Below are 234580 nucleotides of genomic sequence, written 5' to 3'. Positions count from 1 at the left end.
ACGAAACTGCAGGTATACGATTCACATACATGTGGTCACGTGCTGAACAGACATACATGGCCTCGCTCACTGAAAATTAATTGAGGCCAGACACGTGAAATCAGAATGTGGCCAAAAATATACGAATCTCATACTTGCGCTCACATGACCGTCCACTCTCCCCATTTGCACTAGAGTCCAAAAAGTGTGCAATGCAAGCGCTGTGAGAATTCAGAAGTGTAGTCACCTAGATAAAAAATTGTTTAAAAGAACTGAAGTCCTCAGTGGTTCATACCTTTTAATGGCTAACTGAAAAGATGGTAATAATAGCAAGCTTTCGAGACTACGTAGGTCTCTTCTTCAGGCTCAATAGTCACCTAGAGTCACATCAGACTTTGATCTCAAACCTGGACAAGCCCTTTAATGATAAAAATTAAGCAGTGTAACATCCCCAGTGTGTAATACAATCACTGTCAGGATTCGGCTCTGCTCGCTGGTTCCAGCAGTTACATGGCCACTCCACTCATCTACAATTTTTATACTTGCATGTGACAATTACTGTAGCTTTTCATCCTACGTTTCTCATTGAACATTGAGAGAATTACTAAGAGAAGCTCGTTATCACGTGATGATGATCATATATGAATGATTGGTCACATGACGACAACCCAAACCGCTGGGGGAGGGGGGAGCGCCAACTTGAATTGTTGCACCGGGTGCTGGAAGCCTAGATACCTCGATCTGCGCGTTTCGCCCATCACTAATTCTGGCTGATGACTGGATGACACAGCTTTATATGAAAACGCCTATTTACAATGATGGCCGGACCGTATATGACAAACACATTCTACTTATTGTGTCCCCATTTCCTTATAGATTGCAGCTCGTGAGCACGGCCCCCACTCCTCTGTGGAGCTATATATTACTCGGTAACGTCTGTATTGTCTATATAAGACCCAGCTGCATTGTACAGTGCAGTGGAATAATATAACATTATTATTAAGTGCAGCTATGCACCCGGCTCCAGTGTCAGTGCGCGGCTGGTGTCTGTATCTGCTCTATACACTATACCGGCTCCTGTGTCAGTGCGCGCCTGGTCTCTAAACACTATTCCGGCTCTAGTGTCAGTGCGCAGCTGGTCTCTATACCTATAATGGCTCCAGTGTCAGTGCGCGGCTGGTGTCTGTATCTGCTCTATACACTATTCCGGCTCCAGTGTCACTGCGCGCCTGGTCTCTATACACTATTCCGGCTCCTGTGTCAGTGCGCGGCTGGTCTCTATACACTATTCCGGCTCCTGTGTCAGTGCGCGGCTGGTCTCTATACACTATACCGGCTCCTGCGTCAGTGCGCGGCTGGTCTCTATACACTATACCGGCTCCAGTGTTAGTGCGCGCCTGGTCTCTATACACTATACTGGTTCCAGTTTCAGTGTGCGCCTGGTCTGTATACACTATTACGGCTCCAGTGTCAGTGCACGGCTGGTGTCTATACACTATACCGGCTCCAGTGTCAGTGCGCGCCTGGTCTCTATACACTATGCCGGCTCCAGTGTCAGTGCACGGCTGGTGTCTATACACTATACCGGCTCCAGTGTCAGTGCACGCCTGGTCTATATACACTATACCGGCTCCTGTGTCAGTGCGCGCCTGGTCTCTAAACACTATTCCAGCTCCTGGGTCAGTGTGTGGCTGGTCTCTATACACTATTCCGGCTCCTGGGTCAGTGCGTGGCTGGTCTCTATACACTATACCGGCTCCAGTGTCAGTGCGCGCCTGGTCTTTATACACTATGCCAGCTCCTGGGTCAGTGCGCGGCTGGTCTTTATATACTATGCCAGCTCCTGGGTCAGTGCGCGGCTGGTCTCTATACACTATACCGTCTCCAGTGTCAGTGCGCGCCTGGTCTCTATACACTATACCGGTTCCAGTATCAGTGCGCGCCTGGTCTTTATACACTATGCCAGCTCCTGGGTCAGTGCGCGGCTGGTGTCTATACACTAATCCGGCTCCTGGGTCAGTGCACGGCTGGTCTCTATACACTATTCCGGCTCCTGGGTCAGTGCGCGGCTGGTGTCTGTATCTGCTCTATTCACTATGCTGGCTCCTGGGTCAGTGCGTGGCTGGTGTCTATACACTATTCCGGCTCCTGGGTCAGTGCGCGGCTGGTCTTTATACACTATGTCACCTCCTGGGTCAGTGCGCGGCTGGTCTCTATACACTATTCCGGCTCCTGGGTCAGTGCGCGGCTGGTCTCTATACACTATTCCGGCTCCTGGGTCAGTGCGTGGCTGGTCTCTATACACTATTCCGGCTCCTGGGTCAGTTTGCGGCTGGTCTCTATACACTATTTTGGCTCCTGTGTCAGTGCGCGGCTGGTCTCTATACACTATACCGGCTCCAGTGTCAGTGCACGGCTGGTCTCTATACACTATTCCGGCTCCTGGGTCAGTGTGCGGCTGGTCTCTATACACTATTCCGGCTCCTGGGTCAGTGCGCGGCTGGTCTCTATACACTATTCCGGCTCCTGGGTCAGTGCGCGGCTGGTCTCTATACACTATTCCGGCTCCGGGGTCAGTGCACGGCGGGTCTCTATACACTATACAGGCTCCTGGGTCAGTGCGCAGCTGGTCTCTATACACTATTCCGGCTCCTGGGTCAGTGCGCGGCTGGTCTCTATACACTATACCAGCTCCTGGGTCAGTGCACGGCTGGTCTCTATACACTATACCGGCTCCTGGGTCAGTGCGCGGCTGGTCTCTATACACTATACCGGCTCCTGGGTCAGTGCGCGGCTGGTCTCTATACACTATACCGGCTCCTGGGTCAGTGCGCGGCTGGTCTCTATACACTATACCGGCTCCTGGGTCAGTGCGCGGCTGGTCTCTATACACTATACCGGCTCCTGGGTCAGTGCACGGCTGGTCTCTATACACTATTCCGGCTCCTGGGTCAGTGTGCGGCTGGTCTCTATACACTATTCCGGTTCCTGGGTCAGTGCGCGGCAGGTCTCTATACACTATTCCGGCTCCTGGGTCAGTGCGCGGCTGGTCTCTATACACTATTCCGGCTCCTGGGTCAGTGCGCGGCTGGTCTCTATACACTATTCCGGCTCCGGGGTCAGTGCACGGCGGGTCTCTATACACTATACAGGCTCCTGGGTCAGTGCGCAGCTGGTCTCTATACACTATTCCGGCTCCTGGGTCAGTGCGCGGCTGGTCTCTATACACTATACCAGCTCCTGGGTCAGTGCACGGCTGGTCTCTATACACTATACCGGCTCCTGGGTCAGTGCGCGGCTGGTCTCTATACACTATACCGGCTCCTGGGTCAGTGCGCGGCTGGTCTCTATACACTATACCGGCTCCTGGGTCAGTGCACGGCTGGTCTCTATACACTATACCGGCTCCTGGGTCAGTGCGCGGCTGGTCTCTATACACTATTCCGGCTCCTGGGTCAGTGCGCGGCTGGTCTCTATTCACTATTCCGGCTCCTGGGTCAGTGCGCGGCTGGTCTTTATACACTATTCCGGCTCCTGGGTCAGTGCGCGGCTGGTCTCTATACACTATTCCGGCTCCAGTGTCAGTGCGCGGCTGGTCTCTATACACTATTCCGGCTCCTGGGTCAGTGCGCGGCAGGTCTCTATACACTATTCCGGCTCCTGGGTCAGTGCGCGGCAGGTCTCTATACACTATTCCGGCTCCTGGGTCAGTGCGCGGCTGGTCTTTATACACTATTCCGGCTCCTGGGTCAGTGCGCGGCTGGTCTCTATACACTATTCCGGCTCCTGTGTCAGTGCGCGCCTGGTCTATATACACTATTCCGGCTCCTGGGTCAGTGCGCGGCTGGTCTTTATACACTATTCCGGCTCCTGGGTCAGTGCGCGGCAGGTCTCTATACACTATTCCGGCTCCTGGGTCAGTGTGCGGCTGGTCTCTATTCACTATTCCGGCTCCTGGGTCAGTGCGCGGCTGGTCTCTATACACTATTCCGACTCCAGTGTCAGTGCGCGGCTGGTCTCTATACACTATTCCGGCTCCTGGGTCAGTGCGCGGCTGGTCTTTATACACTATACCGGCTCCTGGGTCAGTGCGCGGCTGGTCTCTATACACTATGCCGTCTCCTGGGTCAGTGCACGGCTGGTCTCTATACACTATTCCGGCTCCTGTGTCAGTGCGCGGCAGGTCTCTATACACTATTCCGGCTCCTGGGTCAGTGTGCGGCTGGTCTCTATTCACTATTCCGGCTCCTGGGTCAGTGCGCGGCTGGTCTCTATACACTATTCCGACTCCAGTGTCAGTGCGCGGCTGGTCTCTATACACTATTTCGGCTCCTGGGTCAGTGCGCGGCTGGTCTTTATACACTATACCGGCTCCTGGGTCAGTGCGCGGCTGGTCTCTATACACTATGCCGTCTCCTGGGTCAGTGCACGGCTGGTCTCTATACACTATTCCGGCTCCTGTGTCAGTGCGCGGCAGGTCTCTATACACTATTCCGGCTCCTGGGTCAGTGCGCGGCAGGTCTCTATACACTATGCCGGCTCCTGGGTCAGTGCACGGCTGGTCTCTATACACTATGCCGTCTCCTGGGTCAGTGCACGGCTGGTCTCTATACACTATTCCGGCTCCTGGGTCAGTGCGCGGCTGGTCTCTATACACTATTTCGGCTCCTGGGTCAGTGCGCGGCTGGTCTCTATTCACTATTCCGGCTCCTGGGTCAGTGCACGGCTGGTCTCTATACACTATTTCGGCTCCTGGGTCAGTGCGCGGCTGGTCTCTATACACTATTCCGGCTCCTGGGTCAGTGCGCGGCTGGTCTCTATACACTATTCCGGCTCCTGGGTCAGTGCGCGGCTGGTCTTTATACACTATGCCGGCTCCTGGGTCAGTGCGCGGCTGGTCTCTATACACTATTCCGACTCCAGTGTCAGTGCGCGGCTGGTGTCTGTATCTGCTCTATACACTATACCCGCTCCTGGGTCACTGCGCGGCTGGTCTCTATACACTATGCCGGCTCCTGGGTCAGTGCGCGGCTGGTCTCTATACACTATTCCGACTCCAGTGTCAGTGCGCGGCTGGTGTCTGTATCTGCTCTATACACTATGCCGGCTCCTGGGTCACTGCGCGGCTGGTCTCTATACACTATGCCGGCTCCTGGGTCACTGCGCGGCTGGTCTCTATACACTATGCCGGCTCCTGGGTCAGTGCGCGGCTGGTCTCTATACACTATGCCGGCTCCTGGGTCAGTGCTCGGCTGGTCTCTATACACTATGCCGGCTCCTGGGTCAGTGCGCGGCTGGTCTCTATACACTATGCCGGCTCCTGGGTCAGTGCTCGGCTGGTCTCTATACACTATGCCGGCTCCTGGGTCAGTGCGCGGCTGGTCTCTATACACTATGCCGGCTCCTGGGTCAGTGCGCGGCTGGTGTCTGTATCTGCTCTATACACTATACCCGCTCCTCAGCGCTGCCGTCTGTGAACAGCGTCGTGCCTACTGCGGGGAATCCTGGTGACGTACACTGACGTCAGGCGGTCACGTGTCTCACCGCAGTTGCCTCCCTCCTCCGGCCTCCTGAGTGTCAGTGCGGTCCAAGATGGCGGCAAAGGTCGACCGGACTCCTGGAAACCGGCACTGAGTGCGTCGTGCAAGACACGGAGGGAGTCACCGGGTCGGCGGGGAGAGCGCCAGCTTAGAGGGCTTGTGACCGGCAGGGGAAGTGCTGAGGGGCTGACAAGTGAGAAGCCGGCGTGTCCTTGAGGAAGAGGAAGGAGCGACACGGAGGAGGACGCGGAGGGGAGCAAGAGGCACGGGGGACCGTCCGGGGCCATGTTCTCGGTTCTGTCGTACGGCAGGCTGGTGGCCAGAGCCGTACTAGGCGGTCTCTCCCAGACGGACTCCCGGGACTACAGCCTGGTCACCGCCAGCTGCGGCTTCGGTAAAGATGCCAGGAAGGGCATCCTCAAGAAGGGCATGTGCTACGGGGACGACGCGTGCTTCATCGCCCGGCACCGGACGGCGGACGTTCTGGGTGAGTGCGCAGCGGCACCGCTATCTGTGGGGGCTGCTCCCGCATGTCATTTTATGTTACGTTTATATACGTCCAGTGTACAAGACACGTGATTAGACCCCAACTCTCCAGGCTTAAAGGGACAGCACTTACCAAAAGTACAGTATATACTGATAAGGCTGATGCCAGAGAACAATAGCTTATGATCAACTGCATAGAGTAGGGAATTAGATTGTGCGCAATCAGGGATGAGTACATGGCCCCATGGTTGTGTGTGCCGCCGACAGTCCTACCGCCGTGCCCGAGTATATACAGCAGGCAGTCTCATTGCCGTGCCCGAGTGTATGCCGCCGGCAGTCCCACTGCTGTGCCCAAGTATATACAGCAGGCAGTCTCGGCGCCGTGCCCGAGTGTATACAGCAGGCAGTCTCGCTGCCGTGCCCGAGTGTATACAGCAGGCAGTCTCGCTGCCGTGCCCGAGTGTATTACGCCGGCAGTCCCACCGGCGTGCCCAAGAATGTAAAGCAGGCAGTCCCACCGCCGTGCCCGAGTGTATGCCGTGGGCAGTCCCACCGCCGTGCCCGAGTGTATGCCGTGGGCAGTCCCACCGCCGTGCCCGAGTGTATGCCGTGGGCAGTCCCACCGCCGTGCCCGAGTGTATGCTGCAGGCAGTCCCACCGCCGTGCCCGAGTGTATGCCGTGGGCAGTCCTGTAGCGTGCTGTAGCATCACTGCCACAGCACCTTCCTATAGAGCTGCTGCCCTGTATGGCCCCACGTCGTGCACCATGCAGACATTCAGGCCTGGCATCTCTCAGCCCCTCCCCCTCAGGATCTTACTGCTGAGGCCTCATCCATTCGGGGTCCTTGACATGTTCATTGTATTGTGGGCTCTAGTTTCACATCGTGGCCTGATGACATTGACAGCCGCAGAGGACATGGGACAGCGCCTGTACTCAATGTCCTGACCTCTGCCTGACAAGAAACCCAGCCCTCACCTTCTGCTGTAAACTGATCTGAACAGGATCTCATACCTAGTCCCACTTTATATAGTCACAACTCTTATTTTGCTTTTTAATCTTAGTCTTCAGGAACCCCTTTGCACTTTTTTTGTTTCTTTTGCTACCCTGCAGATCCTTTTGTAGCCATTTGTATGGTTTCTGGAGCCACAAACAATCATAGGGTAGAAGAAGCGCTCCAGAGCTTCATGGCTGCTAGTGCCTACAGAGGGAATCCGTGAGCCAAAATTCCATCGGTAAGATACAGCTCTGCAGGTGGCTCAAGTCTGCCACTGATCACCCTCCAGAGTGCCGACTGGTGTGCTGTTATATGGTGCCACATGATCCTTCTCAACCAATCAGCAGCACTAAAAGGAATCGTGTGATAGTTTCTAACTTTTCTAATTTCTCAAGGTGTCATTGTATGTGCCATGTGTTCTGCTTCCGTGAATTCTCTGTGGGAACGTTGAGAATCCACAGAGTGGGGACATATATACCGGCGAGTGCAGATCTATTAGGTCACGGACGTTTATCAGGATTAGGAAAACATGACAGCCTTGTAACAAGCAGCGCCACACTTGGACACAGGCTGTGTGTGGTATTACGTCTCCCATTTTTTGATCTTTTGTTGTTTTTTTTTTTTTTTTCCTCAAGAAATCTAAGCTGCAATAACAGTGAAAGGCCAGACAGGGCAACGGCTCACGAGTGACGTATTGTCATTATAACACTGTGAAGGGAACGGGAAATAGAGGCCAGTACTTGGCCGCGGACACTAAGGCTGCTTTCACACATCCGATTTTTGCTGAGCGGCACAATACGGCACTTTGCAGAAAAAACGCAATTTTTTATTTTTTTTTTTTTTTTTGCCGCCGATTGTTTTTTACCTCATAGACTTGCATTAGCGCTGTATTGTGCTGCATGACCTTGCATTGCGTCCGTTTTTTGCCGGATGCGGTATATTTAGCCCATGCCGCGGCCAGATGGAACGTTGCCAGGCACGTTTTTTTGTGCGGCGAAAAAAACGCATCGCACCGGATTTGGCGGCTCAATTTACAACGCAAGCCTATGGACGCCGGATGCGGCGTCCTGCGGCAAAAACTGCATCCGGATGCGTTTTTTTGCACTGAGCATGCTCAGTATCAAGCCGCATCCATCAAAAAACGGACGGGCCGCATGGAAAAACTTGCAGGTTTCCCACCGCATCCGTTGCATAGGTTTTTGAGCCGGATTGAGCCGCACTGCAAAAACTGGATGTGTGAAAGCAGCCTTAGAAGAGATTGGGGCTCCGGTGTCCTGCCCCTGTACATCGCTTTGTTCAGGCAGCAGCCAGACTGGTTGTAATGAATGATTTTATTTATACAGCGCAAACATATTCCACAACACTTTACAATTGAGCGGGGACATGTACACACAATACGAAGTAACAGGAGGAGTGGGGGCCCTGCTCACAATCTACAAGGAAAGAGTGGGGGGACACTATATGCAGAATGTGCTTATTGTGTATGGTCCGGCTTTCATTATAATAAATAGGGTTTCCTGAACCATTCCTTTAAGGATTGTTAGGCTATGTGCCCACGGGCACTCGTACCTGCGGATGTATCCGCAGGTACGAGCGCATGTTTCCCGCAGCTGCCTCCGGCGTCCGCAGCTATTTTTAGCTGCGAGATTCCAGCGAAGTAGCTGCGGGAAACATGCGGCCATTCATGCGGCTTACCTGCGGACGTCCCGGCCTCTATCTCCATAGCGGAGGGCCGGGACATCCGCAGGTAATTCCGCATGAATAATTGACATGCAATTATACGTGCGGATGCAGACATCCGCAGCATGTTCGGCAGCCGCACTTTCTGCAGCGTGGACACAGCTCTCCCCATGTCCCATAGGATAACATGGGGAGTGACTGTACATGCTAAAACCTGCGGATTTATCTGTAAAATCCAGAAAAATCCGCAGGTTTTCCGCGGCAAAATCCGCAGAAACAAGCCCCCGTGAGGACATAGCCTAACAGTTTGCAAGAAGATAGCACCTTAACAATGGATAAGCTGCATGACAATATTTGGCTCTTAAAGAAGCCCTGTCACTCAAAAAATGCATTACTTTCCTTGTAAAAATCCCTGAACTTCCCCGATTCTGTCACTTTTTATCATTTGCACTGTGTTGCAGCATTGCAGAGATATTCACGTTTATTGCTTTTGGAGCACAATAGGAGAAATCTCTGCTGAAAGTGCAAGTGGGCATTTCTTCAGAGCTTTCTCTAGGGACGGCTACTTTCACCCTTTTCAGCTCGGTGGTCTAATGGTTTGTCTTCGCTGGGTTCGCTTTACCCCTCTCAGACATTACCAATCACTGCTGTGAATATCGGCATCTGTGAAGGAGAACCGGAGGCCCCCCAAAGAAGAGTCTCAAGAAATACCCAGTTGTACTTTAAGCAGAGATTTCACATATTGCTCTTCAAACAGATAAATGTGCACATCTCAGCAAAGGAACAATGCAGTGTTAAACGGAAAAAAACACCAGAACCAGGCGAACCCCAGGATTTTTACAAGGAATTTAACGAATTTTTTGAGCAAGTAACAGGTCCTCTTTGAACAGGTTCTCCATAGTTTTACAAAATCTGACGTTAATTAGGAATTTTGTAAGTATACATTGAATTTAGCCCATCGGTCCCTGCTGCTACCACAAGTGATGACTTCCTGTTTTGCTGTTTGCCAGTCGCCTGTCTCCTACAGCCAATTTCTGACCTTTCTGCTGCAGTCTTTTAGGACCAGAGAGTTCCGGAGCGCAGATTTAAGGAGTAAGCAATAGTGATCTTAATATTCCAGAGTTTGTGGTGTTGTGGAAAAGCCCTTTAAAGCCTGTTTGTTAGTTTTACCTCCCCACATGCTGCACAGGAGCTGGAGCTGCATGGCCCACTGCTGAGCTTTTATGCCCCTTTGTTCTATTATATTTCTATTAATACCTGTGCACTATAGGTCGTCGGCACTGGCTGAGATATTCTACTGTGGCTCCTGCAACACAGTAACACATTGCACCTGCATTAACCAGGTTGTCCTGAGCTGCCCATCACCCAGACACAACAATGCTCTTAATTTCTCTCTCTGGCTAAATAGTTTGTTCAGAAGTTGGGAAATATTACCAGACATTTGTGTACTGAAGACAATGGTGAATAAAAACAAGTGCAGCGTCTGTAGAACTGGTTATCCATAGTGATTCCTGCTCTGGGACATGAAGGCCACATGCTGTAATTGTAATTTTCAAGCTCTGTCCTCAGATTCGACCTCCACTCGGTGCTATATGGGGGATGTGCATGACGTGTTGGTTTCATGACCAAAGAATCCAAGTTTTAATCACCCAGTACAGTGACTGTAGAAGATCCATGGGTGGTCCATGAATGTGCAGTGTCACAGGCTCTCACACTGGGTGCTGCCTAACCTCTCCTTTTGCTCTTGAGTGACAGCTATAACATCGAATTGGGATATACATTGTGCAAAGCCATGTTTCCGCATTGCTCTCCCGTAATCCTCACCCCCTGAAAAGTTTAGTCCTCCCTGGACTTAAAAAGAAACCAATATATAAAGCTTTTCTCAAATATTTGCATTTTAGGAAACTGGAAAGCTTCCTGTTTATTTTACTGATACCCTGATCCTTTAAGGCCCAGTCACACACAACGACTTACCAGCGATCCCGAAAACGATGCGACCTGATAGGGATCGCTGGTAAGTCGCTGGGAGGTCGCAGGTGAGATGTCACACAGTCAGACCTTACTAACGATGCAGGAACGATACAGGACGCAGTAGTGACCTGTATAACGATCTCAGCAGTCACTGGGACCCTGTCACAGTGTCAAACACAGCGATGCGTCCTGCCCAGCAGGACATCACCTTTGAAGAAAATGACCTGGACCATTCAGCAACGACTAGAGATCTCACAGCAGGGGCCTGATCGCTGGTAGGTGTCACACATAACGAGATCGCTAACGGGATCGCTACTGCGTCACCAAATGGTGACTCAGCTGCGATCTCGCTAGCGATCTCGTTATGTGTGACAGTACCTTTAAGATTGGTAGACTAAAGTTGGCTCTTCCATGTCTCCCTATTTGAACAGCTGTGTGAATCTTCTTGCCTCTGCGCACTAAAGGTACCGTCACACATAACGAGATCGCTAGCGAGATCGCAGCTGAGTCACGGTATCCGTGACGCAGTAGCGATCCCGTTAGCGATCTCGTAATGTGTGACACCTACCAGCGATCAGGCCCCTGCTGTGAGATCTCTAGTCGTTGCAGAATGGTCCAGGCCATTTTCTTCAAAGGCGATGTCCTGCTGGGACCCATCGCTGTGTTTGACGCTGTGTGACAGGGTCACAGTGACTGCTGAGATCGTTATACAGGTCGCTACTGCGTCCTGTATTGTTCCTGCATCGCTGGTAAGGTCTGACTGTGTGACATCTCACCTGCAACCTCCCAGCGGCTTACCTGCGATCCCTATCAGGTCACATCGTTTTCGGGATCGCTGGTAAGTCGTTGTGTGTGACTGGGCCTTAAGATTCCACTATGTAGGGGAAACTCACTGTGTGTAAAGGCCCTTTTACACACTGAGACTTTCTAGCGATCTCGCCCTGGCCGGGATCGCTGGAAAGTCTCTAAACAGTCGCTGGTGAGCTGTCAAACAGGCATACCTGGCAAATGACGCAGCAGCGATACGGACCTGCAGACCTCGCTGGTTGTTGGGAACGTGTCATAAAGCAGCTATTTGACAACTCACACCTATGTTAGGGGCGTGGTGTTTTGCGCTGAAGCCACCTAGATGTCCTTTTTACATGCCCCCCCTCAGCTCCGATTGGTGATCGCTAGTGCGTTCTTATTGGCGACCCCAAGCTTGGAAAGATTGGCAAAAGTCGCGCTTGTATATCCTTTGTTCCTGAGCGTCTGTTGCTTAGCGGATCTTTGTAGAGTTCTCTGTGCGGTGACTCCACACTGGTTTATCTATACAGCATCAATACAGCTTCAATCAAATGATGCTTACCGTATAGGTTTTATAGTATAGCAGACTGGAGAACTCTCTAATGATCCGCAAACCAGAACGCTCAGGAACAAGGTAGCTTTGAAACAAAGGACGGAAGCGCTAAAATTGCTTTCTTTTCAGTGAAAGCCGCCCAATCAGAACGCAACAGCGTCCACCAATCGGAGGTAAGGGGGCGGGAAAGGGAATGCTATAGCATGCCTACGGGCTGGGTTCTAAGTCGCTAACGATGTTGTTGTAACGGTGTCAAACACCGATGCATGCTGCGCAGCGGGAAACAAAGGACCAAAAAATGGTCCTGAACGATTTGTAGCGATCAGCAACCTCACAGCGGGGGCCAGGTCGCTGATGCGTGTCACACACTGCAATGTCGCTGGGGAGGTCGCTATTACGTCACAAAACCGGTGACGTTACAGCGATATCGCTAGCAATGTTGCACTGTGTAAAGGGGCCTTAAGAAGGATTCCTGTGTATTATGGAGCAGCAGGAGGAAGGTAGAAGAGAAATCCGGTCACAGAGCCTCCTGTTTATGCCCAGCACATAGTGATACTGAGATTAACCCTTTACAGGCAGCTGTTTCCTTCTCTTGCAGGTGAACCTTTGAAAATCAGCTGTATTGTCCTACTTTATTTGGACTGCATAATACACAGGATCACGTTATTAGATGGCTGATAAATATTAATTAACAATATGAGGTAAAGTTCAGGCTCCTGGCAAATTTTCGTTGATTTACTGCCCTTTGTGATGCATTGCAATAATCCTGGTGAAATTGAGGGGGGGGGGGGTAAATTTGATTCTTCCATTGTATTCTATGGATCTGGTGATTCCACAAAACAGTGCAGCAGGCCAGCTCTAAGCACAAGGCTCTATAGCATTCAGATGCTGTAAGATCAGCCCCCACCTCCTTGTCAGCAGTTGATTTCTCCCAGAGGGGAACATTTTGCTCTACTGTTGCTAAAATGAAAGTAAAACCTGTCTCACTGTAGTAGTGGGAAATCATCGGATTAATGATTTAAAAACATTCTTATAAGAGGCGTTTTAGTAATGATACGCTATCATTAACTAAGGATTTCTTCCAAGTATATTGATTAAAGCAGCGCTTTAGTGTGTTGTTTTTTTGTTTTTTTTTTATTGCACCCCTGGAGTGGTAATTTAATGTAAGCCCCCTGTCTTGTACTCACCTGCTGGCATCTTCATCTATTTCCAGCATTGCTCTGGTCTCCAGTGGTTTGTGACCTGTCGGCTGCTGTAGTGTTTGTTGCAGTGTGCCTGAGGCCTCAACTCATTACAAGTCTGAGTGTCAGAACGAGGCTCTCATAGACTTTATAGCGTCGTGGCCTCGTTGCATTGAAAGCTTGTGATGTAACTTCTCACCTCTGGTCAGTCATGATGACCCCGCGATACCAGAGTGGTCAGTAAAAGGTGAAGCCTCCTGAAGGTGAGTATATGAAGGGGGCAGGGGATTTAGATTTAAAACATCACTCCAGGACTAAGAAAAACCACGCTGGAGTGGTGCATTAAAATAGAGCTTAAATTCGGCTACTCCAGTGATGGATGTAATTTGAATTTTTTGTCTCATGTGCTATGTATAATTTATTATGCTTATATAGTGCTAACTTATTCTGCAGCGCTTTACTGAGTTTATCATCACTGTATCATGTACTGTCCTCTCCTGGTCTAAATAATCCTGCTCCGTCACTACATCCTCACATAACTGACCTGCTGAATCACAGAGGTTGCTGTATGGAGTGGAGGTTACTTTTTATTTTTTAATAAATGTTGCCAATGTCCCATAGACTTACATTGAGGCCAGCATCACACTGGTGTATTACTAGTGCAATGGGAGAAAATCTAATAGTAACTATTCGAGCAGCTTAAGCCCGCTTTACACGCTACAATATATCTAACGATATGTCGGCGGGGTCACGTCGTAAGTGACGCACATTCGGCATCGTTAGTGATATTGTAGTGTGTGAAACCTACTTGCGATTGAACGAATAAGGCTACTTTCACACTTGCGTTGAACGGTATCGGTTGCATTGCGTTGTGTAACGGATGCAACGGATGTGTTGCATATAGTGACACAACGGATGCAACGGATGCTGCAAAACAACGCAATTCGTTTTGATTTTTTTTTTTTTTTTTTCCCGGTTTTACCAGCGGCAGACTATAGTGAACGATCAGCTGATCGTTCCCTGCAGCCGGCCGCTGGGTGATCAGCTGATTGCTCCCAGTAGCCGGCCGCCGGGTGATCAGCTGATCGCTCCCGCCCGCCGGGTGATCAGCTGATCGCTCCCGGCTGCCGGGTGATCAGCTGATCGCTCCCTGCAGCCGGCTGCCGGGTGATCAGCTGATCGCTCCCGGCCGCCGGGTGATCAGCTGATCGCTCCCGGCCGCCGGGTGATGAGCTGATCGCTCCCTGCAGCCGGCCGCCGGGTGATCAGCTGATCGCTCCCTGCAGCCGGCCGCCGGGTGATCAGCTGATCGCTCCCTGCAGCCGGCCGCCGGGTGATCAGCTGATCGCTCCCTGCAGCCGGCCGCCGGGTGATCAGCTGATCGCTCCCTGCAGCCGGGTGATCAGCTGATCGCTGTCACTTGCCGGCGCCCGGGCATGCCGGCGGGCGGGCGCTCAGCTGAGCGCTGTGACTTGCCGGCGGCCGGGCATGCTGGTGGCCGGTCATTCAGCTGAGCGCTGTCGCTTGCCGACGGCCGGGCGCTCAGCTGAACGTTCGGCCACCGCGAGCCAAAATAAAGTTTGATTTAAAAAAAAAAAAAAAAAAAAAAAAAAAAGAGCATGCGCAGTGAAATCCAGAGGATTCCGCTGCTCAAAATAACGTTACATGCTGCGTTCCTCCCGCTGGGCGGAAGCAACGGAGCGTCGCCCAGCGGAAGCAACGCAGCTCCTTTTGGTACAATCCGTCAACCATACAAGTCTATGGGAAACAGCGGAATCCGTTAACGGATTCCGCTGTTTCCCAAAAGGGCGGATTGTAACGGAAGGAAAATAACGCAAGTGTGAAAGTACCCTAAACGTTCATCGCATATACTTCGTTCAAAACCTAAAAATTGAACGTCGGGTTGTTCAATGTTTTCGAGGCAGCACACATCGCAGTGTGTGACACCCCGGGAACGATGAACTACAGCTTACCTGGTCCCCGCGGCTCCCGCCGGCAATGCGGAAGGAGGTGGGCGGGATGTTTACGTCCCGCTCATCTCCGCCCCTCCGCTTCTATTGGCCGGCTGCCGGGTGACATCGCTGTGACGCCGAACGTCCCTCCCACTCCAGGAAGTGAACGTTCGTCGCCCACATCAAGGTCGTATGGTAGGTAAGTACGTGTGACTGCAATTAATCGTTTGTGCGACACGGTCAACAAATTGAACGTGGTGCACATACGATGGGGGCGTGTCAAATCGCATACGATATCGTATGCTTAATTGTAAGGTGTAAAGCAGGCTTTAGATCTGCAAATTTTTCCTCAGCCCTAATCCGACTGTGGGAAAAAAATGGCACCATGCTGTGATTATCTATGAGTCTCGACTCACTCATACCCATACAAGTCTATGGCTGCGAGCAAAACATCGGACTGCACATCTGAGTACAGTGCAATATATAAGAACACACAGGCTGACAATGGAGGAGATGGAGAAATTACTCGCTCCCTCTTCTCCGCAGCTGTGATCCGATCGCAAGATCTATTCACAGTTGCATGACCCTCGACTCGCACTCACAGAAGAGCCTGAATCAAGGGTCATTAGCATATCGCTAATGTGACGCCGGCCTGAGATTGTAACCTCCACACCACAAGTGATCTGGCAGGTTACAGAGGTAGTCGTGACGTGGGAACAGACTAGATCGGGCTGATACTGGGAGAAGATGGAGGCAGGTGAGTATGTTATACAAATTACATTGGCAAAAGACCTGTGGAAAAGAAAGCGCATAGGGTCTTACCCTGATAACCAGGGGGTGCAAAGAGAGTAGTCCTACTCACCGATCAGGGTTGTGACAGGCACAACTCCTGTAACAGAATGTATGTGGATCAGCGGCAGCAGTACCCCAAGCGGCAGATAACAGAGAGAGATAGTGGAAAGGGGCTTTTACACCGCGCCAAAGATCCCAGACGTAATCTTGAATTAATGTATTTTTATTTCGGCATAGGTCTACGCGTTTCAGGAGGCTCAGCTCCCTTCCTGGGATCTTTGGCGCGGTGTAAAAGCCCCTTTCCACTATCTCTCTCTGTTATATACAAATTACATTCACATACATGATGCCTAGCACGCAGGAAAATAAGAACAACTCACTGTAGGGCTCCTTTAATTTTGAAGTCTCTGAAAACATTGTACTATTTCTCCTTTTAGGAGCAGTCTGGGTAACAGCGGCAAGTGTCAGGAAAAAACCCATTCTCACACAACTGCCCTGCAGGCTCCTTGGCAGGAAGCATATGCCGTCTATGATGCGGGTATTCTGTGAGCACAAGGCCGCTCTGCTGCAGAGTGATGGATTTAGGCTCAGCATTTGCTTGCCTATGATCTCTTCCATTAGCCAAGTCACTCCATTTTCTAAAGAGACCAGCTTGGTTAATGATGATCAGTTGATTATTTCTGTAAGGGTTTTCACATATCTAACATTTCAGAAAGAAGTGTGAATGCCGCGGCGGTCAGCCATGGTGCTCTGTTCAGCATCTTTGGAGTGCGGAGCTGTCAGAAGCTGCCACATGCCGGATTCAGGAACCATATACACTGAAGTAAACTGCAGGGTAAATGCTCGTCCACCTTCAATCATCGTTTTCATCGCCGCGATTGTGGAGTGAGGAACAACATGAGGCCTTGGGACGCCAATTCTCGTAATTGTGCTACCCGAAACAATCTGTGAAGAGGTGACAAGTGCCATTTGTGGAAAACGACTTTAAGTGCCGTCTGTGTAGTCAAGTTATGGCCCGGTTAATTTAGGGTTAAAATATTCTCAGACTAAAGTGTAACTGCTTCCAGAATGTGCTTGTACAATATAAGTGGAAATTCCAAGAGAATAGGAGGTAAAGTGGCACTGTCTGAGTGTAGTGGTTATGTATGATCAATAGGTGAGAACTGGCATATATGCTCACCGGAGATGTTTGGGCTGACCAATGGTATGTCAGGGGTACAGGCGGCCTGGTGCGCTGCAGGATGTACCTCCACAGGGGTCCCCACAGTGGTAAAGCTCAATGAAGACATACCAGGTATACAGCGCTCCCACAAAAAGCTGGTTGACCTGGTATCCAATAAAAAAAGAAAATTTATTTTGTTAAAAATATATAAAAACACGTTTTTCGACTCTAGAACAGTATTCTTGTCACAGGTCACAGTTATATGGTTTCTGGCCATAGAAGGTCACAGTGTTTGGCTGCACAGAATGGTCCCTGACTGTTCATTGTTCCTGATGTCAGTATTGGTGTAGGTAGCTTTCCTGCTGGATTCATCTCTCCCCCTTTTGGCCCCAGTAGGAGCTCTCCTTCCACCCAGCTGCTGATCATCAGCATTATTTTGATGATTTCATACCCCTTCCTTCCTTGGACTGGTGCTGGTGATATTTTCAGTTTATGCAAGCCTTGGTTGCAAGCAGGTGGTTTGTACTCTTCTGTGGCGTCATTGCTGAAAACATCTGCTAACCTGCGTCATCTGTAGATAAGTAGTTCGTGCATTTTCCCCTATGTGTCCTTCTTGTATCTTCTATAGTGTTTACAGGGGTTGACGAAGAGCTCATCCCATCCATTCCCTATGTAGGATCCAGCACTAGGGATACCTAGGGTCAGGTGTCCGGCTCGGCGCATAGGTGTGGAACCTATCTAGGGTGGTGAGGCACCCCATGGACCAGCAGTAGGTTTGGTCAGGGGTCACCATCTTCCATTTCTCTAGATACAGGGTTTCCCTTCCGCCGTTCACTTGGTACTTCCCCGTACCTAGTGTGACAATTCTGATCTTTGAGTGCTGAGGAATACTGCTATACCGTCGAAGCGTATTGGTTTGTATATACTTTTAACAAAATGTGTTTTTGGTTTTTTTTTTATTGGATACCAGGTCAGCCAACTTTGTATCAGCGCTGTATACCTGGAATTCTTCATCGAACATGTACATTTCTATGGCTTCCTGCTGCATATTCTGCATTGTGCATGGCTATTAATGGTGGTATTTCCTGAGCTGGCTCACAAGGGGCTCCTGACCGTGCTCGTTTACAAGTGGAGCCTCAGAATTTTGGCCAAAAGCTGAATTTTCACTTAAACATTAGAAGTATATTTGCCCAGTTGTGAGGCTGGTCACACAGGAGGACCTGTCACCAGTGCAGATCTATCCGTGTACCTAAGCCACACGGCGAGAAAAACGGTGCGAGTGGAGTGCGATAAAACATCGCATTCCCCTCGGACCAATTCTAGCCTGTGTGTCAGCACACATGGGCGATTATTTTCTCAGCCCTAATCGGACCGAGAAAACAATCGCAGCATGCTGCGATTGTAAGCTGAGTCTCTTTCTCTCGCACCCATTCAAGTGAATGGGGCGAGAGAAAAATCGCACTGCACTCGCGGTACACCGGTGTACTGCTAGTGCAGTGCGAGAATGGCAATAGCCGGCTATGCAGGAAAGAGGGAGAGAAATCCCTCCCTCCCCTCCTGAGTGCCGGCCCGCCCCCCGCAGCTGAGGTCTGCTCGCACGAACGGACCTCAGTTGCAAGGACACAGGCATGACACTCGGCTCTGCTGTACTGCCAGCACGAGCCGAGTGTCATGCAAGTGGATCGCAGTAGTGCCCGTGTGGCCTCAGCCTTACCAGCAGCCAGGTCTATGGAAATCTAATTTCCTGAGTCCCGTTCTATTGATGTCCCCAGCAAATAATTGACTTGTTGATCTTATTTAGGCGGTGGTGCCACAAAGCGTGCAGTGCAGTCACATTTCTTTAGTTAATTCTTGCAAGTGCTTTCTTTGGACAGAATAGGGTGTGGAGAAATGTAGAATAAAATGAGTCACTCCACAGTGGAAACGTTCAGTTCTGGGCCTCGTGGATTTTCCACAGTTCAGTGACTCATGCGGGAGAATGATTCTCTTATTTCAATTTTGCCATATATGGATCAGCGTTCTTTATGGAGACATAAGAGGGCAGCAAATACTCCAGTCCGGAAGGCTATATTTAATTCCTTTTCTTGTGCTTCCAGCTACATTTAGTCAGCTTGTTCTGTGGCCATTCACCGTTAAGACACACATGAATGCAGTACAGATTTTACTTAAAGGGAACCTGTCTTGTAAAAAAAAACAACCCGCTATAAACCTGCAAACATGGGATTAATTTGCAGGTTTCTAGCATTCTGATGCTGTACTGCCACTACAGTGAGAGCCCCGCTGCCGGGAAGAAATTAACTTTATTCTTTCCTGTAGCCTCCGGCTTTCCGTCGTAGGGGTGCGGCCAGCTTGGCTTTAGTCACCGCTCAGTGAATAGTGAGCGGCGGCTGTAACCACCCCCAACATGGAATGACAGCTGGCTCAGCATTGCCTCTGTACAGATGCGGCTGTCAGTCAGTTCCGGATTGTGGCTACAGCTGCTCCCCGCAGCAGTGACTGAAGCTGCTCTAGCTGTGCCCATATGACTGACAGGCCTAAGACACACGGCATGAAAATCGGATCGAGTGGAATGCGATAAAACATCATATTCCACTTGGACCAATATTACTCTGTGTCAGCACCTATGAGCAATTATTTTCTCAGCTCTAATTGGACTGAGAAAACAATCGCAGCATGCTGCGGGTGCAATGCGATCCTAGTTTCTCTCACACCCGTTCAAGTGTATGGGACGAGAGAAAAATCACACTGCACTCGCGTTACACCGGTGTACTGCCAGTGCAGAGCAAGAATCGCAATAGCCGGCTACTGAAGAGAGAGGGAGATAAATCCCTCCCCTCAGCGCCAGCCCGCCCCCTGCAGCTGTGGTCCGATCGGACCTCAGTCGCAGTGACACTCGGCTCTCACTGTGCTGCCAGCGTGAGCAGAGTGTCATGCGAGGATCGCAGTAGTCTCCGTGTGGCCCCGGCCATAGTCCGAGGCTGCAGGGAGAAATAAAGTTAATTACCGCCCAGCAGCAGGGCTCTGTGTGGTGGCTGCACATCTTCAGAACGCTATTAGGGTAAGTTCACACAGTGCGTTTTTCGCAGCGTTTTTGGCCTCAAAACTGCATGACTTTGCTTCCCCCAGCAAAGTCTGAGTTTTCATTTTTGCTGTCCGCACACAACTTTTTTTTTTTTTTAAGCTGCGTTTTTGAGCTTAAAAAAAAAAAATGGACATGTCAGTTCTTTCCTGCGTTTTTCTGCGTTTTCCCCCCCATGCAATGCATTGGAAAAACGCAGAGATCAAAAACGCAGCCAAAACGCACCAAATCGCGGTAAAAACGCATGCGGTTTTTGTCACTTTTTTTGCCGCGGGTGCGTTTTTGTGCGTTTTTAGCCGCCAAAAACGCAGCGTAAAAAAAAAAGCAGCGTGTGCACATAGCCTTAACCTGAAGATTAACCCCATATCAACAGGTTGTGTTTTTTTACATGACCAGTTAGCTTTAAAGGGATCCTGTCATTAGATTAATGTTTCCCAAAACCACCATTGCAGCCATGCATATCTAGAAGACCAGAAAAACAGACCAGACAAGTCCAAAGCGGTCCCCAGCCAGCTTCTCTCAACCTTTTAATTGTCTGGAATGGCTGCCTAGAGGCCACACCACATTTGTTCTCTCCCTAAAGTCCTTGGTTGGCTTTTCAAACGGACATCCCTTCCTGCCATCATGCAGCCTGTTCTGTTCATGTTCCCCCGGCCTGGGAAGCATGAATCAAGTGACAGGTTCCCTTAACCTAGCACATATGATTGTATATAGGTTCTCGCCTGTAGATATTTAAGGTGGGCCGCTAACCACCTCAAGATCTGGTATTACGGAAGGTCATAAAGAGGTTGTCCATCTATTATGTAATGTGTGGAATCACCTTAAGAAATGTCTAATAGATTTCCAAAGAATAGGAGCCTGGGAAAGAAATAGTAAGAAGAAAAGTAATTATGCAGAGCAACAAGGATCACATTACTATGCCATTCACTTAAGAGGGTTTTCCAACACTTGTATATTGATGGCATCTACCAAAGTTGCCCTACACATCTACCTTGTCTTCCTCTACCTACACCTTGTCTATCTGCTGCCCACAGACATTGACATATTACAGGAGGTGTCTTTGTCCGTGTTCGAGGCCTCCAGTCTGTTAAACCACAGTGGTAATAAATAGCCTAAAGGGGGCTTTACACGCTACGATATCGTTAATGTTTGGTCGCCAGGGTCAAGTTGTTATTGACGCACATCCGGCGTCATTAACTATATCGCAGCGTGTAATACTTACCAGCGACCTTAGGCGACCTCAAAAATGGTGAAAATTGTTCACCATGGAGAGGTCGTCCCAAAGTAAAAAATCGGTAAGGGTTGTTTAGCATTGTGGTTCATCGCTCATGCGGCAGCTCACATCACTATGTGTGACACGGCAGGAGCGAGGAATGTCTCCTTACCTGAAGCCGGCCGCAATGAAGAAGGAAGGAGGTGGGCGGGATGTTACGTCCTGCTCATCTCCGCCCCTCTGCTTTGATTGGCCGGCCGCTTAGTGATGTTGCGGTGACGTCTTGTGATGCCGAACGTCCCTCCCCCTTGAAGGAGGGATTGTTCGGCAGTCACAGCGACGCCGCTGACCAGGTAAGTATGTGTGACACTGCGTAGCGATAATGTTCGCTGCGGCAGCAATCACAAACAATCGCATGCGCGACAGGGGCGGGTGCTTACACGCTCGCTATCGCTAGAAATTGCTAGCAAATTGATATCGCTACCGTGTAAAGCCCCCTTAATTGTCTATGTTCACACAAGGCGTATTTACTGCGGTTTTGCTGCACTTTCTTTTGCAGCTGCGTTTTTGTTTCACTCTCATTGCTTTCAATGGTGGCAAAAAAGTAGCAAAAATGCTGAAAGAATTGACGCGCTTCTTATTTAAAAAACCGCAGCATTTTGCCATTTCATCAGGGGAAAAAAAAGCAGCTACGTGTGCATGAGATTTCTGGAATCTCATCGGTTTTGCTGCTACTGTAAAAAGTAGCTTTTTTTTATTAGCATGGATTTGCATAAAACCAATGAAAAATCTATGCAGAAAAATGCACCAAAGATATAGTGTGAACATCCCATTAAAGGGGTTGTCTGACATGCATACAAAGTACAGGAAGGAGGCGGGTCGCCGGCCAGAGCGATGTCGCAGGGCAGGTAAGTGCGTGTGAAGCTGCCGTAGCGATAATGTTCGCTACGGCAGCTATAACAAGATATCGCATGTGCGACGGAGGCAGGGACTGTCACGCTCAGCATCGCTAGCATTAGCTAGCGATGTCGCAGCGTGCAAAGTACCCCTAAGAGTATATAGACAGGATACCATGGGGTCACAGGTGCTGCTTTCTGTGACGTAAAACATATTTTCACACAGACAGGGAAATGTTTTGCCTCACAGAAAGCCGCATCTGCAATCCTATGCTGAAATGTCTGTATACATTTTTTTTCTTTACTTTTTCCCTCTACCCCGCAGCCAGGCTATGATGAGACCATGTCCCTGTACGGTCAGACACTGCCATTAGACAGTACTCAGCAGTGACATGTGTATATAAGATTCTCAGCACAGGAACATTTATTTTTAAGGCTAGTTTCACACTTGCGTTGAACGGCATCCGTTGCATTGCGTTGTGTGACGGATGCAACGGATGCGTTGCATATAATGGCACAACGGATGCAACGGATCGTACAAAACAACGGAAAGCTTTTTTTTTTCTTAACTTTTTTTTTCTACTTTACAGTTTTACCGGCGGCAGACTATTGTGAACGATCAGCTGATCACCTGAGCGCTCTTAAAAGCTGATCGTTCGGCCACCGAGAGACCAAATAAAGTTTCTGTGATATTAAAAAAAAAAAAAAAAAAATGAGCATGCGCAGTGAAAAAATAAAGGATTCCGCTGCTCAAAAAACGTTACATGCTGCGTTCCTTCCGCCCGGCGGAAGCAACACAGCGTCGGCCAGCGGAAGCAACTAAGGTACTTTTGGCACAATCTGTCATCCATACAAGTCTATGGGAAACAGCGGAATCCGTTAACGGATTCCGCTGTTTTCCAAAAGAGTGGATTGTAAGGTAATTAACGCAAGTGCGAAAGTAGCCTTAGACATCCAATTGTGGAACTTATACCAAGATCTATTGCCTAGAATGAACGTTTATCGGTGACTTCTCCTTTTAGTGGTGTGGTGGTCGCACATGCTTAATAACGCTCCATTAGCAGAGGGTGTAATGAATGTGGAGAGGACAGTAGGCTGCTGTGAGATATCCATGGAGTCAGCTACTCTTCAGTAAAGGTACCGTCACACATAACGAGATCGCTAGCGAGATCACAGCTGAGTCACGGTTTCTGTGACGCAGTAGCGATCCAGTTAGCGATCTCGTTATGTGTGACACCTACCAGCGATCAGGCCCCTGCTGTGAGATCTCTAGTCGTGGCAGAATGGTCCAGGCCATTTTCTTCAAAGGTGATGTCCTGCTGAGCAGGACCCATCGCTGTGTTTGACGCTGTGTGACAGGGTCACAGTGACTGCTGAGATCGTTATACAGGTCGCTACTGCGACCTGTATTGTTCCTGCATCGCTGGTAAGGTCTGACTGTGTGACATTTCACCTGCGACCTCCCAGCGACTTACCTGCGATCCCTATCAGGTCGCATCGTTTTCGGGATCGCTGGTAAGTCGTTGTCTGTGACTGGGCCTTAAGAACCAGAGAAGTGGCATGGTGAAATAAAACGTGTACTATCATTTTTTTCCCACTTCTCAATGAGAACTGCCAGATGAAGGCTGTTTCAAGCACTGTAGTCAGCTGATATTTGATATGTGATATCCTTGTGATGAAGTACATTTTCATGGCAAGGAATGGCTTTTCAATTCACCTGAATACTTTTCAGAATGTAAAGTTAATGCAAATTGCCACAATAAAAGCTAAAGCTGAAAACCAAAACGTCTGCTCATGAATGCATTGTACCTGCCAGCTTCTAATCTGTGTGTATTTAAAGTAGGGTTAAAGGGAATGGCAGGAGCTTATGAATACGGAGGATAAAATATCTGCAGTGATCAGCTGATAAAACAGCAAGAAGCCCAGTAATCTTTAACACCTTCCAGCATATGACATACTGGTACGTCATATGTCAGACCCCTTTTTTCTTGCGGGATCAGGAGCTAGGCCCTCATTTTTCTGGTATATGATGGCTGTTATTTAGCAATCATGTGCCTGTAACAGCTGCAGGTGAGCTCTTCCCCGCTGCTGTTAACCTGGTAAATACCACTGTTAATCTATGAGGGAGGCATTTACAGAAAGCGGCTAGTGGGGTGACCTCATTGAAAGCTCACATTGCCCCCCTATGATGAGCTGATGGTTTACATTCATAGCCGCGGTTCTGCTTAAGGCCCCTGTGCTGGTCATGATGGTAAAAGTAAGGTTATTGGAAGAAGGGGAGGAATAGCACCAATATGGCAGCAGCAGGGTTTGCTGGGCAATGTAGACCAGTGATGACACTTCTCAACCAAAGTCCATGCAGTAGGAGCCTAATTCATTAGGGTTACACAAAAAATACGATGACAGGATGTATTCTCATAGTATAAGTGCAGGCAGGCCAATTCCATACTGGTTTAATGGATGTTATTGGTCTAGATGTCATCTAGATATTATTGATCAGATAAGTGCAGAGATACGCCAGTGTGGCACGTGGTGTTTCTGGCTGGCCGCATGCTGAGGCTTGACAGTAATGTCCTGTTTTATACTGTAATTTGTTCTTGTTTCGTGTGCTAGCCTCAGGACAGGGAGCTGGCTAGTGCTGCAGATTTCAGTGTACTGATATTGCCTCTTATCCCAGAGCTGATACAGGTTGGGAAACATTTGTTCATACTTGATTCTAGTAATACAGAATGGAACTGTTCATCCAGAAAAACTTGTTCATCTTGTTGATATCCATTCATTTTATTTTTTATTTATCCTGTCTACCACAAGACTTGTTATGGACGGAGGACCAAATGTCTGTCCGTGCATAGGTATGCACAATCCATTCCTTCCCCTATAGCTGACGAGACATACAGATGCGTGACAGTGTGGGTATGAGGGCATGAATGGGGTCAGGAGCGGAGCCTGCTATATACAGCTGTAATAACTGTGGAGATGGATGCTAGCGCCCACGACAGCATTAACTACCTTGGACACCATGGTCAGACAGAAGAGGTTCCCTCTGTAACCCCAGAAGTAGCATAGTCAATATCCACAGGTCACATCCACTTCTTGAGAATGTATGCTGGAGATTTTCATAGCAGATTTCAGCCTTTTGCAAAAGTACAGGTGAAATCTGCTGTGGTATTGTCCCTCTAATATAGCATGAGAATAGCACCCTATATAACTACAAATAGGGGGGGACTATTTCCCTTAAGGCCCATTTACACGCAACGACATCGCTAATGAGATGTCGTTGGGGTCACGGAATTCGTGATGCACATCCGGCCTCATTAGCAACGTAGTTGCGTGGGAAACGTACGAGTGACCGCTAACTATCAAAAATACCTGATCGTTGACACGTAGTTCATTTTCAAAATCTCGTTGGTTGTTGTGGACGCAGGTTGTTCGTCGTTCCTGAGGCAGCACACATCGCTACGTGTGACACCCTAGGAACGGCGAACAACACCGTACCTGCGTCCTCCAGTAACGAGGTGGGCGTGTCTTTCATGCGGCTGCTCTCCGCCCCTCCGCCTCTATTAGATGCCTGCCGTGTGACGTCGCTGTGATGCCGCGCAAACTGCCCCCTTAGAAAGGAGGCTGTTTGCCGGCCACAGTGACGTCGCTAGGAAGGTAAGTACATGTGACAGGTCCTAGCAATATTGTGCACCACGGGCAGCGATTTGCCCGTGACGCACAAATGATGGGGGCAGGTGCGATCTGCAGCAACATAGATGGCGATGTCGCTGCGTGTAAACCAGCCTTTAGTGGGTGGGATTACAGGTTACACACATCAGAAAGCCTATTTAAAGGGGTGGTTCACCCATATTTTTTATTTTCTAGAGCGATATTATATTGAGAAACTAAGTTTCTCTCAAATACCTTATGTTGGCAATAGTGCCTGTGAGAGGTGCTATTGCAGACCACTGTTCCCTGCTCCGTGACCCCCGGGCTCTGTGACCTCGGGGATCTGGTGACGTCACGTCAAGTTCCTGACACCGCGGCCGGCCGCAGTGTCCGTGAGTGATGGACTGTGGGCGGTGTTTCACCGCTTGTCATAGCCAATCAGCTCCATCCTCCCTCACAGCAGAATGCTGCAAGCAGGTGACACACTGGGCTGTGATGAGGGGTGAAACACCGCCCACAGCTCAGTGACTCAGGAAGACCGGGGCCGGCCACAGGGATGTGACGTGTCTGGAACTTGACATGACGTCACCGGATCCCTGAGGTCACGGAGCGGGGAACAGCGGTCTGCAGTAGCGCCTCTCACAGGCACTATTGCCAACATAAGGTATTTGAGAGAAATAATGTTTCTCAATATATCGATCTAGAAAATAAAAAATATGGGTGGACCACCCTTTTAAGACCATAAATACATAAAGTATACATATGCATGGGATTTCACACTCTGTTATACTACAAGATGTTATTTTCACACTGAATTCCGCACACATTCTCCATGTGTAATGGGTCTTATTGAAGCCGGTCTGCACCACAAATTGGAGGATCTGCCTCGGATTCTTGGCATATCTGCATCAGGTTTGTCAACTGGAAAATCTGTTGTGTGAACATGGCTTCAAAGAGAGACTAACCAAGCAGAGACAAAACTTCATACTGTTTTATCAACAACAACCTTGTGAGGAACAGCTAAAGACAGTGTTGTAAGTTTGGTGTGGAAATCTTATTAGGGACACAGTCCTGGCCGGTGAGCCAAACCTTATTCCCCCACATCCCGTTCCTGACCTCACCAATCTTATAATTGAATGGACGCTGGACCTTGCAGTCGGGGGACTGTGAAAGCAGCAGAGGCAATGTCGAGGTATTGTAAGGCGCTCTTCAGCTGGTGCCTATGAGGGTGTTGTGGTGTCCACATACTTCTGGCCATGTCGTGTAGGGGTTTGTGTTGACAGGTTGCCCTCACTGTATGCAGGTAATCACACTCTTAGTGTTAATCTGCACTAACTTCTAATCCCTGGCGTTCTGCAGCAGATTTACATACCTATAAATATATTGTGACATGCACAGGAAATTTATATTTTTCTTTTTTCCTATATGTATTTCTAAATCCGTTGTGAGGCTCCTTTCATGAATATCAAATTGTCCAAGCCCAGTAACCAGCACCCAAAACACACGCAAACCCCAGTCATACAGAGTACAATCCATTTTTGTTTTTCCGTACAGAAGTTCAGATACTTGTGGAAGTTTCTCACAATGTCAGTGAGATGACCTGTATGTAGCATCTGCTCCTCTTACGAAGAACAGGTGGTGGAAAGGTTGACCTCTATTCTTTTTAATAGAATCTGATTAATCTGTCCAGGCACTAGTCTGGCAACATGTTTCGCTCAGATTATAGGGTTCAAAGCTGGGTCAGGGCAAAAATCCCATTGTCGTCTGTCGAGGCAAATTTTGAAGGACATTATATTCCTATAAAATGTATGTTAGATAATATAAAGAAGGCACATGATAGGCTTGGTTCACATTCACACCAGTTATTCCCATATTTATGTTCTGTTATAGGAGGAGAATGGTAGTGCTGGCACCTGCCCATAGCAGAAACCATCAGTGCCCGTCAGACTCCATTGACCATAATGGGGTTCAATAGGTTTCTGTCATAGTGTTTGAGATTATAATAGATAAAATAGCGCAGTATGCTGCATTACTTTCTTCAGCATTCATGGCAGAATGTACAACAGATCCTCCGCCATAGATGTGAATATAGTCTAACTTTTACTTTATCTGGTATCATTCTCCGCAACGTCAACATTGCAAAACCAAGAAGGATGATCTGTAATGTTCCGTAAATTGAGGAAGTACCGGTTGTCACGAAGATCTGCAAATGATCCAATTTTCAAGTACTCCGCTCCAATCTGTCGCATGTGGAAGGGGTATAAAAGCCTGATTGAGATCTTTTTTTTTTTTTTTTTTTTTTTTTTTTTTTTTTTTTTTTACCCACATGAAACATCAAATATCAGATCAAATACTGTGGGGTGATTTTGTGATTCTTCATGTTCGTTGAAGTGTCCATTATTGCCACTTAACGCAAGCCGAAAGGGACAATCTTTTGAACCGAGACACCTTGGTTTATTACTTTGGCAGACCGCAACACTGAAGACCGGCATAGTCCGCACTGGTACTGATGCTTGCCCCAGTAGCTAAAATAACTGGAATGACCGCAAAAGGTGCAGAGACAGGAGGAATTTTCAAAATACAAAGGCAAGTAGTGATCCATTCCATACTGCATGTGAAATAAAGCATCATATAGCGTCTGTACAAACCATCAGAAGTCATTTGCACGACATTGGGCTACAAGCCAGATGTCCACTTTACGGTCTTCCATAGACTTCACATCACATATCTCAAAGGCTATGATAGTGCAGAGAGAGACTAAAGGCCCCATCTTACACAACGAGATCGCTGATGAGATCGTTGCTACATCACCGTTTCTGTGACGCAGCAGCGATCGCTGGTAGGTGTCACACAACGAGATCAGGGCCCTGCTGTGAGATCGCTAGTTGTTGCTGAAGGGTCCGGACCATTTTCTTCAAAGATGATGTCCTGCTGTGTTTGACACCTAACAATGACCCCCCTATACAGGTCGCTCATCGTCATACAGGTCGCTCATCGTTACTGCATCGTTGGTAAGATCTGACTGTGTGACATCTCACCAGCGACCTACCAGCGATCCTTATCAGGTCGCATCGTTTTTGGGATCGCTGGTAAGTCGTCAAATGTGACGGGGGCTTAACTGGGGGAGCTTGCTGTCAATCAGCATGACGTTTGCTGTGCCATCCAGTCTACAAAGCAGAGCGGGATGAGAAGTCACAACTGTTGTCGCGGTGTCAGCAGAAGCAGCTGAATCACCGGCAGGCGAGTTACAGGGAAGGGACCAACAAGCAGGTAGGTACCAACTACCAGCCTGCTAGTGCTTTAGGTGCTTTTTTTTGGGATGTACCCTTTAAACAATGTCACTTGAGTGATGAAAATCAGTGGCTGCTGACTGGCTGTAGTCTTCACAATCCCATCAGAGCAGACACCTGCGCTGACCAATTCTCGTGTGACGTTTTTTTCCCAGACTGCAGGGCTGAGAGGAGGAATGGTGCTCTTCCGGGAGTTAAATTTACATATTTACTTTTAAAAATAATGTGAAACATCTTGTTGTGCCAAAACGGATGGTCAAGCAGTGGACAATCCCTTTAAAAGTTTATTCCAATGGAATTGCGATTGCACATGCATACCTATCCAAACAAGACATGGGTCTGCTGAGCCCGGTTCTTGGGTTCCATAGCCCCATTCTCTGGATTTCTGTGAGTCCACGGTCAGAACTCCAGTGATCATTAAGTTATCTTGTAATAAATTTGTATAACATGTCCTATTAAGCTAAAGCAGATTATACAAAATGTCCTACTGCCCATTGTTTCCGGCTTTGACCCTTTATGAGCAAGGACAGTTCGATAGCATTTCTGTGTTACTGCCCTCCACATTCCCTTTGGTACGGTAATTTGGCAACAAAAATCTCATTGCATCAAGGCAAGTACTAAGGACTAGTGATGAGCGAGTACTAAAATGCTCGGGAGCTCGAGGCTCGGGCCGAGCATCTCAAAATACTCGTGTACTCGGCCCGAGCACCGAGCCCAATGTTATCCTATGGGAGACCCGAGTATTATTCTGAAATGACCCCCGGCAGCATGTAGAAACCATAAAACTGTAAATTAAAAAAAAAACCGTGCGTGTGTGTGTAAGCGTGCATATATATATATACACGCGGAGTGGAGTGCGGGAGGGGCCGTAGCCGAGCGGGGAAGTGTCGGGCTAAAGGCACGGTCACGCTGTGCGGGCTGGCCAATCACTGCAATTCCACAACAGGGCTGTGGCATTGCAGTGGTCTGCCAGCCAATCCCTGCATAAGGGATGGCTGTAAAAAGAGCGCCAACATGAAGACCACGAGTACAGCACGAGCATCGCGAGATTACTCGGTCCCCGCCGAGTATCCCGAGTACATTGATACTCGTGCGAGTACCGAGTAGTAACAAGCATACTCGCTCATCACTACTAAGGACCTTACTGATACTCATTTGACATGAAAACTGTCAAGGATGATTGTGGTATAACAGAAGTATTGTACTGTGTTAAATGTTTTAGACAAGCGTATTAAAAAAAATCATGCTTGCAAAGTAAGAATGCTTTAAAAATAGAATTGTTGAAAAAAAAATCAACAAAATACAAAGAAGAAATCTAAATCATATCAATATTTGGTGTGACCACTCTTATGGAATTCAAAATGGCATCACTTTTTCTAGGTACACTTAAGAACCTGTCTTGTTACTGCTGTATGGTCTTGGCCACCGTGCTGCTGCAGCTCAGTTTCAGGGTGTTGGCAATCTTCTTATAGCCTAGGTCATCCTTATGTGGAGCAATTTTTTTTAATTTTAATTCACAAAGAATTCTTTGCTATGAGGGGCCATGTTGAACTTCCAGTGACCAGTATGAGAGAGTGTGAGCGATAACATTGAATGTAACACACCTGCACCCATTCACACCCAAGATCTTGTAACACCGAGTCACGTGACACCGGGGAGGGAAAATGGCTAATTGGGCACAATTTGGCCATTGTCACTTACTTTGGCTGTGGGTTGAGTTTAGAAGGCACACACAAAATTTACATTCTTATACATGCTGCACACTGACTGCTTTTCATTGTATCAAAGTGTCATATCTTCAGTGTTGTCCCATGAAATATATATATATATATATATATATATATATATATAATATTTTTTTATATATATATATATATATATATATATATATATATATATATATATATATATATAATGTGAGGGGTGTACTCACTTTTGATGTTCTGTATGGGCCATTCCTTCAGCTCTGCCTCTTGGACTTGCAATTCGCTCAGAAAAGGAAACAACTGATAGCACAATGAGATTACAGTGTATTATACTCTATGGAGAGGGGAGAAAGCAGAATGAGAGAATATAAGGAAAGAGAGAGGGATTGTGCAGTACTTTCTAAGGCTATGTGCGCACGTTGCGTACAGTTCACTGCAGAACTTTCTGCAGCGATCTGAAGAGCACATGTGCGCTTTAAATCGCTGCAGAAATGTCCGTAGTGAGCGCCGATTCCATGCGCTCTGCCTGCAGCTCCTCCCATAGACAGAGCAGGAGCTGCCGGCAAAGCGCAGGAAAGAAGTGACATGTCACTTCTTTTTACGCAGCGCTTCGGCAGTAGCCGAAGCGCTGCGCTCTAAAGCGCCACGTGCGCACGGCCCCTGCACAATCTCCATAGACTGTGCAGGGGACGCAGGAGGCATGCAGTTACGCTGCGCTACAAAGCACAGCGTAACTGCATGTATTTGCGCAACGTGCGCACATAGCCTAACAAGTCTTTTACCTCACCCCAGAGCTTGATTCACATGTACACTGCTTAATAACGCTGTATATTGTCCTTCACACAGCTTCTTCTGTGGGCTAATTAAAGAATGAAGAGCAGGAATTCTGTGTATTTTGGGAGATCACTGTAGTTTGTCTTTTCCCCATCAGCTCAGAAGCAATTGCCAATAAGAGTGCCTTCAGAGGGAAAAACAGTGAAAAATGCAATATACAAGTCATGTAGTGACCAGAAATAGTGCTATTCCTCATGTTCACCCAGCTTTTATCCTAAAAAGTTTCCTGAAATTACAGTTACATACCCTTTAACGCATCAGTAAATTGAGAATTGCCATTTAACTGCATATTTATTTGAAGCCATAACCTATTCCTCTATTCCCAGGTGTGGCCGATGGAGTGGGTGGCTGGCGAGACTATGGAGTTGACCCATCTCAGTTTTCTGAGACTCTTATGCGCACATGCGAACGTTTGGTTAAAGAAGGACGGTTTGTGCCAACGAACCCTGTTGGGATCCTGACCTCAAGTTACTGTGAGCTGCTCCAGAACAAAGTTCCTTTATTAGGTAAATAGTATGACTGTTTGATGTTATTCTCTGGTATTAAAGACTGTCGGAAAATGTTTGCAGCTTTTTTGTTTGGGTTGTTTTTTTGCCGCCATGATGACCTGGTATCTGTGTTATGTCCAATCCGATGCTACTATATTCCAAAATATTCCAGCATATTTATAGTAGGCAACACAGTAATGCATGACAATCCCTTAATATGATGCACTGCAGCAGGGAATTTGTTGTGTTGTTGCTATAAATATGTTACATAATGTTTGGAGCAATGCCCTCCGCTGTGCTGATGGCTTTCCCTGTAGGGATAAATCCTAAGACGTTGTGATATCCACATGCACCTGTCTACATATTAGCAATTACAATTGTTATATTAGTTTGTCCTGTAGTGAAGGTCCAGTTAAGCCATTCCCTTTCTTATTTTGGTGTTGAATGTCTTACTCAGATGAGTCTTGGGATCTCGTTTAATTTAAGAATAATTGTCTGATGGTCTAACATGTCTCCAGAGATGGAGGAATAGGCATTGTGATGAAACATATTGTGTTCTGTTCAACTTCACATTCGTGAAATACAAAGAAAGGGCTTGATAAACTTGAGCTTAACATGAGTCCGTCCTGTATTTGCTCCTTGTAAATTCCTTGGCAAAGAAGCTTTGTGTTTTGGATTTGTGGTAGGGTGGAGTCCGTCTTGAGTCGATTTATTTTGGTAACTTCAGCTTTGTACAAATGGATAATAGATGCATGTGTATATGTACATACAACTGCTGGCAATTAGGAGAATGGACCTATAATCCCCAGGTCACCTAAACAATAGCCCAGGAAGCACACTACTGTACATGAAGAAATCCCCTGAAGAAAAGATGGCCACTATACAAGGATATACAAATGACTCTGTTAAATTATTCACAATCACACACTGGGGTCTGAGGCAGGAAGACTTCACGTCCTTGTCCATTCCTCACCCCATGGCTTTTGTCCTGGTATTTCAGCCCCAGTTGGGTTTATCATTAAAGCACGATCATTCCGGGATATTTACCGATTTTGTAGTTTTATACTTGTTCCATCTCTGGCAAATAATGCCCTCCAGCCTCCATCATTGTTTAAGTGTTTGTTCATTACAGTCATCAGAAATGCACGTTGTACATAGAAAGCAACACTATACAAATTACTAACGGGCACCATCAAATACTTGTGCTGTTTTGTAGAAAGTAAAGGAAACTAGGCAAAATAACACAAGAAAGGTACACTGTAAAAACAAGGCACATTCAGTAGCAAAAAAAATTTGCAAAAAGTGTGCAAATTTTATTGCTGGATTACAAACCACAATATATGAAGACAAACCCAAGTGTAAACAACCACTTGTCTGACCATAATGCAGTAAGATGAACTCCCACATGCAAACCCAAAATATCGGTACAGTATTGTTGAGGATGAGACTCAAGCGGTCTCTCTGGATCTGACTGCTCTTCCAAATTATAATGTCATGAGTGCACTTCGAGAAGTAAACAACGGACACTGTATCAGTTATGAACCTTCTCCATGACAGACGCTGAGCAACTGGCTCTTTATTGTTTGAAACTTTATACAGTTCAGGAGAAGTAAGGGGTGTAGACAAAGTATAGTCCAATCAAGTATCGCCGACTGGACTCGGGACATATAGGAATTTGCATAATCTCTGTTGGATTGGTCAGTCTAAACTTTAGGAATTTTCCTTTGTTCATCATCTTGGGTGTAGACAGGATGTGGCAGCCATCTTCAAGCTACATGTACTACATGTGAATATATATTGTATTAAGGAAAAAACACTGAATATGCTATGTATGTATGTGTATGTATGTGTGTGTGTGTGTGTGTATATATATATATATATATATATATATATATATATATATATATATATAAACATACATTGCATATTCAGTGTTTATATTAGAAACAAAGGCATTCATAAATATGTATGTTAGTTACATCTACTAAACTATATACCTGAGTCTATGAAATGGCTGAATTAAGTATTTTTGGTTACTTAATTCTTATCCTCAACAGTATAACCACTGCTGTAGGAGATCAGACCAAACATAAAATGATGATGGAAACACTCTATATAAGGAAATGGAGGCCTATAGAAGATGGCGTGTGTGTGTGTGTGTGTATAGCTGCCAACTAACCCAGGGCAACCAAAGAGACCATATGGGGGAATAATCTCCAAGCGTATCACTTGTACAGCTGGCTTTTTCAAGGGGTGAGTAATATTGAGTCAAAGATCTCATTTAGTAAGATAAGGCAGTAGAAAATGAAGCAAGGGAGTAATAGCAGTACCTAAAAGTGAAAGGTGACTGGGCTCCAGGATCCCACATACTATATTCCACTGCGGATAACATTTCAGCTCATTCCATTGATTCATCGTTGCCGGGCACAGACTGCAATATCGGCTGTTATAGATGACGACGTACAAGTGACAAAATATACAGGCGGTGTGGTGTACAGGCACACTATGCACATGTGCAGTCCAAGAATGCAAATAACGGAGGGCATCACGGCCCATGCTGTGATTGGGCTCTTGTAGTGCTGGATCAGTGGCTGTTATAAGTGATAGTGCTTTTATATTTAGTACTTTATCACACAAGTGCTCATGGAAACCTCAAGAAAAGCTGGTAAGTGATGTGAGAGTATGGGGAAAATAATGAAATGAAGGTACATTCCTATTTATGAGTAAAAATGTAGATAGGCCATTTAAGGTAAGGCCCAACCAATATCAGAGGTACAAAAGGCAAAGTAGCCAAATGAAGGGATACCAAGAAATAACAAAGAAAATTAAGATGCAGGAGCACAGAGCATTGGGATACTGGTACCCAGAACACACACATGAACAGAAATAGATGAAAGAAGGGTACATGAAAAAAAACCCAATAATGAGAATTATACTAATCAAATGACAACAGAAAATCTAGATAGCAATCTGCCTCTTAATAAGCCCATGACTGGAGGATCAGGGCTGACGCCAATGCTGTGTGTAGTTGTAGCTGAGGAAATACAGTTAGGTCCAGAAATATTTGGACAGTGACACAATTTTCGCGAGTTGGGCTCTGCATGCCACCACTTTGGATTTGAAATGAAACCTCTACAACAGAATTCAAGTGCAGATTGTAACGTTTAATTTGAAGGTTTGAACAAAAATATCTGATAGAAATTGTAGGAATTGTACACATTTTTTTACAAACACTCCACATTTTAGGAGGTCAAAAGTAATTGGACAAATAAACCAAACCCAAACAAAATATTTTTATTTTCAATATTTTGTTGCGAATCCTTTGGAGGCAATCACTGCCTTAAGTCTGGAACCCATGGACATCACCAAACGCTGGGTTTCCTCCTTCTTAAAGGGGTGGTTCACCCATTTTTTTTTTTCCCCAATGATTCTCACTTACCATTATATGCATCTTCTGCATTGGCTTCTGTTTCCATTTCTGGCACTGAGCGGCGCTATCCTGCACGCTCAGTGCCAGTCACATGACCCCCTGGAGCTGTGGCCGCCGGCATCCTCTGACGTCCCGGCATTTCCGGGCTCTCAAACTGGACGGGTACGTCACAGGATGCCGGCGCCACTCACAGTGATTGACTGGGCTGTGGGCGGTGACTACCTGACGTCACAGCCCAGCATCGAGGGGAGGAGTCGGAGGATGCCAGTGTGTGGAGCGGTGAAGGCAGAGCGCGCGCTACCAGCATTCAGCTGTGGGAGGTACGGGGCGCCAGTGTGGAGTACAGGGGGGGTTTCTCCAACTGAAATCCCCCCTGTCACGCAAGTATGTGATCACACTGTCCACCCGCCCGCTGTGCTCAGCTGTCAGGAGAGCGGGCGGTGTCGGCAGTGTGATCATATACTCCCACCAGCAGCACAGGTGACCGGACGCGGAGTGAGTGTGTATGTGTATGTCATACTCACCTGTCTGCAGGGTCCGGGTGCCATGCTTGCTTCCAGCCCCTGTCCCGGTCCCGCCGCTTCGGCTGTGTGCAGTCTCCCCGGGGCACGCACGAAGCTTGCAGGACCTGGCCGTGGATCACCTGATGCAGTCACCTGACGCATCAGCTGATCGTAGTCTCGCCGGCTTTTTCGCGGCCGGCTATCAGCTGATCCTGCTGTCAGGGGACTTCATCAGCTGATTACCGGCCGCTCCTGCAGCGATGGGACAGGATCAGACTCCTGTCCAATCGATCGCTCCAGGAGCTGCCGGTAATCGCCACAGCACATAAGTGAGTATTTTTTTTTTTTTTTTTTTGGCACTGATGCATCAGCTGATTGTATAATCGGCTTTTATACAATCAGCTGATGTGTGATGTGATTCAGGCACTTGATCCTGACACATCATCTGATCGCTTTGCCTTCCAGCAAACCGATCAGATGATATTGGATCCGGATTGGACGGCGCGGGACCCTGACCCAGGATTACTGCGGAGGGGGGTTTATTTCAATAAAGATGGAGTCACTAATTGTGTTTTGTTTTATTTCTAATAAAAATATTTTTCTGTGTGTTGTGTTTTTTTTTTTTTATCATTACTAGAAATTCATGGTGGCCATGTCTAATATTGGCGTGACACCATGAATTTTGGGCTTAGGGCTAGCTGATAATATACAGCTAGCCCTAACTCCATTATTACCCGGCTAGCCACCCGGCTTAAGGGCAGCTGGAAGAGTTGGATACAGCGCCAGAAGATGGCGCTTCTATGAAAGCGCCATTTTCTGGGGTGGCTGCGGACTGCAATTCGCAGTGGGGGTGCCCAGAAAGCTTGGGCACCCTTCACTGTGGATTCCAATCCCCAGCTGCCTAGTTGTACCCGGCTGGACACCAAAATTAGGCGAAGCTCACGTCATTTTTTTTTTAAAATTATTTCATGAAATTCATGAAATAATTAAAAAAAAAAAAAGGGCTTCTCTATATTTTTGGTTCCCAGCCGGGTACAAATAGGCAGCTGGGGGTTGGGGGCAGCCCGTACCTGCCTGCTGTACCCGGCTAGCATACAAAATATGACGAAGCCCACGTCATTTTTTTTTTTTTCTCTTTTTTGGCAAAAAACTGCATACAGTCCGGGATGACATACACATACACACTCACTCACACACTGTATATATACACACACACTGTATATACACACACACACTGTATATTCACACACACACACACACACACACTGTATATACGCGCGCACACACTTTCTTCCCCTGGCTGTGTAAAGCTGCTGCTGTCTCTGTGTAATTGATCTCAGTGCATCCACAGGGAAGAGGCAGGTAGGAGGGTTTGGGTGGGAGCAGAGTGGGTGTATTAGACACAATGGGTGTGTTAGATAAGCCAGACACCGCCCTAGAGCCACAAAGAATTCTGGGACTTGTAGGAACTGAACACAGGAAGTCAGAGGAGAGATTAACCCCATCAGAGCTGGAGCCAGCAATGACCGTGTGCTGCTAGTGCACAATGAAAGGTAATTTTGCTGAAAAAACATAATAGATGTGTTGAGGGGCACATATTAGCAAGATTTATCAGAAAAAAAAAAAATCAGTTTTGGTAACTGGACAACTTCTTTAAAACCCCTTCACGACCATGGACGGATATATCCGTCATGGATCGTGTCCCGGTAAGCCCCGCCCCCTGCCGCGGGCAGGCGGCGTGGATCGGCACACATATCAGCTGTTTTCAACAGCTGACATGTGTGCCTACATGTTCCGAGTGGAATCGTATTCCACCCGGAACATTAACCCCTTAGATCTCGATGCCAAAGTCTGGCAACGAGATCTATATGCGCGCGGCCATCTTTTTTACTTACCGCCGCCCCCTCCGGACGTCACGTGAGTGATCACGTGACGTTCGGTGGTTGCCATCGTAGCACAGGGTCATGTGATGACGCCTGGTGCTACGAAGTTTCACTTTCATTCTTTCTCGGCACGGAGCAGAGGAAGAAAGAAAGTGACTATTTCTGCTGTTTACAGCGGTATAGCTGTAATCAGCAGATAGCGATCAGCAATCGGATTGCTGATCGCTATAGCCCCCTAGGGGGACTAGTAAAATAAAATAAAGTAAAAAAAAGTTTTAAAAAATTAAAAAAAAAACAAAAAACCTAAAAGTTCAAATCACCCCCCTTTCCCCCCATTGAAAATTAAAGGGTTAAAAAATAAATAAATATACACATTTGGTATCGCCGCGTTCAGAAATGCCCGATCTATCAAAATATAAAATCAATTAATCTGATTGGTAAACGGCGTAGTGGAAAAAAAATTCCAAACGCCAAAATTACGTTTTTTGGTCGCCGCAAGTTTTACGCAAAATGTAATAACAGGCGATCAAAACGTAGCATCTGCGCAAAAATGCTACCATTAGAAACATCAGCTCGAGACGCAAAAAATAAGCCGTCACTGAGCCATAGATCCCAACAAATAAGAACGCTACGTGTTTCGGAAAATGGCGCAAAACGTGCGCCACTTTTATTGGACAAACTTGTGAATTTTTTTTAACCCCTTAGATACAAGTAAACCTATACATGGTTGGTGTCTACAAACTCGCACCGACCTCAGGTATCATACCCACACATCAGTTTTACCATATAGTGAACACCGTGAATAAAACATCCCAAAAACTATTGTGCCATCACACTTTTTTTGCAATTTTTCCACACTTGGAATTTTTTTGCTGCTTTCCAGTACACCATATGGTAAAACTTATGGTTTCATTTAAAAGTACAACTTGTCCCGCAAAAAACAAGTCCTCATATGGCAAGATTGACGGAAAAATAAAAAAGTTACGGCTCTCGGAAGAAGGGGAGCAAAAAACAAAAACGCAAAAACGGAAAGTGCCCCGGGGCTGAAGGGGTTAATGCTTTGCCAGGCCTTTACAGCTGCAGCCTTCAGGTCTTGCTTGTTTGTGGGTCTTTCTGTCTCAAGTCTGGATTTGAGCAAGTGAAATGCATGCTCAATTGGGTTAAGATCTGGTGATTGACTTGGCCATTGCAGAATGTTCCACTTTTTTGCACTCATGAACTCCTGGGTAGCTTTGACTGTATGCTTGGGGTCATTGTCCATCTGTACTATGAAGCGCCGTCCGATCAACTTTGCGGCATTTGGCTGAATCTGGGCTGAAAGTATATCCCGGTACACTTCAGAATTCATCCGGCTACTCTTGTCTGCTGTTATGTCATCAATAAACACAAGTGACCCAGTGCCATTGAAAGCCATGCATGCCCATGCCATCACGTTGCCTCCACCATGTTTTACAGAGGATGTGGTGTGCCTTGGATCATGTGCCGTTCCCTTTCTTCGCCACACTTTTTTCTTCCCATCATTCTGGTACAGGTTGATCTTTGTCTCATCTGTCCATAGAATACTTTTCCAGAACTGAGCTGGCTTCATGAGGTGTTTTTCAGCAAATTTAACTCTGGCCTGTCTATTTTTGGAATTGATGAATGGTTTGCATCTAGATGTGAACCCTTTGTATTTACTTTCATGGAGTCTTCTCTTTACTGTTGACTTAGAGACAGATACACCTACTTCACTGAGAGTGTTCTGGACTTCAGTTGATGTTGTGAACGGGTTCTTCTTCACCAAAGAAAGTATGCGGCGATCATCCACCACTGTTGTCATCCGTGGACGCCCAGGCCTTTTTGAGTTCCCAAGCTCACCAGTCAATTCCTTTTTTCTCAGAATGTACCAGACTGTTGATTTTGCTACTCCAAGCATGTCTGCTATCTCTCTGATGGATTTTTTTTTTTCAGCCTCAGGATGTTCTGCTTCACCTCAATTGAGAGTTCCTTAGACCGCATGTTGTCTGGTCACAGCAACAGCTTCCAAATGCAAAACCACACACCTGTAATCAACCCCAGACCTTTTAACTACTTCATTGATTACAGGTTAACGAGGGAGACGCCTTCAGAGTTAATTGCAGCCATTAGAGTCCCTTGTCCAATTACTTTTGGTCCCTTGAAAAAGAGGAGGCTATGCATTACAGAGCTATGATTCCTAAACCCTTTCTCCGATTTGGATGTGAAAACTCTCATATTGCAGCTGGGAGTGTGCACTTTCAGCCCATATTATATATATAATTGTATTTCTGAACATGTTTTTGTAAACAGCTAAAATAAAACTTGTGTCACTGTCCAAATATTTCTGGACCTAACTGTATAACAATAGGGGAAAGCTATCAAACTTCAAATAAGAAGTGCATCAATTGTAATGTGAAAAACAGGTATCTTCATAAAAAATGGGGAAAAAATATTATTTTATGAGGGAGAGGTGCGTCTAAAGGTGCATGTACCCTGCACAATTATCGTGTACGAGCTTTCCTAGGAATGTTCATTCTCAATAACTGTGGCTGCAGATCACCCAACGATCAAGCAAAATGTTCGTCGGGTGAAATGATCTTTGTTTTTAGCTGTGCATCAACAGGACTCGCACTTGAGAACAATGGAAGCCTAACAACTGAACGATCTTACCGATCATTCAAAGCGCATCTGAAGTCGAGTCAGCCTGTGCTAACTGGCTATTAAGCAACTGCCTCCACCCATCCTGAGAATGAAAAGGCCGCAGTGCTGATATTTTACTCTATGCATGCTAAATCAGCACTGGCCGCTTCATTCCTGGACGGCGGAGGCCATAGAGGTTGGATCCCCACATAAACTGATGGCATGTCCTAGTGATTTCTCATTACAATTTTATAAAACAAATACAACTTTAAAGTGTAAGCATTGTTTTAATCTTTATTTCATAAATCAATAGTGCACATGAAAATAAGCAGCTTTGTAATATTTCTTATCAACAGAATCTGATTATTTCTCTGCCAGAATTGATCAGTCATTCTCAAATTTCTCAATCCTGAGCTAAAATCTGTATATATTACAAACTTATTTATGTGTACTATTGATTTATAAAATAAAAAACGACAGTCTTTAACCCCTTCACGTCCTTTGACATACATTTCCGTCAAAGGCAGTGTTCCTTCCTTTGATGTGGGCTCGCACAATAAGCCCACATCTTTCCCCTCACATGACAGCTGATTTAATCATCTGGCAAAAGCCTCTAACAGAAATGGGTGGATCGTAGATCTGCCCATGGCTGTTAACCAGTTAAATCCCACTGTTAATATCTCGACAACGGGATTTAAGGCATGCCAGCGGGGAGCACATAATTTTTCCCGCTCCCATTGGCACACCTGTGCCATGATCACAGGGTGCTGATGAGTTGTCATGACAGCCATAAGTCAGCTTATGAACCCCTATGTCTGTCAATAAGATCCTCCTGTGAACCCCTGCTGTCAGCTGGCATTGATAGATGATTATTTCTGCTATACAGGGCAGTGCTGATGTACCACTCTGTACAGCAAAAGAGATTGGACAATTGCAGCTTCAAGTCTCCTACGGCTATGTTCACACAGTGCATCTTTTCTAAACCCAAAGTTGCAGCGTTTTTGGCCCCAAAAAATGCACCTATGGCAAAAACGCATCAAAAAACGCATGCGTTTTTACCGCATTTTGCCCAGTGTATTTTTTAAGTCCAATCTATTGACTGGAAGGGCTCAAAAACGGTGTAAAAACGCAAAAAGAATTGACATGCTGCATCTGCAAAAACGCATCCAAAATGAGATGCACACTGTGGACATTAAAATAGAAATCTCATAGACTTTTGTAGGGGAAGAAAACACATGCATTTAGGTGCATCTTTGTGACCTCAAAAAGGCACCAAAACCACAAAATATAGTGTGTGATCATAGCCTATAGGACTTTAACTCACCCACCCCTCCTTTGCCGCATTGAAAATAAAATCATTTCAAAAATATTTGGTATCACTGCATTCAGAAATGTATGGTCTATCAAAATATCAAGTAAATTAATCCGATTTTTAACAGTATAACGGGGGGAAAAAAATCAAAACTCCAGAATTATGGGTTTTTTTGGTCACCGCAATAAAATACAGTGAGGCAATCAAATGTCGCATCTACTGAAAAATGGTATCAATAAAAAAAAAAGTCAGGGCTCAAAAATTAAGCAATCATAGCTCCAGACCCCAAAAATGAAAATATTACAAGTCATGAAAATTTTTTTTGTCTTTGTTTTTATTTTTTGGGGGTTTTTTTTCTTTGCAAACTTAAAAAAAAATCATCAATGAAATAAATGAATAAATAAAAGATATATAATGTGTTTGATATCTGCTTTATCTTACTGACCTGGAGAATCATACTACCAGGTCAGTTTTACCATATAATGAAAATGGCAACTAATCCAAAACCATTCTGGAATTGCGCTTTTCTTTAAACATTTTTACAATTTCAACACGCGTATAATTTTGTTTCCCACTTTCCCGTGTATCACATGATAAAATTAATGATGTTATTAAAAAGTACAACTCGTCCTGCAAAAAAACATGACCTCGTACGGCTGAGGATGGAAAAATAAAATAATTATGGCTTTTGGAAAAAGGGGGTTGGAGAAACTAAAGTGAAAAAACTGAAAATCGCAAGGTTGTGAAGGGGTTAAATAAGTAAATCTGAAGCTAATCTTGTCACTGAGGTGTTCTACAGGATTCACGAAGTAAAAAAAAAAAAAAAGTACTGTACATTTAAGGTACATTTCCCATTCTTTTCATAATATTGTTCATCCCCCAAATATTGGAGAGGGTCAAGCTGGAATATATCTGGTGGGCTCAGCAGGTCTTGTGATGGACCACTTGTTCCTCTTAATCTAAATGTAAAGGTCAGACAGGAGCAGCATGTTCTGCCGATTTACGAGGATCCATTTTATGACTTTCCAAGTATAGGAGCACATATTATTAATAACTCTCAAGATGGATAGGCTTTTAGCACGGAAAGGGACCAGTGATTACAGCCAATGTGTCTGAGCCGGTATCGCTGACCTTCTAAATAGCACTTGTGGATGTGGAAGAAAAATAATTCGATGCTTATTTGTATCATTATTTAGGGTACTTTCACACTTGCGTTGTTTTTCTTCCGTTACAATCCGCCCTTTTGGAAAACGGCAGAATCCGTTAACGAATTCCGCGGTTTCCAATAGACTTGTATGGGTGACGGATTGTACCAAAAGGACATGCGTTGCTTCCGCTGGGCGACGCTCCGTTGCTTCCGCCCAGCGGGAGGAACGCAGCATGTAATGTTGTTTTGAACAGCGGAATCCTCAGGATTTCACTGCGCATGCTCTTTTTTTTTTTTTTTTTTTTTTTTTTAAATCACAAACTTTATTTTGGCTCGCGGTGGCCGAACGTTCAGCTGAGCGCCCGCCGGCAAGTGACAGCGCTCAGCTGATCGGCCGGCTGCAGGGAGCGATCAGCTGATCACCCGGCGGCCGGCTGCAGGGAGTGATCAGCTGATCACCCGGCGGCCGGCTGCAGGGAGCGATCAGCTGATCGTTCACAATAGTCTGCCGCCGGTAAAACTGTAAAGTAAAAAAAAAAAATCAAAACGGATTCCGTGGTTTTGCAGCATCCGTTGCGCCACTATATGCAACACATCCGTTGCATCCGTCACAACGCAATGCAACGGATACCGTTCAACGCAAGTGTGAAACTAGCCTTATCCATATATTTGTGCATTGTATCTCGTGAGTGGGTATGTTTAGGGTAGTATCGGGAAAGCCGAGCACCTTCTTATTATACTTTAAGAATTGGAAGCCTTCCCGTGCACTCATCTCTTGGGAGGGCTGTATATCTCCTATTCTTCATTCACACGAAGGTTCAGAGAATCGTGACAGATAAGATAACCACAGTGTGATTGCATCATGCAAATAGGTTCCTAGAGGACCCATTACATGCTTGTTACAAGCTTACTACAGTTTTATGTTCTTTGCTTCAGTCGCTGGATAACCATGTATTTGTTCATGACCATTTTATTTTCCTAAAATTTAACTTTTGTTCCCTTAAAGGAAGCAGCACTGCCTGCTTAGTTGTTCTGGATAGAAGAAGTCATCGTTTACACACAGCAAATTTGGGAGATTCTGGTTTCTTAGTGGTACGGGCCGGAGAAGTAGTGCATCGGTCAGATGAGCAGCAGCATTATTTCAACACTCCATTCCAGTTGTCTATAGCGCCTCCTGAGGCTGAAGGTGTGGTACTCAGTGACAGGTGGGTATCCATGTACCTGGTGATGACTAAATGTTGTGACATCCCTTTTATTTAGCACTGAGCTCCTAGTTTTTTACCTAACTCTGCCCCAACAGCTAAGTGCTGGTGATGCCGGGCGTTTGATCCCTATTAAAGGGAACCTGTCAGGTGCAATATGCACCCAGAACCACGAGCAGTTCTGGGTGTATATTGCTAATTCCTGCCTAACTGTTCTAGCATCTAGTAGCATACATAAGAGCTCTTTAGCAAAAGCATTTCTAAAGATCTTTTTTGATATGCTAATGAGCGCAGGGACTAATCACAAGGGCGTTATTTCCCCTGACTAGTCCGCCCTCTTAGCAAGTTAGCCAACCCACAGGGGCATGCTAACATGCTATTCAATGCCCAGCGTCATCGGCGGTGACGGGTGTACCTGAGTCCATTGTCACTGCCTCACACACCGGGTTTAGGCATGATCAGAAGTCCCGGTACTTCCAGTTGTCCACACTATGAAGTTGCGTGTACGTGTCCTGGCTTCAGAGAGGTCTAGTGCGCATGACTGGAAGTGCCAGGACTTCTGATCATACGCACTGAGCCTAAATCTGACATCTGAGGCGGTGACAATGACCACAGGTATACATGTCTATGCCGCTGGGCATTGAATAGCATGTGCTTGTGGGCATGCTAAGAGGGCAGACTAGTCGGGGGGAAATAACGCGCTTGTGACTAGTCCCTGCGCTCATTAGCAAATCATAAAGTATCTTTAGAAATACTTTTTCTAAAAATCTCTTTATATATACTACTGGATGCTGGGACAGTTAGGCAGGGATTAGAAATATGCACCCAGAACTGCTCGCGATTCTGGGTGCATATCGGACTTGACAGGTTCCCTTTAATCTATTAGGCATGGCTTATTCTAGTAATAAGTAATCCATTTAAAAGAACCGAATAACTGATTTTAAATGATTTGATGTTGTAATAAAAAAAAAAAGCATAAAAACACAATTATTACATAATACAGGAGTATTCATTTGTGTTATTTACCTCTGGACCGCCCATAGACTAAACATCCAGACAGTCTGCGCTCTACTTTGTAGTGACATTCTAAAATGTCACTTCAGGGTAGAGCAGGTGCATAACATTGTGCGGAAGCGTGGACCCAACACAGCCAGACTCCCCACAGAGAAGGCCAGTTTATTACCATCTCCGCTTTCTGTAGCACTGTGTAAACAGCGCTGAACAAGAATAAAGTAGAGGATTGGAGCTGGTAAGCCCTAGGAGACTGTCAGCTCTGTTATGGCTGAATTTCCCTTCTAAGGCTAAGTTCACATTTCCGTTGTTTTGTATCAGTCACATGCGTCGCTTGACGCATGTGACTGATGCGCTGTTCAACGCTGTACAACGGATGACAAAGAACAGAATTCTTTGTCGGATTCCGTTGTGTGCGGGGGGCGGAGTTCGGGGGGGGGGTGAGCCGAGCGGGGCCGTGGCACTGAGGACGTCAGTGCCGCAGGGACTGCAGGACAGGTGAGTGTGTGTGTGTGTGTGTGTGTGTGTATACACATGCTGAATGCAGGAGGGGCGGAGCCGAGCGGGGGGCGGGGCCAGGCGCTGAGGATGTCAGTGGAAGTGTTGCGGTCTGCATGGCTGGGGACAGGTGAGTGTATGTGTGAGTGTGTGTGTGTGTGTGTGTATGTGTGTGCACATGCGGAGTGTGGGAGCGGGCGGAGCCGAGCGGGGGGCGGGGCCAGACGAGGGTGTCAGTGGCAGTGCTTGTCTGCATCGCTGGGGACAGGTGTGTGTGTGTACATACATGTGCGGAGTGCGGGAGGGGGCGGGGCCGAGCGGGGAAGTGTCGGCCTCCCTGCACACGTAACCAGCCTAAATATCGGGTAACAGTAAAGCACCCGATGTTTACCTTGGTTACGGGCCTACACCGCTTAGCGCTGGCTCCTTGCACCGTAACCAGGGTAAATATCGGGTAACCAACCAAAGCTGGTGACGTGTGCAGGGAGCCAGAGAGCATGCGCAGCGAAATCCGACGGATCTCGCTGCTCAAAAAACGTTACATGCTGCGTTCCTCCCGCCCGGCGGTCAGTCGTTCCACGACTGATCAGTCGGGCGGAGGGTGCAACGCAGCATCATCAGTCACAATCCGCTGCTCATACAAGTCTATGGGAGCAGCGGAATCCGCTAAACGGATTCCGTTGTTTACAAGAGCAGCGGATTGTGACTGATACATTTTAGCGGAAATGTGAACTTAGCCTAACTGGCTGAAATAAATGAAGACTGAATACAAAGCAAATCGCTGTTACTAGCATCAATCCACCCTGCTCCCCCCCCCCCTCCCGATGTCCGATGTGTATATAAAAATAATTGCTATGGAAAGGGATGGATAAAATAAAGGAAATGTTTATTTTCTTTCCCCCTCAATAACTACAAAACATTAGTATGAAAAGAACATAAAAACTAGGCCCCATGTATGCAAAGAGGCAAAAGTTATTTGAATATCCAAACAAGCAAAAATCTTACAACTGTTTACACCACTTGTAGGAGGAAAAAACCCAAAACTGTAAATGTCAGGTCAGAAATGGGGGTAAATAGCCTGGTCATAAACTGGTTAAAGATAGGGCCGTCATGCTTTGGTGTAGACTGATGAGCTTGTGTTGGATGGGATTCCTCATTTCCTCCGAGCAGAGCTGGAGGCATGTGATCAAAGTGGTCTCATGTTGCTTTCACATCAGTGTGAAAAAATTTCCAGCAGCACACTGTGTTCTCGCAGGGAAAGCAACAGTACACTTGGCAGCGAGCTGTGCTCTAGATGGGAGTGTTCGGAAGGCAGACTGTTCATAGGATGCAGGCCGCCTCTGTCCCCCAGCCCTTCAGATGGCACACCGCGCACATTCAGCAGGGGCCTGACCATTGTACTGAACCTTGATATGTAAATGAAAATGTTCTGGCACACCACATAAAGAAGATCTAGCAGATCAATAAAAACTAGTTAAATTCTATCAATAATATGTACAGTATATCAGAGGTAACTAGTTAGAGAGCATTAACTAGTGATGCTGCGATGAATCTTCTGTATGTATTGTAGAGGTGATGCTAATTTTTGGTCTTGTTCTCTCGTCCGTACAGTCCGGATGCTGCAGACAGCAGTTCATTTGATGTTCAGCTTGGTGACATTATTTTAACAGCAACTGATGGACTTTTTGACAATATGCCGGATTATATGATTCTTCAAGAGTTAAAAAAGTTAAAGGTTTGTACTTGTGTGACCAAATTCATGTGTATGTATTTTGGTAAAACCTGATTTCACCTAATCATTAACACTAGAAGTCCCAGAGAGGGGTCATTTAACATTTCTACCTTTTGGAACCCAGAGACGGGTCGAATGACCTGAAGGATTTTAGCTAACATCCTATAATCACCGTCTTTTGTTCTGTAATTAAGGCCATTACTGTCGCACCACAGGAGGTTGTTGTTTTCCATTGAGTTTAGTCATTTAGTTTCTAGTTAAACTGAATAGAACTATCATCAGTCATTTGACCCTCTTTCGGGACTTCAGGGGGGAGCTCGAAATTTCTGGGACTTCTGGTGTTAAAGATAATATTAGTACTTGGTGAATAATCTAATATTTATTCACTTAGCCTCATTAATCCCATAGCGCGTTCCATACATCAGATGTGAATCAATAATACTGATAATGATGCCGATCAGGTCTGTACAGCGCTGTGGAGTTAATAGCGCTATATAAGTGTGTAAAATAAATGCCAATAATGCGGTTTCCAGTGACTGTTAATCACTATATTTAATAATCTATTGTGCACAGATTCTGTTTACAATGAAGAGGCGTCTCTGTAGGGGAAGCGATTTTAGATTGAAGGACGTGAAGGGGCAACAGCTTAGTCCCCTTTTATATTAGGGACTTGAGCTTGACTATATGTTGTCAGTGTGTATTTTAGGTTGGTGACCTTTCTAATGATGGCTTTCCTCCTTCTCTCTAGAATGCAAACTATGAAAGTATACAGCAGACGGCGCGCAGCATTGCTGAGCAAGCCCATGACCTGGCATATGATCCCAACTACATGTCACCATTCGCACAGTTTGCATGCGACTACGGATTGAATGTCAGAGGTGAGAGTGAATGTATAATGCACAGGGAAGCGTCTGGCGGTTTGCATGTATGTAAACCTTGCATGCTCTTCTAGATGACAAACACTCAAATACATACACTGCTCCAGTGCTCCAGATTTTAAAAAAAACCCCAAACATTCTTCTCATCTCTCTCCTCTTTCTAATTTCTTCTATTTTACTTCTTAGAACTGTCATCTTTAAACTTTAAAGCAAAATATACCAGCAATTTTTTGCTATGTAATCTGTGAGAAGGATGATGTAGGGACAGAGAGCTTGATTCCAGCATTTTCATTAAATTGCTGCCTTCTTTGCTGTAGATCTTGCAGTTCTCTGAATGCTGAGTCATAGTCCCATCTACGAGACTAGTCCTGAGTAATCAAAAAATTCTGCAGAGAGTCACCGTAGTGAAACAGACAATCAAAAAATCCCCTATCATGAGCCAGCTCAAACACTCATAAAAAGGGGATAGGGACCATGACAATAATGTTAGAGTAAAGTACTACATTTTTATTAATAGAATATTTTAAAATGCAAATCACATTAAAAAAACAACAATTCATGGACAAGAATGTTCCCTTATGCTAGCAGCAAAGACACCGGAAAATAAAGTGCATCTTTCAAAGACCAATCCTACAATATAGTCTAATACATTATTATTCATCAGAAGTTAAGTATTTAGATGGTGGAATGCTAGTGAGGATCAGAATTGTTTCTAATATATATTCCATGTATGTATTAAACTGTGTAATAAATTAAATGGGAACGATTTGGTACCTTAATGTATGGTCCACTGATCCTGCTTGCGGCAAACCCCGATGCGCATTTCATGTGATATTCTTTTTCAGGGGGCGCTGTCCTCTAGTCCTATAGCGATAATATCCGGCTGATTAAAACACTGATTTTATTGAAACAACAATGCTATTCAATGCCCAGCGTCATTGACGGCCGTACCTTTTGTGCGTTATCACCGCTTCAGATGCCGGGTTTAGGCTCTGTGCGCATGATCGCCTGGGATTGCTGGGACTTCTGATCATGCGCACTGAACCCTCTGAGTCGATGACAACAGACAATTACGCGCTTCCATGCTGATGACGCTGGGCATTGAATAGCATGTTAGCCCTCCCACAGAAGAGTATTAACATGCTAAGAAGGCAGATTAGTCTCTGTGCTCGTTTGCATCTCGTAAATGATCTTTAGAAATACTTTTTCTAAAGATCTTTGTTTGCTACTATAGCCTGGGACAGTTAGGCAGGGATTAGAAATATGCACCCAGAACTGCTTGAGGTTATGGGTGCATTGGGGACCTGACAGGTTCCCTTTAAGAAAACAATGTGTAATTTCCATTACAATTCATAAATATTTGCTACTTTGTGTTAGTACATCACATAAAATCTCAATTAAATACATTTGCGTTTGTGGGTGTAACGTGAAAAAATGTGGAAACTTTTGCGGAGTATGAATACATTTTTAAGGCACTGTATGTATAGTGAGCTGATCTGCAGTACCTGGCAGTAGCCACTACACATGAAATGTATCAGTGCTCTTCAGCTCTGTTCAATGTTTAAATCTGGTGACCACGAGGCTTAACCCCTTAATGCCCGCGGACAGTAATATTATGTCCTAGCGGTCATAGTATTACTGCCCACGGTCTGCTGCCGGCAGCTTGCCGCGATCGGCGCACATCTCAGCTGATTTTCACAGTTGATATGTGTGCCTGCTAGGCACAAGCAGAATCATTATCTGCTTGTGCCGTTGAACCCCTTAAATGGCGCTGTCAATATGTGACAGCGCCATTATAACGGCATCGGCGGTAAACATTTACTTACTGGCCGATACCGGAAGTGACGTGACGTGATCACATGACTTCCGGTGGTTGTTATGGTAGCACAGGGTCATGTGATGACTCTTGTAGCTCACATGAATTACTTTCGGTTTCACTCGGCCCGGAGCTTAGTGAGACAGAAAATTAGCATATCTGCTGTTTACAGCTGTATAGCTGTGATCAGCAGATATGGCAGAGCGATCGGATTGTTGATCCATATAATCCCCTAGGGGAACTAATAATTAAAATTAAAAAAAAGTAAAACATTTTTTAAAAAAAAACAAAGTTCAAATCACCTTCCTTTCGCCCCATTGAATTGGAAATTAAAGGGTTAAAAAAATAAATATACACACATTTGGTATCGCCGCGTTCAGAAAGCCCAATCTATCAAAATATAAAATCAATTAATCTAATCAGTAAACGGCGTAGCGGCACAATAATTCCAAACGCCAAAATTACGGTTTTTGGTTTGGTCACCACAAATTTTGCGCAAAATGCAATAACAGGCGATCAAAACGTAGCATCTGCGCAAAAATGGTACCGGTAAAAACGTCAGCTCGAGATGCAAACAATAAGCTTGCGATAATACTAAGCCATAGATCCTGAAAAATGAGAACGCTACGGGTCACGGAATATGGCGTAAAACGTGTGCCACTTTTTTCAAACAAACATCCGGTGGTTTTTTTTAACCCCTTCTATAACAGTAAACCTACACATGTTTGATGTCTATGAACTCACACTGACCTGGGGCATCACACCCACACATCAGTTTTACCATATAGTGAACACAGTGAATAAAATATCTCAAAAACAATAGTGCTATCACTTTTTTTTGCAATTTTTCCGCATTTGGATTTTTTTTGCAGTTTTCCAGTACACTATATGGTAAAACTTATGGTTTCATTTAAAAGTACAGCTCGTTCTACAAAAAATAAGCCCTCACATGACCATATTGACTGAAAAATAAAAAAGTTGCGTGTCTCGGAAGAAGAATGGCGAAAAAAACGGAATGCGAAAAATCGGCCGGTCGTGAAGAGGTTAATATTTGATCAGTCAATGTTTGTTTTTGTGCTTAATTTACATTAAGTACTGGGGAGGGAAGGGGTTAAAGTGAACCTGACAGGTGCAACATGCACCCAGAACCACGAGCAGTTCTTGGTACATATTGCTAATCCCTTCCTAACTGTTCCAGCGTCTAGCAGCATAGATAAAGAGATCTTTAGAAACAGTATTTCGAAAGAACCTTTATGATATTCTAATGAGCGCAGGGACTAGTCACAAGGACGTTAGTTTCGGCGCTCATTCCGCCCTCATAGCATGCTATTCATTGCCCAGGGTCGTCATCAGCGGTGATGCGTGTACCTGTGTCCGTTTTCACCGCTTCAGACGACGGGTTTAGAGTCAGGGCGCATGATCAGAAGTCCCTCCACTTCCGGTCATGCGCACTAGACCTCTCTGAAGCCGGCACTCGTACACCCGGCTTCATAATGCGCATGACCTGAAGTGCTGGGACTTCTGATCACGCGCACTGACCCTAAGCCCGGCGTTCTGAAGCTGTGACAACTGACACAGGTACGTGCGTCGCCGCTGATGATACTGGGCAATGGGCATTGAATAGCCCCTGTGGGCATGCTAATAGGGCGAAATGAGAACAGGAACCAACACCCTTGCAACTAGTCCCTACGCTCATTAGCATATCATAAAGGATCTTTAGAAATACTTTTTCTAAATATCCCTTAATCTATGCTAGTGTATACAGGGACAGTTAGGCAGGGATTAGCAATATGCACCCCGAACTGCTTGTGGTTCTGGGTGAATATGGCACCTGACAGGTTCCCTTTAAGGTATTAAGCTGATGACTAATGTACAACTTTGCACTTGGACATAGATTTATTGACCGTTATTTACCATTTTTATTCTCTTGTCTACCTGATATCATCCTATAGATTTTAGATTATAGTTGATAGTCTGCTATGAATGTATATGTCTGCTGTGTACAATTAAAGAAATTAGATTTCACTTTCTTTTTTTTCCATTTTCAGGAGGGAAACCGGATGACATTACTGTTCTCCTGTCAATTGTAGCTGAATACACGGACTAAAATACCTAGAACATCTGCTACAAATTTAGTGTTCTTTTTCTTTACCTTTAACTTCTAATTTTGTTATACTGTATCCTGCTGGCAGGACTGCAATTTTTCAGCATATTTCATTGGCCATTTCTAAAAGAATGCCGTCTGCGGATTCCAGCTGAGGACGAGGATAAAACCACTGTTTATTGGTTGTGATTTCCTGAAACTGTATTTACTTGATCACCCCATTAGGAGCATCATACGGACGGGTCTCTGCATAAAGCAGTGCTTTAATCAGGACCCCGGATCCCTGTTTTGTTTTTTTTTTCTGGTTATTCATTTTGCCAAAAAGCACATTTAAAATCCATAAAAATTGTTGGTTAAAAATTTGGGGAAACCAAATCCAGATTTTTTTAATTGATGAATTTCCTGTTCTGACATTTAGTATATGTTGAATTCCCCGACCTAATTTTGCCTCTTTTGAACCTTGACTAGAAGCCTTTTTATATTCTGAACTGCTGTACTATACAACACAAGAAGTTCCTTTCAGATGTGTGTGTTATTTTTAAGACTACTTAACTTAAAGCCATGTTTATATATGTGTTATATACAGATCTGTATATAATATATATTTTGGGTAACATTTCGTGACTATGCAGTGAAATTCAACTGGTCACTTTTGGGTGTAAGTAGGTCCCTTGAGGACTTGCTGTATCTTGAAGAATGCAACTCAGAAATATTATGTGACTGTGATTTCATTGTATTTTATACGTGTGTTGTGTGCAATGTTACCTCAGATTGTATATTAACGTTTTTCTTCATTTTTGTGAAATTGTATATTTGCATACCTATGTTGAGCTTTTATTTAAATGTCAACATGTACCATGTACATGTCATAATGATAGCACATCATGCTTGTAACAGGCATTAAATTCTCAATGAGTTATCGTGTGTACGCAGTTAAGAAATGTATGTTCTCTTGCTAACCTGTTGTCTTGTCTACACAAGGTCACGTTGAATGACTTCTGGTATTGCCTTAACTGCCCAAAACTTGACAAAGCAGGAAAACCAGCATATGTACTCACAAAAAAAAGACATGAATTTACAATGGAAATTTGACATTCATTGCAGCTTGCCTTATTCATCCTCCTCATTTGCTTTTCACAAGTAACCTACTTATCCTCCCAGCTGGGCTGCTCTATTTTTACTTCTATTCCTACTTCTAAATACACATAATAGCTTTTCTGAGATTTTTGTCCAGGGAGAGAACCTCTAAAGACCCCCATGCACATTAGATAAGTGGCTGATCTTGCCAATTTTAGCAGGGTCAGCTGACCATCTAAAGTATATGGGGCCGCCCAACTGTCCCGGACTGATTATTATAAGGATCAGGCAGCTTTCATCCTGATCCTTTAGTTTAGTGGAGAGACATCTCCCTGTCATATCTGACCAGTGCTCTCTAATAGGGAGTGTAAGGGGGAGATGGCTGTCAGCTCTACTACAGTTACACTGATGGCTATCTTATGTGTATGGCCAGCTTTAGGCTAATGAGACATGGCTACTAGCCTGAAGTACCTCATTGGATAGTGCAGGGTAAAGTGAAGGTCCAGTTGTTAGCATGCATGTGCTGTACAATTCTTTTGTATCCAATTCAGAAGGGGCACAAGTGTCATCGACTGTGGCCTGGTATTCACAGTAACCACTAATTTCAAAAAGGAAGGAATCCTGTTCTCAGGGAGAGGTTACCATCCGTTGACACAAACCTCCTTGTGTCCTTTAAAGGGTTACTCCTACCTTCATAGATGGATATTGTCCAGTGCTTGTAACAATAATTAATTACTTTTGCAATTTACTGATTGGGCAGTTCGGGTCTGCGCCCACATGCAGCCAGCCATAAACGGATCACTTTTTGTTTTTGGTCTACTCTACTTTTGATCACGCTGTTACCCCCCTGTGGAGCCGTTCAAACACTTCAAGCGGCTCGCACTGAGCTGAGCACCGAGCGTACCCGAGCACAGCGATGGTCACGAGTGGTTTGCATAAAACAGTGCAATAGAGAAGACCTTGGAAGCACTGCCATGTTCTGGTATTTAGCAGCAGTTGTCCGCCTTCTAGGCAACAAGCTGTAAGCAAAAGGAAATCTCAAGAACTGCTGAACATTTTGTAAGCAGGAAATTGTAAAATTGCTTATCTTTATAAAATCTATCTGACAATACGTGTTTATGAAGATATGAGTAACCCTTTAACATATAGACTCTACTGGTTATATTTTAATATGTCAATTTGACACCTTATAAATTGTTTGCTGGAATATAAGATGATGTAAAGGTTCTCTCCTCAATCACTTATGTTTGTTTGCATCCTCCCACTATGAAGTCCTCGGCCTGACTATGTATAATTGCTAAGATAGTTTAATCAATTGGTACATTTACTAATGTTACTCATTCACTGTCAGAAAAATCATTTTGGAATCCTAAATCTAAGGTTACTAACAACCAGTTATGTCATATTGGGCTAAACATTGTTACATTTGGGTCTGACAGCATTTATGTAACCTATGTTCTTGTTCACAAGAACCGCAGGCCTAAAGATTATGTATTAAGTGGGAAGTAGACTGAAACTTGAAAACCAAAATGTGTAATTGGTCAGTGGCTAGCTTCTATATGTGGACAAGCTAATGTATTGGTATTTCTTTTTCTTTTGGAATGTATGGGTGATGTCCACCATAAATGTTGTTAACATGCCTTAGCTACATAACCTCATATAGAGACTGCATACATTATAACACATATAAATATGCCAAACAAATGTAGCTATAATTTTAACGTTGTCCATACTGGTCCTAGCTGCTTTTGAGATTCTAGTGTAAGCAGATGATATCCCTTCCAATAAACGTTGGCCATGTTTGCAAGCGCATGATTGATGACGGACCATATCCAGTTTGCACTAGAATATGCAACAACTTGGCTAATCTGCTTACAGGGGTATTATACTGCTTCTTGATCCTCTGAAAACCTGGATCAGGTCACCTATGAGCACGCTAATCATCATCTTTGCCACACTAATTCAAGGACCTGCCAGTGCAGGAGGGCTGACATAAAATATTGCAGACTTTTTTTTTTTATGGTATTTTGTCTTGCACTAGTCATTGTCTTATTTGTGTGGCAAGAACAAACGCTCATGGGGAGGGGGAATGGTCTTGTCTAAATTATTGTATTGGCCAAAAATCTTTGCTTTCTATAAAGTCTATCCACATAGCCTAACCTTCCAGAGTTTGTAAGCAGGCATGAAAACACCATGTAAAACTTCTTACCTGGAAATGTTTGATTCTTCGTACAACATGACATTTACTGAAATCCTTTTGGAATGTTTGAGCTTATTAAATCTCAGTGTTTTATGAATTATGATTAATGTAATCGTCTCGAGGCCAATGAAATGATGTCTTACGATTTTTAGTTGTCTCTTAGGCCATTTCACAGGGAATCTTAGTTGGAAATGAAAAATTGCAAGGGTTTGCATATCGGCAAAATGAGTTTATGTACTTGGCTTGTGGTCTTGTAGTGAAGTCTTTGATTAATCATGTTCTCTGTTACTCAGCACTGAATATGAGGTCAGAAGACAATCTAATCTAGCCATCTTCTTGTAGAGAGGGCTGATAAATTATGCATCTTAAGGAGGCTGGACCAGGAAGTAACTATGTTTAGATGAAGATACACAATACATCTTAGGGAGATCGTATTGTAAGTTACATAAAGAAAAATAACCCTTAGAGGTGGGTGTTGTCCAGCATTAGAAAAAAAGACTGCTTTTTTCCCCCAAAGATAGCGCCCCATCTGGCTACAGTGTGTCTGATATTGCAGCTGAACTCTACTGAAATTAATAGGAATGCGCTACAATACTAGACACAATCAGTATACACAAATGGACCTGTTTTTGCAAGAAAGCCTGGACAAAAGATCAAAAAGCATATAATAACATTATTTATATCAAGTAGTTGTATGCCTATGAGATGTCATGGATCCAGATGTTGCTTTAAAGGGCGCTTTACACGCAGCGACATCGCTAGCGATGTCGCTCGTGTAAGCACCCGCCCCCGTCGTTTGTGCATCACGGGCAAATCTCTGCCCGTGGCGCACAAAATCGCTAGTACCCGTCACACTATACTTACCTGCCTAGCGACGTCGCTGTGGCCGGCGAACTGCCTCTTTTCTAAGGGGGCAGTTAGTGCGTCATCACAGCGACGTCACACGGCAGAGGGCCAGAGAGCAGCCGCATGAAAGACACACCCACTTCGTTGCCGGAGGACGCAGGTACGGTGTTGTTTGTCGTTCCTGGGGTGTCACACGTAGAGATGTGTGCTGCCTCAGGAACGAGGAACAACTTGCGTCCAAAAGCAGCAACGATATTTTGGAAATTGATGAAGTGTCAACAATCAACAATTTGGTAAGTATTGTGCATCGTTAGCAGTCGCTCGTGCGTGTCACACACAACGACATCGCTAACGAGGCTGGATGTGCGTCACGAATTCCGTGACCCCAACAACATCTTGTTAGCGATGTTGTTGCGTGTAACGGGGCCTTAAGGGTTTGTTTTTGTACTTTTTCATCCCTGTATTTCCTTCCCAATACCAGTGTGAACCAATTTTGTTGCCCATTCAACAGGATCCTAATATGTTTTATGCTGCACACATTGAAAAGTCTGACAACTGGAGATATTTACCCATCCAGTTTGTCATTGGTTCTGTTTAGGGTTAAATTATTATTTTTTCCCTTTTAATTCTAAATTAAATGATTGAAGGCTATTGATCTGCTATGTTAAAAGGGTCTTTTCATCTTGGGCATTTATGGCATAATCTATTTTGGCCCCAACTCTGAGGCGGAATACACAACTAAGATGCTAATGTAGGAACTTTCAGTTTTTGTGTGTTTAGTCTGCTTTTATACCTCTTCTCATAATGATCAAAGTTTGGAACACTGAGCAGCGTGGCTCTTGGCTTCTCCCTCAAGTAACACCAAAGACGGGTAACATTAATAGCTTTCCATATCTCTAAAAGCAATATTGTAAGATGCTTATTTTTTGCACAGCCACTTGTATGATGTTCTGCACTCTACATATCAGCCTAGTCTCTACCTTTTTAAAGCTGAATGCGCACAAAACATCTATTTTAAGATGAAAACAAAACCCATGCACTTCCTAAAGTGAAAGTGGTAATGTGATCAAAGTTGATGCTAGGACTAGTTCTGTGAGATGTGTACAGTTCTCGTGTGTGTTAGATTTTTTGCTTTCTATCTTTTGTATATTGAGAGTTTAATGGTTTTGGGGAAAAAAAGGGATATTCAGCTACTTAAATGCTGCTTTATCAGTATGTCACTACATTGTGTAAATATGCATTAGTGGGGATGTTTTGTATGCTCCGCTCTCTGCAGATCTGCTGAATGATAAATGTAATGTAAAATAAGTGTACTCAACTGAACATCTTAACCTGGGTCTCTTCCCTGAAAGAAGGCACAATAATTTGTTATAAAGAGGTTGTACAAAATGGGAAAAATAATTTGAATCTGGGTTGTATTGCAACGGTGCTACATTAACGTGAATGTTGCGCCGTACCACATACAACCTACTGGCAGGCGTCTGATTAGGTTGAATCCTGGATGTGCATATAACCAATATTTATGGGTGATCTATGACAGATGATATTTAGCAGTGTGGTGTAAATGTTCAGTTACATAAAGTTGCTAAATTTCTACCTTTCAGTCCGAAAATCTCGTTTAAGATTTTAGGCCTGAACATGGTAGATCTTGGTGACAAGGGTACATTAACGGAGTAATTGAATGGTTTTTTTTGTTATATATAGTTCCTAAATGGAAATGTCTGCATTTCATGTATGATGTCACAAGTATGGGAATAGCCTATGTAAATATATAAAAGTAAACAGTCAAATTATTTAATAAATATAGTATTTATACTAAAATATGTGTCGTCATGATCTGTTTTTTTGTTTGGGTTTTTTTTTTATACCTCCACGTGACTTATATTGGATCCATTAGAATTCTGTTGGTTTTTTTTAGGTGTTTTGTTTGTTTGTTTTTTTTATTTTATATTGACATTTCTACATTTAGTAATCTACTGTTCTTCAAAATAGCTCAAAAGTGAACATGTACTGCAGAGGAGGAAACCGAAACCTGACCAAATGTGAAAAGTAACTGACTAAAACCTGAAGGTGAGATTTCTGAGCAGTAAGCATCTTATTCTGGTATATTTATAGATGTCATGTTACAGAAGTTGGTAATCTGCCATAATATCCATTCAGTCAGCAAGAGGGTTGCAGCCGAGCAGCTTAGATCTGAGTGCATCAGTTCTTAAGACATTTTATTTAGAAAATATTTTTCTGAGAAAATGACATCTGTAGTTATGAGACAAATACAGCACTTTCCCATTAGATAGGTGACTAACTCTTGATAAAGGTCTATTGGCAACTAATACAGGACTTTTTTTGCAGCGTGGGGATAAAAATAAGTGAAGCAAGTACAGTAAATCGTATAAGAAAGAGGACCAGTCAGTAGAGATGAGCCACCCCCCTAGTGTTCGAGTTCGGTTAGGTTCGTCAAACGGAGGCTCCGTTCGACGAACTCCTTCGAACCCCATTGAAAACAATGACAGGCAAACACAAAGCCATAAAAACACATTATACATGTACACATACAGTTAATAAGCATTGCCATTACACTTACAGGTCCCCGCGAGGCGTCCTGCACTCTGTCTCCCGACGCTTTTCCTTCCGATAATCGCTGCGTCCTCCCGGTAACCAGCACTGATGATAGGACCTACCGTGATGTCAAAATAGCATGTGACCAGTCACGTGTGTATTATCTCATTGGCTACAGACTGGTCACATGGCTAGACGTCATGCTAGGTCCTGTCAGTGCATCTTTCCGGTACACGGTGCTCGTTTGTGCATCTCTGTGTACCGGCGAGATGCCCTGGCACATGGTCGGCTTCCCCGTTCCTGCATATGGGCGCTCTTTACAGAGTCTGCCCACATGCAAGGACTGGCTGCCACAGCCGGTGAATTGCGGCCCCGGGAATCACGTGATCGGAGCACTGTTGCTATAGTAAACCGCCTGTCAGATTACTTTAGCAGCAGTGACGTCACCGTTTACAGCCCGCAGCCTCTGCTCACTCACTGAGTGATTAGACTGCACGGGGAGCAGCAGCGTCTTCCTCCCATGCAGTGCTGTCTGATGTAGCAGAGCTGCATGGGTTGAAGGAGAAAGGAGACAGAAGACCAGGATCGTGGAGGGATGAGAGGGAGTAATAAACCTGGAGTCTCTAAGTGTGCCTGTGTATTTATTTCTATTAAAGTATTTTTTCTCTGCGTGGTGTCTTTTTTTCTTTTTTTAACCCTTTACTGGAGATTCTTAATGGCCGGGACAAACTTGCCTGACATTAAGAATCTCTGGCTTAGTACTAGCTAGTAAAACAAAGCTAGTATTAACCAATTATTACCCAGCAAGCCACCAGACATCAGATGATGGCGCTTCTATGAAAGCAAAATTTTCTGGGGCGGCTGCGGACTGCAATTCGCAGCAGAGGGGCCCAGAAAGCTCGGGCCAACCTGTGCTGCAGATTCCAATCCCCCAGCTGCCTAGTTGTACCTGGCTGGACACAAAATGGGGTGAAGCCCATGTCGATATTTTGTTTTAATTTCATGAAATAATTTAAAAAAACGGCTTCCCTATTTTTTTTTTTTAGTTCCCATCCGGGTACAAATAGGCAGCTGGGGGTTGGGGGCAGCCGTACCTGCCTGCTGTACCTGGCTAGCATACAAAAATATGGCGAAGCCCACGTCATTTTTTTTTTTTGGGGGGGGGGGGGGGGGGGGGGGAGAAACTCCTGCATACAGTCCTGAATGGAGTATGCTGAGCTGAGCCTTGTAGTTCTGCAGCTGCTGTCGTCTCTCCTCCAGGCTCAGCATACTCCATCCAGGACTGTATGCAGGATTTCCCCCTCCCCAAGAATTACGTGGGCTTCGCCATGTTTTTGTATGTGCTAGCCAGGTACAGCAGGCAGCTACGGGCTGCCTATTTGTACCAGGTTGGGAACCAAAAATATAGGGAAGCTTTTTTTTTTTTTTTTTTCATTTCATGAATTTCATGAAATTAAAAAAAAAAAAAAATGATGTGGGCTTCGCCCAATTTTTGTGTCCAGCCAGGTACAACTAGGCAGCTGGGGATTGGAATCTTCTGCCGCTGTATCCAACTCTTCCAGCTGCCCTGGTGACGGGTGGCTCGCTGGGTAATAATGGAGTTAGGGCTAGCTGTATATTATCAACTGGCCCTAAGCCTGAAATTCATGGTATCACGCCAATATTAGACATGACCACCATGAATTTCTAGTATAGATTAAAAAAAAAAACACAAATATTTTTATTAGAAATAAAACACAACACAATTAGTGACTCCATCTTTATTGAAATAAAGAACCCCCCTCCGCAGTAATCCTGGGTCAAGGGTCTCGCGCCGTCCAATCCGGATCCAATATCATCTGATCAGTTTGCTGGAAGGCAAAGCGATCAGATGATGTCAGGTTCAAGGGCCTGAATCACATGACACAGCAGCTGATTGTATAAAAGCCGTTTATACAATCAGCTGATGCATCAGTGCAAAAACAAAACAAACTACACACTTCTGTGCAGACTCCTGTCCGACAGCAGAAGCTGATAGTTTAGCCGGCCGGGCGGTAAAAAGCCAGCCTCACCGCTCGACTTATAGTGTCAGCTGATTCTGTCACGTGACCGCATCAGCTGATCAGCGCCAGGCCTGAGACAGAGAGAAGAGAGAGAGAGCAATGCAGCCTCATTCCGTGAACTCCTCTGATTTTAGTCGTGTGGCCCGCGGCTTACAGCTGATGTCCGGCCCCTCCCCTCAGTGCATAATTCAATTAAATTATAATTATAAATAAATAAGAATTAAAAATAAAATAAATTCTTTAGCGGGGTGGCTGGGACTTGAACTCGTGAACTAATGCTCCCTAGGCAATAGCTCTAACCATTGAGCTACTGCCTCTAATAAGAAACCTAGGAAGATTTGGTCATCTTGACCTCTGCATTGCAGAGTCAAGTCTCCGTTGACAGCGCGGCTCACTTCAGGTGCTGCGTGGAGAGGACACAGATCGCTCGTGTTCTACGGCGCTCCCTGTCATCTTCATGTAGAAGAGCTGACAGTGTCGTGTGGATTACTTCAGACCTGGATTGTTTGGGGATTAATAAAGAGGTAAATGAAGTGGGGTTTTTTGTCCTTTATTCCAAATAAAGGATTTTTTGCTGTGTGTGTTTCTTTGCTTTCACTTAGAGGTTAATCATGGAAGGTGTCTCAGGGAGACGCTTGTCATGATAAACCCCATTATTACCTCGATTGCCACCGCACGAGGGCAATTCGGGATGAGCTGGCTAGAGTCCCGGGATTGCCGCATCTAATCGATGCGGCAATTCCGGACGGCTGCCTGCTGATATTGTTAGGGTGGTGGGCTCCCCATAACATGGTGCTCTCCATCCTGGCAATATCTGCCTCCAGCTGTGTGACTTTATCCTAGCTGGTATCAAAATTGGGGGGAACTGCATTTTTTTTATTTTATTTATTTTACCCTACGATATAGACCCGCCCACCAGCGGCTGTGATTGGTTGCAGTGAGACAGCGGTCACTCATCGTGGAGGTGTTTCAGACTGCAACCAATCATGGGCGCTTGTGGGCGGGGAAGGCAGGGAATACCTGATTAAATAATCAAGCGGCAGCCATTTTCAAAAGAGGAAAAGCCGCCGGAGATTTGTGACAGCCGTGCGGTGAGGCGCCGGTGATCAGTGAGTAGGAAAGAGAGAGGGATTATGCTGGGGACGCAACATGTGCACATACTTGCTGTGAAAAGCCACGCTTTTGGTGATCGAACCGTTCTCGAACAGTAACTCGAACTGCCGAACTTGAAGCAAATCGTTCGAGTTTGTCGATCGACTCGAGCACCGCCCAAAATCACTCGAACTTGAAATTGGCGAACCGTTCGACTCGAACATCGCTCAACTCTACCAGTCAGGAAAATGAAGATCTGCTTCAATGCAAAGTGTAGTGCTGCTTTTTAATAAAAATGAATGTTTAAAGTTGACTGCTGTAAATAATAGTGCACCAAAATAAACATGTATACATATCCTCCTGGTTTATCTGTAATCTGATGCATTTAGTGTCTGTTTCCTATGAATGGTTTCCCACGAGCCATTCACAGGCTCTTCCTGGCAGCATTTCTTGGGTTTTTTGTGCTTTTTGTTTGACAACTCTTAGTTACTATCAAGCAGTTGCTAAGATGAGACTGCCAAGTTCATTTCATTTTTTTTTCTCCTATTGATCTTAATTCCCAATCCTTAATTATTTTATACCTCTGTATTATACAAAAGTGTTTCCTGGACATTGCCTGCTCTGCAAACTGATTTGTTTCATACACAAGAAGCCGTGCTGTCAGCAGCACATAACTTGTTTGGCCTGGTTTCCTGGTTACCTAAACATGTAGTGAGTCACACTGGGGGCGCTCTGCTTCCTGACATTGTTAATATCTCCCCTGATGATCAGTGTTCATCGTTACCCTTTTCTCACCAAGATAAATCCATTAGGATGCCTGCTGACTGTTGAATGACAGGGAATTGCATTTTTGTGGGTATAATGCAGGCACGCCTATGATTGTAAACATTACCTAAAATGGCAGTATGAAGAACCGCATCCAGATAAGGAAATAAAACAACGCGTGAAGAGCTATTTCAGCAATGTCGTGAAAACTGGATTCTACAATCAATTACTACAGTTAATATACAGGCTCTTTGTGTGTGTATATACGTGTAGATAGACAGATCTATCGGGACACAAACGTGCTGCTGAGGAAGGTATGGAAATTGGATCCCATCCAAGAGGAAGAAAGTTGGATTGTCAGTGCCACCTACTGGAGATAGGATCCAACCCAGAGTTTTTCCAATACAAAAAGCAGACGGTTTGGGAGTTTTTGGTCCTTGTCAGTGGCTGTGGGGGAAACTTTAAGGTTGAGTTCACACGTTCTGTAATCATCCGTTAGAATGGATCCTGCAGAGATCTGTTAGCAAAATTATTCCTGCCTGATTTTTTATTTTTTTTATTTTTTTTTAACATGGGAGTCTATGGAGGACTGATTAACGGATTGCTATTTATCTTCCATTTGAAATGGATCCTGTAAGGAAAAAAAAACTGATCGTTACAAAGGAAAGTAAAACGGATGACTAAATAGTAGTGATGGGCGGACTCGCAGATAACAGTGACCGGCGGGTCTAATTTTATATATATATATATATATATATATATATATATATATATATATATATATATATATATATATATATATATATATATATATATATATAATATATATATATTTATATTCCCCTCCTCCTGGTACATCTGTCACCGTCTTGGGCCCCTCCTGGTAAACATGTCTCCATCCTGGCATATACAGTATGTCGCCCTCTTGGGCTCTTCCTAGTATATATATATTCGCCATAAAAAGAAACAAAAACATTTTACTCAGCTATCGGCTCCAACATTGCAAGGCGTCCTCTCTGCGCCGCGATGCATTTTAGCTCGATGTGCGCCCTCAGACGTGCATCCAGCTGAGACAAAGCAGGGAATGTGATTGGTGCTCCCCCGACTATCGTCCCACTCCTGACTCCCTCCTGCTGCATCCACGCCACCTCCAGGGCTCTGTGTTGCCTGGAGCAGTGTGAGGAGGTCGTAGTTTGAGGACGCGCCCGCACCCTACTCTGCCCCACTGACCCTGCTTTCACCACATGCCTAATTTGCATGTGAGGCGCATGACATGCAAATTAGCCATGTGATATTGTGCCTGTGACTGAGGCCCGGTGAAGAGGGGGGCTCGACCTGGCGTTTAATAAAGCAAAGTAAGTACCCGGCCAGGTCCCTCTCTTCACTCGGCTCCATCAGTAAGGGCATTACTGTCCTAATGATGGCCCTGCCAGCAGATGCCAGTACCTGGGACCACCGGAGGGGGGTGCATTCACAAATCTGTATTTTGCAGTCTGTTCAGGCCGCAGTACCTGGCCTGACTATAGGTCTACTGACCTGAAGTAGAAATCTCCTAAATGTTTGAGGCTTTTATCTTTGCTCAAAAGACCAGTGATTTTACCAGGAATTGCGATTTGAGCTTGAACCGCATATTGTGGATCTGTGAATATACACGGTGGGCCATAAGTATGGATACACCCTGGGTGGGCCATTAGTATGGATACACCCTGGGGGGTGTTATCACCTTACCGTTTGTGGCATATTAGTACATGGGAGGGGCAAAACATTTGAGGCCGAGTGACGCCCATGGCGGCCATCTGCAAAGCCGCTATTTTGAATTCAACTTTACTCTTTTTTTTTTTATCAGAGTGTATCCATACTTATGGCCCACCCTGCACTGAGAAATTATATACAGCATTAGGCTGCTGTACACAAAGGGGAGGCAACATGTTCAAATCCAATAATAACCAGATGTTGTGCAAAGAACACTCAAATGCAATATACAAAAAGATATTTGTTTTTAAAACACCATAATATTTAATGATATTGCTACAACTCAAAAAGGAAATATAACATCATAAAATGGGATCTGATGCAAAGGGTAGGTAAAAATAGTACGTTATTAATCCTTTAACAAAACATTTTACATGCTGTCTATGTAAGGATATCTTGTATACCTACAATTTTTTAATATTGTACTTCAACTGTTGTCTTTGGAACAATTCAAGGCGAAGTGTGGCTTGCAGGTCACATCCAGCCCTTTGGCTGTTCCTGTAAGCCCCATTGACTGGGGCAGGAAAAGAACTGGAAACTGGTATATCACACCACAAAGCTATTAATCCATCCCACCGAACTCATGTCTGAATTTTGCCAGTATCTGTAATCACAAGATGCAAATACTGTTTAATACAATGCTGGAAGCTGTGGTGTCATCATATTGCGTGTGGGGAGGGGGCTGTGGAGGTATTATACAGTGTCTGTGTGGGTAGGGGCTTTAGGAGCGTCATACTGTTTGTGTGTCTGATGGAATCGGCATACTGTGTTTGGGTGGCTGTGGGAGTATCACACTGTGAGAATATGTAGTGGGGGTATTATAAAGTGTAGAGGAAGTTGTGGGGGTTTCATACTGTGCGATGGGCGCTAATAATCAAGGTACAAGGGCTGAACAACAAGAAAAACAAAATAACGAGCAGAAATAAAGTCAACCTGTTTGTTCAAACCTTCACAACTGTTTCTCATGTGACTCTTGGGAAAATTAATTGCCCACCCCTTCTCTAGAAAGAGAGAAAACCAATGTGACAAGAGTAAATATGATCATCGAGCTAGGCCATCTACAAATATAATCTAAGGCAATGTGCACACCACTTCGTTTTCAGGTGGATCCTGCCTGAAATCAACTCAGGCACTAAAAAGAGATAAAATATTTATATGCTCAGTTTTTTTAGCTTCTTCTAATCGCTTCAGGCCTTGAAACCCATGAAGTGGCTAAAAGAAGTGACCTGCAATCCTACAGGTGGGCTTCCATTTGTACATACCACGGGTGTTTTCCTGAAGCGTCTTCCACTAATAAAACCTCAGTGGGTTTGTCTGCGTCTAAAAAAACTCTGTGCACATACCCTAACTGTAAATGTATGGGTGCAGCAATATATAGAGGATGGGAAGTATCTGTTAGCAGAAATCCTTCAGTGTCAACACATTTACTGGTAGAGGTTAAAAAGTCTGTGAGAGTTCTCTGCAGAATTCTTCATCCTCATCTTCACTTGCTGTAACCAAGCTATAGAATGGCCGATGAAGGTTTTCTTTCTGGTCTGATGAAATTGCTCCAAAAAACAGGGAACAAAACTAAAAAAAAAAAAAAAAAAATAATTACACATATGAAGTTTATAGTTAGTTTTATCCCTTAAGGACCCGACTTAGCTTGACATTCAGTCTAACATCACCTGTTTTACAAATGTCCACAGTCTACACCAGATAGTGACCAAATACAATTCCTGCTTTATATCATTTATATCTGAAGTTGGAATTAAAAAGTAGAAAGTGACACATTTAAGCTTAATTTATAAATCTACCCATTTCACTTTGCTATATTGCCACCTTTGCATGTGCTTACACATTGGCTTAATGTCCATATTAAAAAATATAAAGTAGTAGGAAGATGAGTTTATAGATCATGGTACTTGGTGTCAGTGCTGTGTCTCTGCCGTGCTATGGCCCATACCCATGAGGACTTTGCCTGGTAGTATGGGTGTTGTGGAGCACTTAGGTCCCTTGCTGTGGTGCCATAGTGGCGGCGATCGTCTCACAGCACTAGTCCTAAAAGGTTAGGGACCCAATGAGAGGCTTACCATGATGTCACAGTGGGTTCATACATTCTAATTTAAAAGTTAACTAAGAAACTTATGTTCAGTTTTGAAAAGTTTCCTTAGCGACAGTAGATCAATGTGGTGTAATATTTGGACGTGTCTTCTACTATTTGGAGAAAAGATGCCGCCAATTACACTAAGGCTGTTTTCACACCTCCGGTTTTAGCAGAGCCGACCAATCCGGCTCTAAAACCTATGCAACGGATGCAGCGACAAAACCGCATCCTTTGCATACGTTTTTTACATGCGGCCCGTCCGTTTTTTGCAGCTTGCGGCAGGCTACTGAGCATGCGCAGTGGAAAAAAACGCATGCGGCGGCCGGATGCGGTTTTTGCTGCAGGGGCGTCCATAGGCATGCATTGCAAATCGCGCCGGATGCGGCGCGATGCGGTTTTTTTGCCGGACAATAAAACGTGCCAGGCAACGTTCCATCCGGCTGCCGCATCGGTTAAATCTGCCGCATGCGGCAAAAACCGGACGGAACGCAAGCCCATGCGGCACAATACGGCACTAATGTAAGTCTCCGCAAAAAAAAACCGCAACCGGCGGCAAAAAAAACGGTTGTGTTTTTTCTGCAAAGCACCGGATGGTGCCGCACAGGAAAAAACGGATGTGTCAAAGCAGCCTACGCTAGGCAGCCAGAATTGTCACATACTGAGAAGTGTGTGAGACACGTACTATTAAACTGTCAGCAGGTTTGTACTACCTCATGTGAGAGCAGCATGATGTAAGAAGAGAGTACAATTTATACAATGTATCACTTTTTACTGGGTGCAGCGGTTCTGACACAATCAGACTTTAGATTCAGCATGCAGCAGAGCTGAGAAAGCTGCCCCCTGCTTTTTTAATTCAAGTACCAAATAAAGGATTATTTTATGACAATGTAAGGGGTGGACGGACCCCTTACAAGGAGGCGCAGTTTTCCCCCCTGAAGATACCCCACGCTGGGGTAGATAAAGCTGTTAATATTAATGTTTTTGATCAATTGTATTTTTACTGTGTAGATGGGTTTCCCCTAGAGGCCGGGTGGGACGGCTGTCCCCATAGAAACAGTGCAGGAGAGAGGAGGAGCCGGCAGCTTGAGGGGGAGGGAGAGATAGTGCCGTAAGGGAAAAAGTGTGAGTTTGAGTTAGTCGAGTCCGGGACGGGGGAGCAAGAGCAACGGGGGCAGAGTGTGGGAGCTATGGTGGCAGCTAGCAAAAGAAAGGAAAAAGAAAGTGTCCTAGTCGGTGAAGCAGAGTTGTGTGGGTCAAATCTGTGGTAGCCGGAGCGGGAGCCCGGGTGCAGAAGACTAGAAGTAGCCGGGCAAGGTCCCCTGAGAAGAGAAGACAGCAGTTTTTCCCCGGCAGGAATTGTGATTGCGTGTTACAAGATCCGTGCATTGAGTCTGATGTGAAACTCTGTGCAATAAAAATGTCGTTTGGTTCAACTGATCTCCGCCTGCAAAGTCTTCTTGCGTCTGACAGCGTGCTCTCGTCCACCACACTCTGCCCCGCCAATCAATCTCATGTCCCAAAAGTGACGGCTGAGCCGGGGTTAGCCTGATAGAAAAAGGGGCCACGACTACAACCCCCGAGGCACCCCCGGCACCCCGTTACAACAATAAAAAAGAAAAAAAAATTGTCCTGTACTACCAACTCATTACTTTGGATCTCATTCAATTTCCAGCGTATCTGGCTACCGTGGGATCTTTATGTGGACAGCTGATGACTGGCCATTGCAACAAAAGTCCGTGCACTTTAGTGCCTAGTATGGACAGCTAGTACATATCTTATGTCAGTCAAATCTCCCCTCCCCACCCTATGTTTCCTTATGTCTTTTCCCTTCTGATGTCTTGTCTGATCTTATTAATATATAAGTAAACTGAAAAGTCATCTTATGTTTAAATGGAAAAATTCTTTAATAAATTAACAGTTGAAAAAAAATAAGATTTCATTAATTGGCAGCATAACTTTTTTAGATGTATATCATGAGAATATGAATGGGGCACTGAAATATTGTGTTAATATATATATGCATCTTATTTCATTTAGTTGAGAACGGTCACAATTCGTGGAGGATCAAGAAAACTCAGAGCAGTAAAATTCTCCTTTTTGGACAATCCCTCCTTGCTCCAAAGGTCCCTTGACAATAATTTGTAGTAATCTCGGGGGAAACCTACTAGCGGTAAAGTGTTCTGCGTCCATGTGGCACCACCACCATTTTTTACTTCTCATTTCTACTTTGTGGTTGAAGTCACATATCTGCCTTTGTATTTGTGTACCTCTTTATCTCTCTATTATACTTACTAGTCTTACTGCTATTTATTTAATGTACAGAATGTACCTGTTGTATAATATACATGTTAGTATTTTTTACATTGTAAGTCTTAAAGGGGTGTTCTAGAACTATTTTTTTTTTACTATGGGCCTAAGAACTAACAGGCAAGTAGTTGCTCACTACTTGCCTGTTCTACCCATCACTTGTTCAGAGCAGTCGCAAACCAATCCTGCTAGCAATTCTGCGGCGTCACATCAACAGAGCAGCTCTTCCGTGCTGCTCTATCGATGGGATGTGACTGCAGACGTCATACTGATTGACAGCTGGCTCCCCGCAGTTAGGCTGTGGGGAGCTGGCTGTCAATTACCATGACATAGGCAGTCACACCCCGCCAACAGTACAATAGAGAAGCTGCTGCTCTGCCAACATCACGTTACCTGAAGCCGCAGAATAGTCAGGCAGTAGAGCTGTGCACAGGTACGCTTGGTGCTCAGCCCTGTGCGAGCCGCCTGCAGTGTTTGAACGGCGCACACTGGGGGTAACAAAAATGTGATTAGATGTAGTGTGCAACAAAAAAAAAATTTGAAAAAGCCCACCTACCCTCCCTCAGAAGTGATCTGCTTATGGCTGCCTGTATGTGAGCGGAAACCTGAACTGCCAATCAGTTATTTCAAACCAGGTCAAGTTCGAACCAGAGGAGGTTTTGTTCGATTGCTGCCAGCGAACCGAACCTTTTAAAGGTTTGCTCATCTCTAGTCGGCAGGAGCAGTCTTTGACCACTTCTGTGCCAGAACAGATCTATGGTGGGCAGAACAGGCAGGTAGTTAGCAACTGCCTGCCTCAAAGTTCTTCGGCTCATAATACAAAATAAAAAAACAATCCCTTTTAACATATGGGGTGCAAAGCTAGTTATTCAGTTTAATTAATAATCTATATATACAGTGCCTACAAGTAGTATTCAACCCCCTGCAGATTTAGCAGGTTTGATAAGATGCAAATAAGTTAGAGCCTGCAAACTTCAAACAAGAGCAGGATTTATTAACAGATGCATAAATCTTACAAACCAACAAGTTATATTGCTCAGTTAAATTTTAATAAATTTTCAACATAAAAGTGTGGGTCAATTATTATTCAACCCCTAGGTTTAATATTTTGTGGAATAAAGGGGGCTTTACACGCTGCGACATCGCTAATGCGGAGTCGTTGGGGTCACGGATTTTGTGACGCACATCCGGCCGCATTAGCGATGCCGTTTCGTGTGACACCGATAAGCGATTTTGCATCGTTGCAAAAACGTGCAAAATCGCTAATCGGCGACATGGGGGTCCATTCTTAAAAATCGTTACTGTAGCAGTAACGAAGTTGTTCATCGTTCCTGCGGCAGCACACATCGCTCCGTGTGACGCCACAGGAACGAGGAAGCTCTCCTTACCTGCCTCCCGGCCGCTATGCGGAAGGAAGGAGGTGGGCGGGATGTTACGTCCCGCTCATCTCCGCCCCTCCGCTGCAATTGGGCGGCGGTTCAGTGACGCTTCAGTGACGTCGCTGTGACGCCGCACGGACCGCCCCCTTAGAAAGGAGGCGGTTCGCCCGTCACAGCGACGTCGCCGGACAGGTAAGTATGTGTGACGGCTGTTGTGCGGCACGGGCAGCGATTTGCCCGTGTCGCGCAACAGATGGGGGCGGGTACCCACACTAGCGATATCGGGACCGATATCGCAGTGTGTAAAGTAGCCTTTACCCTTGTTTGCAATTACAGCTAATAATCGTCTTTTATAAGACCTGATCAGCACAGGTCTCTGGAGTTATCTTGGCCCACTCCTCCATGCAGATCTTCTCCAAGTTATCTAGGTTCTTTGGGTGTCTCATGTGGACTTTAATCTTGAGCTCCTTCCACAAGTTTTCAATTGGGTTAAGGTCAGGAGACTGACTAGGCCACTGCAACACCTTGATTTTTTCCCTCTTGAACCAGGCCTTGGTTTTCTTGGCTGTGTGCTTTGGGTCGTTGTCTTGTTGGAATATGAAATGACGACCCATCTTAAGATCCTTGATGGAGGAGCGGGGGTTCTTGGCCAAAATCTCCAGGTAGGCCGTGCTATCCATCTTCCCATGGATGCGGACCAGATGGCCAGGCCCCTTGGCTGAGAAACAGCCCCACAGCATGATGCTGCCACCACCATGCTTGACTGTAGGGATGGTATTCTTGGGGTCGTATGCAGTGCCATCCAGTCTCCAAACGTCACGTGTGTGGTTGGCACCAAAGATCTCGATCTTGGTCTCATCAGACCAGAGAACCTTGAACCAGTCTGTCTCAGAGTCCTCCAAGTGATTACGAGCAAACTGTAGGCGAGCCTTGACATGACGCTTTGAAAGTAAAGGTACCTTACGGGCTCGTCTGGAACGGAGACCATTGCGGTGGAGTACGTTACTTATGGTATTGACTGAAACCAATGTCCCCACTGTCATGAGATCTTCCCGGAGCTCCTTCCTTGTTGTCGTTGGTTAGCCTTGACTCTTCGGACAAGCTTGGCCTCGGCACGGGTGGAAACTTTCAAAGGCTGTCCAGGCCGTGGAAGGCTAACAGTAGTTCCATAAGCCTTCCACTTCCGGATGATGCTCCCAACAGTGGAGACAGGTAGGCCCAACTCCTTGGAAAGGGTTTTGTAGCCCTTGCCAGCCTTGTGACCCTCCACGATCTTGTCTCTGATGGCCTTGGAATGCTCCTTTGTCTTTCCCATGTTGACCAAGTATGAGTGCTGTTCACAAGTTTGCGGAGGGTCTTAATTAGTCAGAAAAGGCTGGAAAAAGAGATAATTAATCCAAACATGTGAAGCTCATTGTTCTTTGTGCCTGAAATACTTCTTAATACTTTAGGGGAACCAAACAGAATTCTGGTGGATTGAGGGGTTGAATAATAAATGACACTCTGAATAAACGTTTCACAATTTAAAAAAAAGAAATAACATTCTTTTTTGCTGCAGTGCATTTCACACTTCCAGGCTGATCTACAGTCCAAATGTCACAATGCCAAGTTAATTCCGAATGTGTAAACCTGCTAAATCTGCAGGAGGTTGAATACTACTTGTAGGCACTGTATAATTGCCTTATTCTGTCTGTCTGTCTTGCTCCAAAATTGTGTCACGTGACAGTGTCACTGTAAGTGTCATAAAAGTGACAACTGTCGGATTGGCCGCTGGCCTCGGCCTGGCCCCGCCCCCCCACGGATTGGCCGCTCGTCTCGGCCTGGCCCCGCCCCCCGCATGGATTATCCGCTCTGGGCTTGGCCTGGCTCTGCCCCCCCACGGATTGGCCGCTCGCCTTGGCCTGGCCCCGCCCCCCACATGGATTAGCCGCTCGCCCCGGACCTCTGCACGCATCGCCCGCTCCAGCGTACACCGGCTCCCGGTACACATGTGCAGGGAGCCGGCATACGCTGACGCCTCGCCCGCTCAGCCCCGCTCCAGCGTACACCGGCTCCCGGTACACATGTGCAGGGAGCCGGCATACGCTGCGGTCAATAATGAAGTGTCATGCAGCGGTGAAAGAGTTAAAGACACTGCAAGACACTTCATTATAGGCAGCGGGCACCCCCAGAAGAGAGAAGACAGAAGAAAGAAGACCCCGCAGTCATACTCACCAGACGCCGACCGGGAGCAGGTGAGCGCATCAAGGTCCTGCAACGGCGGAACACACACACACACACACGCACACACATCAGATCACACTCACTCACTCTCACACACACATCAGATCGCATCCACACACAACAACATCCAGTGATATCGCTTACTTCTCGGCGGCGATACTGTGCGTGCAGTGACCTTCCAGGACCTGCCGGAGGATCACATGGCCGGAAGCATGTGGTATCTCCGGATGTTGTGAGTGTGTGAGCGCGTATGTGCGATATCGTCAGTGTGTGTGTGCGTGTATGCGATCGGGTGTGTGCGTGTATGCGATCGGGTGTGTGCATGTGTTCTGATGTGTGAGTGTATGCGATCGGATCTGTGAGTATCGGCAGAGGAGCACGGCGTGCAGCACAGCTGCTAGGACGCCCACCGGAGGGCACAGGGAGAAGTGGGGTGTGAGTGTATGCGATCAGATGTGTGCGTGTATACTGTCTGATGTGTGACTGTGGAGCACGATAGGGAGTGCGCAGCATGGGGGATGGAGCACGATGGGGGGTGCGCAGCATGGGGGATGGAGCACGATGGGGGGTGCGCAGCATGGGAGATGGAGCACGATGGGGGGTGCGCAGCATGGGGGATGGAGCACGATGGGGAGTGCGCAGCATGGGGGATGGAGCACGATGGGGAGTGCGCAGCATGGGGGATGGAGCACGATGGGGAGCGCGCAGCATGGGGGATGGAGCACGATGGGGGGCGCGCAGCATGGGGGATGGAGCACGATGAGGGGGTGCGCAGCATGGGGGATGGAGCACGATGGGGAGTGCGCAGCATGGGGGATGGATCACGATGGGGAGTGCGCAGCATGGGGGATGGAGCATGATGGGAGTGCGCAGCATGGGGGATGGAGCACGATGGGTGCGCAGCATGGGGGATGGAGCACGATGGGGGGTGCGCAGCATGAGGGATGGAGCACGATGGGGGGTGCGCAGCATGGGGGATGCGCAGCATGGGGGATGGAGCATGATGGGGGGTGCGCAGCATGGGGGATGGAGCACGATGGGGGGTGCGCAGCATGGGGGATGGAGCACGATGGGGGGTGCGCAGCATGGGGGATGGAGCACGATGGGGGTGCACACCTCCCCCCAAAACACACACACAGCGCCACACGCGCACCGCACAACACACCACACACACACTGGGAACCACAAACACCGCCCTACACAGACAACGCCGTACACACACAACACCCAACACACAAACACCGCGGCATACACAAATATACGCACATACCGCGCAACACACACACTGCACAAAACATACCTCCCCCAGAACACACACATGCACTCCACACCCACACAAACCGCACAACACACACAGCACCACACACACAGAACGCTGTAGACACACAGCGCTCCACAAACAACGCAACACACACAACGCAACACACATACAACACCGCTCTCACACACACCCCCACCCAGACAACACCCAGAACATTTACAGTGTCCTACACAAACACTGGCAACTACACACAACAACATCGATATATATAACAAAAAACATACATTAGGTGGCAAGAACAAGAAAAAGACGTACCTAAAAAATGGGATCACCACTTATGAAGTATTATTAAGAATCATCAATGTTTTATTGTCAATAGAACACACATAAAACACATAGTGAAAGTGAAAAAATACCGATAAACGAATACACACAGACAAATACGGACATCTAAAATCAATTAAAAGCACTAATGCACTTGAGAGATACCCACATTGAAAAATGTATATTCTTGGTCCAATGCCAATAGGCTGTAGTCAATATTGAACAAACCCTGAAATACCCCTATATTTGTGCCACAAGGAGAGGACTTTCCACAAAAAAGAATAGCAGCTTATGCCGAGGATCCCACAGGTACTCAAATGAAATTGACTGGCTGGCCCATGGCAAAGTGAGCAGCAGAAAATAAATGAACAAGATCAAAAATTGTACAGTTCACAAATTCACAAAGACCTGAGCAGGACACCCAGCAGGCATTTCAAACAGGTTTTAGATAATCAAGCAAGCGGGCTAAAGTAATAAAGAAAAGCCCAGAGAGCAACTAAGGAAAATCCCTCAGGATGACATACCAAAACCTCAAGGAGGGTGCAGCAAAAAATGCATAAAAACCATCCAGGGGAGGGCAAGGAAGGATGGTGGACCAGATATGGGTGGCCCCACACGTATCGCTACCTCTTGGTAGCTTTCTCAAGGGCAGACATTAACCATTTTGTTTTGTTCTATTGACAATAAAACATTGATGATTCTTAATAATACTTCATAAGTGGTGATCCCATTTTTTAGGTACGTCTTTTTCTTGTTCTTGCCACGTAACGCAGTGTACCTAGGAGATCCCCGTGGGTGGTGCCATCCCACTGTCTGTCTTTCCCCCCAAAAAACATACATTAACTACACAATAAATTCTAGAATACCCGATGCGTTAGAATCGGGCCACCTTCTAGTTGAATTATAATCATGTTATCAACTGTGCATGGTTTTCTTCAATATACCTAATCTTTGGTAACTAGTCCATCTGGGCAAGACCTGGGGACCATTGTGGCCCTTCAACCATTCAATCAGCTTATAATAATAATAATAATAATAAAAAAAAAATATTATAAATAGTCTCTGTGTGTGCATATATATGACGCATCTATCAGGGATAAACGGGTCTCCAATGTAAAACTCCCTTTCCCAATCTATACTTAAAATAATGACACAACAATGACTTTATTGCTCGAATGGCTACAGCTTTTATTGAATCATATATATATGTACCCAAAACTCGTGGCTCAACATGCCACCCATTGTTAACACATAACCTGTACATATATATATATATATATATATATATATATATATATATATAACCAACACACCTGATAGATCCGTCCGAGAGGCCAACTATCCTTCCTATCTCTCGGCCGTAACCTCCAACCAGCCCAGAGGACCATCTCGGCCGTGACCAACCGACCCGAGGTGTGGGGTAACAATGTTCCATCGTTAATTACCCCTCCCCAGAACCTGCAGGACCTCCGCCCACAAATTCCAAACCAATCCGAAGCCACTCCCCCTGAGTGACTTCATACCAACCAACCGACTGTGGGTACTCCCAACCTCTCTGAACGGACCTATCACCCCGCCACAGACCGGCCAAGTGAAACCTTACTTGGCCCGGGCCCTCCACACCCCCATAGCTTTCTCCAAACCATCCCTCAAACCCAACATCCACAAATCCAAACCTATGTCCGTGAGATGGACCCCATCTCGTCTCAGATACTGCTCAGTGGACTCCTCCAGCTCTCTATGTCGCACCACCACACCCCCATTTCGCGCCACAAACCTACCAATCGCCCGATTCAATTTGACCCGGGCCCTGTTGATCCGATTAACCGACCTCGCAAAACGCCACTGCATCCGGGCTATAATATCGCACCAGACAATTACAATTCCCGGGAAAGCCCTCCACAAATGCAACAAGTCCATCTTAATATCCCTCTTCACATCCCTTGCCGCCCTCACACCAAGGTCATTTCCTCCCACATGCAGAATTAAAATATCCGGTTCACGATCAATGCGGCTATAATACGCCACCTCAGGACGCACTCTCCCCCAGGTCATGCCCCGAACTCCGAGCCATTTCACACGGGCTTCCGACATCGCCACTCCAAGCTGCCGACCTTCGCGATGAACATTCGCCCGCAACAAAGGAGTGCCCCAGAAACCAAACGAGGCATGGACCTATGAAAATATAAAACCATAAATAACAGACCGTACAAGGAAAAACACACTCCAGGACCCTAACTCAAGCCATTTAACCCCCCACACCAACCCTCACCTGACCAGGTGTGGTCTAACATACAGGCGAAACCTGGAAGATTCCCATCTCCCAATCCGCCAAATCCAATCGTCACTCAACCCCCATCGGGCAGCTTCCGTTGCTGCCCCAATCCGGAAGGAGTGAGATCCGTAATCCCTCGGCTCTTCCCCCGCCCATGCCAAAGCAGTCTTCAGCACTGCAATGAACTGAAATCGTGATAACGCAGTTCCATCCACATGCCTAAGGAAAACACCGGGATAACCACCTCGCACCTTCAAAAACTCAGACACCTGCACCACCGGGCATAACTGGTGCCCTGGCAATTCAAACAACACGACAAGGCGACCCCGGCCCATCTGATCCGTTTTGAGAAAAACGTAGCCGGCATTCCACTCTATCCGCCCCAAGCATCACGTCCTCCTTCAACAGACCACCAATCGCTTGCCTAGCAGGGCTAACCAATTCGCCAATGTGAAAGGCACCAAAAAACGCCAATACGAACGCTACCGAAAACAATGCCCGTTCATAAGGGGACGAACAGAGCTCCCCCAAACACCCCACCAAACGAACCAACAAAGGAAACGATATAGGCCGACGCGTGTCACGTGACCGTACCCCTTTTCGAAAGCCCCTCATCGCCTGCCGCACCAAGAAATCCTTTGTCGCGTCCCGAACCCCCCGCAATTTAAACAAGAACGCCAACGCCGCCAACTTGAAACTTATCACCGCGACAGACCGACCTGTGGAAAATTCCCCACTAATCAACGTCAAGACCCCCAAAACCCGACCAGTATACCCGGGCTCCATCAACTACAACCTTTCCAACTCCTCCCATGCATGCCACACCGTCTGATAATGGCACCAAGTAGCCTCGGCCACCGATCTCCTAATTCCTTCAAATGCTACACTGACGCCAGGTCCCACAGCCATTCCGGGCACGGTTCTCCATCCTCTTCTGCTCCTGGCACCAGTCTCCTGAACCTGTGAAACTGAAATCGAGATAGCGCATCAGCCACCTCGTTTTGAACCCCGGGAACATGCCGCGCCACCACACAGATGTTTAGAGCAACGTAACACCAAATGCCTCAAATACCCCACTACCGGAGGTGATTTGGCTGACAGTGCATTAATAGAATGCACCACCGCCATGTTATCACAATGCATGCAAACCTTCTTGCCTGCAAATTCCGGGCCCCACAACTCCACTGCCACTATAATGGGAAACAGTTCAAGCAGCGCCAAATTCTTTACCAACCCGGTTTCCATCCACAGCCATGGCCATTTCCCAACGCACCAACGTGTTTGGAAGATCGCTCCAAAACCCGTTGCTCCCGCAGCGTCCGTAAACAATTCCAGCTGGCTATTTGACAATGCCTTGCTCATCCACAACGTCTTTCCGTTATATTGGTCTAGAAAAGTATCCCACACCAGCAGATCCCCTTTCGTCACCTTTGTCACTCTGACAAAATGATGCGGAGCTGACACCCCCGCGGTCGCACTTGACAATCTCCTATTAAATATCCGCCCCATCGGCATAATACGACAGGCGAAATTCAATTTTCCAAGCACCGACTGTAATTCCCGCAACTTCACCTTCTTAGACCGATATAACGACCACACCGACGCCTTCAGATCCCGCAGCTTCCCCTCCGGTAACCTGCATTCCATAGCCACTGTATCAATTTCGATACCTAAAAAACACAGGGCCGTCACCGGCCCTTCCGTTTTCTCCTTTGCCAATGGAATACCCAGACTCCGTGCTATTCCCTCCAACGTAAATAACAACAAGGAGCAAACCGAGGAGCCCGCCGGGCCAACGCAAAAGAAATCATCCAAATAGTGAATCACTGAATGGACTCCCGCCACGTCCCTGACTACCCATTCCACGAAAGAACTGAACGCCTCAAAATAAGCGCACAAAATGGAACAGCCCATGGGCAGGCAACGATCCACGTAGTATCCCCAATCCCACATGCACCCCAAGAGATGAATACTCTCTGGGTGCACCGGAAGTAAACGAAAAGCTGCTTCCACGTCCGCCTTCGCCATCAGGGCCCCTCACCCAGCTACCCGCACTAACTCCAAAGCCTTGTCAAACGATACATAACAGACCGCTGACAACTCAGGTGAGATCCCATCATTTACCGACAAACCTGCCGGATACGATAAATGATGAATGAGCCGAAATTTATTCGGCTCCTTCTTGGGTACCACCCCCAGTGGCGAAATCCTTAAGTTGGAGAACGGCGGGTCCTTGAACGGGCCCGCCATCCTCCCCAACTCCACCTCCTTTTGCAGCTTTTCCCTCATCACCTCCGGATGTTCTTTTGCGGATCTCAAGTTACTCGGGCGAAAAACCGGCGGTTCAGATTCGAACGGAATCCGAAAACCCTCTGTAAAACCTTTCAACAACAGCTCCGCCGCCCGCACATCCGGATATCTATTTAAATAGGGAAGCATCACCTCTACCCTCAGTGGCGTCCTCCCTTTTATCAGACCCCTCTCCTGCCTTTCCTTTTCCTTTTTGAAACACCTGGCCAAAGAGTGGGAACCTCCACAACCGGAACACTCGTGTTTAAACCGACATGACGCCCCAAACTTACATTGCCTTTCATTAAATTGCCAACAGGCACCTTTTCTCTGGCCAGCCGGGGACCCGCCACTCGCACCCGGGCTCCCGGCACCCCCACGAAAGGGCTGAGCCGGAGCCGTCATCAATCGCATCCACAGGGAAATATCCTTGTGGTCCCACCGGATGCCAGGCCGCAGAGCCTTCCGTTGCCGGAACTGCTTGTCATATCTCAGCCACCCTAAACCCCCATACACTCTATACGCCTCCCCAATGGAATCCATGTATCCAAAAAGGGCGGAGCAATGCTCCGGCTCCTTTTCCCCAATCACGCTGGCTAAAATCGCAAACGCCTGTAGCTAGTTAGTGAAAGTTCTCGGTATCAGCTTGTACCTCCTCTTCTCCTCATCCTCCTTTTCTTTCTTGGAGTCACTTGGCTTCACTTTGTCCAAGTTAAACTTCACCAAGGGGAGCAAGGAAAAAAGTTCCACATACTCCCCTTTCCATATCTTCTCCCTCACCTCCTTTTTCAAATGCACCCCTAATGGACTTTCAAAGCACACATAGACTTCACTGCGTGCCCTATCATCCAACCGCACAACCTCGTCCTCTTTTTCTTTTTCTGCGTCCTTACTCACCACCACCGCAGCCGTTACGCCGTCCGCCTGCCCCACCACAACCGCCGACGCAGCCTCTGGAACTTCAACCTCTCACGCCGGCACCACCGGCGTTCCACCAACTGAGGGGCCCACCCAAGCCCCCGCCGGAGACCCAGGCCCGCTCTGTCCCGACCTCTCTGCAGACAACCCATGCAACACCCCTAACAGCTGACCCCAAAATTCCGACCCCGGTAACCCCGACTGTCCGACCGTACCTGCGCCCTGCATACCGCCCCCCGCGGAGGAACCCACGCCCCCACCCCCAGTCCCCGCAACATTAAACATATCAGTCGTCCTCTCACCATGCTGCCTCTGAACCGAATCCGGAGCAGCCGTACCACGAACGTCCCTCAGCCGATCCATCCGTCCTGCTGCCTCCTCCTGTCCTTCTTCCTCTCCAGAATCTGAAACGCCGCTGAGGTCCTCAGGGGGGACCAGCGAGGGGACAGCCTGCACCTGGCGGCCGTCGGCCCCCACGGTCACCGCACCCTGCGCCTCCGGGCGTCCCCTGCTGGGCCGTCTCCTCTTGTTGCGACGCAGCGTCCTGCCGCCACTCTTCTTTGCAGGTCCCACGCCTGCCTGCTGCGCTGTCATCACCAGGCTTGCCGATCCTGTGAGTCTCCCACCCTGCCGACTGCAGGGAGGCCGTGCTGCTCCTGCCGCTTGTAGGGAACTCCCCCCAGCCCGATCCTCGCTGGGGGGGACCGTGATCACTGATTGCAGCGCAGGACCCTGCGGACTGCAAGACCCTGCCTCCGGACCCCTCATGCTGCCACTCCGATCTGCGCCGCCGCTCCGTCTGCTCCATCTCCCCTGCCGTCTGCAGGGAGTCTCCGTTTCTGTTTCCCGATGCCGGGCACCACCCCCAGCCCGCACTGCACTGGGGGCTGCCGCCGCTCCGGTCCGGGGCTGTGCAGGCCGCAAACCGGAAGTAGGCCTCGCCAAAGCTCCGCCCACTTCCGGCCCACGGGATCTCCGGTGAGGATTCCTCCCGGCGGCCGGTACCTCTCCCAGAGGTGAGTAAGGAGGGCTCCGCTGCCCCGGAGGGTCCCCTAGGGGGCTCCTGGATCTTGGTCTACTCCCCCCGCCGGGGGAGTAGCGCTCCGGTGGTCGCGCCCGCCGAGCGCGCAGCGCCGGCCCGGGTGCTGGAGCAGCAGGCATTACCGCTCCAGCCCCACAGACCGCCGCCAGCTGCTCCCGCAGCGCATCAACTCCAAGGACCGCAGAGGCCCCGCGCACCATTTCCAGCAAAGCTGCCAAGTCAGCCATTGTCCCGTCGGCGAGCAGCAGCACAGGTGGGACACACAGCTTGGGCAGCAAAGAGGAGGTCACCAGGGCACAGCCCCCTTTATATCCCCTAGTACCACCCCACCCCTTCCTTGGTTCCCCCCAATCACCTCCACTGACACTCCCACCAATCCTAAAGCCCCGTACACTGCCCCCTAGCCAAATCCCTTAACCAATTCCTACCCTGACCCTTCCGCTCGTCATGGGGCCTATTCACCCCTATGGGGCTCACTGCCCATCTCATCCCTTTAAACTAGACTGTTGCAGATATTGGCTACGTCTTGTAGAATTGTATGATGAGCACAAATTACATATAGCCCTTGTATTCACCTGGTCCTGCTTTTTTCAGGTGATTGGTCATTCACATATTTTTCAGAACTTTTAATAATGTATTTTACCTAAAGGGGATTTCCCACAAAGTACATGTTAATCAATAGGCCTTGGAATAAAAATACATTTCCACAATTGGATCTCTTAAAATAATGTTCCTGTGCTGAGATAATCTTATATATGTGTCCCTGCTATGTACTGTGTAATGGCTGTGTCTGACCGTACAGTGACATGGTCTGATCATACCACATCTCCTGGGCAGGGGAGAACGCAAAAGAGTATACAAACATTACAGCAAAGGAGCACAAATGTTGGTTTCTGTGAGATAATACATGTTGAAAATGAAGCAGGAAAATGTTTTACCTCAGGGTGCACTCACACGAGCGTTGAAATTGGACAAGTGCAATGCGAGAAAATCTCACATTGCACTCGGACCTATGTTAGTCAATGAGGGAGAGCAGTTGGTCAGCTTTTCTGGCATCCAAATTCTGGATGCGAGAAAAGTAGCAGCATGCTGCGATTTTCTGCGAGAGTCGTATCCCTCGCACCCATTCAAGTGAAGAGGTGCGAGAGAAACATTGGACTGCACTCAGTTGGTGTTCCAGTGCAGTGCGATATACGCACAGGCTGACAATGGAGGAGATGGGGGATTAACCCCTCCCTCTCTTCCGCAGCACCCGCTCTTAGCTTCACAGCTGTGATCCGATTGCAGGATCGAATCATAGTCGCATGACACTCGGCTCACGCTCGCAGCAGAGCCTGATCCGGGGGTCATTAGCATGTCGTATCTGATGCCATATATGCTTGTGTGAGTCAAGACTCAGAGAAAGAATCAGCTGTGACCCCATGTTGTCCTGTCTGTATACTTTTTTGCTTCCTCCATGGCCCAGGAGATGTGGTATGATCAGACCATGTCCCTGTATGGTCAGACACGGCCATGACACAGTATACAGCAGGGACACATACGGTATACACAGAAAGATTATCTCAGCACAGGAACATTTAGAGACCACTGCAAAATTGTCAGTTTTTCTGATCTTTCTCTTTATAGGTATATTTGAGTAAAATGTAAATTGTTGTTTTATTCTATGAACTACTGACAACATGTCTCCGAATTTCCGAGCGATAAATTTTGTATTTTTCTTCTGAAAATGAGAAATAGTCAAAATAACAAAACAATTCATTGCTTTCAGACCTCAAGTAATGCAAAGAAAACTAGTTCATAATCATTTAGAAGCAAGAATACTAATGTTTTAACTCAGGAAGAGTTCATAAATCAATATTTTGTGCAATAACCATGATTTTTAATCACAGCATCTTGGCATGCTTTCCACCAGTCTTTCACACTGCTTTTGGGTGACATTATGCCACTCCTGGTGCAAAAATGTAAGCAGTTCTTCTTTGTTTGATGGCTTGTGACTATCCATCTTCCTCTTGATTACATTCCAGAGGTTTTCAATGGGGTTCAGGTCTGGAGATTGTGCTGGCCATGATAGAGTTTTGATGTGATGGTTCTTCATCCACACATTGATTGACCTAGCTATGTGGCATGGAGAATTGTCCTGCTGGAAAAAAAACAGTACTCAGAGTTGGAGAACATTGCCTGAGCAGAAGGAAGCAACTGTTTGTCCAGGATAACCTTGTATGCGGCTTGATTCATACATCCTTTGCAAAGTTTAATCTGCCCAATTCCAGCCTTGCTGAAGCATTCCCAGATCATCACCAATCCCCCATCAAATTTCACAGTGGGTGCAAGACACTGTGGCTTGTACACCTCTCCAGGTCTCCGTCTAACCATTAGATGACCAGGTGTTGGGCAAAGCTGAAAATTAGACTCATAAGAGAAGATTACCTTACTGTAGAAATTGGGCAGATTAAACTTTGGGAAGGTTGTATGAATCAAGCTGCATACAAGGTTATCCTGGAAAAACAGTTGCTTCCTTCTGCTCAGGCAATGTTCCCCAACTCTGAGGACCGTTTTTTTCCAGCAGGACAATTCTCCATGTCACATAGCTAGGTCAATCAATGTGTGGATGAAGGACCATCACATCAAAACTCTGTCATGGCCAGCACAATCTCCTGACCTGAACCCCATTGAAAACCCCTGGAATGTAATCAAGAGGAAGATTGCTAGTCACAAGCCATCAAAGAACTGCTTACATTTTTGCACCAGGAGTGTCATGAAGTCACCCAAAAGTAGTGTGAAAGACTGGGGGAAAGCATGCCAAGACGCATTAAAGCTGTGATTAAAAATCATGGTTATTCCACAAAATATTGATTTCTGAACTCTTCCTGAGATAAAACATTATTAGTATTGTTGTTTCTAAATGATTATGAACTTGTTTTCTTTGCATTATTTGAGGTCTGAAAGCAATGGATTTTTTTTGTTATTTTGACCATTTCTCCTTTTCAGAAAATAAATACAAAATGTATTGCTTCGAAATTCGGAAACATGTTATCAGTAGTTTGTAGAATAAAAGTACAATTTACTACTCAAAAATATACCTATAAAGGGAAGAATCAGAAAAACTGACAATTTTGGTCTCTTAATTTTTGCCAGAGCTGTACATAGGTTTGGAACGGAGATTTGGGTCTTTTTATTTAGTACTACTTTTTCTGGCATTTACTAGGTGAATGTGGCTCACAGAATTCTCTGGGGGGTGAGGTTATAGTACTGCAGGCACATAGAACCCTCAGTGATCACGATGGCTGATACATGGGGCAGCTGCTGTTGCCAGTGCTGCAAATCATTCAAGTGAAGTAAAGTGCTGACAACAACAGTGGCAGCTCCTGCGCCAGCCGCGATCACCAAGGGGTCTATGTGCATGCAGTCTGCAAGAAGCAGGTAAGAGGACACAGCGGGAATGGAGGACAGGTGAGAATAATTTTTCGTGGGAGCCTCACTCGAGTATAAGCCGAGGGAGGGTGTTTTCAGCATATAAAATGGCTGAAAAACTGGGCTTTTGTGTGTGTGTGTATATATATATATATATATACATACACACACACACACACACACACACACACACACACATCCTTGTAGTACCTGGCATTGCCCGGGATAGTAACTGTCACTCTCACACTCTCCCATGCTGTCTGTCTGTGTCTCTCTCTCTCTGTCTATCTATCCATCTGTCTGTCGCTTTCTCTCTAACCGTCTCTCCACAGAAATCATATTACCTCACACATAAGCTTAAAGGGAACCTGTCATCAGAAATTTAGCTTGAAACCTAAACGTTTCCCCCTCTGCAGCTCCTGGGCTGCATTCTAGCAATGTTCCTGTTGTTTATGTGCCCCCTTTCTGACCAAAATAAAGACTTTATAAAGTGGTACCTTTTTGTATTGAAATCCTGATAATGGTACACGGGGGCGGGCTCTCTGGTGGCCGTTAGTCTGCCTCCTGACGCTTTAGGCCGTCCCCCATTGCTCCATTCCATACTTCAGGACGCCGCCCACTGCACCCGAGAGGACCACTGGTCACGTGTGTCGCAGGCACGAGATTATGGGCGGCGCTGTGATTGCATCGTAAGTGCCCCCCCATCATCTCGTGCCCGCCCTTTCCCCTCTGCCTCCAGCGTTCCGCACAAGCGCTGGCCAGATGACCCGACGTCACCTCTCGTAACCGGTGGTGTCCTGCTCCGCTCCTCCCATCTATTTCCTGCTGCAGGGTAAGATGGGAAAGAGGTGACGTCGGGTCATCTGGCCAGCGCTTGCGCAGAACGTTGGTGGCAGAGGGGAGAGTGTGGCCACGAGATGATGGGTGGCCACTTGCGATGCAATTTCAGCACCGCCCATAACCTCATGCCTGCGCAACACGTCACCAGCGGTCCTCGCGTGCGCAGCACCTCGGGCCCAGTGGGCGGCGTCCTGAGATATGAAATGGAGCGATGGGGGACGGCCTAAAGCGACAGGAGGCAGACTAACGGCCACCAGAGAGCCCGCCCCCGTGTACCATTATCAAGATTTCAATACAAAAAGGTACCACTTTAATAAGTCTTTATTTTGGTCAGAAAGGGGGCACATAAACAACAGGAACATAGCTAGAATGCAGCCCAGGAGCTGCAGAGGGGGAAACGTTTAGGTTTCAAGCTAAATTTCTGATGACAGGTTCCCTTTAAGCTTATGTGTGAGGTAATATGATTTCTGTGGAGAGACGGTTAGAGAGAAAGCGACAGACAGATGGATAGATAGACAGAGAGAGAGAGACACAGACAGGTTCCCTATAAGCTTCTTATAATAAGAATGTCCTTTGTTGCCTATAGCAACCAATCAGAGCTCCTATAAATGACCTGTAGCTCCCTGCTCCATTGACTTTAATGTAAGCAGTGTTTTTGGCGAATAGCTGTAAAGCGTGGGGTTAAATTTTCTCCTCAAAACATAGTCCATTACGTTCCTTGAGTCACACGAGGCAGCTGTGTAAAATGTCGTGATTGTAAATGTGACAGTGCGGATTGTTTTAGCAGAGACACACACACACACACACACACACACACACACACACAAACTATACACTCACATTAGGTGCTATACATAGTCTTCATTACACAGTATTCATTTATCTATATGGGGTGAGGAACATGTAACAACTCTGTCACCATTGTGGATGTGATTGATTACGCTGTCACAGAAGAGAGAGGTAGTATCACTGCTCTGTTATTTCCAATGCTGGAGTGATAAGAGGTCAGGGCTGGAGCAAATTACTAACAGCCGATGAGTGTGCAGAGGAGTAAAAAGCTGTGGAGAAGAAGCGCAATAGGGTTTTACCCCAATAACACACGGGGTAGAGACAGGGAGCAGTAATACTCACCAAGTGAAGTTGTGAAAGTCACAACTACTATGCAGGCATGGAAAGTTTTGATCAAGGCAGCAGCAACCCAGACGGCAGATAACAGAGAACAATAGAGGAAAATAGGGTTTATTTGAGCCGCGCCAATGATCACTTCTCAGGTATTCAGATTAATGGATCTTTATTTTGCACAGGTCTACGCGTTTCTGGAGTCTCAGCTCCCTTCCTCAGGACCATCAGGCATAAGAACACATCAAATCTCAGAGATTTGATGTGTTCTTATGCCTGATGGTCCTGAGGAAGGGAGCTGAGACTCCAGAAACGCGTAGACCTGTGCAAAATAAAGATCCATTAATCTGAATACCTGAGAAGTGATCATTGGCGCGGCTCAAATAAACCCTATTTTCCTCTATTGTTCTCTGATGAGTGTGCAGAGGGCGGGGCTGGACAGTGAGGCCGGGCGGGGCTGGACAGTGAGGCCGGGCGGGGCTGGACAGTGAGGCCGGGCGGTGCCAGCTCTGACTTGATGTTTGGCAACCAAGGACAGAAAAAAGTCAAGTTTGCTTGAGCTCCAGGTAAATAAAGTGGCTGCAGAGAATAAAGTGATAATTCAAGAGGAACAAAAGTTAGAAACTAAAAAAAAATAAAAAAAAATGTAGGGGTGTTTTAGATGACAATGCAGTACAGATTAGCTAAAAAAAAAAAGTGTTGGACAACTCCTTTAAATATAACTGGAGAATCATATTTTCAGGTCAGTTTTACCATATAGTGAACATGGTAAATAAATAACTCAATAAATAAAAAACATATCATGGAATTGAATTTTTTTTGCAATTACAAGGCACTAGGAATTTTTTTTTCAAGTGCATCAAATTATTAAATGGATGGAGTTAAAGTGTTAAAGGGAATCTGTCACCAGGTTTTTCCCACCTAATCTGAGAGCAGCATAATGTAAGGGCAGAGATCCTGATTCTAGAAATGCGTCACTGGGCTGCCTAATGTAGTTTGAATAAAATCACTGTTTAATCAGCAGTAGATTATCATTACAGGATTACTTGGCATGCTGCCAGATAGTCCAGCATATTCATGAGCTCTGTATAACTGCTAAATCTGCAGCAGAGAAAACACTGATTTCATCATAATGACAGCAAACAGCTCAGTAAGTCACACATCACTGGAATCAGGGTTTCTGTCTCTACATTATGCTGCATTCAGATGAGGTAACAAAAACCTGGTGACAGATTCCCTTTAAGATATCATGATCTAGCAAACATTTTCAATAACTTGTATTTCATTAAATGCAAGTTAAAATTCCTGCATCATGGTAGGTACTGTCAAGTTAAAGTCTGATTCATCTGTAGATACTAGTTATCAATACGTCTCCTTTAAAATACCTTGTTATAAGCTGTAGTAGGTAGTGGCTCTTCTGCAGTTTGCTGAATTGGGCTTTTAGCAGTCATTAACACAGGACTGGTTATATGTGGTAAGCCATTGTTAGCTGTATGACTCTGATTTTGTTTTCTTCCTTTAGCCAATGCACTGGCTCCTTTCTGCACTGGAGGAGTAGACCTAGTTGAAAAATATATCACATTATCTAACTGTAAAGCCACCGTCACATTTAACGACTTACCAGCGATCCCGAAAACGATGTGATCTGATAAGGATCGCTGGTAAGTCGCTGGTGAGATGTCACACAGTCAGTCCTTACCAACGATGCAGTAACGATCAGCGACCTGTATAACGATGAACGACCTGTATAGAAGGTCATTGTTAGGTGTCAAACACAGCGATGCGTCCTGCCCAGCAGGACATCACCTTTGAAGAAAATGGTCCGGACCCTTCGGCAACGACTAGAGATCTCACAGCAGGGGCCTGATCGCTGGTAGGTGTCACACATAACGAGATCGCTGGCAAGATCGTTACTGCGTCACAGAAATGGTGATGCAGCACCGATCTCGTTAGCGATCTCGTTGTGTGTGACGGGACCTTAATTCTCTTGTTTTACTTTGTATGTTCAAATACCTGTAGTTGTTGAAGAAAAAAATTTTTTTGGATGGTACCTTCCCTTTAATTCTGAGATGGCTATATAAAAAGACAGACTTACTCAATAACTGTGCCACGTGATTTTTCAGACGATGAATCGTCCATTTCTTCTAATGTTGCCAAAACAAAGTTTGCTTCAAGTACCATGTCATCTATACTGAAAATTATAGGTCTGAAATGATAAACAGTTATGTAATTATTGTTCTTGATCTTGACACAATAAACAGACATTTGACTGAAGATTAGATTACCATCTGCAGTTAATATTTAAAATAAAGTTCATAAAGAAAGTTATTGGATAAAACCTACTCTCCTGGTTTGCGAAAATGAATGGCAATGACAGCACTGGTCGCCTCTGCAAATGACAAGAAGCCCTAAAAGTAGAGAGCACTACATTAGAAATGAGCGTCACAAGACGATTAGATTAAGCATAGCTTTAGTCTTCACAATATATAATATCTACATATAACCTACATCACTTTTATTTAGGACTACATGTTATTTTCTTCATATCCAAATAACTAGGAAGCCTGTTGGTGTCTTATTACTAGATCTTGGTGTATTGAGGGAAACATAAGGCCCCATGTGCACACTGTGTTTTTTGCCCCATTTGTGGCACAAAACTGCATGCATTTCCTTCCCTAGCAAAGTCTATGAGATTTCAGTTTCTCTGTGCGCACGTTGTTTTTTTTATGGCTGCAGTTCTGTGGTGACCACAAAATTTATCCCGAGTATCTGACTGGGTATCTGTCTTATCAGCTGCCGGGAATGGGGCGGGTCAGCTCCTGAGCCATCTTCATTCATTCTCTGCCAACAAGCGCCGTACACTGGTGGTTAAGGGATCATTCTCAGCAGTACAACTTCCTGTGTAATTTGGTCATATGATGCTAAGAACAATGATTCCATGTGTTAACAATTGTTCTGTGCTCATTGAAGGGTGGTGGATCTGTCTCCACCAGCTATTACGCATCCACAGATTGCCTTGCATGTAGCTGATCAGTGGGAATTTAAAGGATGCGGTCAGTTACTTTGTTTGGGTCTTTAAGGCCCTGTGCGCACTTGCCGGTTTTTGCCACGGATTTCCTGCAGATTTGCTGCATGTTTCGCTGCAGAAAATGTTCATAACATCTCTGCAGTGATTCACCAGCAAATCCTATGGGGAAAAAAAAATGCTGTGCGCACTATGCGGATTTTGACAGCTGCATGTTTTGCTGCGGGATTCCCACAGCAAAAACAATTGCATGTCACTTCTTTTCCACAGGTCCCTGCGGTTTCGAGGGCTGGCAGATCAATCACCCGCTGACTCTGGGTCGGCGGAGAATTGATCCCCGGTATCTGGCCAGATGCTCCTACCCATATAAAGTTTATGGGGAACAGAATCTGGCCTAAAGGGGTAGGAGCAAGCGCTTCATACTCACCGATGACCGGGCGGCTGTCACACTGCTCCAGCAGCGGCTCTTTAATCTTCCAGAGCCGGCTCATTATTCCATCTCGTATTCACTCCTTTCCTGCTCACCGGTGGCTGTGATTGGTTGCAGGCAGACACACCCCCACGCTGGGTGACCGCTGTCTCAGTGCAATCCATTACAGTTGCCGATGGGCGGGTCTACAGCGTACAGTAAAATAAATAAATCATTTTAAAAAAACGACGTGCGGTTCCCCCCCCAATTTTGATAACCAGCCAGGATAAAGCCTCACAGCTGGGGGCTGGTATTCTGAGGATGGTGAGCCCCACGTTATGGGGAGCCCCCCAGCCTAAAAATATCAGACAGCAGCTGCTCGGAATTGCCGCATCCATTAGATGCGACAGTCCCGGACTTTTCCCGGCTCTTCCCGTTGGCAATCGGGGTAATGAAGGAGTTAATGGCAGCAGCCCATAGCTGCCACTAAGTCCTAGTTTAGTGATTGCAGGCGTCTATATGACACCCCCTCATCACTAAACTGTAAATGAAAGTAAATAAGCACAAACACCCCAAAAATCCTTTATTTGAAATAAAAGACAAAAAAGCCCCCTCTTTCACCACTTTATTAACCCCTAATAACAGCCCTCTAGGTCCGACGTAATCCACAAGATGTCCCACGACGCTTCCAGCTCTGCTACACCTGGCACTCACAGTGAGCGCCATAGATCATGACTGCTCACTGTGAGGGTCAGGACGCAAGTGAAGTGAGCCGCCGGGATCAGCGGTGACTTCACTGATGTGCTTTGCAGTGACAGGTGGAGGACGACAGGTGGAGGATTCCAGCGGTCACTGCACATCAGCTGACTGAAGTCACCGCTGATCTTATACTCACCTCCTCCTGCGAGGCTGCCTCCGGACACTGCTCTCCTGCTTCCAGGCCGGCTCATGCATATGCAGTTATGCAGTGCACAGCTGACCCACAAACAGCAGAGTGCCAGAGGCAGCCGCGCGGGACAAAAGCACGGCCAGGAGACTTCAGCACCACGGACAGCAAGAGCGGAGAGAACTGTGAAATCCCGCAGGGAACAACCTGCGGCAATTCCGCTCCAAATCCACACCAAATCAGCTCCAAATCCGCAACAATACGCAACATACCGCATGCGGATTTCGGTGCGGATTTTTTGCGTTTTTTCCAGCAGGTGCGGAAATCTTTAAGGGCCTGCGGAATTTTCTTAAGAAAATTCCTTTTCCCAGTGTGCACAGGGCCTTAAGGCGTTTTACCGTTTCAGTAAACTATTGTCCAATGGTACAGTTCAGTGTAAAAATACAACCTGTGCTTTACTCACATTCCCTGGGTTCAGTGCTGAGCTTCCTCCACTGCCCTGATCCTTGTTGTTCATCTGTAGGTCACGTTGACATTGCTGCAGACAGTCACTGACCTCAGCAGCTCTGCCAATGTAGATGGTAAAGTGCTTATCCTTGATGTAAAGTCAATGCTGCAAACTAATGACATACACCAGGATAGCAGTGGTGTCACAGCACTGGTCCTGTGGAGTGCAAGTAAAGGCCAGTTTGTGTTGTGTTTTTTTTTTACACTGAACTGCACCTGGAGACAATAGTTTGTAGATACCAGAAATCTTATCTGACTGGGAACAGGCAGCCTTAAGCCCCCATCACACATAGCGAGATCGCTGAAACATCACAGGTTTTGTGACGTATCAGGGAGCTCGCCAGCGATATCACTGTGAGACAAGCAGCAGCGAGCGGGTCCCTGCTGCGAGGTCGCTAATCGTGACAAAACGATCAGGACCATTTTTTGCTATGGAGATCTGCCTGATTGACAGCAACCATGTAGCGACATTCCAGCGATCTCTGCCAGGTCGGATCGCTGCTATGGTGCTATGTGTAACGGGATCCTTAGCAGTTAGAGGATTGGATAAGGAGATAATTAGGAGCCATGCCTAGTTGTGAGGTAAGGGTCCCGTTACACATAGTGACGTACCAATGATCCCACCAGCGATCCAACCTGGCAGGGATCACTGGAATGTTGCTACATGGTCGCTGTTGAGCTGTCTATCAGGCAGATCTCCACAGTGACCAGCGACCAGCCATCAGCGTCCCATGAAATGACGGCTCCCTGCACACTCCACCGTCAAATACACCGATGCGTGCTGCACAGCGGGAGACCAACAAGCAACAAATGGTCCTGATCGGTTTGTCATGATCAGCGCCCTCGCAGTAGGGGCCCGCTCACTGATACTTGTCAAAAACAGTGATATCGCTGGCACGTCACAAAACCTGTGACATTTCAGCGATCTCGCTATGTGTGACGGGGCTTAAGGGTGGAATAGTGGGAAAATAATCCATGGTGTGCGGGTAACGCCCTTATTAGACTGGGCAAAAATTGCATGGAAAATCGCAATATCGTTAGAAACAGAGCAATATTCAGTGTGTAATAGTTGCTAGCGATTGCAATGTCGTTTGATTCTCGGGAAACTAGACCTTTCAACTTGCTTAAAAATGATCTCTTGTCGGCATAACATTTCAGCTTCTAATAAGTCGCTAAAACCTGATCCCAAGGTGTAATACATGCTTTTATGAACGTCTAGCAACTTTCCATTGACTGCAACAGCGATCTTTCGAGCGAACAATTGCTTGTGTAATAATGAGCTTATGCGATAACAACGCAATAACTATTTGCTCGTCAATTGCTATCGTTAAAATTTCTTCCTGTCTAATAGGGCCTTTACGGGTAGAAGGCAGGGAGTAAAGACAATGCGACTCTCACAAAAGGTGTTATTTTATTGTTCGTGTTTTAGCTTGTGATACAACAGTTTTACTCTTCTCATCCTAACAGTGGATATAAAACAGTCACAAAAACTGACACAGAAGCCCCAAAGCATGGAACTTCATTGATGGTAAAAACATTTGTGCAACCCTCTACTGTATGTTTCGAACTGGACTGTGTTACACAGGAACAAAAATAGTTTTCCAAGGCACCAGATACAACCTTAAGGGGACTGATAGAAACTCTTTGTTGTCTTATGATAGAATCATAATTGAACCTGGAAGACATTACATCTGTTAACTCAAATTATTATAAGAGGTGGTCGTGTCCCCATACAGTTTGTCATTTTCATGATTGTAAAAGATATGTTTTAGACTAAGTATATTATAGGTGCTGTTAAGTATTAAAATGTATAAGATAATATGTATTGCTGCTAGCGAACTATAGGCCCTGCTGTACCAGAGCGGCAGGCACCATCTAGTCATTGGGCAGTAGTAGCGGTAGGTTAGATGTTAGATAGGATAGAGTGGAGCCTAGCAGAGAAATGACATGTGGCAAGTGGATTAGCTCTCTTGGGTTGCCAGTTTTGAATAGGGTTCAAGTAAGAGAAGACGTGGCTATGGGGTTAGGGCAGTCAGGAAACTCTGAGGTAACCTCGAGAATTCTGGAGCCCACGGCTCACCCTGACGGGCTCATAGGAGTGGTACGACTAGACAGCTGTCGGGGCCCAGAAGTGGACATGGTGAGAAGAAGAGTGGTGGAACAGAGACATAGGCCTTAAGGATGAAATTCAAGATAGCGGGGATAGGTCGAGAGAGAAAACCTCAAAATACAGTAGCAGCAGAACCATGAGAAGTTGAGGGCATGTCTGTCATAGAGGTATGAAGAATAAACTGTTCAAGTTTGCAAGAGAACTCTAGTGTGGCATGTTTTACTCCTTCGTCTACGATGGGGAACGGCAGCGGGGATATGGACACCGGCCTGAAGAAACCAATAAGTGTCACACACCCCGCCAGAGGTCATACACAATACTGTCACAGTACTACAATACTCGGACAAGGTCGACTTGAGTAACGAGTATAATGGAAGTCAATTAGTGATGGTCAATCTGGCTCTCCGCCCACATACAGTACAGACCAAAAGTTTGGACACACCTTCTCATATCTAGAACAACTGTTAAGAGGAGATTTTGTGCAGCAGGCCTTCATGGTAAAATAGCTGCTAGGAAACCACTGCTAAGGACAGGCAACAAGCAGAAGAGACTTGTTTGCGCTAAGGAACACAAGGAATGGACATTAGACCAGTGGAAATCTGTGCTTTGGTCTGATGAGTCCAAATTTGAGATCTTTGGATCCAACCGCCGTGTTTTTGTAGAAAAGGTGAACGGATGGACTCTACAATTCCTGGTTCCCACCGTGAAGCATGGAGGAGGAGGTGTGACGGTGTGGGGGTGCTTTGCTGGTGACACTGTTGGGGATTTATTCAAAATTAAAGGCATACTAAACCAGCATGGCTACCACAGCATCTTGCAGCGGCATGCTATTCCATCCTGTTTGCGTTTAGTTGGACCATCATTTATTTTTCAACAGGACAATGACCCCAAACACCCCTCCAGGCTGTGTAAGGGCTATTTCACTAAGGAGGAGAGTGATGGGGTGCTACGCCAGATGACCTGGCCTACACAGTCACCAGACCTGAACCCAATCGAGATGGTTTGGGGTGAGCTGGACCGCAGAGTGAAGGCAAAAGGGCCAACAAGTGCTAAGCATTTCTGGGAACACCTTCAAGACTGTTGGAAAACCATTTCAGGTGACCTCTTGAAGCTCATCAAGAGAATGCCAAGAGTATGCAAAGCAGTAATCAAAGCAAAAGGTGGCTACTTTGAAGAACCTAGAATATAAGACATATTTTCAGTTGTTTCACACTTTTTTAAGTATTTCATTCCATATGTTTTAATTCATAGTTTTGTTGTCTTCAATGTGAATCTACAATTTTCAGAGTCATGAAAATAAAGAAAACTCTGAATTAGAAGGTGTGTCCAAACTTTTGGTCTGCACTGTACATCTAGCCAAAACCAGCATTTTCAGGGGAGGTTGGGCGGGTTTTTTTTGTTTGTTTTCTTTTACACACAGCATCCATGCAAATTGATTTTACCTCCAGTGGAAGTCAGAGACTGCAAGCGTCTATCACTGGGGTGCCGGCTCCCATCGTTCACTTAAGGGGAGCCGACTCCTTGTGTCAGATTCTTTCACAAACAACACATCCAAGCACCCGTGATACTCGGCCGAGTTCCAAGTGTACCTGAGCACCCTGATGCTCAATCGAGTATCAAACAGTGACGAGCACGCTCGCTCATCATTAGTTCTTCTTACATCAGATTCAAGTCCAAGGTCACACACAGCCCCCATTTGAGGCAGCTGCACTGCCTTAAATAGAGGTAACAGAGCAGCCAATTACCCCCCCCCCCCACCTCTTTCAGCTGCTCCTAAAACCCGGGCCCAAAAATCCAGGTATTATACATGAATACAGATTTTGTGCAATATTTAATCCTCTCTCCATGTGGCCTACACTATGTGGGAGAGACTACACAATCCATGAAGAATGAAATTCTACAACTCAAGTCAAATATTAAAAAAAAATGCAAAGTTACCTAGCATTAAGCGTTAAGCATCAAATGATTGATATACGGTACTGATTATGAGGCGAGAAGGAGTTGATCGTATTAAACTATTAAGACAAAAAATTATGTGGATTTCGAGGCAGAATACTTTAACACCTCATGGTTTAAATCTAGATCAGTGATGGCGAACCTATGGCATGCGTGCCACCAGGGGTACGCAGAGCCCATTCTGCTGGCACGCGTGTTGTTGCCTGATCCTGCCTTTTTGATCTGCTGTTGCAGTCGCGCCGGCAGATCAAAACTGTGTTGGAGCGGAGGAGACATTTCTCATCGCTCTGACACTCCTCCTCCCCCAGGCTGCAGGTGTGTTGCCTAGGAGATGGAGGAGCGACAGTGAGCGGCGCCGGCGTAATGAGGTCTTCTGGCCGCGTGGGAACTGAGGACCCAGCGGCGTGCAGCGGGGGAGCGGGTGCAGGAAGGTAAGTTGTGTGTTGCTTTTTTTTTTATACCGTGTGCGGTTGTGCCAAGGTGGGGATGGAGGGGTCAGCGCCAGCATGGGGTGGGGGAGAAAAGCACATGCCAGCATGGGGTGGGGGAGAAACGCACATGCCAGCATGGGGTAGGGGAGAAACGCACATGCCAGCATGGGGTGGGGGTGGGGGGGGCGAACACATATGCAAGCATGGGGTGGGGGGGAATACACATGCCATGCATGCCAGGATGGGGAAAACATGCATGCCAGGATGGGGAAAACATGCATGCCAGGATGGGGAAACATGCATGCCAGGATGGAGGAAACATGCCACGATAGGGTACATTTACCAGGAAGGGGAACATTTACCAGGAAGGGGTACATGCTAGGAAGGGGGACATTTACCTGGATGGGGGTAAATTAACTAGGATTGGGAACATTTACCAGGATGGAGGACATTTACCAGGAATAGGGTACATGCCGGGATGGGGGAACATTTACAAGGATGGGCAATATGTCAGGATGGGGTACATTTACCAGCATGGGGGAACATGCCAGAATAAGGTACATTTACCAGGATGGAGGACATTTATCAGGATGGGGCTATGATGGGGACAAATATACCAGTATGTAGGAAATATATATCAGGATGGGGGACATGTTTACCAGGAAGTGGCCAGGAAGGGGGACATAACTACACAATGAAGGGGGAGGATAGCAACTTGTACGTCTTTATGGGATTTCAAGATGTTCACACTTTGAAATGTAGATGTGGATTACAGGGTGAAATCTGATTGCATTCCATGCTAAAATCTCTGTCTAATATGCTGCAATTTTTTCCAGAAAGATCAATCCAACTGCTGTGTCTGGAAAGGGCAGGGGCTCAGCTTCAATGTGTGGTAAGCATGAGCGTGATGCCCCCTGCTGAAGAGAAGAGAAGACGGCAAAGGTAAGGTTAAAATCAATTATTTACATAATAGGATTGGTTGGCACTTCGGAAAAAAAATTGGGTTTAGGGCTACAGTTTGGGCACTCGGCCTGCAAAAGGTTCGCCAAGACTGATCTAGATGATAGTTTCCAGCCATTGTCTAGTCTTTTTAAAAATATTTTTGCTTCTTTATACAGATTTAGGGAAAAATTACAATTCTGCAATTCCTGGGTGTAAGTGTGGCGCCCCTGAGGCTTCATTCGCCACAGGGCATTGCATTACATTTAGGGTGCAATGCTTGGATCGGGTGATGAAGGAGTTAATCACTGGTGTTGTTTTTCACTTGCAAAACATCTAGCTATGAGTCACCACTTACACAGGAAGCCAGGCAATCTGGGGAAATCCAGGTTGCCAGGGCAACAGCCACTAAGAGTCATCCCAAGAATGGGGGCACTGAGTGAGTGAGAGACACACAAACATTTTTCACTTCAGATCAGTCCAGGACAGAGAAGAGAGCAGACAGCCTTGGGAGAGCAGCGTTTATCAGACTGGTCCTGGGGACAGGAGACAGGTGGAAATTGTCCCAGGACCAGGGGTCACAACACCGCACTGGGTCTGCAGGAATGAGACTGGCATAGGGCGAGAAGTGACCGGTGGAGATGGTGAGACAGAGGTGACATGGTGACTGAGGTCAAGCCTAACCGTTCCCACAGTGCCAGTGCAGTCGGGGTACAGAGCCCTCGGTTGGGGAAACCTTCATGGACTCTAAGAAATCTGCAGGGGATAGGGATTTTATGTCCCATCGTCCATCACCCACTTTCCTGGAGCACAGTGACCTATAGGATCCGGGGTCAGGATTACAGCCAGGCCCCACGGCGAGGACCCGCGTCACCTGTATACAGGACGGGACACTTAACACGGACAGCTGGGTCCCCAAGTTGCTTCAGGCCACGGGGAGCCCTGAGTCAGCGCAAGGACGAAGGTCTCACACATTTCCACAGACATCGGTGATTGACTCTGATTCACCTGGGACCGGCTGGAGTCCATCCATGGCGGCGGAGAGCGGCACCTCCGGAGAGCTTTAAAGGGAACCAAACATCAGGATTTTCATGTATAAGGTGCAGCCAGTGCAGTACTGGCACTATCAAGCACAGGCTGTACATACCATTAGGGTGCAGCTTGGGTGTTTAGTCAGTGAAATCCAACTTTATAAAGTTTGAAAATTCGTGCACTTTTTGATTGACGTGTGCATCTCTCTCCTAATGTCCGGGCGGGTTATGGACGTTTATCCCCGCCCCCCCCCCCGCCGCCTGTTCCTCCCTCTTACTGGTCGTATGTAAATTTCTTTCTTCAGAAACATGGCGCCGGAGTTGGCATCTTAGCATAGCGCTCATCTCCGGCGCCCTGTTTCTGAAGCCCGCTGTAGTTAGTATTTTGCAAGAGAGGGCGACGCATGCGCCCTCGCTTCTTCAGAGCCCGTTGTGACCACGGGAGCGCGCGTGGTCACAACAGGACTGCAGAACAGCTGATGAGAGGACGCGATTAGCCATGTTTCTGAAGAGAGAAATTTACATACGGCCAGTGAGAGGGAGGAACAGGCGAGGGGAAGGGGGCGGGGATAAACGTCCATAACACTCCCGGACATTAGGAGAGAGGTGCACACGTCAATCAAAAAGTGCATGAATTTTCAAACTTTATAAAGTTGGATTTCACTGACTAAACACCCAAGCTGCACCCTAATGGTATGTACAGCCTGTGCCTGATAGTGCCAGAACTGCACTGGCTGCACCTTATACATGAAAATCCTGATGTTTGGTTCCCTTTAAGAACTGTGAGTAAAAAGAACTTTGAACCGCAGCCCTGGTGTCTTCCTTGTCATTGGCGGCGCCACCGCCCCGCGCTTCGGCGCCATCAGCCGTCCCCATTGCCCTCATCCTCCCTGGGGCTTGCTCCACCTGTAGGGAGCTGGACTATCTGGGCTACGTTAACATCAGCCCCAGAGGAGAGCAACATCTCACAGCAGTGGCTACTGCCCCATTCCCATGCAACACTGCTCCTGGAAGAGGAAAAGTCACAGGAAAGGTCTGCGGCGGAGGAGGCAGAGACCCCAGTCACCGCTGCAACTGGTGACACGCTTCCCAGGAACCCTTCACCTTCCTTCCATGCTCCCTTTACATCTTGCACCTGCTTGTTTGTCTTTTACATGTAGCCGACAGGGCCAAAGAGCCGGGTCAGACGAGTCACAGCAACCCCACAAAACCACTGGCCCGGTGACAAGTAACCCCTTAAGCTGGTGTCACACATAACGACGACGACAACGACGTCGCTGCTACGTCACCATTTTCTGTGACGTTGCAGCGACGTCCCGTCGCTGTCGCTGTGTGTGACATCCAGCAACGACCTGGCCCCTGCTGTGAGGTCGCCGGTCGTTGCTGAATGTCCAGCTTCATTTTTTGGTCGTCACTCTCCCGCTGTGACACACACATCGCTGTGTGTGACAGCGAGAGAGCGACGAAATGAAGCGAGCAGGAGCCGGCACTGGCAGCTGTGGTAAGCTGTAACCAGCGTAAACATCGGGTAACCAAGGGAAGACCTTTCCCTGGTTACCCGATGTTTACGCTGGTTACCAGCCTCCGCTCTTGCTGCCAGTGCCGGCTCCTGCACTGTGACATGTGGCTGCAGTATGCATCGGGTAATTAACCCGATGTATACTGTAGCAAGGAGAGCAAGGAGCCAGCGCTAAGCAGTGCGCGCGGCTCCCTGCTCTCTGCACTGTGACATGTAGCTGCAGCACACATCGGGTTAATTAACCCGATGTGTACTGTACCTAGGAGAGTAAGGAGCCAGCGCTAAGCGCGGCTCCCTGCTCTCTGCACATGTAGCACAGCGACGTTATGATCGCTGCTTCTGCTGTGTTTGACAGCTAAGCAGCGATCATAACAGCGACTTACAAGGTCGCTGTTACGTCACCGAAAATGGTGACGTAACAGCGACGTCGTTGTCGCTGTCGCTTAGTGTGACACCAGCTTTAGGCCCCGTAGGGCACTACATAAGTATGGAGGGCCATGTGGTAGGAATGTTTACCCAGTGCTGGACGTAAATTAGTCTTATGGTGTAATATATTCTGCATCATCTCATGCACATATATTGGATTTCAATTTATCATATAATATAGTGTTACTGATTACTTTGGTAGGAAGAATTATTTTAAATAGCATAGGTTAGTAATATATTTCTTATGTTGGACCTATGTTGTGGCATAGGTGGAGTGGCTCCGGTTATTCCCCATGCTTACACCTGTTGTTATGAGTATCAGTTTGGTACTTGTAGGGTGTATTGCTTTAAGATTCCACCTATCATGACTAACTGCTTCCTAAGCGATAAAACGCTCTATGTATAACCAATCATTTTTGGCCTGTCATCCAGGCAGTGATTTGCTTTATAATGGGTAGGGGCAACGCTGATGCCATTGTGTGGTTATAGCGTAAGTAATTGGTCACGTGCCTGTCATGTGATCAACACTCTACAGCGCAAATATTACACTAATAAATAAGGAAAGGCAGTAAGAAAAGGGGTGTTTACGAGATAGGATATGATTTGTCACAGTGCTGGTGGAAGTGATATCATCTAGGTAACACACCTCCGAATCGATATCTAAGGACGATATATGTTTTTAATTGTATCTGGGTTGCCATGATGATATGTATAAACTGAGGATCATGATATATGTTTTATTGGCTGGATCAAAAAAAAAAAAAGGACTCACCTATACAATGCCCCTCTATATAAAGGTCCTAAAATGTTATTATGATATATGATGCTTTTGTATTGTTGGGCTTGAAAAAGAAAACTTGTGGCCGAAAGGTTGCCATTTTTCAATGTTTGGAATTGTATAATGAAAATGTAATACTGGCAGTTTTTTTGGGGGATATATCTGGTGCTTTGGAAAAACATCAGTTTCTGTATTGAAGGCCTGGGTGGAGAGTTGTTACCAAGGAGCACAGAGCTACAGGAGTGGTGCAGGGATCCCTGCTGAAAACAGAACTATTATTACACAGGTCAGGAACCTGTTAGGGCCTCTACCACCAGGATAACATTGGGTCCAGATTATACTAGCATGAGAAATGCAGTCAGACTTCCTTCTAGTAAGGTCAGGCTCCCATGCTAAGAATTCATGCTAATGAACAGAGACTGCTCCCACACTTTTCAGTCAAAGCTATGTAGGCTGTGTTTATGGGGAGTTATACTGTAGACAGCAGGTGGAATACATTTCTGCAAATATTCTATAGCAATTAATCATTTCCTATGTACTGTATTTTATCACGTCATGCCTTACCCTGACTTCCTTTAAACAAAATGTTACATCACATGAGTCAATGTTAATTTGAAAGTCATTAAATTCATCAGGACTGAGGTGTATTTCAGTATGCATTAGCTTTGATGAACCTGCATAAAACAAAGATATATTGATTTGATATTAATATTACTTCAATTGTGAACTCATCCATTAAGATTTTTGATAGGAATTAATTAAATATACTGCTCAAAAAATATAAAAATAAAGGGAACATTAAAATACCATTTTGTTGTTTAAGTGTTCCCTTTATTTTTTTAGCAGTATATATTGATTTTTAGTTGCAATATGGTAAATAAGTCAGCGGATTGTCAGGCTGCAAAGTACTCTGACAATCAGTTGTTATAGTCACCGTACAGGAAAAATTGGATATTTCACAATGGCCACTAAAAAGAATGATTGGTCATGTATTAAATGGATGGTCTAAGGGCTACTTTGCACACACAGATAAATCTTTAGCAGATCTGTGGTTGCAGTGAAATTGTGGACATATTATTCCATTTGTACACAGCCACAAACCTGGCACTGATTGTCCACAATTTCACTGCAACCACAGATCTGCCGCAGATTTATCTCTGTGTGCAAAGTACCCCTAAGTCTAATAATGCAAAATAAAACAATCACTGATCTCAGGGAGACCAGCCAGAGAAAACACTGCTGGCAGCCAGCAAAGGCGCTCAACACAGTGAAATCCTAGGTGCATTGTCCCCTGGGAAGTATGCAAATCAAAAATGTCAGTGGAGCCTCTGTTAGGAGTCTCGACACGGCCACCTAGCCAGAATCCATGAGGGGTAATACCCCGAAACAGCTGTCTGTGGATGGATACCTGGCCTTGGTATTTCCCTTTAAACTCGTCAAGAGCTGGATATTGACTAAAAGGGCCACTTAATATAGTGGTTATGGTGGTCTCTTAAAAAGAGCCACTCCTTGGCTAGGTCCTTCCCGGAGGGATATCTAGTTATTTTCTGTGTCGAGACTCCTAACAGAGGCTCCATGGACCTTTTTAATAATGCAAAAGACAGTTTTTGATAGGAGCTCTGCGCTCTGGCACAAAAACTGAATGTACTAGGGGGGATCCATTATGTCCATATGACCTGATAGGACATATGAAAAGAGATTGTCTTTACAACTTTCTTTTTATGTTGCTTTTTGCAAGGTAGATTTATGAGCTTTCGCTCCTCAGTGCCTGTCTGTGAGACATCTCCATCACCCTACTGTCAATGCATTCACAATGGGAACAAGTAGGAGTCTGTTGATGCTGTTTAATCAATGACAGACATTTCTATTAATTGTGTGCTAAAGAAAAGCCATTGCGACTTACTATTCTGGGCACCTGCAATGTTCATAGCTCCTCTCAGCATCAACCAATCAATCAAAGTAGATTCCAAAATTATGTGATATTTCATCTGCACAATAAATGTTACTAATAGAATAATTAACCCCTTCAGCCCCCGGGCACTTTCCGTTTTTGTTTTTTGCTCCCCTTCTTCCGAGAGGCGTAAATTTTTTATTTTTCCATCAATCTTGCCATATGAGGGCTTGTTTTTTGCGGGACGAGTTGTACTTTTAAATGAAACCATAAGTTTTACCATATAGTGTACTGGAAAATGGCAAAAAAATTCCAAGTGTGGAAAAATTGCAAAAAAACTGGTATTGTACAATAGTTTTTGGGATATTTTATTCACCGTGTTCACTATATGGTAAAACTGATGTGTGGGTATGATGCCTCAGGTCGGTGCGAGTTTGTAGACACCAAACATGTATAGGTTTACTTGTATCTAAGGGGTTAAAAAAAATTCACAAGCTTGTCCGAAAAACGTGGCGCACGTTTTGCGCCATTTTCCAAAACCCGTAGCGTTCTCATTTTTCAGGATCTGAGGCTCAGTGATGGCTTATTTTTTGCGTCTTGACCTGACGTTCTTAACGGTACCATTTTTGCGCAGATGCTACGTTTTGATCGCCTGTTATTGCATTTTGCGCAAAATTTGTGGCGACCAAAAAACGTAATTTTGGCGTTTGGAATTTTTTTGCCGCCACGCCGTTTACTGATCAGATTCATTGATTTTATATTTTGATAGATCGGGCATTTCTGAACGCGGCGATACCAAATATGTGTGTATTTTTTATTTTTTTAACCCTTTAATTTTCAATGGGGTGAAAGGGGGGTGATTTGAACTTTTAGGTTTTTTTATTTTTTTTTAATTTTTTAAAACTTTTTTTTTTACTTTTTTTTTTTATTTTACTAGTCCCCCTAGGGGGCTATTGCGATCAGCAATCTGATCGCTTTGCACAATCTGCAGATCTCAGCTACAGAGCTGAGAACTGCAGATTTGCTGCTTCACTTTCAATGCCGGCTGTATTCCGGCATTGAGAGGAAGTGACTCATGTTAGCCACAGGCGTCATCACATGACCCTGTGCTACCATGGCAACCGCCGAAAGTCACGTGATCATGTCACGTGACTTCCGGCGGGGGCGGGGTAAGTCACTGTAATGGCGGCGCCCATATACATATCGCTGCCAAGACTTTGGCAGCGAAATGTAAGGGGTTAATGGCCGCGGGTGGAAGCGATTCCACCCGCGGCTAGCAGGCACACATATCAGCTGTTGATAACAGCTGATATGTGCGCCGATCGCCGCCGCCCGCCGGCGGCAGGGGGCGGGGCTTACCGGAAAACGATCCATGACGTATCTAGTACGTCATGGGTCGTTAAGGGGTTAAAGGGGTATCCCCATCTCCAAGATCCTATCCTAATATGTAGTAGGGGTAATAATAATAATAATAATAACAACAGCAAATACTTCCAATTAGAAATGTAGTATAGTTCTTCTGATTTACTATGTCGAATACCTCATGTTCAGGGCATTGCAGGACCTTAGGTATCCATGGTTACGACCACGGATATAGTCACGGTTAGTTGCTTGTGGTAATAACCATGGATACCTTTGGTCCTGCAATGCCCTGAACATGAGGTAAGGAACAAAGTTAATCAGGAAAACTATACTACATTTCTAATTGAAGGTATTTGGTAATATTATTATTATTATTATTATTATTATCATTACAGCTACTACATAATGGGATAAAAAATTGGAGATGGGAATAATCCTTTAAGTACTAAAATTATTATAGGGTGAAAGAGGATGAAGTAACTGATAAGACCGTGTTCATCCCTGCATTTTGAAATTCCATTTGTTTGCTATGTTTTTAAAGCACCACTCCAGTGGTTTTTGTTTTTTTATTTCACTGCTGGAGTGGTGCTTTAAATGTAAGTTCCTGCCCCTGGCCTTAAGCAGGCTTTACACGCAACAACATCGCTAACAAGATGTCATTGGTGTCACGGATTCGTGACGCACATCCGGCCTCGTTAGCGACGTCATTGCATTTGAAACGCAGGAACGACCGTTAACGATCAAAAATACTCAGCATATTGTTGATCGTTGACACGTCGTTCTAATCCCAATTATCGTTGCTGTTACTGTTTTTTTTTTTTGTTTTAATGTTTTGTTTATTGAAGCAAAAAATAAGAATACAAAGTCAACAGAAATCATAGTCTTAACTAGTATTATTTCAACTGTATCGTATCTTCCCATTATATCTGTATAACTCAGACTACTTTTGCGCTACCTGAGCTTATCCAAATAATAAACTTAGTCATCCGACTGTGGGAAAGTCCGATCCAGATTTTAGCTTGGTTTCTGGATTAATATGAAACAATTTTAACAGTAAGTACTATAGGAAATAGGGGTAGGGGGTGGTAACTAGAAACTAGAAGAGCGAATTTATATCGCATGAAATTCAGTTAAGGGATTAGAATGAAAGTGTTCAAGAAACAGAAAAAGAAGAGGAAGAGATAGAAGAGGGAAGAGAAAGGAGAGGATTTTGGTCTTGGATCCACTCATCACGTGGTGGATATGGTCTGACAGTTGTCCTTCATCTCATTGGAGGGTGGTGGGATGACTCACAGTTCCCTATGTTGCCGTCTGCGAAGTAACTACTGAGAATTGGGGAGTAGACTTATAGAATTGCCAAGCCTTCCAAACCTGGTGGAAAGGGAGCACATTCTGACGTGAGAGGGCCGAAAGTTCTTCAACATGATATAATTGATCAATCTTCAGTAAGAGCTGCGTGAGAGTGGGAATTTTCGTTGTGCGCCACAATTGGGCTATGAGAAGTTTACAAGCTGAGCCTACAAACATCGCTAGTTTCGAAGCAGATTTATCTTTGGGCCACATTGGGAGGTTCAGAAGCATTTGTCTAGGGTCCAGGACCCCTTTTTTGCCTGTGAGGTCAAGTATTAACTGTGATGCTGTCCGCCACAAGGTCTGGATAATCGGACATTCCCACCACACATGTAGATACGTTCCCCTGTCCCTCTCGCATCGCCAGCATTGATCTGAGGTGGAAGAGCTCCACGAACTAGACGAGGTGGGGACAATGTACCATCTCGCAGTCACTTTAAAGGAATTCTCCTGAACTCTCACACAACATGACGGACCATGTGAGGCATTATAAATTTGGCTCGTTTGTAGATCGGTAAATGTAGTTTTCAGGTCCCTTTCCCATCTTAGTATATATGCTCTCTTTACCACCAGTTTTTTTGTAAGCAGGGTATGATATAGATTAGAAAGAACTTTCCTGGGAGCCCGGGTTTGCATACAGAAAGATTCAAATGTAGTTAAAGGTCTGTCTAGACGAGTGTGAGGCAATAGTGGGTGGATCACGTGTTTTAATTTCGTATAATGGAGAAATGTGAGCCTAGCGAGGAGAGGGTTCGAACCCATCTCCTGTTCAGATATGAAAGAGCCATCCACCAAAAGATCAGCCAACGGGACATTTACATTGGTCAGGAATGTGGCCTTCGTGGACGCGGCTTGATTTACATCAGCGTCTAGTATGTCTGAAACTTGGGTTAGAGGGGAAAGAGAGGGGGCCAGTGTCTCCCTATTTTCCTTCCATTTCTGCATAAGGGTTCTCGTTAGTTCATTTGGAATGGTTCTTTTATCTTTCTGGTTAGGAGGGGAAAGTAACATAGCTCGTAGAGGGGTGGGGGCTAAGTATTCTTCTATAGATATCCACAATTTATTCGGTGGGCGTCTGATCCAGTCTACCGTTCTGGAGAGGACGGCGGCTTGGTAATATAACGATACATTGGGTAAACCCATACCCCCTTTGTCTTTTGGGAGGTTCAATGTTTGAAAATTGATTCTTGGTTTATGTTTATTCCAGACGTAGTTGGATATTAAAGAGTTACATTGAGAAAGAAAAGCCATGGGGATTGGTATGGGTAACATTTGAAAGAGGTAGATAAACTTTGGGAGTATAATGCTTTTAATTAGGTTTTTCCGCCCCATCCACGAAAGAAAAGGAGCCCTCCACGAGACTATTTGTGCGGTAAGATTAGGGAGAAGGGGCTTATAGTTGAGATCGAACAAGGACTTGAAGGTTTTCCCTAGTTTAATGCCTAAGTATGTTATATGACTATTTGGCCACCGAAAAGGGAACGAGTTTTGGAGAGACTTTATAACTTTACTGGCGATATTAATGCTTAATGCTTCTGATTTAGATAGGTTAATTTTGAAGTTAGACCAGTGGCCATATTCCTCTAGTAATTTCATAAAGGCAGGGAAACCCCTTTCCGGCCTGGACATTACCACCAGCAAGTCGTCGGCAAAGGTGGCAGACTTGTGATGAACTCCCTGCAGGTTGAACCCCTCGATTTCCCGGTCTTGCTGGATGGAAATTAGCAATGGCTCCATGACCAAGACAAAGAGTAGGGGGGATAAGGGGCATCCCTGCCTTGTGCCATTTTTAATGTCGAGGGGGTCGGTGAGAGTATTATTTATCTTAATCCTGGCTGTGGGGGATGTGTAGATCTGTAGGATTGCGCGTATGGTATCTGGAGGAAAATGGAAGGCCTCCAACGTCCCCTGCAAGAAGGTCCAGTCCACCCTATCAAACGCCTTCTCGGCGTCCGTTCCCAGCAGCACCAGAGGCAGCTTATGGGTCCTGGCGTGTTGCATTAAGTTTATTACTCTTAGCACGTTATCCTTCCCCTCTCTACCTCTAACAAACCCCGATTGTTCCGGGGAGATGAGATCTGGAAGGATATCCGCCACTCGGTTAGCAATTAAGCTAGCATATATCTTAAGGTCCACATTCAAGAGTGAGATGGGCCTATAGTTTCCACAACACTCCGGGTCTTTCCCGTCTTTGTGTATCAATGATATATGCACCTCTAGTGTTTGCTTAGGTATAGGATCGCCGTGTAGTAGAGCGTTGCATGATGCTAAGAGGTGTTCCCCCAGGATGTCAAAATTTTTTTTATAATAGATAATGGGAAGGCCATCTGGACCTGGAGCCTTCCCCACAGGGCTCCTGGACAGGATGGATTGGACCTCGGCTCGGGTGAACGGTTTTCCAAGGGTCGCCTGCTGTATTTTAGAGAGTTTCGGGAGATTTAATTTGGCTAAGTAGTTTTGTATACCACATTTCCTCTTGTCCCTTTCCATATCTGACTCTTCTGGCCGAATTTGATATAAATGTTTATAAAAACGAAGGAATTCGTCCGAAATTTGGGAATAGTCTTGCGTACGATAACCCTGTGAGGTTTTGATTGCATGTATGAAAGTGCGAGCCTGTCTTTTTTTTATCAGGGACATCATTAGTTTAGAAGCTTTATCCCCGTGGAGGAACATACGATTCCTCCAACCGAGATAAAATTTAGCCGACTGTTTATTAAGCATATCCCTAAGTTCCACACGCTTCGCTGTCAGTTGCTCTAGTGTCTGTTGGGATAGGGACTTTTTATGCTGAGCCTCCAGCGTGGCAATCTCAGCATACAAAGTCTGCAAGAACGATTTCCTCTGCTTGTTGAGGTGTGAGGAAATGGAGATCAATTCTCCCCTAATGACCGACTTATGCGCTTCCCACAACATTGGGGCCGTAATATCTTGTGTCTTGTTCTCTGCAAAATAATTACGGAGACATTCAGATATGCGCTTCTTATTTTCTTCCGAGGAGAGAATTGATTCATTCAATCTCCACGTACGGTGAAGCCAATACGGCCTCAGGAGTGAGAAACTGACTGAGACATAAGAATGGTCAGAGTAGGGAGTTGACTGGATCTCTGTGTCATTGACATTAGGTAGTAGATGTCTAGGTAGAAAAATGTAGTCTAGTCTGTGGTATGATTTATGAGGATTAGAGAAGAATGTAAAGTCTTTGGTTGTGGGATGTTGGTAGCGCCAGATATCTATCAGAGAGAGGGAAAGGAGAGAGCATTTAATCCGAGATAGGTCCCTTAATGAGAGGTGACTTTTTTTTGCAGTGGAGTCTAGTTTAGGTTCCAAAGCCACATTAAAATCACCGCACAATATTGGAGTACCTTCTGAGAAAACGCGGAATTTTTTGAGTGTGGACATCAACCAACGAATCTGTTTGACATTTGGGGCATATACATTCCCTAGGGTTACCATAGAGCCGGCTAATATACCCTTAACGAAAATGAACCGGCCCTCTGGGTCAATAGCGACATCTTGAGCTAGGAAGGGTATATCTTTAGCAAGGGCTATGGAGACCCCTCTAGAACCTTTGCGTGGGGAGGGGGCATGGAACCAGGTGTTGTAGTGTGCTTTGTTAAAGCTTGGGATTTTGCCTTCGCGGAAATGCGTTTCTTGGAAGAATATCATGTCTGCGTGCTTCTTTTGTAGGCTATGTAGAGTCTGTGACCTTTGTATGGGGGAATTTAACCCATGTGCATTGAGGCTTATCGCCGTAAATACCTTATGATGTAATGCCATGGTAATACAAGCGGAAGGACATTCTGTTCTTTTTCCATCGGGATGAATGGACCAGACCTATGACCAATAGGAGAGAAGAAGAGATAGAAAGACTGGGGTGTAGAGAGAGGTTCAGAGGAGAACAGGGTATTAGTATCAACATTTTCAACTATTTGAAATTCAAACAAATAAGAGTGTGCATCAAGAGGGAGCAATAGGTGCAAAACCCCTATAATAACGTCATGTTTTAACTAGCATAATCAGTTGTGTGCAACAACAGACCCACTCAAAGGCCCCTTCAGGGGGGCTCGCCCTCAGAGTTCATCTGGAGTTTCTTCGCCGCTTTGCGTCTGGATCTGTGGGTCTTTGGGGTGAGACTATGCCATGGTGCCGGATCTGGAAGCATTTGTAGTGTAGAAGCCGATCGATGGATTTCCAGCTCCGGGTATTTCTCCAACGTGATCCCCAGATCTTCACAAATCCGCCTTATCTCCGCAGAAGTTTTGGCTTGGTAGTGTTTTCCATTAGCAGATATTGCGATGCCAAATGGATACAACCAGCGGTACGGAAACTGGCGTTGGCGTAACACTGTTGTGAAGGGTTGTAGCAATCTCCTTTTGGTCAGAGTGGTGGAAGCAAGGTCCTGGAAAATCAGAATTTTAGAGCCTTCATGACTTATGGACTCCGCTTCTCTGGCTTTTTTAAGAATAAGTTCTTTAATTCGGTAATCCAGGAAGCGGCATATGACATCCCTTGGGGGTTCCCCTTGTTTGGGTCGGGGTCTCAAAGATCTATGAGCTCTTATCAGTTCCATTGTTGGAGCAGGCTCAGAGTCCATCAGGTCAGAGAAGATGCCCTGTAGGGTCGGGATCAAAGCTTCATTTGCTACCGATTCTGGAAGTCCCTTTAATCTGAGATTGTTTCGCCTTTCTCTGTTTTCATGATCTTCCAGGATGGCATGAATTTGATTGATATTGTCCTCCTGTTGGCGAAGGCAGGAGATGACAGTGTTGGAAGTGGAGGTTAATGTGGCTTGGGCCGCTTCCAGGGTTTCCACTCTGTGTCCAATTTGGCCGATTTCTTGTTTGATATCTGATAGCTCCCTTGCCACCGGTTCCAGCACATTTTTGAGGATCCGTTTTATAAAAGATCTTGAGACGGGGAGACTCTTGCTATTATCAGCACTCTCCATGTCACTTTCGTCATCTTCCATATCTTGTACCTCATTAGTAGTCATGCTTTGAAGACTGTCAGTTTCAGCATCGGCTTTATGTAAGTGCTTTTTGAGAAACTTATCGACGTCAGCCTGGGTAGTGGCCTTAGCTGGTCTAGGCAGAGAGCTGGCACGTGCGTTGCCGATTTTGACCATGTTGAAGTCAGACATATATGGTATTATGCTTAAATGAAAATAGTGGGGGTTAAGCCTCCTTACTCCCTCTAGACAGCTCGGGGTCTAGAACATTGTGCGTCCCTGAAGATGGGGGAGGGGGTGAAAAGAGAGTGCCACTGTGCTGGAGGTATGTTTGTGTGACAACTCTCTATATCATCTCCACTGTGTATCCCCACTGGTGGCCTCGGGGCTCGGAGAGATGTATGGAGCCGGGTCTTAAGGGGTTTGCTTGTCACTGTCCAGGTTGTGGGGGTCTTGTTTCAGACCGACAGAGCACCCTGCAGTGTAGGGGGGTACTGAGCAGCCCTCTTTGATTCTTAATTTCTCTATACTGTTTTGAGAAGTGGGGTCTCCTTTAACGGGGATCCGTTCCCCCTTCTCCCTCCACCAGTCAGGCTTCCAGAGTGAGGGTTTTTCTTGGCGTCTCCCACTCAGCACCGGCCCCTGCTCTCCTCGCGGCCCAGCGTTCAGCAGCGTGACTGGCCGCTGATCCATGCAGGAGAGCTATGGAGGGGGACACTGGGGTGCCGGATGCCTGTGCTTAGGCCCGTGCGGTGCTGCAGGCCGGGCTCGAGGTTTGCTGAGGGTCCCTGAGGCAGGTGTGGAGCGGGTGTGGAGCCGAGCGTTAGGGGGATTCTCACTCACCGCCAGGTCTCCTCTCCGAGCACCGCAGGATCACCCGAAGCGCCGCTCACAGCCGCCGCGAGATTCATCGTTGCTGTTACTGGATGCATGTTGTTCGTTGCTCCTGCAGCAGTACACATCGATATGACACCGCAGGAACGAGGAACATCACCGTACCTGCGGCCGCCCCAAATGAGGAAGAAAGGAGGTGGGTGGGATGTTCGGCCCGCTCATCTCCGCCCCTCCGCTTCTATTGGGTAGCCGCTTAGTGACGCCGCTGTGACGCCAAACGAACCGCCCCCCTTAGAAAAAAGGCCGTTCGCTGGCCACAGCGACGTTGCTAGGCAGGTAAGTCCGTGTGACGGGTGTTAGCGATGTTGTGCGCCACGGGCAGCGATTTGCCCGTGACGCACAACCAACGGGGGCGGGTGCTTTCACCAGCGACATCGCTAGTGATGTCGCTGTGTGTAAATCCCGCTTTATACTCAGCCTCTAGTGTCTTCATCTGTTTTCAGCATTGCTTCTGTTGGTCTTTGGTAGTTTGTGACCTGCGGATTTCTCCAGTGTTTCATGGAGTGTGCTGGAGGTCACAACTCAATGAAAGTTTATGAGAGCCTCTTTCCACTTCAACTTTAAACCCCCTTCCTTGCTGGATTGGAGCTTTAAGAACAAATGGAATTTATGTCCAAAATAGATGGTATATAATTGTTGGTAACAGAGGCAGCGGGAACTGACTTACTATTATGAGGTCTGTATGGGTTTTCGTGATGTTACTTTTTAGAACTGCATAAATCTGTTTTTTTCTATTATGAAGAAGGACACGTGACGAAGCCCAGAGTGATCCAATCATAATCAATAGGGACCCTCTGCTTATGTTTTCATCAGTTATGTAACAAATCCATCTTGGGTATGAACTCCATTTCTATGTGCCTAAAACTAAACAGACAAACATAATTCCCGAAAACAGGTGTGAACGAAGATTTAGAGACAAAAGGGTACTTTACGCGCTGCGATCTCGCTATCCACTCCCGTTGGTTGTGCGTCACGGGCAAATCGCTGCCCGTGGTGCACAACATTGCTCAGACCCGTCACACTACTTACCTGCCTAGCGACGTCGCTGTGACCGGCAAACCACCTCCTTTCTAAGGGGGCGGTTCATTCGGCATCACAGTGACGTCACTAAGCGGCCGCCCAATAGACGCGGAGGGGCGGAGATGAGCGGGATGACCATCCCGCCCACCTCCTTCCTTCCACATTGTGGGAGGCCGCAGGTAAGGAGATGTTCCTCGTTCCTGCGGTGTCACACATAGCGATGTGTGCTGCCGCAGGAACGATGAACAACATTGTACCTGCAGCAGCAACGATTTTGGCAAATGGACAGCGTGTCAACGGTCAACGATAAGGTGAGTATTTTTGATCGTTAGCGGTCTCTCGTAAGTGTCACACGCAACAACGTCGCTAACGAGAACGGATGTGCGTCACAAATTCCGTGACCCCAATGACTTTGCGTTAATCTTTATATAATGCGCCTTGATGGTTCTACAGTGGACCCAGGTAAAGTGTGGGCTGCAGACCACATGCGGCCCTTTGGCTGTTCTGGGACAGCCCCTGGATCGGGACAATCAAAAGGCTTTATGTCGTAATGTCCCGCACCACACAGCTGCCCTCTACCCAATGTCTCACCTTCAGCAGTATCTGCATTCCTCTGGATGAGATACCTGTAAATACATTGATGGAATAGGGAGCCATCAACTCCCTCTTCCATCAGTAATTCTGTATGTCTGAGACCATAGCACGCTGGTTGATATCATTACATTATGTCAGCTGTGCCTCAAAGTACACAGCGCAGACCATAGCTGAGGTGGGAAATGGGGTAAAGTGAGTAGGTTTTTCCCTTTTTTTTTTTTTTACATCATTTTAGGTGTGGTTGACATAATACTGTGTAAGGGGGCTGTGTTGAGACCCCATTCTCAATGGAGGCTATCTGGGGATATCATCTCTCTGTGGTGGTTGTGTGGGGAAATAGCAGTGTATAGACTTCATCATTCTGAATGGGGACTGTGTGGAGGACATATTGCTGGTAAGGGGGCTGTGTGGGACATCATACTGAGTTCGGGCTGTGTAGGGACATAATACTCACTAAGAGGGCTATGTAGGGGCATCATTCTGAGTGGGAGGCTGTGTGGGGACATAATACTGTGTAGTGAGGCTCTGTGGGTATGTTATTCTGTGTGGGGGCTTTGTAAGGGCATCATCATACTGTGTAGATACATCAAACTCTGTGGGGGGAGATGTTGATCAAAGTACAATGGGTACGGAAAGTATTCAGAGCCCGTTAAATTTTTCATTCTTTGTTTCATTGCAGCCATTTGATGTTCATTTTTTTCTCATTAATGTACACTTTGCACCCCATCTTGACAGAAAAAAACAAATGTAGAATTTTTTGCCAATTTATTAAACAAGAAAAACTGAAATATCACATGGTCATAAGTATTCAGACCCTTTGCTCAGTATTGAGTAGAAGCATCCTTTTGAGCTAGTACAGCCATGAGTCTTCTTGGGAATGATGCAACAAGTTTTTCACACCTGGATTTGGGAATCCTCTGCCATTCTTCCTTGCAGATCCTCTCCAGTTCCATCAGGTAGGATGATGAATGTTGGTGGACAGCTATTTTCAGGTCTCTCCAGAGACGCTCAATTGGGTTTAGGTCAGGGCTCTGGCTGGGCCAGTCAAAAATGCTCACAGACTTGTTATGAAGCCACTCCTTTGTTATTTTATCTGTGTGTTAGGGTCATTGTTTTGTTGGACGGTGAATCTTCGGCCAAGCCTGAGGTCTAGAGCACTCTGGAAAAGGTTTTCTTCCAGGATATCTCTGTACTTGGCTACATTTATCTTTCCTTCAATTACAACAAGTTGTCCTGTCCCTGCAGTTAAAATAACACCCCCATTGCATGATGCTGTCACCACCATGTTTCACTGTTGGGATTGTATTGGGCAGGTGATAAGCAGTGCCTGGTTTTCTCCACACATACCGCTTAAAACTATCACCAAAACGTTCTATCTTCGTCTCATCAGACTAGAGAATCTTATTTCTCATAGTCTAGGAGTCCTTCATGTGTTTGCAAACTCTATGCGGGCTTTCATATGTCTTGCACTGAGGAGAGGCTTCCGTCAGGCCACTCTGCCATAAAGTCCCAACTAGTGGAGGGCTCCAGTGATAGTTGACTATGTGGAACTTTCTCCCATCTCATTACTGCATATCTGGAGCTCAGTCACAGTGATATTGGGGTTCTTCTTTACCTCTCTCACTAAGGCTCTTCTCACATGGTTGCTCAGTTTGGCTGGATGGCCAGGTCTAGGAAGAGTTATGGTGGTCCCAAGCTTCTTCCATTTAAGGATTATGGAGGCGAGTGTACTCTTAGGAACATTGAGTACTGCTAAAATTATTTTGTAACCTTGTCCAGATCTATGCCTTGCCACAATTCTGTCTCTCAGCTCCTTGGGCAGTTCATTTGACCTCATGATTCTCATTTGGTCTAACATGCACTGTGAGCTGTGAGGTCTTATATAGATAGGTGTGTGCCTTTCCAAATCAAGTCCTATCAGTTTAATTAAACTGGACTCCAATGAAGGAGTAGAACCATCTCAAGGAGGATCACAAGGAAATAGACAGCATGTGACTTAAATATGAGTGTCTGAGCAAAGGGTCTGAATACTTATGACTATGTGACATTCAGTTTTTCTTTTTTAATAAACATGCAAACATTTGTACATTTCTGGGGGTTTTTTCTGTCAAGATGGGGTGCAGAGTGTACATTAATGAGAAAAAATGTGAACTTTTTTGAATCTACCAAATGACTGCAATGAAACAGAGTGAAAAATTTAAAGGGGCCTAAATACTTTCTGTAATCACTGTACAAGGGCTGAATACCAGGAGTAGAGATGAGCGAATATGAGATTCATACCGAACACAGACTGTACAGACTGTACAACAAAAAAAAGGGTGGTAATGTGCATATGTTACAATGGCTTCCTGAACATTTATAGAAACCTTTGGATTTTAACCAGGTGGAACTAGTTATTAGGGTAAAAAAATATATTGGAAGATAAAAAAATTGCCTATAGATTTGCCTCGTCTGGCTACTTATCTGCAACCATTGGAAATTATCTTTTTTAGAATATCATCTTGGTTGACTTGGTTGATAAGCCTGTTTTGCCACTACAATAAGACAACACAAGGTGAACGCTGTCTCCACGTGGATTTTACAGAGGCTGGGAACGCTCTTAACATTGCAGGGAGCCCCAACTACATGCTGGTATATAGATTTAAATTTATTTGGACCGGACATACCGATTGCAACCTGAGGGGACCCTAGTCCATTCATCTACACTGACACAGAAAAGAAAAAAGCTTGTTGAAGGGGAATTATGAATGGGCATGTTATTAATAGGTGACACCATCATTCACCTAGAATATACAGCCTTGTCCCGAATGAGATGACAAGAATCTGAAAAATATTTCTATAACAGGAATTCTTTGTTCGGTAATATCCACGCTAATATTTTATGGAACTCTGTATTACCTGGCAAGTCTAAAGATATGCCAGCACCAGAGGAGACTATAATAGTTATATGTACAATCTGAAGATCATTTGTTTGATGTACTCTGTTTGGGGAGATTACAAAAACTATGTCTGTATTCACTGTATGATTGGAGGATAATGTATAAATTATTTGTATTTTTCTATACTACTTTTTGATGACCCCTGAGGAACCTTCTATTAGAAGGGGAAACGCGTCGGGTCGATTAGGGGTAGAAGGTTGACAGCCTCCTCACTAATATAGGAAGTGGCAGTATATATAGAATTATATCTCAGTGCAGAACCAACTAATTTAGGGTAAAAAGTGCTGCCTTTAGGGATCTTGACTGTAGGACCCTTGACTATTGGACTGTTTAGGGATATATTTTTATATTGCGCCTTACTGACATTTGTTCTTGCTCCTAAATAGGGGTAACACATAGGACTATAAAAATAAGGGGGATATATGTTTGAAATTTTTGTATGGCACCAATGAATATTTTTTATATAATGTGGAAGTATGTTTAATTGCTTCTGTTAATAAAATTGAGAATTTTTAAATTAAGGAGTTTTTAGTCTGTGAACCAGTTTTGAGCTCTCCTTGTATTACTTTTTTCGTGAGAAACAACACAAGGTAGGTAAGACAAACAGATAGGGAAGAAACAACAACAAGCAATTCTAGGTTACTTTAGTAATGCCTGCTTTACACGCTTCAATAAATCTTTCAATCCGTCGTCGGGGTCAAGTTGTAAGTGACGCACATCCTGCATCGTTTGTGACGTATTTGCGTGTGACACCTACGTGCAATCAAGATTGAACGAAAATAAGGTGATCGCATACACGTCGTTTATTCCTCATACATTGGACGTTTTGTTGTATGAACCTAGTCAATTGAAACGTGTGACATCCCTCATACGATTTTGATGTCTGAGGCTATGTGCGCAGGTGTGCGCTCTGCACCGCAGCTTAAAAAAGGTCTGCTTTAGAGCGCAGCTGAAAATCTGCGTTCTGAAGCGCCTCACAATGTCTGTCATTCACTAATCTCTGTCGGTCCGTCACTATCTCTGTCCCTCTCTCTCTGTCCATGTCAGTCTATCCCTCTTACCCCCTCTCTCATACTCACCGATCTCCGACTCGGCTGTGCACGGCATTCACACTGCTCAGCTGAGCTGTCACTGAGGTTACCCGCGGCCACCGCTGCATCCACCGCTGGATCCAGTGACAGCGGGTAACCTCAGTGACAGCTCAGCTGATCGCGCGGCTGTCTTCATTAGCTGTGCGGAGGTGACAGGAGCGGCTGTGTCTGCTGCAGCTCCGGTCACCTCCATGCAGCAGCGCTGGAAGCGACGCTGCATCATCCTGGAGTACGCCGGACAAGGAGGGCTTTTTGGGGCTGATTAAAGTGGTTAACCAGGGTATATGTTTGTGTTTTTTATTTCTAATAAAGGATTTTTTCGGGCGTGTGTGTGTTTATTTACTGTAATTTACAGATTAATCATGGAAGGTGTCTCATAGACGCCTGACATGATTAATCTAGGACTTATTGGCAGCTATGGGCTGCCAATAACTCCTTATTACCCCGATTTGCCAACGCACCAGGGCAAATCGGGAAGAGCCGGGTACAGTCCCAGAACTGTCGCATATAATGTATGCGGCAATTCTGGGCGGCTGCTGACTGATATTGTTAGGCTGGGGGGCTCCCCATAACATGGAGCTCCCCATCCTGAGAATACCAGCCTTCAGCCGTATGGCTTTATCTGGTTGGTTTTAAAATTGGGGGGACCGCACGCCGTTTGTTTTAATTATTTAATTATTTATTTCACTGCACAGTATAGACACGCCCACCAGCTGCTGTGATTGGGTGCAGTGTGACACCTGTCACTCAGCGTGGGGGCGTGTCTCACTGTAACCAATCATAGGCGCCGGTGGGCGGGGAAAGCAGGGAATACGAGATTGTTTAATGGGCGGCCGGCTTTTTCAAAACAGTAAAAGCCGCCGGAGCAGTGTGAATGTCGTGCAGTGCCGGGCCAGGGATCGGAGATCGGTGAGTATATGAGAGAGGGCTGCTCAATTCACTTACTCAGGAGTTTAGCGGTCACCGGTGAGTCCTTCACAGGTGACCGCTAATCAGGACGCGACACAGACCGAGCCGCAGCATGACAATGAAGTCGGGTGAAGTTCACCCGAGTTCATTCTGACAGTGCGGCTCTGTCTGTGTCTGCTGTCATCTGCCATTCAGCTCTGCTACATGGCTGTCTGTGGCTGCTGTCAGCGGCCATGTAGCAGAGCTGAATGGCAGATGACATAGTAAAAACGCATCCCTACACATTACACACGCTTGGCAAGTCAATAAAAAAAAAAAGGGTGCCCAATGCATACGTCACGGAACACATGCTCTAAAGGATCGCACACAAAATTGATCAATTTAACATAGACTACTAACGCACGTGTGACAGCAAATGAACGACCTACGTGCAATCTCATTCAATCGCATATGCGACCTGGGCGTGTCACATCGCATACGAGATCGCACACCTAATTGTAAGGTGTAAAGCTGGCTTAAGGAACTTCACAGCTGCAATAGAAATTACATGATAGCTATGCAGGAAAATGCTCCTTCAACACGATCAGCATAGGATTGAGCTATAGCCAGCATAGGGAGGAGTGAGGAGCGGATATTTATAGCAGAAGGGTGTAGCAGCAGCTGAGGTTATAACTACCTGTTAGATCACTGCAGGATAGAAACAAACCTTAACCCCTTCAGTGCCAGATGGAATTAAGTAGGCTCCAACTCAGGGTAAATGGTAAACAGGTGATAAAGCGGATCTGTGATCCACAATTTAATGTTTTCAAATATTCTCTGAACCAAATATCTATTGTAACCTCTGACACATAATGTATTTTTAATTTCATTAACCTCTTTGACAAAATTATTGTTATTTGCACAAACACGTCTTAGACGTGTGAATTCAAATACGTCATGCATACGTAAATTCACCTTTCGGGATAGCTTTAATGGTAGGATGGGGATTACAGCTAGATGCTTGTAAAATTATGTTACCTGCAGTATTTTTTCTATATAATGAAGTGTGTACTATGCCATTGGAATCCTCTCCCTTAAGAAAAATGTCTAAGAACAAAAAATTAATGTGTGCTGTTGTATGTAAATTGTAGGTTACATGTGTTGTCATTAATATATGTGAAATATTTGTCAAAATCATTGCATAAAAAAAGCAGCATGTCACTTCTTTATTGCATTTTGGTTGCATTTTCCACCCAATGAAATGAATGAGGCGTGTCAAAATGCAACCAAAATGTTTAGCTGTGCATTTGCACTGCATTTTGGTTGCATTTTGGATCCGTTCTTGTCAACAAAAACACAAGTCTCTCTCTCTCTCCCTCTCTGTCGGTCTCTCTCTTGGTGTCTCCCTCTCCCCCTCTTTCCTTCATACTCATCAATCACTGGCGTATCGCTGCTGGCACACTGTTTCCGCGACCTCTCCTGCTTCTGAAAGTGCCTGCCGCTCATTTCATCTCCTATTCCCTTCACCCGCTCATTAGTCTCATCTCATATTCACTGCTTCCCCTGCCCACCGACGCCTATGATTGGTTACAGTCAGACACGCCCCACGTTGAGTGACAGCTGTCAGACTGCAACTAATCACAGCTGTTGGTGGGCGGGACTATATCGTGCAGTACAATAAATACATAATTTTAATAAACTGCACATATTGAACGACCGCTCGCTGTGAGCTTCACACAGCAACTGAAGTAACTCGCACTATCAGCGGTGATGTCACTCAGGTTACCCCCGGCCACAGCTGGAGTCCTCCACCTGTGACAGCAAATCACCCAAGTGACTGAAGCAGCGCGATCAGCGGTGCCCTCACTCAGGTGATTTGTGGTCACAGGTGAGTCCTTCACCTCTGACTGCAAATCAGGCCGTTACACCGAGACAGAGCTGCGCGATGAGAATGAACTCAGGTGAAGCTCTGACGTCACAGCTGCGGGCCCCGCAATGCTGCCTGTGTCACAGCACTGACGTCAGAGGTTCACCCGAGTTCATGACAGCACACAAAGACAGAACCGCGAGATGACAATGAACTCGGGTGAAGCTCTGACGTCACAGCTTTGGGCCCCGCACTACTGCCTGTGTCGCGGCACTGACCTCAGAGGTTCACCCGAGTTCAATCTCATTGCATGGCTCTGTCTCTGTCTGCTGTCAGTGGCAGTCATGCTATCTATTCTTTCTATCTATTTTTTCTATCTATCCCTCTATCTATGTATTCTAGCTATCTATCAAATGCTATCCTATCATATTTTATTTCTCCTTTAAAACCAAACTGACCAAGTCATACATAACATATTTGGGAATAAAGATAGGGGGAGACCAGATCAACTCTATTCACTTAACTACACCCCCCTTATAGGTAAAATGTTGGGGGAACTACAACGGTGGCATCACTTTCCAATATCTCTTTTGGGTAGATGTCACCTGGTTAAAATGGTTAGCTTTGCCAGGCTTCTATACCCCTTGCAAACCCTGCCCTTGATTTTAAAACATTTGGACATAAATAGACTGAAGAAGGCCTTTACACATTTTATTTGGACAGGTAACAGACCCAGAATTGCTCTAGAAAAACCGATGCTACTGAGAAGTGAAGACGGGGTTAATTTTCCAAATATTCGTGCTTATAATATTGCCTCTTTATTTAGACATGTAGTGGTCTGGATACACGACAAACACCCATCTAGAATGACAGTTAGCCGACCCTTGGGATCTGACCGCTCTTGTCCACACTAGACAAGCTAAACCCACAGATAGTGAGATCCTCCTTATTACTTAGGCTACTTTCACACTTGCGTTGGACGGCTTCCGTTGCTATCCGCAGCCTTGAGGAATTACGGTAACCGTTGCAGGAAACCGTTTGATTCCTCATAGACTTCTATTTAGCTACGGATAGCAACGGATGGGCTTGCATTGCGTCGGCCCCGCGGCGCATCAGTTCTTTTGACGCTGACCGTCAGTGACCGTTGGGCGGATGGAACGCTGCATGTAGCGTTTTTCTGCACTTGGCGGAGTGTCAAAAAACCGCAACCTGCAGGAATCCGTTGGCGTCCGTTGTTTTTATAATGGATGCTTATGGTGGCGGATTCCGTTAGAATCCGTCATTTGACGGATTCCGTTAACGCATACGTCTTTACACAACTGCGCATGCACAGATGTGTAAAGTCAAGGAAAAAAACCTATAACGGATTGCGTTATTTTGTACGATCCGTAGTATCCGTTGTGCCACTATATGCAACGCATCCGTTGCATGCGTCACACAACGCAATGCTACGGATGCCGTTCAACGCAAGTGTGAAAGTAGCCTAAGGGACACCATAATATGTTGGAAGGTAGTGAGGAAGGCCTTTCAGCTTCCCTTTCTGGTTTCCAAACATATGCCAATATTTGGTCACCCCGAGTTCTCCCAGGGAGCTGAAATTAAGAGGGTCATTGATCAGAGCTGTGAGCAGTTGCAGACAGTGGGGTCCATTATGTGCCGGGAGGAAAAACGGTGGAAAGCTTCAAGAGGAACCTCAAGACCCACCTCTTCCAACAAGCCTACAACCTACAATAGCCCTCAGTCCAGTAGACCACTGCACAACCAGCTCTGTCCTCACCTATTGTACCATCACCCATTCCCTGTAGACTGTGAGCCCTCGCGGGCAGGGTCCTCTCTCCTCCTGTACCAGTCTGTTATGTACTGTTAATGATTGTTGTACGTATACCCTTTCACTTGTAAAGCGCCATGGAATAAATGGCGCTATAATAATAAATAATAATAATAATAATTTCTCCACAAGAAATTATGGACAAATTCAAGATACACTGGAAACATTTCATGCAGGTCCTGCAGCTTCATTCTTTTTGTCAGTCCAGACTCAGAAAGTTGGAGAGGGAATCTGTCTCTCATGCCTTAGATCAGAGGTTCCCAACTCCAGTCCTCAAGGCACACCAACAGTGCATGTTTTCAGGATTTCTTTAGCATTGCATGGGTGTTGGATTCAGCACCTTTGCAGGTGATTAAATTATCACCTGTGCAATACTAAGGAAATCCTGAAAACATGCACTGTTGGTGTGCCTTGAGGACTGGAGTTGGGAACCTCTGCCTTAGATGACAGCATAGGCCCGGGCAACCAAATGGCAAGTATCACCTCATTGTACAGCACCATGAGGTACAAATTTGTTAAATTAAAACAGAGCAAAATGTTCAGAACATGGGAGAGGTGGACAGGAGATGAGGAGATAGCGAAGACAATATTACAAGGGTGGGAACGGGTGAGACAATCCATCTTGTGTGAGAGATGGAGGGAGATTTATTTCAAGCTCATGCACACAGCGCTGTATGGCTTTAACATCCCGCCTTCGCATAGCTGCCCTGGCCGGATTACAGCGTGTCCTAAGTGTGGGGTGCCCTTTACGAATCTGTGGCATGGGGTATGGGAGGGCACAGAAGTAACAACATATTGGAAGCGAGTAAGGGACCAGATTCAAGCATATTGGGGAACGAAACTTCCACTAACACCACAGGCTCTGCTCTTCCACCAACTACACCCACCCCCCCCCCCCCGAATCTGAATCTCAGAGTATGGTAGACAAAGCAAAAATTCCTAGAAACATCCACACATTCTTAGGGGGGCTTTACACGTTGCGACATCGCTTCCGAAATATCGGGGTCACGTCATTAGTGACGCACATCCAGCGCCGGTAGAGACATCGCAACGTGTAAATCCTAGATGCACCGATATCGGTGATCTGTGTAGCATCAACCATTTCCATAATGTCTGGTCGACCACAGGTACGATGTTGTTTGTCATTCCTGCAGCTCCACACATCGCTGTGTGTAAACCCGCAGGAGCGACAAAAATCTCCTTACCTGCGTCCACCGGCAATGCGGAAGGGAGAAGGTGGGTGAGATGTTATGTCCCGCTCATCTCCGCCCCTCTGCTTCTATTGGCTGGCCGATTAGTGACGTCACGGTGATGTCGCTGTGACGCCGAACGCACCTCCCCCTTGAAGGAGGGATTGTTCGGCGGTCACAGCGACGTCGCCGAGCAGGTATGTGCGTGTGAAGCTGCCGTAGCGATAATGTTCGCTACGGCAGCAATCACCACATATTGCATGTGCGGGTACTATCGCGCTCGGCATCGCTAGTCGCAACGTGTAAAGTACCCCTTAGGCCTAAAACACACTTCCGCAAAAAAAACATACGTGTCTTACGGTCCGTTTTTCGGGCCCGTGTTCCGTTTTTTAGGGGCGTTTCTCCGGTACGTATGGCATCCGTGTGATGGCGTATGCGAGCAGTGTGTGCGTGTGGAATATCCGTATTGACAAAAAATACGTACGTGTGCTGTCCGTTTTTAAAGGCCCGCATTCTTACCCAATTAACGATTTTAATCATTAATCATGAGATCCTGGTGTTGTTGTTTGCTTTCTATTGACCTGATAGATTGGAAACAAGTGTTGCAGATTTTGTGATGAAAAACGGACATGGACGATACGTGCTGAACACGGACATACTCCGTGTGCGGTCCGTGCAGGCACGGACCCATAGACTAAAGCGGGTCCGTGTCTGCGTGTTGCCGGCAAAAAACAGACATGTCGTCCGTGTAGAAAAGCGCACACACGTACTTACGACATGGACACACGTTCCGTGTGATTTTACGTGCATGTGCCATCTACCATTGAATAACATGGGTCTCCGTGTGTACGTGTCTCCGGTACGTGCAAATACGTACCGCACACGTACAAAAAAACCGCATGTGTGTTGCGGGTCTTAGTGGTGGCTCTTCGGGCTTTGTTTAGTGAGTGACTTAAACCAAACACTCCATCAATGGGAGCAATAATATTTGAAATGATCTATTGGGACTGGAACTGATAGAAGCAGAAAGGAGTAAAGAAAAGTCAGCAGGAAAAGTTTTTCCGATGTGGAAAAAATTCATTGGTTTTCATTATAGCCCTCAGGAAATCCTGAAAATAATTATCCCTTTCCGCCATACAGAATAGTATTGTCTGGAAGACCTGGGAGGGACGTTGGTGATTTTGGGACCATCATTAGACACTTAGCATGTACCATATGGAGATGGTAGTAGACACCATAGCAAGAACATAATTGTAGAAGGGTTCACACTCACATTCTTATTCTTTTATACCTTTAATTTTTTCTTCCTTTGCAAGGTTTACAGTTGCATTGATGAACAAATCAATCTCGTGTATGCTGATGTTTACTATTTGACCATGGAATTGACTGTTTAATTTTTTTTTGTTATGTTTAAAAATTTGAATAAAAAAGATGTTTAAAAAAAAAAAAAAAAACGCACTGTCCAAAACGCAGCCCAAATGCAGGGAAAATGCATGCGTTTTCACTGCATTTTTTTTTTTTTTATAAACCATCTGTTAATGAAAATAAATCATTATACATGTACAGTGTATAAAATTAGATGCAATTTCGGAATATCAGATGTATGTCACGCTCCCCGGGTCCCCTGCGCTGCCCTCCGGCTCACCTGTCACGATCCCCGGCTCCCCTGCCTCGCTTCCCGGTTCCTCGGTCCGGTCACCGCCGCTCCCCGCTCTCCAGCATCCATTGCCGGCGCGTCCCCGGCATCCTGGTCCCCGCTCCCGGCGCCCGTCGGCTTCTCAGCCCCAGCCCGGCCCTGCTGCTTCCTCCTCGCAGCTTCCTGCTCTGGCTTCTGGCACTCGGGCCGCGCGCATGCGCATTAGGGCGCGCGCGCGGTCATTGACCCTTTCTTAAAGGGCCAGCGTCCATTAACAGGAAATGATGCAAACAGGTACAGGGTATAAAGGGGTTTAATGTCCAAGGGGGCGGGGCCTGATCTTCGTGTTTCTTAAGCTAGGAGTCAGGTCTCCTGGTGTCTCTGTGATATACTCACCTATCTCTCTTGTAGAGCCGTGCCTGCCTCGCCATCCGGTCCTGCCGAATCCCGAACCCCGAACGCTGTCCATCTGCCATCCTGACAGTCCGTACCATCTCGGATCCCTGCGGTGACCCGTCATCTCGCTCCAAAGGTTCCGGACCCCGCCTGACATCTTCTCGGCTTCCGAACCTGAGCTGTGTCACCCGGACTACCATCAGTGACTCCGTGGTCCCAGGGACTTCTCCGTTATACTCGTGTGCACAGACTGTTCTGCTGCCTATAGTGCTCCAGCTACCGGACCCCTTACCACCATCTAGGAGTTCGGCCCAGTGGATCCACCTCCTAGGTCTGCCCGTCCACCTGGCCCTGACAGTAAGATCAGGCCATGGATCCCGCTGCAGCACTAGCAGCCGTACAGGAGGAACTCCAACGCCAGCGTGAGACTCAGACCCGCATGCTGCAATTCATGTCTTCTGTGGACGCCCGCCTGAACACGCTACAAGCGGCAGTTACGTCTTCAACATCCCGGGCTTCCACTAGTCAATCCACGGCTCCAGCGCCCGTGGCGACTTCTTCAGATACTTCCAGACTTCGTTTGGCCTCACCACCCCGGTACGCCGGAGACCCCAAGACCTGCAGGGGATTCTTAAACCAATGCTCCCTCCATTTCACGCAGCTGCCGCATTTGTTTGCCTCCGACCAAGCCAAGGTCGCCTTCATCATGTCCCATCTAGAGGGTGAGGCACTGGCGTGGATGAACCCCTTGTGGGAGAAGGGGGATCCTGTGACCACGAACATCCAGGAGTTCCTGCAGGCATTCCGTGGCACCTTTGATGAGCCCGGACGCGCCTCCGCGTCTGCTTCGTCTCTTCTCCGGTTACGTCAGGGGACTCTGACGGTGGGTCAATACGCAATCCGGTTTCGCACCTTGGCTTCGGAACTCGGGTGGAACAACGAGGCCCTAACCGCCGCCTTCTGGGAAGGACTCTCGGGGCGAATTAAAGATGAGCTGGCGGGTCGTGACGTACCGACCACCCTGGATGCCCTGATTGCCCTAGCGACTCGAGTGGACATTCGCTTTCAGGAGCGATCCAAGGAAGTGTCCCGTGAGAGACGTCCGGTACGGCATTCCTCTCCTCCGCAGAAGCCCTCCGTACTTCAGTCATCGACAGCTGGGGCCCCCGTCCACGAGCCCATGCAGATCGACCGAGTGCGGCAGTCTGAACAACGTCGAGCAGAGCGGCTCGCCAAGGGTCTCTGCTTTTACTGCGGAGAGGGCACACACCTGCTACGCTCCTGTCCAGAGAGGCCGGGAAACTCCAAAGCCTAGGGTTGGTAGGAGAGGCCACCCTAGGTGCTGGGACTCTCTCAGACCCGGTTACGTGGACTGTGCAAGTGACAACGGGAGAGACGCGGTTCACGGCTGAGGCATACCTCGATTCCGGGGCAGCAGGCAATTTCATCCAGCAGGCCACGGTGGACAAGTACCAGGTGCCTGTTGCTCCACTCGACAAGCCCCTAGTGATTGCCTCTGTGGATGGGAGACCCCTCTCTGACACCATCTCCTGGATTACCAGGCCGGTCGAACTGCGTATCGGTGCCCTGCACACCGAGAGCATCGCTCTCTACGTCCTCCCACACATGTCCCATCAAATCCTGCTGGGACTTCCCTGGTTGCGGACACACGAACCATCAGTCAGCTGGGGCACTGGCGAAATCACCCGATGGGGCTCTTCGTGCCATGAGAAGTGTCTGAAGACCATACAACCCATCCAACGACCTCCGGTTCCAGAGAACCTACCGGGACTGCCCTCGGCCTATTGGTCCTTCGCAGACGTCTTTGATAAAAAGGAATCTGAGGTACTTCCGCCACATCGTCCTTACGATTGTGCAATCGACCTGCTCCCAGGAACAACACCACCTCGAGGACGGATATATCCATTGTCTCCAGCCGAAACAAGGGCCATGTCTACTTACATCACAGAGAGCCTGGCAAGGGGATTCATTCGGAGGTCCTCCTCTCCTGCTGGAGCAGGCTTCTTCTTCGTCAAGAAGAAAGAGGGCGACTTACGCCCATGCATAGACTACCGGGGATTGAATCAAATCACCGTAAAAAAACAAGTACCCTCTGCCGCTCATCCCCGAATTGTTTGATCGGCTTAGAGGAGCTCGTGTGTTCACCAAGCTGGATCTTCGGGGTGCTTACAATCTGGTACGCATCCGCTCTGGGGACGAATGGAAGACCGCGTTCAATACTCGCAATGGGCACTATGAATACTGCGTGATGCCCTTCGGCCTGTGTAACGCCCCAGCCGTCTTTCAAGAACTGGTGAACGACGTTTTCCGGGACCTTCTCTACGTCTGTGTGGTAGTGTATCTGGATGACATCCTTGTCTTCTCTCCGGACCTCCAGACCCACAGAGAGAACGTACAGCTGGTTCTACAAAGACTGAGAGAGAATCGTCTGTACGCCAAGTACGAGAAGTGTGTCTTTGAGCAGTCTTCTCTCCCCTTCCTGGGGTACATCATCTCTGATACCGGACTGCAGATGGATCCAAAGAAGGTCTCCTCCATTCTCAACTGGCCTCCTCCTTCTGGACTGAAGGCAATCCAACGCTTCCTGGGATTCGCCAACTACTACCGCCAGTTCATCCCTCACTTCTCTGCTCTGACTGCTCCTCTCTCCGCTTTGACCAAGGAGGCTAATCCAAAGGACTGGTCACCTGCGGCCGACGCCGCGTTTGGTTCTCTGAAGCGGGCATTTGCCTCCTCTCCTGTACTCCACCGTCCGGAGTTAACCCGCCAGTTCACCTTGGAGGTGGATGCCTCCTCCTCGGGAGCCGGAGCAGTGCTCATGCAGAAGTCCTCCTCCGGGAAGATGGTGACTTGCGGTTTCTTCTCCAAGAGCTTCTCAGCGCCTGAACGCAACTACACCATCGGTGACCGAGAGCTATTGGCAGTCAAACTGGCTCTGGAGGAATGGCGCTACCTTCTGGAAGGAGCAGTGTACCCCGTGATTATTTACACGGACCACAAGAACCTGGAATACCTGCGGTCCGCTCAGCGACTGAACCCACGGCAAGCCAGGTGGTCCTTATTCTTTGCCAGGTTTGATTTCCAGCTCCATTTCCGACCCGCGGACAAGAATGTACGCGCTGATGCCTTGTCCAGGTCTTTCATGCCCATGGAGCAGGAGGAGGAGACTACCCAACCCATCATCTGTCCTAGCAAAATCATTCCGGTGGCCCCTGTCACCCTGGCCCAGATACCGCCCGGGAAGACCTATGTCTCTGAGACTGACAGGCAAAAAGTGTTACACTGGGGTCATGCCTCGAAAACAGCCGGTCATGCTGGTCAGAAGAGAACATGGGGTGCGATTGTACGTCATTACTGGTGGCCATCCCTTCGCACGGACGTCGCTGCTTTTGTCTCTGCCTGCTCCTCTTGTGCCAGGAACAAGACGCCCAAACACCTGCCATATGGCCGTCTTCTGCCTCTACCGATACCCTCAGTTCCGTGGCAACACAAAGCGATGGACTTTATTACGGACTTGCCATTGTCCTCCGGACACACAGTCATATGGGTCGTGGTGGATCGGTTCTCTAAAATGGCTCATTTCGTCCCTATGGCTGGACTGCCCTCTGCTCAGGAACTCGCGGACGCCTATATACATCACATCTTCCGCTTGCATGGCTTTCCATCACACATCGTATCCGACAGAGGAACTCAGTTCACCTCCCGCTTCTGGAGGGCTCTCTGCAAACATCTGGGAGTGACTCTGGACTTTTCTTCTGCCTACCATCCTCAGTCTAATGGCCAAGTGGAGAGGGTCAATCAAATCTTGACCTCCTTCTTACGTCACTATGTCAACGCCCATCACGACGACTGGTCCACGCTTCTTCCTTGGGCTGAATTCTCCCATAACCACCACATCAGTGAGTCGTCCTCCAGCTCTCCCTTCCATGTCGTTTACGGACTTCAGCCTTCCGTCCCATTGCCTGTATCCCCTTCTTCGGATGTCCCTGCTGCTGATACTGTAGCCCGTGACTTTGCAACCATTTGGGACTCTGTCAAGGCGTCCCTTGGGCGTGCTTCCCTGCGGATGAAGAGACACGCAGACAAGAGACGTCTGGACCCTCCGTGTTTCTCTCCTGGAGATCTAGTCTGGCTTGCTTCCAAGTACGTCCGATTGAAGATACCATCCTACAAGCTGGGTCCTCGCTACATCGGGCCGTTTAAAGTCCTCAACAAGATCAATGAGGTCTCCTACAAGCTACAGCTCCCGGCCACGATGAGGATGCCCAACTCATTCCACGTCTCCCTTCTCAAGCCGGTTGTCCTTGGTCCCTTCTCCGCTGCTGCCAGTTCGTCTCCTCCTCCTATTGCCGATGACGACATCTATGCGGTAAGGGATATCGTGGCCATGAAGACCGTACGGGGTCGACAGTTCTTCCTGGTGGACTGGGCAGGGTATGGTCCTGAGGATATGTCCTGGGAGCCCCGGGAGAATGTGGGTACTCCGCTGATCCGTGCCTTCCTGTCCCGGTTGCGGGGAGGGGGGCGTGGGGGGGTACTGTCACGCTCCCCGGGTCCCCTGCGCTGCCCTCCGGCTCACCTGTCACGATCCCCGGCTCCCCTGCCTCGCTTCCCGGTTCCTCGGTCCGGTCACCGCCGCTCCCCGCTCTCCAGCATCCATTGCCGGCGCGTCCCCGGCGTCCTGGTCCCCGCTCCCGGCGCCCGTCGGCTTCTCAGCCCCAGCCCGGCCCTGCTGCTTCCTCCTCGCAGCTTCCTGCTCTGGCTTCTGGCACTCGGGCCGCGCGCATGCGCATTAGGGCGCGCGCGCGGTCATTGACCCTTTCTTAAAGGGCCAGCGTCCATTAACAGGAAATGATGCAAACAGGTACAGGGTATAAAGGGGTTTAATGTCCAAGGGGGCGGGGCCTGATCTTCGTGTTTCTTAAGCTAGGAGTCAGGTCTCCTGGTGTCTCTGTGATATACTCACCTATCTCTCTTGTAGAGCCGTGCCTGCCTCGCCATCCGGTCCTGCCGAATCCCGAACCCCGAACGCTGTTCATCTGCCATCCTGACAGTCTGTACCATCTCGGATCCCTGCGGTGACCCGTCATCTCGCTCCAAAGGTTCCGGACCCCGCCTGACATCTTCTCGGCTTCCGAACCTGAGCTGTGTCACCCGGACTACCATCAGTGACTCCGTGGTCCCAGGGACTTCTCCGTTATACTCGTGTGCACGGACTGTTCTGCTGCCTATAGTGCTCCAGCTACCGGACCCCTTACCACCATCTAGGAGTTCGGCCCAGTGGATCCACCTCCTAGGTCTGCCCGTCCACCTGGCCCTGACAATATAGCGTCGATTATGCAAATTATAATACAGTGTTTTCTTAACTAACCTAATAAATCTAGAACTCCCACAATCACTTCCCCCCTCCCACAATCACTTCCAACCCTTCCCCTTTTCCCAGGGACAAAACATATTTGTAATAACCTCTTAGCTAAGCCTAACCGGTGTGGTACCTACAATGAGTTGCCTCATATACCAGTTGGTAAATTGGAAGCATTCGTGTATCGATTGGCGTACTGAGAGTGGTTGTGTATCGATATAGTGTGACCATGTGAAAAAGAAAGGTTCTGTTCTTTTGTCTTTATGTAATAGAGATTCAATCCACTTCATTTGGAATAAGTAATTAATCTTTCTGGATATAACAGTTAAAGTGGGGAACGTATTTTGTGCCCATAGATGGAGGATGCTTTTTCGAGTAGCTGCGGCCCAGATAATTAAAATACGTCGTTGTCGAGCAGAAGGTCCACTGAGCTGATTTTGTGACAATATATTAAATATTGCCCATTCAGGTGATAGTGTAAAGGGAATATTAAGCGTATTTGTGAGGTAGTCATGAAGAAGTTCCCAGAGCTCTCAGATTTTTGGGCAGTCCCATAGACAGTGGTATATGTCTGCTGCAGAGTTAAGCCTGCTTTACACCTTACAATTAAGCATACGATATCGTATGCGATGTGATACACCCCCATCGTATGTGCGGCACGTTCAATTTGTTGACCGTGTCGCACAAACGATTAATTGCCGTCACACGTACTTACCTACCATACGACCTCGATGTGGGCGGCGAACATCCCCTTCCTGGAGTGGGAGGGACGTTCGGTGTCACAGCGACGTCCCACGGCAGCCGGCCAATAGAAGTGGAGGGGCGGAGATGAGCGGGACGTAAACATCCCGCCCACCTCCTTCCTTCCGCATAGCCAGCGGGAGCCGCGGGACGCAGGTAAGTTGCAATTCATCGTTTCCGGGGTGTCACACACTGCGATGTGTGCTGCCTCGGGAACATTGAACAACTCGACGTTCAATTTTTAGGTTTTGAAAGACGTGTATGCGATCAACGTTTATTCGTGCAATCGCACGTAGGTTTCACACACTACAATATCACTAACGATGCCGGATGTGCGTCACTTACGACGTGACCCCGCCGACACATCGTTAGATATATTGTAGCGTGTAAAGCCCGCTTAAGAGCATTTGGGGCATGAGGGCTCCCCCCCGGAAGACATCCTGGACTTAACTTCGGGAGATATGTAGGCTCTGTAGAATATATTAAGAGCCATTGTAGTATAGCTGTCATATGGTAGTGTGGAATTTAGGCGTAGTGTGGCTTTTAGTATGTCTGATATTGTATAGTTAGGGAGTTGCGATGTCCATTTAGCCGGCCCCGGAGATGAGTCTGACGAAGAAATGTAGGGTTTAATAGATTTATAAATAAGGCTTAATTAGTAGGTCCCTGTGCGTGAAGCAAATGACATCTGGTGCAGGAGGTTAGATCTGTCTCTATCTGGTATACTGTTAACAACTGAGGTAGTATAATGTTTGATCTGAGCTGAGATGAATATATTACTAGCCAAAAGTGGGTATTTGGAGATGGCGCCCTCAAGGGTAAGAGGAGAACGTTTTGGGGTTTTTTTTGTCAAACGCAGTGTTTACAGTTTTCAAGAGTCTGCCAGAGGGTGCATTTTTGTTGTCAAACCAGAACGCAGCGTGCGGTCATAGCCTTACAGCAGAATGTACTTTTATCACCACAACACCTTCAATTAGAAAATGACAATACTCATGCTATTCACAATAATATTTAAATAAAAAAAATCCTCAAATTATCTGTTGGAATCTAGAACTATTGCTCTGGATACATTCCACTCCTTAGTGAAAAAAAAGACCTCAAAATATTGCATGAGGATGTTAATAGTCAAATGACATAAAAACCTTACAAAAAGAACCCAATGTAATGCTAGAAATGAGTTTCGTGCTAACAAAAATCTAATTATACGACAGTTCGATAAATCAGGATGTGTGGTTGTCATGGATACTTCTCTATACATAATATTAGTGGAATATATTATCCATGATTCTAATACATACAAACAATTGCCCTCAGATTCAACACTCATTTAAAACATCCTTTCCATGGTCTTGAGTGAAGATATTGCCTTATCTGCTATTAACAATAAAAATAAAAAATATTTCTTGGTACCTTATACAGTTACACCTAGTTTTTAACAAGTTACCTTAAACTCACAAAGACATCTTTCTCTCACCGCTGCGTGCAATCATTTCAGGGATTGGATCACTGAATGAGAGACTCAGTGAGAGGCTTGACATATCTGTCCATTCGTAATTCGAATACTAGGTTATCTAAAAGACAGTTCTGTGCTTAAAATATTTGACCAGTTAAATTGGAAATCGGGTTTTTTATTTCTTACATGTGATGTCAGTAAAAGGAATCTGTCAGCAGGTTTTTGCTATATAAGCTGAGGACAGCATGATATAGGGTTAAAAAAAAATAAAAAGCAAGTATGCCTCTCTTATCTGTGTGTGCAATTGTTTACTTAAACTGATGGCTTTATTACCCTGTGATTAACATTACAGGACTAGAAGCTCACCATATGTCTGACATGTCCTTGGCTGTGATTGATACCTCACAGTCAATGCACAATCTGTATAGAGAGCCTGATGTCAGAATGGACAGCTCCCTGGGCTCAGCTACATGTTTCGAACTCAATTCTTCGATTGTGTGAGAACGGCTGCACCAGTAATCTATGTGATACACTGCTGGATTCAGAATCTTCATGCCTATTTTATTTTGCTGTCAGATGAGATAGTAAAAGCCTTCTGACAGAGTCCCACAATCCCTCACCGTCTTGCCATCATTGCTATCCAGGACAATTTGAATATGTAAAGATCATATTCTGATGAACTTAAACAATTTATTTTGACTTGCCTGAATTTTCTTTTAACGCAATTTTTATGTTTAATTCTTGTTTTTTTCTTCAGATGGAGGGTGCTCCAATGGGGTGAAGATTCTCCCTTTCTTTCACCATTTTATTTATGGCATGATGGGAACAGACATATTTTCAACACAAATAACCCCTTTATCAATGACATCCAATGGTACGGACACTATGTGGATGATCTGTTAGTTTGGTCTGGCGATAAATGCAACATTTCTAAATTCATCACATAAATTAATGACAATGCATGCAACCTACGATTTACACACAACAGCACAGATTTCGTTCTTTGACATTTTTTCTTAAATGGAATCTGTCACCAGGTTTTTACTACCCTGTGTGAGAGCAGCATAATGTAGAGACAGAGATCCTGATTCCAGAGATGTGTCACTTACTGAGCTGTTTGCTATCATTTTGATAAAATCAGTTTTCTATGCTGCAGATCTAGCAGTTATACAGAACTCATGAATATGCTAGATTACCAGGCAGCATGCCAAGTAGTCCTCTAATGATAATCTACTGCTGAGGAAATATTCATTTAATCAAAACTACACTAAGCAACCCAGTAAGTGAAACACCACTGGAATCAAGATCTCTGGCCCTATGTGATGATGCTCTCAGATTAGGTGGCGAAAACCTGGTGACAGATTCCCATTAACCCCTTCACAACCCTGAACATATATACTTCCAAGGTCGCCTCCACCCGGTTACTGGCGGCTCCGGCGGCTCGCCTCCTGAGGAACAAACTGATTGAAAAGTGCGTTGAGGTGCTGGGGACACGACAGAATAACATATCATCTACATGTGAGAGCTTGTCCTCCAACATATTCATGTTATATTACTATCTCTACAATATCTATGTTGATTTATGATATGATATCCTTTGCTGATTCTTTTGCGATCCACAGACTATAGATGCCATATGTGTATATATATACCGTATATATATATATATATATATATATATATATACTTATAGTAGTTTATCTGACACCTTGATAAAATAGCTTTAGGGAAATATTTACTTTACATATATATAGAATTACTGTGGGAGGAATTAGAAAGTGCTACAGCACTTTATTAAAAAAAATATATATATATATGTGTGTGTGTTCCTGCAATTGTCATAAACCTTGACTATTCATGTATGATATTGTAATATATGTCAAATAAAATGATCTTTTAAATTGGTATAATATATTCTGTTGAATTCTTTGGTCGAATTAGTGTAATCTTTGAGTTAAGGTACCGCTAGTAATTTTTGAACGGGTAAAAATCGGAATACTGGTTTATGTTTGTGGGTGTAACATAAGAAATATGGAAACATTCATAAGGTATAAATACTTTTTTACTGTAAATGGGCCATTGATATGTATACGTTTTTCCTATGGAGCATTGCCTGCAAGACTTCATATATCAGTTAGGCTACTTTCACATTGCGCTTTTCCCTACGTTCAGTGGTCCCGTCAGGGCATCCGTCTGAACCTACTTCCCCCCGCAAAACGTGTTTCAGACGCATGCACCGACGGGGCCATTGACTATAATGGAGCAGGCTCCGTTAGCGTGTGCTTTGTCTTGCACCAATTTGGGCATATACATTTTCTGCAGGCGGGCACCAAAATGTAGTCTACTACGGGGGGGGGGGGGGTTCGGACAGATGCCCTGATGGGACCACTGAGCGTAAGTAAAGACTGAATGTGAAACGGGCCTAAGATCTCTTTAATGAAAATCAGTTCCTGCAGGAGCTAAAGTAAAGGTTTCGATATTAGCTCAATCAATGAAGCAGTAAGAAGGTAATGGCTAAGGATTGCTATAGATTAACAAAGGGTAAATGACACTAACAAAACTTAAATTGAAAGTTGCTCTTACCAGTATCTTCCTCACTATAGCTTTTCAATATAATTTTGTGAGGAGTAGAAGTAAGCGTGATTTCCTCCTGGTATGATGGAAAGTGAATTAGAATATCAGATAATGACCTGTAAATGAATATTAGATTAATTTGATTTGGAAATAAAACTAAAATTACATTTATAGCACACAACAAAAATAATTAATACATAGGAACATAATATGAGCTATGTTAAAGAGGGACAAAATGTTTCTTCTAATAACAAGATTCTATTATCATTTAGCAATCCATAGCTGTAATATGATAACGATCAGCAGTGCTGGTATTGTGAGATATTATTTATTCCATTGGCTTTACTAGAAACAATTAAACATTCCTGCTTGAGTAGTGATTTTAAACTCTTATAACCCTTTCCTGACCAGGCTATTTTTCATTTTTGTGCTTTCATTTTTATCTCCCCTTATACCAAGAGCCATAACTTTTTTTTATCGTTGTGTGAAAGCTTGTTTGTTTGCAATTGAGTTGAGATGACCTTTTCTGCGGCCCCAGGGCAGATTCCCAGGAACCGCGGTGCTCGGGCAGCAGCCGCATTTTGCTGGCCCTCTAAATCCTGTATGGAGCGTTCAAAGCTGAACGCTGCGACACATCCACAGTTGAGCCTAGAAGGTATGGGCTCCTTCCAGGATTACGTCCTAACCAGGCTCGGTCTGGCCCGCCGGGGTACCGGGGAATCCCCCAGTAGGCCCCGGGCCCTCGGTGGGCCCCTGTGCCTTATATAGTGCGGGGGCCGGGCAGTGTATAGCGCCGTCTGGCCGCCGATTTTTCGGGGCCAGCGGTATGTGTGGGCAGACTGGGCAGGGCCCCCATGCTGTGATGGGCCCCCCCTCCCACGCTCTGAGGGCCCCCCCAGCTTTTCAATCACAAACTGCAGCGATAGCACAAGTTCTGTACTATCGCTGTAGTTTGCTCGGCTGCAGAAGGACCTATGGTGACATCACAGTCATGTGATGTGATGTGACCACAGGTCCTGCACTGCGGAAGTCCCAGTCCTGTGCTGCAGACCGCACCGCTATTCAAATGTACGCGCATCTTTCAGACGCGCGTACATGTGAACAGAGCAGCCGGTGTCAGGACTGAGGCGGAGGAGCTGCAGGTAAGCGCTCAGGAGAGCCGAAGAAAAAAAAAATACATTCTCACCTCTCATCTCCTCCTCGTTCCCTCCATCCGCTTCTTCCAGACCGCAGGACACAGACCCCCTCAGTGATCCCGTCCTCTGCACTAAGCTGACGCTGCAGGCGACTTCATAGCTTTACTGTAGTTAAATGCTTTACGGCGCCGCAAAGCCATTTAACTGCAGTAAAGCCATGATGGCATCCTGCGGCGGTGGCTCCGTGCACCGGACGAGATCATGGAGGGGTCTGTGAGCCTACGGACTGGTAAGGTATGGACAGCGCAGGAACGGAGAACAGGTGAGAATAAGGGTATGTGCCCACGGGAGCTTGTTCCTGCGGATTTTGCCGCAGAAAACCTGCAGAATTATCTGGATTTTCCAGATAAATCCGCAGGTTTTAGCATGTACAGTCACTCCCCATGTTATCCTATGGGACATGGGGAGTGTATGTGTCCACGCCGCGGAAAGTGCGGCTGCGGAACATGGTGCGGATGTCCCGCAGCCGCACCTAACTGCATGTCAATTATTCCTGCGGAATTACCTGCGGAAATCCCGGTCCTCCGCTATGGAGATAGAGGCCGGGACGTCCGCAGGTAATTCGCATGAAAGTCCGCAGGTTTACCGCAGCTATATCGCTGGAATCCCGCAGCTAAAAATAGCTGCGGATGCCGGCGTGCAGCTGCGGGAAACCTGCGGCCGTACCTGCGGATACATCCACAGGTGCAATCTCCCGTGGGCACATAGCCTTAGGGTAAGTTCACACAGTGCGTTTTTGCGGCAGTTTTGCGCGTTTTTCGGGTGCGTTTTTTGCTGAGAAAACTCCATGACTTCGCTTCCCCAGCAAAGTCTATGAGTTTTCATTTTTGCTGTCTGCACACAGCGTTTTTTTTTAGCTGCGTTTTGTGGTGCCCACAGAAACGCAGCATGTCAATTGTCTCTGCGTTTTTCACTGCGTTTTCCACCCATTGAGTTCAATGAGATGTTCAAAAACGCAATTAAAAACGCAAATTGCAAATATAGCTGCGTTTTAGTGCATTTCTTTGACTAAAAACGCAGCTATAAATGCAAGGCGTGGGTAGTACAGTGACATGTACAGGAAGAGGATTCCTTCTGTTAGTAAACACAGAAGCGTGAATCCTCCCGAAACCGCCACCGCTGAAGCGGCTGAAAATCAAAAGTGAACAGTAGAAAAAAAAATGTCATACTCACCTGTCCCGGCACATGTCTGCTCCCAGCTCCTCTTCCCGGTACCGCCACCCCTGCTCCGGCTGTGTGCAGACTCCCACGCACATCCGATGGATGCAGGACCTGCTGCTGATCAGCTGATACAGTCACCTGAGCTCCGGAGTGCAGCCTAGACTGTACCGCGAGCGCCGAGTGACTGATTCCACGGCGCTTGCAGTCAGTTCATGATCGCTTCAGACAGGCCGGGCTGATCTCCGGAGTTCAGGTGAGAGCACCAGAGATCACCCTGGCCTGTCTGCAGCTGACATGAACTGAGGCGCAAGCGCCGGGGAATCAATCACTCGGCTCTCGCTGTACAGTCTCGGCTGCACGCCGGAGCTCAGGTAAAAGCTTCGGAGTGTAATGCAAGGTACCTGAATCCAGGCCTGGCATTACTGGAGTTTCTTCCAGTAGCCAGTCCGACGCTGCGTGACAGAAGTGAGTAGTTTTTTTTTTACTGATGCATCAGCTGATTGTATAAAAGCTGTTTATACAATCAGCTGATGTGTCATGAGATTCAGGCCCTTGAACCTGACACATCATCTGATTGCTTTGCCTTCCAGCAAACCGATCAGATGATATTGGATCCAAATTGGACGGCGCGGGACCCTTAACCCAGGATTACTGCGAAGGGGGGTTCTTTATTTCAATAAAGATGGAGTCAGTAATTGTGTTTGTGTTTTATTTCTAATAAAAATATTTTTCTGTGTGTTGTGTTTTTATTTATCTTTACTAGAAATTCATGGTGGCCATGACTAATATTGGCGTGACACCATGAATTTCGGGCTTAGGGCCAGTTGATAATATACAGCTATCCCTAACCCCATTATTACTCAGCGAGCCACCTGGCATCAGGGCAGCTGGAAGAGTTGGATACAGCGCCAGAAGATGGCGCTTCTATGAAAGCGCCATTTTCTGGGGTGGCTGCGGACTGCAATTCGCAGCGGGGGTGCCCAGAAAGCTTGGGCACCCTGCACTGCAGATTCCAATCCCCAGCTGCCTAGTTTTACCTGGCTGGACACAAAAATTAGGCGAAGCCCACGTCATTTTTTTTTTAATTATTTCATGAAATTCATGAAATAGTTAAAAAAAAAGGGCTTTCCTATATTTTTGGTTCCCAGCCGGGTACAAATAGGTAGCTGGGGGTTGGGGTCAGCCCGTACCTGCCTGCTGTACCTGGCTAGCATACAAAAATATGGCGAATCCCACGTCATTTTTTTTTGGGGGGGGGCAAAAAACTTTTGCATACAGTCCTGGATGGAGGATTCTGAGCCTTGTAAATCTGCAGCTGCTGTCTGCTCTCCTGCATACACTAGTGGATGGAGGATGCTCAGCCTTGTAGTTCTGCTCCCCCTGCCTCTCCCTCCAGCATACAGTCCTGGATGGAGCATGTTGAGCCTTGTAGTTCTGCAGCTGTCTGCTCTCCTGCATACACTAGTGGAGAATGAAGAACATACTGAAGAAAGAAATGACATCAGACCTTTTTTCTTTTTCTGTCAACAATCTTTAATAGCATTGTTCACTGATAATAAAACGCATAAAAACGCAATGAGCAAAAACGCGGTAAAAACGCATGCGTATTTTTGCCGCTTTTTTTGCCGCAAAAACACACAAACGCAGCATAAAAAACCGCAGTGTGTGAACTTATGTTATGTTCAATCTATTTTTATTAGGTATATTTCACAAATTACAATAATCACCATGAACTTATATTGAAAACATTTACAATTTTCAAATTTTCAATACAAAAAAATGTCACAAACTGTTAAATTATGTGCTTTTGTGTCCCAAGACACATCTCCCTCTGTCTATTCCGGACCTCACACAGGATCCCCGTGACCTCATTTGTAAGAATTCAAGCAAAGTTAGGAATGTATCCGAGAACCACTATATTTGGTCGTCTTGGGTCACTAGGACAAAATACCTTATGGAATATTATACTATTAGTAACAATCAGAGAGATTTAGGACTACAAAAAGACAAAGAAAAAGAATGAATGGAGAACAGCGAAAAATATACTAGAGAGAGAGAAGAGAAATCAAAGTGGAGAGGGGAAGAGAGGGGGGGGAAGAGGGGGAGGAAAGGAAGTCATTCATTTGGGGAACCTGCGGACATGAGACGGGTCGAAGCCCCTTCTTTTTCTCTCAAGACCTTCCTATATGTGCAAGTGTCACTTTGCCACCATATTTCGGGTCCATTAAAATAGCTTGTGAAAATCAGTGGATTCATGGAAAGACATCCACTCACTCCAGGTTGTACAGAACTTGTCTCCTTGTCCCGAGATGTCTGCCGACAACTCCTCCATTCTATAGATATCGGACATTTCCGAATACCATTCTGTGATTGGAGGAGTTGTGGTCGTTTTCCAGTGTCTTGGTATTACCGAGCGGGCGGCTGTTATGCAGAATCTCAGGATATCTTTTTTGTGATATGATATCGAATGCGGTAAAATGGAAAGTAGGGCAATTTTAGGAGAACTCACCACCTGTCTCCCAGTTATGAGACAGTAATTATCAAATACCTTCTTCCAAAAAGGTTTTATCAGCTGGCACTCCCACCAGATATGTATCATGGTGCCCGTCTCTTTGTTACATCTCCAACACACCTGGGAGACCTGTGGGAAGATCGCATGGAGCTTCGATGGGTATTGATACCACCGTGTTAATATTTTATAATTTTTCTCCTGAGCTGAGCATGCGAGTGACATTTTGTGGCTGAATAGGAAACCTTTCGCCCACTCCTCCCGTGAAAAGGTCTCCCCCAGATCCCGTTCCCAAGCCAGCTGGTAGTTTATCTTTTCGGTTTCACCATGTCTGGTGAGGACCTTATATATGAGGGAGATAGCATGATCTGGGGAGTCCCCCCTTCTGAACAGTTCCTCCATTGGAGTAAGAGTTCTGCGGATCAGGCCCTCTGCCTCCCGTGTAGCGATAAACGACTTCAGCTGTATGTACTCAAACCACTGTGCTCCTCCACCCATGGGCCGCAATCTAATATCTTGAAAGTCAGGTAGCTTACCATCCACGAGAATGTCCCCGACTCGGGTGTCCTCCACCGCCCTCCATCCGAGAAAAGCGCTCTTCCGATAACCAGGGCGGAAAGAAGGGCAAGAAAAAAGAGGAGACAGGGGGCCTAGAGTGTCTAGTGGAGCAAATTTGCTTGATACTGTATGCCAAACTTTGAGGGTGTCCTTTGTGTATTTCGGTGCCGGCCCTATCATGGAACTGTCAGATAATGGTATCCAGGGGAGGTGTCCCAGAGGGACTGGAATATCTGTCTGTTCTATCTGTACCCATTGTTTATTTTTGTTCTGGAAAGTCCAATCCAACACTCGGACCATAGCTGAGGCTTGGAAGTATGTCTTAAAATCAGGGAGTCCAGTTCCCCCCTCCCCCTTCAGGCGAGTCAAGGAGCGTAACCCAATCCGGGGCCTTCTCCCCCCCCCACACAAAGCGCACCAAAGCTGCGCGCAGGCTCTGAAAAAAACCCCTTGGAGGTATTATAGGGACAGTTTGGTAGATGTATAAAAAGCGAGGTAAAATATCCATCTTAACTACATTCATCCTACCGAACCACGATAGTCTCAGCCCATTGTAGGACGAGAGATTTTTATGTTCAATCTATTTTATTGGAAGTTATCAGGATTACAAAAAAAAAAAAAAAAAAACCAACATAAAGTCATATAACAAGTTATGCAATGAAAGCAATCTGCAGAGAGCAGCCTGCCGGTGTCCCGTACAAGCAGCATATCGATTCTTAGGCATTTTCAAAACCTTTGAAGTGTGTGTAATGATGAACACAACAAGTTCGTGGATTTGCTGTACCAAAATTGAAATTCAGTGAATATATGCAAAGAACGTATTCTTATTCAAAACTTCAAAAATTTAAAGATTATGCCGATGTTCAGACTGCTAGTATTAAGAAAAGCAAGCTCAGGAGTAGAAATGTCAAGTTTCAAATTTAGAAGCGGGGATCAAGCAAGCCTAGTAAGTCAATACTTTAGTATTCCCTCGCTTAATGGAAAAAACTTGCTGACCGGAGCCATTAAAATTGTGAATGAAACAACAAAAATATTTATAAAATAATATATACATACATATCTCTCATTATTCCAATATAAGATCAGCAGAAAATACCATAGGCATAAAGAGTTTGAAAGAATAAGACAGGAAAAGGATATGGAGGAGAAAGCAGATGGAGAGAAGAGGAAAATGGGGAAGAGATGGGGAGAAAGAAAGGAGATGGAGAGGGGGAGGAAGGGGGGGGAGGGGGTTCCTCTGAGGTCTATATCTTCAAAACAGTTTATGGAAGTCAGGTGAATCCCTAAACATTATCCAATCGTTCCAGGTCCTGTAAAATTTATCTCTGGTGTCCTCGCCCTCGGCTGCAAGCTCCTCCATCCTACAAATATTTGCCATCTCCATGTACCACTCGGAAATAGGAGGGATTATGGAAGTTTTCCAGTATCTAGGAATGGTGGAGCGTGCCGCCGCAAGGCAGAACCGCAGAATGTCTCGCTTATGATATGTGATAGCGTGAGGTAAGACGGAGAGGAGTGTTATCTTGGGACAGTTCTCAACTGTTTTCCCAGTTATGAGATGGTAGTTCGAGAGTACTTTTTGCCAGAACTGCTGTATTCCTTCACATTCCCACCAAATGTGAGTCATTGTGCCAACCTCCCGTTCACATCTCCAACACATTGCTGACACCGTAGGGAATATTGAATGAAGCTTAGCTGGAAATTGGTACCATCTCGTCAAGATTTTAAAATTTTTCTCCTGTGTGGCGCACGTAGCTGATAATTTATGTGTGAATAAAAAGCATTTTTCCCATTCAGCTGGTGAGATATGTTGTTTCAGCTCACTTTCCCAAGCCAACTGGTAGCCTCGTTTGCCTGAGGTCCCAATTTCATTGAGAATGCTGTACAGCTGAGAAACCGGGCGTTCAGGCTGATCTTTTTTCGTAAACAGTTTTTCAATGGCGTTGTATGTGTCTCGAACTCGGCCACTGGACCCCAGCGCGGATACAAAGGCCTGCAGCTGAAAAAATTCCAACCACTTCCTTCCCCCGCCCAGATGCTGAGTTTGAAAAAATTGGAGGGGCGGAACCTTGCCATCAATCAGGATGCTCCCCAACCGGGTGTCCTCCTCTGCCCTCCAGCCGAGAAAGCTTCTTTGTTGATATCCTGGGCGGAACGATGGAGTGGAGAATAAAGGTGTGAGAGGACCAATATGTTGTGTAGGGGATAACTTATTGGATATTGTATGCCAGACCCTAAGAGTGTCTTTGGTGAAGTCTGAGTATGAACCCACCTCAGAGAGGTCAGTGATGGGCAGCCATGGAAGGTGATGAAGTGGTATCTCCAGCCCCTCCTGCTCCACCTGTATCCACTGCTTGGAGACCTTGTTAACATGCCAGTCCACCAGGCGGGACATGGCCGCAGCCTGCATGTAGCCCCTAAAATTGGGGAGACCAGCCCCACCCAGTGCCCTAGGGAGGGTCAGGGTGCGGAGATTAATTCTAGGCTTCAACCTACCCCACACGAAACGAATGATAGCTGATTGAAGGCTACAAAAGAAGCTGGAGGGGGGGGAAATGGGGATAGTCTGAAAATAATATAGAAAACGTGGCAGAATGTCCATTTTCACCACATTCATTCTACCCATCCATGATAATTTTAGACCCCCGTAAGATTTAAAGTTTTTGATTGTGCTCTCTAGCAGTGGTAGGTAATTGAGTGTGTAGAGCTTCGAGATGTCTGTCGGTATGTGGATGCCCAAGTATTTGATGGTGGAAGGTCGCCATTTAAATGGGAAGTTGTCTCTTGCCCTTGTAACGTCCTCCTGAGACAGCGAAATATTTAAGGCTTCTGACTTTGTGAGGTTAACTTTAAAGTTACTAAGGAGGCTGAATCTTTCGAACTCTTTCATTATGGCTGGGCACGAAATATGGGGTTGGGAGACATATACTAGTAGGTCATCCGCATACAATGCAATTTTATGGTGTTTATCCCCGACCTGAATCCCCTTAATGTTTATGTTTCCCCTAAGTGCGTTGGCTAAGTGTTCCATGACCACTACGTATAAGAGAGGGGACAAGGGGCATCCCTGTCTAGTCCCATTTCTCACCGCAATGGAAGAAGATAACGTCCCGTTAATTCTCACTCTGGCTGATGGATTGTCATATAGAGCATTAATTCTCTGTAGGAACCGGGGTCCCAAACCCAATTGCTCCAGAGCTGCCTTCAGAAAGCTCCAATGGACCCTGTCGAAGGCCTTCTCTGCATCAATACTCAGAAGGCCCAATGGGATTGATTTTTTCTTGGCCTTAGCAATAAGGGATAGAGTTTTGATCGTATTATCTCTTGCCTCCCGACCCTTAATGAACCCAACTTGGTCCAAGTTAATAACGGAGGGCAGGAGTGGTGCCAGCTTGTCGGCTAATAACTTGGAATAAAGTTTAAGGTCTATATTCAAAATAGATATGGGTCTATAGTTTGAAGCTAGAGATGGATCCTTCCCTGGTTTGGGGATCACGCTAATGTGGGCTTCTAAGGATTGTGGTGTTAACCGTGACTCTCCATCAATTGAGTTGAACGTTTTGGTCATAATCGGTGTTAATTGATCTTTGAGTATTTTATAAAAGGCCGGGGTAAACCCGTCTGGGCCTGGAGATTTTCCTGAGGATGTGTTTTGAATTGCATTACAGATATCAGATTCTAAGAAATCTCCCTCCAGTGCCTCTACAGCGAGGCTATCTAAGGGGGGTAGGGCCGTCTCCTGCACATATCTCTCAATTTTCCCTATCAGAGCCGCTGGCTGTATTTCCGAGTATTGCCCTTTGATATTATAAAGGTCCTCGTAATAAGACCGGAAGGTTTGACGAGAGATTTTTAATAGTTCGATTTAGCAGGGTTTGATAGTTGAGCGTATATAATTTTGATAAATCTGCCGGAATATACACCCCCAGATATTTCACCGCCTCAGGTTTCCACTTGAACGGGAAATTGGAAGCAATCTGACTAACCTCTGACTGGGGCAATGAAATATTCAGGGCCTCCGACTTAGAAAAATTGACCTTAAGATTGCTTAAGTGGCCAAATTGTTCAAGTTCCTTCATCAATGATGGTAGGGAAGTATGAGGTTGGCTGACGTATAATAGTAAATCATCTGCGTACAATGCCGCTTTATGATGGACTGAACCACATCTTATCCCCTGGATATCATCGTTTTTCCTAATGGCATTCGCCAAATGTTCCATAACAATTACGTATAGCAGGGGGGACAAAGGGCACCCCTGTCTGGTCCCATTCTGTATGGCAATGGAGGAGGACAGCATACCATTTATCCGGACCCGGGCAGTCGGACCAGAGTATAGCGCTAAAATTTTTTGTAGGAACTTTGGACCCAATCCCAATTGGTCTAGAGCTGCTCTCATAAATCCCCAGTGAACCCTGTCAAAGGCCTTTTCTGCATCGATGGACAATAAGCCCATGGGGATTGCTTCAAGCTTGGCCTTCGTCACCAGAAGACCAGTCTTGATGGTATTATCCCTGGCTTCACGGCCTTTGACAAAACCCACCTGATCCGTATGTATACTTGAAGGCAGCAGGGGCGCTAATCTATCTGCCAATATCTTAGAGAAGAGTTTGATGTCAATGTTCAGCAGAGATATGGGTCGATAATTTGCAGCATGTGCTGGGTCCTTCCCGGGTTTGGGGATTACACTAATGTGTGCCTCAAGGGTCTGAGGAGCAAATCCGACCTCTCCATCTAAAGAATTGAATGTTCTGGCCATAATTGGGGCCAACTGCGCTTCGAACAGCTTATAAAAAGCCGGGGTGAATCCATCAGGTCCCGGACATTTACCAGAGGGGGTGTGTCGAATAGCGGCACCGACCTCTGTTTCCGAAATGTCCTCCTCCAAAGCCCCAGCAAGCAAGACATCCAGAGGGGGAAGGGCAGTATCTCTTACATATTTTCTCATTTTTTCCCTTAACTCCGTAGGGGCGAGGTCCGCGAACTGACCCTTGATGTTATATAACTTGTCATAATATGATTTGAAGATTTCAAGGATCTCCCCTGGATCATGTGTGTTCCCATCTCTCTGCGTCTTAATATATGGAATGTATGAAACGGCAGCCCTGGGATGCAGCAGGCGAGCCAGTGGGCGTCCGCATTTATCTGCTGCTTCATAATAGAATCGCTTCATACATTCTCTCTGATACAAATACCTCCGGTCCAGAAGGTTCTTAAGTGCGGTTCGCTTTTGAATAAGGTCCGCCATGTCCGTAGGGGCGAGCGTCTGCTTATGCCTAAGCTCCAATCGGTGAATCTGCTGCAATAATCCGTTCACCTCCTCTGTCCTTTCTTTTTTAAGTCTGGAGCCATGCTTAATCAGCACTCCCCTCAGGACACATTTCAATGTTTCCCACTGGACCGGAGGAGATGTTGGATCTCCTTTATGTACCTGAACGAAGGACTCTATTGTGTCCTGCAACTCTTTCTGGCATATGTTATCTTTGAGAAGATTGCTATTTAGCCTCCATGTCCATGGGCGCTGGGTGATGGAGGGAATCTGTAGGGAGAGGTAGATTGGGGCATGGTCAGACCAAAATATGTCTCCAATTTTAGCTATTGGTTGCCAAGAAAGTGCTCGCTGTCCCACCAGAAAGAAGTCAATTCTAGTGTATGTATTATGTGGAGGAGAGAAGTAAGTATAGTCCTTACCCTGTGGATTCAGAATGCGCCAGATGTCTATCATTTGGAGGGCGTGGAGGTCCCGCCTCAAAGAACCCATCTCGCGTTGCCGACCTGGGCCCCTCCCAGAGGAGGAGTCCACTGCTGGATTTAGGGTAAAATTAAAGTCCCCACCAATAAGTAGCGTCCCCTCTGCGAAGTCCGCCAGTGTCTTCAAGAGAGATCTGCACGTAGAAACCTGGTTATTGTTTGGAAGATACCAATTTGCAATGCTAAACACCGTATCAAAGACCCTCAGTTTGAGGAACACGTATCTACCTTGGCTATCTATGCGTGTGTCAATGACCGTATGTGCAAGCTGTTTATGTATTGCTACTGACACTCCCTTAGAATTAGCTTCTGGGTTAGTACTGTGGTACCATACGGGGTAGAATCTATCTTTAAATGCTGGTATATTGCCGGTTTTAAAGTGCGTCTCCTGCAATAGGAGGATTTGTGTCCTCTGTTTGTGCATGGAGTAAAGAACCTGCGAGCGCTTCTGAGGGATATTGAATCCCCGTACATTGAGTGAACATAGTCTAAGCGCCTCCATTTCCCCGTCTACAGGTCCCCCAGTGAACAGGGAGTTATTGTTATCAGGAAGGGGCAAGGGAGAGAAAGGGGAGAAAAAAAAAAAGAAAAAAAAAAGGGGGGGGGGAGATGGGTGGTGATGTGTGTAGGGAGAAAGAGAAGGAAGGGTAGTACCGCTACCAAGTAGGGTTAGCGATAAAAAGAGAACTAGTTATAGATGGGAAGAAAAAAGGGAGGAAAGGAGAAAAGAGAAAAAGGGGAAAAAAGAAGGAAGAAAAAAGGAGTAGGAAGGAGAGAAAAAGAAGAGGAAAAAGAAAAAGAGAGGCCCTCAACAATAGTATCAGGCAAACGATCGTGGGGTCAGTATAACCTACACCTGCCCGCAGTGTGTAGAACCCCGACGGGAAGTAGACTTTCAATAGAGGCCCGTCCCCCCCCGGGTCGGCCCCAGACCCCCAAATATGAAGCATTACTATCTATATCAATATGTAGTGACGACATACCCCCACCCCAGTCATCTTTGCAATTCACATAACATTTAACATTTGACCGGCAGGACACAAAAATGGTTATTATGTTCCTGTAATTAATGGCTCAAATTTCGACTAAAACAATCTCTGACTTAACGTTAGTCTGTCCCGTAAGATCTGTATTTAGCAATATATCTAAGGCAGTAAAGAATGGGAAGATCTCATTCCCCCTCACGGTCCGGCGGTGTCATCTCTGCGTCTTTCCTTCGCTGTGGGCCCCGATTTTTCCTGCGAGTATTCTCTCGTTGCGGGAAAGGGTTGTTGATAGGCTCTCCAGGGAAACTGTGGACACGTGGCCACTCCTTGTCTGGAATATGGACGACAGGTACTCCAAGGGCTGCACAGAAGGACGGAAGATCCAATAGAGAATGTAGCACATGTAGGCTTCCCCCACGTCGGACCTGCAGTTTAAAGGGGAATCCCCAAGAATACAGAATTCCCCTCTGTCTTAGAGTGTCCAGAAGAGGTCTCAGGACCCTACGCTTCTGCAGAGTGTGCCTTGACAGATCCGGTAGTAGCTGGATTGGTATATTCTTGAACATAACAGAGTCCTTTTGCCTGGCTTTGGCCAGGATTTCTTCTTTCTTTTTGTAGTTATGTACTCTACAAATTACGTCCCGAGGGTTAGCATTCTCTGTTGGTTTGGGGCCCAGTGATCGATGCGCTCTGTCCAGTTCTAAACGGGAGTCCCGTGGTAGATCTAGAATGGAGTTAAAGAGTCGCCTTAAGGATGCCTCCAGGTCTTGGGGGGCTACTGACTCGGGGATACCCCTTATCCTGATGTTATTACGTCTGCCCCTGTTCTCTAAGTCATCCAGCAGATCTGTCAAGTGTTCTATTTGGATGGCTTGCGTAGCTAGGGTCTGCGACTGTTGGGAAAGCTGTGCAGACATAGAGGTTGCGCAAGTTTCGGAAGTTGTCATGCGTACGTTTAACTGCTGCATTTCTCCTCTCATGGACGAAGACTCTGCTTTGTATGAAGCCTCCATTCTAGTGATGTACTCCTCCATTTCTTCTCTGGTTGGGATAGCTCTTATACGAGCCTTAAGGTCATCCCAGACGCATATCTCTTGTCCCCTCTCCCCATTGTCTCCATCACCTGGACTGTGTGGAGGGGTTCTGAAGGCATCTGGTATCTTTCCCCTTTCAGGTGATGAAAGAGACTCATTTATATAAGAATCCCCCAGAGAGTCCAGTGCATTCCCAGGGAGCCCCTGCCTCACTTGTTTAGAAGGAGCCGAGGTTGAAGGGGCCTCCAATGGGCTGTGTATATCTGTAATATGAGAGTCATTACCAAGGCTCCCAACCCTCAGCTGCTCCACGCTGAGCATTGCCTCCGTGTAACTCTCCGTTGTTTCTCGTGCAGGGGGCATCATATCAGGGATAGTATTGTATCCATGCTGCTTGTTTCCCATGGGCGCTTTCCCTGCTGCCGGTATGAGAGGGACTGGCTGCATTATTAAGGATCTCCTCTGTGTCTTACCCCCAGCCTGTTCTTCAGCGTCCTGCCTTGTCTGCTGTCCCACTTCACACTGCTCCCTCGGGTGAAGGGATTGAGTTCCTGACGCTGCGGCTGCCGCCATGAGGTGAGAGGAGGGGGCCCCCATGTGCTGCGCGTTCTCCAGGCCACGCTGAGGATCACCGCTGCTCTGCCTTCCCGGCATTGCCGCCGTCTGGGGGATCCCGGGCGGCTGAGGCTGTGTGATGCCGCCGCCCTCCTCCATGTTGCAGGGTAGCGGGGATGTCTCCCGGAGTGTTGCGGCCGCCATTTTAGTTGATGCTGATACTTGGCCTGGTCCGGTGGAGCTCCGTAAAAACCTCGTTATGCGTGTAGGAGCCGGTATCCGGTGCTCTGTCTTTGTCCTGCCGCTATTGCTTCTTCTCTTAGCCAGCATTGGCTATTTTAGAGCCGGGTATGTGTCTCAATAAGGGGTCTAGGGCCTCTCCAGGCACGGGAACAAGGGAGACCAGTGTCCTCACTCCTCCATTGCCAGGCCACGCCCCATGAACTTATGTTAACGTGTGTGTGTGTGTGCGAACAACGGCATAATAGGGGACAGGAAGGGGACTGGAATGAGGACATTGCTAAAGGATGGGGGAGCCCATTCATACACTGCACAAGGATGGGGGGGGCGTTGGTACACGGCAGACGGATGGGGGCCCCGTTAGCTATATACAGATCTCTTGTTTATAAAGTCATCTGTGATCACTGTATTACCTGTACACTGACACTATATATAGAGCTCCTGTGTGTAATTGCACTGATGGTAATATTAGTATTGTGGTTTTTATTCATGATCATTTATTGTAGTATTCGTCATTGTGTAGTAGTAATATGTGGTCTTGTCATGGTTTGGTTGTATTTCTCTCTTGTATTTAGTATTATTTAGTAGTCTGGTCATAGTGTCGTGGTATTTCTCCCTTGTATGTGGTAATATTTGGTTACTATGTGGTCTAATTATGGTGTGGTGGTATTACTCTCTTGTATGTGGTTGTGTTTAATCACTATGTATTGGTAATATGTTATCTGGTCACGGTGTGGCGGTATTTCCCCCTTGTATGTGATATTATTGGTCTTGGTATAGTGCATTGTGTTGTGTCTGGAGGTCACTTTTTCTCTCTATCCATATGGGGAAAATTCTTTATTTCCAATAGTTTAAATACTTGAATGTTTAACCCCTCGCTGTCCTGTGACTATTGCACTGCAGCAAATATGCAGTTACAGAGGTTCTCCAGTGAAAACAAGTAATCTCCTTTTACTAAGGCCACGTGCACACAGTATTTGTGAGTTTTTTACCTCAGTATTTGAAGCCAAAACCAGGAATTGTAAAATGAGAGGAAAAGTATAATAGAAAGACGGGCACCGCTTCTGCATTTTTCACCCACTCCTGATTTTGGCTACATATACTCATGTAAGATACTGACAAAATAGCGAAAGTGTGAACGTGGCCTAAGCATGTGAGAACTAATTCATCAGTGGTGGTCTGATTGCTGGGACCCGAACTGATCAGCAAAATGTGCAACTTTTATCCCCATTACACAAGCTCATGTCTGACCCGACCCCTGATCCATTCATTCCTCAGTGGCTGCGAGCGCTGCGCTTGTTTTTATCTGACTGCTCCACAGAGGGTGAATGGAGCTGCGGTCACACGTCCCACCCCACAGAGGATGAATGGAGCTGCGGTCACACGTCCCACCCCACAGAGGATGAATGGAGCTGCGGTCACACATCCCACCCCACAGAGGATGAATGGAGCTGCGGTCACACATCCCACCTGCTGCTGCATTGTATAATGGGCATATAATTGCCCTGTCAGGGATAAAAGTTCCTCATTCTTCCGATCGGTGCGGTTTCCACTGGTCTGGTTCCACCAGTCAATAAGTTATCACCTACCTACCCTGTGGATCGGTGATAACTTGTCACCATAGATCCCATTACTGCAAACTACTGTAATTGTACAGAGTTATTGTGTGTGCACAGGAGATGTGCAGGAGCCGCCTGTGCTTTACAGTCAGCGCTAAACTATAACGGGCATAGCAGCTAATAGATATTTGCATGTAGCTGTAGGGTGGTGGGCCCCTAGAGTTATTTCCCCTGGTAGGCCCCAGACACCCCAGTCCAACCCTGGTCCTAACGCTAGCCAATGCTAGCGTGAGGACCTATTTTGTGGTCGGGGTAAGCACGCAATGCGCTCTCGTCCCACAGCAGAAGTGAGGCTGCCCCAGCGTCCCCCAGGTTTGTTTGTGCACCCGTGTGCCCTTCCAGCCTCCCCAGGGCTGCCTGTGCCCCTCCAGCCTCTCCAGGCCTGTCTGTGCCCCTCCAGCCTCCCCAGGCCTGCCTGTGCCCCTCCAGATTCCCCAGGCCTGCCTGTGACCCTTCAGCCACCGCAGGCCTGCCTGTGCCCCTCCAGCATCCCCAGGCCTGCCAGTGCTCCTCCAGCCTCCCCAGGGATGCCTGTGCCCCTCCAATGTCCCCAGGGCTTCCTGTGCCCCTCCAGCATCCCCAGGGCTGCATGTGCCCCTCCAGCCTCCCCACGGTTGCCTGTGCGCCTCCAGCCTCCCCATGGCTGCCTGTGCCCCCTTTGCTGTATATACCAGCAGCAATGTGTGTGCCCCCCCAACTATGTCTGTGCCCTCCAGTGATGTATATACACCAGTGATGTCTGTACCCCATTGAAGTATATGCCTCCTAGCTTCCCTAGTGATGTATATGCCCTCAAGGTCTCCTTTGATGTCTATGCCCCCCAGCCTCCCCAGTCATGTCTATGCTCCCCAGTGATGTATATTCTTCATAACCCTCACCTGTGATGTGTATGCATCCAGCGTCTCCTGTGATGTGTATGCCCCAAGAGTCTCCTGTAATGTATATGCCTCTAGCCCTTTCTGTGATCTATACAGTGGGTACGGAAAGTAGTCAGACCCCTTTCAATTTTCCACTCTTTGTTTTATTGCAGCCATTTGATAAATTCAAAAAAGTTCATTTTTTTCTCATTATAATGTACACTCTGCACCCCATCTTGACAGAAACAAAACCCAGAAATGTACAAATTTTTGAAAATTTATTAAAGAAGAAAAACTGAAATGTCACATGGTCATAAGTATTCAGAACCTTTGCTCAGACACTCATATTTAAGTCACATGCTGTCCATTTCCTTGTGATCCTCCTTGAGATGGTTCTGCTCCTTCATTGGAATCCAGCTGTGTTTTATTAAACTGATAGGACTTGATTTGGAAAGGCACACACCTATTTATATAAGACCTCACAGCTCACAATGCATGTCAGACCAAATGAGAATTATGAGGTCAAATGAACTGCCCAAGGAACTCAGAGACAGAATTGTAGCAAGGCACAAATCTGGCCAAGGTTACAAAAGAATTTCTGCAGTACTCAAGGTTCCTAAGAGCACAGTGGCCTCCATAATCCTTAAATGGAAGAAGTTTTGGACCACCAGAACTCTTCCTTGACCTGGCTGTCCAGCCAAACTGAGCAATCATGGGAGACGAGGCTTGGTGAGAGAGGTAAAGAAGAATCCAAAGATCAATATGGCTGAGCTCCAGAGATGCAGTAGGGAGAAAGTTCCACATAGTCAACTATCACTGCAGCCTTCCACCAGTCAGGTCTTTATAGTAGAGTGGCCCGACGGAAGCCTCTCCTCAGTGCAAGACATATGAAAGCCCACACAGAGATTGCAAAACAAACACATAAAGAACTCCCAGACTATGAAAAATAAGATTCCATGGTCTGATGAGACGAAGATAGAACATTTTGGTGATAATTCTAAGCGGTATGTGGGGAGAAAACCAGGCACTGCTCATCACCTGTCCAATACAATACAACTGTCGCAATTGAAGGAAAGATGAATGCAGCCAAGTACAGAGATATCCTGGAAGAAAATCTCTACCAGAGTGCTCTGGACTGCAGACTTGGCTGAAGATTCACCGTCCAACAAGACAATGACCCTAAGCACACAGCTAAAATAACAAAAGAATGGCTTCAGAACAACTCTATGACCATTCTTGACTGGCCTAGCCAGAGTCCTGACCTAAACCCAATTGAGCATTTCTGGAGAGACCTAAAAATGTCTGTCCACCAACGCTCACCATCCAACCTGACAGAACTGGAGAGGATCTGCAAGGAAGAATGGCAGAGGATCCCCAAATCCAGGTGTGAAAAACTTGCTGCATCATTCCCAAGAAGACTCATGGCTGTACTAGCTCAAAAGGGTGCTTTTACTCAATACTGAGGAAAGGGACTGAATACTTATGACCATGTGATATTTCAATTTTTCTTGTTTAATAAATTTGCAAAAATTTCTACATTTCTGTTTTTTTATTCTATCAAGATAAGGTGCAGAGTGTACATTAATGAGAAAAAAAAGAACTTTTTTTGAATTTACCAAATGGCTGAAATGAAACAAAAAGTGAAAAATGTAAAGGGGTCTGTACACTTTATATCCACTGTATGCCCCAAGCCCTTCATGTGATATATATGCCCCCATTCCCTCCTATAATGTTTATGCCATAGCCCCTCATGTGATGTACATGCCCCATACCCTCCTGTGATGTGTATGCACCAAGCCCCTCCTGTGATGTATATGCCCTCAGTGTCTCCTTTGTAATGTATATACAGCAGTCCCAGCCGACACAAACCTGGAAAAGTAGTTGTGAGAATGAACAAAATCAATATCGCCTGATATCACGGCTGCACCAAAAACAAAAAGCTCCAGCTCCACAGTGAATTGTTTGACCAAATATAGCAGGGTAATTTGTGCGGCCCCCAAATGATTTTAGAAATTTCCAAATGGACCCCATCAGAAAAAAGGTTCCCCACCCCTGCTCTAAATAATCAAAAGCCTTTCAGACAGTGTTTGGCCTTTTGACTGTCAGACAGCATTGTGTATTGTAGTGTGTGTTTAATGAGTGGTGACAGTGTGTTGTATATCTGGGGTGTGTGGACTGTGTTATAGTGTGATTTATGGTCAATTTGCGGCTATAATAGAGGCTGAGTGCAAGATTCAATGAAGAGATAGATCAACTTTTGCAGTTGCACCCCACGTCACATGCTGAGGAGTATGTATGGACACAGTATATTGGTAATTTTAACCAAAAATTAAAACAACATGTTATCTTAAGGCATATGAATGTAATAAGGGGACGTTCCTTAAAAGCATATGATATGTAATTAATACATTAAATATATAGTTGTGATATAAATACACCTGGTAAGTATACCTGGATTGGATCTTTAGTACATTCGGACACAAAGATTTGGAATACATAGCTTGTATTGGTTCACAGTCCTCATAGGTCAGGTTGTACGTTTTAGTAAGACCTTGAAAAAAAATGAGATAATGCATAATGAAGTGAACAACATTTTACTGCTCTCCGTAAAGCTAGTTTTTTCATCTGTTTTATTAATTATATACCATTCCCATGCCATTCATTTTAGATATCACCAGTGAATACCTTTTAGAAGACCAGAAACAGTTTCCTGTTAATTTGCTGGGGGCAAAAAGGGTTGGCCTGCTTCTTTGAGTGACAGTTCTGGTCTGTTTCCTCCTACTATTGTCATCGTTCTGAAGTGACATTTACATATGGATGTGACAGTGCCTTTGAATAAGTTCATGGCAAAGAAAAGCGAGAGCAGTGATTAGGCTGTGGAAATTGTTGATGCTGCAGGCCAGAGATTGTAATAATGCAGGTCTGATAAGAGAAGCTCTGTCAGGAACTGAGAGCAAGGCGGAGGGAGATGAGCAGCTAATTGCTGTATAGAAATCAATGACATGGATAGAACTGACAGGGATCTTAGGAGTTAACTCCTTAGCTTGCAATGTAACTACTGTACCCACATGAGCTGGGTCTGATGGTCAGTGATCTCCTTGGAAACAAGCTATACATTATGTAAAAGCTTTCACAGCAGGACGATAAAAACAGATAAAAACGTCAATTGCAAACTTCCTTATTTTTATGTATGATTCACTAAAGCAATTTAATAATATGACAATATCTCTTTAAAATGGTAATGTATCTGCTAAAATCAGATGCTACATGGTTGATCCGTATGGGAACCAAATTTTCTTTTTGCACATGTATAGACTTTCATCCAAAAGTCACTAGAGACTAGTGAATGCTGTGATTTTTATCATGACTCATGAGGGCTCTTGGTCCAGGTGAAAAAAAATGATCATCTGAACAGCACGATTTAATAATATTGGTCCTATTGTTGTCCGTTTGATTTCAGTTTTTTCGACTGACAGCACACAGACGTAAAATATAGTCGTGTGAAAATAGCCTAAGGCTGTGTTCACATTTTATTTTTATCATTATGTGCAGTGTATTTCCTCTGTACATTCGCAAATGTATCCATGGACCAGCAGTCCTTTTGTCATTCACCGTGCATTAAGATGCCTTTTTTAACTACCGTATACAGGAAAGCATAGCTTTTCAACTCACCTATACAGGCACAAATTAATAAAAGAAAAAAATATATAGTTTTGAAATAGAAATAGCTTCCACATACCACTGCTATGAAGGCTCGGAATGGCCCACAGGGGAACAGGTGCTTATTAGTGATGGCCGAACTTGCAGATAACCGGGACGGACGGATCTAACAGATTAAAAAAAAATCTAGTTCCGGCCTGGAATTGATCCTGGATATCAGGCCGGACGTCGGGCCCCGTATAAGTCTATGGGGACCAGAATCCAGTGAGTAAAACTGGTGGTGGAAGGGATAGGGGGATTGGAACAAGCGCTTCATACTTACTGAGTCTCCAGCACGGCTGTAACTGCTCCTGCGGCCACTCATTGTTCTTCCAGGGCCGCTCATTATTGTTCATTCATTTTTACTGCTTCCCCTGCCCACCGCCAGTCCTGGCGCTTGTGATTCGTTGCAGTCAGATGCGCCCCCATCCTGTGTGATCGCGTCTCACTGCAACAAATCACAGACCTTGTCTGTGGGTCACTGTAGATTGGAGTAAAAATAAATAAATAAATTAAAAAAATGGGCGAAGGATCCCCCCATATTATGATACCCAGCACAGATAAAGCATACGGCTACAGACTGTAGCCCCCAACCCTGCGCTTATCTTGGCTATGTATCAAAATAAAAGGAACCGCATGCGGCTTTTTAAAAAAATTAAAAAAATTTAAATAATTTAAAAAACTGGCATGCAGTCCCCTCAATTTTGGTACCCAGCCATGATAAAGCTCGACAGCTGGGGGCTGGTATTTTCAGGCTGGGGAGACCCATGCTTATTGACCACCCTCCTCAGCCTAAAAATAGCAGCCTGCACCAAACAGAATATTTTTTAGAAAATTGGTTTAAATCTTTCTTGAAAGGTGAATTCTCCTCCATTTTCGTGGTGGAAAGAGCCAACAGAGTCCCAGCAAAGCTCTGCATTTCTTGGTACGGCTACTGAATTGTAAACATAAAGACACTGCCCTTCATCTGGCTAAACAAAGACTCAGTTTTACATATAATTACAGCGCCTTGCGAAAGTATTCGGCCCCTTTGAATTTTTCAACCTCATCCCACATTTCAGGCTTCAAACATAAAGATAAAAAATGTAATCTTATGGTGAAGAATCAACAACAAGTGGGACACAATTGTGAAGGTGAACTATATTTATTGCTTATTTTAAACTTTTATAAAAAATAAATAACTAAAAAATTGGGACGTGCAATATTATTCGGCCCCTTTAAGTTAATACTTTGTTGCGCCACCTTTTGCTGCGATTACAGCTGCAAGTCGCTTGGGTTATGTCTCTATCAGTTTTGCACATCGAGAGACTGAAATTCTTGCCCATTCTTCCGTTGCAAACATCTTGCCCATTCTTCCTTTGCAAACAGCTGGAGCTGAGTGAGGTTGGATGGAGAGCGTTTGTGAACAGCAGTTTTCAGCTCTTTCCACAGATTCTCGATTGGATTCAGGTCTGGACTTTGACTTGGCCATTCTAACACCTGGATACGTTTATTTGTGAACCATTCCATTGTAGATTTTGGTTTATGTTTTGGATCATTGTCTTGTTGAAAGACAAATCTCCATCCCAGTCTCAGGTCTTTTGCAGACTCCAACAGGTTTTCTTCAAGAATAGTCCTGTATTTGGCTCCATCCATCTTCCCATCAATTTAAACCATAATTCCCTTTCCCTGCTGAAGAAAAGCAGGCCCAAACCATGATGCTTCCATGGCCATGTTTGACAGTGGGGATGGTGTGTTCAGGGTGATGAGCTGTGTTGCTTTCACGCCAAACATATCGTTTGGCATTGTGTCAAAAAAGTTCAATTTTGGTTTCATCTGACCAGAGCACCTTCTTCCACATGTTTGGTGTGTCTCCCAGGTGGCTTGTGGCAAACTTTAGACGACACTTTTTATGGATATCTTTGAGAAATGGCTTTCTCAAAGCCACTCTTCCATAAAGGCCAGATTTGTGCAGTGTACGACTGATTGTTGTCCTATGGACAGACTATCCCACCTCAGCTGTAGATCTCTGCAGTTCATCCAGAGTGATCATGGACTTCTTGGTTGCATCTCTGATCAGTCTTCTCCTTGTTTAAGATTACATTTTTGAGGGACGGCTGGGTCTTGGTAGATTTGCAGTGGTATGATACTCCTTCCATTTCAATATGATCGCTTGCACAGTGCTCCTTGGGATGATTAAAGTTGTGGAAATCTTCCGGCTTTAAACTTCTCCACAACAGTATCATGGACCTGAGTGTTGTGTTCCTTGGTCTTCATGATGCTCTCTGTGCTTTAAACAGAACACTGAAGTGGGGTTTACACGCTGCGACATCGCTAGCATCGGCTAGTGATGTCGAGCGCGATAGCACCCTCCCGTCGTACGTGCGATACTGTGTGATCGCTGCCGTAGCGAATATTATCGCTATGGCAGCGTCACACACACATACCTACTCTGTGATGTCGCTCTGGCCGGCGAACAGCCTCCTTTCTAAGGAGGCGGCCAATAGAAGCAGAGGGGCGGAGATGAGCGGGACGTAACATCCAGCCCACATCCTTCCTTCCGCATTGTTGGTGGAGGCAGGTAAGGAGATGTTTCTCGTTCCTGCGGTGTCACACACAGCGATGTGTGCTGCCGCAGGAACGAGGAACAACATCGTTAATAAACAGAAAACGATTTTTTGTTTCAGGACGACATCTCCGCGGCAACCAATTTTGGCTGCTTTTGCGATCGTTTAAGGTCGCACATAAGTGTCACACACTGCGATATCGTTAATGAAGCCGGATGTGCATCACAAACGCCGTGACCCTGACGATAATTCATTAACGATATCGTACCGTGTAAACCCCGCTTGAGACTATCACAGAGCAGGTGCATTTATACAGCGACTACATTACACACACATTACACACAGGTGGCTTTTATTTATCATCATCAGTCATTTAGGACAACATTGGATAATTCAGAGATCCTGAATGAACTTCTGGAGTAGGTTTGCTGAACTGGAAGTAAAGGGGAAGAATAATATTGCACTCCCCAATTTTCAGTTTATTCTTTTTTTACAAAAGTTTAAAATAATCAATAAATGTCGTTCAACTTCACAATTATGTCCCACTTATCCCATAACATTAAAACTTTATGTCTGAAGCCTGAAATGTGGGAAAAGGTTGAAAAATTCAAGGGGGCCGAATACTTTCGCAAGGCACTGTAATTATATACAAACAAAAGTGCAAAGGAGACCAAATAAATGATATTAATTTTTATTAATATTACAAATAGAAACAGAAGTGATATTCACAAATAGCCAATAGGTGGCACCACACAACCATGAATATTAGTATATACAGTAGTCAAAGACAGAAATATCATCTTCTCGATGGTCTACCCCACTTGCCTTCACATTGTTCACGAGGGTTCTGCCACCCAGGACCAAGAAGAGAATAGCTTTCTGGGCTGGAGTGGGAGAAGTGATTAGATGAGTAACGGGAAGGAATGACTCGGGTGCTGGGTCCGAAGTTGTTCTGACTACAGTCCTCAATCTCCACTTATAAACACTCGTTGTTGCGCTTCCTAGTGATGGTGGCTAGGGCATTCTTTCCTTTGAAATGGAAGTTTGACGCTTTCCCACTCTGGCACTTTGGGCCTCTAGGGTCAATGATCTCCTACAAATGGAAGATTTGACTTTCTCGCTTTAAAACAGATATGATCTATTCTACAGGACTTGGTACCCATGGTTGGAATTTAAATTCTTGAACGTCTATGCCAGCCTGTTGGTGGCTTCATAGGCCTTGGCCTCTCGGGCCAGGATGGTCTTACCCCTGGAGGAACCAGTTCCTCCTTTAAGGCCGCTTTACACACTGTGATAACGGTACCGATATCGCCAGCGTGCGTACCCGCCCCCATCGGTTGTGCGACATGGGCAAATCTCTGTCCATGTCGCACAACATCGCCCGGATCCGTGACACGGACTTATCTTCTCTGCGACGTCGCTGTGACCGGCAAACCGCCTCCTTTCTAAGGGGGCGGTTCGTTCAGCGTCACAGCGACGTCACAGCAGCGTCACTGAATCGCCGCCCAATAGAAGCGGAGGGGCGGAGATGAGCGGGACCTAACATCCCGCCCACCTACTTCCTTCCGCATTGTCGGTGGAGGCAGGTAAGGAGATGTTTGTCGTTCCTGTGGTGTCACACACAGCGATGTGTGGTGCTGCAGGAACGACAAAAAACATTGTACCGGCAGCAGCAACGATATTATGAAAAGGAGCTATGTGTCACCGATCAACAATTTTTGACGCTTTTGCGATCGGTGATCGTCGCTCCTAGGGTTTACACGCTGCAATGTTGGTAACGGTGCCGGATTTGCGTCACTAACGACGTGACCCCGACGATATATCGTTACCGATGTCGCAACGTGTAAAGCCCGCCTAAGGCGGGCTTTGCACGTTACGACATCGCAAGCCGATGCTGCGATGTCGCACGCGATAGTCCCCGCCCCCGTCGCAGGTACAATATCTTATGAAAGCTGGCGTAGCGAAAATTATCGCTACGCCAGCTTCACATGCACTCACCTGCCCTGCGACCGTCACTCTGGCCGGCGACCCGCCTCCTTATTAAGGGGGCGGGTCGTGCGGCGTCACTGCGACGTCACACGGCAGGCGGCCAATAGGAGCGGAGGGGCGGAGATGAGCAGGATGTAAACATCCCGCCCACCTCCTTCCTTCCGCATAACCTACGGAAGCCGCGGTGACGCCGGTAGGAGATGTTCCTCGCTCCTGCGACTTCACACACAGTGATGTGTGCTGCCGCAGGAGCGTGGAACAACATCGGATCGTCGCGTCAGTGTAATTATGGATTACGCCGACGCTGCACCGATGATACGATTACGACGCTTTTGCGCTCGTTAATCGTATCATCTAGGATTTACACACTGCGATGTCGCATGCGATGCCGGATGTGTGTCACTTTCAATTTGACCCCACCGACATCGCACCTGCGATGTCGTAGTGTGCAAAGCCCGCCTAAGTGTGTGATTTTCAATTTCACTTGCAGTAGAAAATGGATCAATCATGGAACCAGTGTTATGGTTGTTAAGGCCACTTTACACACACAGATAAATCTGTGGCAGATCTGTGGTTGCAGTGAAATTGGGGACAATCAGAGCCAGGTTTGTGGCTGTGTACAAATGGAACAATATGTCCATGATTTCACTGCAACCACAGATCTGCCAAAGATTTATCTCTGTGTGTAAAGTGGCCTTTACTCCAATGTGTCCCAGGAGTTATTTTTCAACCCACCAGGTTGCATGGTGCTTATCCTACTGAGAGCAACCTGAATAGCCTAAGGGCGGCTTTGCACACTACGACATCGCAGGTGAGATGTCGGTGGGGTCAAATTGAAAGTGACGCACATCCGGCATCGCATGCGACATCGTAGTGTGTAAAGCCTAGATGATACGATTTACGAGCGCAAAATCGTCGTAATCGTATCATCGCTGCAGCGTCGGCGTAATCCATAATTACGCTGACGCGACAGTCCGATGTGGTTCCTCGTTCCTGCGGCAGCACACATCGCTGTGTGTGAAGTCGCAGGAGCGAGGAACATCTCCTACCGGCGTCACCGCGGCTTCCGTAGGATATGCGGAAGGAAGGAGGTGGGCAGGATGTTTACATTCTGCTCATCTCCGCCCCTCCGCCGCTATTGGTCGCCTGCCGCGTGACGTCGCTATGACGCCGCACGACCCGCCCCCTTAGGAAGGAGGCGGGGCGACGGCCAGAGCGACGGTCGCAGGGCGGGTGAGTGCGTGTGAAGCTGGCGTAGCGATAATTTTCGCTACGCCAGCTATCACACGATATCGTACCTGCGACGGGGGCGGGGACTATCGCGTGCGACATCGCAGCATCGGCTTGCGATGTCGCAACGTGCAAAGCCCGCCTAAAAGTGCTACCATGGCCTATAGCGTCTTTGATCAGCAGCTGTAAAAGGAGCTTCATGAATCAGATTCAATCTTGATGATTTGCATAAGTGCATTAAGTTTGGCAGAACATTCCTTAGACAACCATTAATAATCTCATGTATAGCAGACAAGGCTTACAAGTATGTGTATTTTTTTGTGTGGTGCTCATACTTGATACTGAATAAATTGAGATGTTTTGATAACTCTGTTCCATGACATTTCCTTCTTGTTGCTGCAATTTTAACGTTGACGAGTGTATCTCAGTCCTCCTTGCATACAATCAGCTCAGTGGGACATGAAAAATTTCGTAAGAATAGTAATACTTGCACTGGGGACACCAGAGATATAACATGAACTAATTAACATTTACTCACCATTTTTGTAGAACAACCGAAAAACCATGTGGCATGAGCCAAAATTTAAATATATAAGACATTTTTCCACATTCCTGTCCAATGTGCTTAAGCATCTAAACACATGAAGAACTGACTGCAATAAAAAAAAGTTAAATCAATAGAAAAGTACAGTGCCCACAATGTATGGTCATTAAGAGAGTAAGCTTACATATACAAGTATTCACTATGAAAGATGAGCGAACCTTTGGAAGTTCAGTTCACCAGGTATATTTGAAACTTAAAAAGTTTGCTTTTTGACCCCTACTTGATCTGAATCTCAATGGAGATGCTGCCAGCCATAAGTAGAACACTTCCAAAACAGGGTGGGGGAGGTTTTTCAAAACTTTTTTTTGTTTTGAGTGTGCGTACACTAAATCTGATCTCGCTGATTTTACCCAAGTGCGAGCCGTTCAAGCGCTGCAAGTGGCTTGCGCAGGGCGGAGCATCACTCATACCCAAGGCCACCATCAGGGCATTACAACCATGATTGGGGTATGGAGCCCGGTGAAGAGAGGCGCCCGGCCGGGCCCAGGGTAATTGCTTAGCTTTATTAAGCCTCGGGCCCCCCTCTTCACCGGGCACCAGTTACAGCCGCAGCAGAGGGGCCCAGAGGTGTCATTTCGGCTACTATAGATGGCTAATTTGCATGTGAAGGGGCGGAGCATGCAAATTAGCCATGTGCTGGACTGGAGGCAGAAGCAGGTGGTGGCGGGGGGGCCTGCTGAATCCAGGCCCTGCCTTGCTTCAGCTAGATGCGCGATGGAGGGTGCACCCAGTGAGCAGAAGCACACAGGGTGGCCCGGACATGCTGGCAGCCCAGGCCCCTTCTCTTTTATTCTTCTGCTTACCGGGCCCAAAGGGCAGGGGGCAGGGACCAGAGCCGTTTGTAGAGGCAGGTGGCGTAGGAGGCAGTGGGTGCCATCGAGCTGCCTGATGCGGGGGTCTGCGGTGTCTCCCCAGCAGCTGCATGAGATTAGGACGTTCTCTGAGCCACTGTGAAGGTGACAATGGTCACAGATTCTGCATCGCTGGCTTCCAAGGATCAACTGTACTGTACTAGCGTCTATTAGACGCCAGTACAATTGAAGCCCTGACCCAGTGACATCAGCAGTGTGATCCGGTCAGCTGATCATGCTGATCTGTGACGTCACTCCTCAGTACCGCAAAGGCGCACATAGAGCTGGTGGAAACTGCTCCAATGAAGCTGAAGACATCAAAGATTGATTGTAATTAGGGGATGGGGGAGGGGTGTATATGTGGAACAAACAGGGGCCCTTTGAGAACCCAGAATGAGGATCAAGGGGGTGATAAGTGCACACACAGTATGGGGACCGAATGAAGGGGGAGTATGGGGAGCCATGGGTTAAATTTAAAGACACAGTATGGGGACCATGAGGGTATGACGGGTGCGGATACAGTATGAAAAGTGAGTGGGGATGGGTGCAGATACAGTTTAAAAAGTGAGGGGGGGGATGAATATGGACACAGTATGAGAAGGAAGTGAAGGGGAATATGTGCGGACACAGTATGAAAAGTGAGAGGAAGATGGATGCAGACAGTATGAAAAGTGGGGGTGGATGGGTGTGGACACAGTATGAAAAGTGAGGGGAGGATGGGTGCGGACACAATATGAGGAGTAAGGGGGGATGGGCTGGACACAGCATGAGTAGTGAGGGGAGGGTGAGCGCGGACACAGTATGAGGATTGAGCGGGGATTGATGCGGACACAGCATGAAGAGTGAGGGAGAAATGGGTGTGGACACAGTATGAGGGGGGATGGGTGCAGACATAGCTTTAGGAGAGAGATGGATGGGTGCATACATAGTATGGGAAGTGAGGAGGGATGAGTGCGGACACACTGAGGAGGGAGAATGGGTGCAGACACACTGACGAGGGAGAATGGGTGAAGACACACTATGGGGAGGGAGGGAGGATGGGTGCAGACAAAGTATGAGGTGAGAGAGGGGGAATCGGTGCGGACACACTAAGGAGTGAGGGGGATGTGTGTGAACACAGAATGGGAAGTGAGGTAGATGGGTGCAGATAGTAGGAGGAGTGAGTGGGGATGGGTGCAGACTTAGGAGTGAGGGAGGAATGGGTGCAGACACAGTATGAGGAAAGGGGGAAGGATGCAGACACAGTATGAGGTTTGAGTGGATGAGTGTGGACAGTATGAGAGGGAAGATGGGTGCGGACACAGTATGAGGAGTGAGGGGGTATGGGTGTGGGCTCAGTACGAGGAAGGAGGGATGAGTGCGGACATAGTATGGCAAGCAAGTTGGTGATGACTACAGAGGTCATTATGAGACCGTATGGGATGAGAAAAATGGGACATAATAAAGACTGGGTAGGATGGGAGTGGGATGGATGCAGACACGACTGGGTAGCGTGGGTGGTGGCGGTATCTAAAAAGGACTTCATTGGGGGATAGTGTGAGGCCACAGCAAAGAGGGGACAGTATGGCGAGAAGGGGGGAGTGTGATGATAGTGAACAATAAAGAGACTGGTGAGGATAGGGGAGCACAATGTAGAGGACAGACTGAATAGAGGGCCCAGTATGGAAAGGAGAGGGCAGTGAGGAGGGCATGTACCATAAGAGCGGCTGTGTGTGCATCATATTTTGTGCAGGGAACACAGTGAGGGGCAATTATTTATTCAGGAGCGCAGTGTAGGGCAGATATATATTCGTCTCTGCTTGCTGGTTCCAGCAGACATCACGTGGCCACTCCACTCATACGTGATTTTCATACTTACAGTCATGTGACTATTGGCTTTTCTTCTTGCCACTCTCTTTTTCACTGAACATTGAGAGAATTAGGAAGAGCCGCTCATCACATGACTATGACATGACATAAGTATGAAAATCACATATGAATGATTGGTCACATGATGACTACTCAGACCGCTTTGGGGGAGGGAGTGGAGTTTTCCAAAGTGGACAGTGGGACTGTGAAAGGTTTGAGGAGTGGAAGCAGGGCTGGGGTGGAGCCTGGGTGGAGTCTCAAGGGGGCCCAAAGATTTTGCAGGTGTGGGGCCCTGAAATTGCTGGTGGCAGCCCTACTCATTTCCAAGCACGGCGCTTCTCGCTTGGGTGGTTTGCACTCGTAACTCATTCAAACTTCAAACCCAGATTTTGTTTTTTTGGAAGTCAGTTTTCGAACCAGAACTCCAAATATTCAACCTCAGGTTCGCTCATCTCTATTCAGTATAGTCTTTGTTTTCTAAATATTAAATCACTTTCTATTAAATAATCTGACACTGAAGCCTAGCTGTATACTATATATTTGGCAAAGAAAATATATACACACGATAAACGTATGCTTAGCATGCACAATAGAATTCATGAGATATTTCACATAATAGATGTTGGGTTTTTTTTACACATTATTTTATATTGTAATAAAATTTATTTTTCCATATTTCCAAAAACCAACTTACCTTTATTGAGAATTTGCAATTCAATTGCAGAGGAACATTCCCATGGCCTTGCTCATGAACAACAGCTTTATGGTAGCTATGGAAGAAGAAGGATGAAAAGAAGATGCAAGCATACGCTGACCTGGAAGTACCCACTGCTCGTAAGGCAAGCTGAGAAAAAAAAGTATAATAATGATACTGTAGGCAACAGTCCTAACAAAAGCAACAATAAATTTCAGGGAGGAAAATGTTAGGTTAAAAAAATACAAGGTAAAAGCACAACATATCTGTAACGAGGCGAGCAGCTCTGACTGTTTTGTGATTAAAATGGACATGGAGACTGACATTACACAGGATGGTGCTGCCACCTTGTGGACAAGTGCTGAAACTGCTCGAGGGGTGGACGCTGTAAAATCTGATCCCCTCCCTCAGGCACTTGTTGTACAGGAAGTAAAAGTGTGGGAAAGGGACATTGAGCTACTGGAGCTGGACCTGAACAGACCTGCCTCGGACTGCCCTCATCGCTGAAGTGTGAGGGATTGCCAGAACTGCTGCAGACGGGATACTGGACTCAAGGGACCTCCGGACCGTCTCCTTCCTCCGTACCAAGAGACTGTAAGCTAGTCCTCTGTTGAGAGGGCTGAAGATCTTCCACTTCTCTCCCTTGGAGTCGCCTCCGGTTACCCGGAGTCCAGGCCTGCTACGTGGGAGCCCTTCCTCCTTGTGTTTTGGACTGGTAATATAACCTATAGAGCAAGTCAGGGACAGAATTCTTGTTTATCATTGCTGTTTTGTTTGTGTTCTGCGCCGTGTGTCTGAAGTTAAAGACCCGGATAGCAAACCCTGGTTATGTGTGATGCTAAGCCAGCTGCGTGTGTCATTGAGATGTTTACCAGTAAAGAAATGTACCGTTATATAAAATCTGAGCGTGGGGATTTTGTTGGCGCAGATTATGGGAACTCAGCCGCGGTCAGACCTGCGGCCACTTCATCTGGTGTAGTCGGCAGGTTCTGTGACCAGCAAAATCCCCTCCCGGTGGTAGCTTATAGTCAGACAGCTCCTCCGGCGTCTATTGTAAATCAAGTGAGAAAGTTTAACGGACGGAATTACCCTGTACCTGAATGGACGGAACAACTTAGGATAGTGGGGGAAATGTATAATGTTGATCCTAAGACCTTAGCAGAAATGGCTATGCTGACGTTAGAGGGGGAGGCATGGACGACGGTCAGACGGTTAGGGGCCAGCATACATTAGATGACTTGGTGCGGGTGCTAGAGAACACCTATGGGCCGACCAGATACCTGGGAACACTACATGTTCTTCCAGCGTACACAGCTCGAGTGGGAGGACATTCCCCGATATGCGAACGCCCTCCAAGTACTGCTGGAACAAGCCTGCAAAAATGGAAAAAATCTAGCTGGTACATCCTCCTGCGACCTGGTGCTGAGGGACCAATTCGTAATAGGACTGAGAGATTCGTATCTCAACCGCTCATTGCAGGACTTACTCCGGATAAATCCAGCCCTTTCATTTGCTGAGGTTAAACAAGAAGCCATAGAATGTTCTAGGGGACCTATTACGGGAACAGAGACTTAAAGCGCTACTTGCAGATCCATGTACAGTACAAATACTCCGAACAGCGACACGGAGGAACTGAAGCAGATGGTGGCGGATTTACAGAAGCAGGTGCTGAAGCTCACATTAGACCGACAGGCGAATAGGCAAGTGAGACGGCAACCTAGCCGGCCTATGGGAAAGTGCTGGACACGTGGTGACCCCCATCACAGAGCAAACTGTTGCCCCCAGAACTCTTTCCAACCCGACCCGCAGCCGTTCCATCGAATGGACTCTCAAACACCCCAGCAAGCGGAGTTTCACTCGAAACCGCGGATGGAGCCCCAGGCCTATTCACTAGAACCGCCGAGCCGTGCCTCTCAACAGCGGGCACCTTTAAACTAGACACCCCGGCTAAGGAGGCTCACTCGACCGGGAAGGCCAAAGAGAAAAGGAACCAACAAAGGAGCCAGCTTGCATCAAACAGCCCTACACTGAAAGTAATGCTAGAGGGGGTTGCCGTGCAAGGACTAATGGATACTGGATCCGAGGTGTCCACCATCTCAGAGCAGTTTTACGAGAAATATCTACAACCACGGGCTGCTTATGACCCGAATACCGTCATCAAGATCAAAGCGGCCAATAATCTACCCATTCCAGTAACGGGAGTAGCTTGGATGAGCACCGAAATGTGTGGACAGGACCTCGGGAAGAGGGGGATAGTCGTGGTCAAAGAAGGCTTCAGTTCGGAAGCGCCCATGATTATTGGGATGAACATCCTGAAAGACCTAGACCTGGTATTGCTTACCAAGCGGGGACCCAAGTACTGGCAGGAAGATACCACACACGGTGCCACCCGCCGAGCATTCCAAAGAGTGGTTCGGGCCTGCAGCCTACAGCAAATGGCAGAGGAACAACGGCCCATAGCCACTATCACCGTGCCTCGCCACACTAGGATCACCTTACCGGCTGAAAAGGAGACAATTATCTCGCTACCCTTTAGCACCACAAGACCGCTTGAAGGCGTGGAGGTACTGATTGAGCCGCAAACCCCGAGGGAGGGAAAACTGAACCCATTAGTCGCTCGCACTCTGGCTGTCGTGAGGAGGGGAAGGATCCCTGTCCGTCTGAGCAATACGGCTAGTGTAGGCGTCAACCTAGAAGCGGGGACACAGCTCGCCAGAGTCTACGCCCTACCTACAGAGGTGAATCCCAGGGGCCCCCTCCAGTTTGCCCCATCGGCAGAGGGAGACTGGACAGTGACTGTCTCCGCCATGGCCACCGCCAAAGATGACACTGAAGCTGGAAAGGAGCTGCTAGAGAAGTGTCAGCTGGATACGTCCCAATACTCTAAACAGGAAGTGTCCCAGGTGGAAAAACTACTGCAGGAACACCAGGCGTCCTTTGCCCGGCATGACACCGACTTTGGATGCACCACCAGTATCCAACACGACATCCCTACCGGTAACGCTTCTCCTATCCGCGAAAGATACCGGTGGTACCTATCCATCCTGGCTACACACTCACCGTCAGAAGATGGAAACTGTATACTGACTGATAGGCCAACAAATCCGGGGCCAGAGACATGCTGACCCGCTCCCCGTACAGGAAGAACCCTTAGAAGTAGGACAGCTAGTCCTGGTTCGTATTAAGAAGCCTCAAGGAAAACTCCGAGCTAAGTGGGAAGCTGAAGCCTATTGGGTAGTTGAGCGCCCCTACCCCGATGGTCATGTGTACAGAGTCCGGGGCGAAGATAGCGGCAACTCTCGCACCTTGCATCGGAATATGTTGCGCCCCTGCCGATCCCAGCCTGACCCCCTGACCACAGTACCCGGTGAGGATGACACTGCTGACATGACTGACACCATTGATATTACTCAGCATAGTGACCTTGTTGACTCCGGGACTGATTACCTGCCTGCTCAGACTGGCTCTCCCTCTAGGGAACTGACGGAGGTAGAGAGTGTAACCGGTGATAGAGTGGAGGGAAACCAACCTCTGCGGCGTACCCGCACCACTGCCGGGGTTCCTCCTGGACAGTCTTATAGGGACCAGTATGTATGGTCCGCTTCTCAGCCTCCCCTTGCCACAGCCTCAGTCCTCGCTGCCTTGGAACCTGTGAATGTTGACAGGGACTGCCAATCTTTCAGTGGGGGGATATGTAACGAGGCGAGCAGCTCTGACTGTTTTGTGATTAAAATGGACATGGAGACTGACATTACACAGGATGGTGCTGCCACCTTGTGGACAAGTGCTGAAACTGCTCGAGGGGTGGACGCTGTAAAATCTGATCCCCTCCCTCAGGCACTTGTTGTACAGGAAGTAAAAGTGCGGGAAAAGGACATTGAGCTACTGGAGCTGGACCTGAACAGACCTGCCTCGGACTGCCCTCATCGCTGAAGTGTGAGGGATTGCCAGAACTGCTGCAGACGGGATACTGAACTCAAGGGACCTCCGGACCGTCTCCTTCCTCTGTTCCAAGAGACTGTAAGCTAGTCCTCTGTTGAGAGGGCTGAAGATCTTCCACTTCTCTCCCTTGGAGTCGCCGCCGGTTACCTGGAGTCCAGGCCTGCTACATGGGAGCCCTTACTCCTTGTGTTTTGGACTGGTAATATAACCTATAGGGCAAGTCAGGGACAGAATTCTTGTTTATCATTGCTGTTTTGTTTGTGTTCTGCGCCATGTGTCTGAAGTTAAAGACCCGGATAGCAAACCCTGGTTATGTGTGCTGCTAAGCCAGCTGCGTGTGTCATTGAGATGTTTACCAGTAAAGAAATGTACCCTTACATAAAATCTGAGCGTGGGGATTTTGTTGGCGCAGATTATGGGAACTCAGCCGCGGTCAGACCTGCGGCCACTTCATATCTACACATCATCCTCAGCAGTGATGCCCAAATGGCACAGTTGTATTCTCCACCAGGAGAATTATTAAGTATTAATACTACCTAACTATAAAGGATAGAAGAGCTGTTCTTTTTATGTATTTTATATGGATATACATACATGTTTTTTATATTTGTATTTTGTCAAAGCAAGAACAGGTAGTGAGATTTTTGATTTGTAACTTCTTCGAAGTCCAAACCCGCTTTAGCTTCATAAACTATATGGCAGTTATATATAGCTGTGTAGGAAATGTATGTGTTTACCTACCCCTTGAGCTAGCTCTGGATGAATAAAATTAGTACTTCTTTTACAGAATCAACGACCATATTTCTGTCCAACACAATATTTTGAGTAGACAACTATTGATCTACTTGTACACCAGAGAAGACGAAAAAAACAAAAGTGTCTAAGGCCTCTTTTACACGTCGGTGCAAAACACACATTTTGCACGGTCCGTGGTATAGGTGCTTGTGTCCGTGTGCTAGCCGTGTGACATCGGGATAGCACATGAACAGCATGAACTTCTATACTTACGTGTCCCCTCTGCTGTTGTCTTCGGCGCTGCTGCTGCTTCCAGGTCCACATTTCAGTTAATATGTATGAGCATAAATGAGCAGGCCCAGAAGCAAGTGACAGCAGCACCGAAGACAGCAGGGCTGGAGACAGGCGAGTATAATGTTTTCATCAGTACATGTCACACGGATCGCATCAGTGTGTGGTCTGTGTGACATCACTGCTGCGGGAGAAAAACGGACATGTCGCTGTGTGGAACACCCGGACACTTTGAGGTGATTTAAGCTTTGCTGTGTGATTCACACATCACCCCCTCTCCTTCAGCCCTTACTATATTTATCATATGATACCACATATAGCAGAGTGTACTGCCACCTTCAGGCCTACCTAGGTATTTGTGTTTCTGGGCAAAATAGTTATCTTATTTTGCCATCACTGTGCACTTTTGTTCAACTTTTTGGATTAATAAATATTTTGGTATCTTTTACAACTTACACTCCCTGGTCCTTTTTTCTTTGTGAATCCCCTGAACTGATTTGTATTTGTTTACATTGGATATCACATTTTTTGGTTCTACCATTGATTTTAATAGGTCTACGTGTGTCCGTGAATCCGGTACGTGTGAAAATGGATGTCACACGTATGAAAAACATGGACGTTTAAAGGAGGCTTAATAGATAGGATAGCCAACCAATCACAGAGAAGCTTTCCTTCTTCCAGGCCAGTTTATGGAAGAAAGCGGAGTTCTGATTGGTTGCTATGGGCAAAAAGGATGGTTTTACTTTTGATATATGATGTCCATAAACCAGTGTCTCATTGCTGAACAAGAATATAAATGCAACACTTTTGTTTTTGCTCCTATCTTTCATGAGCTGAACTGTAGAATCTAAGACTTTTTCTGTGTACACAAACGGCCTTTTTCTCTCAAATATTGCTCACAAATTTGTCTAAATAAGTGTCAATGAGCTCTTCCCCTTTGCCAAGATAACCCATCCACCTCACAGGTGTGGCATATCAACATGCTGATGAGACAGCATGATTATTGTAGAAGTTCACCTTAGGCTGGCCACAATAAAAGGCTGCTCTAAAATGTGCGGTTTATCACACAGCACAATGCCACAAATGTCACAAGGTTTGAGGGGGGCGTGCAATTGGCATGCGGACTGCAGGAATGTCCACCAGAGCTATTCCCCATGAATTGAATGTTTATTTCTCTACCATAAACCATCTCCAAAGCCAATTCAGAGAATTTGACAGTACATCCAACCAGCCTCACAACCGTAGACCATGTGTAACCACAGCAGCCCAGGACCTCCACATCCAGCACTTCACCTCCAAGATTATCTGAGATCAGCCACAAGAACAACGGGTGCAACAATCAGTGCATAACCAAAGAATTTCTGCCCAAACTGTCAGAAACCATCTCAGGGAAGCTCATCTGCTGCTCGACGTCCTCATCGGGGTCTCCACCTGACTGCAGTTTGTTGTCGCAATCGACTTGACTGGGCAAATGCTCACATTCAATGATGTCTGGTAGCTTGGAGAGGTGATCTCTTCATGGATGAATCCCAGTTTTCACTATACAAGGCAGACGACGTGTATGGCGTCGTGTCGGAGAGCAGTTTGCTGATGTCAACATTTTTAATTGAGTGGCCCATGGTGGCGATGAGTTATAGTATGGGCAGGCGTACAGGTTCAGCTCAATAAATTTTAATGTCATTAAAAAGTTAATTTATTTCAGTAACTCAATACAAAAAGTGAAACGTATATATTTGTATATTAGTCATTACAAATAGGGCTGTGTGACACGTCTGCCTGCATCCAGTCACCGCTCATCGCGGCTTATCCATTCTGCACTCACAGCAGACAGCCGTGCTGCTCTATGGCCGCTCGCTGTGATATTCTGATATTGCAGAGCTGAATCATCGTGGGACCTCGTGTGGATTACTTCGGACCTGCAGGGTGTGTTGGGGTTAATAAAGTGGTGAAAGAGGGTGGGTTTTTGTATTTTATTCCAAATAAAGGTTTTTTCAGTGTTTGTGTTTGTTTACTTTTTATTTACAGATTAATGATGCGGGTGTCATAGATGCCTGCCATCATTAATCTAGGGCTTAGTGGCAGCTGTGCACTGTTATTAACCCCTTATTACCCCAATTGCCACTGCATCAGGGCATTCGGGAAAAGCCGGTAAAGCGACGGGCTTGTCACATCTAATGGATGCGATAATCCCGGGCAGCTGGAGGCTGATATTCTTAGGCTGGACCTCCCCAGCCTGAGAATACAGCCCAGCTGTCAACTTTATCTTGGCTGGGTATGAAAATTGAGGGGACCGCACGTCAGGTTTTTTAAATTATTTATTTAAATAATTTATATATATAAAAAAAAAAGCCTGCAGTTCCTCTTAGGCCAGAATCACACTTGCGAAGGACTTGCATGAGTCTCGCATCGCATCACCCAGCACGGCCGCACACTCTCCTTACAGGAGCGGGTCGGCTGCATGTAGTTCAATGCAGCTGCATGATCGTGTCTGGAGAGCGTCAGGCCGTGCCGGGTGATGCGATCCGAGACTCACGCAAGTGTAACTTCGGCCTTACGGTGCGCTCCAAGAAACGTATGACTCGCACGAGTCTCGCATCGCATCACCTAGCAGCCGCACACACTCCGGACACAAGCGTGCAGCTGCATAGAACTACATGCCGATGCACGCTCCGGTCAGGAGAGTGTGCGGCTGCCGGTGGATGTGATGAGAGACTCACGTAAGTGTGTGACTCCTGCCTTATTTTGATACACAGCCATGATAAAGCCTGATAGCTGGGGGCTGGAGCCGTGGGCTTTATCTGTGCTGGGTATTAGAATTCAGGAACCCTGCGTCGATTGTTTTATTTATTCATTTATTGTTATACCACGCTACTCACCTGCAGACAGTTGCACTCCTGGCACTTCCTGGCACCTGTGATTGGTTGCAATGGGGAGATAAGGTATGCACACCAGTGACTATGTAAGGGGAATACATGAAATAGCAGAAATTGCTGTGTGAATACTGACTTGAAAAATCCAATAGCTACATGCAAGAGTGAATATGTGAAAAATGGAATCTGCATTACTGCCATGAACATATGAATCAAGAGAAATTTAGCTACTGAAACCTAAAAAAACATCACTATGGGGAGATAAGGTATGCACACCAGTGACTATGTAAGGGGAATACCCTTATCTCCCCATAGTGATGTTTTTTTAGGTTTTTGCACCCAGTTCGGACTTAGAATGGTGTTCCAAACGTTATTCCTATTTGTTAGTATTTTTTCGTTTGTGAACCCTCCCCAACCACACCTATTGCCAATCCATATCATACGCATAAATAGCCTGGGTCTCAGCTTCCCATACACGGTAGGTTTTTTAACTGCATGAGAGGACACACACAAGCTAGGGACCCCAACGTAGAGAAATACTTTGGCGTAGTGTTGGGGCTCTATTGCATTGATCAATTCAGTAGCTAAATTTCTCTTGATTCATATGTTCATGGCAGTAATGCAGATTCCATTTTTCACATATTCACTCTTGCATATAGCTATTGGATTTTTCAAGTCAGTATTCACACAGCAGTTTCTGCTATTTCATGTATTCCCCTTACATAGTCACTGGTGTGCATACCTTATCTCCCCATAGTGATGTTTTTTAGGTTTTTGCACCCAGTTCGGACTTGTGAATGGTGTTCCAAACGTTATTCCTATTTGTGATTGGTTGCAGACAGCTGACACACTGACACTCAGGGTGGGGGTGCATCTATCTTTAACCAATTACACGCGCCGATGGGTGGGGAAAGCAGTGAATATTCAATGAGCGTTAATTGTCAGCTCCGGAAGGGAAAGCATGACCTGGAAATAGCTTGCCGCCCTGACGGAGGTTCAGTGAGTACACCGCGCACGCTTCTACCCCCATATCCCTTCTACCAACATTTTTAATCTCCGGATTCTGGTTCCCATAGTCTTATAAGGGTACCAGATTCCGGACTGGATCCAGGTGTTTTTAAAAATTTAGCAGGGACCCACCGGTCTCAGTTTTCTGCCAGTTCGACCAGCTCTAATTTCAAACAAAGTGATATATTTCAAGTGTTTATTTCTGTTAATGTTGATGATTATGGCTTACAGCCAATGAAAACACAAAAGTCATTATCTCAGAAAATTAGAATATTATGGTATATAAGACCAACTGAAAAAAAATATTTTAAACTCAGAAATGTTGGCCTACTGAAAAGTATGTACAGTAAAGAAAAAAACACCAAGAAAGCCAGCTATTTATTTCAAAAATAAATAAAAAGTACAGATAGCAGCAAAAAACAAATCAGTTCAGGCAGAGATGGAAGATCTTGAAGGCTTGACAAAGAGCGCAGGCAGGGTTCGAAACGCGTAGCCTTTTGCCACATATGGGCTCCCTATTTTTGTCCTTGTCATCACATTAATCTTGACATCCTTCAATAAAATTTTGCAATAGTTTTACTACAACTCCGGAAGCTGGATTTTTTCTTCTTCTATTGGACCCTTGCACTGCCAGAGTGTTATACGTGCATGCCAGACCTTGCCTCAGTTGAGCTGGATCACCTTCCTTCTTTCTCAGAGATGGAAGATTACTGCTGTAAGTGAACGGCAAGATGCGTTTTGGCTATACCTTTATCATTGCCATAATACACATTGCTGTTTCACTGGGAAATAAAAAGAAGAATTTTTCAAGGTGGGGGTGCTATAGCAAATTAACTAAGATTGGCTACAGATGTAATCATCCACCTCCTACCATTGACCATTTAAAAATCAAACCCAAAAAAAGTCTGATAAACAGCAGTAATATAAATATATAGTTTTACAATACAATCATGTAACATATTTTTGTAATAAATCGCATGATGGACAAATAGAAAGGAAAAAAAATTTTTTACAATGCCACTTCACTATAATATCAAAATTTTATCAAATAAACTCAATCTATCAAATTCATCATTATACATTAATGTCCATACATAATATATACATTGTTTGTAAAAATATATACACAGTATACATATGTCAAAAACACCTTGTTTCCATTAAACTATAGGGCATATAGTGATAAATCTAATATACTCTAATTAAAGCCTGCTTTACACGCTACAAGATATCTTACGATGTGTCGGCGGTGTCACGTCGTAAGTGACGCACATCCGGCATCGTAAGGTATGTTGTAGCGTGTGACAGCGGCGTGCAATTGCGATTGAACGAAAAACCGTTCATCGCATGCACGTCGTTCATTCCTGACGAATTGAACGTCAGATTGTTCATCGTACCCGGGGTAGCACACATCGCAGTGTGTGACACCCCAGGAACGATGAACAGATCTCACCTGCCTCCTGCGGCTCCCGGCCCACAATGCGGAACGAAGGAGGTGGGCGGGATGTTTACGTCCCGCTCAGCTCCGCCCCTCCGCTTCTATTGGCCGGCTGCCGCGTGACGTCGATGTGACGCCAAACGTCTCTCCCACTCCAGGAAGTGGACGTTTGTCGCCCACATCGAGGTCGTATGGAAGGTAAGTACGTGTGACGGGGGTTATTCGTTTGTGCGGCAGGTTCAACAAATTGAACGTGCTGCACATACGATGGGGGCGTTGCAAATCGCATACGATATGGTATGCGAAATTGCAACGTGTAAAGCAGGCTTAAGTCCTGCCTGTTATTTAAACCTGTCGGCATTCTTGTTTCTAAGGTAAAGATCCACGCAGATTCTCTATTTAGCAGTTTGCGTTTCCTATCACCTCCTCTCGCAGAACGTGTAACATGCTCAATTGCTTTGAATCTGAAGCTGTTAAAGTTACCCGGTTGGAACTGTGAGAAGTGTCTGGAGACCGCCAATGGGTTAAATGTGGAAGGGTTAACAGCATCAGAGATGTGTCTTCTGATTCTTTTTCTTAATTTTCCTGTTGTACATCCAATGTACTGCTTACTGCAAGATGTACAGTCAATCAAATAAATAACAAAAGTGGAATTACAGTTCATAAAACTGTTGATGGAATATTCTTTGTTATTATGAAATGAAAAAAACTTTTTTGATTTATATGCATATTGGCAGCAAGTGCATCTTTTTGTTCCACATCCAAAAAACCCTTTCAAATTTAACCATGTGTCTCCAGTTTTCAAAGAGGGACTCAAATAAAGGCTTGGTGATAATTTGTCTTGCAATGTTAGTGCTTTTTTTGCCACATATAAAATTTGATTTTCTGTAATAATTTGCTTTATTTCTGGATCCTGATAAAATACAGGAATTTTTTATGGATATTAATTTATGGTATTGTAAACTATAGGTAGTGGAAAGGAAGATCTTTTTCATTGGAGACTGGAATTTTTTATTTATGTTTTTGTTGTTTATTAATAGATCCTTTCTATTAATATCATCTACTATCCTAGTTGCTCTTTTTAATATCCAATCTGGATAACCTCTATTTTTAAGTCTCACATTTACAGAATCTTGTGTGTTTTTAAATCTTTTGGGATCTGTTGAATTACGCTTATATCTTATCATTTCCCCTATCGGGATATTTTTTATTACATGGTGGGAATGGCATGAACCTGCTGCTAATATGGTGTTTCTAGCAGTATTTTTGCGATAAGGACTAATTGAAATTCTTTTGCTTGTATCTTGTCCTGATTTTAATGTAATATCCAAAAAATATACAGTAAATTTATTCCAATAATGGGTAAAAGATAAATTGAAATTGTTGTTATTAATGTATTTTATAAATTTTGAGTCTTTTTCTTGTGTTTCCTTCCATATAATCACCAAATCGTCTATGTAACGTCCTGTCCACACCATATTTTTAGAAAAAGGACTGGAGTCATCATATAGGACCAATTCCTCCCATCTGGCCATCACCAGATTAGCCAGTGTACAGTAAATACACTCAATACTTGGGCTCCTTTTGCATGAATTACTGCATCAATGCGGCGTGGCATGGAGGCGATCAGCCTGTGGCACTGCTGAGGTGTTATGGAAGCCCAGGTTGCTTTGACAGCAGCCTTCAGCTCGTCTACATTATGTCTCTTCATAATACCCCATAGATTCTCTGTTTATGTCAGGTGAGTTTGCTGACCGATTAAACACAGTGATACTGTGGTTATTAAACCAGGTATTGATACTTTTGGCAGTGTGAACAGGTGCCAAGTCCTGCTGGAAAATTAAATTTCCATCTCCAAAAAGCTTGGTCGGCAGAGGGAAGCATGAATTGCTCTAAAATTTCCTAGTAGACGGCTGCGCTGACTTTGGTCTTGATAAAACACAGTGGCCCTACACCAGCAGATGAACTGAAAACTGGAAACTTCACACTAGACCTCAAGCAGCTTGGATTGTGGCCTCTCCACTCTTCCTCCAGACTCTGGGAACTTTATTTTCCAAAGGAAGTGCAAAATTTACTTTCATATGAACACACCACCTTGGACCACTGAGCAACAGTCCAGTTCTTTTTCTCCTTGGCCCCAGTAAGACGCTTCTGGCATTAACTATTGGTCATGAGTGGCTTGACAGAAGGAATGCGACATTTGTAACCCACGTCCTGGATACGTCTTTGTGTGGTGACTCTTGAAGCACTGACTCCAGCAGCAGTCCACTCCTTGTAAATTTACCCCAAATTTTAGAATGGCCTTTTCTTAACAATCCTATCAAGGTTGCTGTTATCCCTGCTGCTTGTGTACCTTTTTCTACCACACTTTTTCCTGCCACTCAACTTTCCATTAAAATGCTTGTGAACAGCCAGCTTCTTTACCAATGACATTTTGTGGATTACCCTCCTTGTGGAGTGTGTCAATGACTGCCTTCTGGACATCTGTGAAGTCAGCAGTCTTCCCCATGACTGTGTAGCCTATTGAACAAGACTAAGGGACCATTTTAGATGCTTAGGAAGCCTTTGCAGGTGTTTTGTGGTAATTATTCTATTTTCTGAGATAATGACTTTTGGGTTTTCATTGGCTGTAATCCATAATCATCATCATTAATAGAAATAAACACTTGAAATAGATCACTCTGTAATTACTCTATATAATATATGTATTTCCCTTTTTGTATTGAATTACTGAAATAAATTAACTTTTTGATGATATTCTAATTTATTGAGATGCACCTGTATGTTATGGACAATGAACACAGGTGCATTTTATTGATGCCATTTTGAATGCACAGAGATATCGTGATGAGATCCTGAGGTCCACTGTTGAGCCATTCATCCACGACCAGCATCTTATGTTGTAGCATAATAATGCACGGCCCCATGTTGCAAGGATCTGTACACAATGCCTGGAAGCTGAAAACATCCCAGTTCTTGTATGGCCAACACACTCACCGGACATGTCACCCATTGAGCATGTTTGGGTTACTCTGCATCGGCGTATACGACAGTGTGTTCAAGTTGCTGCCAATATCCAGCAACCGCGCTGCCATTGAAGAGGAGTGGAGCAACATTCCACAGTCCACAATCAACAACCTGACCAATTCTATGCAAAGGAAATGTGTCACACTGTGTGAGGCAAATGGTGGTCCCATAATACACAGACTGATTTTCTGAACCACAATACTCTAAGGCGGGCTTTGCACACTACGACATCGCAGGTGCGATGTCGGTGGGGTCAAATCGAAAGTGACGCACATCCGGCGTCACTTGCGATGTCGTAGTGTGTAAATCCTAGATGATACGATGAACGAGCGCAAAATCGTCGTCATCGTATCATCGCTGCAGCCTCCGACATTTCCATAATGCCGGGGGAGCGACAGGTACGATGTAGTTCCTCGCTCCTGCGGCAGCACACATCGCTGTGTGTGAAGCCGCAGGAGCGAGGAACTTCACCTTACCTGCCTCCCGGCTGCAATGAGAAGGACGGAGGTGGGCGGGATGTTTACATCCTGCTCATCTCCGCCCCTCCACTTCAATTGGCCGCCTGCCGTGTGACGTCACTGTGACGCCGCACGAACCGCCCCCTAAGGAAGGAGGCGGGTCGCCGGCCAGAGGGACGTCGCACGGCAGGTATGTGCGTGTAAAGCTGCCGTAGCGATAATAATCGCTACGGCAGCTTTCACTATATATCGAACGTGCGACGGGGGCGGGACTATCGCTGCAGCATCGGTAACACATTGTTACCGATGTTGCAACGTGCAAAGCCCGCCTAAGGCTATGTGCTCATGGGACTCTGTACCTGTGGAATTTGCCGTGGAAAACCTGAGGATTTATCAGAATTTTCTAGATAAATCTGCAGGTTTTAGCAAGTACAGACACTCCCTATGCTATCCTATGGGACATGTGCAGGGGTGTAACGACAGTAATGGCAGAGGTCGCGACTGCAACCGGGCCCCGCAGCTTAGGGGCCTGCGGCTGCCCGGCAGATCAGCAGCCAGCTCCCTCCCTTCCCTTCGGCCGCTATATGACCCGGTCCCGCCGCCGATGACACCGGGGCCCCCTGCCCCGTCATCGCGCACAGCAACAATGAAGCATGGAGCGGCCAGTGCAGCTCCAAGCTCCATCATTCTCCCTCTGTGCGCGGTGACTTCACTCTTGTGCGATGGCTGTGCTCAGAGCGCAGGGTGGGAGGACGCCGACCGCAGCAGCAGGGGAACAAGGAGAGGTGAGGATGGAGCGCTGGAACGAGGAGAGGTAAGAACATGATTTTTTTTTAAATCAATGTGTACACGGTGGCCAGAGGCCATGGAGGGCTGCCTTATTTTTTTTTTAAATCAGGTTCATTTTTATTTAACATCAAAATTATACAACACATAAAATAATTCCCTCCATAGAAATATCACAGAAAGGGAAAAAACCTTTAGTCAATAAGAAAAACCACACAAATAACATAATAAACAATGCACCCGCAGTCCACGTCTCATTTCAATATGGGTCTCAAAGTGCATATTATTTCCCAATATATTCTCCATAGTATAGCTTACCCAGCATCATTATGACATTATATATATATATACACATATACATACACGCACGCACGCACACACATATACATGCACACACATATACATGCACACACATATACATGCACACACATATACATGCACACACCTTCCAGCAGTACGCATATCACCCTATTTGAGGAAATTTGTTAACCGGTCAGAAGGAGAAGGACCTGGTCGCTCGCACTGTCCTGCAGTAACGCCGAGGAGGGAAGGCCTGGGGTATCCAACCATGCCCCCCAGATCTTATAGAACTTTTTCAATGCATTTCTTTTAAGGTATATTCCTCTCTCCAGTCGAAGTATAGCGTTTACTCTTTCCCTAAAATCCCCGATGACCGGAGGCGCTGGGTCTAACCAGTGGTAGGCCAACAGTTTCCTAGCCTGGTACAAGAGACGTGTAATACCGACCATTACCGGCGAGCTCAAGTCCACCCCCCCCTCCAGTAGACCCAGGATACATATAATAGGTCTTGGCTGTAGACGGATATTGAAAACTTGTCTAACCAAATCTAGTACTGCCCTCCAGTAATCTTCAATGTTCCCACAGGACCACATCATATGCATCAGATTCGCACCCTCCTGTCCGCACCTAGGACACAGATCATCCATCCTAACTCCCATCTTATGCAGTAGACTAGGTGTCCTATATACTCTATGTAACAGGAATAGCTGTGACAGTCGTTGGCCTTCAGATACAGCAAGGCTTGGAGTCTGAGACAGGACCTCACCCCACTGTTCCTCTGTCATAGGGCCTAGGTCCCTCTCCCACTTCTCTCTAGCCTGCAAAGGGAATTTGTCGAGGTGTCTAGATAACATCGCTGTATACAACCTAGAAATAATACCATAGGAGCGGTCAGATGTCAACAATTCAGTAAGAGTGTGATTCCGCTCTATCCTAATGTCCATACGACGTGTCTGTGTCTCATAGGCATGACGGAGCTGCAGGTATTGGTAAAAGGAACTGTGCGGTATCCCAAACTCAGCTTGAAGCTGGTCAAATCTTTTAAGTATATTATTCTGAAGAATCTGAGACACCTGATGCACCCCCCTGCTCACCCACATTCTCCAACCCGGGAGTCTCTGCAGCTCCGCCAGTCCACGATTATGCCATAAGGGCCAGTACTCAGTCATTCCTGATATTCCCAGCAACTGCTTCCCTCTATCCCACACCTTGTACATCAATGATAATGTTGGATATAATGTTCCTCCTCTGGGTGAGAATCCTGCATCCAAAAAAGCCACTGGGTGTCCCCATTCTGCAAGGCCCCTCACCAATTTGCCCCCAGCGTCATATGCCTCATCCTTTCCCCACCCCCTGAAGTGCTGCATCTGTGCCGCAACATAATAAACCCACGGGTTGGGGACTGCCAGACCCCCATCCTCCTTCCCTCTCTGCAGGGTCTCAAGGCGGATTCTAGCCTGCTGCTTTTGCCACAAGAGTTCCTGAAACAAAGTGTTGATTTTACGGAAAAATTTCCAGTGGATCCATATTGGGGCGTTGTGGAGAAGATACAGAAGTTTGGGCATCAGTACCATTTTAAGTAGATTAGCACGGCCAATAAGGGACAGTGGGAGTCGACACCAGGCATCTATCTTGTTCCTAAACTGAGCCAGCACTGGTTCCAGATTTTGAGAGTAGTAATCACGCGGTCGGGCACTAACCACAATCCCCAGGTATTTAAATTTATCCACCGTCGGAATTGGCAGCCCCAGAGTACTAAAATTAGATGGGAGTGGATCTATAGGGAGCAGGGCCGATTTCTTCCAGTTTATTAGGAGTCCCGAGCGCCTACCAAATTCTATAATAATATTTATTGCTGGGCCCACCGATGTCCCCACCTCCCTGAGATACAGCAACAAATCGTCCGCATAGAGGGAAACCTTATGCTCCAGACCGCCTATCTCAAACCCCTTTACGCCAGCGGATGCACGAAGCATAGCCGCCAATGGCTCAATTGCCGCTGCAAATAGTAATGGAGAGAGAGGACAGCCCTGTCTCGTGCCCCTGGCCAAATTAAAAGACGAGGAGGTACAACGATTAACTCGAATCCTGGCCCGCGGAGAGGCATATAACAATTTGACCCAGCCAATAAATCTGGAGCCAAGACCCAATTTCTCCAAAACTACCCATAAGAAATTCCATTCAATACTGTCAAAGGCTTTGGCCGCATCTAATGACAGGACTGCTCTCTCCTTGTTTCTCCCCTCAGAACTTAGCTGTATCCCCAGGAATAAACGTCGCAAATTAATGGAAGTAGATTTATTGGGGATGAATCCAGTCTGATCCTCGTGGATCACTGACGTGATCACCCGGGACAATCTGTTAGCTAGAATTTTAGCGATTAATTTAATATCTAATGTAAGCAGCGAGATTGGGCGATAGGAGTCAGGCGCGGTCGGATCTTTCCCGGGTTTTAAAATCAGAACAATAATAGCCTCCCTCATGGATGCAGGGAGGGATCCCTTCTCCTCAGCATCTCTGAACACATCCAAGAGTCTTGGCAGCAGCAGATGGGTATATAATTTGTAGAATTCCCCCGGGAGTCCGTCCGCACCTGGGGCCTTTTCATTTTGGATTTGACCGAGCGCCTCCTCCAGCTCCTCCAGGTCTATATCTCTATTCAGGGATTCTCTCTCACTATCTGACAGACTGGGGAGAGTGATCTCCTCCACAAAGCCCCGCAGTTCCTCATCCCCATAATGCGATTTAGAGGAGTATAATTGGGTGTAATACTGTTGCATGACCTCCACAATCCTCCCGCTGTCCCTCACCTCCTCTCCAGTGTCAAGTTTCAATTTGGTGATATAGGTCAATCCCTCCTGCGCCCTAGCAATTGTAGCCAAGAGATGTCCCACACTCTCCCCCTCCGTAAAGTACCGCTGCTTAAGGAAAAAGCGTTTGTTAGTGGCCAAGGAAGTCATATGGTCTCTCAGAGCTCTCTGTGCCTTCTCTAAGTCCCGCTTGGCATCATCTGTAGGGTTAGATATAAGAAGTCGTTCTGCATCACCTAAAGTGTCCGTCAGATACTTAGTGCGCTCTCTTGTTTTCGCCTTTCGGGTGCAAATTTCCCTAATATATGTCCCACGAACATACGCCTTCATTGCGTCCCACACTATATGTTTAGATGCCGTACCGTCATTTGTCACAAAATATTCCCGTATAGTGTCAGTCAGAGTGCCCCCTATCAGTTGTATCCAAAAAGGGTTGAGCCGCCAAGGTATCCCCGCCAGCCGGTCTGGGCCCCCAAGCCTTAGACGGACCTGTAGTGGGGAGTGGTCAGACACCCCCCTGGCCAGGTACGTGACTGAAGCTACACAAGGCAGCAGCTGAGCATTTCCAATGGCCAGGTCAATCCGGGACAGTGAATGATGAGAACTAGAATAGCATGAATACTGCCGGACCTGCGGGTTCCTAATACGCCAAATATCTACATATCCCACCTCCTCCATCAGTCTGGCAAGGGATGTAGCTGCCGCCCCCACTGAGATATTCCCTGTATGTAACTTATCCCAATACGGGTGCAAGTAATTATTATAGTCTCCTACTAATAGGGTGGGGACCTCAGGGAGGGAAGCAACAAAATTGAGGATACGTTTCAATGGTTCCCCTGTGTATGGCGGCGGAATATAAATTGCAACTAGAACACAGCGCACATTATGAAGGACACAGTAAAGACATACAAATCTACCCTCCTGATCCACAGAAGCTTTAAGACACTCAAACGGCACTGTCCTGTGTACCAGGACACTCACCCCCCTGGAATGTGTGGTATATACAGAGTGATACTCATGGGCTATCCATTTTTTGTGGAGCAAGTGGAGCCGCTCCTTCACCAAGTGCGTTTCTGATAAGAATATTATGTCTGGCTTAAGCTGCTGTAGAAACAGAAAAACTGCACATCTTTTAGTGGCTTCACCCAATCCTCGCACATTCCAGGCCACTATATTAACCTCCTTCGCCATAAGGGTGAGTGCACATATGCAACAGCAGGGGGCAGCAAGCGGGGACCCCCGGACCCATCTGCAGCAGTTCCCATAGATGAGCATAGACCAAACAGGTGCATAAAACGAAAAGGTCAAACATAAAAACATACACAGTAAACCAGGACATTCCTCTCAAACAGAGGGAAGTGGGGCTAAACATAACCGTAAGAGCACATAACGGTTTAAATTCCTGAACAGTCATCAACTGCATAGTAACCTATCTGGATGGCTCCTGCCAACCGTCCATAAGTGTTCCAGCTGGGAAACATAGCAAGTTCACCTCAGCAAGTCCAACAGCAAGGAATCCGCAATAATCCTCAGCGGTGATTTCTGCGCAGTCCTTTTTCATTGGTATCGAGCCATGCGGCTGCATCCTTTGGAGTGTCAAAAAACTTTGTCCCACCATCCGCCACCACTCGCAGCCTGGTAGGGTATAGCATTGAGTAAGAGATCTGCAGCTGCCTCAGGCGTTTTTTGACATCAATAAATTGCGCTCTCCTCTGCTGGATTTCAGTGGAAAAATCCGGGTACAGTGAGACCTTATGGCCGTCAATAGCCAGATCCTTAATCTCCCGGGCTCTGCGGAGCGCAGTGTCCCTGTCCCTGAAGTGCAGTAGCTTGAGGAGGATAGGACGAGGGGGTGCCCCTGGTGGTGGGGGTCTAGTGGGGACCCTATGTGCCCGCTCAATAGTGAAGAAAGGAGAAAACAGATCCATACCCAAAGTCTTGGGGAGCCACATTTCAAAAAAAGCTACTGGATTATTGCCTTCTGCCTTTTCTGGGACGCCGACCAGTCGGAGATTGCTTCTGCGGGATCTGTTTTCTAGATCGTCCACCTTAGCCCTAAGCAATGAGATATTGTGGATTGCTCTGCCAAGGTCCCGAGTCAGAGGGGGAAGCTTATCCTCTGTGGCACTGACCCGGTCTTCCAGGGCCCCCACCTGTACATTGACCCCCTGCAACTCGTGCCTGATAGATGAAATGTCCATTTTAATTCCTCCCATCTGTATGTTCAAAGTGGCTAGCATATTGTTGCAGGTATTTACTGCTGCAAGCACATCACTGAGGGTGGGCTCTGCTCTCCCAGGATCTGTGTTTTCATCTGCAGCTCTAAGGTTGTCCCCCTTCTCCACATTACTGGCAGCAGCCAACATACTCACAGCTCCCTGCTGCTCTTCCTCCTCCATCAGTTCTTGTCCTGGGATCTCCTCCACGCTGAGGTCACACTGCTTAACAGCTTCAGGTATCTCAGGCTGATCTCGTGCAAACTTGCTGAGGCGAGCTATTGCATCAGACGCCCTGCCCCCACATGAAGCTCCAGCGTCCATGAGTGTGGCCTGTGTCCCGCGCTTCTTATCAGCCCGAGTTCTGGTCATATCACTCAGGTCTTTGAAGCCCCCTCAGTCTAGGAGAGGTCACCACTCCAGGAAAGCAGTAAAACAAACTTTAACCCCAGCTGGACAGGATTATACAGGAGTTTTTTGCAGGAGCTGTCTCTACACAGGTCTTCCTCACATGCTGCTCAGGCCACGCCCCCCGGAGGGCTGCCTTATACATGGAGCATGGAGGGCTGCATTATACATTGAGCATGGGGGCTGCCTGCATTATACATGGAGCATGGAGGGCTGCATTATACATTGAGCATGGGGGCTGCCTGCATTATACATGGAGCATGGAGGGCTGCATTATACATGGAGCATGGGGGGCTGCCTGCATTTTACATGGAGCATGAGGGGCTGGCTGCATTATACATGGAGCATGGGGGGCTGGCTGCATTATACATGGAGCATGGGGGGGTTGCCTGCATTATACATGGAGCATGGGGGGCTGCCTGCATTATACATGGAGCATGGGGGGCTGCCTGCATTATACATGGAGCATGGGGGGCTGCCTGCATTATTCATGGAGCATGGGGGGCTGCCTGCATTATACATGGAGCATGGGGGGCTGCCTGCATTATACATGGAGCATGGGGGGCTGCCTGCATTATACATGGAGCATGGGGGGCTGCCTGCATTATACATGGAGCATGGGGGGGCCTGCTTGCATTATACATGGAGCATGGGGGGCTGCCTGCATTATACATGGAGCATGGGGGGCTGCTTGACTTATACATGGAGCATGAGGGGCTGCTTGCCTTATACATGGAGCATGGGGGGCTGGCTGCATTATACATGGAGCATGGGGGCTGCTTGCCTTATACATGGAGCATGGGGGGCTGGCTGCATTATACATGGAGCATGGGGGGCTGGCTGCATTATAGATGGAGGTCTATGGGGCTGCATTATAGAACATGACGGACACCTTATACATGGACTATATGGGTGCATTATACATGGAGGAGTATAGGGCTGCATATAACACAATATGAAGGTTTTATGGGGCTGCATTATAATACATATAGGACTATGGGGGCTACATTATAATATATGTAGGACTACAAAACATTGCAAACACTGCAAAGAGTAGATATCCACTCATATAGAATCAAGGTTCTTCATTAGTACTATAAACATAGTTTGGTTCAAAATCAATGTACATTAACCCCTTCAGCCCCGGGGCACTTTCCGTTTTTGCGCTTTTGTTTTTTGCTCCCCTTCTTCCGAGAGCCGTAACTTTTTTATTTTTCCGTCAATCTTGACATATGAGGGCTTGTTTTTTGCGGGACAAGTTGTACTTTTAAATGAAATCATAAGTTTTACCATATCGTGTACTGGAAAGCAGCAAAAAAATTCCAAGTGTGGAAAAATTGCCAAAAAAGTGTGATGGCACAATAGTTTTTGGGATGTTTTATTCACGGTGTTCACTATATGGTAAAACTGATGTGTGGGTATGATGCCTGAGGTCGGTGCGAGTTTGTAGACACCAAACATGTATAGGTTTACTTGTATCTAAGGGGTTAAAAAAAATTCACAAGTTTGTCCAATAAAAATGGCGCACGTTTTGCGCCATTTTCCGAAACACGTAGCGTTCTTATTTTTTGGGATCTATGGCTCAGTGACGGCTTATTTTTTGCGTCTCGAGCTGATGTTTCTAATGGTAGCATTTTTGCGCAGATGCTACGTTTTGATCGTCTGTTATTGCATTTTGCGTAAAACTTGTGGCGACCAAAAAACGTAATTTTGGCGTTTGGATTTTTTTTGCCACTACGCCGTTTACCAATCAGATTAATTGATTTTATATTTTGATAGATCGGGCATTTCTGAACGCGGCGATACCAAGTATGTGTATATTTATTTATTTTTTAACCCTTTAATTTTCAATGGGGGGAAAGGGGGATGATTTGAACTTTTAGGTTTTTTGTCCATGGTCGTGAAGGGGTTAAGAGTGGCTATGATTATATGGCAAATAATAGTTAAACCCCAGTTAACTATTATTTGCCATATAATCATAGCCACTCTTAATGTACATTGATATTGAACCAAACTATGATTGTAGTACTAATGAAGAACCTTGATTCTATATGAGTGGATATCTACTCTTTGCAGTGTTTGCAATGTTTTGTAATTCTGTCCTCTATCCCCATTGGTAACTCAATCTGCTCAGTGTCCCTCACACATTTGTTCATACAACTACTGCATGCTGCCTGTATACTTTGTTAACCAATTTGAGGAGTACTAATATATTTCTGTGATATTGCTTGAATTTTCAAGATATTTATTTCTGATAGTGGTACCAATTGGTATATGATCCTGGAGCCATATGATGAGATTTTGAGGCCTTGTTTGTCATTTTCTGTCCTTTTAATGGTTTTTAATTGTGTGTTTTTTCACTTTTTGACCCAATAAAGATATTTAACATATAACAGAATTTATTATATTATTTCATGATGTGCGCCCAACTTATGTGTGCCCTCTTTCTCCATTGTACACATTCTGTTTTTCACACATAGGGCAGCACTCTCTTGTTTACTCTAGGCTGTGCATCCCTCTTCTTTATTATACGAACAAAACCACAGCTCCGGCCGTACACCAACGTCCCCTAAACCGTCAGCCCCTTTCAGATCGAAGTGACCACAGGACCCTCGAGTCCGGAGACGCTCGAGCCACCCACCAGTGAGCCCGGATCCGAGCGGTTCGGTCGCAGCCGAGCCCGGGGCGGTACACATCGACTCTTCTGGCGTCACAAACAGGATACTTACCCATTCACTTACCTACCGTGTTTTTCCAAAAATAAGACCTCCCCCAAAAATAAGCCCTTGCAGGGATTTTCAGCATTTTCGGAGAAAGGCTTAAATATAAGCCCTCCCCCGAAAATAAGCCCTAGTCACGGATCAATAATGAAGTGTCCGTGCAGCTAAAAAAGTTACAGATACTGCAGGACACATCATTATAGACAGCGGCACCCGGCAATTACACTCACCCGACACTGAGCGGCAGGACCTGCAGTGATCACACACCCACACCCACATACACACACACACACACCAGATCTCACACACAAACATCGGATAGCACACAGATCGCACACATAATCAGATCGCACACACAAACATCGGATCACACGCAAACATCAAATCACACACACACAAACATCGGATCGCACACACATCAGATTGCATACACACTCACCTCATCCAGCGACACCGATCTCTTCTCGCCGGGAGAATCCTGAGAGGCAGTGAAGTGGAGCGCAACGAACAGGACCTGCGGCGGGACACGTGACTTTCTTCATTCCCTGCTGCCGTAAGTGCTGGATGTGATGTGTGTGTGTGTGTGTGTATGTGTGTGTGTGTGATCGGCTGTGTGTGCCTGTGATCGGCTGTGCGTGTCTGCGATCGGCTGTGTTTTCCTGCGATCGGCTGTGTGTGTCTGCGTTCGGCTGTGTGTATCTGTGATCGGCTGTGTGTGCCTGTGATCGGATGTGTGTATCTGTGATCGGCTGTGTGCATCTGTGATCGGCTGTGTGTGCCTGTGATCGGATGTGTGTATCTGTGATCGGCTGTGTGTGCCTGCGATCGGATGTGTGTATCTGTGATCGGCTGTGTGTGCCTGCGATCGGATGTGTGTATCTGCGATCGGCTGTGTGTGTCTGTGATCGGCTGTGTGTGCCTGCGATCGGATGTGTGTATCTGTGATTGGCTGTGTGTGCCTGAGATCGGATGTGTGTATCTGTGATCGGCTGTGTGTGCCTGTGATCGGATGTGTGTATCTGTGATGGCTGTGTCTGCCTGTGATCTGCTCTGTGTGAGCTGCTGTGTATATCTGCGATCTGCTGTGTGTGTGGTGTGTCTGCGATCGGCTGTGTGTATCTGTGATCGGCTGTGTGTGCCTGCGATCTGCTGTGTGTGTGTGTGATCTGCTGTGTGTGTGATCTGCTGTGTGTGTGATCTGCTGTGTGTGTGATCTGCTGTGTGTGCCTGCGATCTGCTGTGTGTGTCAGCGTGTCAGCTAGCAGCAGGGGAGAACGGCATGCAGCACCGGAGATCACAGGAGGACCTTCGAACCACGCAGACGTCCTGCTCTGATGAGTATGAGTCTCCTGGGAAGTGGGGGCGGGGGTCTGCTTTTTTGGCGGGTAAACTTACCCCCAACCGTGTTTCTCCAAGAATAAGACCTCCTCCAAAAAAAAGCCCCAGTGCTTTTTTGGGGGGCAAAAAAAATATAAGACAGTGTCTTATTTTTGGAAAAACACGGTAGTGAAGTGCACCTTGAAGTGAAGTCAGCGGTGATCCGTTGTGAAATTTTCAGAAGCCGCCATCTTTTGGCGCGAAGATTTCCGCCAGAGTCTTCTTCCCCGCAGAAGAGGCGCGAAAGCTGAAGCCCCACTCCCTGGGAACACGGCCGGGAAGCAAAGCCGGAAGTCGCAAAACGAAACTTCCCGGCCGGAGAAGAGAGTGCAGCGAAAAGACCAAGGGGGAAAAGCGGGAAGATGTCCGCGCCTAACCCGGATGGCGGAGTGGCGCTGGCCGCTGGAGCGGCGGCGCCCGCAGGTGCGCCCGACGATGGGAATGTGGCGTCACTCGCTCCGGTCGCAGGAGCGGGGGAGGCCGCGGCTCCGACGGTCACCCAGTTAATGCCAATCTCCTTGCCCTACATGCACGATGCTGCCTGGCTACCCCAGTACGATGGGAAGCCTGACGCTTTGCAGGTGTTCCGGAAGAAAATATGCACGATTCTCGATTTGTATGCCATGACTGGCAAGCAGCGTGCAGCGGTAGTGCTAGGGCAGCTGATCGGCGCAGCCGAGCAGGAGGTGGAGACTTGGGCAGATGCGGACCGGGCCTCAGTAACCACCATTTTTGATAAACTCCAGGTCGCCTTCGAAACCCGCACAGAAGCGGAGTTGCGGATGCAGTTTTATCACTGTTGGCAGCGACCGAAGGACAGTATCCGAGACTATGCTTTGCGGCTGCAGATGGCCCTCCGTACACTAAAGCAGGAGGACCCCATCAATGAGACTGACAGTAACAAAATGCTAGTAGAACAATTGCTGCAGGGACTGGGGTCCGCCGAAGATCACAAACAACTGCGGCTGTGGTCTTTGGAGCACGCCGACCTGGATTTTGCAGTGCTGAAAGAGCGGGCCATCAAGGTCCTACAAGCACCGGATGCCGGTGCCCTCGATCCGCCATCTTGGCCGGTTGAGACTGCTCCCGTCTCGGTAGCGCACCCATTGTTGGCCCTGCCGGCCCCTGCTGCAGCCACCGGAGCTCCGGAAGATCTGTCATTGCAAGTCCGGCGCCTGAATGAGGATGTCACCTGGATCCTCGACGCTCTCCAGCTACTGACGAGAGTCAAGCCCTCGGAGAAGATCCAGCTCGCCGACAGCCCGGAGGACGTCCCCTGGATGCAGCGGAAGAGGAACAACGACCCACGGTATGGACCGCCTGTCTGCTACAAGTGTAACAAGACCAGCCACTATTCCAGAGGGTGTCCGTTAAATGAGCAACCCCTGAGGCCAAGGGCCAATCCTCAGGAGTAGATCCTCAAGGCCCAGCTGATTGGCGGGATCGGTACGTTGGAGGCCGCCCCATCATCTCCCTGGCGGTGGATGGTGTCCCGACCATGGCCCTGCTTGACACCGGATCGTAGGTAACGACTATGCCTTAGTTCTATGCCTATAGTTCTATTAGACTATGCCATTCCGGACGATAGTCTAACCATTATTGCGGCCAATGGCCTCCCTATGACCCAAGTGGGGTTCAGGGAAGTGACCCTGACTGTGGGACGAACGGAGTTGAGACGTCAAGGGATGATTGTGGTGCTGAATGATTCCAGTGACCGTAACCCAAAGGTGGTCCTTGGGACCAACGTGATTGAGAACTGTATGGGGGAGGTGTTGAGCCTGTTGAAACAATTGTCTGCCACTGTGGGAGGGGGCCTGCAGAGGGCGCTGCAACGTGAAATCCGGGCCCTCCTGCAGCGGCAGCAGGTGAACATGACAGGTGGAGAGATTGGTGGTGTGTGCGTGATGGACGCCGCGCCTTTGGTGGTGCTGCCGCGGAGCAAGAAGATGATTTGGTGTCGGGCAGCAGTGGCACCCCAAGGACGGGATTACCCGGCAATGGTAGAGCCCTTGCCTTTGGAGCACTAGCCCACAGTAATGGCAGCCAGAGGGGTGATTGATGTCAAAAAGGGGAGAGTGCCCGTGAGAGTGCAGAATTGTGGAGAGGAAGAGGTCGGGCTCCCCCGCTACGCCACCATAGCCAAGTTGTTCACAGTAGACGCACACTCCATACACGAAACAATCCCCACAACCACTACACCACACTCGGGCAGTGACCCTCCACCCAAACAGTAAGAGGAGTGGTGCCGGGTGTTGCATGTCGGCACCGAATCTACACCCAAGCACCACAAGGAAGGGGTATACCGGGTAGTGCAGGAGTACAGGGAGGTTTTCAGCAAGCACCCGCTAGATTTTGGGAGAATTAGAGGGGTTCAACACCATATCCCCACGGGTACACATCCACCCATTAAAGAAAGGTACAGACCAATCCCACCTGCACACTACAAGTGCACCAAAGACATGTTGAGGAACATGAAGGAGGCAGGGGTCATCCGGGATAGTTGTAGTCCCTGGGCAGCTCCATTGGTGCTGGTGAAGAAGAAGGACGGCACCATGAGAATGTGTGTGGATTACCAGAAGATCAATCAGATAACGCATAAGGATGCCTACCCTCTCCCCCGCATTGAAGAGTCACTGGCTGCGCTGAAGACCGCTAATTATTTTTCTACCCTTGACCTTACTAGTGGCTACTGGCAGGTGGCGGTTGCATGGGAAGACCGCGAGAAGACTGCGTTTTCTAACCCCATGGGACTCTGCGGGTTCAACAGTATGCCGTTCGGGCTGTGCAACGCCCCGGGGACCTTCCAGAGGCTCATGGAGTGCTGTTTGGGGCACCTCAACTTCGAGAATTGTTCTGCTATATTTGGACGACGTTATTGTATATTCCAAGACGTATGAAACCCACCTGGAGCAGCTGGCAGAAGTGTTCGCAGCCCTCTCCAAATACGGGATGAATTTGAAACTCTCTAAGTGCCATCTGTTGAAACCCAAAGTGCAGTACCTCGGGCATGTGGTGAGTGCGGAAGGCGTAGCCCCGGATCCTGAGAAGATTACCGCTATCCAGAGCTGGCCGCAACCAACCACGGTTAAGGAGGTGAGGCAGTTCCTGGGCCTAGTGGGCTACTACTGCCATTTTATCAAGGGGTACACGAAGATGGCCGCGCCCATGTAAGACCTCCTCGTGGGACAGACCAAGAATGGTAGATCTCCTGGACCCCCGTTTGTCTGGGGTGAGAAGCACGAGGAGTCCTTCCAACAGCTGAAGTCGGCCCTGACGGGGGAAGAAATCTTGGCTTATCCTGATTATGGCCTCCCGTTCATCCTTTACACCGATGCCAGCAATGTGTGCCTGGGTGTGGTCCTGTCCCAGGTACAAGATGGAAAGGAGAAGGTGATAGCCTACGCCAGCAGGAAGCTCCGGCCGACAGAGAGGAACCCCGAGAATTACAGCTCCTTCAAGCTCGAGTTCTTGGCCCTCGTGTGGGCGATAACAGAAAGGTTTAAACATTACCTCGCAGCGGCGAAGTTCACTGCTTACATGGACAAAAACCCGTTGACACATCTGGACACGGCCAAGCTGGGCGCCCTGGAGCAGCGGTGGATGGCTCGACTGTCCAACTACGACTTCACCATCAAGTACAGGGCTGGCCGCAAGAACACCAACGCGGATGCGCTGTCCCGGATGCCACATTTGCCCGATGAAGGGGCGGAGGAAGACAACCTGGAGGAGATCGAGCTTCCCGCATTCCATCGGCCAAGGGATGAGAAGCCCTATGTTAGCAAACAGCAGGCGAACCTTGACCCGCTGCCTAGCCAGGGGTGGCAAGAAGCCCAGGACCAAGAGCCTGCAGTTCAGCTGGTTAAGACCATGATCGCCCAAGGCTCTTCCAGGATGGACCCTACAGCCCCCTCTGAGGCCCAGCGGTTGTGGAAAGAGAGAGACCGTTTTTACCTGCATCAAGGGAAGCTGTATGGGGGTTAATCAACCCGAAGACCCATGAAAAAGTTCGCCAGCTGGTGGTGCCCCAGGTATGTGTGCCCAAGGTCCTGCAGGCCTACCATGATGGCGCAAGACACTTTGGCTGGAAGAAGCTGGAGGTGCTGCTGAGGGAGCGCTTTTACTGGAGTGGGATGCGGGAGTCCGTGGAAGCCTGGTGCCGAGAGGGTGGTCCCTGTACGCTGAGAAGACGGGACGAGGCCAGTTAGAAGGCCCCGCTACAGCCGATTGTCACCCACCAACCGTTGGAGTTGGTCGCCCTGGACCATGTCAAGCTCACGCCCAGCAGGTACACCTACGCCTTGACCATTGTAGACCACTACTCAAGATTCATGGTGGTTGTCCCCGTTAAAGATTTGACAGGCCGCACAGCAGCTAGAGCCTTCCAGGCCTACTTCTGCCAACCACATGGCTACCCGGAGAAGGTGCTCATGGACCAGGGCCCGGCCTTTGAAGCAGAGGTGTTCCAGGAGTTTTGCCACCTGTACGGGTGTAAGAAGATCCGGACCACGTCCTACCATGCCCAAACTAATGGGATGTGCGAAAAGATGAACCATCTGGTCCTTTATCTCCTCAAGACACTACCCCTGGAAAAACGGAATCTGTGGCCGGAGAAGCTGCCTGATTTGGTGGACATGTACAATAACATCCCCTGCAGCTCCACCAAGTGTACACCTGCATACCTGATGAGAGCCCGGCCTAGGGCTGCCAGTGGACCTAGAAATGGACATAGAGGTACCCGAAACTCTTCCCCCCACTGCCAACTGGGATGCCAAGTGACAGACGCAGTACCGACAGATCCAAGAGTATGGTGAAAGGAATCTGCGTCAAAGTTGAGAGAGGCAAGAGCAGCGCTTCAACAAGCAGGCTCAGGCTGCTCCTTTTGGACCTGGGGATGTAGTGCTGAAGCGCAAAAGGAGAACGCACAAGCTCGACGAATAATGGGAAAGGACCCCCTACATCATACAACCGACCAGATGGGAGAACGAGAAGACCTACTTGATTAGTCATGACCAGGGGAAAACTATGGCCACGGTTTCCAGGGACCACCTGAAGAGATGCCCGAGTCCCTTGAGACTGGCAGATGAGGTCCCCGTGCCCACGCCGAGCGTGGAGAAGAAGAAAGGGGTGATCCATACAGTGACGGGCGACTTTCCAGCTGATTGGCCTATGCAGAACGGCATGGTGATTGTTCCTGTGATAATGTTCCCACAACCCGTGGAAGAGATGGAGCCGGAGATGCCTGCCAGTGAGCCACCTGAGCAAGCGCCCAGGGATGCACCTATACCACGCACCCGTAGGTCTCTACCCGCTATACCTGCCACTCGGGAAGAGGGGCCGGTTGTCCGCTCTCCCCCATTGCCTCCACCAGAGGGTGTGGGGCCCAGGAGGTCCACGCGCTCTAACCTAGGTCAGCCCCCGCTTAGATACAGGGAAACTGCCATCTAGGGGTGCAACATGTTGATTATGTAAATAGATGTGTGAATGAATGCTAACCACCCGAGACTCTCACCTGATTCAAAAGACTGTTGAGTGAGGTAGCGGTTCCCGACTACCATACTGCCCGTCCCCGTTGGGACTTTTGTTGATTCACGTTGTTTACCCCAGTTTTATAAATAGACATGGCTGAGAACTCGCAGGCCACCCAAAAACCTTTGGGCTTGTAAATAATCCTGGACCATTCTTTCAGGTCCTACAGTCTCAGGAGAGGCTGGTTGGAGGAAGGGCCTGCGGCAAAAAAGGCCGGGGCCCCGTCACCAAAGAAATCGGTGACTACCCTCCGGGTCAGGGGTCCCCTGGACGTGGTGCCTCTGAGAGACTGCCGGGTAAGGAACTTATTACCCGGCCCGTGTGGGCAATACCCGGACCTGAACCCGTTTCCTGGACTGGGGAAAAGGGATGCTGACCTAGTTCTTAGAGGCAACATCAGGGCTAGGTTTGCTTGGGTGGGCAAATGAAAGGACCCGGTCCCGTCCCGTCCCCGGTTAATAATAAAAATGTTTTGTTTTTTTTATAATGTAACATTTAAGCAAACTGCCTCCCGTCAAGGGAAGAAAATAAGCCTGCGTATAATGTAAATATGTTAATATAATTGTACATGTGTTTCCTTTTATCTTTTACAGTTACAAAAGAAAATAAACGGTGGTGGTCGGACAGCCCGCGGACGGTCTGTGGTTAACCAAGGGGGAGTGTGACGCCCTGGACTAGCCAGGTAGTCACAGGTAGACCCCCGCACAACACCAGTCCCCTAACAAGGTGTCAGCAGCCAACCATTTAAACCCTAGTCACCTCCCTCAGTGCTTGATGGACACACCAGGGGGGCAGAGCCAGGCAGTTGGCACGCCCACCGAGGAGTTCAGAGAGCCTGAGGCAGGAAAAACACAGTCAGTTCAGTGGAGTTCAGTTTGAGAGTGCAGTGGAGGAGGACAGGCCTGTGTGACAGGCCTGTAACAGACTGACAGGTGCCAGGGTTGGAGCCCAGGCACCTTTGGCTAGGAGGCATACGGAGGCCTCTGCCTGCAGGAGCCGGGAAGATGGCTCGGTGGAACCGTGGTGGACCGGGACAGGGTAGTGGCCCGCCGGTACCGACCCGGGGAACCGACTGGAAACCGGAGCACAAGTGGAGGTACTCAGACCCTGAAGCTAGGTCCAGAAGCTACTGGGGGCTAGCTAATTCACTGATTGCGGCCAGGACTGTAGGTCCTTTCCCACCTGAAGTCCCGACTGAAGACAACAGCCCAACGAGGGTGATAGAAAGCCACCGCCTAGGCAGAGAGATCCCATGGGCCAGCGTTTGCGGGCAAAGGGCTCCTCCGACATACACAAGCCGGGGAGCGGACTCCTGTATTGCAAGTTCAGGTAGTCCATCAACATTCAAAGAGGTGCAGGAGAAAGGCAGAGACCACCAACCGGGTGGGGGACCAGACCGCAGCCGGCTACGGGCACTGACCACCATCATCTTGGTTTACCATAGACTTGGTGTGTGTTACTAATCGTGAGTACATCAGTGCCCTCCGGCCGCGCACCTCCCTGCACCGCCCAACTACTCCCCCAACGGGTCCCGAGGCCAACATCCCTACCCACGAAGGGGTTAACATCTTGCTGGGCAACATCTCCCGCCGGTTCCCCGTAACTGCAGCGGTGGTGTCCTCCTTCACCACAACCCGTGGGTGGCGTCACAAACTTAACCATGGCTCCGGCCGTACACCAACGTTCCCTAAACCGCCAGCCCCTTTCAGATCGAAGTGACCACAGGACCCCCGGGTCCGGAGACGCTCGAGGCACCCACCAGCGAGCCCGGAACCGAGCGGATCGGTCGCAGCCGAGCCCGGGGCGGTACAAATACCTTTGGAAATCCCGGCCCTCCACTATGAAGATAGAGTGCGGGACTTCCGCAGGTTTACCGCAGCTATTTGCTGGAATCCCGCAGCTATGTATTGCTGAGGATTCAGGGGATCAGCTGCGGGAAACCTGCGGATATATCCGCGGGTACAGAATCCCGTGGCCACATAGCCTAAAACTGCAGATTTTTGAGTTGCCTTTTATTGTGGCCAGCCTAAGGCACACCTGTAAAATAATCATGCTGTCTAATCAGCATGTTGATATGCCACATCTGTGAGGTGGATGGATTATCTCCGCAAAGAAGTGCTCACTAGCACAGTTTTAGACAAGTTTGTGAGCAATATTTGAGAAGAAAAGGCAGATAAAGCCATTGCTCATGTGAACAAAACACTGAACTGTAGATGTATAACAATTCTAAGGAATATTAAACGGGTTGTGTAGCCCCAGAAAAAAAAGTCTGTTGTCACTCTTGTGACTGCAAACTGACAAATTGAGTAACACATTTTGGCAGTCTCTAGTCACATAGAGTGACTGCAGGCTTTTTTTCTGAGACTGGCTCACAAATTTAATCTAGGTTAAAAGGGGTTGTATAACTACTGATCCCTTGAAAACTGATTTTTCCGGGGAAACCTGAGGCCTACCAGGCTTTAAAGTAGTACATTAGGTAATTGAACATCTTTTTAATACAAGGACTGTTTGAGTCCTAACAGAACGAGAGCTACAGCGAGCCTCTCCATTTTGCCTCATAGATGAAGGTTCTCACAGGGACCTCCCTCTATGACGTCTTCATGCCCCAATAAGGTATATTGACAGGTGAAATCTTCACAAGCCATCCCTTTTGTAGTTTTATGACACAAGCAGACCACACTTCACCGAAGGTCTTGTATGATGTTGCAAAATGCTTCTTAACGACCAGCCCAAAGGATTAATGATGCAGCTTTTTTTTTTTATGCCTGTCTGCATTTCATCAGCTATAACTATCACTGATGTGGTGTCAATGGCCATGTTTTACTCAGGACAAAAGGTAGATTTTATTTTAATTCCTGTGAAATGTAAAGAATTTTTGCTATAATTTTTTTTTGACCCTTCACATGTCACAGTATGTAACCCATTACGCTACTGATCGATAGATTGAAAGGGCAGAAGAACTTATCTGAACATTGTGACTTTTTAATTCTGATCATCTTAGGACACTTCTAATAGAGTCTTCTGAAAGGTGTCTATGATAAGTCAGGAAACTTTGGAAATAATAGTTATCCTCCAAAGAGAAAGAAAAATTCTTTTGGAATCAGTAAAACTTACACCTTTTTCTAATGGGTCAAACCACAGCTCATCACCAATTCGTGAAAGGGCGTGAAGGGCTTTTCCAAACACTAACAAGAGAAGAGCACAGATTGATAATACTGTAGTAACCAAACAACAGATGCAGAAAACATACCACACATGAAAACAATATTGATTTCATATTTTACAATTAAGCATTATTAAGTCAATTTGCTAAAGCTATCAGAGATACGGCATATGCTTACATCATATAGGCTTGTCTCTAGAATCTGAGTGTCTATACTAGTGGTATAATACTAAAGTCATAACAGAGAACATCACTTAAAGGGACTCTGTCACTAAGTTTTTGCCACATAAACTGCTGGAATAAGGGTCTCTTTTCCTTCATCATGCTGCTTTCAGATTATTACTTACTGGGCAGCTTAGTGTAGCTTTTATAAAATCATTGTTAAATTAGCAGGAGATTACCATTAGAGGACTACTTGGCGTGCTGCTAGATAGTCCAAAAGATGCATGAGCTCGTTATAACCCTGCTCTACATCTGCCACCCATTTTCTTTCTCTAACCTCATCCTTCGGCCTCTCACAGCTCACTAAGTCTCCTACACATGAGGATGGGAATATGCTGGACCTGGTCTTCTCCCGCCTCTGCACTCTTCATGACTTCACCAATTCCCCTCTCCCACTTTCTGACCACAACCTTCTCTCCTTTTCCTTCACAAACTGTCTTCAAACCCGGGACGCCCCCACTTATTGCCCATACAGAAATCTAAGCGCCATCAATACCCAGCTGCTAATGAACAATTTGAAGTCATCCTTGGCTCCCATCTCCTCCCTCTCCTGTGCAGACTCTGCAGTGTCACATTATAATAAGACATTGCAGAGTGCCCTGGATGAAGCTGCACCAGCTACATGTAGAAAAAACACACACAGGCAGCGGCAGCCCTGGCACACGCTTCAAACACGTTTCCAACAGCGCTGTTCTAGGTGTGCTGAGCATCTGTGGAGAAAATCCTTCTCAGCTGAAGACTTCATCCACTATAAGTTCATGCTCAAAACCTACAACTCTGCTCTCCATCTGGCTAAACAAATATACTTTACCACTCTCATCACTTCACTAGCCAACAATCCTAAACGACTCTTTGAAACCTTCCACTCCCTCCTGAGCCCTAAAGCACAGACCCCAGTCACCAACCTAAGCTCTGATGATCTGGCCACTTTCTTCTTACAAAAGATCAATGACATCCGAAAAGAAATCTTTGAAAAATCCCCTCAGAGCATGAATCCCCTCCTCACCCGCACCTCAAGCTCACTATCAATATTTGAGCCTGTCACAGAAGAAGTGACGCGTCTCCTTGCCTCTTCCCGCCCAACAACATGCACCAGTGAGCCTCTTCACTCACATCTCCTTCAGGCTCTCTCCCCAGCTGTCACTACCTATCTAACCAAAATGTTTAACCTCTCTCTTTCATCAGGTATCTTTCCCTCATCATTTAAACATGCCATCATAACCCCTCTACTTAAAAAACCTTCCCTCAATCAGAACTGTGCCGCTAACTACAGACCAGTCTCTAACCTTCCCTTTATCTCTAAGCTCCTGGAACGCTTGGTCCACTCTCGGCTAATCCGCTATTTGTCTGAAAACTCACTTCTTGATCCCCCTCAATCTGGTTTCCGCTCTTTACGCTCCACCAAAACAGCCCTCACCAAAGTTTCAAATGATCTATTAACAGCAAAATCTAAAGGCCACTATTCCCTATTGTTTCTCTTGGATCTCTCAGCTGCTTTTGGGCACTGTGGATTACCAACTTCTCCTCACCATGCTCCGCTCTATTGGCCTCAAGGACACCACTCTCGCCTGGTTCTCCTCCTATCTCTCCGATCGCTCCTTCACTCTTTCCTTTGCCGGCCCTTACTCCACTCCTCTCCCCCTCACCTTTGGGGTTCCTCAAGGCTCAGTCTTGGGCCCTCTCCTTTTCTCTCTATACACCGCCCCTATTGGACAAACCATCAGCAGATTCGGTTTCCAATCCATTTCTATGCTGATGACACCCAATTATATACATCATCTCTAATCATCACACCTTTGTTACAAAATACCAGAGATTGTCTGTCTGCTGTCTCTCAAAGCATGTCCTCCCTCTATCTGTAACTGAATCTCTCCAAAACTGAGTTTCTTGTGTTTCCTCCCTCTACTAACCAATCTACACCCAACATCTCAATTACCTTCAATGATTTAATCATTATCCCCAAGCAGCATGCTCGCTGTCTTGGGGTCATATTTGACTCAGAACTCTCCTTCATTTCCCATATACAATCACTTACTCGCACATGTCACCTGCATCTCAAAAACATCTCCAGAATCCGACCATTTCTTACTTTCGAAACTGCAAAAACCCTTACTGTCGCTCTTATTCATTCCCGCCTGGATTACTGCAACTCTTTATTGATTGGTCTCCCTCGGACCAAACTCTCCCCTCTCCAATCCATCTTGAATCGAGCAGCCAGGGTCATATTCCTGTCCATCCGCTTCACCGATGCCTCTACCTTGTGCCAGTCACTACACTGGCTACCTATCAGCTACAGAATACAATACAAACTAATATCCCTCACCCACAAAGCTCTCCACAGCTCTGCACCACCATATATCTCATCCCTCATCTCTGTCTATCATCCTACCCGCCCCCTTCGCTCCGCAAATGATCTTAGACTAACATCCTCCATAATACGAACCTCACACCTCCGTCTCCAAGACTTTTCTCGTGCCGCGCCAGTTTTCTGGAATGTACTACCCCAAAGAATGCGACTAATATCCAGCCCCCAAGTTTTTAAGCGTACATTAAAAACACATCTCTTCAGACAAGCTTATCATAATAACTTACTAACCTAACTCTCCCCCGTCCCACCTTCTAAATGCTACTCGTAACCTTCTCTCTCCTATGTCTGTCATCACATCCTACATACAACCAATAGCACATAAGGGCACCCAAAAGGTCACTGTCTAAAGACCCGATCATTCATCTTTATATGTAACCAATAAACTAGCATAACGATGGCCGGCCAGATCTACAAGTGTGCTTCACCTCTTGTGTCCCCCTTCTTCCCCATAGATTGTAAGCTTTCGAGCAGGGCCCTCATTCCTACTGTAGCTGTTGAATTATGTACTATTTTGTTTTGTATTTGACTATACACGCAACCCACCGGATTGTAAAGTGCTGCGGAATATGTTGGCACTATATAAATAAACTTTATTATTATTATTATTATTATTAAATAACTACTAGATCTGCAGTAGTGATTTTATCAAAATAACAGCAAACAGCTCTGTAAGTGACACATCGGTGTTATCAGGGTCTCTGATGCTGCTCTGAAATGGGGAGAAAAATCTGGTGACAGATTCCCTTTAAGAGTCAACTGAGCAGTGCTGGAATGTCCAAGAGTCACAATTTCAGGGCTGTTAGTTGTCCACAGGACATTTGATGCTATCACTAGTTGTGTCCAGCAGGATGTCAATCAAGGAAGAATAGGTGCTCTAGCACCCAAGACACTGTGTCTTCACACTCCAGCACTGCTCAGATGACAAATTTTGTCAATGAGAAAAATCGATCATCAGCAGTGCCCCATTGAATAACATGGGTCAAGTGTGCTATCCGATACATCAGATAGCACAGATCCGATTTATACAGTGATGTGAGCGAGCTCTATGACAAATCCAGCGACACCTCGGAGGAATAAAGTTAATTTTCTCCCAGGAGCTGCACTTTCAGTACAGTGGCCAGGCATCATTCTAAAGGTGGCTTTACACGCTACGAGATCGCTAAAGCGATCTCGTTGGGGTCACGGAATTTGTGACGCACATCCGGCCGCTGTAGCGATCTCGTTGTGTGTGACACCTATGAGCGATTTTGAATCGTCGCAAAAACGTTCAAAATCGCTCATCGGTGACATGCCCCCCTCTTCCCAATTATCGTTGCTGCTGCAGTAACGATGTTGTTTGTCGTTCCTGCGCCAGCACACATCGCTATGTGTGACGCCACTGGAACGACAAACATCTCTTTACCTGCGTCCACCGGAAAAGGAGGAAGGAAGGAGGTGGGCGGCATGTTCCGGCCGCTCATCTCCTCCCCTCCTTTTCTATTGGGCGGCGGTTTAGTGACGCTGCTGTGACGTCGCTGTGACGCTGAACAAACCGCCTCCTTTCTAAGGTCACAGCGACGTCGCAGAGCAGGTATGTGCGTGTGACGCTGCCGTAGCGATAATGTTCGCTACGGCAGCGATCACCACATATCAGCCGTACGATGGGGCGGGTGCTATCACGCTCGACATCGCTAGCATCGGCTAGTGATGTTGCAGCGTGTAAAGCCCGCTTAACACTATTAACTTGCAGATTGTGCCTACATCTGCCGGCTAATAGTGTTATCTGTCATGGCAGCTATGTCTGTTGGTATATAGTGTTCATTTTACTGACAGGATCCTTTAAGGCCATGTGCCCAAGGGAGATAATAGCTGATAAATCCGCAGGTTTACGCAAGTACAGACACACCCCATGTTATCCTATGGGATTTGGGGAGTGCTGTATCAATGCTGCGTTTTTTTGCGGCTGCGGAAAATGCTGCGGATTTCCCGCAGCCGCACGTAATTGTATGTCCATTATTCATGCGGAATAATCTGCGGAATTCCTGCCTTTCCACTATGGAGATAGAGGGTGGGAAATCCGCAGGAATTCCGCACTAAATCCGCACTTTTTCCGAAGGTTTACTGCAACAATTCCGCAGAAATACCGCATTAATGGATAGCTGCGGATTCCGGGGAGTTGCTGCGTAAACCTGTGGAAATACCTGCAGAAAAGTCAGCAGATATTTTCTCTTGTGGGCACATGGCCTAACTCTGACATGTATGTAGCTGCTTCTTGGCTGCCGATGACATTTCCTACAGTTGTGTGAGACACAGATTGGCAGCTGCACTGTTTTCAGGGACTTCTCTAAGGCTGGACTTACACGAGCGTATAAGGCTACTTTCACACATCCGGTTTGAGCAGTGCGGCTCAATCCGGCTGTGAAACCTATGCAACGGATGCGTCGAAAACACCACATCCTTTGCATAAGTTTTTACATGCGGCCCGTCCGTTTTTTCCCGGTTGCGGCATGCTACTAAGCATGCGCAGTGGAAAAAATGCGCCACAGCAGCCGGATGCGACGCGATGCGTTTTTTTTGCCGGAGCAAAAAACGTTGCAGGCAACGTTCCATCCGGCCGCGGCATCGGCTAAATCTGCCGCATGCGGCAAAAACCGGACCGAACGCAAGCCCATGCGGCACAATACGGCACTAATGTAAGCCTATGCAAAAAAAAACCCGCAACCGGCGGCAAAAAGCGGTTGCGGTTTTTCTGCAGAGCGCCGTATTGTGCCGCAGAGCAAAAACCGGATGTGTGAAAGTAGCCTAACTTGCATGAGTATTGGGTCCCATCACCCGGCGCGGCTGGCTTCTCTGCTGATAGGAGCGGGTTAGCTGCGTGTATTTCTATGAAGCTGACATGCTCCTGTCCGGAGAGTGTGCGGTCACACCGGGTGATGCGTTCTGATACTCATGCGAATTATACGCTCATTTGAGGGCACCTTAAAACTAATATTGGGACTATAGTTATGGAAATGAAACATGTACCTGAGGATGCCGCTAAAATAGATTCAGTGGTGTATATAGTTTATATTTCACCTTTTATGGTCTCCACTTTCTGTAAACGTTGCAGATGAAAAGTATTTTCTATAGCTATATAGCATGGGGGTGAAGAAAAGGACAAGAAAATGGTAACAGTGCGGATCACTTACATCACAGTTATTAGTGACATCGATTGTGGATACAACACATCTTATAAAGCCACAAACCAGTGACGTGCAATGTGGCTGACAATAAGACAGTGTTGGCGAACCATGGAAATGCTATAACTGTCTCAGATGACACCATTTTCTGCTGTCAGTGCCATTTGTGACGAAGGCAATTACGAACAGCTATCTGGTCTCCCAAACTGCTGTCAGACGCCATGTTGTGCAGAAACGGCCATACGTGCGGTCACCCGTGACAGAAAACATCGTGATATCTCCAGCATCTTACTGTCAGACATTTATTTCTTCCGGGCAGCGGCCATATAAACGCCGGCTAACCCGGTTATAGGGTATTAGAAACATCAGGGCTGTGTCATTTCCTAACATCGGCCCCTCCGATCGCAGGCTGCAGCCTAGCCCTAGAATAAAGCGCCGTTCTCTCATATCTGCTCCAAGCAATGGTACATAAAAGAAGCCAACATCTGCCCAAACCTGAGACACACATGTGGACTATCATTGCTCTATTGAGCTAATGTTGTTGTGCTGACCCTGGACAGGGTGAAGATGGCAGCAAGGCGTTACTGGAATTAAACCTTAATACCTTTCAAGTGTCCTCCTGGAATGACACACCTCATGTTTAGAGGCAATTACTGAGGTAAACGCTCACTACAAAGTGTTACTGACTCCTGCGCAGAACTAATAGCCACGTTCATATAAAAAGGCGGGAATATGTCACATGACGTAAGCCAGTTGACGTCTGCATTTTCTTTTACAGATTTGGCACTTCCCGTGCTCCGTAGACAACTAGTCACATGCTTCTTCCTTGATTGGCTGGTGACGCCATCTTGTGATTGGCAGTGGTTGTTGCTTTGCTATTGGCTGAGGCGCCTTCTTGCTACTTCCATTCTGGCTGTCGGCCCCGGTTCGCAGGATGGTAAGCGCCTTCTTACCGGCGAGACAGAACTGGATTTCTTGCTTTGTGCACCAGCTTCTTTCCATGGCGGCTTCTCGCCTGGAGGTTACAAGGCGGAGCGGTGCCATAGGGGTGGTGCTATGGGCGCAGGGTGTCCTGGGGCCTGTGGCGCTCAGTGACTGCAGATGGGTGTTGGTGCTGTCATATGACCTCGGGCACACGGAGGGGATCCAGCTCATTGTACAGATCTACATCTTACAGATAATGGATCGGGCTGTGCGATTTCAGCCTCACGATTTGTCCTGTAATATCACATTTCTTTTGCAATGTTTAGTGGTCATTGTAGGCTTTTAGGCTGGGACTGCAGGTCATGTGACCAGTGTGATCTCACATCCAGCTGTCACCGATCGTTATGTGATCATCTATTGTAATCTACTTTCAACAGAATAAATAGTTATCACAGACCAGAACAGCCTTAGGCCTCCTTCACACGTCCGTGTCTCCGGTACGTGTTTGGTCCATTTCCTCACATGCCGGAGACACTGAGACATGTAGACCCATTAAAATCAATGGGTCTGCGTTCATGTCCGTATTTTGCCATGGCCGTGTGGAGCATACGTGTACCCGTGTGCTCCACACGTAGACATGTCCGTTTTTCTCCGGCATCACGGGTGTCACACGGGCTGCACACAGACCACACGGATATCATCCATGTGATGCGCACCAGAGAAACCACATGTGCCTGTGAATTAAAAAGAATTTCTATACTCCCCTTCTCCAGCCCTGCTGTCTCTGCTGCTGCTGTCACTTGCTTCTGACCCCCGTTCATTATGCTCATCGCATATTCACTCCACTGCGGCCGGAAGCAGCAGCATCGGAGAGTGGGCAGGACCGGAGACCGAAGATCAGCACCATGGACAGCAACGCCAGGGACAGGTGAGCAGAAAGTTCCCGTTCTGTGTGTTATCACGGATAACACACGGAGAACACACGCGTGCCATAAACACGGCACATGGAGGGAAATACGCACCTTTGACACGTCCGTGAAAAACGTGCGTGACTTTCACGGACGTGTGAAAGAGGCCTTAGTGTCAGCCCCACCCTGACGTCTGTCATTGCCTGCATTGATGATGTCACGTTGACAGCGCTGCAGACAATCATGGCTGTGCCGGAGTTGACAGCACAAGGCGCTGAGCTCATTGATTGGCTGTAGTGCTATTGACATAACACTTCTGGTCACAGATGGCTTCTGATGCTGATTTCGCATCTTTTGCTGTTGTCATGGCAACAAAGCTGCAGCTTGTTTGATGTTCTGCTCAACCAATGACATGATGATTGACACCTGGTTCCCGTTGCCCAATTGCGGGAAGCCGCCCGTCAATCTGCATGATGCTGGCCGCTATTTACAATCTACAGAGCAGAGTGAAAGAAAAAAGCCGCTTTGTTGACGTGGAGCAGCTCTATCGCTGGCAGGAGCGGTCCGTGACCCTGAGTCGGCGCCGGGTACTACAGGCAGGTACTTGTCTCTAGTAGCAACCACCTGCATGGTAGTTTTTAGGAACATGGTGAAAAAAAAAGTCCTGGACAATCCCTTTAATCTGTCCTTAATGCCAGTGTCACACTTGCTTCTTGGCTGCATAAAACATATGAAGCAGCGTGCTCCTGTCTGGAGAGCCAACTCAATTCTCCAGCAAGTCTCCAAGTGTGATACCGGCCTTAAATTGCAGCAGAAAAAAAGCACAATGTTAACCCTACATGGGAACGAAGACATATTAAAGATGAAAATAAATAAAATGAGCTATGCTGTGAAGAGCACAGTGCCATCACCAGGATGCTGTTTCTTTAAGTTAGAGCCCGCTGAGTATATTATTTTATTATGTTTCTGACCGTCTATCACAATCATGTTCACCATTGCTTCTTTCCATTTATTTTTTTAAATCTCTTTCTTAACATCCCAGGTTGATTATTATTTTTGTATTCATTTTCCTAATTTGTCACCCTTTTTGCTTTCTTTTATTTAACATCGCTCATGTTTCACCCTTTCATACTCCCTTGTCTGCAATCAACTCCTCCATAAGCCTGGGCACAGAGTAAGTTTCCTCTAATCACGTACTAACACGGGTGCGGTGCCAATGATTGGGGTGTTGTATATTTCTCTTTCTCTGCAGTTTGATGGTTTAACATTACTCATATCACACTATTGTACCAGCACCTTCCCTTATTCATGGCATCTTATTGTGAATCTACATCACTTGTAGAATTAACTTCCAGTCACAAGGTACACTTCAGTGGTCACGAGGCTCATCCGCACTCATGTGTGGTTTTTTTTTTTTTTTTTTATTGCACTGTTTTGCTTTATTTCTTCCAACTTTTATTCATTTAGTTTTCAAGCTTCTGTTCATATCTTTTATAACATTGAGGTAGCTAAAAGGGAACCTTTAAAAAGGACTCCTCCTCCCACTCTGTAAGGCTAAGTTCACACTTCCGTTATTTTGCATCAGTCACATGCGTTGCTTGACGCATGTGACTGATGCGTTGTACAATGGATGACAACGGAAGACAAAGAAAAGAATTTCTTTGTCGGACTCCGTTGTGTGCGGGGGGCGGAGTTTGGGGGCCGGAGTTCGGGGGGCGGAGCTGAGGTTGTCAGTGCCGCGGTCTGCATGGCTGGGGACAGGTGTGTGTGTGTGTGTGTGTGTGTGTGTGTGTGTGTGTCTATATGCGTGTGTACATGCAGAGTGCGGGAGGGGGGCGGAGCGCGAGGGGGCGGGGCCGTGGAGCTGAGGACGTCAGTGCCGCAGGGACTGCAGGGCTGGGGACGTGTGAGTGTGTACACATGCGGAGTGCGGGAGGGGGCGGAGCCGAGTGGTGAAGTGTCGGCCTCCTTGCACACTGTATCCAGGGTAAATATTGGGTAACTAAAAGCAAAGCACTTTTTGCTTGGTTACCCGATATTTATCTTGGTTACCAGCATACACCGCTTAGCGCGGGCTCCCTGCACCCGTATCCACTGTAAATATCGGGTAACTAACCAAAGCGCATTGCTTGGTTACCCGATGTTTATCCTGGTTACGGGGGCGGGGAGCCAGAGAGCGCATGCGTAGCGAAATCCTACGGATCGCGCTGCTCAAAAAACGTTACAGGCTGCGTTGCTCCCGCTCGGCGGTCAGTTAAAAAACGACTGACCGCGACGCAGTGGATGCAACGCAGCATCATCAGTCACAATCCGTCACTAATAGAAGCCTATGGGGAAAAACAGGATTCCTGCAAAATATTTTGCAGGATACCGTAATTCCTCAAGGCTACGGATTGTGACTGATGCAAAACAACGGAAGTGTGAACTTAGCCTAAGCCAAAACGGAGAGCTGGTAACAAGTGTCCCCCTCTTTGTTGGAACCACAGTGTATTCATTAAAATCAATGCACAAACCATTTATTCCAAAGGATCGCCTTATAATGTCTTATTCACACTTCCATGGTTGAACACTTAAATGTAATTAAACAAGGCACTCCCGAATTTGAAAGTGATGCAAGTTTATTTAATGTGCATGGAAAAAACGTTTTCGGTCCACTATGGACCTTCCTCAGTTGCACATTGGTGGAGTAGACTGGAGGCATAGGATGGCGTGAAGCGCGGTATCCACCGCTGCATGCACATTAAATAAACATGCATCACTTTCAAGTTCGGGCGTGCCTTGTTTAATTACATTGTACGGCTTTGGAACCTGAAGAGCACCCCTATCGCTCTTGATATCCCTACAAGGAGGTGCAATTTCTTCTTTAAACACTTAAATGAAAACTGGAGGAACCTCCAGTATACCAGTCCTGGCTGCGGTTAGCTCCAGAGTTCAGTGCAGGTCTCACCTGAGCTCCGGAGTGCAGCCTGGACTAAACTCAGGGTTTGCAGGACTGAACCGCGAGCGCCGACTGATTCCACGGCGATTGCGGTTCGGTTCATGACAGCTGCGGACAGGCCGGGCTGAACTCTGTGGACAGGCAGAGCGAAATGCGCCTGCGTTAGCCGGAAATGACGCGCGATATTGAGCCCCACCACGTGGAAGATGCCAGAGGCATCAGATGTGTCAATCATCATCATTATTATTATTATTATTATTAATTATTATAGCGCTATTAATTCCATGGCGTTTTAGAAGTGAAAATGGATATACATAAAAACTAGTACAACAATCATTAACAGTACAAAACAGACTGGTACAGGAGGAGAGGATGGCAAACTACGGCAGGAGGGGGGACAGGAGTTGAAAAAAGAGCACACCCATCTGACAAGAACATGTATTTGAATACATGGCGGTCAGATTTTATACAGTTATTTCTGGGGTCTGCAAGGGGAGTCAGGGAACAAGGTGCACCTTCATAGAATGCAGCCCACGAGCTGCAGAAGGTAATACTTTTGGGTCAATAGTGAAAAAACTGGTGTCAGGTTCCCTTTTAATTGTAAAAAAATAAAATAAAATAAAAAAAAATGTTTGCAGTTTCTGAGAAATTCATCATTGAAATCCTATTCAAATGAGCTGAAAGAGCTTTGGGTGGGATATTGCACTTGAAGCTCTTGCCCTCCCTACCTCCCATTAATGATTTGCCTTGTCTAACCTGACACACAGGAGGCAGCCAGTGGGTAGGGAATAGTGGGAGAAGCAGGAGAGCTGCAAGTGCAGTGTCTCAACCTGAGCACTTGCAGCTTATTTGCATATGATTTAATCCCTCTAATCCTCAAACTGCAAAATGGATTTCTCCAATCACGGAATAGATTGTCACCATGAAAGCTCCTGTACATACATGCTATTAGGTTGAGGTGCAAAATCCTCATGACAGGTTCCCTTTAAAGAGAATCTATCACCTTTTTTTGCATTTTTATTTATTTTTTTTTCTTTTGTTAATACGAGCATAAAAGTGAAATTAGCTATACATGTATGACTCCTGGATGTTGGGTTGTTTGGCAAAAATCCTCTCATATACTGTATATTCTGGGCTATGGGGTGTTTACTACCTGGAAGATAAGACTGTCTCCAGTTTTCATTGTACAGAATTTTTCCTCCCCTGTATCCCTGTGACTTCAGGTGCGCGGCCAGAAAACCTGCGCATTCTGCCTGCCGTCTCCCCTGCATTGTGAAGCAGCAGTGACTCCCCAGCGCCTGCGCACAGAAAAACTAGAAGGGCGGAACTGTGCAGGTTGGGACGGCAGGTGTGCAGGCGCGAGATTTCCGGCCTCTCAGCTGACGTCACACAGACATCAGGGAAAAGGAATCCTGTATAATGAAGACCGGAGGCAGCTTATCTTCCAGGCAGTGCACACCCCATAGCCCGGAAGATACATGATCCAAAAGAGAATTGTAAACGACCCCTCATCCAGGAGGTATACAGCTCTATGCCACCTGTATTCCCATATTAATAACTAAAAATGTGCAAAAGGTTGACAGATTCCCTTTAAGTTATATAGATTTCTAACATACTTGATTCAATCTCTCAAGATTTCAGATTTTCCTGTAATCATCCGTTAGAACGAATCCTGCAGAGATCTGATGTTAAAGGAGATGTCCATTGTTAAAGGGAACCTGTCAGGTCAAAAAAGCGTCCTGACCTACAAGCAGGAGCCTCTGTGAGCTATTAACCCCTTCCTACCCATCCCTGTGTTTGTTATAGTGTGTGTAATATGAAAGTAATAAAATAACGGTTTATTACTTTCTATGTAAATAGCACAGGTCTCTAGGCCCATGACTGTCTCATCGCCCTGTCTCTGTCTACATGCTTTTCATGGTATCACACCCCTGTGGGCGTGATACCATGGATTTACATGAGCGACGTCACTTCTGCAGCTTCAGAATCTCACTTCTGCGTGCACTTAACATTCTCGTCGCCGCGTCATCCTGACTTGACTTCTGACGCGCACTACGCATGACCAGAACCACAGGCATCTTTTGGGCATGCGCAATGCACATCAGAAGCCGACACGCAAAGACCAGGATGAGGTGACGAGAATGGTAAGTGCGCACACACGCGAGATTCTGAAGTAGCGACGGTGACGTCGCTGATGTAAATCCATGCTATCACGCCCACAGGGCGATGAGACCTCCATGGGGCTAGAGACCTATGCTATTTACATAGGACATATGAAAGTAATAAAATGTATTTTAGTACTTTCATATTACACAATATAACACAGGGATGGGTAGGAAGGGGTTAATAGCTCACACAGGCTTCTGCTTTTGGTCAGAATGCTTTTTTTTTTACCTGACAGGTTCCCTTTAAATAACTGATGTCTGCCGGATCCGTTTTTTTTTTCTTGCAGAATCAGTTTCAAATTGAGGATAAATAGAAATCTGGTAACGGATCCGTTCTGCATAGACTCCCATGTTACAAAAATAGATCTGGCAGACATAATTTTGCCAACGGATCTCTGCAGGATGATCACAGGACATGTGAACTCTGTGGGAATGACTGTGTGCATACAGTGCTCGGCTGTCTGACAGTCCTATAGACTTTCACAGAAGGGGCTGTGTGCTTTCTGTGGATGGGCAATGGGATCTGTGGGACAAGACAATCCTGTAATGTAATATTAATAAAGCTTAGACAACTGTTCACCATGCCAGTCACCACAAGGAATTCACAAACCATATTGGAACAGTAAAATGTCAATGGAGCCTCATATTCTAGGTTTTGGGGGTTTTTTTATTTATTCTTATTAATATTTTTCGGTAACAGGTCACTTATAAATCTTTTTTTTTTTTTTTTTTTTTTTTTTTTTTTTTTTTTAATGAATCAGTTTCAGTAAAATGTCACAATGTGAGCTCCTTTCTAGTGTCTTGTTACGTATGAGTTGATTGCTGTGTCCTGAGCTTGGTGTGTGCACTCATTGGTGTGTGCACTCATTGGTGTGTGCACTCATTGGTGTGTGCACTCATTGGTGTGAACATGGACAAATACAATATGCAGTACGTTGACGGGGCTGTGCTATAATCTGATATTGCTTTCTAGTTATGCCTTGATTTCCACATGGACTTGGTTAAGAGCGATAATTCTCAGAGCATTCAGACTGCAGTGATGATGGGATACAAATGTCTACCCAACACGTTTTTTTTACTGTTCGCAGTCTTTACGTTATGTCCTGAAATCCACATGAAAAACATCAAATAAACTTGAGCACATTTCCTATCAGTGTCCACATTTAGGCTACTTTCACACTTGCGTTGTTTTCCTTCAGTTGCAATCCGCCGTTTTGGAAAACAGCGGAATCCGTTAACGGATTCCGCTGTTTGCCATAGACTTGCATGGATGACTGACTGTGCCAAAAGTACCTGCGTTGCTTCCACTGGCCGACGCTGCGTTGCTTCCGCCGAGCAAAAGGAACGCAGCATGTAACGTTAATTGCTTGCGTTAAAATGACGCCGAGCGGCGGATTCCGTTACATCCGTCAATAGTTATAATGGATCCCTATGGTGGCGGATTCCGTTGCAAAGTGCTTTACAATGGAATCCGCCGCTGGATTCCGCTAATTTATACGGAGCATGCCCAGAATGAAAAAAATGGAAAGAAACCCCAAAAACGGAGCCGACGCATTCCGTTAGACCAGACCTGGGCAAGGGGCGGCCCGCGGGCCACATCCGGCCCGCCTGCTCTCTGTGACCTGCCCGCCCGTCTTCAGCCGGTGCAGTGGAGCCGGGCTGCAGCGTGCCGAGCAGGGAGAGGTCCTGTGCAGGTCCGCCGCACAGTCAGTGCAGGCAGCGGAACGCAGGAGTCTTTCCTTTGTTCCCTGCCGGCACTAATTGTCAGTGACACACGCGCGCGCTCTGACGTTGTCAGTACTGCGCTGCGTGTGTCATTTCAAAAGTTCCCGCCCGCCCTGCAGGAGAAGGAGCAGCACAGCAGACGGAATAATTCATGCTGCAGGACCTGCGATGATGTCACGCCCATGTGACTGTGTGGGAGGAGACACAGGATGCCGGGCAGAAAGCAAGACATGCTGAATGCTGAAGGAGATGTGGACACATGATGACTGGTAATGAGAAAAGAGGGGACATGAGGGGGAGGGGGGCTGCAGGGTGAGTGCATATGAGGGAAGATGGAGTTGCAGGGTGAGTGGCATATGAGGGAAGATGGAGTTGCAGGGTGAGTGCATATGAGGGAAGATGGAGTTGCAGGGTGAGTGGCATATGAGGGAAGATGGAGTTGCAGGGTGAGTGGCATATGAGGGAAGATGGAGTTGCAGGGTGAGTGGCATATGAGGGAAGATGGAGTTGCAGGGTGAGTGGCATATGAGGGAACATGGAGTTGTAGGGTGAGTGGCATATGTGGGAAGATGGAGCTGCAGGGTGAGTGGCATATGTGGGAAGATGGAGTTGCAGGGTGAGTGGCATATGTGGGAAGATGGCGTTGCAGGGTGAGTGGCATATGTGGGAAGATGGAGTTGCAGGGTGAGTGGCATATGTGGGAAGATGGGAGTTGCTGGGTGAGTGGCATATGAGGGAAGATGGAGTTGCAGGGTGAGTGGCATATGAGGGAAGATGGAGTTGCAGGGTGAGTGGCATATGAGGGAAGATGGAGTTGCAGGGTGAGTGGCATATGAGGGAAGATGGAGTTGCAGGGTGAGTGGCATATGAGGGAACATGGAGTTGTAGGGTGAGTGGCATATGTGGGAAGATGGAGCTGCAGGGTGAGTGGCATATGTGGGAAGATGGAGTTGCAGGGTGAGTGGCATATGTGGGAAGATGGCGTTGCAGGGTGAGTGGCATATGTGGGAAGATGGAGTTGCAGGGTGAGTGGCATATGTGGGAAGATGGGAGTTGCAGGGTGAGTGGCATATGAGGGAAGATGGAGTTGCAGGGTGAGTGGCATATGAGGGAAGATGGAGTTGCAGGGTGAGTGGCATATGAGGGAAGATGGAGCTGCAGGGTGAGTGGCATATGAGGGCTGCAGACTGACAGAAGGATGTGAAGGGGTGCAGAGTGTTTGAGAGGGGTAAGTTGGGGTACAGGCAGGGTGAGATATGTGGACAGGGTGTGTGATATGGGGGTGCAGGCTGTATGGGGTGTAGTGTGTGTGATATGGGGGTGCAGGCTGTATGGGGAGCAGGGTGTGTGACATATGGGGGTGTAGTATATTACAGGTGTGCTATATGGAGGTGTATATAGTGGTGTAGTATATGGGGGTATAGTGATGTAGTATATTACAGGTGTACCATATGGAGGCGTAGTATATTACAGGTGTGCTATATGGAGGTGTATATTACAGGTGTGCTCTATGGAGGTGTAGTGTATTACAGGTGTGCTATATGGAGGTGTAGTATTATACACGTGTACTATATGGGGGTGTACTATATTACAGGTGTAGTATATGGGGTGTAGTGATGTAGTATATTACAGGTGTACTATATGGAGTTGTAGTATATTGGAGGTGTAGTATATTACAGGTGTACTATATGGGGGTGTACTATATTACAGGTGTAGTATATGGGGTGTAGTGATGTAGTATATTACAGGTGTACTATATGGAGGTGTAGTATATTACAGGTGTGCTATATGGAGGTGTAGTATATTATAGGTGTACTATATGGAGGTGTACTATATTACAGGTGTAGTATATGGGGTGTAGTGATGTAGTATATTACAGGTGTAGTATATAGGGGTGTAATGATGTAGTATATCGGAGGTGTATTATATAGTGGTGTAGTATAATACAGGTGTATATGGGGGTGTAGTATATTACAGGTATATGGAGGGAGTGTAGTATAATACAGGTGTAGTATATGGGGGGTGTAGTGATGTAGTATATTACAGGTGTAGTATATGGAGGGGGTGTAGTGATGTAGTATATTGGGTAGAACTGAGGTAATTATATTAGTCCGGCCCTCTAAACCAATCCCAATTTCTCATGCGGCCCCATGGGAAAATTAATTGCCCACCCCTGCGTTAGACGGACGCCTAACTGACGCCAAACTGATGCAACGGGTCTGTTATTTCACAGGAATCAGCTAACTGATTCCTGTGAAATAACGGATCCGTTGACCACACAAAAATAACAGATGCGTCAAAACGACGCAGCAACGGACCCAGCGGATTCAACCCAACGCAAGTGTGAAACTAGCCTTACTGTTTATACACTGAAGTTCTTTGTTGTTGTACCAGGAGGATTTTCAAAAATGCAATGTATAAGAAAGGGAAGTGACTTGACTCCGCTTTAGACCCGCAACACACATCAGTTTAATTTGTACGTGTGCGATTCGTATTTGCACGTACCGGAGACACGTACACACTGAGACCCATGTTATTCAATGGTAGATGGCACACACACGTAAAATCACACGGAACGTGTGGTAAGTACGTGTGTGCGCTTTTCTACAAAGATGACATGTCCGTTTTTGGCCGGCAGCACGCAGGCACGGACCTGCTTTAGTCTATGGGTCTGTGCCTGCACAAACCGCACACGGAGTATGTCAGTGTTCAGCACGTTTCGTGCGTGTGCGTTTTTACACTAGCGATCTTATTTTTTTTTTTTTTTTTTTAAATTAAATTCAGTATACTTTTTTTTTTTTCTGCTGTTCTCAGTCACTTACATTGGCGCTCTTTTTTTTTTTTTTTTTTTTTTTCTTCCCCCGGCTCATACTGCTCCCCGATCACCAGCGCGGCGAGGAACAACTGTGCAGAGAATACGCGGCAACAATTACTTTGATTAATGAGCGGCCGGCATATTCAATCTCGTATTCCCTGCTTTCCCCACCCACAGGCGCCTGTGATTGGTTGCAGTCAGACACGCCCCCCACGCTGAGTGACAGCTGTCTCACTGCACCCAATCACAGCAGCCGGTGGGCGTGTCTATACTGTGCAGGAAAATAAATAATTAAAAAAAACGGCGTGCGGTCCCCCCCCCAATTTTAATACCAGCCAGATAAAGCCATACGGCTGAAGGCTGGTATTCTCAGGATGGGGAGCCCCACGTTATGGGGAGCCCCCCAGCCTAACAATATCAGTCAGCAGCCGCCCAGAATTGCCGCATACATTATATGCGACAATTCTGGGACTGTACCCGGCTCTTCCCGATTTGCCCTGGTGCGTTGGCAAATCGGGGTAATAAGGAGTTTTTGGCAGCCCATAGCTGCCAATAAGTGCTAGATTAATCATGTCAGGCGTCTCCCCGAGATACCTTCCATGATTAATCTGTAAATAAACACACACACCCGAACAATCCTTTATTAGAAAAAAAAACACTAACAAATTGCCTTGTTCACCAATTTAATAAGCCTGAAAAAGCCCTCCATGTCCGGCGTACTCCAGGATGGTCCAGCGTCTCTTCTAGCTCTGCTGCATGAAGGTGACCGGAGCAGCAGAAGACACATCCGCTCCTGTCAACTCCACGCAGCTAATGAAGACAGCCGCGCGATTAGCTGAGCTGTCACTGAGGTTACTCGCGGCCAACGCTGAATACAGCTGATCGCCCTATTCCCTTCATTAGCTGCGTAGAGCTGACAGGAGCGGCTGTGTCTTCTGCAGCTCCGGTCACCTTCATGCAGCACAGCTGGAAGCAACGCTGGACCATCCTGGAGTACGCCGGAGGGCTTTTTCGGGCTTATTAAATTGGTGAACAAGGCAATTTGTTAGTGGGTTTTTTTTTTCTTCTAATAAAGGATTGTTCGTGTGTGCGTGTATTTATTTACTGTAATTTACAGATTAATCATGGAAGGTATCTCGGGGAGACGCCTGACATGATTAATCTAGGACTTATTGGCAGCTATGGGCTGCCAATAACTCCTTATTACCCCGATTTGCCAACGCACCAGGGCAAATCGGGAAGAGCCGGATACAGTCCCAGAACTGTCGCATATAATGTATGCGGCAATTCTGGGCGGCTGCTGACTGATATTGTTAGGCTGGGGGGCTCCCCATAACGTGGGGCTCCCCATCCTGAGAATACCAGCCTTCAGCCGTATGGCTTGATCTGGCTGGTATTAAAATTGGGGGGGGATCGCACGCCGTTTTTTTAAATTATTTATTTTCCTGCACAGTATAGACACGCCCACCGGCTGCTGTGATTGGGTGCAGTGAGACAGCTGTCACTCAGCGTGGGGGGCTTGTCTGACTGCAACCAATCACAGGCGCCTGTGGGTGGGGAAAGCAGGGAATACGAGATTGATTAATGAGCGGCCGGCATATTCAAAGTAATTGTTGCCGCGTATTCTCTGCACAGCTGTTCCTCGCCGCGCTGGTGATCGGGGAGCGGTAAGTATGAGAGAGGGCTGCTCACTTCAGTCACTCAGGGGATTAGCGGTCACTGGTGAATCCTTCACAGGTGACCGCTAATCAGTACGCGGCACACAGACAGAGCCGCGGCATGACAATGAAGTCGGGTGAAGTTCACCCGAGCTCATTCTCATCGCGCAACTTTGTCTGCTGTCAGCCGACATGTATCAACGACATTGTGCAACACACAAACGGACATTCCACGTACAAATACACGGGCATTTTACACGTACACACGGCTTGCATACGCCATCACACGGATGCCATACGTAGCGGAGAAACGCCCCAAAAAAACGGAACACTGACCCGAAAAACGGATTGTATCATACGGACGTTTTTTTTTTTTGCGGAAGCGTGTTTTAGGCCTTAATATGGAATCCCAGCAAACGTGACAACGAAGTCAATAGGCTGTGAAAATAAAACCATGGGGGGGATGCTTAAAAAGGGGGAGAAAAAGTTGTAAAAATGCTGCGTGTGAATATAGCCTTAGGGGATGTGCACATTGTGTTTCTGGAGCAGAAATTGAGAGGAAACCCTTCCAACTTTTCCCTCAGGAATGCAAAACCTCTCATTTAAGGCTAGGTTCACACTTCAGTTGTTTTGCATCAGTCATAAACTGTTGCCTGGAGTAATTACGGTATCCTGCAAAATATTTTGCAGGAATCCTTTTTTTTTTTTTTTTTCCCCCCCCCATAGACTTCTATTAGCGACGGATTGTGACTGATGGCCTTGCGTTGCATCCGCTGCGAACGGATCAGTTGTTTAGTGACTGACCGTCAGGTGGGAGCAACGCTGAATATAACGTTTTTTTTGAGCGACCAAAAAACTGACTCCGCAGGTGTCCATCACAATCCTTCACAAGCTATAATGAATGTCTATGGTGCTAGATTCCGTCGTAATCCGTCATGTCTATGGTGCTGGATTCCGTCATGCTCTACTGAGCATGCCCAGTATGTTTGGCATACCCAGTGGGCTGTCCCAAACACAAACGGATCACAACGGATCCGTCAAAGAACGGATGCACAACGGATGTAACTGACACGGCGGATCATTTTTTTTCACAGGATTCCTGGGAACTGAATCCTGCGAAATTACACATCCGTTGCGTCAGTTACATCTCAAAAACGACGGAGCCGTCATTGCGTCGCAACAACGGTCCTGACGGAAGCAAGCAAAACAACGGAAGTGTGAACCTAGAGACTCTGCTCAGTTTCTACTCCCAAAAAATTCAACAAAAGAAACCTTTAGAACTGAAAAGTTTGTACATACACTTCAAACACCCCCCACCCCCTCCCAATTTCTGTCATTGCGTTCTTTTGAGGGGGAAAAAAAAAATCACTCCCTCTCCCTCTGGCACATTTTGATATGTTTCACACCAGACGTTTCAACAACTTAAAATTTGTTATGGAGGGCATTGCTTCAAGTGTGTGTGTGTGTGTGTGTGTGTGTGTGTGTGTGTGTAATTATATATATATATATATATATATATATATATATATATATATATATATATATATATATATATATATATATATATATATATATTATAAATATTTATAATCTTTTAATTGGGACATCCGTCGCAGAAGTGTCTGCAGAGTAAAAATATGCCACATGAAGACATATCTTGGCGTTAAAAGCTCTTGTGTCTCTGAAAGCAATATCAGATTTTTGAAGAACCCCTTTCAATTGCCAATTGCCATAAATTATGCTTAAGGCTATGTGCCCACGATCAGGGCTCAGTGTCCTGCACACAGCGAGTCCTGACCTGCCCTGACCTGACCTGTGAGTCTCCTCCTCTCGCTTGTGTTCTCCCTACGGAGGACGCATGTGAATCCGCAGCAAACAATTGACATGTCGCAGCCTGGAAAGCTGCACCACAGGTCAGTGTATGCTGCGGAAAACAAACAAACAAGCACAGTGAGCATGGGATATCTATAAATCCCGTCCATATGCTTGTACTGTACAATGCAGCGTTATGGATGCAGGTGAAGCATGCTGCGTCTAAAATGCAGCAAGCACCGATCGTGGGTACGCACCATTACACTGTTTGTTTTTTTTTTTTTTTTGTTTTTTCCACACTACGGTCATTGTGATCATCCCCTTGTTGGGCTTCGTGCCCACGATGAGTATTTCCGCTGCATCAAACATGCAGAGTCTTGCGGTTCCAGCATGGTGGACGGCATTTACAGAAATTTCCTGCCCACTGAGCTTTTTACTCTGCGGTGCGTTTTTTTTCAAAAATGCTCGGAGGTTTTTAGTGCGTTTCTGTAGCAGAAATGCATAAAAAAAAAACAAAAAAAAACCCACGTGTAATTTGCACCTAAGAATCTCAAAGTTTTGTCAAATACCAGGAAGCTTCAAAACCAAACCAGCTTTATTTAAAGTACGACAGCAAACAGACAAAAATATTGCCGCCTCAAGCATGCATGTAAAAAAACAAAACAAAAACCACACACAAAACCCAATGAAAAACTGCAAGTAACCTAATTTGTATAATGAGTGCAGAAATTCTGCAACATCAAAAGCTCAGCGCAGGAAAGTAGCCAATTTTTTTTCCCTAATTAAAATTATCCTTCCACTTGCAGATATACTAGGCTGCTTTCCCACTACGGTTTTTTTAACATGCGTCCTGAATGTTTTATTTTAACGTAAAAACTGATCCAGTGCAAATGCGTTTTCATTTCAATGCATTTGCAATAAACTCGCGTCAACATGCGTTCACCTGCGTTATAGTGAGGATCCAGCGACTTGCAGTTCAACTTTTCTTTTTCGCTCCTAATTGGGAGACCCAGCCAATTGTCTGGGTCTCCCAATTGGAGCTAGAAGAAAAGGAATTTACGGTAAGTAAACAAAATTCCCTTCTTTTCAAAAACGCTACTTGTAGCGTTTTTGAGCTGCGTCCAAATACTGAAAATTGCTGGATCCTGACTATACTGCACGCAAACGCAAGTGAACGCTGGCATGCTGATAGACACTATCCTGCATGCCCAGAAACCAGCTTCACGTGATCAGTCTCTCTCTCCCCCTTCTGAGAGCTGCGGAGGCTCGTAACCAAGGTAACTATCGCTAACTTGCTTGGATACCCGATGTTTACCTTTTATTCCGTGTGCAGGGAGCCCGGCTCCTAGCAGCTGCAGATGCTCGTAACCAAGATAAATATCGGGTAGCCAAGCAAGTTACCCGATGTTTACCTTGGTTACGAGCCTCCACAGCTGTCAGATGCCGGCTCCCAGTCTATCACGTTCAGTTCCCCTCACTTCCGATCACATGACTCCAATGCCCGCCCATAAACTTCAAGTGACAGGATCCTGCAAAATAACACTTGCGTTTGCATGCCTTTTTCTTTGTAAAGACAGGATCCGCTTTTACAGCAAAAAAACGTTCATGATGCATGTTAAAAAAAGTAGTGTGAAAGCAGCCTAATATATAGGCAATAAGCATTCAAAATCTTGTTTAGTCAGTTTACTGGATTACAGTGGTTACAGAAAGAAGAAAATGAAGTTTTATTTTCCATGTAGCTGCTTTTAGTCATTGGGGGACAGTGCAGTGGCTGTTACAGTTACTCCTCACTATACAGTGAATGTGGCTTAAAGGGGTTGTCCACCTCTAGGACAACTACTTCTGATTCCACATGTTTCCCCCAAGTACAATAACAGACTATACTCACCTCCCATACGGCGCCCATCCAGCAGTGTTAGGGCTCGCTGTGACTGGGCTAACGTGGGGTTGTGTTGTCACATGAGCGTCGTATCCAATCAGCGCCAGCTTCTGCCTCCTGGCCCTCAGACCAAACCAGCGATCAACAGGAATTGAGCACAGCCGCTGCATTCACTTTCTGTTGATTAACTCGTTTGGTCCAAAGGCCGAGAGATAAAAGCTCATGCTGATTGGACGCAATGCTCGCGTGAATTCACAGATTGTGAGCCACAATGGGTACAGTGATAATGTATGTAATTGCGCTGCAGAATATGATGGCGCTATATAGACAAAGCATTATAATAACTAATAAACTGCCGGAAGCATAAATCGTCATATTCTCCCTATAATCATTGCGCCAGTAAGCTGGTTAAACAGAATTTAAATGTTGTTTTCCTGCAGATTATACCATTAAAGGGAATTGGGGAAAACTCCTGCAGTCATTCTATGTTACTGTGGGGTGGTGAAACCTCACAGCTTGCTATCAGGATTTCCTACTGCTGGGAGCAGCTGAGCGTGTGTATTCACATGTGCGATTTGCATACTTGCAGTCACATACCAACTAGACATGCTCGACCTCACTAAGTACAAGTGACTTGCTCGAGGTCGGACAGGTCTAGTTGGAATGTGTCCTGGATGTCTGCTAATCGCATACTTTTGGTCACATGATCACCTCCTGGCATTGGAGAGTCCTGTTTGCGTTCACTGTGAGGGTTAAGTCTGCAAGCAAATAAAGTGAAGGCAGACAATCACCCCAATAACACCTTTAACCTATGGTAATAGTAATTTATAGATAACAAATCATATGGTAAGATCCATCTATTTGATCAGCAGAAAACGTCTCCAGACATGTTATTACACCTTATGCGTTAACCAAATGGCAATCAATGTAAAGAGTCTGCTCCTTTCATTTAGAAGACTGAGATTACACAGTGTCGTTGCCTAATATGGCCAATGGTCAATCCCCCCCCACCTCCCCCAAAGCCAAATATTAGCATCTACGTTTGTAGTAATGCTGAGATGTTACCTGCATACTCGTGCGCTTGTTCGCCCCTGCATGTGGGCATGACGCATAGAACACAACCTTACTGAATGCTGTGCACATGGTGACCATACACACAAGGCATCTGTACCCCCACAGGTATGTCACATAATCCTCTAACACGTGCATGTCATCTAGTTTATTCTACAAACCTCAGTTTTGTGCAGTAAATTATCTTTGTGATTAGTATCTAACCTGTTTACTCTCTGTAGTTGGTCTTGGTGTTAGGAGATCTGCACATCCCTCATCGCTGTAACAGCTTACCAGCAAAATTCAAGAAATTGCTCGTCCCTGGTAAGATACAACATATTCTGTGCACCGGGAACCTCTGCACCAAGGAGAGCTATGACTACCTCAAGACGCTGGCTGGGGACGTTCACATCGTCAGAGGAGACTTTGATGAGGTTCTCTATTTATTTATTTATTTATTTATTTATTTATTTTTTTTTATTTTTTTTCTTGTCTCATTTTTCGGAATTATAGTTTGTAATTCCACGCAGTGCGCTTCTGCTTATTCCATCTTTTCTACTATTAATGGTGACCTCTCATTTATGCCTTACACATGCAGGGGGCACTGGAAGACCTTGTACCTTTTTGTATATTGCAGAAAAAAAACTCTGGAGAAAAGAAAACTCTTGCCGATGTCGTTTTTCCAGTATCCTACTTGGAAAACCGGCAACGAGGCCAAAAACAGCATCTAAAAGCAACCTATTGCTTTCTTAGCGTTTGTTTAGCCTAGCTAGGGTCATTTCCATCTTTTATTGGACCCAAACAACTAATTATCTTCAGTTATGCTCAATAAGAATAGAATAGTCTTAACGATAACTTCCTAAAATAAATTAATTTGGTAAAATGTGTGTAATTCTTTTTATTTGAAGCACATAAGCAGGACAGGTGATAGAAACGGGCAGCACATGTCAGGTATGGCTCTTCCTCAGGGCCTGATGGGTGGACTTATGGGCTGCTCTAGCACCTACTCATAAGGATTATGCCCTGAGGAAGCGTCATGTATGATGTGAAACGGCCATGTATCCCATCATGCATATGACTCTTCCTCAAGGCCTTATGGGTAGATGTTAGAGCAACCCATAAGTCCTCCCATCAGGCCCTGAGGAAGCGTCATGCTTGACGTGAAACGGCCATAGGCCATGTGCTGCCTCTTATGTGCGTAATATAAGATGTATTCACCTTTTAGTTGGCGAGTGTCGCAATTGAATTTCTGTAATGAATTCTACTGCAATCAACAGCAAAACTGCAGCGCCCAAGCCTAAATTTGCAAACAATTTTTTTTTTTTGTTAGAGTACCTGTCATTTTAATATCATAGACCAATAGTACACATGAAATTAAGATGTATTACAAAGTTTATGATAAATTAGCTTTTTTTTTTTTCTCCTCCACTATGACTGATCATTTGTTTTCAAAATTTTCAATTCCAAGGTAAAATCTGTCTTCAGTGAATACAGATTTTGTTTTATATTGCAGGGGTTTTCCACTACTCGGCCAACCCCTTCTGATGCCAAGTCTCTCCCAAGTAAAATAATAAAGCCTAAACTTGCCTTTCATACAGGCGCCATTCCAGCAGTTTCCGAGCTCTCATTCCCAGGGCTCATGTGGGGTTGTGACATCACGTGAGCCCCGCATCCAATCAGTGCCGACTTCTGTCTCCTCACCTTTGGACCCAAGAGATAATTATCAGAAAATGAGCACTGCTGCACTTCCTGTGTATTAACTAATTTGGCGAGGAGACAGAAGTCGGCGCTGATTGGATGCGGGGCTCGCGTGATGTCACAACCCCACATGAGCCCTGGGAATGCGAGCTCGGACACTGCTGGAATGGCGCCTATGCGGGAGGGGAGTATAGGCTTTATTTTACCTGGGGGAAGAAACATGGAATCTGGGTTGTCCTAGTAGTGGACAACCCCTTTAACACCTTCACGACCATGGACGGATCTTTCTGTCATGGATCGTGTCCCGGTAAGCCCCGCCCCCTGCCGCGGGCAGGCGGCGTGGATCGGCACACATATCAGCTGTTTTCAACAGCTGACATGTGTGCCTACATGTTCCGAGTGGAATCGCATTCCACCCGGAACATTAACCCCTTAGATCTTGCTGCCAAAGTCTGGCAGCGAGATCTATATGCGCGTGGCCATGTTTTCTACTTACCGCCGCCCCCTCCGGACGTCACGTGAGTGATCACGTGACGTTCGGTGGTTGCCATCGTAGCACAGGGTCATGTGATGACGCCTGCTGCTATGAAGTTTCACTTTCATTCTTCCTCGGCACGGAGCAGAGGAAAAAAGAAAGTGACTATTTCTGCTGTTTACAGCGGTATAGTTGTGATCAGCAGATAGCGATCAGCAATCGGATTGATCGCTATAGCCCCCTAGGGGGACTAGTAAAATAAAATAAAAAAAGTAAAAAATAAAGTTTTAAAAAATTAAAAAAAAACAAACCTAAAAGTTCAAATCACCCCCCTTTCCCCCCATTGAAAATTAAAGGGTTAAAAAATAAATAAATATACACATTTGGTATCACCGCGTTCAGAAATGCCCGATCTATCAAAATATAAAATCAATTAATCTGATTGGAATTTTTTTGCCACTACGCCGTTTACCAAACGCCAAAATTACGTTTTTTTTGGTCGCCGCAAGTTTTACGCAAAATGCAATAACAGGCGATCAAAACGTAGCATCTGCGCAAAAATGCTACCATTAGAAACATCAGCTCGAGACGCAAAAAATAAGCCGTCACTGAGCCATAGATCCCAAAAAATAAGAACGCTACGTGTTTCGGAAAATGGCGCAAAACGTGCGCCACTTTTATTGGACAAACTTGTGAATTTTTTTTAACCCCTTAGATACAAGTAAATCTATACATTTTTGGTGTCTACAAACTCGCACCGACCTCAGGCATCATACCCACACATCAGTTTTACCATATAGTGAACACCGTGAATAAAACATCCCAAAAATTATTGTGCCATCACACTTTTTTTGCAATTTTTCCACACTTGGAATTTTTTTGCTGTTTTTCCAGTACACCATATGGTACAACTTATGGTTTCATTTAAAAGTACAACTTGTCCCGCAAAAAACAAGCCCTCATATGGCAAGACTGACAAAAAAATAAAAAAGTTACGGCTCTCGGAAGAAGGGGAGCAAAAAACAAAAACGCAAAAACGGAAAGTGCCCCGGGGCTGAAGGGGTTAATGCGATAAGACATGTTAGTAACTGTGGGCGATAGCCTATATAGAAGGGAAGGAGTTGACAAAGAGGGGGGACACTCCCGTCTCGACCCTCTTTTCTACAGAGAATCTTATCCATAGTAACTGCCTTCTCCTATCTCTGTAATGTAACAATCTGTCTTCACTGAACGCAGGAATTGAGAATGAATGATCAGTCCTGGCAGACAAAGAAGCAGATTTGTCTCATGATACAGTACAAGGGTTCTTATTTTCACGTGTACTATTGATTTATAAAATAGAATATAAAACAGTTGCCCTTTAATGGTCTTGTATACCTTTTTTTTTAAGAAAAAAAAAATCAAAATTTGCAGTCTCCATTGCTACAGACTAGAAACCCAGTTTGTTGCATCTGATCCTGCTGTTGGAGATGAGCAAATCGATTTGTGATGCCTTAGTCAGATGTCCGGTCATCCACGGCAGCCGGTCTTCATTGCTGCGCACAGCTTCCTGGGCGCCCATGGCACTCCATACATCATAGTGTGTCATACTGCAGCATCCTGACCTCTCAAGGCGCCCAGCATTCCAGGCTAGGTCCTGCCCGGAGGGATATCTGGCTATTTTCTGTGTCGAGAATCCTAATAGAGGCTCCACGGACCTTTTGTTGATTTGCAGGCACAGAATGAAGACCGGCTGCCATGGAGGATTAAATTGATTGCCATACCGGCGCAATGCAAATCAAATTGAATTTCCGCCCCTAACTTATAGCATACCATATCAGCATGCGCTTCATTTGATAATGGTTAACAGAATTGTACAGGATTGGAAACCTTTCCATCTAGAACAATGTCCGATGTCTGTATATAGTATTTGGTGTTGTAATTCAACCCTATTGACTTCAGGAAGCTGAGCTGCAACAGCAACTAAATGATTAATGCTCGCACCCCCATCAGTCTTATATTGACTATTTTAGCCTTTATGAGCTGGTTTGTTTTGCTCACTCTTTAATGCTGTTTTTTTTTTTTGTTTTTGTTTTTTTTTCCCCCTTTATAGAATTTAAACTATCCAGAACAAAAGGTTGTGACTGTTGGCCAGTTTAAGATTGGGTTGATCCATGGTCACCAAGTGATCCCCTGGGGCGATATGGCCAGCCTGGCATTGTTGCAGAGGCAACTGGATGTAGATATTATGATTTCAGGACATACACAGAAATTCGAAGCATTTGAGCATGAAAACAAGTTTTATATTAATCCCGGGTCTGCTACAGGCGCCTACAATGCATTAGAAAAGTAAGTAATTTGTTTACTGGTAAATAAGTATTAAATATGTTTGCATTTCAATGGTAGCGATACAAGAAATTGTTGGAAGTAACTGCAGCGCCATCCCCTGGTGACATCCTGTTCTTGGAGGGGAGATGCTGCAGGGAGTGAGTGCAGACCCAGCCTCCTGTGACGTCCCTTTGAGACTCCTCTCAAACAAAATGTCACAGGAAGTTTAAGGGAACCAATCACCAGGTTTTTTTGTTCCCTCCCATAAGCTGCGGCCACCACCAGAAAGTCCTTATACAATATACAGCATTCTAGAATCTAAGCTTTTTTTTTTTTTTTTATTTTCTCCCTGTAGCAACTACTCCATTAAAGGGAACCTGTCATCAGAAATTTAGCTTGAAACTTAAGATTCCCCCTCTGCAGCTCCTGGGCTGCATTCTAGCAATGTTCCTGTTTATGTGCCCCCTTTCTGACCAAAATACTTTGTAAAGGGGTAACTTTTTGTATTCAGATCTTGATAATGGTACACGGGGGCGGGCTCTCTGGTGGCGGTTAGTCTGCCTCCGGTCGTTTTAGGCCGTCCCCCATCGCTCCATTCCATACTTCAGGATGCTTCCCACTGCGCCCGAGGTCCCGTGCACGCGAGGACTGCTGGTCACGTGCAGGCACGAGGTTATGGGCGGTGCTGTGATTGCATCGCAAGTGCCCGCCCATCTCGTGGCCACGCTCTCCCCTCTGCCTCCAGCGTTCTGCGCAAGCGCTGGCCAGATGACCCGAAGTTGGAACGTTCTGCGCAGAACGCTGGAGGCAGAGGGGAAAGGGCGGGCACGAGATGATGGGCGGGCACTTGCGATGCAATCACAGCGCCGCCCATAGTCTCGTGCCTGCGACACACGTGACCAGCAGTCCTCTCGTGCACGGGACCTCGGGCACAGTGGGAAGCGTCCTGAAGTATGGAATGGAGCGATGGGGGACGGCCTAAAGTGACAGGAGGCTAACGGCTAACGGCCACCAGGGAGCCCGTCCCCGTGTACCATTATCAAGATCTGAATACAAAAAGGTACCACTTTACAAAGTCTTTATTTTGGTCAGAAAGGGGGCACATAAACAACAGGAACATTGCTAGAATGCAGCCCGGGAGCTGCAGAGGGGGAATCTTTTAGGTTTCAAGTTAAATGTCTGATGACAGGTTCCCTTTAAGCTGACTATCTGCATGTAAAAAGCATTTAAATCCTCTTTAAACTGTGATCTAGGTAAATAATAATGATGAAGAGCGCTTTCATGCTTGGGTGCTCGTTAAGAGCAGTTGATACTCGGATGGACACCACTCGAACACCTGAGTATAATGGAAGTCAATGGGGGACTGGAGCAGTTTTCTGGGAAGTCTTCCATAAAAATACTCGAGTCCCCCCATTTAAGTGTCATTATACTCGGGTTCTTGAATTACACCCATCCGAGCTTCCGACTGCTCGTGCCGAGTACGGTAGTGCTCGCTCTTTACTAGTAAATAGCATTTCTGGACATGGCTGGTTTGGTTACCATAAAATTTGGAAATATTTCTAGATGCTTAAAGGGAACCTGTCACCAGATTTGGTGACTATAAGCTACGGCTACCACCAATGGGCTCTTATATACATTATTCGAACGTGCTGTATATAAGAGCCCAGGCTGCTGTGTAGAACGTAAAAATCACTTTATAATACTTACCTAAACGGTCGGTATGGTGCACATGGGTGTCTCCGTACTCCGGGTGCCAGGCCTCCTCTTTCGGCCATTTTTGTTCTCCTTCTGAAGCCGGGGTGCATGACGCATCCTACATCATGCACACACACTGTCATTGAGGTCCTGCTCATGCGCACTACAATACTTTGATCTGCCCTGCTCAGGGTAGATCAAAGTGCGCCTGCGCAGGACCTCAATGCCAGCGAGTGTGCATGATGTAGGGCGCGTCATGCACCCCGGCTTCAGAAGGAGGACAAAGATGGCGGAAAAAGGAGGCGCCAGTACCGGAGAACGGAGACACACATCTGCACCGCAGCGACTGTTTAGGTAAGTATTATAAAGTGTGTTTTTTACGTTCTACACAGTGGCCTGGGCTCTTGTATACACCATTCTAACATGCTGTATACAAGAACCCACTGGTGGTGGCCGCAGCTTAGTCACCAAATCTGGTGACTGGTTCCCTTAAAGGTCTTGCAGATGTCCAAACATTGATTGTCCTCGAGTTGGACAGTTTCACTGCATTTTCATAGGAATTTTAAGGATGTATGCATGCGTATTGTTCATGCTAGTAACTTTCCTCTGATGCACTGTTGATTACAGCTATAATATGTCCCTTTTCTTTGAGCCCTAACACTAATTGAGGAATGCTTCCGATTGACAGCCATCCTTTATTGAGGTTCACCTTCATGTCATTGTAGGGTAAAAACCAATATTTTATTATCTTCATTTAAATGGCCAATATCTCATACCAGTAAGATGTAATCATGGGGCCCATGATTTCTAAGTGTGCCCCTGCTTATCATGAAATGTTTTCTTTCTTTTCAGCAACATCATTCCTTCCTTTGTTCTCATGGATATCCAAGCTTCAACCGTCGTCACTTATGTCTACCAACTGATTGGAGATGATGTCAAAGTAGAAAGAATTGAGTACAAGAAGTCCTAAGACAAATCCTTTGAACTTTCCATTGCCTTTAACCTTCATATCCATGCATTATTTAATCAGTGAACATCTCTAGGTAGTTTATGTAAGCTTTGTACCCTTGTTTGCAATGTAAAGTGATTTTTCACTTACTGCTGCTTTAATGTCTGGTGTAAACTAGTGATGATTTCTTAGTTTACATGTGTTATAAACAAGTGTGCCACATTGAATTAATATCCTAAATAAATAACCTTGTAAATATAACATGTAATGTTAACATTCACTGATGATACAAAGTAACAATATAAATTTTCATTTCCTATATGATCTGACTTTCATGTCCTTTGTTTTGTGGTGTACCTATATGACAATATTGAAATTATAGATTTCCCCTCCAAATGAAGTTCTCCTGTTGTCTTATAATAAATAACTACCTCCCTCCCCCCCAAAAAAAAGAAAGTTATCTCTGCCCACCCATTAAATACAGCTGAGACCCTTTGCCGGGGCTGCTGTACCTACTTATTAAGAAGTGTATCAAAGCCTCCTGAGACAATGAAGAGTGATTTTTTTATTTATTTTTTATTTTATTTTTTACATGCTAGATAAAGCTTGCCATAGAAAAGGTTCCCATGTAAAGAATAAGCAGATGTGACCAAGTGGTGAATTGAGCAGACAGACCCATTTACTGATTGGCATAGGAGAGTAAAGTCTGATCTGAGCATGCCCCGACTGCTGTCACTCAGAGGCAGCTCCACCCCCACCAGTGACCTGCCCTGCTCAGTTTGTCTGATTCCGGTCCCCCGATTGGAAGTAGCACAACCAGAACATTTAACAGAGGAATATAGGAGACGCAGAGGGATAAGCTTATAGGAGCAGGGTAGGTACCAGAAATATATTGGGGAAGAGTTAGGACAACTGATAGGAGGTGACGTAAGTCAGTGCTTGAAAATAATGATGGCCACACAAAATATTGACACTGAATATATGACACTTTAATACAGTGTTGTCCCATGACAAGATATAATAAAATATTTGCTAAAAAATGTGAGTGGTTTACACATTTTTGTGATATACTGTATTTTTCGGATTATAAAACGCACTTTTCCTCCCAAAAAGCTGGGAGGAAATTGAGGGTGCATCTTAAAATCCGAATATAGCTTACCGGAGGGTGGTGGAGAGGCGAGGCAGGGGCAGTGCTGTGGCGGCTGTGCACGGGCTGCGGCGGCAGCTGGGGGTGAGGGCTCAAATAATGGCGCCCGGATATGGGGCGTTCGCAGATGGAGCTCTCGGCTCAAGGTCTCATCTGCGCATGTCACCTCTGGCCTATTGATATCCCAACAGTGGATGTAAGGAAAGAAGGGAATTTTGTTTACTTACCGTAAATTCCTTTTCTTCTAGCTCCAATTGGGAGACCCAGACAGTGGGTGTATAGCTACTGCCCTCTGGAGGCCGCACAAAGAACTACACTTAAAAGTGTAAGGCCCCTCCCCTTCTGGCTATACACCCTCCCGTAGGAGTACAGATTCCTCAGTTTTAGTACCAAAGCAAGAAGGAGGAAAGCCAATAACAGTTTCAAAAACAAATTCAATCCGATAACATGATCGGAGAACTTAAGAAACAACATGAACAACATGTGCACCCGAAAAACGAAACCCTAAGAACAAATAGGGCGGGTGCTGGGTCTCCCAATTGGAGCTAGAAGAAAAGGAATTTACGGTAAGTAAACAAAATTCCCTTCTTCTTTTTCGCTCCTAATTGGGAGACCCAGACAGTGGGACGTCCAAAAGCAGTCCCTGGGTGGGTAAAAAGATACCACATGAACGGGCTGTCAGACAGCCTCTTCCTACAGGTGGGCCACCGCCGCCTGAAGGACCTGTCTACCTAGGCTGGCATCTGCCGAAGCGTAGGTATGCACTTGATAGTGTTTGGTAAACGTGTGCAGACTCGACCAGGTAGCCGCTTGGCACACTTGCTGAGCCGTAGCCTGATGCCGCAATGCCCAGGACGCACCCACGGCTCTGGTAGAATGGGCCTTCAGTCCAGATGGAATCGGAAGCCCAGCAGAACGGTATGTGTGAAGAATTGGTTCCTTGATCCACCGCGCCAGGGTGGATTTGGAAGCTTGCGATCCCTTATGCTGACCAGCGACTAGGACAAAGAGCGCATCAGAACGGCGTAGAGCCGCCGTGCGAGAAATGTAAATCCTGAGTGCTCTCACCAGGTCCAACAGATGTAAACCCTTTTCAAATTGGTGAACTGGATGCGGACACAAAGATGGCAAAGTGATATCCTGATTGAGATGAAAGGAAGAAACCACCTTGGGAGAAAACTCTGGAATTGGACGCAGTACTACCTTGTCTTGGTGAAACACCAGGAAGGGAGATTTGCAAGATAACGCCGCTAGCTCGGACACTCTTCGAAGAGACGTGACCGCCACAAGAAAAACTACCTTTTGTGAAAGCCGAGAAAGGGGAACCTCTTTCAAAGGCTCGAAAGGCGGCTTCTGGAGAGCAATGAGAACCTTGTTCAGATCCCAGGGTTCCAATGGCCGTCTGTAAGGAGGAACGATATGACAAACTCCTTGGAGAAACGTGCGTACTTTAGAAAGCTGTGCCAAGCGCTTCTGAAAGAATACGGATAGCGCGGAGACTTGACCCTTAAGAGAGCTAAGCGACAAGCCTTTTTCCAACCCAGACTGCAGGAAGGAAAGAAAAGTTGGCAATGCAAATGGCCAGGGAGAAAACCCTTGAGCCACGCACCACGCTAAGAATATCTTCCACGTTCTGTGATAGATCTTAGCTGAGGATGGTTTTCTAGCCTGTCTCATTGTGGCAACAACTTCATGAGATAAACCGGAGGCCGCTAGGATCCAGGACTCAATGGCCACACAGTCAGGTTCAGGGCCGCAGAATTCAGATGGAAAAACGGCCCTTGAGACAGCAAATCTGGACGGTCTGGTAGTGTCCACGGTTGGCCTACCGTGAGATGCCACAGATCCGGGTACCACGACCTTCTTGGCCAATCTGGAGCGACGAGTATGGCTCGATGGCAGTCGGACCTGATTTTCCGGAGAACTCTGGGTAACAATGCTAGAGGTGGGAACACATAGGGGAGTCGGAATTGCGACCAATCCTGAACCAATGCGTCTGCCGCCAGTGCTCGGTGATCGTGAGACCGTGCCATGAAAACTGGGACCTTGTTGTTGTGTCGTGACGCCATCAGATCGACGTCCGGCGTCCCCCAGCGGCAACAGATCTGCTGAAACACGTCCGGGTGAAGGGACCATTCTCCTGCGTCCATGCCCTGGCGACTGAGAAAGTCTGCTTCCCAGTTTTCCACGCCTGGGATGTGAACTGCGGATATGGTGGACGCTCTGCTTTCCACCCACGTCAAAATCCGTTGGACTTCTTGAAAGGCTTGGCGACTGCGTGTTCCCCCTTGGTGGTTGATGTACGCCACCGCCGTGGAATTGTCCGACTGAATCCGAATCTGTTTGCCTTCCAGCCATTGTTGGAAGGCTCGCAGGGCAAGATAGATTGCTCTGATTTCCAGAACATTGATCTGCAGGGTGGACTCTTCCAGAGTCCACATCCCCTGAGCCCTGTGGTGGAGATACACCGCTCCCCACCCTGATAGGCTCGCATCCGTCGTGACCACTGCCCAGGACGGGGGAAGGAACGACTTTCCCTGTGACAAACGAGAAAAAGGCAAATTGGTTAAGCACTTCTTGGAATGAGAATCTGCTTTCCAATGTCTCAACCACAGGGCCCTACGCAAAACAACGGAGTTGGCTGACGCCACTGCCGTGCGGCTTGTAGCGTCAAGAACAGCATTAATCGCGTACGACGCGAATGCCGCCATTTGCGAGGTCAATGGTGCTACCTGCGGGGCAAATGCACGTGTGACTGAGTCGACTCGCGCAAGCCCGGCTGAGATAGCTTGGAGTGCCCATACGGCCGCAAAAGAAGGCGCTAATGACGCTCCAATCGCTTCATAGATGGATTTCAGCCAGAGCTCCATCTGCCTGTCAGTGGCATCTTTAAGTGCCGCTCCATCTTCAACTGCAACCAAGGATCTAGCTGCAAGCCTGGAAATTGGAGGATCCACTTTTGGACACTGGGTCCAACCCTTGACCACCTCAGGGGGAAAAGGATAGCGTGTATCTTTAAGCCGTTTAGGAAAACGCCTTTCAGGATAAGCGTGGGGTTTCTGGATTGCGTCTCTAAAGTCAGCGTGGTCCAGAAAAGTGCTTAAAGTACGCTTAGGGTATCTGAAATGGATTCTCTCGTGCTGCGAAGCTGACTCCTCCACAAGAGGAGCTGGTGGGGAAATATTTAACATCTTATTGATGTTAAATATAAGATCATTAACTATGGCGTCACCATCTGGTGTATCTAGATTGAGAGCGGTCCCAGGATCAGAATCCTGATCAGTTACGTCCGCCTCATCACCCATAGATTCATCTCGCTGGGATCCTGACCATTGAGATGAATGTGAAGGCCCGTCATAGCGAGCCCGCTTAGGCTGCCCGGGGCCATCGTCCGAGTCAGAGTCTTCACCCTGAGGTGTATATGCCCGTCCCGGAGCTTGGAGCTGAGGGGGACCAGGGGGCAATGATTGCACAGTGTCCGTGGCCTGAAGTACAGGCCTAGCTCGCAATGTGTCAAGAATTTGTGACATAGTGAGAGACATTCTGTCAGCAAAAGCTGCAAACTCAGTGCCTGTCACCTGGACAGCATTCACAGGTGGTACACCCTGGGTCACGTCCAGCAGAGGCCCCGGCTGTGCAAGCGCCGCAGGGGCCGAGCACTGCACACAATGGGGGTCCGTGGAGCCTGCCGGTAGAAAAGTCCCACATGCGGTGCAGGAAGCATATAATGTCTGTGCCTTGGCACCCTTGCGTTTTGCGGACGACATGCTGCTGGCTCTCTGAGAGAGTCTATAGCCAAAGGGCGACCAGCGCTATGTAATACCAAGTATTTGTAGCAACAAAATACTAAGAATACTACTGGCACAAGAGGGGGTGAGCCCTGAGGGCTGCTTACCGCCCGCTGAATAGCGGGTAAGAGGCTGCAGAATTCCTTGTCTGGGTCTCCCCGGCTCCCCTCTGCAGCTCAGCGTGTCAGCAGGAATGGCTGCCGGCGTCTGTGGAGAGGGGCGGTCCGTGGGAGTTCCCAAACAAAAGTGCGGGAAACAGTGTCCCCTCTGTGCCTACTGTGAGGGCTGGAGTATGTAAAAACGACTCCAGCCCTCAGCGCTGATGCACTGGCCAGCGTCCCGCCCCTCTCCTGACTGGCAGGTCTGGGGGCGGGAACGAACGGAAGCAGGCCGCAAAAGCCGGGGACTCGAGTTATCAGCGCGGCCGCCGTAAAAGCGCGGGCCGCGCTGAAGTCCCCGGCGCACCACAAGTGCCAGCCGCGCCGCAGTCCCAGCGGCCGGCATGACCGATTTCTAGATGTGGCCAGCGTCCCGCCCCTCTCCTGACTGGCAGGTCCGGGGGCGGGAACGAACGGAAGCAGGCCGCAAAAGCCGGGGACTCGAGTTATCAGCGCGGCCGCCGTAAAAGCGCGGGCCGCGCTGAAGTCCCCGGCGCACTACAAGTGCCAGCCGCGCCGCAGTCTCAGCGGCCGGCGCGACCGATTCCTGGAAGTGTGCCTGCTTCAGCTAAGCTGAATGAGGCCATGGCACAAGCGCCGTAGCGCTGATGTCCCCCGGCGCACTACAACACCCAGCATGCTGCGGTGTGAGCGCCAAATGCACGGGGACACAGAGTACCTTGAGGATGCAGGGCCATGTCCCTGATGTACTCCGCTCCATCCAGCATCTTCTCCAGGGGCTGTAGATGGAGCCCGGTCTCAGTGCCTGGAGACCAGTAAATCCCACTTCACCCAGAGCCCTGTAAAAAGGGATGGGGAAGGAATCAGCATGTGGGCTCCCGCCGCCGTACCCGCAATGGGTACCTCAACCTTACAAACACCTCCGACATACAGTGGGGTGAGAAGGGAGCATGCTGGGAGCCCTGTTTATGGGCCCTCTTTTCTTCCATCCGAAATAGTCAGCAGCTGCTGCTGACTAAAAACAATGGAGCTATGCGTGCGTGTCTGACCTCCTTGCGCACAAAGCTAAAACTGAGGAATCTGTACTCCTACGGGAGGGTGTATAGCCAGAAGGGGAGGGGCCTTACACTTTTAAGTGTAGTTCTTTGTGCGGCCTCCAGAGGGCAGTAGCTATACACCCACTGTCTGGGTCTCCCAATTAGGAGCGAAAAAGAAATCATGCCCGGAGGCAGCGCTTGCTCAGATGAGGTCTTGGCTTGTCATTGAGCCGAGAGCTCAATCTGCACATGCGCCATTATTTGAATCCCTCACTGCCCGCAGCCCCAGCACAGCCATCACCACCGACAGTTTCTGGGACACCCTCCAGCTGCTCCACCACCGCCCCTGCCTCCTGCGACCCCGCATCACCATCAATTTACAAGACGAACAGCCCCCCCCTCCCCCACATTATATAATATATATATTATTTATTTTATATTATAGCTGTACTACCCGGCTTCGCCCGGGTTAATAACTGTTGTTAACAAA

General features: G+C 46.6%; 3 protein-coding genes across 3 annotated transcripts; 2 read left to right on the top strand and 1 right to left on the bottom strand.

The window, feature by feature from the left end:
* The first annotated feature begins 5526 nt into the window (after positions 1–5526).
* On the top strand, positions 5527–58328 carry PPTC7 (protein phosphatase targeting COQ7). Its single transcript, XM_075323652.1, has 6 exons — positions 5527–6006; positions 32070–32249; positions 44150–44348; positions 47466–47589; positions 48335–48464; positions 52329–58328. Exons 1-6 carry the CDS (start codon positions 5805–5807, stop codon positions 52385–52387), a joined length of 894 nt encoding a protein of 297 aa, XP_075179767.1. The 5' UTR covers positions 5527–5804; the 3' UTR covers positions 52388–58328.
* Positions 58329–64999: 6671 nt separating this feature from the next.
* RAD9B (RAD9 checkpoint clamp component B) lies at positions 65000–203710 on the bottom strand. The gene is made up of 11 exons (XM_075341839.1): positions 203606–203710; positions 197205–197275; positions 164179–164328; positions 160720–160834; positions 153169–153268; positions 134263–134369; positions 100770–100879; positions 88532–88596; positions 88284–88394; positions 87574–87748; positions 65000–66283 (listed from the first exon to the last, which is right to left on the bottom strand). The coding sequence occupies exons 1-11, from the start codon at positions 203637–203639 to the stop codon at positions 66152–66154; spliced, it is 1170 nt and encodes a 389-aa protein (XP_075197954.1). The 5' UTR covers positions 203640–203710; the 3' UTR covers positions 65000–66151.
* A 129-nt stretch (positions 203711–203839) lies between these two features.
* VPS29 (VPS29 retromer complex component) lies at positions 203840–228395 on the top strand. Its single transcript, XM_075341838.1, has 4 exons — positions 203840–203938; positions 221118–221309; positions 225141–225376; positions 227903–228395. The coding sequence occupies exons 1-4, from the start codon at positions 203936–203938 to the stop codon at positions 228018–228020; spliced, it is 549 nt and encodes a 182-aa protein (XP_075197953.1). The 5' UTR covers positions 203840–203935; the 3' UTR covers positions 228021–228395.
* Positions 228396–234580: the final 6185 nt, after the last annotated feature.

The sequence above is a fragment of the Anomaloglossus baeobatrachus genome, chromosome 1 (genome assembly GCF_048569485.1).
Source record: "Anomaloglossus baeobatrachus isolate aAnoBae1 chromosome 1, aAnoBae1.hap1, whole genome shotgun sequence".
Classification (NCBI taxonomy): domain Eukaryota; kingdom Metazoa; phylum Chordata; class Amphibia; order Anura; family Aromobatidae; genus Anomaloglossus; species Anomaloglossus baeobatrachus.
Note: the sequence above shows the minus strand (reverse complement) of the source record. Positions and strands in the feature narration are given on the sequence as shown.

What these genes read in the sequence shown, in the direction of transcription:
- PPTC7 (XM_075323652.1), top strand. Translation starts at nt 5,805, where the DNA reads ATGTTCTCGGTTCTGTCGTACGGCAGGCTGGTGGCCAGAGCCGTACTA. An exon ending in CCGGACGGCGGACGTTCTGG is followed by an intron (nt 6,007 to 32,069) that starts GTGAGTGCGCAG and finishes CTCTATTCCCAG; the next exon opens with GTGTGGCCGATGGAGTGGGT. An exon ending in GAACAAAGTTCCTTTATTAG is followed by an intron (nt 32,250 to 44,149) that starts GTAAATAGTATG and finishes GTTCCCTTAAAG; the next exon opens with GAAGCAGCACTGCCTGCTTA.
- RAD9B (XM_075341839.1), bottom strand. Translation starts at nt 203,639, where the DNA reads ATGAGGTGTGTCATTCCAGGAGGACACTTGAAAG. An exon ending in GTACTAAAGATCCAATCCAG is followed by an intron (nt 134,370 to 153,168) that starts GTATACTTACCA and finishes ATTCATTTACAG; the next exon opens with GTCATTATCTGATATTCTAA. An exon ending in CATTTTCGCAAACCAGGAGA is followed by an intron (nt 88,395 to 88,531) that starts GTAGGTTTTATC and finishes TTATCATTTCAG; the next exon opens with ACCTATAATTTTCAGTATAG.
- VPS29 (XM_075341838.1), top strand. An exon ending in TCAGAGGAGACTTTGATGAG is followed by an intron (nt 221,310 to 225,140) that starts GTTCTCTATTTA and finishes CCCCCTTTATAG; the next exon opens with AATTTAAACTATCCAGAACA. An exon ending in GCCTACAATGCATTAGAAAA is followed by an intron (nt 225,377 to 227,902) that starts GTAAGTAATTTG and finishes CTTTCTTTTCAG; the next exon opens with CAACATCATTCCTTCCTTTG.